Source organism: Dermacentor albipictus, chromosome 1, assembly GCF_038994185.2.
Source record: "Dermacentor albipictus isolate Rhodes 1998 colony chromosome 1, USDA_Dalb.pri_finalv2, whole genome shotgun sequence".
NCBI lineage: Eukaryota > Metazoa > Arthropoda > Arachnida > Ixodida > Ixodidae > Dermacentor > Dermacentor albipictus.
In genome coordinates, this window is record NC_091821.1 from 406,538,274 (window position 1) to 406,809,500 (window position 271,227).

Here is a 271,227-nt window from a genome sequence, read left to right on the forward strand (position 1 = left end):
AAAGGTTTCACCATAGAGAAAGGTTACACCTTGTTGCACAGACGCTCACAAGAAATTCAAGAAATGTCCAAAGCGCACTACCGCCGCCTTTTAAAAATCCAACGGGAGCCAAGCCAAATCAGTAATAAGTTGGCTATTTGGGTGAACGCAACGTACCCGTTGCGTTCACCGGGTACGCCCAACGCCGGCCCTCTTATCGGCCCTCTTATCCTTATTTTGATTTCTGTAAAAATGCTTATATACCTATGTTCTTTTTAAGAGCAATAAACTTATTTTTAACGTGTTTTGGACTTGATAATGGTAACACATTGAGGATAAATTCAATTTATTTTGCTTTAGCGGCAATAGGACGGTGGCACCTACTTCAGTGTCAACGCTGGGCAACGCACGCTTGTCGAATTTTTAGTTTGCGCTGTTTGGCATTCGCCGGTATTTGCTGAACACGTATGTTGAAATATATTCCTTCTTGTAATGTTATGTGTAAATAACTAGCAAAATGTGTTTACGTGCTGAATTATCCTGGATAATGTAGCGATTTCTGCACGCGCAGCACCTGAATCGGCGATGCCGTCTCGAAAGAGCCGCCTAACTTTATGTGATCTGCTTCGTACGGAACCAGTCAGCACATTATGTTATGGCCCTTTATTGATGCTAAAGACTGAAGCTAACAATCAAGAATAACGAACACGCAGGACACATGAAATCCCAGCTGAAGGCGTGCGTAGTTTTAACAAGAGCGAAAACCAATGGCGTAACAGTACAGACATCGCAGCCCTGTGATGTGTCTGTAAAGACGGGAAGCACATGACAGTAACCCACAGTGTCAGCATTCATGGGCATTTAGTTGTATTGAAGCAAATATGAATGTAGCTTGACTATTATATTAATTGGTTGCTTGTCGTACTTAGGCACCATGGACGCCGACTTGTATGACGAGTTCGGCAATTACATAGGACCGGAGCTTGAAAGCGATTCGGACGATGATGAAACAGATCGGTACGAGCGCCAAGATGCTGATGCTCAAGAGATGCAAGAGGTAATGACCTTGGCTTTATAATGTTTGTGTGCCATAAATCGTGGCGGAGTTTGATAATGCTTGAAATTGCTTTGTGTATGTAGGATGATGATATGGATGGCGGCAGAGATGACGACGACATGGGAGACATGCAGGTTGTGTTGCATGAAGATAAAAAGTACTACCCTTCTGCAGTGGAAGTGTATGGACCCGATGTTGAAACAATTGTGCAAGAAGAAGACGCCCAACCATTGACAGGTGACTTCTCATTTGTGTACACTGTTCATTGCACTGAATTTGCTTCTAATACCGTTCCAACACAGCGCGTCCAAATTACAGTCAACTACACGATTGTGTAAAAGCATACGATATGGATAGACAAGCTCCTGGATGTTGAAGTAAACATTGCGAAATCGAGACACGAATTTTTCACAACCTCTTCTGTATACAGATGCTTCTGGAGTGTTGTGGTTTGTGTAAATGTAGGTCCTGCAATGCCATATCTGCCTACTCCAAAATATTTAGTATATTTAACAAATTTGGGCACATACTGCAATTTTAGAAATTTTGTTAAAAAATATTATGGAAACGTTTTACAAAAAATAGATTGAGATTGTGTTCATGAGAAAAGTTTTAAAAGCGTTAAAGGATGCGATGGCTCAAGATTGCAAAAAGTGCATGCAAGAAAGAAATTGAGATAACACCTGATACCTTTTTTTGTAGCAGTGCACGAATCCATATACGATATATACCTACTTGCTTTGAGCAAGTTTATTTTGACACATTCCTGAAGCAGACGAAATCAGCTACATCAGTGTTTCTGAAAAAGCCCAAATAAAGGAAACTCCCATGTCTAAATGTTGGCTCTGTGAAGAACCTTGTTCTACCCTTGTTAATCACTGTGATCTAAAAACCATGTTTTGCTTCTCAGTCTCTACTGTTGCTAGTTTGCTGCTGCTCTTGTGTTGCATCTAAAGGTAAATCATAACAAATTAGAGGTGGGCAAATGTCAGCTTTTTCGAATATGAATAGTAAGTATTGAATAGTCAAACGCAGAATAGTCAAACGCAGATGCATATAGTTACCAGAGGGATATTTATTTCAATGTAATTAAGTCCCACGCCTACACTGGCCAGTGTAAAAAGCCATCGGTGATAGAGGATCAGTTTTAAACACAGTACCATTAATAGTAATTAAAAAAGCTACCCAGGTAGCCTCTCAACATCGTTATAGTGTCCAGTTACAAACACGCTTTCCAGGAATTAATGGCTGCTGTATGACGCTTTCCAAACACTTAATGAATGGTTGCTGAAAAAATATGCTGAAGGGCTTTCATGCTATAGACACATCTAAAAGGGCCCTTCACCAAGAAAGCTTAAAAGGACCATCATACCTTGCTGGTGAAGCAGCGCATAGACACGGACACAGTGAAGACAAACAGGAAAAGACGACACTCTCTGCATGTCGCAGCGAGTGTCGTCTTTTCCTATTTGTCTTCACTGTGTCCGTGTCTATGCGCTGCTTCACCAGCAAGGTATGATGATCACTCACCAACTTTCCACTTTACTTAAAGGGACACTAAAGCGAAACAATAAATCAGTTTGGACTAATAAAGCATTGTTTGAGAACCCTGCAGGCAGTCATTAAAAAAAGAATAGTTTGATTTTTAGATGAGAAAATGAAGGTCCAAGTATGAATATTTGAATTTCGCGCCGAAATCCCAGCGCCTGGTAGGTACGTCAGCGCGACGTCAGGGATACCAAAGTATGTTTTGGCATTTGGGCCGCGTTGGCTGAATAAAGGTTCCCGAAACTTGCAATGTTTAATATTTGGTTCCTTTAGAACACAAGGTAGTCAATCTGTACTGCTATATATAATTAGTAGGCCCTAGAAGATGCCATCAAAATCCAAGACGTCACAGCCCCTAGGTGCGGGAACTTAAGTAGGCGTCGCCACCCGTATCTCATTCTTGCGCTTTTTCTGGCTTACCAAACGTCTTATCGTTGTAAAAGTGGAATTTTTGGTGTTGTAGAACGGTAATTTACTGATGCAGAAGAAATCATTTTTCACTTTAGTGTCCCTTTAAAATGACGTTAACTTGCTCATGCCTTAAATTTGAATGGCATTTGCCTTAATGTCATTCATTATCTAATGCATTCACCAGAACCCATTTGACTGAAAAATGCATACCCTCAACTTCATAGCTTGCACAGTGCAGTATAATTGAACTGTTTGAAACAGTCTCAACCATGTAAAAAAATAATTTATACATAACTTTCAACCAAAACGTTCTGCAAAAAGTTGTACTTGGTGAACTTTCCGAGGTCGGCGTTAAAACAGCTTCGAGGGGCCAAGTGCCATCTTTATTTTGGGTTCCCGATTTGACTTGGAATGGCTGAAGCTGCAATTGTCAGTTGCAACATTGCAAAAGGCAGCAACAAACTCAAGCTAGTGGCACTATAGTACGCTTGCGTTCATGATTCACTGTTCATGAAGGCGCAAAGGAAACTTTGTGAATGCATATTTATTTTTTATTTAATGCCTTAACATTGCTCACTTCAGAAAATGCTGTCGTCGACATCACCACATCAAGTCTGATTAAATTTATACGTATGGCAGCTCCTCCGAAAAAAATGTCATTAGTGAACTGAAGGCATTAACAAACCAATGTCTCTTTTTGTCCCTGTGTGGCAGAAGTATTACTGGTTGTAACATGAAAGAAAATTGCTACCTGACTAGATGGCCAAAAACACTAAGAGCATAAATCACAAATCACATCTTGTCATGCAGGCTTCCACCGTAAAACCAAAAACGAAGCTTGTATTACCAATTTTGTGTCTGCATTGCTTTGAAAGCGTTAGTTGTCGTTTAACTTCTAATAACTTGCACAACTTTGTTTAGCAGATGAAGAACAGTAGCCAGACTTTAGCAGTCAGTTGTTGCCAAATATTTGGTTTGTTTTGAATATTCTAATATACTGAATATTTTCTTTTCGAATACAACTCGTTTGTGTGTAATATTTTATTCATATTTAAGAACTAGAAGAAAGGGGGCTAATCGAGGGACCCAATTTTTATTATTCATATCACGAGAAACCAACAAACAAAGACACCAAGGAAAACATAGGGGTTATCACTTGTACTCACTAATGGAATTAAAGAAATAGTAAATTAATGGCAAGGAAAGTGGATGAAGAAACAACTTGCCGGAGGTGGGGAACAATCAGTGGCGTAGCTAGGTCGTCTGGCACCCGGGGCCCATAGGTCTTCTGTCACCCCCCCCCCCCCCCCCCCCGGGTGTAGCCGTCGGAAAGGGTGTCTTAAGGCGTATATGACACCCCCCCCCGCCCCACTGGCCCCTTGCACCCGGGGCCCACGGCCCCCCGGCCCCCCCTGTTGCTACGCCACTGGGAACAATCCCACGTCTTCGCATTACCTTTCATTGCACAACATGAAATTGGTGAGATGGAGTATGGCCACCGCCTCCTGCAATTCCAATCGCAGGCATAATGCGAAGACGTGAGATCGTTCCCCGCCTGTGGCAGGTTGTTTTTTCATCCACTTTGATCGCCATTAATTTATCATTTCTTTAATTCAATAAATATGTACTAGTAATTTCCCCTATGTTTTCCTTGGTGTCGTCGTTTGTTGGCTTCTCATGATCTGATTCATATTTGAAACTTTGAATATTTGTCCACCCATATCATAATTAAACTTTGTATGTATCCCACAAAAGGTGTGTTCACAGGACAAGCTTTCAAATATAAATGCATGCAAGACATTTCATTGTATTCGTTGCTCAAGGGAATAAAGTAGGTGTATACATATGAGCTTTGTGTTGCTTTTCAGAGCCCATCATTGCTCCCATAAAGCACCGAAAGTTTTCCTTTGTGGAGCAGGACCTGCCCTTGACAACCTATGATCTTGAGTAAGAGTCTTGTTTGTTGTGTAACAGCTTGTTCACTGATAAGGAACTTATTTGTTGCATGTAGGTTCCTGACTGATCTGATGGACAACTCTGAGCTGATACGTAATGTGGCTCTTGTTGGGCACCTTCATCATGGCAAGGTAGGGGAAACAACTGTGCTCCCTTTGAAAGTGCTTCGATCACTTTAATTAAAAACTTGCGAATGCACTGTTGATTGTATACAGTGAACCGACCTCTCCGTGGCATTAGCTACTTTGAGATATATTGTTTTCTGTTCATTTCCTGTTCCAGCATAATTCCCCACTGCATTAGCTGATGCATACTGGCCCACAAAAGCATTTGGAATGCATTTGCTGCAAAAAGCTTTTTTTCTTGTCTGACCTTACAGCAAAAGGAAAAGAAAAAAAATCAAGGGTTATTTTGTGCATGTCCTCACAAAGCCATGTACCGTCTTACCAACTCTCTGCTGAACAGCGAAATGAGTGGTTTGTGTCAGCCAGTCTAGATCTAGATGAAAAGCCACCTGCATGTGTTGAGGGAGGAAGCAGGACTCGCCTATTTGCTGTTGCTGGTTCTCTCATGAGTGTCGCTTTCATTGCACAACATGAAATCGGTGAGATGGAGTACGGCCACTGCCTCCTGCAATTCCAGGCTCTGTATTCCTGTTTACAAAGAAAAACTTTTCATGACTTTTGAATCCCAAGGACATCAGTTGCACAGCTCTACACATTCGCAATGTGTCCACCACATGACTTGTGCCCTCTATTCAAGAAATGCCAATTCTGTGCACTCTTTGTAATTACGACACTAATCCAAGACAAACATTTTTGTATGTGGAGGCACTTCAGAGACGGTGATGACTGGACAGACACAAACAATAGCACTTGTCCATGTCTCTCACTCATGCTTCAATCTACTCGTAACAATATCCCTTTAATCTATTTTTATGATGTCGCAGCAGCGGAACGTAGTAGCTGGGAATATGTGTTATACTAACATGGTGTTATCACGGATACTGGGCTTCAGCAACATGACAACTGCTAAATTGAGTTGATAGCGAACATTGGCGCACTTCTACGTTAAGAAGCTGTGCCTTGCAGTGGTGTTGGTGCTCATGTTCAAGGTGTCGGAACGAAATGTTTTTCATTCTGGTTTTAGTTTCATTCTACTGAAAAAAGTTTTGTTCCAGTTCTGCTCTAGGAACAAAAAAACAGTTCATATCGGTTTTAGTTTGTATGCAAAAATTGTCGAAGCAAAGTAACAATAAAAACAGTAAATTTTTTTTGATAAGAGCATAATCTCGGAACCAGCATGTCATTGAGTGTACTCGCCGAAATGCGAGACTGCTGTTCTGATAAAACGAACGTGACCGAACATAAACGAATGATAAAACTTCAGTAACAAAGCATTGCACCTCTGCAAAATGAAATAAGCGTGCATTCGCCCTCAGTTTTGCTACAATGCCGATTTGCTAGTGCACCGAGGGGCAGGCTTAGTTTCCCTGAGATACAACGCCAATGCAGACGCCTGAGGTACGTGCTAATGCTGATGTTGCCTGACGTCCATTGTTTCGTATTGCCAACTTTCCGTTTGAAGTGAAAATCAATAAAAAGTGTTTTTGTTTCACTTTGAAACAAAATAAGAATGTTTTGGTTACGTTTTCTTTCTGGTAAAAAATGTTTTTTTTTTTTTCGTTTTCTTTTTTCGTTTTGTTTCGACACGCTGCTAATGTATATGGGAAATGCATGGGTGTTCATTTTCTTGCGGCTAGCACAGATAACAGTTCATCTGTCTCAAAACTGCATTCATCAGTCAGTCGCATTATGCATAGAGAGCTGTTCTTTTCTCTGTGTTGCCTAAAGTGCTTAGCAAGTTCTTGTCTGAAGCTGTTATGTAAATGAGGGGTACATATTTAGGGCTAAAATTGTAAAACTTTTTTTGGCACATGGCAATGTAAAACCATGTCGGAATGTTGTGTTTTTAAACTTGAATGACTGAATTGATTTTCTTTCCTCAACATTTATCTTACAACAACTCTTGTAAGGTATCCCTCTGGTTATAGTCCATGTGTTTGAATATTACTTGTTGGGGGGCTAGTTGATGCATGTTTCCAGAAGAGCCTGTGCCTGTCCCGTCTTGCTTGCTATGTGTTGTATTTTTCGGCGCTACAACCCTCTTCTGGATCCGTGTGTTTGCTTTAGCTATGAGGAAACCTTTAGAATGAGCTTAGGCTCTGTGACATAACACTTAACGATCCTGCTGAGCTTTTCGAACCTGATCAGAACACTTATTTGAACATGCCTTCGTGGATCTGCAACATTTTTCTTTCTTTTAGACTTCATTTGTTGACTGCCTGATCGAGCAAACTCATCCTCACTTGCGAGCAAAGGAGTGCAAAAATGTAAGTTCAGTGCTTTAACCTTTTCTGGTATATTCAGTGACATGTGGTTTGCTCATCTCTAATCAACTTATTAAACATTACTTTACAGCTCAGGTACACTGACACGCTGTACACAGAGCAAGAGGCAAGTTCTGCACCTTTGCCATTTTTTAGGCTGCTCCCTGCTTTTGCATCACATGCATGTTTTACTTGCCTCAAACCAAAGGACTTTTAAATGTTAACATTGTGTTTTTGCTTTTTTTTTTCTTGTAGAGAGGAGTGAGCATCAAAGCTAGCCCTGTCACACTTCTGCTGCAAGACCTCAAACAGAAATCTTTTATTTTGAACGTCTTTGACACACCAGGTTCGTTCATATTTTGCATACAATAGTCAATGCATTCCTTGATCGTCAAGCAGAGGAACGCTAGTCTGAAACTGAAGGTGTACTGGGCAACCCACAAAGAGTTAGTAGCAACATCCTGGGACAGTGCGTTTAACTACTACTATGAATTCTAAGCATTCTTGTGTCACGCTATTCTTCTTGGCAAAGAAACACACATTCTTATGTAATAATAATAATCGTAATAACATCTTATCTGCCTGCCAGGTTTATATTCCATTGATTATGTTGTACACTATCATTTGTGGCAAAGAGCCTAACATGCTTTGCTTAGTAAATCTTTTGCAACACCTTACTGCACCTCCCATGCTGGTGCCATGACGGGAATGGATGGAGTGGTCAAAAAAGTGTGGCCATATTCCATTCGACGGCACGAATAGGCAGTGTGCATGCCTAGGTTTCAAATTATTTGGTAACAAAACCACACAACCCCGAGCTTCACCATTTAGTGCAAATGACTAAAGTACAGTGGAGTACTTACAATTTTTGTTATCTAGATCCATACACCTAAAAAATTTCCAGAATTGCTTTTCAAAGCTCGATTAATAGAGTTGTCACATATAATGCACCATCTCGCTTCTCTTTCAGGTCATGTCAATTTTTCTGATGAGGTGACTGCAGCTATCAGGCTGTGTGATGGTGTTGTGATCTTCATTGATGCAGCTGAAGGAGTGAGTCGGATGAATCCTCATTGCAGTTGGTGTGCAGTGAATTTTTGGAAATACTCACCTTTCTATGTTTATTTTCTAGTACTGCAGGGAAAAGTGTAGATGGCAGTGTGGAAGATGTATTTGCTGGTTGATGGGCATCTGAATTCTGTAGCATGTACACTCCATTGTAGGCCGTCTGTGTTCTTTTGTGCTGTCTTTGTATTCCTTTATACGCCCAGCGGTTTGCGTCTCCCAATGCTTGGGAACCATAATTTAAAGCTCTCTATACTCTTGTAATAGGCACCCATTTTTGTTCTTTGTAATGAGTCTACAAACTTCGCCCTGGGCCAGAAATGGTGTGCAATTAATTTTGGACGCTTTCACCATGCATTTAAAAGCATTGTTAAATGCAATCCAATTGTATTTTTTTTTCTACTGATGAAAAAAAAAGAAAGAAAAGAGAGTGGGTCATTAGAAGTTTAAGGCAGTCAGCATATGTATATCATTTTTATTTCTGAGTGGTGTCACTTTAAATGCCAGGTAATCGGTGACATCATCTTGCTGTTTATTCAATTAGTAGGGCTTGTTTCAAGCATGCACAAGAAAAGTAAGGTTTGTAGGGCTGTCTTATGCTTTGTTAACTGGTCCTAAATACTCTCTGGTGTGAAGAGAAGTCTTTTGCATTATGCGTCAGCATCCCAAGAAGGCGGCACTTGGAGCTGCTATTAAAATAACTAGATGTAACAGAAGGCACGGTATTTATGCCTCTGTTCAAAGAGGGATTTGCTCCAACGCATCAAGTTAATTTGCTTAAGAACCATGCTGAGACATTGTCACAACACCGACGATGTAACAACACACTTGCCTCCTTCTTTTAACAAGTGTGCCTAGTAATACTATTTTAATGAAAAAATGCTTTGTGGAAACACAGGAGTTTTTGTATTAGTTTGAAGGGACAATTATGCTGTCCCATACCATGGTGATGTGTCCTCTCATCATAGCCAGTATCTCGAGGGCATCGTCAGAGGCGAGTTGAGCGGTATGATGATGACTTGAGCTTGCGACCTTGCTGGAACCCAGTGCATGTTGGTCTCTCATGAGCGTCTGCCTTCTGCTCTGTTTTGGCTTGTGTGAGCTAGTAGGCCTGAGCTGGCCTAGAATAAGAGAAACAATCTTAAGATTATGCCTTCTTCATTCAGGTCTGTCTAAACACAGAACAGCTGCTCAAGCATGCTGTGCAAGAGAAGTTGGCCATCTGCATTTGCATCAACAAGATTGACAGGCTCATGCTTGAGCTGAAATTGCCGCCCCAAGATGCCTATTACAAGCTGAGGAATGTCATTGACGAGATCAATTCTTTGATTACGTGAGTCGCACCACTATGTCGCTGCTGTTGCATGTTGCACTGATTTGAATCTATCTGTACCTAGCATGCATTGTGTGATTAAATTAACTGTTCAGTGGCAAAGCCAGGAACATTACTCAAGGTCAGTCAAACTCAGCAACATATACAGAGCATCTGTGAAACAATTAGCTTGCAACATTGCCAGAAGCTGGTGCTAATCTTATGAATGAGAATTGAAAACTGCATTGAATCAGGCGGCCTTTCACGTTGAAATGTGCTTCAGACTTTGATCAGTTGAGAGAAAGGTGAAGTGGTTGTAGCAAGGAGCTACTTATTTAATTAATTACATTTGTTGTAGCTACAGTCCTCACTTGTATACTTACTATTGAAGCCTCAAGACTCTTCACTGGAAATGAGGTGCTACGACCTATCGATGTATTTTGGGTGAAAAAAATTAAAAAGAAAAGAAAGACAAATTTGAGTGCTTGATTACGTGATGAATGTCATATTTACACCCATGCGCTAAACATCGGCCTTTGAGCGTCACTGTAGTGGGCGGCTTTAATTTTAATGACCTTGTGCTTTTGATTGTGCTCCTAAGCCTAAGATTCTTGAGCATTTTCATGAATTTCCTTTCCAGGCTATACTCTGAGGACCCCGAACAGCAGCAGGTGTCACCACTTTTGGGCAATGTTTGCTTTGCCAGCTCTCTCTACAGCCTCTGCTTCACACTGCGTTCATTCGCCTGCATGTACTCACAAACCTTTGGTGGAGTGAATGTTACAGAATTTGCAAGGCGGCTCTGGGGAGACATCTACTTCAGCAACAAAACGTAAGGCTGCATCACAAATAATGAAAATTTTCGGTTGCGTTGCTGTATTAAATGTGTTGCCATGTAACTTCTATCTTAGTGCTTTTTCTTTCATGTGTTGGCTCAAACATTTACATAACAAGCCATGAATTTTGCTGGTTTCTATATCAAACTGCAGACGGAAGTTTACAAGGAAGCCCCCTCACAGCTCAGCACAGAGGAGCTTTGTGGAGTTCATTCTGGAGCCTTTGTACAAGCTATTTGCACAGGTAAGAGCATGTTTTGCAAATTTATAAAATTAAACAAAATTGCCAAACTAGGAAGCATACATAGTGTATAGATAGAGGGAACTTGACACCTCAGGTCAGAAATGCTACAAAATTTAGTGGCTGAATATTTCGATCATGTCTGCTTCTCACAAAAATTGGAGTGACGAAGCTATAGTGTCTGACACTGTGTTATGAAGCAGTTGTGAAAAAACTGTTGAACACCGTGCCTTGTCGTAATTGCTGTGGTTCACTGCTTGTAGGTGGTTGGTGATGTGGATGAGTGTCTGCCCAAGCTCCTTGATGAGTTGGGAGTCAAGCTGTCCAAGACGGAGATGAAGCTGAATGTCAGACCTTTGCTGCGTCTCATCTGCTCCCGTTTCGTTGGGGAATTTTCTGGTTGGTTGACTGCTTATATTTGCACTCCATACTTGTTCTCCAAGCAGTTACAAACACTGTGGGTTGTGGCATGCTATAGAACTTGGCTACTATAGTTCTACAGGCCCTTTTCGCAGAGCAGCTTGCTTTAGAAGAATGACACGGCACTTTTGCCAGCGTACCACACGTTGCCTTAAACAAAAGTGCATGAATACAAAACCTTCACCACTCCTGCTCTGCTACTGTGCAATCACCTGCTGTAGATGCAATTGGATGTTCATTAACGCACTGTGTTGCATTCATGCTGCAAAATGTGGAATGGTAGAGGGGAGACGTGCACTAGTTTGCTGCAAAAATGGTGACTGGTATATTAAGAAATGAAATGAACTTGTGTGACAAAGGCCGCAGAATACTGCTACTTAAGCTCTTTGTGATGCATGGCTTTTCTCGAGGATAAAACATTCACTGATCCACTAGCGTTGTATCACTAACCTCCAATGAAAAAACTTCAACTTCGGAACGTTAAAAAGAGTGAGTATACCGTTCGTTGCACAGTGACAAAGGGAATAGCGCCACTGCATAGCATAATACGTTTCTTGCATGTTATCTACACACATCAACTCCAACTTGCATGCAAACTTACGCTAGCTCTATCGTTAATGCTTCAAAAATAAGTTAATGCCCGCACGCTTGAATCAATGCACCGAAGCATGCTTGACAGCGACTGCACTAATAACACACAAATGTTTGAAGCTGAATGTGACGGTCACAGAGTAAGCAAGTGACTAGCGATAATAATTGTTTGCTACAAGTGATAACAAAGTACAGAAAATCTGTGTCTCAAGCCTTGTACCCAGCAAGAACTAATCTTATCACAACTGAGAACAACCGTGAGCAAGTAGGCAGAAAGTAAATGATTAAATAATGACTGCGCCAAGAAACTCTACTGAGTCAGAATTGTGACAGTCCACTCCTTCAAAGTGTTAGAGTGTTAGCCAAATGAAGAACAAAAAGCAAAATACACTCGCCCTGATTTAATTCACAAGTGGGAAGTTTGGACAGCTTGGAATAAACTTTTGGCCCCGCTTCTAGGACAAACACCCTGTACGCTGTTTGTAGCGTTTGGACAAGGCACATTGAGCTCCAAGAGCACTTACATGTTCTCTGAAGCTGTGTCCAAAGTTTCGTGTCGTCTACCCAGTCACTGTCCATGATATACACCAAAACTGTTTTGCGGAGCCACACTGCCGTCATGCACATACATTGTAAACAGAGGCAATGGAGGCAGCTGAGGCAAGCAGTGGATGTGCCACCATGTGATCATACATTATGTCGCCCACGGAATCGCCGTGAAAAGGGTCTGTTTTTAAAGGCCATCTATGGCAGAATAGTCATAAACAGCTTCATGATATTACATTCCCATGTGATAAATGCTGTCTCTCACTGCTTTTATGGGTTGCGTTAAAATCCAGGCATAGAAGCTTTGAAGCGTGTTTACGTTATAGTGAGAACTGGTAGAAAGTGGGAAAAAAATCATTGTGGCAGTTTACTTGCGTAGTCTGCCATTGAAAATTCATGCTGAGTTCACATGAGGCATGCACCTATGAGTTTTGTAAATGTAAGGGCATCACATGGCACTGCTGTGTGTTTTAATTTTTCTTGCCATTTCATTTGCACCTGAATTATTGAGCTATCACATATTTTGAAAATTTCGGAGTGCAAAGGCCACACACACGTAGAGAAGGAGGGCTTTGTCTGTCCTGTTCTTGTGTCGTGTGCCCTGTGCAGTGCAAAATTTTCAGAGTCGGTGATGTGTCTAGATGTTTATTATCCACACACACACACACACAAGCTGCTCTTCTTGCTCTCGGCCTTGGTCTAGCATACAAGGGTGGAAGCTTGGGAGAGTTGGCAATTTATGGCAAAAAACTTGATCTCTTTGCCTCCATTTTCAACAGGCTTTGTTGACATGTGTGTCAATCATGTGCCGTCACCTGCTCACGTCACTCGAGAGAAGATTGAATGCATCTACACGGGCCCTCTGGAATCCGAGCTTGGGGAGGCCATGCTTAAGTGTGACCCTGAGGTGAGCCTTTGTCGAAAGCAGTTGTGCATTGTGCTTATATTAACTTTTTATGGGCGAGTGTTGCCTACAGGCACCAAACCAAATATGATTTTTTTGTTCTTGCCAAGTTTCGGTTTTGAGTGCAATGTTTTGGGCTAAATGTCATTAGCCAATGCTAAATGATAGGCATCAAATGTTATTTGTTGTATTAGAGCAGGAACAGAGGATGAAAAAGTTCGGCGTGTAACTCGCTATCTGTTGCATGCACAGTCAGTGGAGAAAGGCAAATGCAAATTTCCCGGCTGAAATTGTGTTGCACAGTTAATGTTGAAGAAATGCGATGTGCACCCCTCCCCCTCTTTTTTTTTGCATTTCATATTTGATGAGATCTGCTTGTACAAGTTCCACACAAAGCCGTAGGTAGCTAGGGCAAAACCCACTTCCAGTGTTCTGCCAAGTGCACTCCAACGGCAAGAAACCTATTGATAAAAAAGTTTCGGCAAAATATTGTTTTCCTTTTGTTGAATATCCTTGTTCTCTGTGTATTTTGCACATTTGAATGATAACTACAGTAGAACGTACCTAGTTCATACGTATTTGAAAGAAAAAAAGAAACATGGGAAAATGTACTAACAGGTAAAACATGTAATCTGAAGCAAATAAACAGATCGACAGGCTCAACTGTAGTAGACATCTACGTAATGCTAAGCGTTGCTTGAATCGTTGCGGTACGAGACGCTGACGCGTGTCAAACTGGTGGGGTTTTGCAGCCTGAGATGCATATTGTTCTTTTCCTATTGCGTAGTGCTTTAGAACGGCGATGGGAAACCGAAACAAAATCGAGCTGGGGGGGCAACGCAGGATGGTGCCGGAGCGAAATGTGATGCTCACGTCGTGCTGCCTGTAGCAGGGAACTGTGGTGGATTTGTGTAATTGCCTACTAAAAGCGCGCAGTACGCTTTCAATGGCACTACTTCCCATGCGCTGTAAAACAGATAGGTGAAGGTACTTATCGCAATAAGTTTAAAGGCGACAGCTGTGAATGCAGCGTATGATGACTCAGGATTAGATTTGCTGGTACCGGAATAAAAATAAATCATGTGCTCACCGGCGTTTGCACATGAGACAGGCGGCTACTGTTCTCGATTGCGTGCATCTCTCGCTTTTTCTTGTTTACATGAGATCTAGCTGCCGAAAAACGTATATTGTTACAGCACAACCAAGGGCGGCACCAGTCAGAAGGAGAAGATTTGACGTGTAGGTGGAATCAGTCGTGAGAGCCATCTTGTTTATGCATCATTGTCTCTCTTGTAGACATTGTAAATACATCGTTATATGTGACTTCTGCAAGGTAACAAATTGGTGAGAGGTGCGAGGTACCCACAAGAAACAACAACGGAGATCTGTAGTGGTTGTCACCTCGCACTGGACCACATGACAGACGAAGCAGGACCTGACGTGGCGCGACCCACATCAACGCCTAGAACTCCGATGGTTGTATTTACACCGGAGACGCCAACCTGATAGGCTGCTGGCCATATTGGGTTTCGCATGTTGAACGTGAAGTGATACGAGAAGTCGATAAGATGTTGACTAAAGGAGTTATCAAGCCATCATGCATTCTGTGGGCATCCCCTGTGTCCTTGTCAAGAAGAAAAGCAGTTAGTGCTTTCGTGTGGATTACAGACACCTCAAGAAAATCACATGCAAGGATGTCTCCCCCTTGCCATATATTGATGTGTTGGACCGCTTGCACAGAGCAAGGGGATTTTCATCGATAGACCTCCGATCAGGCTATTGGCAAATCTTGGTATATGGCATGGACCATGAGAAAACTTGCTTTGTAACATCTGATGGCTTCTACCAACTCAAGGTTATGCCATTCAACCTTTGTAATGCCCCGGCAACCTTTGAAAGAACGATGGACTCCTTACTTCGCGAATATAAATGGTCCAAATGTCTGTGTTATTTAGACAATGTCATAGTCTTTTTACCAACTTTCACCAGTCATCTAAAGCATCTATGGGCTATTGCTGTTTTTCGATGCGCTGGCCTGCAATTGAGCTCATACTTCGCGGATATAAATGGTCCAAATGTATGTGTTATTTAGACAATGTCATAGTCTTTTTACCAACTTTCACCAGTCATCTAAAGCATCTATGGGCTATTGCTGTTTTTCGATGCGCTGGCCTGCAATTGAGCTCATACTTCGCGGATATAAATGGTCCAAATGTCTGTGTTATTTAGACAATGTCATAGTCTTTTTACCAACTTTCACCAGTCATCTAAAGCATCTACGGGCTATTGCTGTTTTTCGATGCGCTGGCCTGCAATTGAGCTCATCCAAGTGCCACTTTGTACATCGTCAAGTTACCATTTGTGGCCATCTCGCCAGTGCTGCTGGCGTTCAACCCAAACCTGACAAGATTCGTGCTGTCCAAAACTTTCATGTTCTGTATTTCGCCGCAGACGTAAGAAGCTTAGTTGGGCTGTGCTTGTATTTCCGTCATTTTGTTATAACGAATTTCACTGAAACCGCACGCCCACTCACTGACTAAGAAGGACGTTGCTTTCACATGGGGCCTTGCTCAAGCCAAAGCCTTCTCTACTCTTGTACACTTGCTCACGGCTCCCCCGTTGCTGGCTCATTATGATCCATCTGCCACCACTGAACTTCACACAGATGCCAGTGGCCATGGAATCGGGGCTGTACTTGTTCACTGGCAGCATAACGCAGAGTGCATAATAGCGTACACCAGCTGCCTCCTGTCACCTCCCGAGATAAATTTTTCAATTACTGAACAGGAGTGCCTGGCATTAGTTTGGGCAGTTGACAAATTCCGCCCCTACATGTACGGCTGCGCGTTTTCTGTGGTTACCGATCACCACGCCTTGTGACCGCGTATGGCACCGCTTCTACTGGCCAGGCCTGTACAGCGCTGTGCACTGCTGCTTTGCAGCTTGTGCACTCTGTCAGCACTGCAAAAAAACCTGCTGTGCTTCACCCCATCAATGTGCCCTTAGAACCATTCTTTTGTGTCGGTCTCTATCTTCTCAGCCCTTTCCCGATGTCGAAATCTGGCAGTAAGTCCTTGTCGTGACTGATTGCACGGCCCGGTATACTATCACGCGAGCTTTGCGCACAAGCTGTACAGCTGAGATGGAAGATTTCTTTTTACACGACGTCATCCTCCATCACGACGCACCCGGCAGCTCCTCACCAATCGCGGCCACACCTTCTTGTCCAGACTAGTTAAGTCCTATTTTGCTCCTGTTCTGCTTGGCACAAGCTTTCCACTGCCTACCACCCGCAGACAAACGGACTGAGGGAGTGGCTCAATTGCATGTTAACAGAAATGCTGTCTATGTACGTTTCTGACGACCACAATGATTGGGACAGCATGTTACCCTTCATGACCTTCGCCTGTAATTTGTTCCATCATGAGACTGCTAGCTTTTCACCCTTTTATCTTCTCTTCAGCCGCCACCCTTCTATGCCCTTCGACACACCGTTTCTTCCTCGACGAACACTCCCACTGAATGTGCTCAAGACATCATTGCCCCGGCTCACACGGCACATCAGATTGCCGACTCCCAACTCACTGAGTCTCAGGCTGAGCAGGAGATCCAGTACGACAGCTGACATTGGGACGTTCGATTTCCTCCTGACTCCGGTGCCCTCCTATGGAGCTGCTGCCGGGCTACGCAGGGCCCTACGTGATAGTGCGTGAGCTTGGTGATGTGAACAACGTGAATTGCTCCGCTGGATTCGCGTGTCCCCACGGGCGTTGTGCATGTGTCCGGCTAAAGTCTTATTCTGCCGCGAGTTCACTTCCCTTATAGTTAGCGCCGAGACGGCACCTTTACAGGCGCCAGTCAGAAGACGAGTTGACGAGTGTAGGTGGAATCATTGTCGACAGCCATCTTGTTTATGCATCGTTGTCTCTCTTGTAAATATTGTAAATACATCATTGTATGTGACTTCTGCAACGTAACAATACAATTGCAGTCTGCAGCAGCGAACGGCGCTATGTTTGGTTTATCGTTTTTTCAGAGCATGCAGTAAACTTCGAACGGCACCACGCACTGTGAAACAGATAGGTGAATATATTTGTCACAGTATGGTTGGCAGCGGTAGTTGTGAATGCGGCGGGCAACGGTCAAGGTGGAGATTTGCTGGTACCTGAATAAGAAACCGAGTGCCCGCCGGCGTTTTCACGTGAGCCAGACGGGCGAATGTGTATTGCACAGAAACTGCTGCAATGACGGACGGCTACTGCTTTCGATCGCTCGTGCCTTGTGCATTGTCTTGTTTACATAGCATCTAGCGGCCAGAACATGTATCATACAATCGCACTTTGCCAATATTTTGAACGATGGTGCCAAATGTTGCATTTTCCTTGAACATATGAACCAGTGAAAAATAAGCGCAACTCAATCGGATTTTTTTTTTTTTTCGATCGTGAATGTTGCCGTCGGGAAATCGTATGTAACGGCATCGTATCAACGAGGCTGTATTGTAAACATTTCCTTCAGGTATTTTTGTCTCGTCATTGGAGGGTTAATTGTCGTAGTGAAGTACCATACTTGTCAAAAGTTCAAAGATTACTCGGAGCTTTGCAGTTCGTCATCTATAGCACCAATGGCGTGCCAAACACCTAGAATGTGAGAAGAGCACTGCTTCCTCATTTGTACGCTCTCATGATGCCAGTGATTCTACATGAGGCAGGCTACATAGCCCTGAAACAGCACATGTCACAAGGGGGAACCCTTTCATTTGACAACAGAGCCATGCGAGGCCACACTTGACTCACATTTGTAAAGCTGCAACTTTAGAATTTCATAACTTTGGCTAAAGTACAGATACAAACATCAAAGTGCTAGCTTGTAGTAGTTTAACATCCAGGAACATACCTGCTTCATTTTAGCTATGTTGTTGCAGTAAATTTTTTTGCAAATCACATCCCAAGTTTAACACAAGATGAATTGTAACTATTTTTGTTATTGACCTCAGAAAAAATCTAATTTGATATTTATAAGCAGCCCACAAGATTGAATGTGTCGTGAAAGTTTCATGTGTCTAGAGCAAATATCAAAAATGGTTGTTCTGGATGTCATGTCACCTCATATTTAATGCTGTTTCTTTTTTGTACTTTTCTCAAAACACAAATTTTGGGCTCCATGTAATATCCAGGCCTCGATATCCGAACACCAAGAACAGATAGAACTAAATTTTTTTTTGCAGAATGGAGCCTAACGTATACTCTATGCAGTATAGCAAGCACTTTTTTTTGTCAATTTGAAAATTGATTATTTTGCTACAACTACTGCCACATGGTTGCCATACTTTGTGGGCTTGTACTGTATTCAGCGGGCTGTAAAATATCTACTATTAAGGGTCAGATAAAAAATGTGCTTGCTATCTTTCATTCCTTAGTCTTTATGCTATCTAAACATGCCTTACAAATAACTTTTTATTGTGCTATTTATTTTCCATTGGGGCCCTAAACAACGGAAGTGAAATGTTAATTATTGTAGAAACTAATTCACCTACAACGAAACTAATTACATATTTGAAATTGGCATAAAAATCTTAAAACTGGAAAGTTTTATTAATGTTGATGAAAAAGATGAACATTATTTCGACAGCAGTGTCCCCCCTTAAAAAAAATTGTAATATCTTCAATTCTCATAAAGAGAATTAATAGCTATTACTATGTGACAATAGGTCACTGCTCATTACATTTTAAGTCACTGACATACCGTGCTACCTGGCAAAACTTAGCAGGAGGCAGCTGTTGTTTGAACATTGGACAACTTGAACCAAATTTCTAAAAACTGGCTGCCTTTCTCTTAGCACAAAGCAATCAAGCAGGCTTTGCACATCATAGTGCAGTCGCTAAAAGAAGTGCTTTCAAAAATGGAAGCTGTGAGAACACTGAAGTTCTTTGCAGCGTGGGTGTCTTGCCTGAGATTGAGAGATGCCACACATACATGGGCTGCATGGATGACCATGAAGTGTACCCACGATGTTCGTTTGTCCCGATTTCCTGTCTGTCTTGTTGCTCTATGACCATGAATACCGTATTTACTCGCATAATGATCGCACTTTTTTTGTCAGAAAAATTGAAGCAAATTCAGGGGTGCGATCATTACGCGGGTTAAATTTCCCGGGGAAAAAAAAAAATTTTTTTTTCGTCCGCGTTTGCTGCGGGATGCGAGATTGCGGGTGCGGGACACCAAAACAAAAATGGCGGCTAGCGGAGCGAGCCGAACGCGCCGAACGCGATTTTTTTTTTCTTCTCGTGAGTACATTACGTGCATTGAAACAGTTTCTTCCGTATTAGTGATGAATAATATCGTTAATATCGGCAAGTTTGCGGCAATAACGTAGCCATGTCCACTTTGAGGGGACAGAAATAGGTGGGCGCGCTTAGCTGCCAGTGACAGAAACACATGACGGGCATGCTGCGGAAACTGCGGCATCTGTCTTCACTACTTTCCGCTAAGGGTGGGCGAATATCTTAGTTGTGTTACAAGCGTCGGCGTATGAATAGGGTACACTTTTAACGTATCAGAGTAAACGTGGCTACTATCATTGCCGCGCGCGATTTGTTGCGTGCTCACGAGTGCAAAAGCAGATGAAAAGAATCGAAATGCGCCTTTATTGTTTTTGTTGACATCAGCCGTTATAAAGCCAACCCATAATAAAGGCAAGTTTGGTTGTACCTCATTTTGTCATGGAAGTGCGGAAAGTGATGAAAGTAATGAAATGAGGCATCTACTTAAGAATGTTTAGTGCGTGCAGGCCGCTTGGCTTGTCTTGAAGAGTCGTTCGCGTAGCATTCGACAGGTGGTAAGCGCGATCATTATTCGCTAGACTTAGCACACGACATATCGCTGCGGCAAGTTCGGGGTGCGATCATTACGCGGGAAATAAAAAAAATCGAATTTTGACGACAAATTTTAGGGGTGCGATCATTACGCGAGTGCGATCATTATGCGAGTAAATACGGTATATTCCAACTCACTCAGTTTGTGAACTGAAGGTACTCCTTGATTCTGAGTCAGATACTGTGGGAAATTACAACTGTTTCATAGGTTCCATGTTCTTTAATCTGCCTGTAAGCCCATGTGCTATGGTAACGGTAAGCATAATGAGAACATTTTTGTCTTCTGCTAATAGGGCCCACTGATTGTGCACACCACGAAGCAATACTCAACTCAGGATGCCACAAGTTTTCATGTGTTTGGCCGTGTAATGAGTGGCACGCTTAATGCCAATCAAGATGTACGCATTCTTGGTGAGAATTATACATCCACAGATGAAGAGGACTCCCGTGTGTTAGCTGTCGGCAGACTCTGGGTCCATGAATCAAGGTACACGTATGCATTCTTTTTGGAGCTTAAGAGTGGAGCTTATCCTGATAGCAGACTTTGTCAGATTGCAAAAGTTGGGAAGGTGTTACGGATGGATACTTGTAGGCATTACATGTATACTTTCTCCCTTACTAGAATGGCTTCGTTGCTGTATCATTTTAAGAAGCTTTAAAAAGGGGGCACTCATGCATTCAAAACATTATATGCACTGCATATGTATGCTGGAGGCTGCTATAGTTTTCCATCCCCAAACACAAGGTATGTGCTCATACAGCTGTCAGATTGTGCTTACATGATCGAGATGCAAGTCAGATGAGTTGAAGGCAAGGATAACGGATGTCTGCCATAGAATTCCAGCATCGGTCATCAAGAAAGCCACTGAATATGTGATAAAGCGGACTCAGTAGTGTGTAGCTGCAAAAGGAGACCTATTCGAACATGTCCTCTTGGCAGCAGCTGGTGTTCAACGGAGGTTACGAATTCATAGTTAATAAGGGCACACTGAAATCTGTTTTTTCTTTTTTTTTTTTTTTTGCAGACATTCTGATTGCCAATTCAGCTCATTTATTGGTGGTATAGTATTTACTTTCTTGAGCACATCGGTTGTGCCTTTTCTCTACATATTGGTCGCTTCCCCGTCTATTTATTTCACTTTTATTTTTTTTACATGAACCTGTTTTTACAGCATGTATTCACTTTCATCAAAAATAAAACGGTCACTTTAATTTGGCTTTGGTGCAAAGCAAGTTTCTGGCAGGAAATATAGCTCTGTGCGCGCTATTTCGATGCAGTGCGAGCAAAGCCAGGATTTTGAAACATTCTATGCCTGTTACATTGCTTTTTGCATTTCCTGCGTGGTCAGAGCGGCACTTCGGCCACTTTATCAAGGGGATTTTGTTATCAATGTGATCAGTCCACCTTGAGAGATGGATAATAAGTGTGACGTAGAAATAAGAGGAAGGAAAAGCTGCGTAGCTGTAAAACCTGCTGTTGGTGCTTCTTTGTACCCTTATCAAGGTGATGAGCTGTCTCTTCGGGTTTACGATAGGCCATGCAGTTGGTTTCAGTCAGCTTATTTGAGGACTCTGCTTTATGATGTGGGTAGGAGTGCACTCACGGGATATTTTTCATACTTCGTGAGGTTTCTTTACCACTCAGAAAAAATTGTAAGGAATTAATATGTCGCTGAAAACACTGCATTTGGTGTGCCTAAATATGCCTTATTGACATACTGAAAATTATGACAGTACTTCTCGAGTTAGATAATTAATTACAAATACGGAATTAAATCTCAGTAACGCAAGAATCACTGGCGGCCACCCCACTGTACTGGAGACAGTATGCACCGGGTTTTCTTCGAGTAATGCAACTGCTCTTTTTTTAAGTTAAGTCTTGGTGCATGATAGTTTGGGAACACTGTATAATTACTCAGTAACCAAAATGAGGCCAAGCCGGATTGACTAGAGATCAAGATCAACAGCAGAGATGCGCAGCAGCGCTTATACTCGTACTCACAGAAAAAAGAGAGAGAGAGAGAGAGGCTGCATTTACGCTGGAAAAGTGAAACAGTATTAGTGATAGCTAAGTATGCGACAATTACACGAAGAAAGATTACACCACCGAGAGGACTCAGGCTGTGAAATTGAACTGTCTCTTAATATGAGGTCTAGTCTGTACAGTCGAACCCACTTATAGCAATATTCAAGTGCCACGAAGATTCCATGGTTATAGCCGATAATTCTTATAACCAGGTTACATGAAAAAATCAAAATAAGGGGATGGCAGAGCTGATATGAGAAAACTGTATAGGCAGGGAGGCCAGTGCGCCTCCCCACCACCTTCCTCCGCCCGGCTGCTGATCGTGTTCACTCGTTTAACTGCTTCCTGAGTGCTACGATCGCATATAACAAGCCTTGGCTGTCAGCATTAAGGAATGGCACTGCTATAACAACTGCAAAGAGGTGTCACAGGTGGCAAGCGATATGCGAGCACTGCCAAGGCATCGCTCTATCCGTCAGCCATGCGTGCTTTACGTGAAACTTGCCGACATCCTTCTCCAAGGCATCAAAGCGCTCCACGTAGTGCAGGGGAAGGTTCCTCACTAAAACAAAGCCCCAGAGAGACTGAATGATGCCAGACCTCCTGTGAGGACAACACTGAGGCAGCCAGCCCTACCGCATCATCGCTTCCGTCGTCGCTGTTGCTATCCGACGCAAGCACGTTTGCGACGATCGTCTCATCGGTTAGAAGTACTTAGTTTCCAAATCTGTAGCCGTGTGCCTTCTTTCCATTGGAAACGGTGTGCATTGCCGATGATCAGCGCATGGATCAGCCATCTTCCATTTTTTCGGCGAGTCAAACAAGGGTGAGAAACAACGTGGCCAGGAACGACTTCGACGCAACCAGCAAAGACGAATGCGAGCTATTAAGCTGTTTGCAGAACAGCACTAAATGAGGAGCCAGCGAGCAACATGCGAGTGATCTGCTTGCGGCGCAGTTGGCGCGGTCCATTCGTGTTTGGAGAGGTGGAAGGGCGACGAGAGAGAGCCACGCAAAGATGGCTGGAAAATGAGCGCGCAGTGGCTGGTGGAGCAGAAGCCCATCGTGCAGTTGCTCGAATTTCTCATTTCCTTTTTTTTTTAATACTTCGCATTTCACGACCTTTCGTCTTGGACACCCAGCAGCCAGACTTCATCGTTATAACCGATAATTCGGCATCGGGGCATTGTAGTGAGCGGGTTATTTCACCATGGAAAACATACAAATGTCAACGGTGCAGACAGACTTCTCATTAGACAGTTTTAGTTTAGCATGCGCAACTTATAAAGTACACTATACACTATAGTGTAGCGTACGCTAAGCAGTGCACGTTTTTTACAGTTTTAGTTGGCCGGCGAGATCATCGGACCTCAAAGGCCATATGCCGTCTTTGCGGCTATTTTGCTACTGTAGCAATAGGTGGCGCTGACATCTCGAATGCTTCTTTCATTAGGCTTCGACTCGTTCGAAATGAGAAGCGATCTCGGAAACACCACAAGGTTATCCATAATACTCTGTTGTCGAAGCGGCCTGAGATTAAGCAAAAGCCGTTGACACAATCATTTGCTACGAACAAACTGCATTTTACAAAAGCAACATCAAATTCAATTCGAAGCGGGCAGCTGGGATCGCCGCCATGTTTCTCCGCAAACCACGCAAAGACGCTAACGCTAAATCTGAGAAACAGCGTGCGTACGCTATACGCTATGGGTCCTTTAGCATTCTGCGCGTGCGCAGTGACAACCCGCTATATTAAAGCGTACACAGTGGTATAGCGTACACTATACTAAAACTGTCTGTTGTTATAACCTATATATTGTTAAAACCGGTATCCTTATAAGTGGGTTCGACTGTACTCGTATAATGCCACCACTTCAGCGCTCAATTCTTCGAGGTCATTTGAAGTTTCTTCAAGTGCAATATTGACACGTGTAGCACTTTGTCTTTATGGGGCGCCCACTTTTTACTGCCTAACAAATGTTATGGCACAGCGCAGGAGGCGCCTGCATGTATCGGAAGTTTCTCGAAAGTTATCGATGTTTCTATCTGCTGTATCTTGTCACTGAACCTTGTGCAATCTGATTTCATCACGCAACGCGAATGATCTACAACTTTGTGGAAGACACGTGGGTCCCAGCGATGATTCTGGAACATTTGATGACTGATGTATAAAAGCCGACACGCTTGACCCACGATCAGATTTTCGCTGATCGCCGACTGTGTTCGCTGCTATCCTTTTTCTTTGAGGGTAGCCTGCTTTTTAGGGCACAAGTTCGCCCAATAAAAGTCAGTTTCATCATTTAAGGTATTGCTACCTTCTTTGCCGTCACTACTATGTGACAATATATATTTGTAATATGGGGTTCGGAAAGCTGGTCCCCCCGCCCCCGGTAAAATGAAAATTCTCCGCCTATAACACACGCACACACACACACACACGTAGGCACACGCACACACTTTTTTACCTGAAACAACAAAAGGTTGGAAGTGCCATGAAAACTGGGCAAGGCTGTCTGCATTATTAAACTCCGCCCATACAAAATGGATTAAAGAACTGCTTATTAGAAAGGATTCATGTGGTGATGCCTTTCAATGCGAAGCATTGAAGGCTGCCCTCTGAAGTTGCCTCTGCTCTCATTAGCTCTTGTGCTGATCCAATTGCACCAGTCTTCTGGACCTCTCTGGGCAATGAAGGCCCACATCAATGTCCAAAGTAGCAGTAGTACTCATTTTTTGCCTTGTAGTTAACACACATTTCATTCCCCAATGATACTGCACAATATCTTTGCCGGCATTGTCAGTTTCTACACTAAGTCATATCAACACTCATAGAGCAGTTCTAGTGTAGACGTCTTGTGTCTCAGTGTGACCAAAGACTGAACCTAGTACCACTGAACGCCAAGCCTGCGCTTTACATTTAACAATTCTATTGATAAAAAAAATATTTTCTTGACCTTCATATTCCAGGATTGAGCTGTAATAAGTGCTGGCATACTAACTTGGTGTTAATAAGATTGGATCGTACTGTACACCTTGATTTCTATGTACCTAAGTTACCGATAGGTTGCAACATTATTCTGCAGTGCTAGGTAGGAGACTCCCAAGTACTTGCAGCACCATATTTTCTAGCCAAAAATTAGTAAGCAAATGAATTTTGTGAAAATTTTTCGGATATTCAATTCAATATTCGGCTCCTTTTTTTTACATAATTCAATGCAACATTCGATTCAAAATCTACTGTTCCATATTCACACACCCGTAAAATAAAATGGCATGGATAACAGGAAATGATCTCTTGGTGTGCTGAAAGGGTTAAGAGCTCGGGGCTGGTATCATAACGTAAGCATTCCTCTCACTCACTTCTATTACTTTCCTCCCATCCACCATTTATGGCTGGCCGCTTTAACCACTCGCTAAGTGCTAAAAGGAATAGCATTGGAATAGGATACTGCATTAGTGAACCTAAAAAAACAAAAGGTCAGTAACAATATAGCAGTAAATGTGAGAGAAATGCATTAGGGACCACGTCACACCTCTTTAGCTTTGCAGATAATTTTAGCTCACTTGAAACAAGTCCTACGTCTTCGAGGAGTAAAGTGCAACTGACAGTGGTTCGGAGCAGACTGAGGCGACGATGCTTCAGTGCCACCGCCCTTTCCTTCTCTTGAGCTCCCATTTGCAGCTGCCTTCTCCCTCCCTCCTTCCCAGCTATGACTAGCTTCTGGATCGCCCACGCTCTTCTAAAGTCTCCCATGCCCTCTCTACCTCTACTGCATGACTGGCTTCAGACACCTCAAACCAGCTTGAAACACTTAACACACATACACTTTCTTCCACTTTGACACTCCTAATGCATTAAAACTGCACAGAAGCCTCATTCTTCTTAGACATCATTGTTCTGATATGTTGGGTGGATTTAAATTTACAAAGTATTCTATGTTCGCAGCTTGACAGATACTGAATGTGTGTGCTTTCTGTTACTATACGTGCATCCTTCATGTGTTTGTTCTAGGTACAAGGTCGAAGTGAACAGGGTTCCAGCTGGCAACTGGGTGCTCATGGAAGGCATCGACCAACCAGTGGTGAAGACCTCAACCATAGTAGACATTGGCATTCAAGAGGAGCTTTTCATCTTTCATCCTTTACGCTTCTGCACGCATTCTGTCATCAAAATTGCTGTGGAGCCTGTGAACCCATCCGAGCTGCCGAAAATGCTGGACGGTTTACGGAAAGTCAACAAATCATATCCCCTTGTGAACACCAAGGCAAGTGAGCATTGTGGCACTTTAAGCCTTTCTTCTCTCCTGTTGGGACTTAGCACAAGCATCATTACGTTGGTTTTAGTTGAACCTTTTAAAGGCCTTAGGAAAGCTCAGTTTGTTTCTGCCCGAAGCTACATTTTGGGCTTTTGGTGAGCCTGCCTTGTCAGGTTTATTTTGGAGCTGTTTTCAGTACTTTTGATCAATTGATCACTTTGAATAGCTTCATAGTTACCGTTGAATGCAACAGATGGTAGTGCGAGTCCATACATGTCTAGCTTGGGCCAGCCCATAAAGGAAGCTGTGGAGAGAAAATTCATAGCTTAGAGACCTAAATCTCAGAGCCCACATTGGCACATTTTGTATTCTCCCATATGTGTTGGCTGGTAAGGGGTTAAAGGTGCCCTAAAGAAAACCATTAACCCTTTATTAAGCACTTTATTATTCTGACCAATAGTGACCTTATTTTGCTTCCTTCTTTATTACATACATTCAAACCCACTCATGTATCATAATGATACCTGTTTTAACAATACAGTCAAACCTCGATATATCGAACACGGACGTATTGAATTATTGCATATGTCGAACACTTGCTGTATTACCTGGAAAATCACATGTATATTTAATTTTTTACTTCGAATGGGGTCGGACGTAAAATAGATATATTGAACTCCACCACACTAGACCACATGCGCTCTGTTGACAGGAGTTGAGCTTTCCCGCAACTCTCAAAGATAGCGGTGGCGCAGCCGACTGCTGTGGTCTGTAGCTGCACACATTGATTGCGTCGAAGGTGCCATTTGAACGTAACGGCACACACATGTGGCTGCTTGGTTAGTTCGGCAACTTCAACCACGTATTGCATTTGCTGCACTGACTCCTCCTTGGTGCCACTCTGTGCCTGCCATGCCTCACGAGGAATGGCAATTTGCATCTGCAAAGACGTGCGACAGTGCGGCCTCACTGGGCTCACTCACACACACCTTGGCAGACGCTCCTTCATACTTTGTTATTGACAGTGTTTCAAAATGCTTCGATTGACGGACGTGGAGATCGCAGCAGAAATAGCAGCCAAACGAAGACGCTGCCGAGGTTGATCTCGCAAGTGCTGATGTTGCACCGCTTCCGACTTCAACTGAGGGTGTAGCTGCTTTCACCCTTCTACGCTGCTGCAGGCTTATCGCTTGTGTATCTTCTAAGACTATGTTGAGGTCTTCGTGTTTAAGCACTGGTTGCCAATAAGAAGCAGGCTACACTGTTGCAGTCCTTTCAGGCAAATAAGAAGACTTTGTGTGAAGCTTTATGTGAGTATTTACTGTGCCACGATTGGGCGAGATGCGAGACGTGGCGAGATGCTTGTGGCCATCTCTCCTCAGTGTTTCTTTTGGATTCCTTAAGTTACAGGCTGCTGCCGCAGCCTTCTCGCAATTCTTAAAAGGGGGCCTTTTAAGGGCCACCAAAGCGATGCCTTGGCAGTGGTCGCATATCGCTTGCCACCTGTGACATCTCTTTGCAGTTCTTATAGCAGTGCCATTCTTTAACGCCGACAGCCGCAGCTTGTTACACGCAATCGGAGCGCCCAGGAAGCAGTTAAACGAGGGAACACATCAGCAGCCGTGCGGAGGAAGGTGGTGGCAAGGGGCACTAGCCTCCCCGCCATTATAGGTTTCTCACGTCAGTTCTGCCATCCCCTTATATTGATTTTTTCATGCAATTCTGTTATAACAATTATCGGTTATAACAATGGAATTTTCGTGGCACTTGAATATTGTTATAAGTTAGTTCGACTGTATTTCCACTTCTTCCAAAACACATCTACAGCATTTTTAACGAATTTGCTTTAGACTTGATACGTACAAACCTCATTTTACCTCCTCACTAAGCAATATATATGTATTTGTCATTGCCCTAAATAGTACATTCAGAAATGAAAAAAATGCTTTATTTTACAGTGCTTCAAAATTGACTACTCTGTGAAGCAAAGTTCAGCATCAAGTAATGTTTTTCGACCATTCTTCCCCTACTAAAGCAGATCACGAAATCTGTAAAATTTCAGGAAGCATAGAATGGCATGCACAGATTTGCTTGCTCCTTCTTTCAACACCTCCTGCCAAAAGGTGCCCAAAGAGCACAATTTCAAAATTGCTGTCTCTCAGTACTAACAAAATACTACCATCTGTATCACAGAACACAAAGACTGCATGCCCTTTGAGCGCTGACAAGACACTGCTTTCCATGTTGAAGTAAAACTAAGTCGACATGCTCCATTCGTCTACATTGCTTTAAAGTCGAGAATACAGAGAAACCTCATCAATGCGGATTTCACAGGACCAAGAAAAATGTCTGGGTTAACCGAATGTCAAATTATCGAGGTCATCAAGGCAACAATAAACAAATGCATACTACACCAACAAGCTTTTATTTACTGAGTGAATTGGTAAATCCCGTTTCTGTTTTTCACAAGAGCAGTGCAAACAAAAGCTGCGATTCTTGTCATCTTGTGACTGACTAGCATTTACAGTGGTGAAGGCCTTGCGAATTCCTTCCCATGTGGCTGCAATGCAGGTACATCAACATGCTTTTCTTTACTGAATGAATCAGCAAATCTCATTTATGTTTTGCACAAAAGCAGTGCGGAAGCTGCAATTCTCATCTTTTGGTGACTGATTAGCGCTCGTAGCGATGAAGGCCTAGTGACTGGCTTCGCAGTGCAGCTGCGGCATACATCTTCATTCGAGACACAAATTTCACTACTGCGAGCACATCCCAATTATTTTTTAGCCAGTGAGTTGGTTGCCAACAGATAGTCCTTCCATTGCGCTTAGCCTGTGCTCTTCATTCTCACCAGCTTCCATCGTACGAGTTTGTGACATTGCACAGCAAGCCATTGCATTGAGTCAAAACTAAACTACTTTGCTGCAACCCTGCCAACAAAACCATGGTTGCTATCGACGCAATCATGGGTGGTGACCACACAGTGCCGAAAGCAGGCAACCGACATGTGCACCAAGTCAAAACAATGTTACTGTTTGCTGCAGCCACTGCGGACAAAACCATGGTCGCTATCGACGCAATCACATGTGGCGACTGCACAGTTATGAAGGCAAGCAGCCAACACAGTTATGTTTGGGAGTAAATGCAAGCATAAAGGCTATATATGCACAAATAGGCACAAAGCGTCCTTCATGTGATTTCTGCTGATGACTGGTGATGCGGACTTCGCTGCTTTGTTTCATTTGGACATTAGTGCTGCTTTTGCTCTTTAGTGTCGCACATTTGTGGTGCTCAGCAAGAGTTGTCTGAATTAACCGACGTGTGGCCAAATACGTCTGAATTAACAAGAGTTTCATTCCATTAAATGCAAACACCTGCCGGGACCGGAGGACGAGTCTGAATGATCCAATTTTCCGAATTTGGCAGAAAAATGGTTATTGTAGCATAGAGAATGAAGGTCAAACTTGCATTGGCTTTCTAAATTGTATGGCAAAGCCATGGTGCTGAAGGAATCTCTGATGTCATAGACCCCGTTACACGTTTTCGGAAGTTTTCACACCAAAGTTTCTGAAACTTATCAGGCTGAGTGTTTGCGGACTCATGTGAGGTAATAAATTCATTATTTATAAAAGCTAAATTAGGTGCCCAGCAGGTGCTCTCAAAATCTATGATGTTATGTGGAGCTCTTGCACATATTTCCAGGCTATGTCAGCACCCGCTTCCTACTTTTGTTCCTGCTCTTTTTTTACCAAGCCAGCTTCTCTTATATTTCTCTTCCCCTACAACTTGCACACACTTCCAAATTTAATAAAACAGTTGGAATACTTTCTCCTATTTTTAATGGAACTAAGGGCATTAGGTAAAATAGGTTTGTGAGGTTGTGGCTTAACCAGAAGTAACTGTAGTATGAATCACTTTGGTTATTATTGTTCCGTGTTCATGCGGTGCTTCTTGAAAGCAAAGAAACAGAAGCGAGTGACAATATGCTTGTTCCAATTCTGCTCAAATTTCATTAACTGAGGTTTCTTGTTTATTCTAATTAATTAGATTTTGTTATTAAACTTGAACGTGCCGATTGCAGGTGGAAGAATCTGGAGAACATGTCATCTTCGGAACAGGAGAACTGTATCTTGACTGTGTGATGCACGACTTGAGGAAGATGTATTCAGAAATTGGTAGGAGATTTTGGTTCTCTACAGATCTTTTTTCATGTTAATATTGGATAGCAGCTCATGCATGGATTGGTTTACTTATTAAATTTTTTTTGCTTATTTAAATAATGTATATGTGACGGCAGTCTGTCTTGATTTATTAAATCATCTCTTTGTTTCTAAGGGTGCAACAGACACTGCAAAAAAATTTTTAGTGTAATTTTGACATGTGCTTTAGCACATTGGAACTTTTTGTTATAATCAAGTGGGTTTTGTGGCTATGTCATGAACTGAAAACTTCTTTCTTACTAGTGGAGCAAACAGTCGTTGAGATACAGTGGTAGTATCATATTGGATCTTTTAGTTGCTCTAGATAAGGAATCTGTTTATTTTTTCATGTTTCTTGTTCTTTCTTTTCGATGTGCAGGTTAGCAAAAGCACTTTAGTTTCTTGTTCATATTTTCTCATGTGTTCTTCGTGACTGTCATGGCAAATTGGCCTTTTTCTTCTTACATTTAACTTGCAGATATCAAGGTTGCTGACCCAGTAGTCTGTTTCTGTGAGACAGTTGTGGAAACTTCATCGTTGAAGTGTTTTGCAGAAACTCCTAACAAAAAGTGAGCTGGATTTATTTTTGTAAATTGAACTCTCCTGTCCTTATTTATTTACTCTAAACTGACCTTAAGATGAAGTGTTATCTTCCGAATTTTCGAATATGTGAAATAGTTTTGGGGATCCTTAATTGGTTTCTTTCTGATAAATAGGCGGCGAACTTCGATTGAAATAGGGGAACCCCTACGGCCTTTTCAAGATTGTTGTAAATCTGCTGTCATCGTTCCAGTGCATTTTGGAATGCTTTCTTAAAAACGGGTGGGCCACTTCCACTGAAAACGACTCCACTCCTGCGCTAATTGTACCAAATAAAAAGAGGTAGACCACAATTGCACCAAACTGAGCCAAAACAAGTCTCAGAATTTGATGGCCTCTAATGCCGCCAACTCTACCACCACTGTGACAAAACCGGCGGAGCCTGACCAGCTTTGTACTGTGCGTTTTTGTTAACCCTCCTCATGCCACCTGCAATCCTAATTTCTTTGTAGCTGGTAGCGCTAGACAATGGTCACGTAATAACAGTAAACCCTGATTAACTCGGACTCTGACATCTCGATATTGATTAGCCCAAGTCAAGTTTTTTTTAATGGCCGTGGTGACAACTCATGTTTTTATTGCTTATCTTGAAAAGTTTTTGCACCAGATTCCTGATATCTTAAGATCTTGACTTCGAAAATACCAGGGAAAAAGCAATACGGCAGCGTCAGCAGCATCGCTTGCAATCCCTTTTCACCCGGCAGTAGGTCACTCACCCCGCCGTGCCGCACTTTATGCTGACCTTTTCCGCTTTCCATCTCTCACCACTCACATGCTTACTCATCTGCTCTATGCCAATTTTTTGTGGCGTCACACAGAAGAGGTGAGCTGAGACTCGAAGCTTCTTTTTTTTTCTCTCACTTATTTAGGACGCTGTCACAGATGCATAAATGTGGTCAGAGCTTATTAATGAGGACCTTGAGTAAGATGATCGGCACTTTTGAGCAGGCATGATCAGCCCAAGTAGCTTGCCCAAAAGAAGCCAGCATGCAATCTCGCAGTGTTTCAGCAAGATTGGGGCTTGATAAGAATGCCATGTTCAATCTTGTGCTATAGGGAAGTGTAAATGCTGCATCACTCATGGCCTTCTGATAAATACATGGCATTTTCGTTTTTTCACAATTCAGTTTCAGTTTTCAAAGCGAAATTGGCTTGAATTCATTACAGTGCAGAAAGTAGCAGTGTCATCTTTTTTAGATCTCTAGAAGCAGTTATGCTTGGATGATTGGCTTCAAATATTGCGTTATGATCAATCACCTTTATTCTGTCCCAAGCACACTGTCTTGGCACAGTGCTAGTAATGCCGTTGCCCGTAGATGCCGACGTGTCTGTTGCCAATGCATGCAAAAGTTACCGGGATTATTATCAGCAGCACTTTGGAAAGGCTCTACGTTGTACATGTATGTCCAGTGGGCTTCTATTTTCACAACTTCATTTATCTCGAAGCTCCACTTATCTGAAATTTTTTCCAGTTTTTTTACAGCTTCGAGTTGACTGGGTTTACTGTATTGACAGCAAATAAATAAATAAATAACAGTGAATGATGTAAAAGCCTTCCTCTAGCCTCAAAGTACTGCGCAGCCTGTTCTAGCTCTCGCGTGGCTGGCATGACTTGGTTTTTCTGCACTGCACAGAACCGTTGATGATGATGGTGCTAACCGCCATTTCCTTGTAATGGACGATCAACAGTGTTGCCCATCTTTTGTTCAGTCTTGCCAACAGCTCCGTAGACACTGTGGAAGAAGTAGGAAAGAGCATTGTGTGACGATCCTAATCATAAAAAATATAAAGGAGAAATAGGCCTTCATGTTGTAGCCAATCGGTAGCTTCCAGCCTTCTAAACGACTGGAAACCATGGAAGATAATCATTCCCCTGAGCCACAGCGCATTTACGCCTCCAAGAGAGGCTAGCTAAGTGACGTAACACTACTTCCGTCAAGGAGACGGAACTTGGCCAAGTGCTTCTGGCTGAGAGCATTACTAGCCTCAGGTACATGAACCAAAAGCTGTAGCAACATTAGAACTTTGTGGTAGAAGTTCTTCATGTGAACCTTATGTGATGGCTAAGCGATACTGGGTGCAATATCTCATTGGGATCATAAATCTGATAGCTTTGGGGCAAGATCTTTGCATGTTGACGACCACATAGTATGTACAGGCACGGCCACTGCTAGAAGGAACATGGGAACCAGTAGCATGCTCCTCAGAGCGCGCCGCGAAGCACTGGAGCCACGAAGCACTTGGAGCCGCGAAGCACTGTGATGGGTTCCTGTGTTCCCACTAGCAGTGGCCGTGCCTGTGCCTTGAAAGTGTTATTCTTTAAAGATATTTGTTCTTTGAGTCAGTATCTTCTGCTTATTTATATGTGTTGAGAAAATGGCTGATGAGGTTAATCCACTACCATCAACTGTATGACTGGATTTCCACATTTTCTACATTATTGGGGCAAAATAAAATGGAGTGCTTACTACTCCTACTCGAGAACACTTTCTCCGTGAGGTCTGCTTTGGCTGGAAGTGTTTTACATGTATTTAGCTCAACCTAAGCGCTGCATAAGAAATCTTAAGGTAGCTAAAGACGTGTAAAATGCAACTTGCTCCTCCGAAGTGCTCTGAAATGAAAAGTTGGCTGCTCTAATTTCTCCGAAATGCAAAATTTATTGCTCCAAAGTACTTGGAAATGCAAAATTAACTGCTCCAAGGTGCCCCAAAATGAAAATTTCGCTACTCCAAGAATTGCTCCAAACCACAAGTCCTCAGTACCATCCCTGCAAACTCCATCTGCCAGTAGTTCTTACATAACAGACAGTACACCACACTGCATATTTGGCAATCATTTCTGGCAGTCATCATGGAGTTAGCCCAAAAATACTCCTTGCAACACTTGGCATTCAACGAATCTTCGGCCACAGCACGAGCATCTAGACATCTAATAAGCATACTGCCATTCAGAGCTGTTTCTGATGTTGCTGTGGTGATTTGAGCCCTCGTTTCGCTCGCCATGCATGTCTCATATAGGAGACTGTTAACGGGGCCTAGGACATGCCGCACATGCCGCCAGGTGCACGCACATGCCGTGCACCTAAAAGCAGAGAAAAACCATCAGTATTTTGGAGAAGCAAGCGAATCGAAAGAGGATCAGACGAAAAAAACTCCGAGAGGATGTTCTAAATGCAATAAAATCTGCAGGCCTGCTGCCCTCTTATAAGGCGTGTAGGTGCTCTCACTGCAACCAGAGACGGCGCATGTGCGTGTGAAAATTAAGGAGCTCATTCTGTGTCCCGTAACAATGGCCCCTTTTCTCCACCAAGTATATTTCGACGCAAAATACAGCTATATTGTGGCGAAGCTAACCTTAGAAGCGAATACAGCCAAGTGAATCAACATGTTTCAGCGTTTTTTCCACCTTTCGTGTAATTCGACTCGCCAGATAATTAGATCAGTTTTGTCACTTTCGTCGGTCACGTCAGGATATAATTAACAGAAGTCGACTGTAACAATATTCAAGCAATAACAAAATCCCATCATGTAACCGGGTTGCATGAAAAAAAGCTGAGGGGACAAACATTCAAACATTTTATTTAGACAGAAGCACAGTCTCACTTATAGCATTACTGGTGTTAACATAACTCGAATGTAACAATGAGTAGCTGCCCCACCCCGAACTATGTGTTCTGTGGTAAAATAAAACACTTGCTACAATGTTCCCATGCTGCATTATTGGCTATAACATCGGCGCCAAAGAGAAAGGGATCACAACATCTAGGAAACTGAAAAAAAAAAAAAATATGCGACCCAATTAATACACCCACCTTTGTGCCCCACACCCCGCACTGCATGCCTTAGTTGTCCCTCTCTGGTCCCCCTTCCAACCCTCCGATCTCGGTGAGAGGGTAGAAGAGAGACAGGAAAGGGGTGCACAAGGTTGGCTATGCAATGGGACGAAGGCATGCCTTGCGGGGTGCGGAGCACCAAAAAAAAAAAAATACAAAGTGGCTCATGTGTTTTTTGTTTCTTTCTTTCGAAAAAATGCCACAAAGGGGCGTGTCTGGCACAACAGCCGGTGTGACAAAGCATATCACTTTTTTTCCCCCAGAGGATTTTGTATTTTTCTCTTGGCACACACCCAGTAGCCAGATTTAATTGTTATAACCAATAACATGACATGGTAGTGTTCTAGTAAGCGATTTATTTTACTATACGAGGGACATTCCGAAAATAAGTTTCGCCATTTATTTTGACACCAAAACTTTATTTAAAAAAAAATGCATCATGTCATCATAAACTATACACCTTGCAATATTTTTCCGCATAGTCACCACCAATATTGAGACATTTGTTGTAGCGTGCAATCAGTTTGAAGAAACCACTCTGGTAAAACTCGGTGCCCTGCGATGCAAGGAATTGTTGTACAGCCTACTCCACCTCGGCATTGTTTTTCAAGTAACGTCCCAAAAGTGCGGCTTTCAATGCAAGGTACAGGTGTCAATTCATACTGGATAACAGCACGCACTTCTGTTGGCAACCATGTTGTCAGCACACGTCTGTCTGCCGTTGTGATTTGTACTCGAATAACCTCGGACATGCCGGTCTGCTGCTACTCTCTGTTCTTTGTCGCTGTGCCCATGTGTCAATCCTCCTCCGCTGGCGCTCCTTCCATTGTTGAACTGCCAACGGGCGTGTATTCTTACGGCGATTGTTTGCTTCGAGGCTGAAGATTCTGGGGAAAGAAACCTTGTGTTATATTTGAATAAATACGGTATTACTTTTGCATATTTGTGCTTCTAATAGGCAACATACTATGTTTTGATCACGAATGCAAGTGAAGCGCTGTGACCACTGGTTGCAGAAACATCTTATTCTGCTCATTTGGTGGTAAATAGGTTTGGATCTTCAACGCCTTTTATACAGTACATATATCATATTTTTGTGACGTGCAAGTGCAAAACTTAATCTTACATCAAATAAGGTGGCGCATACGTGATAGTATTTTTATTTCATTTGTGACACGCTGCTTTTTGGTCTCAGATGCAAACAGTGAGGGAAGCCTCTCCAGCCTTTGTAGCATTGCCTGCTAGGTGTGAAACTGAGTATATATTTACTGTGTTGTGTGCTTCTGTGTATATCATTATTCTTGGCAGGAACAAAATCACCATGATTGCTGAGCCGCTGGAAAAGGGTTTGGCAGAGGACATTGAGAACGAGGTGGTGCAGATCACGTGGAACCGGAAGCGCCTAGGAGAATTTTTCCAGACAAAATACGACTGGGATCTGCTTGCAGCTCGTTCCATCTGGGCATTTGGACCTGATGCTACAGGCCCCAATATTCTTGTGGATGACACCTTGCCCTCTGAGGTAACTTGGGTCTTTGTGTTTGGCTTGACACAGGTTTCGGATTTGCTCATTTTGCTGGTATTAAACATACGATGTCTAGTACTGCTATAGCTAGGTGCTCTTCAGCCAGCTGTCTAATATGGGTACCCAAACCATTGCAATACAGTTAAATGGTAATTGGATGCAAATGATGTAAGCAAAAAAAGACAATGGAGATTTACGAAAACGGAAAGAAATCAGGAAGGAAAATCTATATGACAGCACAATGGGGAGTGCCTTGCTATTTGATGTCCAAGCTGGCTGCTTGCAGACAAGAACATACTATAGCAAATATGCACCACAGAAGTAGGCACCTGGGTGCTGCTGCTGCTGCTGCAAAAAAAGAAAAAGCATGGAAATGACTCGAGACATCATAATGAAATGTCAAGATATTCATCCAGCAAGACCTGTAGGGAGTGTCCATCTCCCAGAAGCGCTGTGATTCAAAAAATATGGAAGGATTAATTGGTCAGTAGTTGAGATAAGTAAGAGATGATTAGAATATCGGTGGAAGAAAAACCGTCAAGAGATTGATAGTATCGGAGTTGTTGCAAGTGTAGGTAATGGTACAGTATAGTTATAGAGGTTTTAAATATACAAGTCAAGATTTAAATCAGATAGACAAAAGGCTAGATAGCAATAGATGTAGTAGAACCAAGCAGGCTCGGAAACGATTTGTTCCCCGTCCTTTTTCAACAGACGATGCCAATAAACATCATCATCATCACACACCAGCGAAGCATGAAGAAAAAAGGGGCGCAAGCACCGTCATGGCGATAGCTGCCGACAGAGAGGGTCACTCGCTCGCCTGGTGCAAAAGACACTGAGCGCTGTCATGATTGCACACACACCCCTTACTAAGCGGACCCCGCTCTAAGTGGAGCGGCTTATTGATATGCTTCGTGTAATCCAGTTTAACATGCATGTGTTTGTGTTGGGACTGGGAGAAATCTTGAACAAAGTGATAATCATAGTAAATGATTTCGTTATAACAAGGGTTTACTGTACCACATAGCTCCCATGTCCATGTGCCTAACCTTGGCACCAAGCATTGTCTCAAGCTGCTCAGCAACTTAAGAAACCTTCTTTTCTTTTTTTTTTTCTCTCAGCAAATCGATACAGTGATAAGACAGAAATGTAGATCTCTACAAAGGCCAGAATATTTAAATTTGCATTTGGCAAATAAGATTTCCACCAGTGAAACTCCCTGTTTAGACACGTAGATAGCAAAACATACACAACGAAGGCGAGAAAAGTGAACAGTGTTGTCCATGCATGTTTTCTGTTTAACCATTTTGACTAAGCAGTATCACTTTTGTGGGCAAACTTTATTGCCGTAGGTGTTGATTTGACATCTATAGTAATTGTTTATCTCTTCATTGCCAACACTGTAGTGCGCCTTGCTGTTTTCCTTTTCCAGGTTGATAAAGGGCTTCTTAGTATGGTGAAAGACAGCATCGTCCAAGGTTTTCAGTGGGCCACACGAGAAGGGCCTCTTTGTGAAGAACGTAAGCCATTACCATCTCGAATTGTTATTTACTCCCTCCAAAGGGATTTTCAACAGAAAGTGATCAATGTCACGTGGTACCTGGTGTATCATTGTACTGCATACAACATCAATGGTTTCCCTGGGAACATCAAAGCATCAGGGTCAGCTTCATGAGCTTTGCCATTAATTTTTTTAAAATTTTTTTCTTGTGCAGTGCTGGCCATCTCAGTAGCTTTTCCATAACATCTAATAAATTTTATGCTTTCTTTGTTGCAAGGTCTGCCAAAGCATTACAATACGTGTGGCCTTCTGATGTTCCATCTGCAACTCTGCCGTCTAGATTAGAAACATTATTTTGCTCGCACCATTTCTTTAACGTGTTCCAGTAGACATGACTGTGTTTCTGGGTGGTAACAACCTGCACTGTGCTAATTTTCTGACACTTTTGTCACAGCCATCCGTAACTGCAAGTTCAAGATCTTGGATGCTGTAATAGCAAATGAGCCAATTCACCGTGGGGGTGGCCAGATCATCCCAACGGCTCGACGTGTGGCATATTCTGCATTCTTGATGGCAACTCCGCGACTCATGGAGCCGTATTACTTTGTGGAAGTGCAGGCCCCTGCTGACTGTGTCTCGGCTGTCTACACAGTTCTCGCTAGGAGGAGGTTGGTGCCCACGTTTGGTTGCTGCATTCACTGTAATTGTAGTCAAGATTTTGACAGAGTACCATCTGGTCAGGTACAAGCATCGTTAAAAAGGAAGCAGGTCACTGAAAAAGGTCAGAGTAAACATGAAACAATGTTCTGGGATCCGTATGGGTCCCATAAAGTCTTTATATTGTTTTTACCTTGGTCAGTCATGTGCTTCATTTTTAACAATTCACTATAATTGCATTGTGCTTTCCTCTGCTTTTTGTAGTACTTTTCTCTTGTGGTTAAAAAAAAAAAATGAGGATCACAGAAGATGGAGACTTTAAGTGATCGACACCGTCCAAACAAGGGATGTAATTGGCACTGACGTTTCGACTAGTGAATTTGTCAGTGAAGAACCTGGCGAAGACAAGTCCCCTTGTCAAAGCGTTGGCTTCAGTGACGCCTCTTGTTCAAACACTGCTGATCCTTTGTGGCTGGTGTTAGGCTTTCACACAGAGCTGTGCGGAGATTGTGAAACCTAATTGTGTTTCGATTCTACATGGGGACTTCATGCCAGGCAGGTTGGCACATTTTTGTTTGTACTGTAACCAGAATTTTAACATTTCTGCAGGTCATAAATAAACATTGCTTTTATGTGTGATATCACAGCAATGCACACAACTTTCCCTAAACCCTTGCTTTGCTTGAGGAAAAAGCAGTGATAGAAGTTGTGACTAGACACACAGCGCAGGAGTGTTTCTGAAACTGCTGGGTTGCTCTTCTAGAAATTTGAAATTCCTTGCATGCAGTCAATCATTTGGGTTGTACATGGAGATGCTCCTTTCTTTTTTCTTTTTTGTTGATTGTAACTAGGCCCACAGGTTGTATGCAAAGGCAGCTCATATACTGAAAAATGAAAGTGCTTTGCTTGTAAGTGGCCGCATTTTATTTGATTGCCAAGTGGCTGTAAACTTGCAACCCTTAGTGCCAAATTGTTAGGAAAGTCAACTGAGTTGGCAAGTCGCGAGCATATGACAAAAGGAACATTTAAGAATTGTAATACAGTCTACACTCGTTACAACAAACCAGTGTACAACAGACTTTCCTATAGAACGGACCCTATTTCAGCCTTAGTTTATTCTCCCTATTTTTTTAATACAACGAAATTAGTGGCATTTTTTTTTTTCAAGATCGGGCGTATAACATGAACTTTTGCTGTGTCGACACGGGCTGACAACCGACTTGCAAGGGCCAGCCGACGATCGCAGCGCAATATTGCCCGTACAAGAGAGGAAGGCAGACTGGAAACACGCTGTCTTCTTTAGAACACGAGGCGAGGGGAAAGAGAGGGGGAGGCGAGAGAGGGGGGTTTACACCGGCAGCCGCTGCTTACGGCGTGGCCGCCGTATCTGGAAAGCGACTTGCGATGTGAACAAAGTGCTCGCCCGCACGGGCGCTGTATCTTGAAAGCGATCTGCGATGTGGACAAAGTGTACCCAGTGCCAGTAGCTTCGTATGCACTGTGCTTTTCACGTTTACTTTGCGTTGAAGCAAGAGACAGCACGAAGTCAGCAAGAGACAGCACTAACTTCTTATTTTTTTACTACATTTTATCAAAATTGTCACCCAGGCAGAGTTTTTCATGTTGATTTCAAAAATACAATTACTTTTAAGACTGACTGAGGTTCCAGATATAATTAAAATTAATCACCTATTGTTTATCAGAACAATTGCAAGAAGGATATCAGCCAGAATGCTTATAAAGACATATGGCTGGATACTGCAATTTGTAAAGAACACAATTGTAGGACTACTTTTTTTACATTGCAGGCATTACCAATTTTACAGCAACTTGAAGTTCAATCTCCAGGCATGCCTAATGTGTGATCCAATTAGTAGCCAGATTTTAATATTTACAAAAAAAAATTAAAAAATATGATCCTAGCACTGTGTAGTACACACATGTAGCTACATGCCGCTGCTAAAATTATGGTTCTATGTGCCCTGAAGACCGAAATAGCGCTTCGGCAAGTTCGAGAAACACCAAAAATGAGATCCTGAGAATACTTGAAAAAACAAAATGAGCTTATTTTTATAACAGTACACCACAAAATATTTGAATATTTACAAGTGCTATTGCATTAGTAGTCTCCAGGAATATAGTCTGTCTGCCTAGAGTCACTACGGTTCCAGCACCCATTCCAAGTTTTCAGCAGACGCATGCTAAACAGGCGCAGCCAGCTCATTTGTCCCAGCAGCAGTGTCATCAACGCGATCTAGTAGTTCCGGTTTTCGGCCAGTAGCAGGAGTTGATGCTAATGCTTGAAGGTTTCCTTGAGCTTCACTGTCAATACCCCGCAAAACTTCCAGCTGTAGAACAGTAATGTCGGTGCCGAAATGTCTATGAAATGCGGCCGTTGTCAGGAGCGCTTCGGGGGACTAGTCCTAACATGCCATTGGGATCTCCGACCTCGCTCGACTGCGGGAGCGGGCCGTTATCGATGTCATTGGGAAGCAGCATGGTCGTTTCTCAAAGTTGTTCGCCGACTTCCTCTTCCTTCTTTTTCCAAATTTGTACTTCGTAGTAGACTTCGGAGTCAAGGTCGACATCGCTTTGGCATGGGAAAACTTGTTGGCATGCATGGCTTGTGCGCAGCGGCTGCGGAGTGATGCAGACGATGCCAGTCTAGCCAATGGCGTGGCTAGCTGAGGGTCACAGGCCCTTGTCGACCAATTATAGCATGCATTGGGACTTCTTTTGAGGCGGAATTCCTTCACTGCCAATGTGCGCACGGAGCCGGTGGCAGCAGGAAAATGAAGAGGAGCGACTGCTCTTTCAATTGATATACGAGTCAGCGCGTCTGAACGACTGTGGGGGCAGTCACGTGCCGTGGAAAAAGCATTTTCTTACGGAAACTACGGCTCATATTTAGCCGACACTGGTGCCAAAAATTTATATTACAGCTAAAATATTGATTTAGAATGCGAAAAATTTTGCGAAGTGGTAAATAATAGTTGGAAATTCCTAAAATACCGTTTTGCAAATATTGATTTTTTTGCTATTTTTTGGTCTCTAAAACTCCTATCCCCCTTTAATTTGCTATCACAATCGATGTCTCGCCTTTTGGGCAAGACTGCGACTTGTTTGTTTTTTACCTTGGAAGTTCGTTACTCATTCTTTGGAATAAAGTTGTTGGACATTGCGACGAAAGTTTTGGAAGTAAGGCATTTTGAATATTACGGACTTCGGATAAAATGGGTGTTTTTTCTCGGATTATCATGGTCCATTGTAACGAGAGTCGACTGTGCTTGGCTCTGTGTAACCATGCACATATCATGCACGTTATCATGCAGCACATGGTAGCTAAATTTCACCAATATCCCGAAGAAGTTCAAAGTAAATACTGGTTGCCTTCCTTGGAGGATTCTGGTGAGTAAATTGTGGTATTGATATAACATTTTTTAAATTTTAATTTAATTGGATTGAGTTTATTTGCAACATTGTTGTATGAGACCAGAGGAAAAGCTGAGCAAACATCAAGTGACCTAGCCACCTCATACACACTGCCATTTGACGCAGGTTTAAGAACTGAAAAATAAGTAAGCCGTTGAAGTTGATTGCATATTTATACAGTACAACTCACACACACATGCACCCATACACACACATATGCACCTAGCTCTACTTCAAGCAACATTCTTTGAGTAAATCAAAACAGTCACTGCATCAATGAGAGCATGTATATAGATGTAGACGAAAGCATATTCACAGCACTGAAATCAGCTTTGCTAAAGGGTCCCTGAAACAGTTTGGACAAATTTTATAGGCTCATAGGGTACAGCTACAGTAACACATTCACACCATAGTTTAAGCATCTGATATTAAGAGAACTGAGGACGATTACAAAATACCCTCCTCTCTAGCCATGCTTTTCCTCCTCAATTCATTCGTCAAGCGATCGGGGCTAAGCTCCACCTTCACTGGCTCTGTGTCAGAGATAATATTGCTGTAACCAAGGGTAAAATGTATTTAACGGTTAAAAAGACAATGTGTTCACAATTACACTGCTGCCAAAAATTTACACCAGCAGCGAAGTAGAATACAGTTGGTTACTGCTATGTCAGCTCTGTGTCTGTCTGGTTGAGCTCTGCGATAACAGGTGGCTGCACTCTACAGGTCACTCGCATTCACACCTCCACCCATTTGACAAAATGCCCAGTCTGCCTTGTGGGGTCTGATGTAGGATTCTCCTCCCGTACTCTTGGGACAAAGGAACGACAACACAGTAGTGCAAACAATCCCAAGGGCATTTATTGCACCTTTCATACATCAATGCCTGCTAGCCGAGTTGCTATCCACAAAACATGCCGATGGGCGCGCGACAAATCTAGAAGTCCGACTTACCGCGGCCGCAAGCGAGCGAATATGTTCGCCCCATGCTGGATCCCAACGCCTGGTCGTTCGCGTGTATAGTCACGCGAATCGTGGCGCGTTCGAAGGCGGCCACACGAGGCGGTCTCGCAGAAGCATGGGTGGCGCGCACGCGGGAGACGTCCCCGCCGTGCGTCGACCCGCCGGGAAAGAGCCGCGCTGCACGTGCGGCACGCCCATTCCGCTCCCTGCCTCGAACCCCAGAGGAGCAAGCGCCTTCCTTTCGGCGCCCAAGTAACCTCGCGGCGTTAGCCGCGCAACACTCGCGCCATCTCTCGGACTGCGCCTGTACCATTCCGACCGCCGCATGTGCGGCGAAGCCGCACTACAGGAGACGCGCTATGCGGGAAAAACATCAGGGGAGGCGCGAGGGTCGCGCATCCCCACAGCCTGTGTTTACCGGAATACCAGACACCGTAAAATTCTCTATTGTGGTATTGATCCTGCGGCGTGAAGTAAACGCATAAATCCTGGTGCCAGTCACACACCGACAGCCCGAAGCGGTGCAGCCGCTCTAGTCACCTGTTGCCTTGCAGTCGGACACGATGCTGCTTGACATGTCGCCAATCGCTAAATTTGCAGCCCACAATGCAACAAGGGCGATTCATGGTACTCGCAAGAAGAAGCTTCGAGACCGCCACTGACTGTGCTCACATCAACACTGAGCATGCTTTAACACAAACAGAATACACTTGCTGTATGCTGGAAGCGCTTGAGGGTAGTGATAAATCCTTGTAGGAAAAAACCAGTCACAAAAGAGAAAAAGAGAGGTTCACACCACAATTCTCGTTGTGTGTTCTCTTTCTGTTACTTTTCTTGTGGTATAGAAACAAATGAAATAACATTCCAACTACAGTCAAAGACCGATTTTTCAGACACCAGATTTTTAAGACATGCCCGATGATTCAGATGCCTTCACAGCACAACCATGTACCCCAAAGAGTCAATGTATAAGAACGTCTGAAATTTCGGATGCAAGAACCGTTTGCCATCCGATTTTCAGGACTTTTTGCCATGACGACAAGTCCAAAGCGGCATTGGTCGAAGCCACCACCGCCGCCATTTTTATTATCTTGCCACCTTGAAACAGCGCTCTCGCACGCAGATCCGCTGGCAGCCGTAGCCACCACCACGGCAACGCAAGCCCTACCTGCTTCGGCGTTTGTTACCCAGCTTACTGCTGTTCAATGCCTTGTTTTAGAGCGCAGCTCTTGAGTACCTGGTCCTGAGGGGAGCATCGGCCTTGGCGTCAGCGTAACCAAGTGAATGAGCGTAGCGAAAGATGAAAAGGAATGCGGAGCGTATCAGGGGATGAAAGACGCGTGGAGGAAAGCGGAGAGGAGGGCGCAGCGCAATCAGGAGGCGAAAAGCGAAGGAGGGTATGGCAAAAAAAAGGGTGAGGAGGAAAGTGGAGTGCCCGCACGACCAGTCATGCAGCCAGCGTGGAAACAAAGTATTGGAATGTGCTTCAGACCCACTGCGCATCTGCTACTTTGTCTGCGGCACCACCGCCACTAGAAAAGAAAATGTGCGTGCCATGTATTCCCATGTTCACGCTCTCTTTCTGAACAGTGAGCGACGCAACCGGTGGAAATGCTTCGTCTGCCGTTGCTGCTGAACGAGCTGCCCGAGCAGAGGCTCAGCACTGCCGCCGAGAGCACCTTGTCCTTTAGAATCAAATTCTCTGCCATATATATCGTAAATTCAAAACATCCAAACACCTGCGCTCGAAATTCGCATAACAGAGTATTGTAATCGTCTGTGAAATTTTTTCATTTAAAGAATTCGTCGCTGTCAGCAATGGCGCTGACTCCGCCTTAGTAATCCTTGCCAAAGGCTTCGAAGCTCAGAAAGCACGACGCTTTTGGGTTTCCCGAAATTCAGCTTCGCCTGAATACAGTTGTTTTTCGCAGTGAAGCATACGCGAAATATTGCGGTGAAGCATACCAAAAGTGGAAAGGGGCAATTGTCACGGGACACATTATGTATTCCTTAACTGTGTGCGCGTGCACCCACCGTCTCTTGTCACAGTACGAGCACCGATACGCCTAATAAGAGTACTGACGGGCCTTCAGAGCTTTTTCGGACGTGCCTGTGGCATCTTGAGCCCTTGGGAGCAGTAAAAGGCATGCATTCATTTTTTTGGACTGTCTGATTTTTCGGGCGTTCTCACAGCCTCTAGAGAGTCCGAAAAAATCAAACATTAACTGTTTTACAAACATTTGTTCACCATAAAGTTTAAAATTTATCTTTGATGCAACATAGGTAGCCAATCGGATAACTCATCTAACTACGCAGGTTGTAACGGGGCGTCTAAAAATCCAGGGGAGCGCAGCTGCAATCGATAGCGATGCACGTTTTAATTTAAATCCTTATAATATATTTTACACATTATGCAGAGCGCTTAAATATGTCACTTAATGATCAGAACGACCTCCCCTAAGACTACGTTCGTACAACATCGTCAAAATTGTTTCAGGGTCCCTTTAATATGTCGTGTAGTGCTATCATAGTGTAGTGCTATCTGTAGTGATATCTTTTGTCATTTGTTGACAGTTGTGAACTTTGGCTTGATGTATAAAGCTCGTAAATGTTTTTTTCTGGCTTGCAGAGGTCACGTCACACAGGATGCGCCTGTCCCTGGGTCCCCACTATACACAATCAAGGCTTTCATTCCAGCCATTGATTCATTTGGGTTTGAGACTGACCTCCGGACACACACCCAAGGCCAAGCCTTCTGCCTCTCGATGTTTCACCATTGGCAGGTGAGAGAGCACTGCATCTCTTTAACAGTTGCATGTAGAGTAGTCAGCTTAACTGTAAAGTAAGTATTCAAAGTGATATAATAAGAGGCCAACAAACACTCACAGGGGAAATTACTTGTACTTAATTGAATTAAAGAAATGACAAATTAATGGAAGTGAAAGTGGATGAAAAAACAACTTGCCGCAGGTGGGAAATGATCCCACATCTTCACATAACATGTGTGATGCTCTACCAATTGAGCTACTGTGGCACCATTTTTCCCATCCACTTTTTAGGGTATTTATGTGTTACTACGAGAACTAACCATAGGAGTGCTAGCCAGTGCCACCACTCGCAAACCTCCACCGCCAAAGTGGAGGTTTGTGTTTTCTGAGTTTCTGCAGAAGTCAGGTCTATCTCAAGCAAAGCTTTATGGGGCCGATCAGTAATAATACTTTTGCTTGCGCTTTTATCAGATTGTGCCTGGTGATCCGTTGGACAAAAGTATTGTGATCCGTCCCCTTGAGCCGCAACCAGCTCCTCACCTTGCAAGAGAGTTCATGATCAAGACACGCAGGAGGAAGGTATGTATTGCCTTGCACCTGTTTCAGTGCTCTGTGTCTTGTCATTATGAATATCTGTCCCAGCAACGTTACAAGAACGCACAGGCAGAAACACTGAACAAGATAAAACGAATTCTCAAAGTGGTTGACATAGATTTTGATTCCTGTATCAGAAAAACCAATGCCATTACAATTAATGGGGAATGAAGGTCATGAAAACATTTTTTCATTTTTCAAAATATGTTGCTTAATTTTTGTGTGCAATTTATATTGTAGAATGCTGATTTTAAATATGTATTTATATTTCAAATATCTCACTTGGAAGAAGAGATATGACAGAATACAATAATCCTAAATAGGTCATTTCTTACGCGTCTTTGTAGTAATTTCTCATTAAAATAATGTGTTCTTAAGAATACGCAGACATTTCCAAAGGCCCACTGCACATCCTAAAGCTAAGCAAATATCAATAAAATAATTGTGATTATCATAAATAAATGCCAAAGTTGGGAAGAAAAAGCAAGGTAGCAGTAATTAGCTTACATTTGATCTAATTAATAATCTATCACATTTACGAAACAATGCAAAGCTTTAGGTTATAGCTGTGATATTACTAAACAAAGGGTTACCTAGTTCACTGAAATCAGTTGATGCAAACATTGTCAAAACTTCCGTAAGGCAAAAGCACTTGACGGAAAAAAGAAGGTTGATAAAATTGCATTTAAAGTTTTACTGCTGCTACCTCTTTTGTCTCTTGAACATATGGAAAACCTTTAGGCTCTAGCTTGTAGCCCAGCTGTTGCTGAGCACAAGAACACCAAATTTACTGAAATCGATTCATGAAAACTATCAAACCTTTCATAAGTCAAAGACACTTGACGAGAAAACACATCCAGAAAGTCACTTTCAAGTCTTCACTTTCAGGTGTCACCCCTTAAACGGAACTGCTGCCTGAATGGAACACCAGCCTCATGATTGGTTGGTTTCGTATTCATGCAATGCTCTTGAAACATGAAACTTTCAGGACACATCTGATCTTGTGTGCTGCTTACAAACATGCAGTTAAGTTTTTTCTAAAGCCAATAAAAAAAATTGTTACAATTCTTCTTGTGTTAAAAATTTGGCGACTTGCAATGTGACTTGTGGCAATAGTTAGCTTTGCTGGCTGCATTGTTGCCAATGTGGTATGAGATTGCACGACGCAGTAACTTATCTCTGGCGTGATCTTGCCAACTAGTTTGAACCTTGTGGTAACCGCCTCCTTTTTCTTGCCGTAGGAAGCAGACAGTTTGCGCATCAATTTTCGTGGACGCTTCTAATAATATCCTTCTCTCTCTCTCTCTCTCTTTTTTTTTTAACGGAAGCGTCGATTTGGCACTACGCTCGTAAAACGGTGAACAAAGAAATAGCGCATCAGTGGTTTTCGAAGCGGCTCACTGCCAGGCCTAGCAGACAAGCTCGTCTGCTAGGCCTAGATGTCACAGCAACAGCCAATCAGAAGGCGCCTCTCAACGCGTTGGCGCACTGAACGAATAGGAGGTGTTCATCGCGAGGTTCGTCAGACTGGCCCCTGATTGTCTTACGTTTGCGCTTTTTCTATGTGGCCATTGTTGGCGAGGATGAGGGGAACTAAAAGGGGGAACTTTGAGCTTTCAAACGATATCGAGATGGCGGAGCTCAGCGGCGGGAAAGACAAAGAAAAGCTCCATGAACTGTGGTGTTTCTGTGCGATTTTGGGGTTCTCACCATCCCCACTGACAAAATAATTTTTCCGGACACTTAGGGTGCGTTTCAGGGCAAATCGTTTTGATACGGTGTAGATTAGACATTACAGATGCCGAAACAAGTAGTTCCGAAAAATGGATTTTTTTTCATGATTTTCTGTTTTTAAGAGCCGCGTCTCCCCTTAAAATAAACTCGATTGTATTTCTGACATAGCAGCACAATTATGCACTACACATTCACTGTGCTTGGCTTGCAGTTCTGTCAGTGCTTTCTGGAAGTACTGGGTGTTTCTGAAAAAAGAAAGTGTTGATTTTTATGGAGTTGAACTGTGTGCCATCTGGAACTGTTACAGCCAAAGGCTCATTCTACCATACCAGTGTCAGATAGCTCCACCAAATCACCTGTGGTGTCACCACAGATGACACCCACTTCAGCTTTATTACGAACAAAACAAGCAAGTAATGCACGCAAACAAACATAGTAGTATATTAATTAAATAGCGAACGCTGCAAAATGCTACCTCTGTGCAAAATTTGATCAGAAACCAGCCATCAGTTTATCTGGAAGAGTCGTGTGCACCTGCCAACACTTACTATTGTAGAATCGTATATTTGAGGGTTTCCAGACTTGCTTCTTTAGTGCATTTTCATACTCCAGTGTGTACTTTTTGTATTCTAAAATATGTGCACCAAACTCTTTGGTCTTTTTCTATAGGGGCTGAGTGAGGATGTCAGCATCAACAAGTTCTTCGACGACCCTATGTTGCTGGAGCTTGCAAGGCAGGATGTCATGCTGTCGTACCCATTGTAAACTACCAGAATATTATGTGTATAGTTTCCTTTTCTCATCAGTTTCACAGAATAAATGCATCATCTTTCCATACTTTGTATGGGACACTTGAGTCTCAGTGCTGAAATAATCTTTGGTCAACAGTCCATGGTGGTACGTTTAACAGAAGTGCTATAAATGAGCTGTCACCATAATTGAAGATCTTAATGATGAGCTGGCGTTAATTGGGGTTACAGCATCAACCTCCAAGCACATTTTTCAATAGCTTACGGTGCTTGTGTGGATAAGAGGCTGCTATCAGACAAGTTTCTTTTGGGCCGTTGACTTAATGCGAACAGCGCAGCCTTGATTACAAGTACAGTTAAACCTTGATGTAACGAAGTAGATTAATCGGCAATTTGCTTCGCTATATCGAAATTTCTTTGTATTGAAATTTTACATTTTTATGCAAATAAGTACAGTCACCGATTTATTTTTCTTGCACGGAAAGGCACCGCAAAATTAAGCAAATTTGAATGAGAAAACAATTATATTTTGATTAATTTGGGAGTCTGCGACAAATGATACAGTTTCATGCGACGTCTACAATATCTTCACATAGGTAGTACGAATTACGCTAAGCCAGCCATGCTTTCGCATGCTCTCTGTCCCCACAGCTGATAGCATTGCCCGCACTGGGGCAGCGCTATCATGAAATGTGCCGCAGCAGGGAGCGAATGCTTCATCTGCCTCTTGCTCCAATGGGTCACCGATATTCAAGATTAAGCAACCTTCAATACTGAGCGCGTGGGAAGACAGTTTACATATTGCCACGCCATCTTGGCACGCCCACTCTTTGCACACGCAGCCGATGTACCTCTAAACCAGGGTTTGCAGCTGCATATGCGCACAGCCACGCTTATAGCTATGCGCAGCCACGGCCAAGATGCGCCAACTTACTCCCCCTTACCCCCTTCCTTGCCCCTCCCTTCGTGGATGCTTGATCGTGTTTCCCGTCTTTCCCTTTGCTCATGCAGGGAGGCGGCACTCGTGCATGAAGCCGCCATCTTTATTTTTCACCCTCGCACACTTTCACTCACAACTAATACACAAAGTGCGCGGGGCACGATAGTTTATCACACTTAGACTTTATATGGAACATTGTGCGACTTCACTTCTGCGGTCGCTCTTGTCACGCCACGCATGATTTAAGAGGCGCGTTTGCAAGCAGCCACTTGTGATTCAAATATTTGGCCATCTGCGTCCGCTGAAGTTTCCATTTATTGTTTCTGCATTCCTTTGCTGCGAAAGTGGAATTTTGTTATATTGAAATCACATACAGACAGACTTCGTTATATTGAGGTTCTAATTACATGGTGTTCTATGGACAAGAAGTTACGAAAAGTTAAATACTTCCTTATATCGAAAATTTCATTAAATTGAACTTCTTTATATCGAGGTTTAACTGTACCGTTATAGGCTTTCTACAAGCCACTGAGCTAGATGCATGGCGTTAGAGATACCACAACGTTATGGACTTGTATATGCACCTTCTCTTCATATCATCATCATTGATCAGCCCTTTTCCCCAGTGTAGAGTAGCATGCCAGAGCAAGCTATAGTTCAGGCCTTTCCATAAATTTTTCTCTCTCCCTCGTGCCTGGCACTAGTGCTGTAGTCATTTCCTTCTTTTTTTTTGCCCATCCTACAGGTCAAAATGAATTGTTTTGGAATACTTACATTGGTACGTTCCTGTGAGCAAACAAAAGCAGTCTGAACTGTTTAATTTCTCAAAGGCTTGCAACTGCTCTTGCACCCTCTTCGGTGGTGCTGCTAAGATCGGTGTGTGCCTTTACAAGAGTTCTTTTAAACCCATTCTAATGATGAGTTAATTCATCGTGACAAAGGTTTATGTACTACCTTCTAATTTTTATGCATAAATTATACACCATGTCTTTTACTATTTCTTTTCCCTACAAGAGCATTGTAGGCTTTCTTGGTATGATACCTTTAGAAACAAATGGCAAAATAAATGTGGATTTCTAAAGCTCTGCACATTTCATCAATTTGAAAAAAATATATTTGTGGCAGTTCAGGGGTTAAGCAGCATTAGCTGCTCCTCTTACCTGGCTGGATAATACCATTTCTCAATAAGATGGGTTGTTGTGTGTGTAAGTTCATGATATGGGATAAATTAAAATAGCGCAAAAAAAAAGGACATGGACGGAACAGCACCAATGCCCCTTGTACTGTTTATTCCCTGTGTTTTCCGTGTCTTTATTGCACCCTTTTAATTTATTTCTGACCATATCACTTGGCTTCTACAACATTCAAGTAAAGGGAGAAAGAAAGGCAGGGCGATTTATGGGCTCACTTAAAAGTCTACGGCAAAACGTTAAAACGTTTTGCCGTAGATGGATTTTGTTGGGTACTGTCCCGGATTATTGCAGTCATTCTAGCCTGCAAGAGTGTGGAGGGGAGAGTGAGTAGAGGTTAGGGAGAGAGTAACGCAGTAAGATAAGGAGGGATGTGAGTGGAGAGGGTAGCACTAGCGTGGAGAAATCCATACCAGGATTGGCTGGGCACGTGGTGACAAGTGGAAAGCCACCACCAATGCGCAGCTACTATACAGGCTGTGTCAGCTGTGGCATGAGCGCCAGCGCCACATGACTGCAGTAAAAATTTGTCATTCATGATTGTATTGCACTTAGTGTTACACTGACGAACATAAGAGACAAGATGTGGACGTATGTAGCGCAAACTACCAACTGTTTAATACTGTTGAAGAACACGCTTATGTACACAGAGAAGTGGTGTGCAGGGGCGTGGGGAGGTGGGGGTGGAGGAGATAGAAAAAGATGTGGCAAGGTGATGACATGTGATGATATTTTGGGCCGGAAATACATCATTCACTTGCACCCATTCGCCCTGGAAAACTCGACCTCAGCTTTGATAAGCGTGATGGATGGAGTGCTTATGCACATCTCTCTTCCTTTTGCTATCGCAAGTGCCTCCCATTTGCATTGGCTCATCAAAAACAAAAACGGAGCGAGAAATATGGGAGGCGCTTGCAATAGCAAAAGAAAAAGAGATGTGCGTAACCACTCTGTCTATTGTACTTATCGAAGCTGAGGTCGAGTTTGCTAGGGCGAACAGGTGCAAGTGAGCGATGTATTTCCAGCCCAAAGTATCATCAAATGTCGTCTCCTTGTGTATAAGCGTGTTCTTTAACAGTATTAAACAGTTGGTAGTTCGCACCACGTAACGTCTGCATCTTGTCCCTTATGTTCGTCAGTGTAACACTAAGCGCAATACAATCATGAACGTCTACCAACTAGCCCCGTTCATTGCCTTACTAAAAAATTCCTCAGCTGTTGGTGACAGCTTCGGGATTTGTTGGCACGTGCGCCTATGTAACCCATAGAAGATCCCTGTGTGTCTCCTCCACATATGTTGTGATGACGTCATGCCAACCGTGGTGCAAGAGTCAGCGCTGCTTGGTTGCAGTGAAATTTCCTGAGCTGTCGGTGACATATACGCCGCATCAGCCAGCGGTCTGGGCACTCATTCGGTGCGCCAGTTAACCTTCCGAAGCACGACAAAAAACGTACCCGTCAGTTCCCTACCAGAGACTCCAGAGCAAATAAAAAATATATAAATAAAAAAATAAAATAAAAATATGCAGAACCAATGCACATTTTGGAATCAACGTGAAAGGGCCCTTCACCAGGTTTATGCATTGCAAACAGACAAGCACAACGAATAGATCGCATGATGGAAGTCAGATCTGCAAATGGTCAACCGCCTGCATGGCTCGGAAATAGCTATAATTTCATATAAGCCTGCGCGCCCTTCCTAAGAGAGCCACGCTTCCAGCCAGTGTCCAAGTCACACAAACACAAATGCTTCTGCATAAGATGCAGTGCCGGCAATATCACTGAATATAGCACATGACTTTGGTAAGTCATCCAATGCAGGACGTGCAATATAACCAATGCAACATCTGGACATGTGTACATGTCCAAATGTTGATGTGTGGTGAACTGTGCAGCAAAAAAGGAGGCGGGGCTCGTAGAGTAAATAGAGTGCGGTCCCTAAGTGACAATATGGGCAATTAAAGGCAGGCAAGGAATGTCTTGTGGACGTTATAATCAAGGCGAAGGGGAAGAGGGGTAAGGCAGGGGAAGAGAAACAGTGAAGCTCGCATCCTGGCGGCATGGCAATGCGACAATTCATTTTCTCCAGTCAGTCAGGGTTCTATTGTTGTCAGAAAAAGGGTTGACATTGATGCGCAAGCATCTGGACACATTAGCATTTAGCAGCAAAGGAGGAACAGTAGTAAAAAAATTGTTTCGCAGTCTTTAGTGTGTTTACATAGGCGTCAGATGCAAATTTGTATTTTGCCCATCGTGATTCGCTTGAGGATTGGTTATCTAAACGATAAAGACGCCTTTTTTTTTTATTCGGTAAACGCTTGATGCTGATATTATACCATAGCGCCCGAGGATAGAAGTGATGGTACGAATAGGTATGTGCTTCCTTTGGTAATCGTTAGACTTAATCTATGAACATTCTCCAGTTAGATTGAATGGTGTGTTCTTCAAAAGCTTGGAAGAAACATCAGTAAAGCCAGATTGAATTCGAAATTTATGTAATCAAAGTTAGCTCTCTTGCAGTCAAGAATGATCTTCTTCACTTTGTCTTTATTGTAGGTGCGGAATTGGAAAGCGTGAGCAATGCATGATCGCTAATGCAGGGTGGGTGTTTAATCGGAGAAGTCAGGCCAAGTCAAGTGGTCAAGATTAAGTCCAGCATGTTATGTTGGTTAATATTCTTGTAGGTTCAGTGACGAGCTGTCTTAGTGAAAGCACAAAACACCAATATAAAAACGTTCTGGCATCAGTGGAGGATGGGGATATTCATGGTGGCTGAGCATTCCATGATATGTTTGGTGAAATTGAAGTCGCTAAGTAAGAACAAAGGCGATGAAGGAAAACGGGTATGAACGGAATCAATGACATCGTGAAGTTGGCCTGCAATTGTGTTTGTAGTGGACGGAGGTCGATAGCATAGGCCGATGATAACTTTGAGATGCCCAACAGTTAATGCAACGCCAAAAAAAAATCAAGATTAGATTGAATGTCAATGCTTGATGGAATGTTGGATGATTTAGCAAGAATGTCGCCCCCTCGGCGCATGGCTCAATGCATGTTCATTATTCACTCGTTTCATATCTTATTCGCATCGTATCTCGCCCGCAATTACGTCGACCTTGTCTTCTTTAGTTTCGAGTCTTGGTTAACCTTTGCTTACCAAGAGGCCAGGTGAGCCGATCCCGGAGATAGTGCAGTCCATGGTGGAATGTGGTTAATTTTCGAGTATATGAGCATTCATCAGAGTTGCGGAGTGGCGACTCGGGAGTTGAATTGATTCCGGAATCATTCCGCAATTTAAACACCCTAAATGGAATGGGGATGGAATGATGGTACCAGTCGGACAGATGGAATGAGAATGGATGGATTTTCTAACTACGGTTCCTTATGTATGGGCACTTTATTGACCTTAAGCATGTGCTCTGCCATCTGAGTGTTTACGCAATGCTTCAGCTGAAGGCTGATGACCCTTTATACAGCAAAAACCAAAATTCACAAAACGCTTCTTTAAAAAAAATTGATAATCCAATAATACAACACACATCTAGGAATGTATGTGGAGCAGGTAATCAAATAGTATAAATCTGCCCATATCATTCCTGCGTCTTCGGTATAAAGGGAACAGGCGCGTGCGCATGTGTTCTTGCACATCCGAACTGCGCAATGTGACCCATGCGGCAATCGTCACAAATGCGCTAGTTGGCGTTGGCACGATAGAGGTGTACGCGCGATTGCAATGGGCCGGGATAATCTTGAATCGTGGTGGTCTAAGCCTGGTCTACCTTTCTTTAAGGCAGCTGGTCTCCCGCTTATTTTAGAGCGATTGCTCTACAACTTCAGGTACAAACCCAGAAAACGCCTGGTTCCGTAAATCCGACCTTCAAGCTCAGCCAAAGTCAAACTGGGACTTAGCCTGCCACTACTGGCGGCTGCTGTGTACGCCGCGTGGACGCCCATATCTTGAATTCGATCTGCGATGTGGACAAAGTGCGCGGTCGCGCGGGCCTCATCTTCAAAATGACCTGCGATGTGTACGAATTGCGGCGAGTGCTGGCAGCTTCGTATGCGCTGTGCTTTCGATGCCTAGTACGCGTTGAAGCGAGACACAGCATGAAGGTCAATTCAATCGCTGCTGCTGCAGCGTCTGTGTGCTTTCCCAAAGCAAGCAAAACCGTGTTATCGCTCGACAAACTTGGTTTAACCGCGTTCAACCACGGCAATTTTGGCTGTATTTATCCTAGCGCCACGGAGTTCCGTACCCTTTTTTCTACGTAATGCTGAGCATCCGTTCTTGTGAAAGATGTTGTAGCGTCAATTTGTCCAATACTTTCTCCACCTAGTTGTGACACCTACTTTTGCGAATGTACCGGATGCCTCTTGGGACTTTCTTAAAGAGGTCGTTGAGACGTGCCATTCTTTAAAGGTTCGTTTCAGCATGGAGCATATTTTTTTTATTTTTCTAGAAAAGCGCTACCTGTCGCAATAGTAGATGCGCTGTTCCCTGCCTGCACCTCTTTATCGCGTCCCCTACACTCGAAATATGGATACCAAGACGTCGACCTTCACTTAGTGGCAGCGCGTGCCTGACTTCACGTGCTCGATTGAGCCGTTGTAACACTGGGTCGATACAAGAACGACAAGACGACCGACAAGAGGTTGGTCAGGCTAACGATTGACCAACTATTCAGCACAGTGTGTCGCTGAGACCATTTTATCAGACCAGGCCGACAACGAAGCAACCGACAAGCATGAGTTGTCGTAGTGACTCTTGCGGTGGAAGGCACCGCAAGAATCAGTGTGCCGACAATCGTTCGACCGATCCCCTCGCGATCGGCCGTCAAGCCGACAACGTGATAGACGTAGCGCCTTCGCTTGTATATATAATTTAATCGCGCACACGCTGAGTCGAAAACATGCCTTCAAAATTGAAATGCGCAAGTTTCAGCCTTCTCAAGCCGTGCCCATGAAGTTCGAGCCAATGTTGATCCTGGTCAGCGAAGGTTGTGCCTGGCGCCCTCATCTTCGTGCACCCGCTACCAGGTGCACGAAATCAGCCGTTCACGCTGACTCGCCTCAGGGTGGAACGACGCCGCTCATATGCAGTTATGTATGTTTTGCTACGTTTGGCATTATTTCATATCAGCGATGCGCCGTTTCCACAATATCTGAAGCTAACAACGATCTGTGGCTGTAGATGTCGATGTAGACAAATTCATCGCTTTGATAAATCCGACGTGGAGGGCTGCACTCGAAGACATCTTGAATATGCGAAATCTCTAAAGAATGTGCAAAAGTGTGTAAAAGGAATACAAAAAGCGAAGTGCAAGTGTTAAGATCACCGACAACAAACTCCAAGGCAGTCGCGTCGGCAGACGGAACTCAGCGGGCCTTTATCGGCCGCACTGTTCGCACAACAGCGTGCTCAGGCCTGCTTACTCAGCAATCGGTGAGCATTACATGGCTTCCAGGAACGACATGCTGCCCGGAGAAGCCATTATTAATTAATCGCGATCCACGAAATACTCAACCGACGCACACTCAACAGGGATTGCAGGTACACAAGTCAACCGGCGAAAGCCCTGGCACCCTTCCAAAACACTTCCCAGGTAGCACACAAAGTCTTGAAAACGTCGTATTAAGGGATTCAACGTCTGAAACGGATTTTTGACCAAAATCGACGCATCAAAGACGTTCCAAACAAGATAGCTTAAAAACGAGGGGTGAATACGTTTGGATAACGTTGGAAGCCAGGCAGCTTAAAAACGAGGGGTGAATACGTTTTGAAAACGACTTCATATGACTCGCTCTATCTCTTTAGTTATCATGTGACCAAGGTGGCCACGTGATTCGTGATGCCGGGCGAGCCGGGCATAGTCGCGTCTTCATGGCGTCGTCGCGTCCGCGCACTCGCATTGCGCTGTGGTGTGTTTGCGGCTGTTCTGAATGTGCTGCCGCTGCCCTTTGCTATGTAAGTGTTGCAGTGTTTTGCTGTCAAGAAAACGATATTCTGTGATTAGTTTGGGTTGTGCGAAATTGTTTGTGTGGTTTTAATTCGGAAATCAGTAGTGTTTTCAATTGTTATCGGACCATGGCGGCCACGTTATTCGTGAAGCCTGGCATAGTTGCGTTATCGCACTTGCATTGCGCTGTGGTATGTTTGCGGCTGTTCTGAATGTGCTGCCGCTGCCCTTTGTCATGTAAGTGTTGCAGTGTTTTGCCGTCAAGAAAACGACATTCTGTGATTAGTTTGGGTTGTGCGATCTGTTTGTGTAGTTTTAATTTCAAATTCAGTAGTGTTTTCAATTGCAGGGCGCCGAGTGGAGGGCACTAATCAGCTCTTCAAGTTCATTGTCATGTTATTTGAGGCGCCTTTTCACTGACGCTGTAATTCAGGCGTTAAGGGCAGTATAAGGACGAACGTTAGAGGGAATAAATTGTGCCTGTGTGTCCCTAGCGTCGGGATCGGCCGCTATGCGTGATCCTAACAAGAAAGCATTTTGCAGAATGCGAAGAAAGATGGAAAAATTGCTGTCTGTGCGCACCTTGCCAATCTCCGCAATAGAGCCGTCATCGTGGTATTTTAGTCTCCCGTTTAGCAAGAGTGTTGCAGACAAGATAACTGGTTCAAACAGGCTTTTTTTATGATTCAGTACTAGTACGGTATCCCAAAAGGTGAGGTCAAGTGCTCGCCCTATTTTCTTCCCTCGCGCTACAGCGCACTGACAGAATTTTGCGTGCACCATATATACCGTGCTTTTATCGTTTACGCTTCAGATTCTCGATTGTGTTTTCGCCCCCTTTACCCACGTGAGCGGTATTTCATGGTCTTACGGGGTACCACGTGTGTCCATATATTGTGTCCAATATATGAAACGGCCCAACTCTATTTTATTTGACGCCTCAAATGGTATTAATGTACTGAGTCCCTTGTAGCTTTGTGCTTGTTATCAATTTTACTACTTGGCGAATGGATGCAGCATGTACGCTGCATAACTCGCTTGTGGATACTGCGTACGTGAGTCGAGTATGCTTCATGTAGTACGATTGTTTGCCGTTTGGGACATGTGTCGGAATGTACGCTGTGCGCCCTTCGCGCTTTACGGCGGCCTGCCGAGTTCGTGCGGGTGCAATGTGTGCGCGTGGAGTTAGCGAAGCGCTCGCGCGTTTTTTTTTTTTATATGTGTTCTGTTCGCGCGCTTCGCACAACAGGGCATGCCGCAGTTCTTTGTCCTTGTGCAACACATTTTCCTAGCGTACGCCTGTGCATTATTTGATACCGGTTTCACACGGGGCTCTTTTAACCGCTATCCAATCCGTTACAAATCGAATTTCTCGGTCGTGATTGGCTCTATTGCGCAAGCTACGACAGTGAGCCAGTCGCATCGATAATTTCGATCCGGATCGGGCGTGATGGCGATCGAGAGTGGTCGCGTGACGCCGGTTTTACACATGGCTCCCACATAGGGAACACTTTAAGTTCAATGCTACTGAGTGAAGAGCAAGTGCATATATATGCCAGTGGTGGTATGTGGGCAAGTCTTTCTGGTGAAGCCAATACTTGTGCATTCAAAACATTTCAACTACCAGCGTAGTGCATCAATGTGTCTACTTCACAAAACGGAGTACCAGTGCAGATATCTGAGCATACCTGTCCAGGGCAGCAAGTGTGTCTACATTTAAACCACTACCAGCTTGTGCGGCAGTTCTATTTCCAGCGGGACTGCAGAATAATCAGTAGGGTGCGCTCAAGCTGTTTGTCTATGAAGCTCTGCCTCGACTGTGTGCCAAATATTTTTGAACGTGAAAGTGGGGGTGAATTGGTAAACATCAGTGGAACTATGCCTGGACTTTGTGGCAAATGTTTTTGGATGTGAAAGTGTGGGTGAACTGGCAAAGAATTTGCTCTGGGCTACATGTGTTAAACGTTTTTCTCATTCAGAGTGCTTTTTTTTTTACTTTAGGAGACTGAAGATGTGCGCAAAGTGTGACATGTCAGTGTGCTAATTAATGTATTTGCTGGTTTGCAAATTATTCGTTGCAACTTTGTCTTTGCCAGAGAGGTACAACATTGCCTCTTGTACAGGGTTTTTTAGATAAAACACTTACTATTTATTACGAGCATTGTTTCCTTTGTTACACAAATGCAGCTTCCAGTGCATTCCAGTTTATTTCCATGTTTATGTAAGTTACTAATATGAGGCTTGCATATTCATTTCTCACGTTCTGGAGTGGCAAGATGCAGCATTACTGTCTCATCGTTCGCTGTACTGCAGTAGTGTTCACTTGTTACACTGAATCCCCCGTTTAAGTATTCTGTACTAATTTCACTTTATTGCTTTTTTGTTGTATGGTTATTTTTCTCGCCATTACCTTCTTTGATATATCCTAAAGGCGATATTTCCAATTTTGCATTGTTCCCATTTTTTTATTTCTGTCACAGGATTATTTTATGATGGTATGCGGTGGTATTTCTTTTTGTGCTCTTTTCAAGCTTCTAGCTGATTGGTAACATTGCTTGGAGGCAGTTACCATCCGACTCATACTCTTGCATTTTTCAGTCTACTTCCATTCGCTCCGAATGTCACTTCTGCATAACTCTAGTCCATCTAATAGCACGTGCTCTTTACTATGATAAATGAGAAACTTTAGTACACTCCAGGTTCTTCTGTTCATTTTTGTATGTGTACTTGGAATTTTGTTTATGTGTTAGTGAATGTTCACTTTCGAGTTCATTACGAATCCTTTCTGCGACTTTTGTCATTGTTGATGTACTTTTACTTCTATTTGCATTTCTCACACAGTTTGTTCGAAGCTTGCATAAGCATTACATTTTAATAAATTGTTTTTGCTTGGTCACAATGTTCTCATTTCATTCACTTTTGGCATGAAGGGCTTGGTCTTGCCGCCTGCCAAGTCGTGACCATTTGTTCTTTGCAGGATGTCATTCCCATTTTGGTTGTAAGCATCGTAGCTTACTGAAGGTGGTATTAAGGATTCATTATTCCTAACAGGCTTATTTTCGTGGGACTTGGTAGAGGATACGCCGGCGATGCGGGGAACAGTGCTTGGCACTGCGCCATGGCACTTACAGTCAACACGACGCTTCTACTCATCTGGGGCGCGATTCGAGATCGTTGTTCGAAACGCCCGATCAGTTTCACCTCACGCGATTGGCCTAGGCCGTGCCGACGGGTGCGGCTGACGACGTCTGCGCGGCATAGGCCAGTCGCGTGAGGCGAAACTAAACGCGTGTTTTGAACAACGATGTCTCATCGCACCCGTCACCCGCGAAAATTAGCTTCAGATGAACGTAAACCTTTCAAGACCACTTCTAGACCAGCTTTTTGATAACCTCCTAAAAACGTTTAGAAATTGGTTACGAATAGTTTTGGCAAAGGGATTACTTGTGTCTTTCCCAATCCTATTTCTAGACCAGCTTTTCGAATACGTCTTGCAGACCTGTTCTAGATCGTCTCAAGAAAGTAATTAAGCCGGACATTAGCAGAGATATACGACGTTTTCCCGCCGAAGTTCTCTCATTCGTGTCTTCTTTAACCCGTTTTTATCGTCTTGGATAAACGCTACGAAAACGTTACGTATCTCTTTTGTGCTACCTGGGTTACAGTAGCGTGCGGCAAAGGTCAGCATAGAAAAATTTTAAAAATGTGGATTTGAGGAATTGCGTGGTTCAGTTCAGCCACTCTAGGAGTGGGAATGGTTTAACTCTTGCCATTCCGAGGAGTCCAAAGGAGTGGATTTAATGGGGATTTCTAGTCTCCGGAATGTAGTGGGAATGTAATGAAGGGCCCCACACCGCAACTCTGGCGCTTATTACGCCCGCACCGTTAATTTTCCCTTTTCTGTGACTAATTCTCGCTTCATTTGATCACCGGTAAAGCCGCCTTTCAGACACCGCTGCCACGCGCGAGCCTTGCTTAATCCAAGCGAACGCGCCCCCAATTCCCAAAGTGGGCCGTACAGCGGCTTTGCCTCAATACGGCTGTATGTACAGCGGTGCACCCTTTACAGGAGTATAGTCTAATGTGCTACATTTTTTTTTTTTTGCTATGTTGGCGCTAACTACGCCTGTACCATTACCCTACCTACTCTGCGACTGATTCTCGCTTTTTGTGTTGCTAAGATGTTCTGGAGGTGCTAAATGGGCGCATTATTTTTCTTGAAGTGGTTACAAGATGCCCAGATGCACTACATACGCTGCCACCGCCCAGCAACATCGTCTATGCGAGGAGAAGGTGCTTACATTGAAGGAAGCCGCGTGCACTTCCATTAATGAAAGAGGAGATTCTGGGAACGTGAAGCAAAACTCGATTTCCTGTAATATTACCAGATGGTGTTGCCCTACACGCATCACGGGCGGCTGCATCCACCGATTGCCGCGTTTTGCAGTGGCGCGGTCACGCCTCGCTTTACCCTTCGTGAGTCAGTGGCGGCGCGGGCGTTTGCCGCCGCGCTACCTATAGATGGTGTTTGACACGACGGCGTGCGCCAGTGTATGAAGTGCGTGCGCCAGTGTAGGAAGCCGGCGAGCATTTGGGCATCGGAGAGGGGCGTAATAGTTTAACCCAGAATGCTATATACCATCCTTTGCACCGAAATGTCATGGACGGAACCGATCCTTCAGACCTCCAAGTGATTCGGCAGGCTCCAGAGCACGATCGAAAACGACAATCCCACACCGCAGCTAAGGCTTAGACATACGTGTTACAATTCGCAACGTCCGTGTGATTTTAGTGCGCAGCTCTTAGGCGCCGGTTCCTGCGGCGAGCGTCGGCGTCGGCCTCGGCGTCGGCCTCGGCGTAACCAAGCGAACGAGCACAGTGAAGGCTGAAGGCCAACGCGGAGCACTGCGGGGGGATGAAAGACGCGATGACGAAAGCAGAGGAGGGTATGGCGAAAAGGGTGAGAAGGAAAGCGGAGTACCGGCACGACCAGGCATGCGGTCAGCGCAGAAACAAAGCGCTGGTATGGGTTTGGGACCCACTGCGCATGCCACTAGAGAATGCGCTCCGCGCGAGCCACGCGTTCCCGTGTTCACGCTTTCTTTCTGAACGATGAGTGACACAACCGGTAGAAATGCTTCTTCTGCCGTCGTTGCTAAACGAGCTGCCCGAGCAGAGGCTCAGCGCCGCAGCCGAGAGCACCTTGTCTTTCACAATCAAATTCTTTGCCATAATACAACGTGAATTCAAAACACTTAAACGGCTGCGCTAAATTCTTATTAGGGAGTATCGTAATCGTCGGTGAATTTTTTTCTTTTTTTTTGCAACATGGGACGATATGTTTTATTTTTTTTTAAGGGAGGAGGTCGGGAGGGGGCAGTGTGTATCACGTGGCGGTACGTGAAATACGTGCACTGCCACGTGAGTTTCATTCGCTTTCGCTATACAAAGCTTGTATACGCAATGCCTCATAACCTCGAGCGTACCGGAATCTTGGAAGAACGCTAACGTAATCCTAATTCATAAGAAAGGAGACGCCAAAGACTTGAAAAATTATAGACCTATCAGCTTACTGTCCGTTGCCTACAAACTATTTACTAAGGTAATCGCAAATAGAATCAGGAACACCTTAGACTTCTGTCAAGCAAAGGACCAGGCAGGATTCCGTAAAGGCTACTCAACAATAGATCATATTCACACTATCAATCAGGTGATAGAGAAATGTGCGGAATATAACCAACCCTTATATATAGCTTTCATTGATTACGAGAAAGCGTTTGATTCTGTCGAAACCTCAGCAGTCATGGAGGCATTACGGAATCAGGGTGTAGACGAGCCGTATGTAAAAATACTGAAAAATATCTATAGCGGCTCCACAGCCACCGTAGTCCTCCATAAAGCAAGGAACAAAATCCCAATAAAGAAAGGCGTCAGGCAGGGAGATACGATCTCTCCAATGCTATTCACAGCGTGTTTACAGGAAGTATTCAGAGACCTGGATTGGGAAGAATTGGGGATAAAAGTTAACGGAGAATACCTTAGTAACTTGCGATTCGCTGATGATATTGCCTTGCTTAGTAACTCAGGGGACCAATTACAATGCATGCTCACTGACCTGGAGAGGCAAAGCGGAAGAGTGGGTCTAAAAATTAATCTGCAGAAAACTAAAGTATTGTTTAACAGTCACGGAAGAGAACAGCAATTTACAATAGGCAGCGAGGCACTGGAAGTCGTAAGGGAATACACCTACTTGGGGCAGGTAGTGGCGGCGGATCCGGATCATGAGACGGAAATAATCAGGAGAATAAGAATGGGCTGGGCTGCGTTTGGCAGGCATTCTCAGATCATGAACAGCAGGTTGCCATTATCCCTCAAGAGAAAAGTATACAATATCTGTGTCTTACCAGTACTCACCTACGGGGCAGAAACCTGGAGGCTTACGAAAATAGTTCTACTCAAATTGAGGACGACGCAACGAGCTATGGAAAGAAGAATGATAGGTGTAACGTTAAGGGATAAGAAAAGAGCAGATTGGGTGAGGGAACAAACGCGAGTTAATGACATCTTAGTTGAAATCAAGAAAAAGAAATGGGCATGGGCAGGACATGCAATGAGGAGGGAAGATAACCGATGGTCATTAAGGGTTACGGACTGGATCCCAAGGGAAGGGAAGCGTAGCAGGGGGCGGCAGAAAGTTAGGTGGGCGGATGAGATTAAGAAGTTTGCAGGGACGGCGTGGCCACAATTAGTTCATGACCGGGGTTGTTGGAGAAATATGGGACAGGCCTTTGCCCTGCAGTGGGCGTAACCAGGCTGCTGCTGATGATGGTGATACAAAGCTTTTTCATGACGTTTTTGCTCGCGCGCGTGAGCCAGCTCACGATATCAGATGACGCATGGTCCTTGAACGTAGTCGAGTACTTTTCAGAAAGATAGGCCCGTCGGCGTTTCAAGTTTTTAGGTGCGCTAGATAGGTGTGGCACGTTTTAGAATTTCTCTCGTCGCTACGTATGAGCCCATTTGGAACATATGAGGACACTTGCATAAAACCGGCCAAACGCAAGCGGCCATCATTCGATTAGGCGACTGCACTTGTTGATTATGCCACTGCCGAACTGTTCGAAGAGCACAAGAGCGTCCAGAAAATTATTTAACGTTTATCTCTGCTTGCCTGACTGAGCGCCATCACAGCCACTTGACAATGTCGTCGAAATCGCTGATGACCCAGCCTACTTATCGCTGACTGCACATTTTTTTTCCTATGTGTCATTGTCAATCTATTTTCTGTTGATTTCATGCTTTTCCCGGCCTTACATATGCTTCTTCGATCTTTCCAGTGTAATTTAGAATGTCAGTTATTTTCCTCTTGTTGGTCAGTTCTGATATTTCATTCGATTCGACCGTATCTCTGATTACAACGAAGGCGCCAAATAGAACAACGGATAAAGAAAGGAGACACGAGACAACCACGTAGGCGCACTAACAACTGAGCGTTTTATTTCTTGACACAGGAATAAATAGCTGCTGCCAAGTATCAAAACAACACAAAGAAACAGGGCCGTCATCTGCATCGCACGAGGAAACCACAATACAGAACAACTTCTAAGTGCCACTCCCAAGATACGCCAGTTCTTTTGTCGAAAGGGAAACAGAGGCTTCACTGATACAATCAACACCACGCTTCTTGATCTCAAGCGCTTCCAATATCTCCCTTGTCATTTGATCATCAGCTCTGTTCAAAGCACAGGTTCTATCAAAATCTGGAATGCACTTATCACATTTGTTATCGGGGACAAATGTGATGTAGATCTTTAGATTTGTGGATGATTTTTTAGTGTTCTTAGATTGTGACAGTCCAGAATTGGAGACCCAGTCATCATTAGTATTGTCAGAGTTTCAAACAGCCTTGCACCCTCTAATCCTGACTCACCAGCTTCCGGCCGATAACTGTTTAAGATTTTTAGATTTGGAGATCACTGTCTCATCGTGTATTGTGTACTGGCAGTTCAAGCCAAGGGCTAGCAAATCCATCCTCTCCTACCATTCCGCTCACTCAAAAGTAATGAAAAGAGGCATCATTCAATCATGTCTAACCAACGCATTTAACAAGTCATATGTGCATCAGCTGCAAAGCAGTTTTCATTGTCAGGTCAGCCGCCTCAAAGGGGCAAGTTATCCTCACCATGTGATCATATCTGTTGCGGGAAAAATGCTCAGGCATCTCAAGGAACCTAACGTTGTAAACCAGGGTCAAGCAAGCCCTTCTGAAACCAGGTGTGCTATCATTCCATATGTTCACGGCATATCTCACAATCTGAAAAAAGTAGGGAAACGAGCTGGTGTTCTGGTTTTATTTTCCGCTCCGAAACGTCTTGGTTCGATGTGTGCCAAGGTGAACGCAGGACAACGGGAAAATAAACAGGTGTGCGCAAAAAAACATAGGCAGAAGCATGTTGGATATGTAAAGAAAGTAGTTTATTCGGTTCCCTTGTCGTGTGGTTCATCATATGTAGGCCAAACAGGCAGATGTCTGAATGACAGATTGCATGAGCATCGATACAAAATGGAAAACCAGCTCTCCGGTCACATATGTGCGCATCGTAAGGCTCACAAGTGCATTCCAGATTTTGATAGAACCTGTGTTTTAGACAGAACTGATGATCAACTGACAAGGGAGATATCGGAAGCGCTTGAGATCAAGAAGTATGGTGTTGATTGTATCAGGGAAGCCTCTGTTTCCCTTTCGACAAAGGAACTGGCGTATCTTGGGAGCGGCACTTAGAAGTTGTTCTGTATTGTGGTTTCCTTGTGCGATGCAGATGACGGCCCTGTCTCTTTTTGTTGTTTTGATCCTCGACAGCAGCTATTCATTCCAGTGTCAAGAAATAAAACGCTCAGTTGTTAGTGCGCCTACGCGGTTGTCTTGTGTCTCCTTCCTTCGGTCGTTGTTTTATTTGGCGCCTTCGTTGTAATCATGCATAACAAGCTCGCCCACACACAGCACGTACTTAGCATCTCTGGTGCTTGAGATTTCCGTGCCCTGCAGTTTCTTTATTGTGTCCTTCATTTGCTCGGCAAGCTTGCCTGCTTCCAATATTGCTGTCTCACCTCCGGATTATATTACGGCGCTCAAACTATTTCCGCTAAGCTTCCGCTTCTTACCTCTGCCACCTTATCATTCGTATACTAAAGCCTACTTGTTTGTGAGCATTAGTTTGATGTCTTCTACTTTTTCACTGACTGCTATTACTATAAGTTGGCCCTGCACCTTGCTAATTTCCCCTTCTTCTCTCTTCTTGCTGCCTAGGTGACTAGGGCAAAATTTTAAGGTATTCACCGAGGTAGCGTTTAAAATGCCGTAAAATGCGTTTGTGGACACCCTATATGCGCCACAAAGCACCTGGCTCACCGAGACACTAGATGGAACGCCTTATTAGGTGAGCCGGCGCTCCTGCCTATCTTACTCGGTGGCCCGGCCTTACATGGTGCCTCGATCTTTCCACTGCGGAAATTTCGAATGTCAGTTATTTTTCCCTTGTCGATCAGTTTTTTTACAGTTTACAGATCTTACAGGGGACCTCATCTCACCATCGCCGACCTTCCCGGGGGACCCCATCCCGACGCCTCTTGCCCCTTGCATTCTCTTCAGTAGTTATACTGTGGTCCATACTGTGCTTACGGGTATAAAAAAATAATAAGAAATGAAGGAAACAAAAAAGAAAAACCAACACGGTTGTAGCCCTATGTACGAGTCTGTGCGTCTACATGGGACGCTGCGCAACTGAAAACTAGCCAAAACTGCAACTTCTTTGGATGCAACACGAGCCACGCTTCATAGCAGAAAAGTTACATCATTTCCTTTCGGAGAAGCCAGTCTGTTTGATGTCATTCGTTGGTTCCCTCGCAGCACATCCTGTAATATCACGTCGGTACTTGAAGACCGAAGGCGGCACTTTTTTGTAGTAATCAAAGAAATATTCTGCTTATAAATGAAGGCGCCTCGGAACAGAGACGCCTGTATCAAGGTATTGTAAGTTATACGTTTCCACATTTCTTTTTATCGAGGTTCCTATAAAACCAAAAGGGGGGGGGGGTGAGGGTTGTTTTTACATGCACTTTTTAGATGCGTTAAACGCTGCGGGTGAATGCAGCTAAAGCTGCCATCTTCGGGCGCCATTCATACAGGATCACTAAAGAAGTGGTCGCTCGCTCTTTCTTATCCTCGCATGACATGAGACACTGTTAGAATTCTGCTTCTCTTGCGGAACACATCTCGCCCGTCTCTGTGTTTTTCTGGACTTCTTACTGCACCTGTGGGGTCTACCGCCCCCTCCATCGCGGTGATGGATGTACAACACCCCGAGGATCCTCCCGGTTCCCGTTCACCCGCGGACATCGGTTCGAGGAAGCGAGGAAATACGTCGAGTGGTAGCGAGGACACAGAGCTGTACTGCGCATCAGGTGACAAGTCCTCGGAGGACAGCTTTCGACTTGTCCAGTACCGCAAGGCCAAACGAAGAATTATCAACTCATCTTCGGCGTCCAGCTCGAACACTGTGAGAACAGCTCCTCAGCGATGGCCTCACTCCATCCTGTTTGTGCCACAGAACGCTACCGACAACCTGCACGTCCTCAACAGGCAAGCACTCTCCGTGTATCTAGAAAACACCGTGCCAAATGAGATCAAGGATGTTAGGATAAATACTAGGCGAAACATCCTGGCAATCGATGTGATGAACCCGAGTGCACTGACCATACTACAACATGTGACGCAGCTGGGAAACATCAAGGTCCGATCCATCGTGCCAACGAATGGTGCCACAATAACAGGAGTCATATATGACATTGACAATGAAATATCTAATGCAGACCTGCCAATTCTTATAAAACCAGCAAGCGAACACAACGTGATTGTGCATGTTGGTCGCCTCGGCAACACACGTCGTGTGAGGATAACCTTCAAAGGCGACTGCCTTCCACCCTACGTGAAGGTCGGCCACTTTCGCCACCAGGTTCGACCATTCATTCCAAAACCAATGCAATGCTTCAATTGTCAGAAGATTGGACATGTGAAGGGTGTTTGCAGAAATTCGGCCGTGTGCCCTCGATGTGCCGAACCCCACTCAGAAGACAACTGCAGCGCAACCACGTTCAAGTGTCCTAACTGTCAAGGTGATCACTGCGCCTCTTCCAAAGACTGTCCCCAGATCAAGAAAGAGATCACCATTCTTAAACAAATGGTGAGAGACAACTCTACCCACAAAGAGGCCGCTGTGAAAGTACGGCGAAGACGACGTCACCGACGAAGGTCTTCACGGCGGAAAACATCAAGCTTTCAGGAAAAGTCCCCTCGTCAAGCATCATCATCAGCGGACGTTTCCAGCACCCCGAACACCAATGTTGGAAGGGAGCAAACTGCCAGATCTCTGTCCACAAAGGAATGGCCGCCACTTCCGCGTACACGACTGCCAGAAGAGCCGCAGAAGAAGCCGCCCCCAGTACAGCAGGGTGCTGTATCCGAGGAGTCGCGGCAAACAGATGAGCAAGTGATAGCACTTATTAGGCCTTTAATGAATGCCATTCGCGTGCTGCTAAGCAACATGCACACACCGTCTGCCAGAAGTGCGCTTCAAGTACTGGACGCTCTGAGTCCGGTGCTTGCAACCCTTGAGTAGATCATGGCTCCACAGCCACGGTCTTTTAGGGAAGAGGTCCGACAAGCAGCTATTTTTCAGTGGAATGCCCGCGGACTCAGAGCGCGCCTTTCGGATTTCCGTCGCTTCGTGTTCGCCAATATGTTTCCCATTATCGTCATTTGCGAGCCGAACTTATCGAACAAAATCAGGCTTTCCGGATATGAATCATTTATGTCGTCAGCTGTTTATGAAAACAGTAAGGTATTGGTGTTTATTCGCCGTGACCTCACCTACACTCATCAGCCTGTACCACCTAATGACAGTAATCAATATATATGCCTAAACGTAAGGAAAAAGAATCTGGCCTTCACTTTTGTAGGCGCCTACCTATCTCCGTCAAGTCGATTTGATTACAAAAGACTACGAGACATCCTTTCGTCAACTTCCAATCCCTGGGTCATCACTGGAGATTTCAACGCCCATCATACACTCTGGGGAAGTCCGATCATCAACGCAAGAGGCAGAGCTCTGGTATCTTTCGCCTCCAGTAATGAACTTTGGCTGCTGAATGATGGAAGTCCTACGTTCTTACGTGGCTCCACGTACAGCAGCTGTCTTGACTTGGCTTTCGTCTCACGAAGCCTAGTCAGACGTGCAGGGTGGTTTGCGGACATAGAGACGCACGGAAGCGACCATATCCCCACGTACATCAAGATCAGAGGATTGGCCGCTTCCAAAATACGGGATACGATCCAAAGAGTGGACTGGCCTAAATTTCAGTCTATTATGGAAGAACACTGCGACGCCAATCCATCTTCCGACTTGGAAGAGGCAATCAAGAGCGTGGTGCAAGACACTATGCGTACTCTAACATGCTCCTCGAAACTTACTGATTTTGATGTGGAACTAGAACGACTTCGAGCAATCCGACGACGTGCTGAACGAAGATACCGACGTACGAAAACAATGGACGATCTACGGACCGCCAGGCGCACGCAAAAGAAGATACAGCGGCGGTTAGACAAGCTCGAATCGCAACGTTGGGCTGCCTTCTGTGAGTCGCTAGATCCACGCAAGCCTTTATCGCAACTATGGAGAACGGTGCGCGGACTGCGGACACTTCCCGTACAGCGATTCCCATTCAAGGCACTTGCCCTCTCTCAAAAGAGATCGGAGATTGACGTGGCAGAGGATTTCTGCGCCAGATTATCCGGCCAACTCACAGCTACCAACATTCCATCGCCTTCGAGCAGCTGTCCGCCACCACGTGATCACCGGTTGGATCTACCATTCTCGAACCACGAACTTAAGGCAGCATTAGCTTTGTGTAGCCGCACATCAGCGCCAGGACCTGACGGAATTTCCTACCGAGCTCTGTGTCACCTGGGGGAGCGAGCGAGAGGGGTTCTTCTTGGGGTGTACAATGAATCTTGGAGGAATGGCACGCTACCAACAACCTGGAAGACAAGTCGCCTTGTTCCACTGCTGAAGCCTGGCAAGTCGCCGTTGGAGCTCTCATCATATCGCCCTATCGCTTTGGCGAGCTGTGTGGGCAAAGTAATGGAGAGGATGGTCCTAGGACGCCTGGAGTGGTACCTGGAGTACCACAACACCTACCCAGATGCCATGGCGGGCTTCCGACGCGGTCGATCATCGATCGATAACGTCGTCGACCTGGTGACCTACATTCAACATGAGAAACGCCGTAAGCGTCTCTGCGCATCCTTATTCCTCGACGTTAAAGGGGCGTATGACACCGTTACGCATGAAGCCATCCTCTCTGCTCTCGCAGAGGTAGGAGTGGGTGGTCGGATGTTTCAATGGATACGGAGCTATCTATCCATGAGATCCTTCTTTGTAAGCACCGAGGAAGGCCATACTTCTCTACATTATAGCTACCGCGGCGTCCCCCAGGGCGGTGTACTTAGCCCCGTATTATTTAATCTAACACTAATTGCTCTCCTTGAGCACGTGCCAGCCACAGTCAGGCTATCAATGTACGCGGATGACATCTGCATATGGACATCTGCAGTAACACGCCTACAGCTGCGAGCCAGAATCCAGAAAGCCGCGACACAAACTGCTATCTACCTCCGTAATCGAGGCCTGGAAATTTCTTCCGAGAAATGCGCTTCTAGTGCCATTTACGCGCAAACCCATGGCAAACTACAATGTAACGATAGATGGCCACATAATACGGCGGGTCCGATCGTACAAGTTTCTAGGTGTCATAATCGACAGGGACTTGTCATGGAGTCCGCACATATCTTACGTGAAAAAACGGTTGACAGGAATCTGCCACCTGTTCAAGTTTTTCGCTGGCAAGACCTGGGGAATGTCGCCTAGTGCTAGTTACAACTGTACAGGGTGCTTTTTCTGGGATTTCTGCGATACAGCTTGCCAGCGATAAACAACACAGGCAAAACGAATCTACGCACAATACAAAGTCTTCAGGGTCAAGTGCTCCGGATCTGTCTAGGCCTGCCTCAGAGTGCTTCAACAGTGGCTACGATAGCAATTGCTAGAGACCACCTTGTCAAGACCCACATAGAAATTGAAGTACTCAGGACCCATATAAGGCATCTAGCCAGGACTCCTCGTCACCATTTAGCCTCTCTACCAGCGGACAGGCCACACACATCTTTCAGCCAAACGATAACTGCATATGATGAATCATTGCCAGCTTGTTTCACTCCGGCTGCGAGACCTTCGATCCCTCCATGGTGCCTCGCTCAGCCAAAAATCAACCTCGCAATACCTGGTATCTCGAAAAAAGCTGATCTGTCATCACCAGCCCTTAGACAGCTCACGCTACTATATTTGTACGAGAACTACCGTGACTCTACGCATATTTACACTGATGGATCTGTCCTTCCAAGCAGCTCCGCGGCGGCAGTCGTCATACCAGCGAAAGCTACAACAATCAAATTTAAGACGACCCACGCGACAACATCGACGGCAGCAGAGCTCGCAGCGCTCTTTACTGCTCTTCATCACATTGGTGATGAACCGCCACACAAATGGACAATATTCTGCGATTCGAAGGCGGCACTGCAGTCTCTACTGTCACCTTTACGACGCGGACCGCACGAACAACTAATTTTCCATATTACAGAGACATTACACCATATAAGTGTTGCAGGCCACGAAATAACCTTTCAGTGGCTTCCAAGTCACTGCGGGATTATCGGCAATGAACGGGCGGATCACGCTGCCCGCTCAGCCCATACTGAGGAGCGCTATGTCCCAATTCCTCTTTCTAGAACTGACGCAGCACGGAAGCTCCGCCTACTTGCTCGGCAGTGCACCGCGTCGCAATGGAATGAGCCACATTTAAGAAATCCGCGACTGTACTCACTTGATCCAACATTAAGTCTTCGAGCGCCATCACAGCTTCGCCGTAGAGACGCCACGCTTTTATATCGACTTTGGTTGGGCGTTGCCTTCACTAAAGCCTATATGCCTTCCGCATAGGGATGGCCGACACCCCAACCTGTGACCACTGCGGCCATGAAGAATCAATTGGCCATATTTTGTGCACCTGCCCGCAGTACAGTCCACAGAGGGCATGCCTTAGCCACGAACTTGACCAACTGGACGACCAACCGCTGTCCGAAAAAAGAATTCTGCAACATCGAAAGGACCTACCGTCACAGAAGAAGGCCGTGCAAGCGCTTTTGCGCTTCTTGCGATCTACCGGCCTGTGTGAACGACTTTAACTGGAACGCCTTTTGTGTGTGTGTCTCCATGTGTGCGCGTTCGTTTTTTTATGTTTTTTTTGCCTTTTCCTCTCTGTCATCTTTCTAACCCCTATCCCCCATCCCCAGTGTAGGGTAGCAAACCGGAGACTCATATCTGGTGAACCTCCCTGCCTTTCCTCTTCATTCTCTCTCTCTCTCTCTCTGCTCAAACATTTTCAACGTGTTCTGAAGATTTATTCACGTGCATGGACGTTTATCTTAGTAAGTCATTGAAAAGAAGTCATTACCATGTCAGTCTTTAAGTATATGATACGTATAGAAATGCTGTCACTTTCACGGTTAGGATACACGAGAAGTGGCGGTGTCTGTATCCTGGTACCGATGTGAGTCGGTCTAGCAGAGTGTCAAGAAATCGGCCCGCGGTCCCTTAATCACTCTATTACAAGCTCATTAAAAAGGGCAGACGAAGAGCAGAATGTTATTTGTACCGGCCTGTATAGCAGAAAGCCTAGAACGACGTTGTTCACGCCAATATTACTAGATCCAAATAACATCGACTGACGCTTACTACCGATATGCCGCAATGTGAACAAAAAAAAAATTGTCAAGGCCGAAAAGTAAGGCGAACACACCAAACAAAAGCACCTGTTCGCAGGTGCTACCATACACGATCATTCTATAGAAGCAAATAACGAAAGCGCATGTTCGACTCAGCTATGAATGTTGCGTCAATAATGCTGTCTTGGCAGCAGTGACTTGACGAATACGTTCGGTGGTAGTTTGCATTCTATATCTACTCGCAAAAAGAGATTCTCTCCTCTATTTTTCTTTTAATGTGCGTGACGCCGGCTAACAGTTCATGTCATGCATTATGTTTGGTGACAGACTACGTAGAACCTTGAACTCGACCTGGGGCCGCTAAATATCCGCTCGACCCGCCGTAGTCGCTCAGTGGCTTTGGCCTTGTGCCGCTAATTAAGCACGAGGTCGCGGGATCGAATGCTGGCGCAGCGGCAGCATTTCGATGAGGGTGAAATGCATAAACCGTGCTGTACATTAGGTGCACGTTAAAGAACCCCAGGTGCTTGCGCAGGCCTGCTTTACGCCATTTATAAAACTGAACTTTATTGATGTGACAAATAACGAACGATGTTTACATGATAGCTTTGCAAGCGCTGTGCTCCTGACGTTACTTTCATACCACAGGAGCAATGAGGTGATGATGGTGGTCTGGGCACATTTCCATGCTCGGGCGCTGGCCGGTGGCGTGCCCCTATTAGAGTGGTATGGGCACCTTGATGTCGCTCGAAGGATCTCGCGACTCGCCACACGAGGTGCAGCTGCACGCGGTCGGGTTCTGGTAGTCCTTCTGGATGCGGTGGGTTTTCTGGTCTTTCTCGCACGTTAGCGTCACTTTTCTTGGCACAGATTTCGTGATGGTGCAACAACTGCACCTCGACGTGAAGTTGTTGGTCTCTGCAAAAGAAACAATGAAACAGACAGCGCGACTTGACTTCCAAGCTGTTCAGCAACGCTTCGTATGAAAGAGTAATAGAACCAGCTGGTGTCATTAGGTGGTTCCTGCAAGCTCAGATCGGCCGTACGGGAGCGTGGCTGAGTCCCAGATTAGTCTGACTGACGTCAAAAGTTAATCGTGTACCGCTTAACCTTCCTGGACATGGCGTATGCCACGAAGTGTGCTCTTATCATGGTGGCTATAAATTCTCCACACTACATGTCCATGGCTCTACTCCCTCAGTCGTTGTCTAAGTAACCTGTATAAATTTTGGAACGTGAAGTTCTACTGCGTATTTCTGGATACCGCCAAGCAAAATAAAGCTATAGTAAGTGTCCCTAAAAATGAAAAAAAAAACATGTTCAAGTAACTTTCCTTTGACAACTATATAAGAGGACAGAACCTTTTGTATTATTATTATTATTATTATTATTATTATTATTATTATTATTATTATTATTATTATTATTATTCGTCTTGAAAACATACATACATTTGACAAGAAAGAGAAAGCGAGGAGCAGGCTGGCAACTGCCACCGGAAGGGGCACAACACCTGCCTACTCTTCAGAAAGGAAGTGACAGCAACACAGAAATGGTAGATAGGCAGGAGGGGAGGAAAGAGGAAAGAAAGAGCAACAGCACAAATCTAAAAGAATAAAGTATAACACACAGCACAGATCACACAGAGTAGGGCCGGTCACAGAAAGTCAAGCTACTGCAAAATGTTAAATAGAAGAAATGGTGTCTGAGCTACAAATGTGAACCTAAGTTAGTTAATTCTAGAAAAGTAACGAACTTATGTTCACGTTTTGTAGAGCACGCCGAAATAAGACACGGTGCCACATCAACTAGAGTTCCTAATTAATTATTAAGGACTTAAATAATCATGATGCTGAAACTATGCAGACTTGATGGCCAAAATCGTGAGGGTGTGTTCTTTCAGGGGGGTTGGGAATTTGGAAAACTTTCTTTTCAGCAGAGGAGAGGCGAAGACCCACCATAGAAAACATTCATGCTTCCGCTCATAGGTGGTGCATAGGTTATCTGACCCTCGCAAATTGGTCAGATTGGCACCCGAAACTTGAATTAAAATTTAGTAATTGTCGTGAGTGAAAAAATATGTACATTCAACAGTTTATGAAGCTTTTAGTGTAGAAATCGAAGCGCTAGCAATCACACATGCAATCATCCGGGGCACTCGCTCGTGATCAGCCGGTTAGAACGTCAGCACTTCACAAGAGGCGGCCGAAGCATCATTGTGTAAGGAAGTGGGAGTTGCGGGTGAACAGGAAGCAAAAAAGGCCACCAAGGCTTGAACGCAGTTACAGCGAAACTGCAATGACGACGGGTCAATCGCGGACGCGTCAACTTACCCGGATTGTAAACAGTGCTCGAAGTGCATTGTCCACGACATTCAGCCAGACCTGGTATGACGTCGTTGTTTGAACAGAAGCCGTGGTTTGGGTCGTTCAGGAAGAAGTACTGCACCGTCTGTTGTTCTTTTAGAATGCGAGGCGCACAGGGACCTGCGTCAAAAAGAGCACCTATCGTTAATGAGATATCTTATGTGCTCTATGGTAGAATGGTACTCGCGCACTAGTGCACTTTTTCAAATGCACCGGCCCGAGTGACGTCTGTACTGTAGTTCTATTCATCTTCTAGCGTGCGTGGTGTGCTCTCTCTCCCTCCCTCTCTCTCTGTCTGTCTGTCGTCTGTCTCTCTCTCTTTCTCCATTTCCCCTTTTTCTTACCCATAGAGTGGGGTAGCAAACCGGATGCTCGTCTGGTTGACCTCCCTGCTTTGCCTCTCCTTGCCATCCCTCTCTCCCCTCCCTCCCTCCCTTGTGCTTATGCCTGTACTGACCAACACTGCAGAGTCTCGTAAAGAGGCGGCAGCATATGTAAACACACAAACAAACAAACAAACAAACAAACAAACAAACAAACAAACAAACAAAAAGCGAACTAACAAAATGGAAAATAAAAAGGCTAAACATTTTTCTCGTCTTTTGTGAGCGGGAGGTAAAACTTATGAGAGCTTGCATTTAGAAAAAAAGCACCCCACTCCGCCTGCCAGAGAAAGCAAAGAGAAAGGACAGATCACCTGGTATAACTTGGCACTTCTGGCAGCATCCGGTCTCGTCGCGCACGATGCTGTTCTGCAAAGTTACAAGCCGATATTTTCAATGGTTCACGCCAACAACTCCTTCAGCGTGTGAGGAAAATTATTCTGTGAAGTGCGCTTACTCTTGGACAATTGGACGGCAGCGGCGGGCACGGCCTGAGCCTGTACTTCATTTCCACGGCACCACGGTCATCGCGCACGCATTTTACTTCGAAGCATGGCCTGACATTGGACACCCACGTCTCGCCGACCTGGATGAGGCAGATGGGGCACGGCATCAAACAAGGCGCAAGCAGTGGGAATGCGAAGGGAACGGTCAACTGTGTAATTTAACGGAAAGTGGGCACCTACCTCGAAGGTAGTACAAGCTACAAAAGAAATACACACGGATTCCCCTGAAACAAAGCAATGCTGGTGGAAATAAACTCGTCATATATAGACCAGGGAGCGAACCCAGCACCACCACCTCTCTGGGGCGCTCGTCCTGCCGTATGGGCCAACCACGGGTTCGGCAGTTAGCAGCGCGAGGGCGAATTAAGAACTCGAAGCAATTCTCGCGAAAGATGTGTGTATTTTCCTCCCATATTCGTGACGCGTTTATACGGATGGCAACTATATCTCTTCCATGAAGTACCTGGAGTTCCGGGTTGCATGTACTGTACACGCGGATATATACTAGGATATATAAAAAAAATTTTTATCGCTTTCGCTCTACATCCATTTCATACCATCCATTCCTCTGCTCAATAGATGCGAATGGAGGCAAACATCTGCTATCACAACGAGTATGCTTTCACATCGCCGTTCGGGTAGTCGGAGTCATGAACGTTCAAGGAAGCGTACTTATATCTGTACTGATATAATTGTTTTCTTTTCACAGGCTGCCATTGTTTGAAGTCTCGTAGCCGCCATATTGACACACACACTTCTGATTGGCAAAGGTTGCTCGCTTTTGCTTGTGACCGAATAGAAAAAAGTCACCAGCAACGTTTGAACACGTAGAAGCAGTATACCGTGTGCGAGTTCAGATCTGTATAACGGCTATATCTGGCCAATGTTGTGATCGGGCGTTTGCCCCGCGAAACCAGTCGCTCAAAAAGAACGCGGCAATGGTAAACGAGCCAACGCCCTCGTCAGAGACGGTTCCAACTGCGGTGATTCATGGCAACCAGTTGGGCACCGTCAAACGGGCTTGGGCATTTTGCAAAGGGACATTCCTTCAAACGATCTCGTGGTGCCTTTCTCTCCCGTCGGTGGCCTGAGTGCCTTTGTCTTTTCCCTTCCATCTCGGGGCAACTAAGAAAAGAGCGGACCGGATGTAGACACCCTTTTGGAATACCACCGGGCCCAAACAGCCACGTCCGTGTCGAAAACGGGGCCACTGTGTGTTTTCATATTTCCCCTGTTCTTGCACAGTGACGTGCATGTGTTTTGCACCAAGCTCTCCTCGGAGGAAAGAGGCTGCAAACGTCCGATTTGGCTGAGGCTTATGTCGCCCATCTCCTGAGACTGGACTGGGGGAAGGTGACTTAACCAGGACAACGGAGGAGTTAAATGGCGAGACGGACGCATGCTCTTGTGCAAAATGTAAAATATATACTTGTGTTTTAAAACGACCTGAGTGTCAGGCCAAGGCCAATGACCCTTACTCCACCATGATGCCTGAACTTGCCACGTCTTCGGACACCCGGTTGCAACACTGGCATCTGCCGTTTTTCGCAAAACAATAAAGATCTCAGCACGTGCGGCTGGCTTCAAATTCCGCGATAGCTACACACTGACATCGTAATTTTGAATAAAGGACCAGTACACGCGAATTCCTCCTGTCAGTCGGCTGATATGCGAGTATTCAATTCAGCATACATAGTGACTGATCTACTCCGGAAAAAAAAGCTAAACTTGAGATTGTGCGAGGGCCTACTCCAGTGCGATATTGCTCTGTCCCCAGAACGCTCTAGGGAGGCGCCTTACACTTGCTCCGTCCTAGGAGCAACTATATATATATATATATATATATGTTGTTTGCTCGAGTCACTTTGCGTGCATTTGCGGGCTTCTTTCACGCTCGGAGAAACACTCTTATGTAGCACGTATTGAGCAACAGAAAGCTGTATTGGGAGCTTTTCATGTTGCTCCACAATTTTCTCATTGACACTTTTCATCTAATTATGCTGTATTAAAGGTTGATTAATTAAGACAAATGATGTAATTAGGCGGACTGCAAAAAATAATCTGAGTATCCCCAAGCGACGGCAAACAACATTACTGTGGTTCTGTCCAGTTACGTGGTATTTGCATGTTTTTTTTTTTAATCTTGGGGCGCGATATTTGGGACACCCTGTATATATAAACACACAGATCCGTACGATACACACGTCGCAAAAGTATTAACCATTCCATGCAGAACAGTGGGATTATCCTACCAAAGCGAGCATGTTTCGCATTACGTAGAAATCAACTGGAGTTTAGTCCGCATAAATTTTTTTAACTGTTGTGCATGTAAAGAGGCGGAGGTCCCACTTGAGAAGTAAACACACGTTGCTTCCACTTACGGCACGTTTCGAAGGACTGGCTACTAGTCCTCACCTGGTACAGTTTTCCGCCTTCATCACAGTACTCGCGCACGCAGTGTCCACAACAATCTCCGGAGCCTGGAGCAGGTTCTACGAACTTTTCACTCTGAAAAAGAATAGAACAAAGAGCAAAGAAGAAAAGAAAGAAAGAAGTATTGTTGTCTCCAAATGATTCACTCCAAGTTTTTGGGCACGTAGCGCAACATGTGCGGCTGCCGTTCGAATAAGAGGCTGCGAAGTACAATGATGAGCTGAAGTTGGAAATATTGTGCTTCGACTTCTCTGAAATTTTTCGATCTTCGTTAAATATGCTAAATATTTTGAGAGCCTAAATAAGAATCTGCTATACCAACAAACAGTGCGATTTAACTCTTTAAAATACAACACATTTTATTCGAATCAGTTAAGCAAGTGCAGCCAGTGAGACATTGGTAACACACATTCTACGCTCGTTTGAACGAATAGCAATACGCTATCCGCTCGAACGGTATCGGAAAGAGCAAACTTAACAGATACAGTTTCCTGTTAAATAGCGGAGTTAAGTGCACAAATAGCACTGTTTGCTGTTGCATATTGCAATGTTGCATTTATTCTATTCATTGTATACTTGTGGTGCTTTGTACGACTTAAACTCTTTCTGAACAACCTGATGCTGTCCATCGCATAGTCCTCTTTCTCGAATGCGCGCATTAACACAGGATCTCGCACTCAATGTTTGTTCATGAGACCTCCTCCTGCATTCGTGTCTTCCTTAATTTCCTTCAGATTTATGATTTAAAGAAACTGAACCGAATCGAGAATAGCCGCGAGTAGAACGAGAGTGATTTTACGCACCGAGTGGCAGGTGTTGTTGCAGATCTGCGTGAGCACCACCTTGACGGCCTCGCCGGTGGTGGGCGACCTTTCGCAGCGGTACGAGCGGCACTTGCCGTCCGCGGGCTCCGACCAGGCGTCTCCGATGGCCCGCGTCTGGCCGCCGCCCCGGCATGCAGTGCGCCACTCCTCCGGGCAGCACACGCCAAAGTTGCCCGAAGACGCCGAGTACTCGTAGTCCTGTGCGAGGACGGGGCATGTTGCCGCCGATTAAAAAAAATTAATTACGGGGTTTGACGCTCCAAAACAACTGTCTGATTACGTGGAACGTCGTAGTGGAGGACTCCGGAAATTTCGACCACCTGGTGTTTCTTTAACGTGCGCCTAAATCTAAGTACACGGGTGTTTTCGCATTTCGCCCTCATCGGAACGCGGCCGCCGTGGCCGGGATTCGATCCCGCGACCTGGTGCTCAGCTGAACAACCACGGCGGGTTGCCGCCGATTATGAGTGCTTGCACGCAAAGAATGGCTCCATTGTTTTTTTAACTAGACTAATCCATAACCTGCGATACTTGTGTCTGGACGCCTTTCATTTGCTTCGCGCAATGCGGAAAAAAAAAGAACTTATTAACCTCCCTGCCTTTCGTCTCTCTCTCGGTTGCGAATTTCAGCTGCCTCAATCTATTTTAGCAATGTCGCAACGACGACTTTTCAATGACGTAAACGCATAGGCTATACAAAGGTCGTCCCTCTAGCAGTTACAGTAATGTTAGGATATTTCACAGACAATAATGAAAACGTAAGGTACTTTAGAACAGCGCACACCTTCGTCGGCAGCTTAAACCCGGTGTCTTTGCTGCATCGAAAGTCACTCCACCGACGCTATCGACCTACATTATTCTAAAGTCGGCTGCAACCTGCAAGTGCATAACGAGTGCTCGGAGCTCCAGCATGAAATTCTGTAGCGTTTAATACGACGGTTGAAACAAGGACTGCGCTGACCTCGCTGTCTTTCTTATGGCTAGGGCACACTTCGACTCTGCAGCTGTACTGGTACTGATGGAAGTGTTGAGTGCAGGTGCAGTTGGTGCACAATCCGTCCGTCCAGCTTGAGTCCACCTGCACATTGGAAACCATGAACAAAAGTTCACGAGCACTTGTGATTTTATAAGCAGGCCGGACCAGCATTGTGCTTGCCACCGATCTGGTGAAAAACACTACGCGTTTGTCGCCAGCGTATACTTTGACCCGTCATGCCGGTTCGAGGAACTGTTGCAGATGTAGCACACAGTTACTGTTTTTAAACTACATGTGTGATATGCAGCACCATCGCAAGCCGACATGATGGGCACATGAATTTGCGCATTCGCAAAAAAAAAGAAAGAAAGAAAGAAAAGGAAAGTAACCGCAAGCATGAAGCACACTAATAAATTTGCCTAACGCCAGGCAGCCGCCAGCAAGGACGAGTACTCACAGGATACATCTTTTGATAGCGCTGCTCGGGATGTAGTTGAATCTGCATGCCGTTGACAACCTTGTAGCGGTGAATGTAAGCGCATTTATTCTTGGGCACTGCAAAGAATAGAGGATAATGTGGAGAGCATGAGGCTTGTTATGCAGCCTGAGTTGCTATGGTGCGTTCGAAAAACGACAACACGCGTTTTAACTCTATATTTTTACGTTGCAAAAGTCCCGTATAAAGATGCACTTACAATGTTTACAAGAGAGACAACGATGCATAAACAAGATGGCTGCCGAGACCGATTCCACCTCTACACGTCAAATCATCATCTTCTGACTGGCGCCACTGTTGGTTGCACTGTAATGTAACCCCCACAAAGTAAGGCTTCAGCCGGGACACATGCACGACGTCCGTGGGGACACGCGAGTCCAGCGGAGCGATCTCGCAGTTGACATCGCCAAACTGACGCAATATCATGTAGGGCCCTGTGTACCGCGGCAGTAGCTATTCAGACAAGCCGACGTGGCGACATGGTGCCTCTAGGAGTACAACGGAGCCAGGAGAAAATCGATCGTCCCGATGTTGGCTGTCGTACCGGATCTTCTGCGCGGCCTGAGACTCAGTGAGCCAGAAGCCGGGAATCTGGGGTGCCGTGCAAACCAGGGCGAACACGCATTGAGCGTATTCAGTGGGAGTGTTTGTCAACGAAGGAAGCAGTGTGTCAAAGGGCAAAGCAGGGTGGCGACCGAACAGAAGGTAAAAGGGTGAAAAGCCAGTGGTTTCGTGACGAGCCGAATCATAGGCGAAGGTCACGAAGGGTAACGTGCTGTCCCGATCAGTGTGGTCGTCGGAAACGTACATGGACAGCATTTCCGTCAACGTGCGATTGAGCCGCTCCGTGAGGACGTTTGTCAGCGGGTGGTAGGTGGTGGAAAGCTTGTTCTCGGCAGAACAGGAGCGAAGTAGATCTTCAACTACTGGGAACAACAAAGTGCGGCCGCGATTGGTGAGGAGCTGCCGGGTGCGCCGTGATGGACTCCAGGATGACGTCCTGTAAAAGAAAATCTGCCAACTTAGTTTCTTAGTTGCACAGATTGTGCGCAAAGCTCGCGTGATCGCGTACCGGGTCGCGTAATCAGTCACGATAATGACTCACTTATTACCAGATTTCGACGTCGAAAAAGGTTCTGAGGGCACATCAATGGGACGAAGGCGTCCAGCGGGCAGCACAGCAGGTTTTTTGCAGCGCTGACAGAGCGCACAGGCTGCAATGTAGCAGTGCACAGAGCGGTACAGGCCCGGCCAGTACAAGAGGCGCTGTACGCAGTCGTAAGTGCGCGAAACGCCGAGGTGGCCTGCAGCCGGGGCATCATGCAACTGCTCAAGAACTGAGGTCTGGAGATGGCGTGGTACAATGAGGAAAAATTCTGGTTTTCAGGGCGTAAGCTGCGACGGTAGAGAAAGTCGTCGTGGAGCACGAACATGTGCAGCGTGGGCTCCGAATGTCCAAAATTGAGACGATCTATGAGAACGCGTAAGCAGTCATCACAGTGGGGTTGTCGTGCAGATCAGAAATGACCGGAACGCAAGAGTCGGTGTCGTGCGTCAGGGCGGTCGACAGGATGACAGGAGAGGCAGTCGGCGTCCTTGTGCAAACGGCCTGGCTTGTGTAAACAATATTCTTGGAGCCGTAGCGCCCATCTACCGAATGGTCCAGTGGGGTCTTTAAAGTGAGCAGAGCCAGCACAGGGCGTGGTGACCGGTAACCACGGAAAGTGTGCGACCGTACTGGTGGCGGCGGAATTTCAAACTAACGCCAGGGACTCCCGTTCGGTGATTGAAAAATTCCTCTCGGAGGGTGACAGGGGGCGGCTAGCGTAAGCAATTACGCGCTCTCCCTTACTCTGCCATTGAACAAATACAGCCCAATTCCATGGCCACTGGCATCCATTGTTACGTTCGACCTGCGGGGGCTGACGATCTTCGTGAAAGCGACCGTCGAAACCTGCCCGGCCTGCTGCGCTGACTCGCTTTGTAAGGACGACAATGCGCCGCGTCCCCAAGCGAACGGCGCCGCGATCTCTAGACGCAGTCGGCGGACCAAGTATTATTAGTGGATTCGCCGTCACCGTTTGTTTGGAGCAGGGGAACTCCTGGAAGAAGGTGTTTTGCGGTGCCGTCTCACGGGCCTTAGAAGGCGCCAGTCAATGGACAGACGCGGCGGCCACTGTCTGCGAGGTCAACTCTGGGATCAAGAGGCGCCTGCTCAGGGAAAGGCCCGTGTCTGCGAAAACCTTCTCACCTCGGTGTGGTCAGTGAAACCTGTGCGGAAGTGAGTGTGTAAACCCTCCCCCTCAAAGGCGGCGGGTCGGCTACGATGCCTTTGGACGCTCCGAATTGGTCGAAGGTTGAACGGCTATTTTCCCTCACTGAGGGATCTAGGGAGGACAGTGTATTTAAGCAGCCGTTGCCGGCTGTTCTGTGTGCATTCTCTTTCAGTCATGCTAGACTGATGAACTGTAACGTTCTCATGTAAATACTGTATATAAATCCCATATTCCTCGCTCTCGATGAGAAAAAGTATCTCCCTTCAACAACGTCCTCAGCGTGGATGAGTTGGACGAAGGCATGGGCCAGCTACCATCTATTTCATGCCCGACCCCAATCCTTACACCATGTGAAGTTCAGTGGTGTCAGATGGATCATAATTAGCCAGCAATGGGGGAGCCGTGATCAAGCGTACGAGGGCAAAGACAGCTTTGGTTTGAGCAAGGCCCCATGTGAAAGCAACGCCCTTCTTAAGTCAGTGAGTGGACGAGGAGTTTCGGCGAAATTCTTGATAAAACGACGGAAATACGTGCATAGCCCGACAAAGCTTCTTATGTCTGCGGCGGAAGACGGAACAGGAAAGAACTGGACAGCGTGAATCTTGTCAGGCTCGGGCTGAACGGCAGCGGCACTGACGAGATGGCCAAGGGCGGTAATTTGACGACGTACAAAGTGGCACTTGGATGAGTTCGATCGCACGCCTGCGCGTCGCAAGACAGAAAGAATAGCCGATAGACGCGTTATATGACTCGTGAAAGTTGGTGAAAAGACTATGACATCGTCGAAATAACACAGCCATGTGGACCATTTATAGCTGAGAAGTATAAGGAGCTCATTATTCTTTGGAAGGTTGCCGAAGCATTACAAAGACCGAACGGCATAACCTTGAACGTTACAATATCTTACGATAGCATAGCATAGCTTACCAACAATATAGCAATTAAGAATATCTTACCGCACTATACCATTTTGAATGACATTCTTTAGAGTCTAGTCACATTTACAGCTAAATGTGTGCTGGCCGCCGCTACGTAGGAGTGGGTTTATTAAAGTTGAGCCACTAAAGGAGAGACGAATGAAACAAGAACTGAACGAGCGGAAAGTTAGCTGTCAATAAGTGAATTCAGTGTCGTTCTCAAGATCAGCCCGTGTGCGGACTACAAAACACCGACTTCGAAAATCATGACTGACATATCCAGCAGAGGTGTAAGTATCTGACAAGACCTGCCGCAAATCAGCGCGGAGTCAAACGTTGTCTTTTTCGACAGCAGTAACTTATGCGGAAGTGTTCACGCTCCCTCCTATTCTGCGTTTTACAGTAAACTGCTTTATTCGCTTACGTTATAATGATAGCTGCCGGTACGTTACTACGGGAAGGACCTACGACAAGACCGTGCAGCCTCTACGGCTACGCCGTGAACGCATCTCAAAGCTGACAGAATGAGCGTTTCAGAGGGAACATCGACGTACTGCACTTGTAGACTGTGCAGCACTCTCCTGGCGCGTTCTCCAGCTCAGTCTCAGGCGGACACGTGGGTATCTCGGGGCACTTGTTTAGGTTGCACCGCACGGACACCTTGTTGCAGCAACCCTTTTCTTCCACAAACGCCTCCAGTCCTGGGTCTAGGGTGACGGGCCACTGCAGTGCCGGACACATCTTCGGGTCGCAATCTGCGAGGGTGATAAGAAAAGGGAAGGGAACATTCACATAATGGTTTTCCTTTTATTGCGAGAGCTTATATGGACACTCCAGCCTGTTCCGTATAAGGTGTAAGGGCGGTAATACCGTCGCCGCGCGTCTTATGTTGTACGTGCGAGTGAAAGCCCGCGAGTGAAGTAGACAATCGCAGCTCATTCTAGCGCGCGCGAAGAGAAAGAGCGGAGAGCAAACGCGCCGTTTCCTGCCACGCGAAAGGCCGTTGGGGGATGGGAGGGAGAGAGGGGGGATGGGTAATTGTGCTTCGGCAGCAACTGCGCATTCCGCGCCCGGGCGCAAAGAGAAATGGCGATCGCTGCTCAATTTTGCGTGCCACATACGGAGGAAAGGAGGGAGGCAGCGCGGGAAGGAAGGAGGGCTTCGAGTCCGCCAAAAAGTGCGTTCTTTGCACGGCCGCACGCGGCACGCGGCCGTATTTTGAAAGGGATCTGCAGACGGCTCATACCGGTCGCGCGCCGTGTTCTCGCCGCTATTGCGGTGAAGCGATGGGCCGCACGAAGATCATTTCGCCCGCTGCTGCTGCCGCGCTTGCTCACACCAGCGTTTTGACAGCGAGTGTTCACGCTCATCGAGCGAAGTAAGTAAGTAAGTAAGTAAGTAAGTAAGTAAGTAAGTAAGTAAGTAAGTAAGTAAGTAAGTAAGTAAGTAAGTAAGTAAGTAAGTAAGTAAGTAAGTAAGTAAGTGAATCGCAAATGATGCTTCGCGTTTCGCGAGAAACTGCTACTTTTTGATTGCACTGGCTTCCAAGTTGGGGATCAAAAGGAAAGCTTTAGTAAAGCGAAACAAAAGGTGAGCGTCGAAAGTGTGGCTATACAGCCAGGGTGGTAAAAGTACCATGACGCGGGGATGAAATATGAAAATTATCCTGGTACAGCGTAGAAGTTGGAATCCATGCAAAGCTTCTGTCAAGCTGTGAGCATTGAATCCCATAAAACCAACGGCGATGCGTCTACTATTGTGTTTACTTTCATCCTATGCAACATGTTGCAGATTCGATTGAGCATTGCGTGGCGGTGCGTTGATTTTGGATTCCTCGTTTTTGCAGATAAACGCATTAACCTCTCACCTCACCGTAGACGAGACCTTCTAACCCACCGCACGTGAGTCGCGCATGCGTCGTCGTTGCCGTGACAACACGACAGTGGCGACGACGCGAACGAGCATTGAGTGCCCTTATAGTTGCCATTGCAAAAATAAATCCACACTAATTTGCATTAAGCTCGCAGTAGCAAGCGCCTCGTGGAGTCTTCGGTATGGAAGAAGAAGTCGCAGTAGAGTACTTAAGCAGTGGCGTACTAACATGCAGGCAGACATGCGATGTATCTTGCCAGTTTGGCAAAATGATAAAAAAAAGACCTAAGCAACAGATTAACGTGTTATCCGTACAGCTGATCTGCGGCAAACCGGTAAGGCTAAAATTGTGTATATGAAGCTCAAAGGGCGCGTTTAATAATAGGGAGTTTTAGAATAGGGGCCCCAATAGTTTGGGGCCCCAAAGAGCTTTGCGGGTGTCAGCATTGGGACATGTAGGAGTGAAGAGTTTTAGAATAGGGTTTTACGTTTGCGGATAGCGTCTTGCGCTGACAGCGCCACTACGGCGTCAAAGAAAAGCTATTAGAAATAATTCAATAAGATATACCATTTTATGAGAGGAATAATAATTCTGACTTGCGTGTATTCGCGTTTAATTACAATTTAGAGGTTATTCTGTAAGCAGCAAACAGTTAGTTGCGCTTAGTTTTGAGCAAACCAACTTTACTAGCCTTCACCAGCCAAGCTTAGCCGTGTTAGGCCTACGAGCCATAAAATCCACAATCGAATTCAAAATCAGCGGCGTCTAATGAGTCAATCTTCATAACACACGCTAGTTGAGAGAAAGCGATAACCGCAGTCACTTCTCCTAGCTTGCGAACTTCACGCGTTACCACGAATCGAACCCAGTTTTGTGCTAGGTTAGAGCCGTCGCTTCGATGGGTGCCGCCATGTTTGCCGACGCAAAACTTTTGGGGCCGCTATTTGGGCTCCCGCTAAATCGGTGAAATAGCGTTCCCAACGCAAAACCCAAACGCAGTTTGCGTCTTGCGCATGCGCAGTGGCTTCGACGCTATTTCTTTGGGGCCCCAAAACGTTTGGGGCCCCTATTCTAAAACTCCCTAATATGAGCAATTGAGTTTTACAACCACAATATGCATGCGTTTATGAGAGGCACCGCGTGCAACGGATAAATTCGTATTTAATTTACACCATGCGGCGTTCTTAAAGAGTGCATGTGCGTTATCGCATTCAGCTCTCGTGAAAATGAATCGGCTGATAACAGAAATAGACCCCACGACCTCGTCTTCAGCGGCAAGGCTGCTTTAAGATTGGTTTCCCCTTTGTTGATCTTCTGTGACATGCACCAACTCGTTTATGCGTTAGGTGTCTAGGTTGGCGCGCTTCATGCTGAGTCCAGCGTCTTCTAAGTAAAACTAATGAACAGATCACACTCTGATGTTAGGACACTGTCGAATAGATGCGAGGCTCCCTATTCATAGAGGGCACGTTCCTGTACCACACACCGCAGTAAGTGACTGTCACCTGGGTGGATGTCACTGATCATAACCTGCTTGTGGAGTTTGACCTAGATTCAATGCTGTACAAGGCAAATAGAGGCTAAGAGGCCAATGTCTTTACAAAACAACCTTTACATTGGCGCCGTTGCTACTTTGGGAAGTAAACTTCACCTCTCTAAGTATTATCATGCAGTGAAGCACGCTTTCTGAAAAAGTGAGCGTTGACAAAAGTTTAAAATTTGAAAAGCGATCTTCGCGTCTAAGATATTCATTCACATAATGAAGAAAAGAGCGATCTATTTATCGCTGCCACAACGATGGCGTGATGAACAGAGCCGGCAGCGGGATGAGAATAACGCTTTCGTGCCGCTCTCGCTTCGCCGCATCTCCGAAACTTGAGAACACGCGACCACCAACACTGGGCGCACGGGAACACAGCGCGCACGAGGTCACCAGCCATCTCGGCTCGCCCTTAGCTGTGGCACCCGCTGCGGGTTACCTCCATGATGCAAGTGCGTGGGCCGCGTATGCGCTCAGTCGCGCGTAAAGCCATGCGAAGCCACGCCGCGGCTGGGCATGGAGAGTCGCGATCTCCTCGCCTTGAGCGCGCTTGATCACGTGACCTTTATCATTGGACACGCGGCAAGATTACGGCCATCAAGACACTGCCGTAAACCCACCCTCCCTCTCGGCTCACCCACGCACGCTTTCTCTTGCACTCGCAGTTTACAGCGCGCGGGGTGCGATGGCATATTATCGCAAACGGATTTTATACGGAACATCACAGCGACGCCGATGGCGAAAATTCGTCTGTAGCGTCCGTATAATTGCTATCGCAATAAAAGCACGTTCTTTGGTATGCAAAACATATTGACTGGTGGTTTGTAAGTTATTCTCTTTGTGGAAGATGAAATAGAAGAAAAACGTAGCAGATCCAACGAGTTGAAATGTATGAACAGCGAAGCCTTGTGTGAGTGCATAAAGAGCCGAAACACAAGCACGCGCACACACAAATGAGAGTGCACACACACACACACACACACACACACACACACACACACACACACACACACACACACACACACACACACACACACACACACACACACACACACACACACACACACACACACACACACACACACACACACACGCACGCGCATACACATATTATACCAAGTTAAGCGTAGTTGCCGACTACTAGCGAGTACTACGGACGGCTTGAACGCATCATGGTTTCAGAGGCAGCATGCGCATACGTACGTTGCGCAACTCGAATGCATTCTGTCCGCACGAACCATTCACTTCCTCACTACCGCGGCCTCACGGTAGTGAGGTCACGGATGCGCGGAGACGAGCTTTCTGGTTCTTTCTCTTTTCTTTCCCCTGCATTACAGGCGCCACCGCTGCTGCTGATGCGTGGAGTTATTAATGTTATTAAACATTTTTTCACAATTTATTCACTAGTTATTAAAGTGAATTTTCCACTGCAGATGTCTATTCCGTTTTGCCAAAATAATTACTGTTTTTTTTTCTTCAACTTCACAATTTGTCGCGAATATGTATTTGTTTATACAGGATACCTACCACTTTTCAAATGTCTCGCTTGTTATCACGCTGAATTGTCGTTGCATGATGTGCCCCACCCCTTATGCAACATCCCTGATAAAGGCGCTTTAAGAAAATAAACTGACCCGACCTGATCTGACGACCGCCATCTAGTGGTGATGCAAGAAACCCAGCGGCGTGCTTGGTGCGCGTGCTCCACCGTGACCGGTTGTCTTATTCGGCAAGGGAACGACCAGGCCGCAGGCACGGTCACAAAACCCGGCGAGGTTCGAAAAGCTTCGCTTTTAAAAACACTCATTAGAAAACTACGGCGGGCGTTCATTTCTTGTGAACACACCCTCATGCACACCGGCGACCACGACAAGGACACGTCTGTAGTGCTGGATAAAAACTACGCGTGTGGGACTGCAACACGCGATGCGGCAGGGATAAAGAATAGTTTGACGGTCCTCCTCCACGTTCTTACAGTATACGCGTGGAGTAGATGTGCTGTAACTTTACTTGCTTATTCAGCGACATTCGAAACTTAGAAGGTGCACCTTCAGCGTTTTTGACACGCGTCTTGTGCAACGTTAATACGGCGTAAGGAGTGAGCAAGGAAGACAACACAAAGATGCAGAGACACAGCATGAGAGAGGAAACACATTTCTGAAAAGCTATGTAGACGAACGCATGAAAGGCCCAGCGACGACCCGAAAGTCAAAACGGGCCTCGATCACGTAAAACATAGCTCGACAACTAACCGCAGACATGGGTTGGGCATCCAGAGCTGTCCGTCTTTATCTTGGTTATGGCGCCTGGTGGACATATGACGGGTTCGGGGGCCTTGCAGCTGGATATCAAGTTGGCATCTGCAGAAAGGAAGGAAAATCATACAAGTCACCAGAGTATAGCCAAGAGGCGTACGATAATGAAAATGAAAAGAAAAGGCAAGGCGGCCTGACGAAGTGCACATTGCGAAACTTCTTGCCGGTCATTCAAAAAGAGAGGTGTAAACAACCAAGAGGGCAGTATTACCACAAAGGTAGGCCTCGCAGCACGTCCCGTTCTGTTTCGGCAGCTGCTGCAGCTTCTCGTCGTCTCTGCAGATTGGCGGGGGCGGGCAGATGATGCTGGTGCAACGAATCTTCCGGTTCTCGCCGCAACCACACGTCTCGCAGGGGCTCACTTGCCACGAGTCGCCGACCTTGGGTGAATCGTTGAAGACAGTTACGACGAATAATTGTACAGAATCATTAGCGCGCGCGTGCACTGTACACAGTTTCTTGCGAAGCTCTGGGAGACCTCTCTACACACGTAATCTGATTCACGCGAAACGGTGCCATCTCGGGCGATAAGATCAAATTGTCGAGAGCGGAGAGTCAAGGAAGGAAATGTTCACCTGAACGCGATTCGCATCTACCGCGAGGAAATATACCAGAATACATTGATAATGCTTTGACAGAATGTCACAGTATCAATCCAGCAATAAATGTGCAAGTAGTGAACTTACAAGAAGCCTTAATTTCGAAGAACAGCAAGGTAAACGTTATTTAGTATGAGGCGGATACCGCTGAAAGATTGGTGCCGCAAAAGAAGGGAAAACGTACGATGAAGCGAAATTTCTATTTTGAGTAGTGTATAGGAGGCGTTTAAAAAGGTTAAAAAAGGTTAAACGGCACCAAAAAGGTTAAACAAATGAGTATGGTGGCATGCGCTGCCAGCCAGTTTCAAAGGGTATCATCATCATCGTCCTAAGAGGCAACGCTACATAGCACGGGCAGAGACCACCGTTTCTGGCATCTTTCCTTCTTTGATGTTTCCTCGCTCTTGGCACATGGTGCTATGCCTGTGCTGCGAGCTTGCGCAGAAACCGCGGCTTGCGGGATCTCGCGTATCTCATACACAGGGTCGAAAGTTAAGCGACAACCAACGAGCACAAAAGGCTAACAAAAGAAATAGTCGAAGTTAAGGGATGATCTTTAATGATGTTCCGAATACGACATAATTAAACAAAAAGAATTAAAAAAGGAATTATAAACAAATTATGCTGGTACATGTACAAACAGCTAAGCTGGTACATGTGATGAATATTTTGACGGTGGTATACGATGAAACCGATTGAATCTTGAATTGAAATTATCCGCGTGACAGGAAAGGAATAATGAACGGTGGATAATAAACCTTCTGACTTACCAGGTGTCCCTGATCGTCACAGGCCTCTGAAAGCAGTAAAGTCAAAATCAGAGCCCGTTCCTTTTTCTTATTCCTTTCTTTCTTTTTTCATTTTTTAACAGGAAGGAAAGCTCAATTGCAACGAAAAACAGTGAAATAACTGAATTAATGCGTTCGCTTGGGCACGACTGCAAATTAATATTCGGCGCGGTCAAGTGCAAGTACGCGCTGTTGCGGCTTACACACAAGTTGTGCAAACTTTTAAAATAGTTTTGTTCTCAGTTGCAGGGAGCGGCTATTACACGAATCTATACCACAGTTAGGTTGTCATTGCGCCCGTAGCGATTCAAAGCTCCGCATATGAGAATCTTCATGCTCCTCAGTATTCAGAGATTTCAAGTGCCCAAGAATACCACATACACACAAGTTCGCAGACCAGCGGTACCCTCGGCCAAGAGCGCAGTGGTCTTTCTGCATTGAAAAAATATCGTGCGTTTTCTTACGTTATTGCAACTCATGACTTCTTTACATTCATACCTTTTTCACATGACAAAAAAAAAGGACAGTTACGTGCCGCAGTTTATTGCCTATGACAGCTAGCGCATTAGTGTGGTATACAGCTTGCGCACGCTCTGCATCTCCACATCTTGTGTTGCGCGCAAACAGACTATTCGTTTTATCGTACGATAGCACTTGCGATGACGCCATGATTGGTCACTGTCTAGACTGCTTTAAATGCCCACCTTGTTTTCCACTCTGCACGTCTTTCACCCTCTGGTGTTCCCAGGAAAGCAGCGGCTTTATAACGGCGGCCCTAGATAAATAACGCCGTACGCTGACCACGATAACAGTGCACGGCAAGACCAAGAGACAGACAGAGGGGAAAAAGAAGTAAGGACAAATGCTTGCCCCATCTTTTTCTCTTTCTGTGTCTTCATTTTGGCGTGCGTTGCTACCGTGGATAAGTTTCAACTCGCCCGATTAGCCATCGTCGTACGTTGCAGAAGAAAACTGTATTGCAGGTAATACTCTGTATCCGCAACTCAGTAGTGAAGCAGGAAGGCAACCCGCCGTGGTTGCTCAGTGCCTATGGTGTTAGGCTGCTGAGCACGAAGTCGCGGGATTGAATCCCGGCCACGGCGGCCGCATTTCGATGGGGGCGAAATGCGAAAACACCCGTGTACTTAGATTTAGGTGCACGTTAAAGAACCCCAGGTGGTCGAAATTTCCGTAGTACCCCACTACGGCGTGCCTCATAATCAGAAAGTGGTTTTGGCACGTAAAACCCCATAATTTAATTTTTTAAGCAGGAAGGCACTACTAAGCCTCACCCACATTCTGTTTATGCCACTGTGCAGGCGGATCGCGCGCTTTTTGCCACTTACGTGCGACATGTGTGACAACTGTTGATAGCAACCTTCCGAGAATGTATTGCGCGTGGACCATCAATCACGCAAGCCGCGTCGTCGTTGACGAAGCACGTCGTTCGCCGATAAAGCCGGAGATTATCATAAAGTCGTGCTAAATATGTCGAAGGGCAAGCACTCGAGGACTGTTTGTACCACTTGTGGCGATCGTACAGGTTTTCGGGCTCCGAATCGTGGTTCTGACGTACATCGCGAGAGTAAGCCGTCGTCACTGCAAACGTCGTCGCCTACGCCCTCAGGGGCTTATCTTGTCCCACAACCATAACCGTCATCAATCTTGAGTGCACTTTCCCACTTGAAGATAGCGTAAAATTTAGGACAAGAAGTCAATACTATATTTACACGAGGAGTCGCCGGCAATCCTTTTGTTTTAGGCTGTATACTAATGAAGCTGCATACTACACTGTAAAGAAATTTACACCTCTAAGGGTACATAAGGATGTAACTCTGTCCAGATTTCACACCTTTACACACTCTTGCGGATGTGAGTTATAAACAGATTTACACCCTTATGCACCCGTAAGGGCGTAAATTAGTTTACAGTGTACAGTAAAACAGCAAAATAGTGGCTCAGTGCCTATGGTGTTGGGTGCTAAGCACGAGGTTGCGGGATCTAATCCCGGCCACGGCGGCCGCATTTTGATGGGGGCGAAATGCAATAACACTCCTGTACTTAGGCTTAGGTGCACGTTAAAGAACCCCAGGTGATCCAAATTTCAGGAGTCCCTCCCTACGGCGTGCCTCATAATCAGATCGTGGTCCTGGCCTGTAAAACCCCATAATCTTTCAAAGCTGCAACATAGCGATGTCTGCCCCCATATATATATATAGTGCCCCTTTACCCCCGTTCCAGTTCCTCACCGCAGTGCTTAGTGTCGACGCATTCGCCGTTCTTGAGGACAAAGCCGCGTTTGCAGAAGCACGAGTACGTCGGCATCACGGGACACGCGCTTTCCGGCTCCTTGTAGTTGGCGCACGTCTTGGGGCAGCCGGTGTCGCAGCGCAGCTCCATGTTCTTCGGGCAGCTGAAATCTGGACGCACGGAGGAAACAGGAGAGAGAGAGAGCGATGACGCAAGTAAAACGTGTGTTGATCGCAGATAAATGAAGGAGAATGTTTCCAATAAACCGAAGTCACATAGAAGCATGCTTTTACATTCTGCGGGTTACGTGGCGCCCGCTACAGGCAAACAGCAGAAAGCGCACAATCTAAACATTTTACGTCTTTGAGTGCCCTAGCTAACACGGTCACCTTCGAGGCTATAAATAAGTAACTGTATTAGACAGCTAGCTCATATTACACCTGCGATGAGTGAAGGCGTAGTTGAAAAATGTACATCGCAAGTTGACACGAGTGTTTGTTAACAATAGTTGTTAAAGTTTATTTCACGGAGGTCATGTGTCGCCCGTTGCAGATATAATCACGTTTACTTGCCACAAAAAAGGTCACCAAAAAATAAAACGTTCTCTGCGCCCATCAATGACTCTACTTCCACGTTAGTGAGGTATAAACCAAGCGTTAGTGGTATAAACCAAGCGCGCGTTATGCGCTGATAGGAGCGTTAAAATGTCAAGTGTGTAAGTTTCTGAGTAGCGTTTTCAATTACATTAATTCGTTACAATTGCACGCAGCGTTACGTAGCGTAACTAAACTGACTTATTTGCTCATGTATAGATGTGCAGACGGCTTTCCTGCAGCATGGATACGAAAGCACTCGTTTGTCAACTCTAAGGTGCGGGCCCATGACAGTGTTATCAAACGCGACAGCCGCATTAAGCATTAAAGTTTCCAGTACCTTTCAACCACCAGAGTCGCTGCGGTCATGCGTATAATATGTTCCAGTTTCCTGACAGTTCTCACACTTTATTGCGTATTAGTGTCGGTGTTTCTTTGTTTCGTGCGCTCACGCGGTTTGTCAGGCATTACGCGTGCAGTGCAACACCGTGCTAGTATATATACTGGTCACTTGTAAAATCCTGTGATGCGGCTTATAGCGCGCGAAACGACAAGGACACGGAAAGACGGGGTACACGCAGGCGCTGTAACAGTTCTTTCTGTGTCCTCATTTTTTTCGTGCGCAATAAGCCTCATAATGTCGTACCAACACGCCCAAAACGCTTCGTTACTGTAAAGTGCCAGCTTCGAGTACCGACGACAGCTTCTGCAAATCCCGCAAGCAACTCACTGCCTTATTTTTTATGCGAAGCATATTACGAGAGCTCAACCCAGCTCCTCAGACGCGGCAGTGTCGCCTTCAATACCACGTGACACTGTGACGTCACGACAGAAAAGAAACGGGGCTCCAACTAGCGCCGTCGCTCGCGGCGTCGCCCCCCGCATCGGACGCGGTGAGCGTCGAGCAACGCAGCATTCGGCGCGACAACGAAATGTGCGCCTGAGCAAGCGCCGCACGCCTGAGCCGACGCCGACGACACCGGCTTTTCTGCGACACGAGCTCCTTAACGCTGTCGCGTTAAAATAAAGGCTAGTATGCTTCGCATCCTGGGCTTCACCTTAGCTAAGCCACAGCCATTTTTTTCCTATACATTTTTACAATGGCATCTTCGGCCAACTGTGCCAAGAGGCCCTTTCTTCAACTAACGGTTCACAAAACTTCCATCAACAGAGATAGAACGAAACCTACGTTTGTGTTAATGAGTGCGAATAAAGCACATTCTACACTTTAAAAAAAAGATCACGCCATGCGCCTTCCTCGCAGTGATTAGATCTCGAGTTACCCAACAATCGGGGTCAGCGTAGCAGGTTGCAGACAGGGACAAACGAGGAAGGAACTGAATAAAATTGGCGCTACTGGCGTTTACTGCTTTTATAGGTCCCAAGCAAGCCCGCATAGAAACACTGAACAATCGCGACCCCGGAGGTGACGCGCTGTGCGTCTGTGAACGTACCGCATCCTGAATCCTGCAGCCAGCGGTGCACGGACACCTCTGCCGTGGCGCAGCAGTGCTCGGCGTACTGCAGCTTGGAGCGGCACACCGAGGCGCTCAGGTTGCGCGAGTAGCTGGCGTCACTGAGGCAGGCCCGCTGGTACGCCTCGGGCTCCACGTACAGCTCGCACGCGTTCTCCTGGAAGCGGCACACCTCCGGAGGCACCAGCCGCTGGCTCGACGAGCGCAGCACCGTGCAGATCTCCGGGCTGCCCTCGACCAGCCAGCTGAAGGCGAAGTCGCGCACCTCGCTCACTTGGTAGCCGCTGCGGTGCTGCAGGTCGTTGCTCTCGTCCAAGTCACAGTCGCCTGCGAGCGCGGAAGCGCGATATGGGCACGTAAGCGCTCATGTGCGCGATTCACGCGATTCAAAACCGGCAAATATAGTCACCCACTCACTCTTGATTCTGAGGTGGACGAAAAAAAATAATGTTTTGTCAGGTTCTTTTTTTTTTATTTTTTTGAGCGCTCGAGGTTGCGTTATAGCGTGTGTATTGCAAAAGGGGGCTCCACGTCCTTGCGGTGGCTTCGCAATGACTGCAGCACGGATAAGTACCAGCAAGACATACTTGCACTGGGCATGTAGTCAAATGAATGACTGTACGAGACACCTTCATGGCGAGACGGCTTACAAGCTATCTCTATTAAGTTCACTGAACGAACGAAACGTGGTGAGTCTGCTGATAGAAACGACGTAGCCGTGCAGCTCAACCTCGATGTAACTCGATCAGATTCGATGCTAGGTTTTAGCAGAAGGTAAAAAGGCGTACCGGAATCTTGGAAGAACGCTAACATAATCCTAATCCATAAGAAAGGGGACGCCAAAGACTTGAACAATTATAGACCGATCAGCTTACTGTCCGTTGCCTACAAACTGTTTACTAAGGTAATCGCAAATAGAATCAGGAACACCTTAGACTTCTGTCAAGCAAAGGACCAGGCAGAATTCCGTAAAGGCTACTCAACAATAGATCATATTCACACTATCAATCAGGTGATAGAGAAATGTGCGGAATATAACCAACCCTTATGTATAGCTTTCATTGATTACGAGAAAGCGTTTGATTCTGTCGAAACCTCAGCAGTCATGGAGGCATTACGGAATCAGGGTGTAGACAAGCCGTATGTAAAAATACTGAACGATATATATAGCGGCTCCACAGCCACCGTAGCCCTCCATAATCAAGCAACAAAATCCCAATAAAGAAAGGCGTCAGGCAGGGAGATACGATCTCTCCAATGCTATTCACAGCGTGTTTACAGGAAGTATTCAAAGACCTGGATTGGGAAGAATTGGGGATAAAAGTTAATGGAGAATACCTTAGTAACTTGCGATTCGCTGATGATATAGCCTTGCTTAGTAACTCAGGGGACCAATTGCAATGCATGCTCACTGACCTGGAGAGGCAAAGCAGAAGAGTGGGTCTAAAAATTAATCTGCAGAAAACTAAAGTAATGTTTAACAGTCTCGGAAGAGAACAGCAATTTACAATAGGCAGTGAGACACTGGAAGTCGTAAGGAAATACATCTACTTAGGGCAGGTAGTGACGGCGGATCCGGATCATGAGACGGAAATAATCAGAAGAATAAGAATGGGCTGGGGTGCGTTTGGCAGGCATTCTCAGATCATGAACAGTAGGTTACCATTATCTCTCAAGAGAAAAGTATATAATAGCTGTGTCTTACCAGTACTCACCTACGGGGCAGAAACCTGGAGGCTTACGAAAAGGGTTCTACTCAAATTGAGGACGACGCAACGAGCTATGGAAAGAAGAATCATAGGTGTAACGTTAAGGGATAAGAAAAGAGCACATTGGGTGAGGGAACAAACGCGAATTAATGACATCTTAGTTGAAATCAAGAAAAAGAAATGGGCGTGGGCAGGACATGTAATGAGGAGGGAAGATAACCGATGGTCATTAAAGGTTACGGACTGGATCCCAAGGGAAGCGATGCGTAGCAGGGGGCGGCAGAAAGTTAGGTGGGCGGATGAGATTAAGAAGTTTGCAGGGACGGCATGGCCACAATTAGTACATGACCGTGGTTGTTGGAGAAGTATGGCAGAGGCCTTTGCCTTGCAGTGGGCGTAACCAGGCTGATGATGATGATGATGAAAAAGGTTCCCAACTGGCTGTTAATATAAGCTTTCCAAAAAGTCTATCGAGAGTGCAAACGACAATGGGGCTAGCATTACTGGTTTTTTGTTGTGGTACTTCGCAAGCACAGCCAGACATCAAAAGTTTTCAAAGCGGGAAAGAAGCGAAAAAAATAAATTTCTTCGTGACTTCTCCATTCAGCCGGGAATATAGGGTAGAAAGTGCTAGTCATGCGGAGGAATGTCCACTCAAGTTTTCAATTTGAGAACAAATGCAGTAATTCAGACTAAACTTCATTTTGTTTTCTCGAAATTCCGTGTCTAAAAAAAAAAAAGTGGTTTGTATTGCATTCGATCAACTCTGCCGCCCTAGTATCGCGCTACAATGCGTTTGCAGATTGCAACATAACTGGCGCGAGCAGTCCACGGTAGTTCTTTAGCGGTCAGTCCTCACAGTGGCAGACGCAATTCTTATCGCTAAGACAGAAGAAAGCAATGCTGCGCGAAGGTAAAGTAGACGACTTACCGCATAGTCCCGTCAGCTTCCCGGAGTACGTGAACGAGGGCACTTCGATGCTGAAGCCGTAGTTGAGCTCGAAGAACCGCACCACGAGATTGATCGCTGGTACGTACACGACAGTAGTGCGGCCCGGAACCCAGGAAATGTTGAATCCTTGCCTGCTCCACGGGAAGTCCCTATCCTGAAGCTCGCTTTCGTCGAACTGGACCTGGACAAGAGATGGTGGCTCAGTTTTCAATTCGTTGCTGTACATACCATTCTGTCAACAAAAGCGGTCAGTAACTACTAGCAAAATGAATCAAGCTGATAAAACTGATCGAAGCGTTCATGATTATCATCCTGATTACGTAGGCAGATGCGTTTTCACCATATGCAACTGATATTGCATGTGAACTGTTCTTTTACTAATTTGTTTGTCTTGTGTGTTGTTGCTTATCCTCAACACGTAGTTTGTATTTTCATTATTAATAAGAATGGGCGGCGACCATTTGTACACGCTCCAGGTAAATAGTGAACATTTTAGGTCGACAACCAGTGTCCACGATTACACGAAACGTTAGGCCAGAAAACAAAAGGAATTACTGTGCAAATGAACAACCCCTGTGTGCTAGCTGCAGAAACAAATCATAATATAAATGTTGCTGTGATTTTTCTGTTTCAAGAATTTGGACCATGCACCCATCAAAGCGCCAACGAAATTAAAGAGTGTTTATGATTTTTGGGGGTCTATACGTCTGTCTAAATACTATTGTGGAAAACTTGATTGCAAGCATAAAGATCACTCCAAAGGTTCATCTCGTTATCTATACATTCTGACGTTTGTACACACAGTATCCCAAAATTGCCACAATTAAGGAAAAGAATATATCAGAGTGCAATTCATGGTAATTTGTTCTTGAATATCGAAAAATATTTTGCCTTCGCTTGCAACGTGCACGTGTTCAATGTAAAGAGAAACGGCTGTGTCGCTGCAGATTGTGCTCTATACTGAGAAGCAATCTCGGATGTTATCATTGCATGTCAAAACTACTCGCGCCAGTGGTGATAACAGAGGTCCCCCGGTTGTCTCGGGCATTTAAAAATTCACAGACTACTTTTCTTATGGTCGGCTAATATACTGAACCGAGAAATAACCGCTCAGCTTATCAGATATTCGATGGCTGTTCTGTTTGTCTCATCTCTATTGTCTTGGACTGGGATATTAAGTTAGCTGGGCACAGACATCTCGGGGCCTGCCTTTATCAATGTAGGAAGAAAGGAAAGAGAAAAGCAGAAGGCAGGGAGGTTAACTAGAATAACGTCCGGTTGCCTACCCTACACCGGGGGAGTTGGAAAGGGGAAAACAAAAATGATAGGAAGAGAGAGGAGGGAAGGAAAGAAGGAAATTAGCGGTGAGTTTGCTGGCGCTTGTGGTCTAATAGTAATTGCAGTAATAGTCACAGACGTTCACTCAAGCCCGTCGTCCTCAAGAAGCACAAAAGAGCCTTCACCGCTTTATGGGCCGATGAGCGATGGGGGCGGTATAGCTGTTTGCTGCATCGGTGCTCCTAAACCCAAAACCGGTCAGAGAGAACTTTTCCCGCGAGCAGGAACGAGGGCTCTATTTAGTAAACGACAGGACCACTATGCTACCGGGCCACAGCTATACGCACACTTTCATTGCCAACCCACACGGCAAAGCTAGCATCATCGTTACACAGCGGTCCGTAATTCATCGTAAAGGTGAAACATTTCCTTGGTGCGTCGCGTTACCCTCCAGACGGGAAAGCGCGATTCGATGGCAGAAACATGTTGCGCGAAATTTCGGTTGCCTTCATCTCGCGTGGGCGAACCGATCATATACTCGTGGCGTTGATATAAAGTTGGAAGCCAACCGCTATCGGCCAGCCGCGGGCAATGCGTCAGTGAGAGAAACTGCCTCGCGCACGTACTCTCCGCCCTCTGGAGATCCTGACGTGACTATCGCCATAGCTGATGGTGAGGCCCTGGGTGCAAGTCGTGCGAGGCTCCTCGAGGCACTCGACGTTCACGCCGACGACCTGGAAGTCGAGCGTCTTGTCGCCCGATATGTGCTGCGCCAGGACGTAGCTGCAGTTGCCTTGGAAGGAGAACTCGCGGCCGTCAAAGCTGATGTAGTTGGGGTCGCCGTGGCCTCGACACACGCCTGCGTGGAAGCAGAACAGAAAGTGGGCGCTCACGCTAAGTGCCGTTCCACGAACAGGTCGAAAAGGTCTTGTGCAAAGAGAAACCGTCCCCTTACACGTTTACACCGCTACCAACGCGTTGTTTAGCGGAAGGAGGGTCGTAAGGAAAGAGGTGAATGACAGTGCAACCAAAAGAAAGAAATATATTAATGCGACTGCTGAAGTTAGAGTCACGGCATAGTTCAGGTGAATATGTAGTGCAGGTGTTACCTGAAGAGAATGTTCACTGTGAAGATAATTTTACATATCATCTGTCCAACATTAAGCGTAGAGAAAAGTTAATCACAGAAAGATTACTGCACGTTGGATTCTGTTAGTTGAAAAGGTTAATTCATTAATCCAGCTTTTATCTTTCGCATTTGCTCGTAACAAATAGGTTGCTGGACGTTTTCTTTTTTTTTCGGTGTATTCAAGATGCGAAATAGCGATGAACGTTTTAGACGAAAATAAAAATTCGAGAAGTTAGTATCCGATTTTCCGATAAGATATGCGGATTTCCCAAAGCCTAGAAACGTATAGGACGCTATAGTAGGTGACAAGCATAAAATTAAATACAATATCCACCCACAAAGTCGTAATGCACGAGCTCTCTGTGCCGCTGTGCCCAAAAACACAGTTTCCGAGAGACACCAATGCCGAAAAAAGTTCGCCTCCGCCGTGACGACGAGGAAATGAAGGAGCGTAACTGAACCGAGATCTGTATTACGCGTGTGGTGCATTTTCTTTTCAATCTCGTCAAGTCAATGAGTTGGACAACGGTGTATTTGACACTGCATTTTTACATTGTCGCCGACTGTAGGTATAATACTACACTGCAGGTCATTTAAATTTGCACCGCACTTCATGAACTCGTTCATGCTAGTTTGCCGCCATTCCCATGCCCATACTGAATGCTTCCGGTTTCTCGTGCGCAAAGCCTACTACAGGCTCTCGTATCTTTCGGAACAAGTGCTGCACTAGTCTGAAAAATAGCGCTATAGCTACATCACCGCAGGAAGACGAATAACAGTGGTATTCGTCTTCCTGCGGTATTGTAGCTATAACACATGCGCTGACTATCGACTATAGTGTGTTGCAACCTGCGCCATGTCTCTTCCGAAATGCCGGTACTGTTGCGAGCTCATTCCGCACGAAGGCTGCACTGTGTGAAACGAATGGCGACGCGCAGAAGGCCGCCGTGTTGCGCTGCGGAAAAAAAAAAAGAAACAGCTGGAAGGCGAATTCGACCATCAGTTGAAGTCTATCGAAGACAATGTCTTCTTGAGCGAGTTGGCGATGAGAATGAGGCGGAGTCTCTGCGCACGGCACTCTATCGCGTCATCCTTGGCCTGTTGGGAGTATAGTAGAAGTGTCCCACCGAATAAATTGTTTGACCGAACTACCTTCGGCATCGGCCTACTGCTCTAGAATGAACTACCTTCGGAATCTGCAGACGAAATAAACGCTGGAATCCCACATACTCGATGCCGAAAAGTGCGGGCAATTCGCGAAGGGAGACGTAGTCTTCGAAAAACAAAAGAGTACAGCAAAGCACAGAGACACAAGAAGACAATCGAGAGGCCGCTCACAATCGTGGCACATGCCGGGCGGCACGCAGGCGTCCCCTCGGCGCACCATTCCCAGCGGGCAGAAGCAGCCGGCCACGCACTCCTCGGGGCAGTCGTCGGCGGCGCCGTCCTTGCCGCGGTGCACGTTCTCGCACGTTGGCTCGCACTCGCTCGAAGGCCCGCACTCGCGCCACTCCATGCCGGCCGGGCACTCGGGCGCTGCGGGACATTGGTGCGGGGCGCTCGTCACCACCGACACGCCACTTCACGTTTTGCTCTTTTACAAACAGAGACGCTTGCGGTTTTGCAAACAGAAGTGATCGCCCACTGGTAGGAGAGACAACGGCGAGCCGCCATGTTGCACCAGGAGATTTCCAACACTTCTCGTCTGCAGCCGTATCCCAATTTTACAAATCAATTTCGTCGATAGTTACGCGAAACATTATACATACTTGTACTTGAGGCGTGTGCCGTATCAAATATGTTTAAAAATATAAAGAAAGATATCTCCCTTAACTTGAACCGGCCTGAAAACGCACTGTTATTGTTCGCATTGTAAGTGGACTGATAAAACGCACGACCCGAAGTTTCTACAGGGGTACTTAGAATTAGGTGCACATTAAAGAAGCCCAGGTGGTCCAAATTTCAGGAGTCCTCCACTACGGCGTCCCTCATACTGAAATCGTGGTTCTGGCACGTAAAACCCTATTTTTTTTCTATATGGGCGCAGATTTCCTGCAGTCAAGATATTCGCGGAACCGTCTACAAAGTCTCCAGAGCTTAAATTATGTTGACTAGTGGCTACAGCTAACCGAGGATTCCTACTCTTTAGAATCGCGCAGTGCTGGCGGCCTGCCTCACTTCCAGAGAACACAAATTCAAAATTTCTGGCTTCAACAACAAAAGAATTTTGCGCACCGTGCGCAATGCAAAGTTTCAATGCCTTCGTGCTCAGCCGTCAGGGCGAATAAATGCGCTGTATATGTATCAATGCATACAAAGGCCGTCTCTGTTCTCAAATACATGTTCACGCTAGTAAAGCTCAACTCCTGAATTCGAGAAAAAGGCGATTTCGCTTCCATGTAAACATCCGTTCGCGTTATCGATTCCTAGGCGGGGAATGTTCCATGTTCAACAGATGTATATCTACGTATCCAGCACTGGCACATCGAACGCAGTTTAGGCCTGCCGTGTATACAGAAGACAGAAGCAAACGCGCTGGCGCATTGCGCTCGGTGCGTCTTGAGGTACGTGTATAGTTGAATGCACACTGAGCGCAAACGCAGACACAAGTTGTACAGCTCGAGAGGCGCTTCTTCAGCATGCCGTCTCAGTCTATCACAAACGTTCAGACTTGCAGTTACAACAACGCGCGAGAACGGGCTAGTCAGTGTTTCATGTAACTGTGGATTACAGAGCACGCAGGGACAAGGACGTGAAATGACGAGGACTGTCGTCGTCAGCGCTTGTCCTAGTCATTTCCTGTCCCTGTCCCGGTGCGCAGTGTAATTCATAGCGCAGTTACAGCCGTCGCGTGTATGAAGAATAGTGACGGCACGCTATAATAAGGCACACCGGCTGCTCACCGCATCCAAGCGACAGCCTCCACTCTGAAGAGATTTGGCTCCGCACAGAGGCCTTGCACGTGGACACGAATCCCTCGATGGCACTGCACATGCATTTCTTAGCGTCGCCGTCGCCCGAGGCCACGCAGTCGCACACCAGGTCTGCGCAAGTGGTGACTGATGACTTTATTAGGCTTTTGTCTTCGATGCAGCGTGACAGAGGGGGCGACCTAAGGGACAAACAAAAGCACAGCTGAATGTAGATGACGTATTACACGATTCCGTGTAATTCAGTGATTTTAGTGCGAGAGGTGCTTGTGCATAATAATGCGGCGAGATACACTGATCGGTCTCGAGAACGGATCCACAGGCTCAGTTTCGCGGCAACAACGTATATCACGCCGCAATGTGTTGCCGTAGCACGCAGAAAATTTACACGCCGAATCTCTTGTAGGAGTTACCTAAATGGTGCGTTAGCATTTGCTGCGAATCATCTGCTGTTTCGTCGTCTTATGCTGCTGTGTTTGGTATAATTGCGAGGAACACCGCGAAAGAATCGTGAAACGGAGCATCATAGTTGCAACACCGAAATATTAACTGAGACCAGCATGAGACGAAGAAGGAAAGACAAGAAGTAACAATGTTCGCTCATGTTATAGATAATTCTTGGAGGATGCGGACGTGGGGCGGAATGACGAGATATATTGTAAATGAAGCTAATATAGACAATGCAATATAGACAATTTATTATGTATACTCTATCCTGTTGCGTTCTTCGTCTTGCGTTTCTTCTTTATCTTCAAATTGGACGATGATGCGTTTGGATGACACCGCTACTTCGTGGAAGAAGAGCACTGGCCGATGTGCGCTGTAGTACATGACGTAATTGAACAGCGGCACGTGTGGTTGACCTCGTACGTAGGCGTGGTCGACGACGCTACCTCCTCTCGATGCGAACCAACCATGACAACCGTACTCCAGCAGCGGCTGCGTACGGCGCGGTCGCGCGGGCCCTATCTTGAAAGCGATCTTCGATGGATACAGAGTGCGCCAAGTGCTGATAGCCTCGTGTGCACCATGTTCTCGCGCTTAGTTCGCGTTGAAGCGAGAGGCAGCACGAAGGTTAATTTGCTCGCTGCTGCGGGCCTTGTCTCGAAAACGGTCGTCTTAGGTGACGGACGGAAGACTTTCCTCCTTGGGTAGGCATAGAAATGCTTACGCATTTAAAATTTCGTGCCACCAGTTCTCTGTATGGCGGGTCCAGCTCACGAAAGCCATCAAAACTTGAGTATGAGAAAGCATTGGGCTTTTCACAGAGGATTCTCAAAAGCCCAGTAAAGTGTCAATCAAAGTATTGTTTAAAAAAAAGTACAACTGCCATATTCATTAGCCGGAATAGCGAAGTGGTCACGTTAAGTGATAATTTTGGGTCAATAAATAAATCAGACCTATGAATAGATAGATAGATAGATAGATAGATAGATAGATAGATAGATAGATAGATAGATAGATAGATAGATAGATAGATAGATAGATAGATAGATAGATAGATAGATAGATAGATAGATAGATAGATAGATAGATAGATAGATAGATAGATAGATAGATAGATAGATAGATAGATAGATAGATAGATAGATAGATAGATAGATAGATAGATAGATAGATAGATAGATAGATAGATAGATAGATAGATAGATAGATAGATAGATAGATAGATAGATAGATAGATAGATAGATAGATAGATAGATAGATAGATAGATAGATAGATAGATAGATAGATAGATAGATAGATAGATAGATAGATAGATAGATACTCCAATAAGCAGGAATTGGGGTTGTTACGAAGAAGCACATTTTGTTGTGCAGAAGAAAATCAATGCTTTACTTATTCATTATGCTGAAAGAACATACAGACGTTTAATACGAGCATGATCGATGTCGATGTCAAGTCCTAAAGTCGTCGCTAGGATAAATGTGCGCGTAAACAGGCTACGTCACAAGAGCTGCGACATGGATGACACGGCTGAATGCACACAAAAGTTTCCTCTGTCGTTTCCACAGTACACAGGATGTAATAAAAGGCCCATTTTATCTATGATCCTGCTCCTAATGTGAGGACCATAGTCACGCTTGCATAGCAAGCAGTTCAAGATAGCGGCGTTCTGAGTACATAAATGCAATAAAAGAGCAGGCTCGACCATACTGCACCTCTATGACGACGGCTATAGAATCATACTGTCGTCTGATAACACAAGCCGCCGCGACGAGGCTTACTCCCCGCGGCGCCGACAGCCATCACAAAGAACAGCGACGGCCCACGGTACGTATAACGCCCCCCATAACACTGTAGTCTTGCACTCTACATTCTGATGCGCACACTACCTGAAAATAGCTAAGCCCGTGTGAGAAAACGAAACACATCAATAAATAGTATTTACCGGGTTAATTAAACCAAATTACACAAATTGATCAAACAAAATGTCTGAGTCAGCCTGTGTACGAAGTGAAAAAAGAGTGTGAACATGTCCCCCTGCAAAATTTGAATTAGCGTGCATCTATACGCATTGCCTGTGGCACGGCCGGACTGGAATCTCTGGAACGCACGCGGAGAGTCCAGTCCGACCGTGCCTGCGGTAACTAAATAGTTAAAGTGAAACTGAGGCGCCCTTCATTTGAGTACTGTGCTTTTGTGCTGCTCATAGAACAAAGAATGTCTCAAAGCGAGAGAGACAGAGGGAAAGCTCTAAAGGCTACAGCGGTAACGTACAGATACCGTCCGGACGCCCCAAAACGGGGCGTCAGCACAGAGGTGTCACGGTCGAAAGTCTTCAAAGTTCGTTCATTGCCTAATCAGAAGGTTTTCAATCTGATTCTTCATTGCATTTTCTGACATTCAATCGACAAGTAGGGCTATGACCCTGCGTTTGAATAGAGACGTTTCTCTCTTCCCACTCAATGTCTAAATACCAAGACACAGATTATGGCCGGTGATAAATATCTATATCGCGATAATCGGCCGATCAGTCAACTCACGCGATCCTCTGGCACCACCTCTCGGCCCTCTCGCGGGTTTCCTTGGGACACATGGGCTGCTTGCAACTGGCGGCCGCCGCACCAGACGTGGCCCAGCTGTTGGCGAAGTCCCTGGCGTTGTTCAGCAGCCTGTCGTCGGGCGTGCGGAACTCGTTGTTGGCGTCCCAGTCGTACAGGCCGCACAGGCCGCTTGTCTTAGACGAGAGGCAGTCCGACACCTTTGGCACGTGCAAAGGAAAGAAAGAACATGAAGCAAGGCCAGACTATCAGCGACGCGAAGACATTGCAAGAACATCCATACTGTGAAGAAGCGTAATTAACAAGCACGGCGAGTCTACGCGCCTATCGAACGACGCGAAAACAAAATGTGAAGAATCATCGATTGGGCTTCGGTAAAGCGAGTTCGTAATATACATATGAGTCACTGCTCTAGAGTTGTGATCGTTTTCTTTCACTTCATATTATAGTTTTTTCAATCATTCAGCAGTTTAGGCTCGCGGGGGAAACCGGCGATGTCGTCACCGATCGTATCCGATTGCGCGAAGCTCAAGCAGTCAGTCAAAGTATGCATGCTCACGTTTATTCCAAACGCATGTATGGCGGAGATACACAATATATCGTTCTCACATCGGTTACGGTAATGGCAATTAGATATAGCTTAGAACTACAGAAAGCTGAGCTAGTTGGCAAGGATTCATAATGTCGTGTCTGCGTGCCTTACTCCCTTCTTTTAGGGGGTGGGAGAGGGGGTGTTTGCTTCACGTAACGATACGGACGCTGTAGAGCATATTCAACCGCGTGCGGTCTCGCTCTCGTTACGCGACCGAAATACAGCGCACCGGCTGTGTTCGCGACCTCAACAGAGCGGAGGGCTGCCCCCCACTCTCGACTCACCGAGATCTTGACGGTGCGGCGTTCGTCGAGGGCGACTTCAAAGTTGTGGCGCACCGACGTGAAGACGAGCCGCTGTCCGCTGCGGGCCAGGTGCACGTCTCCGAGCCTCTTGCTGACGGCGGCCAGGCTGCGCACCGCCACGGGCTTGCCGTTCACGCTCACCTCGGACAGCGTGGGACCCAGCTTGACGAAGGTGCCGTTGCACATGATCGACACCCACGTCTCGCACACGTCCGCGGCTCCGCGCCTCGAACAGCGCCGGTGGGCTGTCGCAGACAAAGCGTCACTGCCGCCGTGCTTCTTTTGCTGAGCTATAGTCGGTGAAAACACCGCTCCACACGAGCAACGCTCGAGAACAGCGGATACACGCGGGAATCAAGGGCGCTCGCTCCGTACGCTCTAAATTCTGTATGTGTTCGCGCACGCCGTCCAATGTCGCAGTAGCGCTTCGTTATAACGGGACTGGTGTGCATGGTAACCTTCTGTCAGCCGTAGCCAATTGTATGCCTTGTGTCGGCAGGTATGAAATTCCTAAACGCTTAAGGGTAAACTATGTAAAGGTACGATGTTAACTTAATTTACATTCGTCATTAATACAGTGTTGCTTGACTACCAAGCTAGTCCTTTCATATGCTCCGCATATTTAGCAGCCCATGCTGTTGAAGGAAACAGTGCGAGTTAACGGCTAATTGTTTTCATTATCTCCCTCTGTTTCGCGTTTGCGTCACTTTCCTCTACGAGCCCGTTCTAGACAAACCCCGCCTCCCCCTTTAAAGGAAAGCATTACTACAATACTAAATTGGGGTATATCGGTCAGACACACTGCTGCAGTTCTAACATAGAAAATAACGGCAACCTAAACGGTAACAGATCTTCGGTAATCAAGGCAACAGCGCACTAAAATCAAAGACGGGTTAAGACGAGGCAAGTGTTTACATTCTGGCGCTGGCTTTCTGCAGTGTCAGAAATTGTGACAAAGGCTTGCCGATGCTAACTATTTGTTGTACAGTGCAAGTATGCTACACTATCTAATAAAGCCAAATTATTACAGATAACTTGCGTGAGCTTTTTCGTGCCGGCTAACAAATTCTGCGCCTTCGCAGACGTCGCGCTTACCAGAAACCCAAAAGGCTAGACGACAAAGTGAAGTTGCGGGCCATGGAACACTGTTCATTTTATTTACGTTTCAGTTTACTTCGCACAACATGCAAAGAGTACATGGTGTGACGAGGAGGTTAGGAAAAAAGCTGCATTAAGGCAGCTAAATTGACTGGCCCCACACCTTCCATAATACCAGGTAGTACAGACAGCAGCTAACAAACTCAGCAATAAATAAATAAAATAAATAATTATTTATTTATAAATAAATAAATAAATAAATAAATAAATAAACTCAGCAATAAATGCACTGCGACATGTTGCATATATACACATACCAGAGGATCAGTGTGTACAAAAGTAAGCACACATGTCACAATATCAAAGTAAAGACAAAAAAGAAAAATGCACATGAGATTACACAAAATTTTACAGACGCGACTAGATGATTAAAAAGCTCAAATTCAAGAAAAGATTTTAATGAAACAGTGGAGAAATTAATGAAGCAGCTCGTACACAGCTGTCTTTGAGAGGACGAACAAGTCCGACTCGGTTAGGTTACATTTATTGAGTGTACTTAAATTGAGTGTACTTGAAGCACCTAATTCTATTACAGTACGGCGTTATGGCGCTTTGCGAGCCCACACGAGCTGGCGGCTGGGGCGGCCACATTTCTATGGGGTAGAAACTCAAAAACGATCATCTGCTGAAATTTTGGCGCACGTTCGTTAAGTAAGGCCACGTGATCAAAATTATACTTGAGCCTCCCCCACTACGACGTGCCCCAAATCAGTGCGTAGTTCTGGCATGTAAAACCAACATATTATTTATTTATTTATTTATTTATTTATTTATTTATTTATTTATTTATTTATTTATTTATTTATTTATTTATTTATTTATTTATTTTTGCGGGTCCTCAGCGGCGTTTGCCAGTGTGAAAAGAAAGGAAACCTATGTAATGACCACAACTGGCAGCACGACCATGTGCTTGCTGCCAGCCGACAGAAATCTAAAATGCAACACTAATTAGCTCCCCTCAAACAAGTGAATAGGTAGTTATCGGCATTATACATCCGACTTTCTCATTCACGCCCCAGAGTCCCCAGTCACCGAGTCGATAACATCATATTTCCTAATTTGACATGACTGCGCACAGCACAGAAACGACGCACCTCTAGGAAACGCAGTTAGCACTTACGTAAACACCGCAACTATTAGCCTAAAATGATCCGTTATTATTATTATTATTTTATTCGCGCGGAATCACCCTTTTGCCCTCGCTCGCTGTGAGGACGGTTATCCTGCTAAGCGCATTTTGTTCTACGTCTGCTTGATTAGCACAATGAGTCATCAGAGTTGTGGCGCGATAAATCAGCACTCCCGCTGAACACTCGGTGCCTTATCGCGTCGAAGCTAATCGGGCCGGCCACGAATGCAGATAAAAACATCGCGTAATATGTCGCAACACCCTTTGTCTCACGTAACCCCGTGCACTAAAGTAGCACGTTTTGTCCTACATTTGTAGGTGCCGAGATTTTTTCTTTCTCCCTTTTCTTGCTTTTTTTTCAGCTCTCACGGCGGAAACGTCTCGCGTTTCCTCTCTTTCTCGCTATCGCTGTAACTTGAGCAGTTTGTTTACACAAAACGCGCCTGCGTGTCTGCCTGCTCAGGCATGTCAGGCCTGTCAGGCCTGTGTACTCAGGCCGCCTACGCGCCTGCCTGCCTGTCTGCCTACACGTGTGACTCAGACGGCGTGGTTTAATTTTGGCCCTCGAAGACGGGGCCTCCTGCCCCATCGGCATGCATCGCTGCATAGCTTCATCGCACAAGTGCAGGAAAACCACGCACGTGTAAAGCACGGCGTCTTGTGTCTACAGTTGCGCTAATAAAAGCCGAACCAGTGGCGCCGCGAGCTCCGCCATATGCTCCTGGTACCCTAACACAGCTCACGAACCTAATCGCTTTTCAAGTCCTTCGGTATTATTGACTGGTATCTCACCAATTTGCAAAGCCCATTTTCATAAGTGCAACGGTTATATGCTAAAATCAAAATTTCCATATACTTGGAAAAAGTCGACGTCTATCATGTTTGTCATGGTGAAAAAACGATTTTAGTTTACTAGCATTGACGAAAGTGTAACATCCTGTGGCGGGTTGGCATGTTGACGCTGCGTACTGAAATTTCATGTGATCTCGCGGTAAACGAAACGCGCATCAGTGGAGCTTTCCATCGTCTGTGACGACTCTACGTTCAACGTCAAAATCGTATACATTTTCTCGAAGCCTAACGGCAAGGACATAATCAAGCCACTACCATATATACAGTTCCGCATTGCATCTGGCTCCATGTCCGGATATAATATTTTAAATAATCGCTTATGCAATAATTTTGACAAGGACTGAATAAATGTGCAGTCTAATGTGCAAGGTGTCTCAGGAGGAAGCCTGTTTGCCGAAGATCGCATGGTTTACTGTGGTCTTGACACTCGACGTGGCGGTAATTTGTTATAAGCTATACATAGGATTTACAGAGAGAAAAGTTGCTCAACGCACCGGTGACCGAAAACTGCTTCGCCACCTTGTCCTGGAACAGGATGTGGTCGCAGACGTCGTGTGTGAAGCGCTGGCCATCGAACGTCTTAATTGATCGACCTTCCACTGTGCACACAGCAGCTGTAAAGGACAGGAAAAGATAGCACTGTTATAGGAAAAAGAATCTAGCGGGCAGCTGCGCCAATTTGCGCAATTTAGATTTATTTAACTTATTTAATGATACTTCAAATGCTGGCGATTCTCGTTGCTGGCTTTCCCACATATATCATTGTCAAGTGAGAAGGCAGCGGTGACCATGAACTAGCAAAAAAAACACGCATGCATGCATGCACGCACACCTAATGACGAGAATTCAATGTTGACGTGCTTCCTATCGATGACCAGTGTAGTGGATGCGAGAAGTCACCCGGTATAAGGTGTAGACTTAAACGTACCGTTAGACAGAATCCTGCATACGTCGCCGTCGCCGTTTGTGGGAACTGCAAGAAAACGAGCGCGCAGCATTTGTATTATTAGCAAGCACGAAGTTCGCGAAAGATGCGCCGTTCTTATCAATGTGATGCCGGGTGCTTACCGCACTTGTACTCCGGACACCTCGTGTCATACGTCATCTTTGCCTCCTGGCCATCAGGACAAGCCGGTTTCGTCGGTTCCGTACAGGGAGATATGGCGGGAGGTCGTTCGGTGTCTGATGCAAGGAATTCAAAAGCAAGTCTAAATACTCTAAAGAGTCTATAGACTATAAAGAAGCAATCTGTATAAAGAAACAATCATGTGAAACACCGTCGTAGCGAGGTGAGTAGCTGGCGGAGTACCTTAACGTACCGATGCCGTTACCGCTTCATGCAGATAGCAGCTATGTATGTGCGCCAGCTATGTAGTGCAGCTATGTAGTGCAGCTATGTAGTGCGCCAGCTATGTTACGACGTGCACGAACAGTTAGCAGCTGACAAGTGCGGCAAAGGCAACGGTAAATCAGTAACGTAGGATAAACGTTTTGGTATTTGCTAAGACAGCGGGTAAATACTGTCCGAAGCACATACAGCGCCTTCTTTCTCACGCTTCCCACGTTACTTCTTTGTAAAACGTTGACGTATTTCTAATCGTATTGCTCTAATCGCGTACTGTTAACAAACCAGATGACTTCCGTAGAACACCTCCTAACTTTGAAGGATTCTTTCAACGCAAACCGCTGTCTTTTTTTTTTCATTTTCTTTGTCAGGGACAAGCTAGTTCACTTGGACGATCTAGTTCACTTGTGGTCATTTTGTAACTTAGCGGGGAAAAAATGGTCACGAAGCTAATTTTAATCACATATAGGCAATTATCAGCACTCTGAAAAGTCTAACAAAAAACTGTGAGTGGAGATATTTTGCTTCGACCACCATTATCTAGAAAAGTCGCACAATGGACTACTGAGCAAGCTTACATTCCGAGATAATGTTTCTTCATTTTTTTACAAATCAGTTAAGTTGGACACATGCGAGTAAGGAACGCAATTTTGTTTGAAGCGGTGTCACGAGCATTAAAGTTTATGGCCTGACATTTGAGATGCACATATACTAGCATCCTTAATTCAGCGTGGTGTATGATTGTGAAAGCTGGCGTTCTATATTCAGAAGATCGGCGCATTTTTATGACTTTGGCACTGGTGAGCAGTTTTCACATTCCCTCTTTAAATGAGAAATATTATATTTAAGAGCAGTCTTTGACTGAACTCTTTGGTTGCACACAGCACGAAGGGTTTCCAGCAGAAAACACGAACAGAACGCCATGTGCGTCTTCGTCCCTTCTGTCTTTGTCAACGTGCTTTCTGCTGGAAGCCTTTCGTGCTAATATATCGGATATCCACGACGAGGACCCATAGAGTAGCTTTTTAGAATAGTGTCAACAAAAAATCCTTCTCCGAATGTTAGCTGTGATGGGGAAGGAAAGAGTCAAACCATCGCAGCCTTGTTCATCGTCCGGGCAGTCCTTGACACCGTTGCACCACTTGAATTCGTCAATGCACTCATTGGTCGTCGGGCACACGCGCTGGCCTGGAGGGCAGTTGGCGCACTTGCACTGGCACTTGTCATCGAAGTAGGCGCGTTGACCCTGGATGCAAATGCGACCAGGATAAGATATTGTGAACCAATCTGATTATCTTGTTGCAAGCACATTTTGCGCGAGCGACAGCAATGCTTCTGGGCCCGTATTCACAAAAAAAGCTCTTACTAGAACACTTCGTACGTGAAAATTCCAGTCAATTCTGAAGTTGGACAAGTCGGTGGCGTCGGCGACCAGCCAATGACAAAGACCGCTTGCGAACGAATGGCGTTGTGAATACGGGATCTGATTTCAATAGAAACGACGTCCTCCGCAGAGCACTGTATAGGGTGCAGATTCAGCTCGGTTCGACATGTGCTTCATGCTTCCTCTTGTTCTGTGGCGCACGTCGTTGTCTTAAATGACTATAGTCGTGATCACAAAGCTAATGATGTTACACGTAATGTTTTTGTCTGACACACCAGTGCTGCAAGATTCAATGGTTTGCATTGACGTCATCGGAGGCCACCATGTTGGGATACTATCACGATGAGAAGCTACATAAGCAAGAAACGCACAACAGGGCCGGTGAAACAGGGCCGGGTAGCATTTGCTTCTTTTAGATTGTATGCCGCTCTTATGTTTACCCGTTCATGGCCGGCTGATTCCGTTAACGCGGGCGGAGCGCCGCTCTAACATGCACTCTGGCCACTGACTGACATGTTCGGGTATGGGCATGGTGTGAAGCTTAGTCCATGAGGTCTCGCGAAAGCTATGCATATATATCTTGATCAAAATATGTGTTCCTGGAAAGATAATGCACAGATCCTGTCATGCTTCGTCAACTAATCCAACTCTTTCGGATGACGCGACTTGTGTGTCACGCTGAAGACGTCACGCTGATGACGTCGAGCTGATGACGTCGAACTGATGAACGACAAAAGGCAAGAGATAAAAGAAACAAGCAGAAGAATGAGGCTTGCGAACGCATAATGTATGCTCCAAACTTTTTCTTTTGTTACGTGTAGATTTACGCGCAGAATGCCACGCAGAGATCACCTGATGCGGTACTTATGTTTTGCCCTATGGACACCTTTAGCGCGGCGGGAGCAAGTCAAATACGAAACTGTAGCAGCACGGCTGAATATGTTGCACGATTGTATAACTTAATGTATAACTCACATCGTGAAGGACTCCTAAGGCATGGAAAATAACAAATGTTTTGCGTAATCACCGAAAGCACAATGGAGGAAGAAGCTACTCAATACAACATCCAGCGCACCTCTCTACAGGCCGCGGTAAAGCAGCAACACTCTAGAAAAATTTAAAAAAGGTGAAAATTCTGGGACCGCGGTCACACCCGTCGCAGGCGCAGACAGCTGATCGTGCGCTGTCGCAGTTTGTAAAGCACACCGGCATCAGTTACCGTTCATGGATCTCCGGCTTGTGCATTCTCTTGTGTGCACGCAGTGATCATTCTCTTCCTCTTTTCCTATTTCCCGTTTCCGAGAATTCCAGTGTAGGATAGCAAACCAGACACCCGTCTGGTTGACCTCCCTCCATTTACTCTCCTTGCTTTTTCTTTCTCATGGCATAAATCATAACCGCTACATTATACTAATACCTTAAAGTTTAAAACGCTCCGGTACACCTTAATATGCACCTCTCATTTTCCAAATTATGGCCTCTGCTGACTGCCGTTCAAACCATTCTGATGCATATTAATGTGGACCTCTTGTGGTGCACCTCATAAACGCTGCAGATTGCCGACCAAAGCGTTCCGATGTACTTTACTGCGCACCTCTCGTGACGTAGCGACCGCGTTGGCGCGCCTTGACGACAGGCCACTTTCAGAACAGTCAGTTTTGGAATGCCGACGTGAACTGTCGTCGCAGCAAAAGTCGGTCAAGGCTCTGTTGACTTTTCTACGTGACAGTGGCCTATTAGAAAGACTCTAATAACCCCATTTCGTCCCTTCTCATATTTTTTTTTCTCATGCTTTCATTTTTGTCACGCTCTTCTTTCCGTCTTTATTTCCCCTTTCCCTTCCCCTAGTGCAGGGTAGCAAACCGGACGTTTTAAGTCTGGTTAACCTCCCTGCCTTCCTTTCATTTGCATCTCTCTCTCTCTCTCTCTCTCGTGACGTAGGTCATAATGTGCTGTAAACTGCCGTTTGAGGCGTTCCGATGGCATTACTTGACGCGTTTCGGCGACAGTAAGAGAGAGCTAGAAACGGAGACAGTGAGATCGCATACAGGCAACAAAATACTAAGATATCATGATACAAAAAAATAGCATTACAGGACTTGCCGACAAGCAGGGCAGAACGATTCCTCCGAAGGCCCACAGCAGGAAGAAACATTTCGCCTCCATTATCTTCCGCTCAGAGAGCCCGAGACACACGACGGCGCACTCCACGATGCGCCCCGCACACGGCAGGAGCAACGCGGAAAGAGTGGCATTTCTAACAACGCACGTTCGCGTCCGCAATCTCGAACAGGCTACAGAGGCGCGGCGCAGCCGCCTGCGCGCAGATAGCGCTGACAGCAGCGGCGAGCGTTCCCCTTTGAGATAAGCCCAAGTTGAGACGAGATAGAGGACAGGATGGCAAGAGAAGGCGCGGCTTCCAGCCGCGTGTACGCTGCTCGCTTCTTTTACACACGCACGCTCACACGTTCCTTCGCTGTCATTCAGCTTGAGGGCGAAGCACGCGTGTCACCGGCGCTTGCAACGATCTCTTTCCCATTGTCCAGGACGCGTATACGCTTGCTCTACAGGGGAAAACGTCTTCATAAGAGGCGTGTAGTTGTAATTTGACGGAGAAGAGACGGAAGGCGCAGTAAAAGGGAGTTGGCTGTCAAATCGATTATTCTAAGTTTCTTGTTTGTGTCCAACTGCCTACTGCTGAGTTCAAGAGTTGAGCTCGCCCTTTTTCAAGATCTCTCTCTCTCTCTCTCTCTCTCTCTCTCTCTCATTCACCGGACGTCACACCCCGAAGAAAGAGCGAGTAGGCAGGCAACGCAGGCTAACAATAACGACAGCCGAGCGCGGGCTCCTTTTTCTGTTTTTCTTTTTCTTTTTCGTACGCCAGGCACCAGAATATGACACGAAGGTTTTATGAACCACGTATCCAAGATGGACATCCGGGGCGTCCTGACTCCACCTCTGGTGATTCTCAATGTGATGTCAATTATCGTGGTTGTGCCGTTCGTGTGGCATATTTTGTTTGAGATGTGCGTGCTCTTGAAAGGCTCCTCCTTAACGCAGAAAACAAATACATGCTATCTCAAGTTTGAACCTTATCTCTCGAACGTGTTGTGCTGTACTCCCTTTTTCATTACTTCAGCGGGCATTCCTATACGCAAAAACGAAAAAAGAAAAAAAGGGATCAATGTCTAATCTCTATATGCTTCGCATGACGTACAAGAGCCGAATATATGAGTGTCACGTTCTCATAAAATTAGGCAGGGCGTCATCACAATTACCGCAATTATCATTCATAGAAATCGAAAGTCCCGCATGGAGATTTCGGATCCGCCTTTGATGCTGAACGCAGACAACAGTGCGAAAATGCGAGTGAGTGTTGAGAATGCAGATATGCTCAACAGAATAGCAAAAGATAAACCAACAAAAATGATACCGCTGCACGCCACTATCGGGAGCCCGCGGCTTTCTCAAGACGTCGCCAATCACACCGCTCTCTGCTCGGCCTCCCGCCTCGTGTACAGCATTCACTGGTGCGAAATAGAGTTCTCTGCGAGACTACCATGCTACCACCCGCCCACCTCATGTTGAGAATAGGGCAATCGATCTACAGACCCTTTGCATCCACGATGTGGCAGCAGTGCGTTCACGATCCCAGAGAACCTCCGGTCAGCCATGTTGGACAGTCCAGTTAGCCAAGAAAGAAGGAGCATTTTGTCGCATAGTGTACGGCAGGGACACATTTTTGATGTTTTCAGATATAAAAAAACGTGCCCCGGGTGTCGAATTCATGAATAGGTTTTTTTGTTGCACTTAACACTACAATTCCCTGGTCAAACACTCCTACTCTGCAGCAAAACTGGTGCCAGCTGGAGAGTCCTATAAATTTTTAGGCTATTGTAACTTGCGTTGCTCCGGAGAGTTTAACCGTTTAGCCACAAGTGTCCTGGGAACTCTGTTTGTAAGTATTACAGGGGCCTATATAGTAGAATCCCTCATCGATGGCCACTGACTGTAGTTAGATAATTCCATAATATATTCGCCAAAGATAATCACAGAAAGAGAAAGAAAGAAACCTAATATCTTACTTTTGGACAGCTGCACCAACTCTTCCTGCACTTGGATATGCCGTTCAGAGTGCACATGCAAACCTCGCATTTCGACGTCATAATTGCTCTGTTTACCTGGAATAGAAGAAATGTCGATCAAAGTGAGCAAGACGAACGCAATAAGACCTACATGTGTCCACTTCATGCCATTTCAGCTGTATCTGTGATAATTAACTGTCCCAGAGTTTATTTGCGCCCTATTGCTCAGGATCGTGTTCACCTTCACTGTTTTTTACCCACCACTGTGGTGTGACCTGTTCTTTCTTTGCCGCATTGTTTCCTGTGGCACTGTTGACCATGGCCACTCAAGTACTTATGTTATTTTTACTTTGTAGATGTATGTACGGGAACAAATGCATGTGACAGCTCTGTTCGCTGCACCAATTGTATGCGTATCTGCTATTTTGGCACATTTCGTTTTTGTAACAAGAAGCAGCTGTAGCGGTATTTGCGAATGCTTCCATTCCCTGTTAATCACGTAAAGTAATACATGTACCTAAATACCTAAAGCTGAGACGTAACAGATGTATGTGTATGTTGGTGGCATTTAAACGTACTTGGCGCGGCAAGACCAGACGCAATTTCACAGTGGCGTTCGCACTCGCGCAAAGTTCGTGAGAGTTCACGCCAGCAAATTGCATTAGCGATCTAGATTATATCGAAGGCAAGTACCAGTGACAACCACTTATCTCAAGTTAAAAGGTTCCAGACAGTCGTGGGCCGACTTTTCCCTAACCTTAGAACAGTCAAGGTTCATGCGTTGCACGTCCTCTGATTTTTTATTCTTTTTCCTTTCATTGTATTCGGGCAGCAAAATGTGCTGTTGCAATAATGACGGCGCTTGCTATATGCTGCTGGGTCTTCAAGATAATAGTGTGTCCCGACATTATTATGAAAGTGGTGGGAATATTATTCTCCTGAATAAATGCCTAATGCTGCGTTAAGGTGAGGTTCGCATAAGAGAAGGCAGCATTTTTTTTAATTATAATTCACACGAGCACGCAAAAAATTATGTAGATGGATTGTAATACTTTTCGCACAGGTCAATATTGCTTGGCTAGAAGGTTGTACTAACACGCCGCATGAGCGCACGTGCAATTTCCCCTCATGTCGCATTTGGCAACACCTTGTGGTGTTTTTTTTTTTCATCTACTGCAGCACCAACGTGATATATTTGGTGCCCTATAATGTGGAGAGTAATCGAACATTAACAACAACAGAAACAAAATGAGCTTGTGGAGGCGCACGTCCCCAAACGCGTCGCAATTTGGTCTTCTCGTTTCATGGCACGACCAAGTGAGGAGTATAGACCTACTTTGTACGCCTACTACAGGACACTTACATTTGGCGGGAAACAATCGCCACTAGCACAATTACGTACGTATGCTGATTAAGGCACATTTATTTATTTATTTATTTATTTATTTATTTATTTATTTATTTATTTATTTATTTATTTATTTATTTATTTATTTATTTATCTTCAATGTACCGCTGGCCGTACTGAACATGACTCATGCAGGCGTAGGTTCGATGTTTAAGACACGATAATGCGTAAACAGGAATGGATGTGTAATAACAATCACTCGAACAAAAAGGTGGTAAAACGCATACAGATAGGAAAGAAAGTACGCGGAAACAATCAACATTTGGTTGAATCAAATATGATGCGCACCAAAAAATTCATGAAACGTTGTTTGTGCATATTGCAATGTGTGTATATAGGTAATACCAGTTGGTAAACCGTTACAACTTGTCACTCCTCTAGGGAAAGAAAAGGAACATTTTTCTTTCTCTCACAATTTTTGCATTCGAATCTAGGTACAAAACGGTGGTAATGGTGACACCCACTGTTTCTATGTTACAATGTTTGCGCGTATAGGAGGTGGGAGGCAGCCGAAGGCACTTTCTCCTTTAGGCTGCTTCTCTTTCACACAACAATCCTGACACGTGTACTTATCTTTATCGGGCGACCAAGTTACGCCGCTTAAAAATTGTAATCGCACAGCGAGGGACGCGCCTGCATGTATCCGACGTTTCTGGAAAGTTATCGATGCTTCTACCCGGCTGTCTGTTATCGCCGAACCTTGTGTTATCTGATTTCATCGCGTAACGCGAATGTTGTAGAACTTTGTGGAAAGCACGCGGGTCCAAACGATTAGTCTGGAACATTCGACAACTGCTCTATAAAAGCCGACGCGCTTGACCCGCTGATCAGATTTTCGACGATCGCCGAGCGTGTTCGCCGCTATCGTTGTGCTATAAGTGTAGCCTGTTTTGTGGGCACAGGGGCGCTATAACGTAAAACTATTCCAAACTTTTCTATTCCAATTCTGCTATCAGCCCTCCACGATTGGTCAAAAACATTTTTTCGACCACGCCAACTTCGCCTGTCTGTCACGCGACGTCAGGAAAACCGCGATACCTCCCCATCTGATATGATGTGTACACACTGATTATGCATGATTTGACAGAAAAAAGAAAAACAGTTATTTCTGATTCGACCTTTTTTCGCCATTAGCCCTCGGCTATTGCTAAAAAGTTTTCGGACTACACCCACTTCACCTGCCTGTCAAGCGACGTCACAAAACCGCACAAACTCACCGCGTCAAAGTGACGTGTACGCGATAAAGATGCATTAATATGCCGAACAAAACTGAATTTTCTTCGGAATAGCCGCAGGCTGCCCCGTTCTGAAAGGAATAAAAGATAGCTGTCGCCGATCGCTGAGACGCTGGCTACTCGCACCTGCCGGAGAGCCTGGGTGTAATTGCGTATAACAAAGCTTCTTGCGTGGCCGTGTGACGTTTTCGAGCCCTTTAGGCACGTTTACCATCTCATTCCGCCAACTCTTCCTTGCTGAGGCTGAGTTTTAGCGTGATTCTTAAGCTTCCGTTGCATGCCGCCGTGATTTTCGACCAGCCACCACAAGCTAAGTAAGGGAGAGCCGACCACTCGCAGACGCCGGCACCACCCTCTTCATCCTGTTATCGATTTTCAGTGTGCTGGCTCTGCCCCAGTGAATCCCTCTCCACTTGAGCGTTCTCCTCGCCTCTTGTCAGCCAATTAGATACGACAAGCCGCTCAGTGTAGGCAATGTTATTCGTTTTTCAAGCAAACAAAAGTGACCTCCTATGAACGAGGAGAGCGTTTGATTGGTCTGTTCAGACAACCCTGCGGGTGACCGCCCGGTGCTTGCGTCGGTGGTTACGCAAATTTGACGTCAGGAAGTTGGAATAGAAATATATTGGAATAGTTTTACGTTATAGGGCCCCAGGTTCGCCCAATAAAAGTTAGTTTTCTCGTTCACAGTATTGCTACTGTGTTATTCAACGTCACCACCACGTGACAATCCATGCCCCGCCCCCATGCCCCCCACCCCCCACCTACTTTTTTCTTCCATTTCGCAACAAAACCGTTATTAGTTACGCTTTCCCGGGGCTCACTTGAAACAGTTGTCCATCTTGGAAGCACGAGCAGTGAGTCGAGGGGACGCAGTTCGCGCCGTCGCAGAGGTGCCCGTCCGAGCACATGGGACAGAAGTATCGCAGGTTTTCCGGTATCTCGGGACACATCCGAACGACCATTGTTCCCGTCTCTGCGCCGAGGCAAACAAAGAGGAGAACGGGAAGCAGCGCATTCACATCTAGTCCAGTCAGACGTCGCGCACACACACATGCAAAACACACAAATACACACGCGCACACGACCGCGCACACAAAAACAAAGAAACAAAATGGTGCATCGGGAATTCAAGGCTCTCACCTGGAACACTCGTAGTGGGCACGAACGGCTGTGTTGCCGGTGGGATGTGATCCATGCTTTCTAAAAGAGAGAGAGGGCAAAATAAAAATAAAGAATAAAGAACTCTAATAATAATAATAATAATAATAATAATAATAATAATAATAATAATAATAATAATAATAATAATAATAATAATAATTGTTTATTTCTCGTAAGAGCACCAGATACAAAACGGGTCAGCCTAAGCCGATGAGGCTTGTCGGGCTGTACACGGCAGTCAGTTTCAGGGGCACAATGAACTACAGGAATGAGGAAAAAAAGAAAAGAAAAAAGAAAGAAAGGAAAAAAAAGAAAGAAAAAAATGGCTGTGGCTTAGGTAAGGTTAAGCCCAGGATGCGAAGCATACTAGCCTTTATTTTAGTTGTTGAACCACTGTTTAGCCTGGTGAACTGCTGTTGCTTGGCTATATTTGGTTCGGCTAGACGAAGAAACAACTCATGCATTACTGCTTCGCCTTCAAGAGTGGAACGCGACAGCGTTCCCGTCGACCCGCCAAGGGGTGTAAGACAATGGGCTACAGGGCAGCGACTACGCGCCCCGCATTGGACGCGGTGAGCGTCGAGCAAAGCAGCGTTCGGCGCGGCAACGAAATGTGCGCCTGAGCAAGAGACGCACGCCTTAGAAACAGCTCGTTTCTAAGGCAACACCGCATTCACTAGAGGCGCTTTTGTACCGCTTTGAAGCATCGTACACTTAACCTCACCAGTCCGCTTCGTTTGGCGACATTAAACGTCAGAGGGTTGTCGCAGAGGCGAAGACAGTGTCAGATAAGTCGCATGTTACTAGAAAAAGACATTGATTTGATGGCTGTACAAGAAACAAAAATTGAATCTGAAGAAAAAACGGCTCGTTTGGTTGAAATTTTCAGAAATAAGTACAATGTATGCGTTTGCCACGCGAGTGGTACTTCTGGGGGCTGCCTTTTGTTTATTAGAAATAGCATTGGGATAATAGAGCAACAAGTTACTTCATGTGAAGGGGGGCGTTTGTTTATTTGTGATTTTTCTTTTTCTGGATTGCTGTGGCGGGCGGTTTGTGTATACGCCCCTAATAATGCTCGAGAACGTGAACAATTTTTCGTTTATCTGAGGTCTTTCTTGCGGTGTGAAAGACACGTCCTAATGTTTGGCGACTTCAATTGTGTATGCCGGCCGATAGATCGATCGAAAAAGCAACTTAGCCACGATAAAAGTGCCGCACTTCTGCATGAAATTTTGTGTGATGTTGATCTAGAGGATGTTGGGAGTGTTCTTGGTTCTTACAGTCATGTGCAATATACGCATTTTCAAGGAGACAGCCACTCAAGGTTAGACCGCATCTATGTTCCTGTTCACTTAGTTCCACTACTTTCTGAATATGGTGTGGAATGTGTCAGTTTCAGCGATCATTGTTTGGTAACGGTTACGATAGGTATGAAAAAGAAAGAACAGAAATTTAATTGGCACCTATGGAAACTTAATGACAACCTTATGCAAGATGAAGTATTTCTTAAAAGAATAAAAGAGAAATTAGACGCTGTTCTCCTTGAGGATGCAAAAAATGTTGTAGAAGCTTGGGAGATGTTCAAAACCGAAGCGAAAACAATTGCTTTAGAGAGAGCATGCGTGTTGCGGCAGAAACAAAAGCAAGAAGAAAAGCAACTGCAATGCACGTTGGCATACCTGTTGAACATGGAAAGCGGCGGGGCTGGTATATTTGCACATGATATTAAACAAATTAAAGCGAAACTTGAAGTGATTGATGAAGAGAGATATCGTGGCGCGGTTTTAAGAGCACGCGCTGAACGCGTATGGCTGGGTGAAACGCCCACCAAGCGAGCTTTAAGTGAAGAGAAGAGGTACGCTATGACCAAGGAAGTAAAAGAAATCGTTTTTCAAGGGCAGCTTACAAATGACGGGGAAATGATAGAACGTGCTTTCGTTGACTACTATAGCACGCTGCTAAGCAAGAGGACAAGCGAGATCTCTGCGTTTAAGAGTGAATATTTACCTCTTATGCCGAAAATTGATGGTCAACTCAAGGATGCCCTTGAGAGGCCGATTTCTGTAGCAGAAATTGAAAAGGCTATAGATGACCTTAGTGTAAGGAAATCGCCTGGACCGGATGGACTTGGGGCAGCGATATATAAAATTTTCAAGGTTGAAATGGCTGAGGCTCTGCACCGCGTCATAACCAAGTGTTACGAACAAAAATGGACGCCTCCTTCTTTCCGACAGACACACGTAGTACTGATACCTAAATCAACAGACCCCATTAAACTTCAATCCGTAGAGACCTACCGGCCAATAAGCTTAGCAAATATTGACTATAAAGTATTTATGAAGGTGCTCGCCCATCGCCTTCAAAGTGTAGTCAAATCCCTAGTAGGTACACATCAGACATGCGGTATAAAAGGCAGGACTATATTCACAAATATACATATAGCGCGAAGCATACTTGAATGTTGCGATACGATGGGAGATCATGTAGCTATGCTACAACTAGATTTGGCCAAAGCTTTTGACAGGGTGTCCCACGAAATCCTGTTTATACTTCTTGATTATGTTAATGTCGGATCAGTCATTTTGGACGGGGTAAAAATGATGTATGATGGTTGTACCACAAACTTAATCATTAACAACAAACTGAGCAGGCGGATTGCAGTAATGTCTAGCATAAAGCAAGGCTGTCCGACCTCAGCCTTGCTCTTTGCACTTTATTTAGAACCTTTCTGTTTAAAGTTACTACATAACCATAATATTCGCGGGTACACATTTTTTGGTAGAGGAATAAAAGTTTTAGCTTATGCCGACGACATAGCAGTGTTCTGTCGCGATAAACAGAGCATTGCAGAAGCTGTGAGGGAAGCCCAAGCTTTTTGCAAGGCTTCCGGTAGTGCCATAAGTTGGTCAAAATGTTTAGGGCTTTGGCACGGGAATTGGCCAGATGCACCAGAGGTCTTTTGCAAAATGCAATGGAGTGTATTACCCGGCACTTATCTTGGGGTTCCACTCAGTGCCTACCGTGAGCCAATCGAATACTGGACGAGCGAGAGAGACGGAATGAAAGAGCAAACTAACAAATGGGGAGGCCACAACTTTTCGATGTTTGCTAGGGCCAAAGTATGTAATATCTTTTTAGTAGCTAAAGTGTTCTACGTCCTGCAGGTGCTATGCATGAGCCGATCTTCAATTCAAAAAATACACAGAGTGTTTGCAGAGTTTATTTGGGGTTCGGTGTGGGAACGCACGAGCAGAAGTAATTTGTTTCACACATTGCGCAATGGGGGACTTGGTTTAACGCATTTGTTTTTCAAGCAACTTGTATCGAGATTTGTTTTCTTCCGCGACCAAACCGATGGGTTTCTGCGGACGGTAATCCAAGTGAGATTGCGCGACGCTTTGCCCGATTTTGTTGTATCGTCGCACGCAATCAAACCGATGGCACTAAAGGGCTATCTGCGTGAAGTTTCCATGGCGATACGTCTTCTAAACGCTCGTTTTTCGAAAGACTACTTGTTTGCAGTGTCACGAAAACAGTTGTATAAGGATCTTGTTGAAGTGTTTATACCTACACCAGTGTATCGTTTTATGTATTACTTAGGGCCTGAACGAGATGTTTTCAAGCGAGTCAATAATATGCCTGTACGAGCTAACACAAAATCATTCTTTTTCAAACTGCATACCGGCACACTGCCTGTTAAGCCATGGCTAAGAAGCAAGGGCTTGTTTGTCCCAGGGTCAGACAACTGTCTTATATGTAACAAGGAAGAAACTGTCGAACATATTTTTCTTGACTGCCACGATGCCCGCTTTCTTTGGGACATCCTGCAAAGAACAATAAAAAAGGAGCTTCCTATCACTGCGTTCGGAATAAGGTTTTTGCCATGTGCTGAACCTGACGGTGTGCCGGTGGACATGTTGATGCTATTGTGTATGCAAAGTGTGTGGCGAACTCGTATGGCTGTACGCAATGCTGATGTTGATGCAAGGCCAGCAATGTATTATTTTACCGAGAATGTTAATTATACAAGCGAAGTGTTGAAACTGCTAAGTGATCCGCCAAATTGGCTTTCAGTGTTGGACAGTTTGGCTTCGATGAAGCCATTTTAACATGACACGTCAGTCTTAGTAAAGACTAGACGTTTTAACATTCGGATTCATTTGACAATATTTGTATGTACTTGCCAAGCCGGTAATAAAGAAAAAAAAAAAAAAACTCGTGGCTCAGTGGTAGCGTCTCCGTCCCACACTCCGGAGACCCTGGTTCGATTCCCACCCAGCCCGTCTTGCAAGAGTTGAGCCAAAGCCACTTCTCCTCTGTCGTGACGTCACGGTGTCACGTGATTTCATGGTCACCGCCGCGCCTGAGGAGCTGGGTTGAGCCCTCGTAATATGCTTCGCATAAAATGAAGGCAGTAAATTGGGGTCCAATGCTACATGATGAAATACTGAAAACAAACGGACGACAAACAGTGTCACACGAGTTTTCCCTTAAATACAATTTGGGAGCACGTTTCGATGAACTGGAAGAAAATTCCGTGGGCATGGAATTAAATGTATCGGGAACATTATTACTTCGCGCGAAACGTCCAAATCGCGTGTAACATCGGGGTGAAGAAAACATGAGGTGCCGCCTAAGTAGTCTTGTGGGCACAAAAGGAAACAGAAAATCACTATTCCAGAGATGACGGCAAATAACAGTTTGAAAAAATAATGCATTAAAGGCAGGCAACTGTAGAGCAGAAAACAAGCTAGTACCACCGGGAATGTTAACATTATAGGCCACATTTCGTAGCAGTGATTTTAATATACAGTTTATTTTTGAACGCCACGTGACAATAATGCGCTGGTCGATAACGCGCCTATATTTTTATTTTTGTATGCATTTGCTTATTTCACACAACTCGCGGCAAACTTTATGATTGACTGCAGGCGACGCGTCGTTTCTTATGGGCCGCGACGTGTAGGAGGCGCTGTTACGTTTCCTCTGTCGGCAATAAATTGTTATCTTCATCGAAAGACAACGAATAAATATACAACCAGGAGTCGCCAAAACGGAAATGACAGAAACAGAGAAGGCGAATTGGACGCAGAAAATGGAAACAAATACGACCCTTGAGATTTACAAGAAGGGGAAGAAAGAAATCCCCAGGAAAAATCTGTACGATAACACAACGGCCAGTGCCTCGCTATTCAAGGCTCGAGCCGGTTCCCCTGGAGAAAAACATACCGGAGCAAATATTCCGAACTAGATGAGGCATGTGCATGCTGAAGCAAAAATCCGGCGACCACTCAGCATGTCCTAATGGAAGGCCAACGAATTAGCGCCGTGACACTCGTTGGTAACGTATACACCTTCCAGAAGCGCTTGGATTTAAAGGGGAGGAAAGCATCAGCCGGTCAGCAGTCGAGATAAGCAAAATGCGTTTAGAGCATTTGTGGAAACAAAAGAACAGGGAATAGACTGGTAAGACACATCTATTATACACTTTTCTCTTGCCATTATCCCTCAGGAGAAAAGTATATAGTAGATGTGCCTTACCAGTACTCACCTACGGGGCAGAAACCTGGAGGCTTACGAAAAGGGTTCTACTTAAATTGAGGACGACGCAACGAGCTATGGAAAGAAGAATAATGGGTGTAACGTTAAGGGATAAGAAAAGAGCAGATTGGGTGGGGGAACAAACACGAGTTAATGAAATCTTAGTTGAAATCAAGAAAAAGAAATGGGCATGGGCAGGACATGTAATGAGGAGGGAAGATAACCGATGGTCATTAAGGGTTATTGACTGGATTCCAAGGGAAGGGAAGCGTAACAGGGGGCGGCAGAAAGTTAGGTGGGCGGATGAGATTAAGAAGTTTGCAGGGACAACATGGCCACAATTAGTACATGACCGGGGTAGTTGGAGAAGTATGGGAGAGGCCTTTGCCCTGCAGTGGGCGTAACTAGGATGATGATGATGATGATGATGATGATGATGATGATGATGATGATGATGATGATGATGATGATGATGATGAGATTGATACGACCGCATTCATTAGAGACATAGTGCGGTACAAGGTAGGTAGATAATTTTTGAGGAAGGGAAAAGTGATCAAGGAGGTGCGTACAAAATGCTTGAATGAAAAGCCTATGGCATACCTGATTAACTCAAGCAGGCTAGGTGACTATTTGTCACCGCCCCGTTTCAAGAGAGGCGCAAATAAATCATCATCATCATCATCGTCGTCGTCGTCGTCGTCGTCGTCGTCGTCGTCGTCATGTTCAACAGTGTGTGAAACGTGCAGCCGTGGTTGCTACATCAAGCAATCTCAGAAATGTATGTGACTCACCTGGAATTTAAGCTGATGCGATTGACGAGAGGAATGTATTTAGCGAAAGGCGGCGAGAAGGCTAGCCTGAATTACTAACCGATGATTGGACTGTAGGGGGCAGGAAAAATAGAAGCAGAAAGGAGGCGACAGTAGGAAAGTAGGGTAGACGGCGAAAGTACGTCACACAGGCACATAAGAATTTACAGCTGCATCCCCACGGGTGGTCGAAAAGTCCAAATGACAATTGACAGTACCCAGGCAGCACAGCCGTGCTCTATAAGCTTTTTGCGCACCGGATTTTCATTGACAAAATACCATAATTCTACGTTCCGTAATTTCGACGGCATGTGACCTTAGGTTAGCAAGGAAATATCGAACCCAATTTGCAATTCCTCATGCATGTAATTTCTGCCTTTTACAGAAATCCACCTGAAAGGGCGAGACAGAGCTGTCACAAGCGATGTGACAGAAAACATGTCAGCACTACAAAAATACACCTTGTACGATCCTTACCATAGATAGTGCTGGTGTTTTTTGAAGAAAGACAGCTGTACATGTACATATGAGATCCACTTCGACACCTATGTCGTAGGACAAATTATAAAATTGTTTTCAAATTCACAACACGTAGGAGTCCTTGCAGCATGACTGTAGCTCGCGAAAGCATCCAGCTGGCGCAGCCTTGTGTTCGCAACGTCTGCTATCCCGGCTAACAAATCAAAGAATTTTCAAGCACGTTGCTTTGAAAACAGAGAAAACTGCGTCTGAACCGCAGGCGATATTTCCATCATCCCTCCTTTCCCGATTCTTCTCCCAAAAAATACTTATGAAATATATTGCTTCTATATTATCGTCAATACTATTAACATATAATTACTCGACATTCCGTTCCTTTCTTTGATTGACTGTTGTACAAAAACACCACGCACGCCTTCCAAGTATATCAACGCACTGACATCACGCTGCAATAAAACATGGGAGTTAATGATATTAGATTTGCGAAATGCGAGTTAAGCACCTCAATTCTAAACATGAGGCTTCTTAGGTATTTGCCCGAGAAATAAATATACAATATTCGAAAGCGTTTTTACGTTCTTTTCTTTTTTTAATGTGGTGGAACGTTGTTGCACAGACGCCAAGGCGAGCGGCAAGTGAGGGATTTTAGAGTCGGATTGTATTCGCCGCAGCGCGAGTACAATCCGCTTTCCTCAGCATACGCTCAATGTTATGCGATCGAAGCAATCATTCGGGCACGTGCGGGTTAAGGATGACGGGACCGCACTAATGGGGAAGTTCGAAGATGCTCGTCGCTCAAGATGACATCGCGCTGAGCCCGCTCACCGTCGGCGCAGCCGAGAACGTCGAAGCGGAGGGCGATCACCTGGTTCCACTCGGTCGGCTCGATCCGGACGAAGCGCGCTCGCACTGGCCGGTCGAACAGCTGCCTCGACACTCCGCTGGGCTCGTGGTTGCCCACGAAATCCTTGTCCCCACGGGGAAGGAACAGCGCACAACAGAGTCACACAACCATACCGTGCAGAGCAGGCTATATGAGGTGTGAGGCACTGTAACTACACAGTGTTCAGGGAATGAAACGCGTCATTCTAGGGCTAATCAACGACCACGATTTAGTTTCCACCGTGAGCAGTTAGTGTGACATCGGTGTGATTTGGGCCCGCATACACTTACGTCAGAGGCCGCATCACCTTTGGTGACTATAGGGATCGAGTTCACAAAGCTTTCCGCTCGTAAGTGATCTTTGCCACTGCCGGGCCACCTTCTCTTCCCTTATCCAGCGTCGGCATTAGCTGGAATTTTCTCTTCGGAATAATTCTGGCGTAGCACCTTTTTGTGAATGTGTACCAAATTTGCAGCAACATGACATAATGATCCCCAGTGATTCTATATATGGTACGTTCTATTTAACAGTTTCTCAGTCACGTTTCATTCCGTGATCACTCTACATGTTACACAGCCCACACGTAGTTATATACTTAAAGGGCACAACGCTTTCTTTGGCGTACTGAAAATTCATGTTTAGTGGCACCGCATGCAGCTTCGATTGTTTATGCTCACACAAGGACACACCGGTCGTTACGGAGTACGGTATTTCGCCTCCTTCCAAATTAACTCATAATTAAATAAAAAAGAATAGAACACTCATTAATTGAAAACACTGAGATGTGAGGCGAGCAAGGAGGCCCTTGTTTATAAGTCATTATATTGTAACGTTACGTACGCATGCAGCATCGCTAACGAAGCGGCTCTAATCGAATGAATTTCTGCATCGAAAATAAGGAAATGCAAGCCCACCGGGGCAACGAGTGCCGAGGTTCACTACGTTTCCCTTTACTCGAATGTAGAAACAGAAATAAAGCCACGTCACATCCACACTAGAGAACTATAGCCAGATCAAATACGGAGTATTTGTTTTTGTGAGTTGGTTCTTTTGTTGGTTCTTTTGTAGTGTATATTATCTCAGCCAACATTCCTGAATTTATTCTTATGAAGGCGCTGTCTCGGACTGGCTGTCACCGCAGCAATCCGGTTAACAAGTCGATCATATTTAATGCGAGCAGAAGGGTGCTCGAACGCCAGCTAAAAAGGAAACGCTATTGCATAAAAGAGCACATTAAGAATGTAAGCTCTCATGCTTTCATTTTTTGACACTGTGGCAGATTCCACGGCAATATTCGCCAACATGCACTCTAAGTAACTGCCCAGTGCAGCCTCATAGCAAACGCAATTCGTCAATCGCCAAATTCTTATATGTAATCAAGCTGGAGGCGACGAAATGCAATGTACTACATACGTGCATCTGCGGAATAGAAAAAAGAAGAATACTGAACCAGAGAAAGGACACACATACCTGTATTTCGCCCCGGGAGTTCTGCACGTACGCGTACTTCGTGCCGCCTGCACTGACCAGAACCCGGTATCGAGAAACCCACTGGTCGGAGCGCTCGCGCCCTTGCAAGGCAATGCCGAACACGCCTCTCTGTCTGCCGAGGTCCACCTCGACGAACTCGCCGATCCCCTGGCGACGCGGTATCCACGCACCGACTGAAAGTGAACCAAATCAAGTCTTACATCCGCTTTCGGCAGATTTGAAAATCCAGTTACGAAGCATATTTATTGAGTTTAGGATTAATGACTTACGTGGGTCATGACACAACGAATGCAAATTGGTCGAGATTACCTCACAAAATTTCCTTCCTTAAGCCTCGCGTGTTGGGCTTGAAGACAATATTTGCGCCGTAGAAACAGCCGTGTCGTTACAACGAGATTGTCGCGAGGTCAGGACGTCAGGTTGCACCACTAAGCTTTTTTGACCGCGATAACTCAGCTGCGCACCAACTTACAAATAGGTAATTAACGAAATATTCCAGAAACCGCAGTTTAGCACTGTGGCGCTGGACATTGCTTGGCACATACCGTCAGGGTTTTGATTTGACGGAGTGTTTTCGCATGGCAAAAATCTAGCCGCGAGCGCGCAGATATAGGTTAGCGGCCACCGCGAATGACATTAACCTGAACATCACTGGCAACAAAACGATGCACGTACGGGACGTGGACGAGGTGGTGGACCCGAGCCGCGAGTGGCTGGGCGACGAGCTCGGACTGGCGCTGCTCGAAGCCGTGTAGCTACTGTCCGGCAGCGGGAAAGGGCCGTTTACCAGGTACACGAAGCTGGTGCACTTGTCTGAGCAAAAGAAGAAGAAAAGGAAAGGATCACAATAACACTTGACCACTCGTTGAGCTGCTCTTGATGAATGATATACGCTGTCGACACGTGGCTATACAGGTAAATGCGGACAGAAAATCATAAATCAGAAAATATCGGCAGGCTAACCAGGACTGAGTCCGGTTGGCTACTTCGCACATGATGGAGAGAGAAAAAAATGGGGTGGGGGGATATTAGACAGAGACGGTGCCAAGAGTCGATGTGCGCTAAAGTTGCCGATGTAATTAAACTCTCAGTGCTATGTCACAGACGGTCGTTCGGTCCGTTTGCCTTCAGGAATCGCAACACTGCTTTTGAGAGTAGGCATTAGCATATATATTGTCAAGCACGGATTAGGTACCACAGTGATTACGCATGGGCATAAGTATATACACTGTATTTCGATTTCACCTCTCGGCACGCATAAAATTATGTGACCAAACCTTGATACCCGCACCACCAGCCCCGGACTCCCCAATTTTCTGCCTAACGGTTTCCTCGTGACGTAAGGCGTTGCGTTTGCGAGTTTAGACATGCAAGACTGTCTTGCTCCCATATTCATTTCGCTAACCCAGTAGTGTGATGTTGACTAACTACACGCAATACATTGAAAGAAAATTTTCCGGGCCAACAGTGGACATATTTTTGCCCGATCAACCATACCCATACGCGCAAACGTCGCGAGAAACGGTACGAGAAACCAGTGTCATGTAAAGCCTCGCCTTAGTTTGTCTTCGTACATCTTACACACTTCACGTCCTTTTCCCCTGTTCACACATTTCACGGCGCTTATTGCAATAATAAATAAAAGCAACTCTGGCCGTAAATTTATGTAAAGTTTGTTAGGTACCTTTGGTGTATTTAATCGTTGTCTGGTCGTAGAATATGTCAGTTGGTGTGGTGAATTCTTCGCCTGCAGAAGAAAAATAAATGGTGACTCGAATGCAGCTGACAGTTTCCGCTCGTCGTTATTAAGATACGTCCACACTATCGTGAAAAACGTTCGCGATGTGCCGCAGGTGGCAGAAAGCGCGCCGCTGCTAAAGCAGGTCAGCGGCAACGTTTTCCTCTCGCGGAGCGAATGGGTGTTGCGACTATTTTTCGCGGCAGACTTCTCGCCGCCGATTCGGGAGACCTGTGTGGGGCGGCCGATACATTAAAACATGCACTAAATGCACTAAACATCGCTGATCGCAGCCGCAGTGAATCCATGTGACAGCGAGTCACCTGCTTTCCGCAGCGGCAAAGGCGTCCGCAAGTGTGGCCATGCAAATTCTGGCGCGTTCTACCGCTCGCGACATGCCGCACGCGTTTCCCCCGCTAGTGTGAACGCACCTTTACGCGTCTTACTTCACACAGATGGTAGGTTCGCTCGCGTCTTGGAGATTGTCAGCATTAGCACTGCGTATCGGTAGGAAATATACGCAAGTATACGGCGCGGTGGGATTGCAGGAGCAAGACATCGCGTAGAAAGATTATGTGACGGTTGGGTTGAAAATATTTCTATTTGCGAGCGCCGAGGATGTGACAGAAACGACGGTGCTTGAACTTAAGGTTTGTTCCATTCCTAATATCTTAAATTTATCAATATTGTGTCAAGACAACCTTTATTTTCCAGAAATATCTGAATAGACTATAGGCTAAAAGCTGCAACCTGCAGGTTGTCACAGGCCAGTAAACAGTAAACTGTCACATTAATTATATGGAAAGCACACGGCCCTTTCTGCCGTTAATCTCTGCAAACGGCGCCCACCTGGCACCGCCGGTGGGGCTGTAGGGATCGTGGAGACTGGCGGAGTAGTCATGGCAGTCGGAACAGTTGGGCTAGTCTGGGTAGTATGGGCAGTCGGAGTTGTCGAAGTAGTCGGAGTAGTCGGGATGGTCGGAGTGGTCGGCGTAGCCGGGGTAGTCGGTACTGTCGGGTTCCTTACGGTGACAGGCCTGCTCTCCCAGTTCTTGAAGCAGTCGCAGTAGAAGCGCACCATGTAGTCGGGACACGGGGTGTCGTGGTACGCAGGGCCATTCCTGCACGCCAGTCCGTTTCGGATGTCGCACGTGATGCGATGCGTTTCCTCGAACACCACGTTCCTGTCGAGCGGTTCGCATTGGACCTCGGTGCGGAAGCGCTCGTCGCACAGCGGCAAGCCAGTCTCCTTGATGGCGTCGACCGACTCCACATCGCCGTGCTCGTCAGGCTTTCGAGTGTTGAACCACCTGGACCAACCGGGAACGCAGATCCCCCCTCCGTCCACTGTCACGTTCTCGACGACCACCGGAAATGCTGGGGAACAGAAGTCGACGAGTCGAGAATTTATGTTCTGACCCGTGGTAATACGGCAAAGCTATTTTATATTAACCGAAACATTTCGTCCCTACCCTACCCATTAAGAAGAGAGATAGAACGCAGGAATTCCTTCCTTAGGTAGCCTGCGAGTCAATTTGAAGTGAAAAAATTGCACTGAAAATGACAAAGATACATTGCAGACAGTGTAAGAAGCGGCATTTTTATTTACACTCTTAAACTTTCAGGAACAAAAAGAAATGTTGGGGAGAAAACATAAATAATTATGCTTAAGCGTAACTCTGTACCAAAATTGCTATCGATGTTGCGCAAGCAGTACTTGCTGAATAAAACGAATAAAATTGACAGTTCTATGCAATGTGCTCGACTCCACAAAATACCGCTATTGTTTGCGTAAACGCATTGCACAATTCCCGCAAACGCACGAGGTATTTCAGGTGTGCTGCAAGGTAGCGTGCAAATGTTGGCTGCTTTAAACTGCTCAATGAGTTGCCTTCTACAAAGTTACTATAACTTTGTACATGCGATGCTTTAGTTTTGCTAATTTCTTTTTCTGTTGTTTTAAGGTTTTTTGCTAAATAACAGTGCTTCGCAAGTGTGGCGGAGGCTGACGCAAAAATGGCGATTAACGCGGCCACGCACACTGTGAAAAACGCACGCCGTCAGCTTCCAGGTGCTAACCTGCGGTCGGTGTGGACACTGTGGACAGTCTGGGCCGGCCCGGCGGCGCTTCTCTGCAGTGGGGTTGCGTGACACACACTACGCCGTTGTCTTGGCAGATGCAACGCTCGCAGTCACGGTCTACCACTTGGTTGGCCTGCTCACAGAAAAAAAATATTTGTATATAAACGAGTTATGTTATTGAGAAGCACTTGAAGAAAATGTCCCGAGCGATGAAAGAGAAACGTCCGCACGTCACATCCTGCCGAAGCTGCGTCAGAACACCGGTCAGTTCAGCCGCACACCCGCGTCTCCATTTAATTGAATTGATTTGAATTCTGGGGTTTTACGAGCCAAAACCACCATTTGATTGTGAGGCACGCCATAGTAGGGAACTTCGGATAAGTTTTGACCACCAGGGATCCTTAACCTGCCCTCAATGCACGGGGAACAGGCGTTTTTGCATTTCTCCCCCATCGAAATGCAAAACGCCATAATTGCAACGTTCGACATACCTAAAACAGTTACTGCGCTGTTGATGTAAATATTGTGCATCTGTTAGAGCTCGAAGTGGAGGATCATCGCTTTAATTTTGTTTCACAGCGTTCTACTATATAAAGCAAACAATGCATGCATTCTTTGAACAGGTGTCTGCGTAGAACTGAAGGTATCGAACAAAGTTTTCTGTATCCTGTATTTTGTTAGCAATAAGCTTTACAGAACGCAGGCGACGCGGTACGGAAGGAGCAAGACTTTGCTGTTCCAAATGCACGATATAGCTTTATGTCTATACTAGTAATATACGATTCGACGATGTTGTATCACTTGATTATTTTTATCAGCTTTCGAGATAGGTATTGCTGTAGTTTTCTTTATCGCCTAAAATATCGTCCAAGTATTAGCTATATCATCACACAAATTCTAGAAACTTATGGATTTTCTTTGAGAACGTCATAATGGAATGCGGCTGCCATTGACGGCATTGTGCTTTAAGATAATCACCGCATACCACAGCAAGAGAATTATTCATCTCCGTGTTATTATAGAGTCCTGTTCTGAAGTCAAACACGACTTCACAACTGCAACAACTAAAGATGCACCAGTATGGTCTATCAAACACTGCAAGTAACAGACATACAAAATACGATAGCCTCAGCCAATAACATTTTAGCGTATAAGATATGCATCACGACAAGGTCCTGACTCTTGGCTGTTCCAATACGTTATGCTGCGCATGACACCGAACTCAGACAATCAAATCTGGCCTTGACAGCTTTCTAGTCCAAACTCAAACAGTGCAAAACTTTATTTCTTTTTTACGAGACTATACCGGTCATTTTACAAAACCATGGGACACAACACCAAGAGACGCATAGCATATTTATGTAAATCTTTGTAGAAGCAGTCCATTCAGGAGGGGCCAGCAGCGACAACTCCTGAGTTCTAGATGAGTGTATAAAAAGATCTTCATACACAATGCCTTCGATAAAACTTTTCTTTTTTTCTTCCTTTAGCTTTCAATCCAGAGTTTAAACGGAATTAGCCGCACACCCGAATGTGCACTGGATCATTTATTTCAGTATATGCCTACTGTTTGTATGTCGGCAAAAAAAATCTACTCACTTTTTGCTTTTCTTATTTTCTTCCTATTCATTTTTGTTAGCCTGAACCCATGTCCCCGATGGTATTCTACTAATCCAGAGCTTCGGCCCTGATTATAAAGCGACACTCCCGTGCAGCACACGTAGACTGGAACCAGATTTCCGTGGCGTGGACGGTAGTGGCGACGGATACCATTGTTGGCAACCGCAGCCAAAGTGAACAGAAGTGACGACCCACCCCGAGCACCTGTCCCTCGAAGGAACAGCTGCACTCCTCCTCTTCGATACAGGTGTCGTAGTCGAGCCAGACGTGGGGCGCCTCGCAGCCCGACGTGGGCCGGCATCCGGGAACGCACTCGTCGTCTCCGAGACATTTTCTGTCGTCGACCAGGGCTCGAAGGAATAAGTTGCACGTCTGGTTGCAGCGGTACGCGCAGTCGCTGTACGAGCGCCCCTTGGGACAAATTTCTGCACGGAGCGCAATGAAATGTCGATGCGCCAGTGAAATGGCACACATTTCTTCTATTAAGAATGTACGAACTACACAAGCTATGTATATATGCATAAGTGGGCACGAAATATCGTTGAAATTTCGAACTAATTTCGCCAGCACGAGGCTGGTGGGACGATCGAAATACGCTGTCTCGTTTAAAAGCAGAAATGAAGATGAAGGCTGAAGGGCAAGCACTCGAGGAGAGCGAGCTCATGTCGCAATACAGTTATGTGAAACAGAGAGAGCTCTTTGTTGAATAGCACAGTGTTTAGCCGGCGTATTCTGCCTGTAATAGCTACTCTGCAGCGAATGGCAGAGATGAGACAAAAGGCCCAAGAAGAAGGTAGGTAGAATAGCAAAAAAGAAACAAAAAGAAGAAATCTAGTCAGTCGGTCAAGAACTTCAGTGAGGTACTGAGGAGTTTTAAGCCGTTAGAGATCCCAGTGCTTTTTTTTTGTAGCCTTACCGGCACATTATGGGTAAGGTAATTATAGGTCTTAGGTAATGAAGAAAGGTAACCTCGTCAGTCTTGAAGGTTAATGTAAGCTACACCTTGTCTAATTTACGTTCGTTGTCTCCGGATATACAGCTATATTTACCGCCTTAGTTTCCACGACGCGAACAGGCCATGGGTCCTATAACGTAATACTATGCCAATATGTTTTTATTCCAATCTCCTGACGTCAAATTTGCGTAACCGCCGACGCAAGCATCGGGCGTTGACACGCAGCGTTGCCTCAATACCCCAATCAAACACTCTCTCAGTTTATAGGAGGTCACTTCCCTTTGCTTTCAAAACGAATAATATTGCCTACATTGAGTGGTTTTTCGTTTGTAATTGGCTGTCAGGAGGCGACCAGCACGCTCAAGTGGAGAGGGTTTCGAAGGGGCCGAACCAGCGCACTAACAATAGATAACAAAATGAAGAGGGTGGTGCTGGCGTCTTCGATTGGCCAGCTTTCCCTTACTTAGCTTAGGGTGGCTCGTTTGAAACTCGCGGCGGCGTGGAACGGAAGGTTAAGAATCTGCAAAGACGGATCCTCAGCAAGGAAGAGTTGGCAGAGCGAAGTCGTAAACGTGCCGAAAGTGTTCGAACGCGTTACACGGCCACGCAAAAAGGTTTATTATACGCAAATAAAACCATGTTCTCCGGCAGGTGCGAGTAGCCAGGACCTGAGCGATCGGCAGCAGCCATCTTTTGTTCCTTTCGGAATGGAGCAGCCTGCGGCTATTCAGAAGAAAATTGAGTTTCGTGCGGTATATTAATGTATCTTTAACGTGCACACGTCACTTTGACGAGGTGAGTTTTCGCGCTTCTGTGACGTTGCGTGACAGGCAGGTGAAGTGGGTGCAACCCGAAAACTTTTGACAAATAGGAGAGGGCTAATGGCGAAAAGGGGGCGAATGAGAAATAATTATTTTTCTTTTGTTCGATCTGATCATGCATAATCAGTGTGTACAAGTCATATCAGATGGGGAGCTATCGCGGTTTTCGTGACGCCGCGGGACAAACGGGCGAAGTCGGGATGGTGCAAAAAAGTTTTTGACCAATCGCGAAAGGATGATTGCATAATTGGAATAGAAATGTTTGGAATAGCTTTACGCTGTAGCGCCCCATGTTGTATCGTTTCTGGGTTGGCGTCGCACTTACTAACATTTACGCCTACCTCATTCGAATTCCCAACAGCCCCACGAGCGCACCACATGCAGTTGTGAAGACTCAACCAAACATATTATCTGTCCGCCCGTGCTATGGTACCTAGCGGCAACTTATGTGCACAGTGCTGGAACAACTGGACAATCGTCCACTATAACAAAAACAAAGTTCTAGGCCAGTGCTCTCAAAGAAACTTCGAGCAAAAGGCTTTATTCGCGCTACTCAGCTTCCTGAGGTTTACGGGCCTTCATGATAGACTTTAAAGCCTGCTACTGCGATTACTTTGTTTGTGCTAATCTATCTATCTATCTATCTATCTATCTATCTATCTATCTATCTATCTATCTATCTATCTATCTATCTATCTATCTATCTATCTATCTATCTATCTATCTATCTATCTATCTATCTATCTATCTATCTATCTATCTATCTATCTATCTATCTATCTATCTATCTATCTATCTATCTATCTATCTATCTATCTATCTATCTATCTATCTATCTATCTATCTATCTATCTATCTATCTCTTTTTATATTCCCCTAGCCATTCCCGGCGGGCAGGGTAGCCAACTGTACCTACCTCTATTCAACCTCCCTGCTTTTCTATGCATGATTTCTCTCTCTTTTGACGGTTAATGCGAAGGAAAAAAATCAAACACTCTTCATGAGATGAAAGTGGGGGGGTCATACCTTAAAAAGCAAGCCTACTGTATATGCGAAAGTTAAGAGGAAACAGTCTCAGCCCGCCTTTATCGGCGAGCTGAAACTGTATCTTTGTTTGCACATTGTTCAGACAAAAACACAAACACACATGCACTCATACACTATAGAGATATTTGCAAAGTTTTGTTGAGGCTTGTGAGCGACAGGAACATCGGCGGCGCTTTCGTAGCGCGTAACGCGCAGGTGGTGCCTTGCCACGGGCCGAGAATGTTCCTGACGGTATCTCGGTATATTTGGTGCACAATGCACATCCAACTTGCTTTACCATATTTCTGGCAATCATGAAACAATATTAGTCCGAATAGTTATGTGAAGTGATGCTGCGACTCACCAGTGCTCGGAAACGTCGGAGTATATATAGGACGAAAAGCGGTGGCCGCGTCTGTAAAACAAGGCCACAGACAGGTTTGCTTCAAAAGAAATATGCCACCCGCATGCTCCTTTATCTTTCGTTCCCATAAAGAGCGCGAAAAAAAAAAGCGAATTACCACTGATTATATGGTGCCGATAAAAATTTGCGGCGAAAAATTATGAAGGGGTGCCTTAGGACGTGGTGGAAGGAAGCATTTAATTATTGGGTGGAAACACACATCTTGTAGGCAGGGTTCGTTGATTTCCTAAATAATGTATATGGGTGTTAAGACTAGGCTTTGTGCCAAATCCAATTGGTGTCTACTACGTCGTGATTAAACAAAACAAAATAAAAATGAAGTACGTGTTTTGTGGACGGAAATCTGCATGAGTCAACCAATATATACCTGACCATGATACTTAAATGGACACGAAAGTGAAAAATGATTTCTTCTGCATCAGTAAATTACCTTTCTACAACACCAAAAACACCACTCTTATTAATTACCTTTCCACAACACCAAAAACACCACTCTTACAACGATAAGACGTTTGTCAAGTCAGAAAAAGCACAATAACGAAATACGGGTGGCGACGCCTACTTACGTTCCCGCACCTGGTGGCTGTGACGTCATGGATTATTATGGCATCTTCTAGGGCCTACTAGTCATATATAGCGGTACCGATTGACTACATTGTGTTCTAAAGGAAACAAATATTAAACATGGCAAGTTTCGGGAACCTTTACTCAGCCAACGCGGCCGAAATGCGAAAACATACTTTGGAATCCCTGACGTCACGCTGACGTACCGGCGCTAGGGTTTCGGCGCGAAATTTAAATACTGATACTTGGACCTTTATTTTCTCATCTGATAATCAAACTATGTTTTTTTTAATGACTGCCTGCATGGTTCTGAAACAATGCTTCATTAGTCTAAACTGATTTATTGTTTCGATTTAGTGTACCTTTAATGAACATGAGATAATAACCCACTAATGCAGGAGTCATTTTGTAACCGTTCAGAAACGAACTCAATCGTACATCGCGTTGAACTCAAGTAACGAATTCTTTTGAAATACTACAAGCGAGAAGCACTATATTTTAGTAAAAAGTGCCATTTACGACCGCTGTGTAGTGTTTTCGCAATCCTCGACTTCCATTTAGGTAACAGAAGAAAAGTGAAGAGGAAAGGGTCTTAAAAGCCGGCCAATATAATTGTGAAATGCCTTACATTCCACTATGGAGCAGGTACACAAGAACAACAATCTGAAATACATCTTTTTAATGAAAAAAAAATTTACAAGAAGCTGTGAACACCTGAAATGACTTACCGGTGCTGGGAGTATATGTCTCAGTGGCACCAGGAACTGTGGTTGGTCCTGCGACACGCATACATTGGAACTATCAGAGTAAAGGTACGCATTGCTTCAGTATATCCATACTATCGGGGCGTTACTACGAACACGACTCCCGCCCTTTTCTTATACTGCGCATTCAGCAAAGCGTCCGTGCAGGTGTAGATTCCAAAAGAACAATTAACAATCGCAATTTAGAACATTTCACGCAAGGGCAGTTGGTGCAGACAGAACGCTGTTTTGCTACAAAGTTTATTCCAACTGTACATGGAGGGACACTTGGTTCCTTTCAGTTCTAACGCGTTTAGCTCATAATGAGCTCAGTGAATACAATAGTTTTCACTTGGCTCTTTTTTTTAAATATGATTTCAGTGTTAGCTTTAGAGCAAGGAACAAATTTTTCCTGTTCTGCGTGTGTTTAGTGTCGACTAATGAGTGGCATACGATGTTAATCAGCCAAGTCATAGAATTCTGTCATTCTGGAAATTCATTCCAAGTTGACAGGCCTTGTAAACGCCGCGGCTACCATTCGTAAATTGCAATATGTGTCGTAAAGTGATTAATTAAAAAGATAATTAGTGATTATTATAATAAGATGGATATGTGTTTCTATTTCTCGTGCAAGTAATTAATGTCCGCCTGTCTGAATAATTCAGCTCAAGGACTAGAACTATGCGATCTGCGACGGGTGATTTTTAATGCTTCCGGTAAAATTAAAAACGACGTCTCCGTGTGTATTTGTATGTTATTATTCTGACTTCTCCTTGTATAAATTACGCTAAAGCGGTGATGTACACAAACTAGCAACATGTATTTATGCAACGTATATGCAAGCGTGTGTTTCGATGCCAGGAATAGGGCAAGAATCTCCTCAAACTGCTACCTATCAGCCTTTTGTTTTTGTCTTCACATTCGTTATGATGTTGGTGCTACGTAATGAATGCCAAATAAAGCGACTCGACTCGATTCTTTTTTTTTTGTGCCCTGGTGGGTTTATATGAAATACCAACGAGTCAAAACATACATTCTCTCGCGCAATTTACCGATCCGCCGCGACTTCACAACTTTATTAGAGGTTGTTTTTTTTTTTTTGTTCAAAACACTCACCCCCAGTCGGCAGTTCCGAGATGGTGGATAAAGTCGGCTCTCCATGTGGCGCCTCCGTCGTGGCCAGCGTTTTTCCTACATTTTAAAAAGGCATTGATGTCAGCGCAATGATGTTTCTTTGATGTACATTTGCACACACACACACACACACACACACACACACACACACACACACACACACACACACACACACACACACACACACACACATATATATATATATATATATATATATATATATATATATATATATATATATATATATATATATATATATATATATATATATATATATATATATATATATATATATATATATGTATGAGATGCGGAAGGCACCGAGATTAGCAGACAACCCTGCACTGTAGTAGGGGAGACATAAAGAAGGAAAGGAAAGCGGAGAAAGGAAGCGTGTGCATGAAAAGGGAGCACACACGCACACAACGCACGCACATTCATTAGCGGGTAAGTTGTACTTTTGCGGGGTGCCGTGCTTTTAAGTCTCGCACCTGCTCTGGATGGCGATGTGACCTCAAACGGTGGCTGTGTTGCAGTTTCTTCTGTTGCCGTAGCCTTTCCTGTTTCCGCAGTACTAGCCGTTTCCGTGTTCGTTGCTGTGGTGCCTTGGAGAATGGAAAATGCAAGAGCCACTGTCTAAACCAATATGCATTGGTTAAACAACTTTGAAAATGCGTTGTCGTAACATTGATAAATCGAAAATAAATTAGTCGAAAGAAGCGGCATTGCGTTCGTCATTTCCAGTCCCTGGGTGACAGCGCGCTTTCCTCCGAAATATTATTGCCGCTGCGCGAAATGTCGAACGTGAGAAAACTTATGGATACGATGTCCATGCCTAAACTTTTTTTTTCGTTACTTCCTATTGGGCGTTTGCGCTTATACGATACAACCATACGATGCCCGACGTATTTAGAGAAACTTTAGGTTTGGCGTCATCTATTTTTCAAGTTTTCTTTAAAAAACACACAAAGAAATAGGCTTTCATCCTTTGACGGGTTAATTACACATAGCGGGCGCATTGCCTATGTGTCCCTTACCTTGCTTTTCTGAATATTCCTTTGTTTCAACCATTTCTCTTTTTTTTTTCGGCTTATAAGAATCCTCATAACTGTCACTAGCAGTGGCCGCTAATATCTACAATTTATCCTGCGGTAATTTTGTTGTAGCTGCTAATCGTATTATATAGTGCCGAAATGTTTATCCTGCATATGCGCGGCACGCACGCTTTTCATTTCTGGCACGATGCGCGCACGTACAAGCACACATTGAACGCGAATAGAAAAAAGACGTGATCGGGACACCTTTTGCGCGTAATTACGAGACAATCCGACATGCAATCGCTATGTAGCAACGGCGCGTACACTCTCAAATGCACGTTTTGTAACCCAAATGAAGGCGCTGTCGCAGACTAACCTAGAAACAAAACAAAACATTCATTCATTTTAGATTTGTTCGCATTTGATTTTATGCTGAAAATCTGGCAGTTATGAGGAAAACAATTCTTCCATTTCAAAGGTAGTATTAGCCACAATAAAGAAGCTGCTGCTGCTTGCCTTTTAGCTAGTTGTGTAGAGATATTAAGAAGAGAAACGTACGTTAAAACAGACATATATATACAAGAAAGAGGACGAGATCTGCTATACGCACGGCAGTATAAGAATACAAGACTATTTTTATTATATTGAGAGGATCTCTGCACTAGAATCACAAGGAAGTAACAGTGTACTAATGCACAAGCCAATTTAGTATTCATGGTCGACGTGTGCTAACTGTGTACGTGCGTGCGGATGAGCAATAGCCTGGTCACCCTATTTATGTGTGGGTGGCCCGGCCCGCAAGAACGGCCAAGTGCAGAGGTAAGGAACTCCGAGTAATCAAAATTTATTTACAACTCTGCGCTATGGCGTTCCTCGTCCAGCGCCGTTAAATATAACTGAATATCACAGTTATTACGCATGTGCCTTCGCGTGTCATAAGTATAAAGAAGTATAAAGAAGAAAAGACAAAACGAAATGCCGCGTTTAAGTTGCCGTCTTGAACGTTGTCGACAGTGCTTACGTACCTCTACTGAAAAAGCCGGTTGCCCATTTAGTCCATGACGGCTTAGTCGTCGCTTCTGTGGCATCTGCATTCGGAAGAAAAAAAAAAAGTCGGAGCAACCGCATTGGTGCGAGCTGGCGTGGGTCGACATTCCGCGCTCAAAGTATATGCCGACACTTGATAAGCGCTGGCGGTATATACTCACGTGGCACCGTGCTTTTTTAACGACGCTCGGCGAAAGTGCCGAAGTAATTTCGGCAACAAAAAGCGACGTGAAGTGGCCGAACGCTCATCAAGGGCCGTGCTCGCAAGAAAAATCCTTACGCTGGAAACTGTTCGTAAGAGCACATGCGAGCCAATCGCCTTGCTGGCCGTTGTATTATAGTGAAGGTGGATGGGGCCGATCACAAGCAGCGCTTATGGGAACGCAAATATTTGTGAATTCATCGCTATAGAGCTACGGGGCTTGTATTCACAAAATGTTCTTAGCTGAAATTGTTCCTGAGAGCAGATGCCTGCAATCGCCGTTTTGCACATACTGTTAGTAGCGGTGTGCGAATATTGAAGTTTCGAATACTACCCGTTCGAATATACACATTAAGAATTTGCATTCGTATTCGAAAAGGAACTATTCGGTATTGTTGAACAATGGAAACTAACTATATATTTTGCCACAACCGACTGTTACAATCTTGTTACTGTTGTCCGTCTGATGTGCAAGGTATCTCAAGTTACCAAAAGTAAGACAACGACAAAAATTTTGAAGCAATCTAGAAACAAAATTGGCAATGGATGCTTTGTTCTCGATTTCACGGTGAAACGCCACATGACAACTTGTGGTTTTTTCTTGTAGTCTGTCATGAAGTATTTTTGGCATTCAAGTAGCGGCTTTATCTTTTACGCTACAACCAGTGATGATTACCTTCCAACGGGTCCTTTTACATGTGCTTACGGCCCACAAGTCCTTCGTCAGCTCTCTTTTTCTTTTTCTTTTTCCACAATTTCCACCACTCGCTTAAAATTGTGAGAAAGCTTGTCATATCAGCAGCCATTCATTTCGGTAAAGCTTGTTTGCAACTGCAAGCTGTAAAGATGTTGACAGTCTATTTGTGTAGTTTGTGAGTGACAATTACTGACCTTGTGTTTAAAACTAATCATTTGTCCCTGATAGCTGTCTTTTTTACACTGTAGTAAGTACAGGCGTGGTACCTAATTATACCGAAACGAATATATCTGCTGTAAATATGTGCATCTTGCGTTCGACTATTCGACTCGATATTCGATACTTACAATCAATATTTGAAAAAAACATTTGGCATTCGCCCACCTCTAAATATTGGCGCCGGTGGACGTACAAAAAAAAAACAACATTTACGAACGAAAGCATTTATGAATGAGGTCCCTGCAATGCTTTTTGTTAGTAAGTGCTTTCCGACTAAAATACGTCGGTTTTGTGACGCAAGGATAATCGCAGCCATTATCGTACACGCGTTTTCTTTTAATAAAGCGTCGTTTAGGTTTGCTGCCTATCCCTAATACTATTGGGCCGCTTAATTGAGGTGTACGCAGATCTACAGACACTCAATATCCGGCTTCCACTTCGGTTGCGGAGAGGCCAGGAAATACTCATTCATCGATTACGGCTGGGTGTGGCATACACCCACCGATACCTCCACAAGATTGTACAAGCACGGGACCCTGACTGTAGCGTCTGTCACACTCCCGAGACAATAGCTCATGTACTTTGCGTGTGCTCTCAATATGCGGTCGAACGAAGAACACTCAAGTCTACCGTTGACTGCTTGGACTCCCGCCCCTTTTCGGAAGAAAGGCTTTTGGGCGCGTGGAGGAGTGTTGACTGTGCCCAACGTGCCATAAAACACTTTTGAACTTTCTAAGTGAAACTGGTTTAGACGATCGCCTCTAGAACCTGTGAGACGTGCAGTCAGTGCAAAGTGTCTTTGCGCAATAACTTTTTGTGAAAAGATTACTTTTTGTGTGGAAAAGATTACCATTGCGTGTATTGCATCTACAATGCGCATCGGCATATTGGTCAACGTGTATATAGTAGCCCATTGTACCATAACACAATCACCCGCCACCTACATTTCCCTGTATTTCTCACTTCCCCTTTCCCCAATGAGGAGTAGCTAGGCTACAGACAGGCTCTCCAGGCCGACCTCTCCTTTTTTCTTCATTAAAATCTACTTTTCCTCCTCTTACAGACGCTCTTTCATACTCAAGAAAGGTTTTATATACTCTGCCTGATGTTTATTTTTATTTTTTACTTTCAGGCCAAGTGCTCGCCAATGCCATTCCTGAACGCTTGAAACATTGGAAAACTTAAAACGCATGTTCTATGAGGAGCGCGCTGCTACTTCGTCGATGAGGTTACATTTGCCTTTCTTTCAGGAACGTTACAACTCAGCCGCGTAGTCAAAAGGTTATGTTTAAAGAGATTAGTTGTGTTTCAGGCGCTTTTCTTTCTAACGTATGCAGAAAAATCTGTTCCGGTTTCTTTCAAATGTGGCGGTACCGTCGAATTCATTTTACCATTTTTTTTCTTCGGCGTGTCTGTACCTCATGGACTATTCCTCGGCTGCACTTCACTATAACATCATTAGACACCGGCATAGCAGGCGTAGTGGTTTTAGCAATTTTTTTTTCTTACCAGTATCGCGCTGCTCTGTGAATGGCGTTGGTGGTGCATAGGTGGTTTTCTTCTCCTCGCCTTCTGGTACAACTGCAAATGTTTGAAAAGAAAAACAGCTTTTTCACATTGGCTTTGATTGATATGTAGCGAATGCAACAGTTTATCAACCTTCTCGAAGTGAGCGACATCGGAAAATGAGTTCCGTCCCTCAAAGAAGGAAAATGTCTGACCACGCAGAAAAAAAAGAAGTGTTCTTTTTTTTTTTGCTCTCCCTGTCTCTTATTTACATGAATTGGAAGAAAATGTTGGTGCCCTTAGATGGGTCCAGTACGGTGGCACATAAGGCGTTGCAAGCTAACAGAAAGCACTCGCTATAATAAATAGAAATAAATAAAGGTAAGAAAAGACAGAGACGGTAAACAGAAGTTCTGTTCGGTTGGCTACCTTGAATTGGTGAAGGCGGAACCGAGTAAGGAAATGTGAGAGAAAAGTGAAGAAGGAAAAAAGAAAAGAATTAAAATTCCACGACGGTTTTCAGCCGTGCTCCTTGGCACATACATGGCACATGCTTGGAAGCGACAAGCATAAACACAGGTTTTTTTTTTTTCTTCTTTAACTATACAACGTTAAAATGATCTGAAGTTTTGTTCAATGACATTGAGGAATTTTTTGTGTACAATTAAAACGTACTCTTCCACATTCCTGCAATAGCCCCGGCGACGCGAAATTAATTAATTATTAATTAATTAACAATTAATTAATTAATTAATTAATTAAAATTTGTTAATTAACTAATACCTTAAGCCACCGCCTGTGACCATCTTCTTGGGCTCGGGCACTGAGATTTTGCTGTTCGTATATGCAACGTATACACAAAACTAAATAAAGAAAAGCCCGATCATCGTATATCTAAAATCAATATATTTGCACGCGTATGTAAAAAAAAAAAAAAGACCAGGACGCCTAACCACTTCTTATGAGATGTGAATGCGAAAACATTTCATATCCAATTGAACGCTAGTGAACTATGCTCCGAGTTTTGCATTGCGAGTAATGCACCATAGCGGTACGTGCTGCCCGAGCCGGCAAGCAGCAGCAGCTGCCTGCGGGGCCAACGCAGCATGCGGTCGGTAGGATGCGCGCACAGAAGCTAAGCCCAGAAGATTGGTGGAAGAAAAAGAAACGGAAATGTACAAAAACAAAGTTCACAATGTTGGGTCAGAAAATTTGGTTATGGGAATTCATCGTGCGTTTTCTTTGTCTCTTTTTTTCTTTTTTTTACCTACGCAGTACATTAGGCAGTATAATAAGCTTGCCGGCGCAACCCACCTCCCCGTTCCAAAAGGGACGCTCATAACAGCCATCCATCCATCCCAGTGGGGTGGAGAGAGAGTGACACACTCGGACTGAGCGCCGGCTTCCGAGAGCGAGTCGTGGGTCGAGTGGGCTGTCGTGGGCCAGGGTCGCGCGTCACGCGACTGTCTCGCCGACGACCGCCCGTCTCGCCGCACGACACCGCGTCGCCGTATCAGCTCCATCGAGGGGCGCCGGTGACGTGGCGTCGCGGCGCTTCCCTCTCCCCTCTCGCTAGCGCCCAAGCAGTTGAGCCGTCTCACTCTCTCTGCTCCGTCGAGGCGCGCTCGTGACGTGGCGTCGCAGCCAATGAGAATTTAAGTGCCGTATTGCTGCTACAGACGCCGCCGGCATTTTCACTCAGTGGTACACTTGATTCTTTCGCATCAATAATGGTAAAACGACAGTCTGCCCTGGATGCCTAGTTCGTTTGAATGAAATTAGAAATGTCGGGTACTATAGAAGACGCCATAACAAGCAGCAAATGCTGAATGAATGCGACATAAAACGAAAATGTCAAAATAACGCTTCCAAGTATGATTTAAAGAATGATTTGAAACATGGTGCGGTTATATTAGCATACAAGGATGTCAGAAGAAACATTCAGTTGCTTTTTTAACAAACCATATTCGATAGGGTACCCAGGAAATTCACGTACACCCAAGTGAGACAGTAAGCTGAAAATTCAGATACTCTAACTGGAACAGGACATATAGCTTGCTATTTTATACTGGGGCGCAGGAAACGATTAGACATAAATGTAAAAATAATGTGCATGGGCAGCATCAGTGCAGAAAACGCAGTGAAACGTACGCCGAAAGACATGTTTCAAATTAACAAAAACATATCAAGAAATGTGCTAACGTTTGGTTGAACTTAGATGTCTGATAGCCGCTATTTTGATTTCATTTCATACAACGGCATTACAATGCGGTGAGCAAGATGAGAAACACTCAGTCGACCTCGCCGCTTACCTGACTTTTGACAGGCACAGAAGAGCCGCACCTCGTAGTCTTCGCATTCGGTGACCTGGAACTTGTTGTAGCAGCGGAAACCGATTGTCGTGTCGCACGACAGAGAACTCTGCCCGCTCTGCGTCCAGTCTAGGCCAGTGGATTTGACGCGGCACTCAACTTTCTCGACGTGGCCGGGTGCGCACGAGTTGTACCGATCCTGCCGAGATACCGCGTGGAGCACAGAGGGAATAAACCAACAATTGCAAAGCTACATGTAACACCGCAAACGGAAGACACACAATGGGGCTATATATATATATATATATATATATATATATATATATATATATATATATATATATATATATATATATATATATATATATATATATATATATATATGCATGCATGCACTCTTTAATTGTGCCAATGAGATGGACAGTTAGGCGAGCTGGTGGAACTGCATATTGTAACAGCGCTAACAGAAGGCACACGAAGACGAAGGTGGCCAAAGGGGGAAAGGTGCTGGCTATATTATCCAGCCTGCGATTACACTATCGCAGAAAGGACTGGCGTTGTTGTACGAAAGGTAAAGATGGAGACACTCCATTTAATTTGTCCATCGTGATATATATATATATATATATATATATATATATATATATATATATATATATATATATATATATATATATATATATATATATATATATATATATATATATATATATATATATCTTGTCTCCATTATTACGTTTCGTACAACAGCGCCAGTTCCTTCTGTGATAGTGCAATCGAAGGCTGGATAATATAGCCAGCACCTTTCCACCTTTGGCCACCTTCGTCTTCGTGTGTCTTTTGTTAGCGCTGTTACAATATCCAGTTCCACCAAATCGCCCAACTTTCTATCTTATTGGCACAAGTAAAGAGTTTGTATACTTGCAGACAAGCCAATAAAATAATGAGAAGGAAAAAATATTGGTAGAAGCAATCAAATGATGGTTGTCCAAGTCAAGCGATAGCTTCCTGGTATACCAGGCGAGATAGGCTGCTGGGAACAGTTGCTGGCTGGCTCTATTATTCGTTAACGCTGTGAGGCCTCTGGATGTTGTGACTTCGCGCTGCCTTCAGTATCGGCTCACGTTACAAACCACATGGTGGTTCTGCTAGCGTAGGAATGAGGGAGTACCTGATCTTTGCCTAAACTTCGTCCTTTCTGACTTCATACGTACGGCTTTGAGACTGAGATTTCATTATCCTCAACAAAATATTGCGCTATATATGCAAGGATTCGCAGTGAGCATACGTGTGTGCTGAGATTTAATACCTTCGCACGTTCTGAAATATACGACTTTAGAAATATATGCAATTTAGAAAGATCTTTAAAACATAATAAGTAAAGCCACAAGAACGTAAGAAGCCACAAGTGAAGATTAGACAAATCGATGTGCTGCCAATATTTCCTATATTAGCTGAACAATGGCAGCCATATTTCACTCAAGCAACATTTCTGGAAAACTTTCTGTGATTAAGAGAAATAAAGTTGCCAGTTTTGTTTTGTTTTTTTGCTTGTAATCCCCCCTCCTTCCCTGCCCCATGTCATCAGCATGAGCCGGAGAGGAGTAGGGGAAGGGGGGGAGGTGTAAAAATTTTCGAAGGTGTGCGCGCATCGAAACACACCCCTTTCCTACACCTCCCGATTGCGAAAAGACCCATTGCTAGCTGGTATCAGGATCGGCGAACCAGGTCACACCACCTTTGATTAGAATGTCTACGAGATCGACCCAGCTTTTATTCCCTGTCTCCGCGATCGGCCCAATTTTAACAGGGCAGGGTGAGCGCATTACAAGTCCAGTAATGTGCAAATGATGTAGAATTCATGTGTAAGAACTCACCCTGAGTTCCTCGAGAATCTCAAAGTCACCCATGTCTTCGGGGGAAGTTCGGGGGTCGTCGGCGTCCATCCACTCCGTCCAGCCACACGGGCCTTCGTCCTTGGGCGGCGGCTCCTCAGTAATTGCCGGTGGACCGGCCGTGGTGGGAGGCAACGTGAAGGCAGTCTGGTCACCACTCGGAGCTGGGCGAGCAATAGGCACAGTGGAAGCTCACAAAGGAAGACCCGAGGGAGGACTCGTTTCACCAGAGATAATGTAAATGTCTTGAAGTGTTACGCTGCGAGATACTTTTAAATATCGGGTGCGGCGAAATGAAACACGAGGGCCAGTGAAATGAAAACCTTGAACTTGTTATAAACTTTCAAATTTTCATGGCCACTGACCTATGAGTTGGCAAAATTATTTTCAGTAGCGTGTGTATATATATATATATATATATATATATATATATATATATATATATATATATATATATATATTACGTTATTTCAGCCTTCAGCTGAATAAGCATCGTCAATGTCTCAGTGTAAATATGGCCACCCCACTTGAGACGTACAAAAAATAATAATATTTAGAAGACAGAAAGCAGGGCAAGCTGGTATTGGTTCATTGCTAATAACAGCGGCACTACAAATGATGTAGATGTAGCTGCAGATGTAAATGTAGCTACAAACGAAGTGTGGTATCTACGCGTTCGTCTTCGTTTTCTGCGTGCTCTCATTATTAGACATGGGCAGTATTAACTTCTGTAACTAGATTCTTGACACGCAAAGAAGTAAAAAAAGGTAACAAGCTCGATCTGATGACGTATTTCAAAAATAAATATTTTCTTTATTTGTCCGCTGCTGCCCGATTCGTGGTCTATCCGCTGTAGTGGTTACGAGCCATGATAGAGGATCATCATCATCATCATCATCATCATCATCATCATCATCAGACGTACGCGTACGCCAATCGATGAATGACTTGCAGCGCCTTCAAACCAATTACCTTTCTTCATAGGAAACCCAGGCACTTTGCAAGCGCTGGAAATTTGTAATGAGCGTGGGGGAGATCATGTAGAAAAAATGCGCTGAATGTTCACTCAATAAATTATTTTGGAAGTTATCAAAAGTTGCATTTGACTGACTTTCGTAGCAATAAAAAGGAAAGTATCTGCACGTCGATTTCACCGTAAAGATCGCTTTGTCAAGAGACGGCTGCATTTCAGTTGTTTACGGATCACTCTTTGCGTTAAGTGAAAAGTTTCAAATAGTAGTGCGCTTGCGAGCTTAATTATTGCTAGACCCTCTAATTGAATACGATTCTTTATAGTTAACTGTAGCGCAAATCCCAAGTAATATCACTAATTCCGTTAAATAGGCACATTCGTCAAATATTCCTTTTTTCTGTTCATTCAGGCAAACGCTTCTGCGAAGCTCGAAACATCGCTTAAGAAAGCAACGAAGCTTCATCGTGAAAAGTATAAGTTGCCATAGTGATGACGAAGCCGGAATGATGCTGCTAAAACATTTTGTCTACGCAATACATTTTCAGCCTCATTCTACACAACCAGCAGAGCGCTCTGGCATCACCTTTAAACGACCAAAACAACTCAGCCAACGTTAGGCTTTACGAAGCACTTACTGCAGACGCAGAATACGCGTATCTTGTAGTTGTGGCACACCCTCCCTTCGTCTTGGTCGTTGTTGAAGCACAGCAGCCCCTTCTCCTTGAGACACGTGACACCTTTGTCGCCGGACTCGAACCAGTCGATCAATTCCCCGGTATCATTTCGGACGGCCTTGCACTGGATGGCCTTCATATCCTCAACACGGCAAGCCCTGTACACGGTGAAGGACGCACATGTCGCGTCTGTAATTTTGACTTTTCAACATTGATTGAACCGGGAACGATCAGCACGTGCGTGCGTCCCTTAATTTATACGAGAGTACATTGGTTTTGATGCAAACATCATTGAAGAGATACTGAAAAAGAATGTTCAGATCGGCTAGGCTTTGTCGAAATGCCGTGCTTGAGAGGTGCACCAGAAGAATGCATAGAAGTGAAAAAACGATTGGCGACACCGCACACGGATCCCCAAGGCAGCAGCCTGCCAATTACGCATACAGTGACAACGTCTAGCTTAGATCCCGGTTAACCATTGGTGAATAAGAAAAAGGAAATCGGGCCATAATTGCACTACTAACTTTCTAAGACAGCATGCATAGAATGTGACGATTGTGACGTCTCTACAGCTGAACGCGCGCGCGTGTCATGGCGTCATGCATGGGCGACCTTGCACAGTGTCACTTATCAAAGTGACGTTTCTATACCTCCAATCTCTTACAATCTTGAGATATGTTGAGCGCTCGCCCACGCTCAACACACCTCGAGTTTTCTGTTTGATACCTCCAAGGTGACTGATGGTCAGATCGAACCCCGGCCTTCCAGCAACGCATCCCAACCATTGGGCCACGATCGCACGCATTCTCCACTCGTGACAGCGACTGCGCTTTGCGACGCTGTGTTAGGCTGCGTTGCCTTCGGGATCGATCCATATTTTTCCTTCAGACAGATAGCTGCAAAGTGGGCGATGTCCACCTATAATGCTATCGCATCGAAAAATTGCACCGTTATCTTTTTATGCATGTTTGTTTCTGAGGTTTTACGTGCCAACACCACGGTTTTATTACGAGGCACGTCGTATTGGGGCACTCTGGATTAATTTTCACACTAGGACGCTCTTTAACGTACATTCAATGCATAGTACACCGGCGTTTCTTGCATTTCGACGCCCCTCAATAAGCAGCCCCCGCGGCAAGAATTTGATTCCGCAATCTAGGATTTGGCAGTGCAATGTCAAAGTCACTGCGCCGCCACAGTGGTTATGTATCCTTAAGCGTCCGACAATTACGATACTCCCTAATACGAAATTTGAGCGCAGCTGCATACGTGCTTTTTTTCTTCTTTTCATTCCGCGATATATTGAGGCAAGGAATCTGATACCGAAAGCACCGCACCGACTGGCAGTGGGTCAATGCCGTCAGCGCCTTCGCAGAGGGAGAAGCGGTATGGGAACGCTGGCATGATGAGCGGCATCGGAGCCAGCTGTAGAAGAAGACGACTACGAACGAGTGAGCAGGGGCACGAGCATGTTCGCGCGGTTACGCCGAGGGACGTCGACGCTCAACTCGGGAACGGGCGCCTAAGAGCTGCGCTCTAAAAACTTATATGTACCGTGTTTAAAGCCCCATGTTTATAATCGTATATGATCACATGTAAATATAAATACGGGGCATGCAATATTTTTCATTGGGGGTTGCACGTTATGGTCAAGAAAATTAAACCTCCCAATTAAAACGTTCTCATGCATATTTCAAGAAATCCTTCTTTTTAATATTGTTACGAAACTGAATAGTGCTATATAATGTGGCACCGAGTTGCTGGGCTGGAAAATTTGTGCTTGCTTTGTCCTTTATTTGCCTGTGGGGGATATTGGACGTATTTGAGGCGAATCTGACGGCCTAAATTAGAATGAAATTTCCAGCAATTAATATAATTTATCTTGTTCTCTCAGATGCAACAATTATTTTTCCATCTTGGTTTGGCGTTTGTCTAATAACAGCCCCTGCGCGTTCCGTAAAAATTAAAAGAGAATTAAAAATTGGAGTTAGTCTCCTACAGCCAAATATTACTTCAACTCTAAACCACGCCAAATAATCTCAACTCTTATGCACGAGTGTTCTGAGTTAGACTGTTTGGCTTGCATTCAACAACAGCACGTCTGTCCTCAGCAATTGCAACATGCACCTGTCCGTAGTAAAACATTTGACATTATAATTAGCTTGTTAATACAAAAGCAATGTGGCGTATGCGCGTTCACATTGTGAAGGCCTGGCGAAAATGTTCCGTCAAGCGAGTGAATAGAAAGAAATCCTACCTTTTCTCCAATGAATGTACAAACTCGAAATCCCCGTCTTCTGTGTCGGGTTTATCCATGTCAATGTAGGGGGACCACCCGGGAAAGCACGTTGAATCCGGGATCGGAGGAACCCCTTCTGTTGCAGTGTACGAGGTGGCCCCTGCAAACCACGTTGCGACCGCAATGCATTCGCAATGAGAGTTGTCACCGCCGCACTTACACCGTAAATATTTACGCTTTAATAATCACGCTGTAAACGACCGGTTTAATTTCGTAAATAACGTCGGTAACATGGCGTAACAAGAGGTCTGGTTCGGTGGTACGGAAATTACAGAAGCCCAAGCGAACCTGGGTAGTAACAGACGTCCCTGTGGAAGTGACCATACAGGGCTTTTAGGGAAGGCTATAACACTGTCTTGTACGTATAGACACGGCCAGCACCGCAAGAAGCACCTCATTTGTCACCAGCATAGCCGGCAACCACGAGACCGAAATATAAGCGTTGTCGCTTTCCAGAGTGAGCGCTGCAGAGGAACTAGCGATAGCGTTAGCCATCATGGCGAGACCGAACTGGGAGTGCGTCATAGTTCTCATACGGCAGGCAGAAATTTTTCCAGGGCCAAGATTTCCAGAGCCGCACGTCGTATTCTGATTGGAGCGCAGCAGCTCTCGCCATACGTACAAATCGTGTGGACTCCGGGGAACCCGTCCTTGTGCGGCAATCAGCAGGCACATGCCTACGGCCGAGCGCATTCACACCGGGGAGCCGCGAGAGGGGCACGCCGAGCGGTTCCACCCTGATCCTGTACCACTAACCCACACGCACATCGTACAACACTATCGCCTTTCACGAAGAACACTACCGCCACCTCATAATGCTCTGACGCGAGAGGAAGCCGTAATATGGCGAAAACTCCAAACAAACACATATCCACATTTGAGTCTCTACTACGCCATACACCCTGCGCTGTATTCCTATAAATACCCACACTGCGATCAATGCGCAACGCTTTACCACATGGCATGGGCTTGCGCTAGCACACCACAGCTCACACCAATAACACGCCCCACCACACGGCAAGGGGAGGCAGCGCTGTCCAGCTACGACTCGACGGACCAGCTCAACCTGGTCAACCGAGAGAGAAGGGCAGCTAAGGTCGATGGACTCCTGGACTGAGGGGATCACCCACTGCACAGCGGAAGAGCTACCTACGCTCGTGTGCTCCTCTCTATAAAGTTTACTCTCTCTCTCTCTCTCTCTTTCTCCATAAAGAATATAAAACATTGCATAGCCGGTGATCTCGTGCCTTGAGGCGAAAGTAACAACAGGCACAGTAGTGTCCCACTCACTGTGGTCGGCGGAAACATACACTGATACTACGATACATCGAACTCTATCTGTTATCTAATCTCATATATTGTGTCTAATTGACGACAGGTGCGGCCCAGCTCGCGTAAACACTGTCGCTTCAAAAAAAAGAAAGAAATGGAGCATATATTCTCTACTGCTCCGCTATAAGCAGTGAATTCGAGATACGGTAGCACAGCCGGCATCGCTTCTGTTGCAAGCTTTTATAACGAATGACAATGCATCGCACCTAGCACACTAGATTTATCTCCGAGGCTGGCCCTGCGCAAATAAGTTAGATTTAACACTTTCCCCTCTCCCCCAGTGCAGGGTAGCCTATCGGGCTTAGCCTGGTTAACTTCCCTGCCTTTACCTTATGCCTTCTCTCTCTCTCTCCCTCTATCTGGAAGCACCAGTCGAGAATTAGTCATCACACCTGTGGTGAAGTACGTTGTTTCTGTTGACGGTTTGCCTTCAGATGTAAACGGTGAAGTGGTGGCAACATCCGTGTGACCTGCAAGAGGCGATTAAAAAAAACTCAATACATATTATTCGTCTTTGCAGCACAGCTAGCGAACTAAAGCAGCACACTTTAAGAAAAAAAGGGGTCGACGGCAACCTTTTCTATGAGAGTAATTGTTCGCCTCAATCATTTATTCTCTAAATGTATTCATAAACGTACTTGATTGAGGAACGTGGAAGTTTTCATGTATTGAGCTAACTCAGGTAAATTGTGGTCGTACAGAGCGTCGGCCAAAAATTTCTTCCTTTTAACAAAAATTGTCATTGCATATGTGATTTCTGGAGAGGAGTGATATTACCGGAATTTATCGATTAGCGCTTATAGTCTGTTCTGTGCCCAAATTCATAGAAGTTTTTGTGGCCTGACTTTGTTTTTTTTTTCGTATTTAGTGTATCTGTGAGAGTTGACTTTTCGTTCTAGTGTGTGTTATGACAACAATTAAAAATGGACACCTAGCGCGAAAGTTTATAAAAGTAATTAAATTATAACGTTTATAAAAGCAATAAGACACATGTAAAGTGTCTTATGTGGCCTCTGTTGTGATTTATCTTTATTTTATGTCGGCTGACTTTACTTTTTATTGTGTTTTGTGTGACCTGTTTCATCACTGAAATGACTTTAGTTTCCTATACGTTTATACGCGATTTGTATTGTGAACTGTTTCAGTACATTCACGCCACCTGACTGTCTGTCTTTTTCGTTCTTTTACCTTTCTTTTAGTCAGTCCTCGGTTGTTGTTTTATATTTAGTACATATTTGTTTTATGTGAAAAGGCGTATCCTGAGCCGCCTAAAGGCGCCATTGTCTCCTGTGCATCACGTATCTTTAAAAATATATTCCGCCAATCTCTCTACGCATAATAGATCCGCCAACACTCCACTGCTTTCAGAGTGTGCTCTGTATTTGCGGCGGGAGGAACTTTCATTAGACTAACCACTTGATTCAAAATGCAAAAAAAAAGATGGCGGGCGGTTTACCTGCAGAAGAATATGTCCCCGTCGTTTCCGTCAATGGGCTACCTGGAGTGACAGACGGGGCGTTGGTGTCCGTATGATCTGGAATAAGTTCTTTGATAACTTAGCACACAAGAAAATGCCTGGAAGTTCCAATAAAAGCTTAAATGCGTGTTCTGCTGTGCTCTGTAGCTTTGCACTCGGCACTTTGCATAGTCGAAGCTGTAAAATTATGCGGTAATAACTCGGCGGGCTTCAAAATTTCCACGTTCTATACGCGAATGGATAAAAACGGAAAAGCTCACATGTCGATAAAGGAAACAAGTTGCGATACGCAAAGTAATTAGTTGCTTGTCTTGATTGTGAGATACCTCTAACGAGTTGCGGAGATTTACATGCCACTATATTAAGTGGGATTCGCACTAATAGAACCAACCTAATTGCGCGCTCGCTGTGCTTGATATGGAAATTAGTATAGCGCCAACCTCTTCAAAAAAGTGCTTCGAATTCTGCTTCATTCTGGTCATGTGTTATTAGGATAAATCGTCGACCGAATAAGTCGTCATCTGCTGAGAGATACCGGGGCAGGCCAGCACCGCCGCTTTCAGGTCATGCCAGCCGTTTCAAAGATATTGCAGCCTTAAAGGGCGCCTCGGCAGGCCCTGACAAAAAGCTTTAGCGCACTAAAAGCAGGGAGCGTTGCATGACAGGCATTTTCCCAAAAAGGGTTTAGTAAAGACGGAGTCATTGGCAAGGGAAACGTAGCGAGACGACGATGCGAAAAGGAGAGCTACCCTTCTGGCGGCTGAGGCTCGTTTCAACTGCGCCTACCGGCGCCCACGAGCGACATGCTCCCATTGTTTTATTCTATATTCAATCACACGTAAAGTTTGTTCCATGACCCTCCATTTCCTTTATTTCTCTTTATCTGCCTGTATCCCCTCTTTTCTTTCTGATCTGCGCAATTCCTGTGGCGGTATTGCGCAATCTGCGTTTCACGGGAATCCCCTTGTTGTCCTCGTTCTTGCTAGCTAGTTACTCGTGCGCTGCAATCGGTGCGTGTGACGTGGAGGAGCGAGCTGTGACGTCATCCCTGCCGGCGGGGAAACAAGTTCTTCTGGGAAGGAGGGGGTACGGGCTTTCCTTCAAATTTTTAGCTGATTTCGTGGCGTATATTGGTGTAATAACTTACAGACGTGATCGTCGCCACAGGATATTGACACCGCGCCTACTTATTTGCAATGCCCCGCTATGGTGGAAGGCCCCTCAAGAACGTTCCATGCTACACCTTAGGCTTTTACTCGTTTATATGGCGTCTCCAAAGAGCGTGGAACAGTCTGCACAACTATGAAGCCCAGTTATAAGCTCACCATTTATTGCGAAAAGAAAAAAAAAGCACCAGGTGGTTGTTTACGTTGTTGGTGCTTCTATACCTCGATTACCTTCTGTGGCGTGTGGCAGTAGCATTAAATTGTGTGTGATATCTAAGAAGCGAGAGAACAGAGAAATTTTAATTGCTCCATGATCTTGCGGATCGCTTTTGGTATTAAGAAGGCAATCGAAGAAGACGGCCTGCAAATAGGAGACACAACTCTGCGTGTGTCTCAGCGCCCGTCAGTGTTCTGTGCGCTGTCCTGCGTGTAAACATTAAGATCGGAGAGCTTGCCAGCACGCGCGACCTTAAGAATAAATCTACGCGCAAGATCACATTGGGCAGATAGACACAGCAACTCGATCTGACAACGTGTCTGGATTTCATCGACATGACCAAGAGTTCCTGGCAGTTCCTTAGTAAACCGACCACAGGTATGAACAACCGCATACAGAGCGCTCTGTAGAATCTGTTCATGTATCGCGCACTACGTGGTCATCAGCCTTGAGTACTCCGGCTGCACACATGATCTTTCATCTGCTTTATAATTTTTCCGCAGCTCTTCAATTGTCGAAACCGACAAGAAGGTAGACAAATACAATCACTCGAGTCATCTTATATACTGCCATAAAGTAAACAACAATAATCTTCTAGGCATCCTGCTTGCTGTATCGACCACTGACTGCTATATAGAGAAACTAAAATCATTCTTCACCTGTAAGGAAATACGTCGTGGGCTCCTCAGTCAGCGGCTTGCTTTCCGTCACGAACGGAGTAGTGACGGTGAATTCTGCGCAGCAAGCGGCATAAAGTGTTCATAAGTGAAACATCAAACATAACTGAGAAGAAAATACCCATCGTAATATAAAAGAAACATATGTGGTTTCACGGGTATCATAAAATTAGATCCTTTTCCGGCTAACTCAGCATGCTAAAATTCCTCGTTCAATATACTTCACGCTTCTGGAATAGTAATAAAACGAACAATGCCACATATTTTGAATAAACGAAAGTTTGGTCAAAAGCAACAAACTTTCAACCCACTGTGAGTTCCACGTAAGCGCAATTTACTGTATTTTCAATAACAATGTTCGCATTGATTAACGTTCAAACCACTTTACCACAACCATACCGTTCGACAGCGGACGGTTCTAAGCAGCGCTGTTGAGACCGACGTTCCTTGCACAATGAATATAGCGCAGTTAACGAGATTACACCTATTCAAATGGGTCTGTCGGCAATCACGATAAAAAGAAGACAGGGATTCGTAAACGACACACCTAGCTGCCAGCTGTGCGGGACTACTATGACTCGAAGAAAGGGTTGCTCCTAGCTTTCACTGTTCGCTCATCGTCGGCGCTTTTCATCGGACCGTTTCTGCTAAACAACTACAGTGCACTGACGATTTTTAGTCTCTCTTTCAGTTAACATTTCTGCATTTCCCAGCTAATTCGCCTTTCACTCTTTCTCAATGTTTTATATTTACACATATCGTGAAAGCTAGTCTGCTATACCTTCCTGTTCTGCAATGCCATTTAACAGAATTACACCTATGTCATTGAAAAGATCGGCCTCAGTTTGTTTTGTGCCTCCTATTGGTAGGTTGTGGCAGCAATCGATGCCATAATTTTATTATTACCCTTGCGTTGCGAAAACAACTCCAGACTAAAGAAAGGTCCTTGAAAGAGATACTCGCAGAGCAGACATCGTTCCTGAAGATGAAAAATTAAAAGGAAAGTTTAGGATGAAAGGTCAAGGAATCAGGCTTACCCTGAGCACCCGTTGTGACTTCATATTCCACATCTGCAGATAAAACAAAACGTGCGTTAAATTTCATTTGCCTGACGCTGCTAGAAACTAAGAATCCAAGCACATTAAGCTCTGACTATAGGTGATGTGCAGTAAAGCTATATTGCTCGATGGAGGTGTCACCGTGATTTGTTATAGATGCAGTTATAAATATTCTTCGTCACGGCTATATCTGAGCTGGTATGATCGCGACAGTAGCGCATCACATCGTGTTGCCTTCCTCACATTCCGCCAGCGCTCAGCAATAGCTCGTCGCAATAATGCGGCAGAGGGAGCCAATAGTTTCACCGTAAATAAACGTTATCGTGTTTCATTCAAAGTGGACAGACGAAAGGACGGATATTGGCGCAGTGCTTTTCTCCACTCACCGGTGAAGCGTGCCCACTGAATATAGTCGCGAACTTGTCTCGGATCTCCTCGAATAAGAGACGACGAGCTACAGCTAAACGGCGCCACACAGCCCGTTCTTTGTGTCGTGCTTGCCGATTCAGGGAGCTCTAATAAGCACCCTGTGCGGCTGTGGCATTTCATGCAAACTTGGCCCGTAGCACTTTTAAACACGAGATCACTTCTCCGCCTAGCTCTACCGATTTCGAGCCCGGTGTGACTCCGACAACTGAACGTCAGCTTCTTGTATTGTGAAACTTGATCGCTGGCTCCCACCCCCCTTGCCCTCCCTAGTAGGCCTTTAAATCAACGTAATTCCCCTAAATCACCGGCATAATACAAATGTATTAAAGAACGCGCGGAAAACGGTACCAGCCTAAAATAAGAAAGGCCAAATTCTGATCATTAGTTTGGCTCGAGCCAGGAAATTGACGGGTGACACATGCGCTTTACGAATTCTCAGCAAATATTGCCGCAAAAGAAGTTGTGTTGTAACCTTACTCTCTTACTTCACCAAGTGTAACATTAAAAGCATCATTACAAAATATAAAATACCGTCTCTCGTGATGTAAATTAAACCCAATACTTAATACCCATCGCATGAAATGGTGTTGTTTTTATCACGTATTCGCAAAAGCTGCTCTATATTTGAAGTACACTTATCATTCTTTATCATACATAATACCCTGTTCACTGCCATGGGCAGTGAATCATCCGAGACGCATCGGACTTGCCTGAACACCACATCCACAAGGTTATGAATCATATCATGAAGCGGCGTAATGCTAAATTGCTGTCGCATCCCTTTCAGATAGTCATCAGGCATGATTCCCGCCACAATTTCTTTTTTTTTCCCTTCTCAGACGATCACGCTCTATATAAGCGCAATCTGACACCGTACCGCATTTGCAGAAGAATCTGACGGCGTAGTCGTGGCACTTCCTTCCCCGAGGCTGCAGCCAGTTGAGGCACACCAGGCCGGTGCCCTTCGAGCACTTGACTGCGACGTCTCCCGTGTTGCGGTAGTCGGTCATGTTGTCCCCGATGTTCGCCCTGCAGTCCACGTCTGTAATGGGGAGCCCGTCACAGACGGGGAAGAGCTCCCTGATGTCATCCAGCGACTCCACGTCGCCCTCGTCGATGTCCGGACTGTCGATGTTGTAGAACTCCGTCCAGTGGGAGACGCAGCCAGGAGACGGAGGCCCGGGCTTGGTGACAACCGGCCGTTCGGTAGTTTCTCCCGGGGTGGGCGTCGCGTCGCGGACGTAGTCGGTGGGTTGTTTGGTTTCGGTTGAAGTCGTCGTCGTCGAATACGTGGGTGAAGTGACACCAGTCGACGGAGTGGTACTGAAAGATGCGGTAGTCGCGCTGGTCTCTCCATCCCCGCATTCCGAGCACTCCTCCTCAGACGTAGTTTCTGCCGTCGACGTAGTCGGCTTAGCGGTCGCCGTCGAAGAATCTTTAAAGAAAAGAAGAGCAAGCGTTCCTTTTATCACAATATCGTCTATACCTAGCTGAATTAGGACTTGAAGGTCATACACATATTAGGTTCCTCCCGCTTTTACACCCTTTCATAGTCCTACAAATGTTGAGCCCCACGCTGAAAGGGAAAGAGATAGACGAAAAGAAAGGTAAAGGCAGGGAGGTTAACCAGAATTGAAATCCGGTCTGCTTACCCTGCATTGGGGAACGGAAGATAGAAAGATTAGAACGCCATGCAGCAACATAGATAGCTTAGTGAGTTCTACGGTGTCATCGGTGTGGAGCGCGAAAGAGTGGACGAGTAAGTAGAAGAAACGCAGCTTTGCTTGTGTCTAGGCGTTTCAGTCTACGCATCCTTCTGTTTTTATTCCGCCGCGCAAGAATGACATCGACATGGAAAACCAACTGAAGAAAAATAAAAGAAGTTTGAGCATATAATCTCTGCCACGGCCTCTACGACAACGACACATTTATCAAAGCCTGTGCGCCAACAGAAGACCATAATTATCACGAACGTCTGAATCATTCCCTCACCTGTGACGACATATGTCGTTGGCTCTTTGGTCGATGGCTCGCCTTCCGTAACGGATGGAGAAGTGCTGGTATACTCTGCAGAGTGTATGAAACGTTCGTCATTGAAGCATCGAAATGCCGTACCCAACGCATATTCGACTAGGAAATAGTAACAGAAGGATTGACAAGAGTGAGAAAAATTAATAATCGCCCAACTCTAGACAAAGAAGGGAGCAAGAAAAAGCGTTTTCAATGCTTAAATTACTATGGTTGCGACCAATTTCCACCGTAAGCCCACTTGAAGCTATATACCTCATTTGTCTAGACTCTTTCATGAGGCAGGTAGGGGCCAGATACTGCACCAGGGAGGCGAATTACTATTCTTGTGAGGAAGAGTGTTTTTGAAACTTAGTGGGCCTTCCCAATTTGCTTTCACCTGGACTACCACAGCGACTAGGACAGCCACTGTATTAGCGCAATTTCTTTTATTTTTGCTGATTTCAGGCACCACTTTAAGCCTAAAAAATGTAGTGTCCTGAAGGAGTATTCGAACTTCTGACCTTGAAAAAACTCGATTCTTTACCTCTGCTCCACGCCTTCCGTTCCCCCGCGCCATTACTCCACTGCGCTCACCTTTCCTTGGCAGCCTCTCTAGAGTTACAGAATGGCTGCCAAGGAAGGGAAGTGTAGTTGAAGCTTAATTAAGCTTAGTCAAGCATTACAATGAACTAGCTAGTGTACTCTAATTAGGAAATTTGCAGGAACAGGATGGTGTCGGCTGGCGCAAGGCAGGGGTTACTCGAGATCGATGGGAGAGGCCTTCATCATGCAGTACCTAAATAATAATAATAATAATAATAATAATAATAATAATAATAATAATAATAATAATGCATTGATGATGACTACGATGATGATAATCATTTGTCTAGCTTACGGTTACGGAAAAACAGCCGATCATTGACGGTGAAAGGGGTTGATGTAGAAGGCAGAGTGGTGGCCCTATGGAAAATCTGTCTATATTACTCATTTATGGCGGGAACTAGCGAGAAGATCTGCCGCCGTTCCGTCGGATCGGAAGGTCCACGACCGCCGTCCATCGTAAGAGAATGTGGCAGAAGGAACGCAGTGCCGCCTGACGGTGCGCTATATACTCACCGCAGTCGCACAGCAGCCGCACCTCGTAGTCGAGGCACGCGCCGCCCGCCTGGTACCGGTGGTAGCAGGACAGGCCTCGCGGAAGCTCGCAGCTGGCCATCTGTCCGGCGCCCAGCAGGTCCTGTCCGGTGGCCGAGACGCGGCACTCGATGTCGACGACGTGCGCCGCGCCGCAGTACGCGCCGTACGCGGAGGCGAAGTCGGCGTCGGCCAGCAGGGCGAAGTCCCCGGACGCCTTCGCCGCCGGGTTCAGCCACGGCGTCCAGCCGCTCGCGGTGCAGCCGACGGCTGCGGGCGGCTCCGTGTTTGGGCACGGGTGGCCCGTGCAGACAATGCTGCCCCGACGGCAGAAGCTGCGGTGCACGCACGCAAGACGGCCCAGTTAGTCCCGTACCGCACGTGCGCGTGTAGTGGCCGCTCTTATCTAACAGCAGCGCCGAACATTGTGGAGTATCTTGCACTGGACATATAGTGCTGCAGACTGTTCGTACATGAACTAGACGACCAGTTTCAAATTCATGCTCATTTCTATAACAAGCCTTCAGCACATGCTGCATAAATTGTATGTTTTTTAACTTGCTGTGAGGTGCGCGCAAGTGTCTTCCCAGTTTCATTTACATTTAATTTTGCGAGTATTATTACTTCTTTTTCCTTTATTGAGCCGTATAATGTTTGCTACGCATATCGCTTGGCTGAGCTAAAAGAATTAGCCGGAATCGCCCGGAACGCCCACCTCTCTTACAGACACATTGAAATTGAAAAATAAAAGATAAACAACTGTATCACAGATATTGAAGAAGAAAGTCAGGGAAATATTTTCAGGTTTCACTTCGGTGTGTTCACAACCCCTTTAGTGTGGAAAGAAGAACAGCGTCATCATCCTATGCATGAACAAGCAATCCCAAACATAGACGCGTTTCAGGCCCTATCCAAGATCAAGAGCAAGTGCATGTTGTACTTTGATGGAGTCTATGTTCAAGGCCAGAGAGTCAAGACAATGCCTCCACATTTGCTCTTAGTAAGTTTTCTCCCTCTCCCTACTAATTCACCCTGTTAATTTAGGTTTCAGTGTCAGATTTCCCTCGCACACGCACCTACCACACACACGCGCGCGCATCTACACACGGCCATGTATGTTCGACCTACCAGGACTCGCAGGGCTCCGCTATTCTGGCGTCCTCGATGCGCTCCCCTTCGAGGTAGACGCGGCCGTTGATCTCCTTGCAAGGCACCCGACACTGCTCCTCGCGCACGCAGTTCATGTCGCGCTCGTTGTCGTAAACGAAGCCCTCGAAGCAAGGTTTGGGCCGGCAGCCCTCGATGCAGGGCGCCGTGCTGTTGTCGCACACTGCCTTATCCTCCCCGAGAGAGGATCCCAGCGTTTCGCAAGTCCTCGGCGGGCACCCGGATATGCACGCGTCGTACTCGGAACACTCGGCGTCGCACTGGATGGCTGTCAGACAAAGGGGAAAAACCCGGCGACGTTCCTTACTCGGCCACTTACATATAGGACAGCTTGTGAACTTGCTTATGTGGCTTCGAGAGATATATTGTAACACGTGCTACTATAAAGAAGTACAATGCGTATTAATCATAAAATACACGAAAAAATTGGACCACCGGAGCCTCACGTACGCACACTCTATGCCTAATGTGTTATTAATGACAGTTCATATAGTAAGTCGACATCAAATCATTCGATATCAGTGGTGGTAGCTTCGTTTTTAATTACTCGAAAGGCGAATTCAGGAGGATTCAACAAGGAAGCAAGACGTGAAGTGAGGAACCAAGAAGTGAGCCATTCGAATCTGCGGTCACTCACGGCAAAGCGACTGCGACCGCCACTTGATGTGGATGCCCTGCGCGCTGCATTCGTGGGCGTAGGCCGCGATGTTGGTGCACAGGCACTCGCAGTCGCCGCCCGAATCGCAGCCGCACACGTCTTGCACGCACCTGAAAATCGAGCGAGACCGGCGTCGAACGGGGTAGAGGGGGAGGAGCAGGACCAGCAAAATGTGAAGCGCGTAAATTACACAGTTCATACGGACACAATATCACTGTTGAATAAAGGCATCCATCAATGAACGACAAGTGTCGTTTTAGTTTGCCCTGGACATACAGGGGTTGTCTCCTTTGCGGGACTTTGGCAAAATAAATCCCGCTGTTAGAACAATGCATCGCGATTTGATTAGGGGTGCATGAGTAGGGAAAAAACGGCCGTCCGTAAAAGAGTAGTATGAAGTTGCAGGAAACCCTTAAGGATTTCTCAGTGGTACGTATAAGAGGCTGGTTTCGTTCCTAAGAAAAACGTTGGGATCACATTTATTTATGCGTTAGCGCTTTCAAGAGGTTGCGTACCAAATTTTCCCCAATATTTAGCCATTCAGCTATATTTACGACGCGACTCAATTGCTTTCAACTTTTCTGTTTCAGTTTACGTCAACAGGGCTACCGAGCGCAAGTGCTCAGCTAGGGGTTTTAGTACAAAAGGTGACGCCAGGATATTTCGGTTTTGGAAGAACACGATTCTCTATATTAATTGAGAGTGTACGAAAGCCCCCTGGCATATGGCGGAAGCGAGGGATAAGAAGGAGGGAGGGGGGGGGGGGGGCTGCAAGAGAAAACATTGGGGGGTCGGCCATCCCCTCTCGTCTTTGTTTAGCAGTCAACTTGAACCTGCCTGCTCACAAAAACCCTTCCTGACAAGGAAGTGTAATGCAGCCTTGTAGACTTTTTTTAGGACGTTTGGTGACGTGCCTCGGTAACAGGGCAAGAGAGCCTCATCCGTAAAAATTTCCTGCCTATACTACCAGTCTAACTTGCCTGCTACATATATACTTACTACTATGTAAACTGCCACTAAGCTCGCCAATGTTTCCTCAAGAACAGACACAAAAAGAAAGAAGAAAGGCTGCATCCGACGTACCTCTCGAAGTAAGGTTCGACGTCCACTTCCATGTGGCAAGGCTCGAACAGAGGGGACCTGAGCACCTCGCAGCGTTGCGTTGCCCAAACGGTGCGATGCGGCCTGTGCTCGCACACCTCGTGGCCGTCACCAGTGAACGAGATGTTGTTGCGACACGCCTCCTGCAGCTTCCAGGCGTCTCCAAAGACGCGGGCGTCACCTTCCGCGACGCCGCCGGAGGGCGTCTGGAAGTCGTTGGCCTGGTCGCCGTCGAAGTTGCCGCACAGTCCTTTAACCTGCCACGAAAGGCGACAAGCGGTCGAAAGAGGCTTACGTGCGCCCCGTTCAACAAGCAGGCTGAATCCGCCATCTAGAGGAATATATGACTTAAGAAATTATCTGTACATAGTTTGATGCGCTAAACACTTCTTTGAGTTACACCCACTCCTACTTGGTGGTGGTGGTGATAAACTTTATTGAAAGGGGGAACGGTAAAGAGGGACGTGGCTGAGGGTTAGGGCTCAAGTAAGGCCCTGCGCCTGCTTGGCCTTTTCCGCCCAGTCCACTTGGGCCACCCATAAGTGGCCTGCAGTATTTTGTCGGTTGCCACGAGGTGAAAGGACTATGCTGTGCCGTCTATGGCTAGGAGTTGCATTTACCAACTCTTATGCCTTCCTTATTGAAATGACCAACAGCCCCACGTGCAACACGTGCAGCTGTGAAGAGACGCTCGCACACACTATCCGTGTCTGCCCGCGCTATAGTGTCCAGAGGCAAGTGATGCGCAGAGTGATGGACCAATTGGACAATCGTCCACTATCAGAACTAAAATCTCTAGGCGAGTGCTCCCAAAAAACATCTGCGCAGAAGGTCTTATTCGCGTTACTAAGATTCCTGCGGTCTACGGGCCTTCACGATAAACTTGAAGAGCGCCGCCCCACTGCTCGCGGTATGTCTGTGCTCTCTCTCTCTCTCTCTCGCAGGGTAGCCAACCGAAACTACCTCCGGTTAACCTCTCTGCCTTTCTATACTGCCTTTTTTTTCTCTTTTTGTAAATAAAGATACATAAAGGTGCGAACTAGAAGTAGGCGGTGCAATTATTATGCAAGTTGTGTTTACCTTGTACAATGTGCATGGTTTTCTGTCGCGCGGGAGTGTCTGCGAAAACAATGTGCTGAAGAACTGACTTCACTTTTTGGTCAGGCTCAGCAACCATAGCTTCCACAGATTCTCCTACATGCTGTATCGCTTCTTTCTTTTCCTTACGCTCAATACAAAACGAAGTTGCTGGTTAAGGTTCAGGGCGCAGCAAAGTATAGTCGACAACGCAAAAGATTAAGCCGATTTGCCGTTACTCGTTCAAGACCTCAGCAATTCTTCGCACAAACAAAAAAGATTGTAAAACACGTAGATGTCATAGTGAATTTGTAAATTCCGTTTCTGTTTTCCGCATGTCTATATTGGCAGCCCACCAACCTGCAAGCTGGTTGCAATGTTGGTCAGTCTTTATTTGTGTTCACTGTGGTTTTATGTCTCTCACTGCACAAACTTGCGTCATAAAAAGTGCTTGTTTGCCTTCGTTGATACAATGGGTTAAATTCTCCTTACGCTGTCCATGTTCAGCCATTTATTGTTGTGGAGAGGTTAGCGAAACATTATTTCCCAGCGTGACCGAGTTTCTTTAAATCCATCAGCCTTACGGATCAATCTATCGGCCAGAATACCATAGTACGTTTCCTTACCCTTCCTCTCCAAGTAGGCTGCACGGCCAAAGACACGGTAGTTCCTTTGTCCCATTGCACAATGAGACCGACGTCGGTGAACACTGTCACGTGTAGAGTAGTCTCCCGTAGCAGGTAGCCCGGTCCAAATCTCACGACAGGAAGATTTTTAGAGGCGCCCAGTGTAACCACCTCCTGGCCGCCTAGAACAAGTAAACATGTTACTCAGGGATTTACGGCAGATAATATAAGTACAGGACAATATTTATTTTCTTGGAAGATTGAATTCTTCGATATATTGTCACACAAAGTTGGCAATGAATGAGAAACGTCATGCAGACAATCCATTTAAACAACAAAATCGGCAACAATAATTTCTGGATTGCTTGATTGATTGCCCGATCGATTTATTTATTTATTTATTTATTTATTTATTTATTTATTTATTTATTTATTTATTTATTTATTTATTTATGTATTTATTGTGTCAAATGAGAAGTTAGCCTTAAAATGAGCCTCGATTGGTGCGACATCAACTGCACACAAGTGCACCCTTCTCCCTGAATGCGAAATTCCCATGCGACAGCATTCGGTCACTTGCCGCCATGAGGCTTGCGTTAGTTCCAAGATCTACACATGGTTAGCTTTCGTACATTAGTTTATAGACGCATTCCACGGACGCCATAATGACTGATAATGCGTAGTGATTGTGGCTAACACTTGTACATTACGTAACATTACTGCCGCGAACACGACTATTGGGTTACACAAGAAACATCATCAAAGTCAGGTCAAGAGAGTTTCATCCGCTTACCGGCAAGAAACTTCACTGTCGCGGCTTCCCCGACCAGCAGACCCAATCCTAACTAAGCGTTTTGCCATTTTGTCCCGCAACTGTGGCTGTTTTCACACAATATTCAATCTAGATGGTGCAGTGCCACGTCAGAAGAATAATGACGCGACGAAAATAACAGAAATCGCATCATTTATCGATGTAAAATAAAGGATTTCTTCTTTTGTAAGGCTACTGACTCCATGCTATCACATGATTCATATTAGTTGAGTGTTATGGCCGCCTGGACCATTTGCATCGTCAAGGCTCGGCGATATCGCTCGAGCACCGACGTCCCTCCCGCAGGTATCACTGCGCATTACAGTAATCGCGTAAGTGCCGCCTTAAGAGGAAGCTTTAGCTCGGGCCCAACCCCGACGCGGCCTATTCAGATACATAAAACGCTTTTCTGAGATAACCCCTGGGACGATGTTATTTAAATTTTTGCATTCGAGAGAGAAAGTTAAAGTCCAGTGAATGTTGGAAGCGAAATTTCGATTTAGGTCCTGGATTTTGTTAAAAGAAATTTCAAAATGCAAAAGTTTTAAAGAAATAGAAGTACGAAGTCTACAAATTCATAGCACTGCACCAAGAACAGATATCGTGGTTCGGTAAACGGCATCCATTAGATCAGTGAAAGCGGACATATTTGATACGTCATTTCATATCTTACGTGAATTTGTTACAAACGAGAAGAAAGGGGGTTAAACGAGGGGCCCGATATTTATTAGTCATATCATGAGAAGCCAAGGACAACATAGGGGAAATTACTTGCGCTGAACAAATGAAATAAAGAAACGATAAATTAGTGGAAATTAAAGTGGACGAAAAAACAACTTGCCGCAGGTGGGAACCGAACCCACAACCTTCGCATTTCGCGTGCGATGCTCCACCAATTGAGCTACCGCGGCGATGTTTCCCCGTCCACTTTTCTTGGGTATTTATGTGTCCTAGTAGAACCCTGAGAGTGTCAGCCAGCACCACCACTCACAGACCTTGGCGGCGGACGTGGAACGTCCTTTTTGCCGCAGGCGTCCCGAGAACGTGATCTTTTTGGGTGAAGGCAACCGGTCAGTAAACCCACGCATGCTACCTGAAGGCATCAATGTTGCCGGATTCGAGACCCTCGTTATGTAATAAACGAGAAGAACGGGGGTTAACCGAGGGGCCCGATTCCCACCTGCGGCAAGTTGTTTTTTCATCCACTTTAATTTCCATTAATGTATCGTTTCTTTACTTCATTTATTAAGCACAAGAAATTTCCCCTATGTTATTCTTGGTGTCAGCGTTTGTTGGCTTCTCATGATATGACTAATAAAAATCGGGCCCCTCGGTGACGCCTGCGGCAAAAAGGACGTTCCACGTCCGCCGCCAAGGTCTGTGAGTGGGGGCGCTGGCTGACACTCCCAGGGTTCTACTAGGACACATAAATACCCAAGAAAAGTGGATGGGGAAACATCGCCGCGGTAGCTGAATTGGTGGAGCATCGCACGCGAAATGCGAAGGTTGTGGGTTCGGTTCCCGCCTGCGGCAAGTTGTTCTTTCATCCACTATAATTTCCATTAATGTATCGTTTCTTTACTTTATTCATTAAGTACAATTAATTTCCCCTATGTTATTCTTGATGTCAGTGTTTGTTGGCTTCTCATGATGTGAATTTGTTACAGTTGTTTACAAGGGTTCTGCAAAAGCTGTATTTACATATTAAATTTTTGAAATTCATATGTAACACAACAATTTTGTCCGCTTTAGATGTACTATTAGATGCAATTCAAAGAATCGTATTATCATTTCCCGTTGCTGTGTTACAGAGTTGTAAATTTGATAGTTTCGTTTTCTGAAAATTTTTGATTTTTGCCAATTTTTTATAAAAATTGACGACCTTATTTAAAAATTCGAAAGCAGCAGTCATAGATTTAAAGTTTTTCTTTTAAATGCGACAAATCTCGTCAAATTTGGTGCAGTGGTTGCCGAGAAAAATGAATTCTCCCTTTACATGTATTTAGATAGGAGCACCCGAGCTAAAGCTTCTTAGGCACATAGGTTTCACCACGGCGCGTGCGACAACTCACGGGCAACGATCCTGGCCGTCCTCTTGCACACGTTGTCTCCTGCGGCGCAGGGTACGCTCTGCACCGTGACCTCGAATTGACTGCCGTCTGACAATCTCCCTTTGGCCATCATCAGTTCGCAGTCCGAGCGGAAATCGTAGATGTGCCCGTCGAACGAGTTGAAGTGCGACTCGCCCCAGGCGGTGCACACTCCCGGGCAATCCTTGTTGTCGCAGTCCCACAGGCCTCCGCTGCAGGTACTGTACCGCGAAGAAGGAACATACTGCATGCATTAAACTTTCGAGTAAATATGCTTTTTCGTAAGAAAAACAAACCCGCGGCAGGAATCAGCAGGCGATGTAACTTCGAAGAGATTTAGGTGCGACAACGCCTGCGTATTGTCCGAACGATTGATTGATTGATTGATTGATTGATTGATTGATTGATTGATTGATTGATTGATTGATTGAGTGAGTGAGTGAGTGAGTGAGTGAGTGAGTGAGTGAGTGAGTGAGTGAGCGAGCGAGCGAGCGAGCGAGCGAGTGAGTGAGTGAGTGAGTGAGTGAGTGAGTGAGTGAGTGAGTGAGTGAGTGAGTGAGTGAGTGAGTGAGTGAGTGAGTGAGTGAGTGAGTGAGTGAGTGAGTGAGTGAGTGAGTGAGTGAGTGAGTGAGTGAGTGAGTGAGTGAGTGAGTGAGTGAGTGAGTGAGTGAGTGAGTGAGTGAGTGAGTGTGCTTTAGGGCTTACGCTCTCATCAGGGCGAAGGTAAACTTACTGTGACTTCATGATTTCTGTTTCCGTTACACCGTGCATTTAAACAATCTCAGGGTCCGATTTCTTGGACACTTACCACTTGTTGCAGTCTCTTTGGATTTCTGAGCTTGGCGGGAAGACCTTACCGCCGTGCTTGCAGCCACACTCGCTCTGGGGGACGCAGCTGTTCGTCGAAAGCTGCAGTACGAACCCAAGTTTGCATCTGTGGAAGTGCACAAGATGTTCGTGGTTATTCAGCGACGTAAGACAGTCTGCAGACAGCTCGTTGCAGCAAACCCCGTCTCAGAAAGCCATAGAACGAATGCGCACATAGATATCGTGCAAGGAGCTGAAATTTGTTGCTATTGCTTTTCATTTCGCTGCCATATAATTATGGTGCATTGATGTACAAAGCTGAAAGCTACGCTTTAGATATCACTTAAGATTCTATATATTTCAGTTTCCGAATTTCCTACTGCTGGAATCAAATGCACCTGCAAGCATGTAACTGAACGCAAGACAAGCTTTAGGGTACATTAAAACTGCATGGGAAGGTGAAGGGAGCTTAACCAATTACATGTGCTTAAGCAAATGTAAAAGCAAATGTAAATGTCATCAGCAGAACAATTCATCCATATTTCTATCAACAGTGTAGAAATTATCGTGGGTTTTCTCATCACGAAAACAAGTTGCACTTTTTGCCTGTAGAATACTTTCTTAGTCGTGCGTTGGCGACTTGTTTCCCGTGAAGTAGTCTAGCCTTTCGGCAGCCTCCTAAGTTTAACAACGTGATAGCGGGAAGCCAGGATGAACAAAGTAGACGAAAAAAGTACTTCGGCTTGTCAGCGTCGTCAGCTTCGGCCTAGCTCTGTAATCTCACATTCGCAATGTTTGCCAACTATCCCCAAAGTTGAAACCCTTTCTTCTGATTATTCTTTTTTTGTTTTGTTTTTTCCTGTAGCTTGCGATGGCCGCGTTCTGTGATGTCTTACCGACAGCCAGGGTGGCACTCGTTGTTGCTAACGCCGCACGACACGGCGGTGTTGACATTGTCGCATGTCAGAGGACAGGCGTCCAGGCATTCCGTGTACTCGGAGTTCTTGTCGTGGGCGCACTGCTGGGACGGGGGGCCTTCTTCGAAGATTCTGGGCGCCGGCGAGTCAGGCACTTGCCCGCCACTTCCGGCCTCTTCGTCGGAGCACTCCCACTCACCATTGTCGCACTCGCTGCAGTCAAATATCAGCGCCGAGTCAGAACACGGAAGGAAGAGACAAGTGTCACTAAAGAGTACTGCGCTCAGCAAAATAACACAGAACGTATGGTCCTTGAAATGGAAAATTGGCACCACCCGGCTGTAGCACGAAGCTGCAAAAGGAAACCCGTTTCTCTGAAGGAAAGCTTCGCATTCGAAAAAAAATTCCTCCTGCACGGTCAGGGAATCGAAGCTGCGACAAACGCTTTTTCGGGACGTTCGATCCACAAGCTGATCTAGTCAGGACGCTAGCAGATCGCAGAGCAAAGCCGAATTAATCGACAAGTCGAAACACGGAGACACTGAATCTAGCAAATCAGTTCTGTGGAAGTCCGCAATGTGGAGGACCGTTCACGAGAGGGAATATTGTCATCCATGCGACTGCAGCGCGAAGCTACAACGTTTCCCTTTTGGGAACCTTCCTCCACCTTGCAGACTTCCAGATAAGTGATTTGCCTTAGCATATAGCTCTGAGATCAGTGTGTGTCATCACGCTATTGTGCCAGAACTTTATGTGTAAGTCAAGCGCACCGTAACGAAAACATGAAAAGGGCATGAAACATGAAAAAGGACCAACTAGCCTCGTTCATTGCTTTACTAAAACTGTTTGTCCATTTTCCGGGGACTGCACTCCACCCGCTGTATTTAGTTATCGCTCAGCGCAAGACGCTCCTGCATGATTTAGAACTTACTCGAAAGTTATCGTTGATTCTGTCTGTTGTACATGTTCTAGGCGAACCTTGTAAAACCAAGTTGTATGCGCGACATGCATTGTGTAGTACTTTCGGGAAGGCACTCGGGCACCAGCGATTACGCTGGAGCCATAGAGAAAGCTTGAGCGTTCGACGAGTGACGTATAAAAGCCGACGCGCTTGACCCGGAGATCAGGTTTCGACGATCGCCGACTGTGCTCGGCGCTATCGTTGTGCTTTGACCGTCACTTGATTTTGTGCGCACAGGTTCGGCCGATAGAGAGTGCGTTTCGTGATTCACAGTTTTGTGTCCCTCACCGTCACTACAACGTGACGATATCGTACAGCTCTTGGCTGTCATACACGCTCTGCTACCTTACCATAGTTGGCCGTTCCTCTTGTGCATGCTGCCCGGAGCGTATTGCTTGTGCTTGTGCAGGCACGGGCAGTAGTCCGCTGGCAAGCAGAGCTGGTCCTTTTCGTAGCCGTCCTTGCACACGCAGCCTTCGACACACGTTGAGTTCGCCATCTCACCCAGCGCCACTTCGAAGCAGCTCTTCTGCCGCGCACACTCGGTCCACCTCATATCGCTCGGGCATTTGACGCCTGTGGAAGGTGCAGCGCCGAATCACGCTATCAACCAAGACATGACGACAGCGTCTCGCTGTTTCATGAAAGCTTGGATGATAATACAAGTTATAACGGACTGGCTCTTAGACGAACTGTTGTCCTAAAAACTTCACTGTTGCGCATCCCGTAAACGCTTCTTTTCTCCTCGAGTGACTATTGTTTCGTCCAAATGACAATTATCCTTACGAAAAATTACTACATTATACGAGAAACGTCTACATATTCAAATAGGTCACTCAATAAAATCCTCTCCAGCGTGGCCATAGATATCAATAACGCAATACAAAAGCCAAATTTTTTTAAAGATGAACAATCATTCTGAAGATTGTTTTATATATGAGCACTAGCCGTCCTTCCTACTTCATCTCTAGGCCGCGATATTTTAAGCAGTGCGTGCACTTGTGCTAAGAGCAGCAGCCCCTTTGCATTTAAGGTTTTAGAACAAGCCAGAGGCGCACATTACATCTGAGCGCTACGTGGCAGCAAGGACCTCTGTTTGCTGCTATTGTCTATTTGCTCGCGGAGTAAACACTCGTGACGTCACAGCACGCCAGCCGGTGTCGAATTTTTTTTTTCTTTCAACGTCGTGTTTTGAACAGCACACGTCACGACAAAATAGCGACGTCCACCGGTGGCGTTTTGAGCCGCCGCTATAGAGCAGTAACTCGAAGTGCATGTCTTGTAAGTTCAGCGTGACTGGCCTGTTTAGGCCACCTATAGAGCCGCAAAAGTGGATGGGGGAAGTACTCACTGCATAGGGACACGTGATGGCGCCATTTGGTGAGGCGCCCCTTTCTGGCACACTCGGCCGCGTACTCGGCCAGCGACGGACACACACAGTCCTTCAACGCTCCTTGGCAGGCGCACGTCTGGTGCAGGCACGCCTTGTAGTACGGCTCCGGGTCCACCAGCTGCTGACACTCTGCGACGACACAAGGACAGATCGGGTCAAGTGGAAGCCGTTCGGTGCCTCTGCTTTCGCTCCTCGCGCCCGGTCTCAGTTAGAAGTGCTTAAGCCATGGAGTGCGTGCTTACGCAATCGTAAGTGTAAAAATTGAAATTGCAGTCTATGATGGTGCACACTACTTGTGTTGACGCTTGTGCGTGTAATTATCCGTTGTTCCTGGCGTGACCACAGGGCGATACTTATGCTTCCTGCAAGAGGAGAGCAGTGTAGAATTATAGCAGTGTACGATTGCAACAGTACGTACCACCCACGAGAGAAAGCTTGCCGTATTTCATTGATAAGAATGACGAAAGTTTCAGAATCGGTCGGGATGTCAGCACAAAGTTTCTTTGGCTAAATGGAGGTCTGGTAAGCTGATAAACTATAGAAGGCACACGCCGAAGGCGAAGTTCCGAAACGTGGAAACGGGAGCGCTAAACAATACAGGTAATTAGAAGATGGCACTTTTGTGGTGCCAAGGCTAACCTAGTTTTCCTTTTCCTTTCTTTTTATTTTCATTATTACATATTAATTATCATCAAACAGAAGTGCGAAACCAAGTACGACTATAAGAAACCTTTAATTACCGAACAATGTGCAAAAAGCAACACGAGCGACATTTCATACACCTAATAGTACTTCAACTAATAATTCGCGCTGGCAAATAATCTTCATTATGCCAAGAATGCAGTCCATTCAACAGTAAATCGTTACAACCTGTTGCCGTTTGCGCGGTTGTTCACTGTGGCCCGTGCGCGCGGGCAGGGTAAGAGCGCGCGGGCAACCAATGCGCGGCATGAGCCCGAACCTTTGAAAGCGTCCCCGTGAATCTCCTTGCAGAGCGTCTTGGCCCGCGACGCCCTCTGCGGCGACCGCTCGCAGGGGTGCTCCTCGATGCCCTCTTCTTCATCGCAAGACGCGTCCACTTTCCACTTGTCGACGAACGCTCGCACGCTTCCTTCCACGTCGCCCGCCGGCGTGAGGAAGTCGTCCTTCTGGTTCCGGTTGTTGGTGCCGCACAGCCCCTGCAGCTGACCGCTCAAGCTGGCGGGGCTGTCGATGTGCAGTCGCCCTCTCCTGTTCCATTGGAGCACGACGCCATTGGAGAACGAGGCCTGCGAGGAAGCGGCGGACGCATAAAGCAGGAGACGCACGGTATCGTTGAGCACGCTATCTGTCGCAGGACCTGTCGTGCTGTGGCGGAAGAAAGTCAGCGCGCGAGTCACTCAACGCATATCGAATTCAGACCCAGGGACCAACAGGAAGACGCAGGTATGCGTCCTAATTTGGGGTTTTCCTTCTTTTATTTTTCTTGTTTATAGTCGCAGCTGACCATAACCTTGTTCGAAGCATTAGTTTGCTGTTGGTTTGAATATACGTGGCCGGCGCTGCAATAACCGTGCGGCGAAGGTGGCGTACGCCGGACAGAGAGGCTTAGAGAAGGACCATCATGGCACGTGCCTCCTGCTCTTCATTCATCATTCCCACCGCCATGATTGCTCTCTGAGCGTAAGGAATCTTTGCTCCCCTTTATACAAGACAGAAAATAACAGAATTGTGAGTATGTCTGCTATGAATACTGGCCGGCAGAGTAGGAACTCGTGGATCACCAGCACTGCTTGACTAAACTCGTGATGTCCAAGCCAACTTCTATTTTTGCATTCCACGGAGTGAAAAGGTGGTCACAACTATTGTAAGATATACGAGTATCCTTAGTTTATTCTTACTTTAGGGAAAACTGGCAATTAAGTAATACATCAATTCAGCAGAAAGGTAATGGGCGGACAGAAAATTATTCCAGTGGTTGCTTTTCCCTTCCACGGCAAATGGTCGTTTGAGAAAATAATGCGATGAGCGAGCAACAAACCCTGGCGGCGCAGCTTTATTTGACTCTCCTTTCTTGTCTGTTTACGATTTACATTTGGCTTTTCTGGCAGACATGAAATTCACTATCATCCATGCTGGTACTTCCCTACGCTTCCCTGCTTCTCGTACGCCACATCTGCTGCACGTTGCGGCGCACCGATCATGTGACTACAAACAAACCACGAACTTAGGCTACGAACAAAGTTAATGCCACCTGCAACTGTTGAAGAACAGAATGCTTACACCTGCAGTTTCACATTTGTCAAGGCATTTGAACGCGATATGTGATCCAGATTCGCAAGTTGAATTGTTGAAATATTGCTGTCAGCAAATGTCAGAATTCGGAACGTTAAGAAATTTCGACGCGAACGCCTTTCAAGCAGGCGTTTCCGCCGTTGAAGACAACGAAGCAACGTTTTTTTTTTTTTTTCCTTAACCTCCTTGGACACAATACACATGTCACTAAACAGCTCATATGTATAGTCATCTATACTACCACTACAGATGTACTCGTTAACGGCTCTGTTCTCTACGCAATCATGCAACGAAACAACCACGACCTAAATATCCTCACTGTAATCATATATGCCTTCAAGCGCACCGTTCTTTTAGTTAAGCGAACAGTTTCTAAAAGTGTTCAGTTATTCGCTTACATAGACAATTATCGTCGATGGTTTCAGCACAATTTTTTTCTTTATGTTCGCATTTAATTTTTGCCTGGGTACTAGGCGGGTAGAAATGACAACTTATATACGTTATTAGTGAACTGTTTCTCCCACTCACCTGTGTTACTTCAGAGGAAGGCTTGTATACGACCACCATGTCGCTAGAGAAAGGAAGCTGAACTTGTTCGCCGTTCACAAATACCTTTAAGTAAATAAAGAAAAGAACAATTACTTTCTAGTGCCGGTAAACATAAAAAAACGCTGTGTGCGTGATGTGTCACGCACAATTGCTCACATTTTCGTGGGCGAGCATGACAGTGATGTCTGCGATGGTCACAGTAGTCGTCTTGGAGCAGTCCAGTGCATTATTGTCGATGCCTTTTCCGGAACGTACTTTGACGTTGTGGCAGTGACCCATGTCTTGGACGACGCTGAAGTTCTGCGATCGTACTAAGTAGTAGGGGCATCGACCTCTAAATTCGAAAGCCCTGCCGTCAAAGGTCGAGTAGAAGGGGTCGCCGTTGGCCACACACCGGGACGGACACTCCTTCGTGGTGCATTGCCACTCTCCTTCTCTGCATTCGCTGCACCGAATCAAGGATACGGTAATGTGGCGGGGACCCAGTGCAGGTAGACGGCAAGCGTACAGAGACAATCATATCCACGAAAACACATGAGAAATTAGTCAATTTGTTTTAGAGCCGCTCAAAACACTGTCGTCACATAATTAAACATTTAGCCTGGCTTTCGAGAGATGCCGACATTGAAGTGCGTGAAATGTGTTTAATCAAATAAATTAATAAAATATCATGCGCCAACATTTCGAGGCAGAAAATTATCACCTAACAATGTAACCTGCCATGGATAGGATGGATAGGTGGATTGGTTCGTATTGCATTACAGTATCGACAATTCGAGCGCAGAAAATGAAGATAGACGAAGAAAGGCACACGCAAGAAGAGCGCTTGTGTCGTGTGTCCCTTTCTTCGTCTATCGTCTGTTGCTGCGCTCTGTGTTTCGATACTGTACTGCGGTGAATGATTTATGAGCCTGCAAAAAGGCTCAGATGACAATTGATTGATTGATTGATTGATTGATTGATTGATTGATTGATTGATTGATTGATTGATTGATTGATTGATTGATTGATTGATTGATTGATTGATTGATTGATTGATTGATTGATTTTGGGCAGTAAGCAAAACTGAGTAAAGCTATACTTTCTCTGCCTCCTATCTTCTAGCCTTATCTGAAGGGAATGATGTGACTAGACCATTATTTTTAAACAATCCATATGAACGTTCACAAACCAGGTACATTATTATTATTATTATTATTATTATTAGTAGTAGTAGTAGTAGTAGTAGTAGTAGTAGTAGTAGTAGTAGTAGTAGTAGTAGTAGTAGTAGTAGTAGTAGTAGTAGTAGTACCTTCAATACAATGGGCCCAGCCAAAAGAGACGGGTGGGTGTGTAAAACATGCAGAGCAGCAAAAAAACGCGCTGGTGGTTCCGCCTCTCAGGTAGATGCTTCCGAGGCTGATGAAGGTGCAGGCGTGGTTTCACCTTTGCTTTTGGAACTGCTCGAGATAAAAAAGAGTCTAGAATGTCTACCTGAGCTCCACAAAAAGGTTGATTCATTGCTCCTCTTGGAAGCCGAAGTTGTCAGCCTAACGCAGTCATTTCATGAACTCGAGGACTCGGTGTCTTTTCTAGCAAAACAATATGATTCCATTCGCGATGAAATGAAGACCGCCAAGGAACAAGCCACGTCTAGAGATGCGGAGATCAACGCCCTCCGAGCAACAGTTCAGACACAAGCCGAACAGCTAGAGCGCCTGCAGGTTGACATGAATGAGAGCGAGCAATACAGCCGCAACATGAACTTGGAAATCCATGGTCTCCCAGAAAAAGAGAATGAAAATCTGAAGGAAGTGCTTTCCGATATCGCTGAAAAACTACACCTCCAAAAATTTTCCCTGCTGGAGGTTGAGGCGATTCATCGTCTGCCGGGCAAACGTAACTCTATTCCGAGGGTCCTTGTGCGTTTCACTTCAATTGCTGCCAGAAACACTCTGTTCGATGCCCGAGGAAAGCTTCTACAACTCTGCGAAGCTACTTCGCTTGAAAAGATATTTTTGAACGAAAACCTGACAAGACTAAACCGTGACCTATTCTGGCGTGCTAGGACTAGAGCAAAGCAAATGGAGTACAAGTTTGCCTGGATGAAGCGTGGCAAGATTTTTGTGAAAAAGAGTGAAGGATCGTCGCTTCTTCGAATAATCAGACATGCTGACTTGGACAACATTGTGTAGCTATCATGGCCAACACGTGCTACCAGCTTCCACATTTTCAGTCGTTCAAGGACACTTTTGGTGTGAGCGTTGATAATGATTTCACTATTGTAAATACCAATATCAGGAGCCTTCGCAAATACTGGGAAGAATTCAAGCTTATCGCTACGTCAGGAATAGGATTCGTCGATGTATTCGTGCTGACAGAAATCAATACTTCAGAAACCTGCTTGCGTACATTTTCAGTGCCAGGCTATCAAAGTCGTTTTGTGATAAGGCCTCATCGTCGAGGTTGTGGAATCGCCATCTTTGTAAGCGATAAATTTGATGTTTCATCAATAGACGTGAACTTCGCGCATGCGGAATGTTTAGCGTTGAAGATAACTTGCGGTGCCCGGTGTTTAAGTTTGTTGGCTGTATATCGACCGCCGTGCGCTAGTATCACCCGATTTCTGTTAGAACTCGAAGAAATATTGCACCTTTGGAATTCCGTGGAAGAAGTATGTTTAGTGGGCGACTTAAACATAAATACATTGTGCCCTACAATGGGTACCGTTTCCGATTACTTGTCTGTCCTGTCCTCATGTGGTTTAATAAATACGACAACATTTCCTACTCGTGAAGAAATGGTTAACGATCATCTAACTAGTTCATGTATAGACCACATTGTCTTACGTGCTCCTAACTACTCGTTTGCCTCCTGTGTTATATTACAGCGCTTCGCGGATCACTATCTGGTTGCTTGTCGTTCGTCTCCATCTTTTCCTTTATCAAATGCTTCACGAAGCGCTGTTCCAAATAACCTCATCTATATTACAATAACGGACCATAAATTCTTAGATAGCTTAATTAGCAATTTTAACTGGTTAGCAATAACTGAGTCTAATTCACCGGAGAAGGTCTATAGTATCCTCTGCGACCAAATAAGGAAGTTTGAGAACAATTCTAAACGCGTCGTAATAAAAAAGCGCCGAAGAGAATATAACTGGTTGACCCCCGACGTAATCCGTGCCATTTCATACAGAGACATACTTTGGAGACGGTGCAAACGGGTACCAAAAAATCAAGCCTTACGACTGCAGTATAAAGCCGCAAGAAATAGGGTGGTCGCTCTGCTAAGGTCCACGAAGCGCCAGTACTTTTCTCAAGAATTTCGCCAGTCGTCAAGGAATGCCGCTAAAACGTGGTCATTGATAAACCACCTTCGTGGCAAAAATTCTGCAAGTACCTCCCCGCTTTCTTTCTTTCCGGGAGATTGCATTGAAGTCGCAGATAGTTTTAATCGTTTGTTTGCACTGGCCTCAGAGAAATCATCTTCCAGTCAGACATACCAATACACGTTGAAAGAATCAAACTCTGCGTCCGCTTTTCTAGCCAGCATTACAAAAGAAGAACTGCGTGGTATAATCTTTAGCTTCAAACGGAATAAACCTCCTGGTATTGACGGCTTGTCAGCAAATTTGCTCCAAAGAAACTTCGAGGCATTGTCTGATGTGCTGATCTTCATGCTAAATGGTTTTCTGCGCACTGCGTTTTTCCCGGATGAACTTAAAACTGCTTTAGTTAAACCGCTCTTTAAAGGAGGACAAAAAGACGACATGAAAAACTATCGACCCATCTCGATCTTGCCTATACTTTCCCATATAATCGAGAGAGAGAGAGAGAGAATGAAGAGGAAAGGCAGGGAGGTTAACCAGATATGAGTCTCCGGTTTGCTACCCTACACTGGGGATGGGGGATAGGGGTTAGAAAGATGACAGAGAGGAGAACGCTAAAAAAAGGGAAAAAAAAACACGCACACATGGAGGCACACACACAAAAGGTGTTCCAGTTAAAGTCGTTCACTCAGGCCGGTAGATCGCAAAAAGCGCAATAGCGCTTGCACGGCCTTCTTCTGTGACGGTAGGTCCTTTCGACGTTGTAGAATTCTTTTTTCGGATAGCGCTTGGTCGTCCAGTTTGTCAAGTTCGTGGCGAAGGCATACCCTCTGTGTACTATACTGCGGGCAGGCACACAGAATATGGCCAATTGATTCTTCATGGCCGCAGTGGTCACAGGTTGGGCTGTTGGTCATCCCTATGCGGAATGCATAGGCTTTAGTAAAGGCAACGCCCAACCAAACTCGATATAAAAGCGTGGCGTCTCTACGGCGAAGCTGTGATGGCGCTCGAAGACTTAATGTTGGATCAAGTGAGTACAGTCGCGTGTTTCTTAATTGTGGCTCATTCCATTGCGACGCGGTGCACTGCCGAGCAAGTAGGCGGAGCTTCCGTGCTGCGTCAGTTCTAGAATGAGGAATCGGGACGCAGCGCTCCTCAGTATGGGCTGAGCGGGCAGCGTGATCCGCCCGTTCATTGCCGATAATCCCGCAGTGACTTGGAAGCCACTGAAAGGTTATCTCATGGCCTGCTTCACTTATATGTTGCAAAGTCTCTGTAATATGGAATATTAGTTGTTCGTGTGGTCCACGTCGTAAAGGTGACAGTAGAGACTGCAGTGCCGCCTTCGAATCGCAGAATATTGTCCATTTATGTGGTGGTTCATCACCAATGTGATGAAGGGCAGTAAAGAGCGCTGCGAGCTCTGCTGCCGTCGATGTTGTCGCGTGGGTCGTCTTAAACTTGATTGTTGTAGCTTTCGCTGGTATGACGATTGCCGCCGCGGTGCTACTTGGAAGGACAGATCCATCAGTGTAAATATGCGTAGAATCACGGTAGTTCTCGTACAAATGTAGTAGCGTGAGCTGTTTAAGGGCTGGCGATGATAGATCATCTTTTTTCGAGATACCAGGTATTGTGAGGTTGATTTTTGGCTGAGCGAGGCACCATGGAGGAATCGAAGGTCTCGCAGCCGGGGTAAAACGAGCTGGCAATGATTCATCATATGCGGTTATCGTCCGACTAAAAGATGTGTGTGGTCTGTCCGCTGTTAGGGAGGCCAAGTGGTGACGAGGAGTCCTGGTCAGATGCCTTATATGGGTCCTGAGTACTTCAATTTCCATGTGGGTCTTGACAAGGTGATCTCCGGCGATTGCTATCGTAGCCACTGTTGAAGCACTCTGAGGCAGTCCTAGACAGATCCGGAGTACTTGACCCTGAAGACTTTGTATTGTGCGTAGATTTGTTTTACCAGTGTTGTTTATTGTTGGCAAGCTGTATCGCAGAAATCCTAGGAAAAGCACCCTGTACAGTTGCAACATCGCACTTGGCGACATTCCCCAGGTCTTGCCAGCGAAAAACTTGAACAGGTGGCAGATGCCTGTCAACCGTTTTTTCATGTATGATACGTGTGGGCTCCATGACAAGTCCCTGTCGATTATGACACCTAGGAACTTGTACGATCGGACCCGTTGTATTATTTGGCCATTTATCATTACACTGTAGTTGGCCATGGGTTTGCGCGTAAATGGCACTAGTGCGCATTTCTCTGAGGAAATTTCCAGGCCTCGATTACGAAGGTAGAGAACAGTTTGTGTGGCGGCTCTCTGAATTCTCGCTCGCAAATGTAGGCGTGTTACTGCAGACGTCCATATGCAGATGTCATCCGCGTACATTGATAGCCTGACTGTAGTTGGCACGTGCTCAAGGAGAGCAATTAGTGTTAGATTAAATAACACAGGGCTAAGTACACCGCCCTGGGGGACGCCACGGTAGCTGTAATGTAGACAAGTATGGCCTTCTTCGGTGCTTACAAAAAAAGGATCGCATGGATAAATAACTCCGTATCCATTTAAACATCTGACCACCCACTCCTACCTCTGCGAGAGCAGAGAGGATGGCCTCATGCGTAACGTTGTCATACGCCCCTTTAACGTCGAGGAATAAGGATGCGCAGAGACGCTTACGGCGTTTCTCATGTTGAATGTAGGTGACCAGGTCGACGACGTTATCGATCGATGATCGACCGCGTCGGAAGCCCGCCATGGCATCTGGGTAGGTGTTGTGGTACTCCAAGTACCACTTCAGGCGTCCTAGGACCATCCTCTCCATTACTTTGCCCACACAGCTCGCCAACGCGATCGGGCGATATGATGAGAGCTCCAACGGCGACTTGCCAGGCTTCAGCAGTGGAACAAGGCGACTTGTCTTCCAGGTTGTTGGTAGCGTGCCATTTCTCCAAGATTCATTGTAAACCTCAAGAAGAACACCTCTCGCTCGCTCCCCCAGGTGACACAGAGCTCGGTAGGAAATTCCGTCAGGTCCTGGTGCTGATGTGCGGCTACACAAAGCTAATGCTGCCTTAAGTTCGTGGATCGAGAATGGCAGATCCAACCGGTGATCACGTGGTGGCGGACAGCTGAGCGAAGGCGATGGAATGTTGGTAGCTGTGAGTTGGTCGGATAATCTGGCGCAGAAATCCTCTGCCACGTCAATCTCCGATCTCTTTTGAGAGAGGGCAAGTGCCTTGAATGGGAATCGCTGTACGGGAAGTGTCCGCAGTCCGCGCACCGTTCTCCATAGTTGCGATAAAGGCTTGCGTGGATCTAGCGACTCACAGAAGGCAGCCCAACGTTGCGATTCGAGCTTGTCTAACCGGCGCTGTATCTTCTTTTGCGTGCGCCTGGCGGTCCGTAGATCGTCCAATGTTTTCGTACGTCGGTATCTTCGTTCAGCACGTCGTCGGATTGCTCGAAGTCTTTCTAGTTCCACGTCAAATTCGTTCAGTTTCGAAGAGCATGTGAGAGTGCGCATAGTGTCTTGCACCGCGCTCTTAATTGCCTCTTCCAAGTCGAAAGATGGATTGGCGTCGCAGTGTTCTTCCATTATAGACTGAAATTTAGGCCAGTCCACTCTTTGGATCGTATCCCGTATTTTAGAAGGGGACAATCCTCTGATCTTGATGTACGTGGGGATATGGTCACTTCCGTGCGTCTCTATGTCCGCAAACCACCCTGCACGTCTGACAAGGCTTCGTGAGACGAAAGCCAAGTCAAGACAGCTGCTGTAGGTGGAGCCACGTAAGAAGGTAGGACTTCCATCATTCAGCAGCCAAAGTTCATTACTGGAGGCGAAAGATACCAGAGCTCTGCCTCTTGCGTTGATCATCGGACTTCCCCAGAGTGTATGATGGGCGTTGAAATCTCCAATGATGACCCAGGGATTGGAGGTTGAGGAAAGCATGTCTTGCAGTCTTTTGTAATCAAATTGACTTGACGGAGATAGGTAGGCGCCCACAAAAGTAAAGGCCAAATTCTTTTTCCTTACGTTTAGGCATATATATTGATTATTGTCATTAGGTGGTACAGGCTGACGAGTGTAGGTGAGGTCACGGCGAATACACACCAAAACCTTACTGTTTTCATAAACAGTTGACGACATAAATAATTCATATCCAGAAAGCCTGATTGTGTTCGTTAAGTTCGGCTCGCAAATGACGATAATGGGAAACATATTGGCGTACACGAAGCGACGGAAATCCGAAAGGCGCGCTCTGAGTCCGCGCGCATTCCACTGGAAAATAGCTGCTTGTCGGACCTCTTCCCTAAAAGACCGTGGCTGTGGAGCCATGATCTACTCAAGGGTTGCAAGCACCGGACTCAGAGCGTCCAGTACTTGAAGCGCACTTCTGGCAGACGGTGTGTGCATGTTGCTTAGCAGCACGCGAATGGCATTCATTAAAGGCCTAATAAGTGCTATCACTTGCTCATCTGTTTTCCGCGACTCCTCGGATACAGCACCTTGCTGCACTGGGGGCGGCTTCTGCTGCGGCTCCTCTGGCGGTCGTGTACGTGGAAGTGGCGGCCATTCCTTTGTGGAGGGAGATCTGGCAGTTTTCTCCCTTCCAACATCGGTGTTCGGAGGGCTGGAAACTTGCGCTGGTGATGCTGCTTGACGAGTTGACTGTTCCTGAAAACTTGATGTTTTCCGTCGTGAAGACCTTCGACGGTGACGTCGTCTTCGCCGTACTTTCACAGCAGCCTCTTTGTGGGTAGAGTTGTCTCTCACCATTTGTTTAAGAATGGTGATCTCTTTCTTGATCTGGGGACAGTCTTTGGAGGAGGCGCAGTGATCACCCTGACAGTTAGGACACTTCAACTTGATTGCGCTGCAGTTGTCTTCTGAGTGGGGTTCGCCACATCGAGGGCACACGGCCGAATTGCTGCAGACACCCTTCACATGGCCTATCTTCTGACAATTGTAGCATTGCATTGGTCTTGGAATAAATGGCCGAACCTGATGGCGAAAGTGGCCGACCTTCACGTAGGGTGGAAGGCAGTCGCCTTTGAACGTTAGTCTCACACAACGTGTGTTGCCGAGGCGACAAACATGTACAATGACGTTGCGTTCACTTGCTGGTTTTATAAGAACTGGGAGGTCTGCATTAGGAATTTCATTGTCAATGTCATAGATGACTCCTGTTATTGTGGCACCATTCGTTGGCATGATGGATCGGACCTTGATGTGTCCCAGCTGCGTTACATGTTGTAGTATGGTCAGCGCGCTCGGGTTCATCACATCAATTGCCAGGATGTTTCGCCTAGTGTTTATCCTGACATCCTTAATCTCGTTTGGCACAGTGTTTTCGAGATACACGGAGAGTGCTTGCCTGTTGAGGACGCGCAGGTTGTCGGTAGCGTTCTGTGGCACAAACAGGATGGAGTGAGGCCATCGTTGAGGCGCTGTTTTCACAGTGTTCGAGCTGGACACCGAAGATGAGTTGATAATTCTTCGTTTGGCCTTGCGGTACTGGACAAGTCGAAAGCTGTCCTCCGAGGACTCGTCACCTGATGCGCAGTACAGCTCTGTGTCCTCGCTACCACTTGACGTACTTCCTCGCTTCCTCGAACCGATGTCCGCGGGTGAATGGGAACCGGGAGGATCCTCGGGGTGTTGCACATCCATCACCGCGATGGAGGGGGCGGTAGACCCCACAGGTGCAGTGAGAAGTCCAGAAAAGCACAGAGACGGGCGAGATGTGTTCCGCAAGAGAAGCACTTCGTCTTCGTCTCTCTCATATAATCGAGAAATTTCTTTTGAGATCTATGTCATCCTATATAATCGAGAAATTTCTTTTGAGATCTATGTCATCCTTTGTTGAAAAATTTTCCATTTTGTCAACCCGCCAGTTTGGTTTCGTTCCTGGTCGTGGTACTGTAGCTCTTCTGGAAGAGTTCTCCGATGAACTTTTTTCAGCTTTCGATCAAAATATGTTTAGTGTTGCTTTATTTTTAGACATTTCTAAAGCTTTTGAAACAGTTCATCATGGTATTTTATTAGAAAAGCAATACTCCATAGGCTTCAGAGGTCCGTTTTATGATGTGCTCAAGAATTACCTTTCCGGTCGTTCACAAGTGGTTGTTTTAGACGGGATGACAAATGTAAGTAGTCAACTTCCAATGAAGGCCGGAGTTCCACAGGGCTCCATATTATCACCTCTTCTGTTCAATTTGTTCGTTAATGACTTATCTCACGTTATTTCCAAAGGTGTATTATTTCAATATGCCGATGACACTGTTTTGCTTTCCAAGCACTTTTCTTACAACATGGCCATTACTAATCTCCAGAATAATATACACAAAACAATGACTTGGTTCACTAATAACTGCTTGGAGGTTAACCCAATTAAAACGCAACTCGTTTGCTTCAGATCCCCACTAAAACTAACAACTATAGATGCGCCCGTTTTTCTACATGTTCACGGCTGTTATCCCTGTCGGTGCGTGCCTGTCACCTATGTGAATTCGGTAAAATACTTGGGTGTCTTCTTCGACAGTGATATGTCTTGGCACAGCCAGTTATCACATGTTTGTGGTAAGCTTCGGAGCGCGGCCTGGTTGTTTTTCCATATAAAATCCATTGTTCCTTTTCACATAAAAAAGAATATTGCGCATGCTCTGGTGTACAGTATTCTCAGATATGGGATTACTGTTTTTGCTTTTTGCTCAGCCAGATGGCAAAACAGAGTTGACACTTTATTAAGAAACATACTAAGAAACATAGCATATAACGCCCCCTTTTCTGTGTCTGATAATATCTTCACAGCCCTTGGTCTTCCATGCTTTCGAACACTCTTTCTACAGACTGTAGTGGTGCAACATTTCTGGGACAGCAGTTTCAAAACACGTCATACAGCCTCCCGAAACCTGCGTAGTTCCATTCGTTTTAAGGTGCCGCGCTCTTCAACAAGGCATGGGAAAGCCAGGCGCTGTGTTTATGTTCCCCAAATTTTTAATGACTTACCAGAGGAAATGTTTTCCGCAACATAAAAAAAAATGCTAAAAATCATGGTTCACGCATTGTAACACGGTTCCTATATGCCTGAAAAATGTTCATGATCAGGCACGAATTGTTAAAATACTGTTCCTTGCTCTTTATTTTTCATTTCTTGTTGATGTTACTTTTCGTAACTTTTTGCACCTTGCTCACTATTGATTTCATGTTAGTATTATGTTGATATATTGTGTTTATATTATGTTCTTATTTTATGTTTTACTGCACGTCCGTCTGCCGACTTTGCCGGGCCAAGTCCCTCAAGCCACTAGAGGCTTTGACAGGCCCGTTTCATTGCCCTGTATACGTTATGTGCAATAAAAGATTTATTATTATTATTATTATTATTATTATTATTATTATTATTATTATTATTATTATTATTATTATTATTATTATTATTATTATTATTATTATTATTATTATTATTGGAAACTTACAACCCCACAAAACAAACAGGGAGGGAGCAAGCTGACAACTGCCACCGGAAGTAGCACAACGCCTGCCTACTCTTTCAGGAGGAGGGAATGAAAAGAGAAGAGGAGAAGAAGATAGGAAACAAAGAAATAGGAAAAAATTGCAAGAGACGCAATTCCAACGCGTTTTGCGCAACACCAACGGTGTAGGGCAAACCAGCTACTGCCGCTTCTCCGAACTCATCGTAAGCCCTCTATTGCAATTTCGCTTTGCATTAAACCACATTTGTTAGTGATGAGCTGCATGAGCAAAAATTGGAGGACGCTTAAGCGTCGCCTTCAAGAGTGGAACGCGATAGCGTTATCGCACCCCGTTCGCACCACCTACTCAAGCGCGCTACGCCAGCCAAACGTCGCGATCGGCAGAGAAAGCCGGGCCCCGACGCCCGGCTATCTAAGGCGGACGCGGTCATGGGGCGAGTGGCGCGCCACGTGTCGGGGCAGCGCCGTACATAGCGAGGAGGGGGTCTTCTGTGCTTGCCGCAAGATGGCTCTGCGTGTGCGCAGAGCGCGGAAGAGGTTTAGCGGAAACGTACTTCGCTACTCGTGAAACTGCGACTTCTGTAAGTTACATGGTCATAATTACCGATATACACCGCAGTATAACTTTCTACGGCACGTTTCTAAGGCAACACCGCATTCACTAGAGGCGATTTTGTCCCGTTTTGAAGGAATGAACTCGTGGCTGAGTGGTAGCGTCTCCGTCTCACACTCTTATCACTCACGGCCAACGCCGCGGATGCCGACGACACCGGCTTTTCTGCGACACGAGCTCCTTAACGCTGTCGCGTTGAAACTCTGTAGTTTAGGAAACGACTGCACTTTGATAGTAGATGCCTTGAAATCTGGCTTCTCCACAAGAACATTCTTTGTGAGGAGAAGCCCGTTTTTGCAACTCCCTTCGTTTTGCTCTCGCTAGCATGTGCGTCAGGAGCGCTTATGTGTGCGCGTAAACGAGAGCGCTAGCAGGACAACGGTAAAGGTCGTTATAGCAAGACAGCTGAAGGGACATCAGCTTGGATGGTACCGGCACCGCGTAAGTTTTGCGACCGAAGTTCAATCGATAAAGCCTACAATACATTGGATCCTGACGGTGCAAATGCTGAACGAGTTTAATGTCTTGTGACTCAGCATGCAGCGATCGCACTTTGTGCTGAACGCTGATATTGAATGCAAGTTCATTCAGTCAGCGACAAATAGCGGTTATTCAAGAAGTGTATTCAAGATAGCGTGAATGTCTGTCATTGTGTCTTGGTGTACCATTACTTAATTATATTGTACAATCTCAAGTATACTGGATGCAAAGTGAGTGAAATTCAATGCAGTGCGAGGAAACCATCTAACGCTTCTATACTGAGCGCTGCAGCAGGGCGCACAAAGTCTACGAAAATTGTTGGTGATCGCTTGTCTATTCTGCTACTCGGTATAGCGGAGAGATTTCAATTTCTTTCACCAGTAATACCGGATCACGTAGACCGCAATTCTGTATTTTAACACAACATCGTTAAATAATCGTAAAGGGAAACTATTGCAGAAATTACCACTGCCCTTTCTATCGAACGAAAACAGTGCATATTTTTCTTTCGAATTGTGAAGCTGCACAGTACAGTAACCTAGAAAGGACGCCCTTACCCGCCGTGGTTTCTTAGTGTGTGTGGTGTTGGGCTGCTGAGCGTGAGGTTGCGGGATTGAATCGCGGCCACGGTGGCCGCATTTCGATGGGGGCGAAATGCGAAAACACCCGTGTACTTAGATTTAGGTGCACGTTAAAGAACCCCAGGTGGTCTGAATTTCCGGAGTCCCCCACTACTGCGTGCCTAATCATCAGAAAATGGTTCTGGCACGTAAAACCCCATCTAAAGACAAAGGATGTCCTCGTTGAGTTTTGCAAATTGATCTTGACCACCTAGGTTTCTTAAATGCTCCCCATAATCTGTAAGTACACCAACTTTATTTGCGTTCCGTGTCCATTCAACTGTGGCCCCTGTAGCAGAAAATGCAAACTGCCATCCCCTAGAGAACAGTAAAATACCATAGCTTCTAAGTTACCGTGATTGGTTGCTAGTAGTAACGTGTGTAAAATATGGGAACAAAAAGCAGAGGCACAGAATACTGAAGTCTCTTCCAAATTCGCACCTGCTATGTCCATTATATTCCCGCTCCGCTACCTACAAGCTTTCAAGCTACCAATTCCTGATTAAATTAGCGTGCGAAAATTTAACGAGGACGGAAAGGAGAACCCACGACACGAGCGCTGACTAGCAACTAAGCTTTTATTTTCGAAAATTCGTTGAAAGCAAAAAAAAATCAGTAATAACACTGGATACCACATAAGTGTCTGAGCGTAAGGGCATAAGTTGCCTTAAAAAGGCGCGGAAGCGTGATGAGCCCTTTATGTGTGAAAATAAATGAATAAGTAGAAGGAACTGAATGTTATTCCTTGTTGTCATCAAGAAAGGACATCCCTTTGTCATGCAGTGATTAGAAGGATTGGCTCACACATCTTGTTTCGTTGTTTTCCTTATATAAGGTGCACCAGTTAACGTTAGCGAAACTGTTCCAAGAAAACAAAAAGACTTAAAGAACATGGTGCAAAATACTATCTCAAGACCTGGGTGATTCGATCTTCAAGCCTCTGACGACCGAACACCCCAGGTCTTAAAATCTTATCTTGCTCCATGTTTCTTAAACCTTTTTCTTTTTTTCGTTGAGCCGCTTAACTAACGTTAGCTGGGTAGTATGCCTCGCTTATCTATCGAGTCACTGTGAAATATTAGCGTGAATAGCCCCCACCCCCTCAACTCAGTCAGTACACCCTTCTTACAATGCAAATTCGTCTACGGTTTCCGTCGTAGTGCTCACCAGGTGTTGCACTCCTGCTTGACGAGCGAGCCGGGCTTGTACTCCCTGGCGTGCAGCGAGCACGGGCACCGCTCCCGGCGCACGCAGCGTCCGTCGTGCAGCAGCGTCCGATCAGGGCAGTGGCACCCGTCCACGCAGGGCCGCGACTCGCACGACGCGTCCGGGTCGCGGCACGTGCGACTGCACGACGCCCCGCACTGGGTGTACACCATGCCCGCCGGACAGCGAGCGGCTGCTCCGCGGGGTAGGAGAGATTGCACCGGGAGAACATAGATTAAAAGTCGCGGCTTTGGCCGCGGTTCTGTGTGCTTTGCGTTGTCAGTGACTTCTTGCTACCTCCGTATTCAGAAGCGCGTCTTAACCTGAAGCCCATGCTTGAATTGATCTATAGATGACGTGTGACGTGAACGTGTTTAAGAAAAGGCAATAGGCGTCGTGCGATTTTTGGAGCCAGGCGTCATCTAGATCAAGTCAAGCATGAGGCTTCAAGTTAAGGTGCATTTCTGAATGCGGGTGTTATTTTTGAAAAGTCGTGCTTCAACACGAGGCGATGACAACAAAGCTGTACTAAGATTCTCCTCAACCTCAGGACCACACTCTTGTCTGTAATGCTCATGCTCTGCGTGTGATGTGATGTGCCTTCCTCTTCTTTCTTTTTTCTTTTCTTTATCTCCTTTTTTATTTTATTTTCTTTTTTTTCTCTCCTCTTGAAGCGGGTGGTCGTGGTGTTCTTTTCAGAAGGCAGTTTACAGCCCACTTCTTTCTGTCTCTGCGCGGTGTTAGCTAAACCGTAGTGGCTAACGTGCTAACACTGTTAACTAGCATTCATTGGCTAACGTTAGCTAAGGAGTGTTAGCTAATCACTACCGCTCCTTGCGTACGTGTGCTTTAGGTTGGACGGCCGGCAGCAAGCCTTGTGCAATCTGGGACGCATTTATATTATAGTAATCAGTTGTTTAGAATGTTAAAGACGTTCGAGGTATACCTCGAACGTGTTTCACGTTCTAAACAACTGATCACTATAATATGTAGCTGTGTGCTCACCTGTGTGGAGTTGCCTGCACAGCCACGTAAGCAGGTTACCATGTAACTTTCGAAAATAAACTTGGTCTTTTTTCTACTACGAATAGACATGCGCCTATAGATGAAGACAACAGGAGTGTGTGTAAGCGCGCCAAGGCCTCACTTTCGCTCAAGTAAAAAAAAAGGACTTGCTGACAGCGTTCTACCAACACAAAGGACGAAAACAGAATTAAACACACAAGACAGTACGAGGGCTGAACTCCCAACTTGCGTTTATTTCACACGATCGGCTATTCTATACAATCTTGGCATCAGGCAAAGGAAGCACAGGTATTTGGAAGTTTAGCGCTAGTACTGTCACCGCTCTCCTTTGCAATGTTAGAGCCCTGTTTTGGCCCGCTCAAGGTATTGTCGCTTAAAAAAAAAGGATGTCTCGCAGAAGCGACTTACGGCAGAAGTCGTGCCTCCTCCAGACGGACTCAAGTTTGCCTCCGAGGCGCTCGCACTCTCGGAAATACTCGGCCAGTGCGCTGCAGCGGCAGTCCGAGGAGCGCTCGCCCAGGCAGGAGACGTAATCTTCGAGGCACATGTCACCGTAAGGCTTCGGATCGACCACCTGGCGGGGAACAAAAGTTAGCGGTGAGGTACAGCGTCAGTGAGACGATGGGAAACGTGGTATTGGGCCGTGTCCAGCGATAAAAAAGTTTGCCGCCTTACCTTGTGACAGGCTGCGAATTTCTTGTCGGTGACCCGGGAGCATAGCCGCCTCGCTTCGAGCACTAGTTCTTCGCTCGGGTGCTGCTTGGAAGGATCGAAGAAAATGTCCTCGCAGTCCTCTGCGGTAAAACACAGCACAACATTTGCTTAATAAGTATACCGTTCGAAAGTGGTCAATATACAGTCAATATTATTTGATGTTGCCACGAGAACTGTCGGCTATTCCACACCGAATGTCTATTAAAAGAGTGAAATTCCTTTCTAGACCCGTGAGCAGAAGTGTACGGACAAGGTACTGCGTGATAGAGCTGATTTTCTCCTCTGCCTGTGAATGTGACTTCAAGCTGAGAACTGCCGCCGCAACTTGGCATTGCGAACTGGCCAGTGCATTCGCCAATATCAGTGTATGCATGATATTTACGAAGTAATTCAGTTTATTCAGCGATCCCTTAGTCCATGGGTTTTTGCTCACGGGTGTGCATGCTCATGAGCAGTGAGAGAGAGCTGACTTTATTCTGGGGCGCTTCGAGCGATGCCCCACAAGATTTCTCCGCTTGCCTGGAACTCAGCAAGAGTTCATGGGTACTAAACTTTGTATTATTTTCGTGAGTGCTTTGAGACTTCCGAAACATGTAAAACGCCAGTATAAACCTTCTAGTTCGTTCCTCCTCCAGCTTTCCAGGAAAGCCGACCTCGAGGTTACTTGTCTACCGTGGCTGTTGACGAAGTCGTTCGTCGGGTCGTCGTCGTACTGTCCGCAAAGGCCGCACATGCTTCCCTTCAGTGACGCGTCCACGGAAACCTCCACCAAGTCTTCGCCGTTCCATGTGACACTGAATTAGGAGAGTCGCATTACAATGCGGCATGGGAGAGGCTGTACAAATAAACGTCTTGTGCATGGATCTAATCAAATTTTGTTTTATTGTTCGCATATGCACAAATATTTTATTGATACGTAATAAAAGCAATTAAGAATGCTTTCGTGAATTAGGGCAACAACAGGGACCTTCTATTCTTGAGGCGAGCGGTAACATGCGGTGTATCTCATGCAGAAGCAGCATTCAGAACTAAAGTTGTAGCGAAAGGTAAGGGGAACCGAGGCGAGGCAGTGAACCCCGCAGATGTAATTGCATATCTTAAAGGGTGCAATCACGCGCAACGATAGCCTAACAGGTAAGGCCGCCTAATTATCCTTCTTTAAATGATTACCCTTGTGCATGCTATGGACATTGACGAGTGACAGTATAAATGATTCATTTGTGATAACCAATTGGACGCCATCATTTTGTGTAGTGCGACGACATCAGTGGCAGTCAAAGTTTGGGACCAGTTTATCAAAAGGAAAAAAAGGAAACTCAAGCATTTGCCTCTGTCTAACCCCGATGACTTAGAAATAGGGCGCACTAATAGGTAAGTCGGTATAGCGTTATGTACAGTGTAGCGAAGGAGGAACACCCAAGAAGATAGAAGAAGGGGGCACGGCGCTGTATTACGTCTTCTGTAGCTTCCCGTCATCTACCTTCCTATGCATCACGCCTTCGCTGCACTTTACGTAAGACAGAATGTGAATTGCATGTAAACAGAAAGTGGAAACTGAAGTGTTCCTCACGTGAATCCCAGCTCGCTGCTAATCACGATCCTTCCGGCGACGTAGTCCACGCGCAGTCCTTCCAGCGTGGTGGGGATCGGCGCAGATATATTACCCAGCGTCACCCGCGGCGGGTCCAGCTCGAAGCCGAAGCGGAGCCCCTCGACGTAGACGTCCAGGCTGCGTCGGCACAGGAGGCTGTCGTTGGCGCAGTGGACGTCGCCCACGTGCACGCTGAACGTGTCGCCCCGGCACTCGTGGGCCAGCAAGTGCCGGCAGCGGCTGCGGAAGCTGAACAGCGATCCGTCGAAGGTTCGGTAGTGGCCCCGGCCCCACACTGCGCATGTGCCGCTCGACGGCCTGCGGGACGACGAGCCGCCTTTCTTGAGCCGCTCCTGAGTGGCTGCGAAAAAGCCACCCAACACCCGGTGTGAGCGAGGTGGAATTCGTAAACGTAGTACACTTGCAATATTTAAAGGCTCTAGTTTGCGCCGGATCCAGTGCGAGGCGGCAGCGAAACGCTAAAATATTAAAAATCGCGCTAAGGTCCTCCCATTTTCGTAGTAACTGGTTGTTTTGCTATGCTAATAGCAAAAAGGAGAAAGTGAATAAATTTCAGCTGACCCTATTTAACTGTCTGTCATTACGGCTGATAACTGGACCGAAGTCTCAGCAATGGGGGATGCAGGAATACGCGTAAATTACAGGCCGTAAGCATGTATGTGTAAGATAGTGGACAGATGGTAGAGATAGGAAGGATGACCATGTAGACTTGTTTACAGATCGCGCTTCTGCGTGTGCCCGATTGTTTAAATGGCTCGACCCATGTTGCAGTGTGAACGGTCATGTAAAAATCACGCTCAGAAAACTGTTACGCATCCACGTCGCGTGCCATCGTGGACATGCGTAATCAAACAAACTATTTTCGAACTTCCTTCGGTGCCGGACCGTTCGCTTGTACTACAGGCATAATCACTAGGCGCCAAGGTCAAAGAAAAAGCTTGTGGAATGTATTCCTTGGTTTGTTTTCTTTCTCTCCCTGTCTCTCCCATTTTCTTTTACCCCGGCGAGGAGTAGCGGGCTAGAGAAACACACTCTACCGGTCGACCTCTCCTCTTTTCTTTTCATTAGAACCTCCTTATTCTGTTTTTAACGTTCGCTCCTCATAATGACCGGCACAATGTGCGCTAAAAAAACTGCAGCTTGACATGGTCACGGTGAAAGAGGAGACAGACGTAAGCCATATGTTCTGTATCTACTGTGCCTGCTTTTGTCCGCGTGCTCCTTGCGCTATAAATCTACAGTGTTCCCGTCTCACCGATGCCTTGATCCCATTCGCCCTGCATTCAGTTCTGTGGTAAGGTTGTGGTGCAGTCGCCCAATAATTGTCCCCGTGGCCGTGATTTTCTCGCGATGCCCTTTTTTTGGTGCTATTCCTTCTCGCGCTTTTTCAGCGATCAGCTCCGCCCGCGTTACCAATGAGGTCAGCCGGCCATGAACGGTCCTTGATATGAGGGGCATAGAATCGACCGGAAGCAATCTCTACAAAATCGAGGCCATTGAGGATTTGCTAAGCAGCACTGTGCACAACTGGCGACAAAATAAGCATTTACTAACGGCACATCGCTCGCAAATCTTAAAAAGGAAGAAAAAAAAGAGAAGGAATGAATTTATCAAGATGCATTGTTGTCCTCGCACAAGCATGGTGCCATACGTTACAGCACAAACTCGTAGTTTTCGCTATATTGATGTCACTGAGAAATTAGAAGGTAAAGATTCAAACGCCGCTTAGCTGCTTAAGCTGAACGCACTAAAGCCCGCAGATTGCTGCGCTATAATTACAAAGAAACATAATTGCTCATAAGCCGTCGACAATAATTGTCATTGAAAGTCAATAGCCGAACTATTCTAGAAAGCTATTTGCATTATTAAATGATGAGCTTGAAGGGGTATATGTGGTGTCCCAACCACCATGCACAAAGCTTTAAAGATATGCTAATGCCACGTAGCTGGACAAAACAAAGGTAATGTTGTTTGCCGTCACTTTGAGATATCAGATTATTTATAGCGTTCCGCCTAATTACGTATTCTTAATTATTTAATCAGCTCCTCAAATATCCTAATTACATGAAAAGTGTCAACGAGAAAATTGTAGAGCAACATTAAAAACTCCCGATACATCCTTTCGTTGCTCAATGCGTGCTACATGAAAGCATTTTTCCAAGCACGAGAAAGGGCCGCGAAAGAATCAATTGGCTACTGAAGGGGTTAAGGCGGTCAAATAAGGGTGGGACTGCGCGGACTCACCGTCAACGCAGCGGGGCAGGTCGGGCGGCGACCACTCTCCCGCCGCGCTGCACGTGTACACGTTGGTGGGCGGCAGGTACTCGTAACGCAGACCCCGGTTGCACTCGAGGACACAGGTGCTGGCCAGTCGCGTGTGGTTGCACTGGGCCGTCCCGTGGAAGCCGGCCCTCGGCAGGTCACACAGGGACATGGCTGCGCGCCGCGGGTGGTGTTAGTGGTGCAGGTACGTGCTCGCGCTTATTACGCGAACCAGTTATACGAGGAGGCCACAGATGAGAAAGATGACCTCCGTAAGAGAACCAACAATATACTCATACGTTGCAGATTCGCCTCAGAGCTAGCCGCTGCCAGTATGTCAACAAGTCTGTGCTCGCAAAAGGTCGAAATAAGCGTGGTAAAGGGAGAAACCACACGTCGAAGCACGCAGCGTAAACAGAAACATGAACGCGGCCACTAAATGTGATACCAAGAGTGAAAGTATGGCCATATATGTTTTCGCGTATATGGCATTCAAACGTGTACTGCACATGGAACAAAACAACAGAATACAGAAGTTAACAGCAAGATGGAGGCTCGAAGCGATGAGCAGCAGTCGAACAAGGAATGTGGCCGAAGCCAGCACTTCGACTAGGTAACTTGTCTTGCTCAAATTTTCACGGTCCCACAAACAATACATCGGCGAAATAGGACTGCATATAATGTTACTTTAAGCGGGCACCGCGCAGGCCAAGAAACTTCCCAGAGCAGTGGCACAGTTTAACCTGTCAGGTCACAATTTAGCTAAAATAAACTTCATATCTTATACTCAAACTCAGGGACTCCGAAAGACAAAAAAATCTAGAGAGTCGTATTTCATTCACAAGTTTAATACACCCCAACAAATACGTATAAATGTTTCGAACGACACAAACACAACCGATAACCCTTACTTGTTCTAAATATTTTTTATATTTATTGATATCTCTTATTAAATTTCTTTCGCAGTCTTACAACTGGTTAGACCAGGGCTCTTCATTACGCCCACCCGATTTATTTAAAAAAAATTATGGGGTTTTACGTGCCAAAACCACTTTCTGATTATGAGGCACGCCGTAGTGGAGGACTCCGGAAATTTCGGCCACCTGGGGTTCTTTAACGTGCACCTAAATTTAAGTACACACGTGTTTTAGCATTTCGCCCCCATTGAAATGCGGCCGCCGTGGCCGGGATTCGATCCCGCGACCTCGTGCTATGCAACCCAACACCATAGCCACTGAGCAACCACGGCGGGTCGATTTATTTCTTTTATTTACATATATATTTCGACCAGGGCTGTTCATAATCCCCCCACCGATTTATTTCTTTTATGTACGTTTATATTTCTTAGTACTTTCTCACAAGCATTAATTTAATAATTACTATCATATTCAGATAATTTATTTAGCCGCTAGTATTTCGTCAGAGCCTTTCTTTTTCCCTATCTCTCGACGGTATGTGAGCGCATGTACTTTGCTTCCAGTTTCCATTTATACTCTTAACCGAATACAGGTTGCTAGAAGTCAATTTCTTTGGCTCGGTTTCGTTCTCCAAACTTTGTTTCTGTCAACATGAACCAAATTTTAGCCGTAGTTTCAGACATTGATGCATCTTTATCAGTAGCCAATGACAGGACGATAATTTAAATTGACAGATACATTCGATATCAGCGACAGTCATCGTCAATGGCTTCCGCACTTGCATTTTTTTTTACAGTGAACTTAGCCTCTTGGTGGTCGACATTTTGGCTCATACCCCCCTAAGCAGGCAAAAATGTAATGGTTCATCCCCCTCATAATGCAGAGGCTACAAGCGCTCAGCAGAGGGAAGCGAACAGTACATACATTCATTAAGATCACCCACACCACATATGGAACAGCATACGTTTCAATAAAGAACAAGCTCAAAACAAGCCTACGAACCACAAATTAAGCATTCCGTACTCCATTCATCAGTTGTGGTCGTTGTTTCGCAACAGCTGCGCTGGACATGTATAACGTCACAAAACTTAGCAAAACCTAGCAACACTTAGCAAAAGCCGGAACTAGCTCCGCTGGGACCCAGCCTTGCACCACTATGCAAACTGCCCTCTTTTTTTTTAGTAGTGAGGTTATTTAGGTATCGTTTTTTGTTTCATAGCGTAATTGTTAATTTAACAAAGCCGGTGACCGACATATCTGTATCGGTATAGCTATATGTGCCGACTAGTTCTATGCGCCGACTAGTTCAATGTGTACTGAGCCGTCTTGGGCGATAACGTAGTCTCCGTAAAACTAAAGTCGGTGGGAGACCGCGAGAAAAACCTCTTCTGGGGTAAAATCAAAGCGGAGCTTTAGGCCGCTGCCTTGCACCTTGGTATGATATCTTGTGTGTGACGTATCACGACGCAGACGATCTGTTTAGGGAAAGTGAAAAGCGAATAAGTCAAAACAAACTAGAACTTCTTTCTCTCTCATTCCTCTATCTATTTTCTCGTTCCCTCCTTTCTTGCATTCCCACGCACATTGGCAATGTATATTATATACAGTGCCAAATTAGCGCTATTGATACTTGGAGACTGACTTTTGGGACGTATTACGCTCTAGCAGCCGAATAGCAGCGACGCTATATCGCCTCCAACTCACCTCATGTATTTTTAAGTTATTTCCACCAAATCGGGCTCAGTCCTGGTTAACCTCCCTACCTTTCCTTTATCATCTGCTCTCTCTCTCCACCAATCAAAGCTTCTGATTTCACCAGTAGTGAGAGCAGCTAGGATTTCCTTCTGATTTATTTTAAATTTATTTAGCACGAAGATAACACAGGTTTAAAGGCGTTCCTTCAACCCTTTCACAAAGCCTAAAGAACGGGACACTGAAGGTCAAAACTGATAGAATGAAAGAACAGAGAATAAGAATGGCGTGAAAATTCACTCGTCTCTCGAGGAAAGGAAACGACGCAACGCACGTCGGCATTTGCACGGCGTCGTGTGACGTCGAAATTTGAACTATCACACACAACAGGAACATGGCAGGTTCCACCATGCTTAAGTTGTACTTACGATATTCGCAGTATCGACCGCGGAAACCATGTACGCATGCACATCTTTCCTTGTAGCATTTCCCTCCGTTCTGGCACGGCTGGCTGCAGGTCTCTTCTATTTCTGCATGATAGCGGTATAAAAAATATGGGCATGAAGAAGAAAACGCTAGACCAAACGCTTTCCCACATCTCTTACTTGACCAAGATAGCCCCGTTCTTAATTGCTAGTAGCACTGTTAGAGTTGAGACAAGCGTTTTGAATGCTTAGACGGCTCGAGGAACAGAGGGTGGTAGAAATCGTGACGCGTGTCCACATGTTGACACCCTATACTGGTGTCACACGGCGCGCTTACAATCGCGATCTAGCCCTATTCGGATCCAATTTCACAGTCGCTTTGGCTTCTTTGCTCAATCTGCGGAAGGTATCGTGCTCGATCGCGATCGAAAATGGCCGTGTGACGGCGCTATTAATTACGATTATAGCCGGATGTTTGCCATTTAAAATGGTCTGACGAGGTGTGTACAGACGCACACTTGCGGGTTTTCCATGTGGTTTATTTAATGCGTGACTCCTGGTTAAACTGTTAGAAGTATTTGTAGTATTTATTGTACTCTCTCACTGCATTATTCATACTGAACTTTATTGCTTACACATGTTCGAGCTCTTCGTTCCATCAGCTGCTTCTCGACGCGGTAGAATTAAAACGAATGGCACATTTCCCGTCACATTGTCAATGCTTGCGCGTGTACGTACAGAACGCGTGACTAAATTGCATTTTGTCTGGGCCGCATGCACTGCTGTCAGAACGATAGCTGCGTCCTTTAACGTGTTTCCAAATTGCTATAGTACGTGCTTCACGTGATCCAGTGGTCGGCTTGAGTTGGTGAGGAAAATATGAGCACTAAATTAAAAGTAACTTGTGGAGTTTCAGGCGACAGCCCGTCAAGCTGGATATCTAGCTTTTTATCTCCCCCTCCCACATCCCTGGGATGGAAAATAAAGTCATTAATATTATTATATGATTATGAGAATGCCGCAGTGGGGGACGGTGCATTCATTTTGACCACCTAAAGTTCTTTGAGGTGCACCTAACTCTATGTTACGGGCATTTTTGCATTTCGCCCCCATCGAAATGCGGCCGCCGCGCACTGGGATCAAATTTGCGTACTCGAGCACAGCAGCGAAACGCGATGGTCACTCTGTTACCGGAATTCTGGGCACTCGGCAGTGACACAACACGTGAACTAGGGGCGCACTTTTACTTAGTCGGGATCTGTGTACAGCTGCACATGATCTTTCTAAATGCGTAAGCATTTCTATGCTTCTCCAACAAGGAACACAGTCCGTCCGTCCGTCCCTCCCTCCCTCCGTCCCTTTGTCCGGCATGTAAGACGATCGCTTTCAAGGTAGGACCCGCAGCAGCGAGCGAATTCACTTTCATGTCGCATCTCGCTTCAACGCGAAGTGAATGGCGAGAACATTGCGTTTTCGAAGCTCTCAGCACTAGCCGCACTCTGTCCCCATCGCAGATCGCTTTCAAGATAGGGCCCCGCGCGTCTCGCCTCAACACGGACTAAGGCGGCGAGAAAACAGCGCGCACGAAGCTATCACCACTCGGCGCATTCACTCTGTCCCCAGCGCAGATCGCGTTCAAGATAGGGCTTGCGCGGCCGCGCCATACGCTGCCGCCGCCGGAGCTGAACGCCTTCCCCCCCCCCCCCTCTCCCTCACCCCATGCAGCTAATTACATGCACCCGGAGCCTTACACGCGATGGAGGAAGACGGCGCGCAGCCTCCCCGCTTTCCTCCCTTGCGCGGACGCGCTATACGCAGCCGCCGCCGGAGTGCGGTTCGTCACGGTTGATAATGGTTCGACGCGGATGGGTGAGACGCTAAAGAGCGATAACGGCTTATAGTGATCCAAACTTCATCAGCGTTCATCAAAGACAGTATAAAAATTATCTGTTGGCTATTTGAATTTTCTGATTTTGGAATTTATTGAACGAGACATAAAAAATCATGGAAAATGGGCCACGTTAATGAAATACTCTTTTTGTGTCACAGAGGTAATGATAAATGGCTCAGCAAACGAACCTGTGGCTGCATCCTAATATATCTGTATCTATATCTATATCTAGCTGCAGTGATATGTGCAGTGTCCGGCAGCACAGATACCACTGGGGCCATTTAATTAGGCTCGTTCTAGAGAATCAGCTATGATCCACATCCTCAACCAATTACTCTCCTTCGTCTTCCTTCAGGAGATCCGCAGATCAGTCTGCACCACAACCATTATAAAGAAATTATGTTAGCACACACTGTGTGTTTCCTAGATAATACGAATACAAAACGGAGAACAAAGGCGGAGCTAACGCGCGAAACATCGAGGACAGATTTTCGGGGTGAGTGTCACGACCACTTTTTCGCAAGTCCGAGTATATACCAGACTGAAACCATTGCCGAAGGTGTGATACCCAAACTGAATTCTAAGATGTATTAGTTCTACAGCTCGCAGCAAGTCGTCAGCCATGGCAGGTCCGTTTCGGGCTTCTCCGAGGTAGAAATGAGGCTGCCACGACGGCCGTCACGCATGTGTCCGTAGTCCGTAGCAGAACCAATCAATCAATCAATCAATCAATCAATCAATCACTCAATCAATCAATCAATCAATCAATCAATCAAAAAGAACCTTTATTATATGCTAGGAAAATTAATGCAGATATATTTGGATCGATAGCCTAAATGTTCATTGACCAATCCAATCTAAAAACCATTAGCAGTAATGTACAAACTGTTGCCGGTAGTGAATGCATTGGCGATTATACATCCGCAGTATGCGGGCGCCTGACATGTACCTTTTGTATCAGTTAATCGGTGGTGCGGCGAGTACTACTGAATGTCATAATACTACCGCGGGGGAACAGAGTGTGTATATTACTTCGGACGACTTAAACTTCATTCAATGATCCTGCTAAGCTTTGGAGACTTACCATCGTGTCCTCCCTTGGCAGATTTCCTGAAAAATAAAATAAAATATTGTATGATTTGCGCGCTGAAGTGGTCACTCTAGCTTGTCGTTATAGCGCCGACGTTTTCATTCTCTAAAATGTTTTCATTCTCTAAAACGTCTGCACACTCCGTGAATAATAATTTTTTTAAAAAGCATTCCTGGTGCATTTTCGAAGTACCAAAATGGGCATGGCCCCGATATATTCGATTCAGTCCAAGCGTGGAAGTGGAGGGAGCAATCTCCAGCATCGCGCGTTGTGTGACCGTAATGGAATTCCCACTATGTTAATTGATGCCACGGATTGACTAGGAAACCCCTGCCTGAGTATCTTAATTATATATCATTGATACAAGTCAAATTATTTGCAGTTTCACAGCGTCGCGTACTCACTGACGTTTTACTATTTCCATGATACTGCAATGAAAGACTGCTCGACCAGAAACCATGAAAATACCAAAGTAAACTTTTTTTTTTCATCCCAGAAATGCTGCTGGCTCATTATCATAGAAAATATCTCTCAACAAAAGGGCATGCGCTTTCGCGCCTTTCTTCCCGTCCCCGTGACGCTTGAATAGCAACGGTTTCCAATGAGGTACGCGAACCCATAATCCACATAGTTCAGGCTTTGTGACTCGAATCCGAAACTACGAGCTCATCTTGCGCGACTTCTCTATCTGCGCGACAGCTGCTTACCTGAAGAACCGGTATTTCTCTTGCGCAAGAACCCCGAGAAGAGGCAGCACAAGCAGCAGCCAGCAAAGGCACGCCCTGCTGTAGGGCGCGAACATCACTGTCGCTCAATTTCTCAACCGCTCCAAAAAAAACGCCGTGCGACCGAATCCAGCAGTGGCTACCGTCGAGTCCGCATGCCACAGAGGACCGCGCGCGTGTAGTATCTTTTCGCAAGCCTCGAACCACGCCGACGATGCAACCCGAGTCGCGCTGCGGCCGCCGAAAGACGACGGGCCCCGAAGATAGATAGCCCTGCCGGTCCCCCCCTGTCACTGGAACTGCGAGCAGCAGCAGCAGAGCCAGAGCAAAGCTGGCTCGACGAGAAGTGAACTCTGCGACGGACGGAGATGCGGAGATATATGGCGCATCATCCGCTCGCGGATATGCCGTCGCCGCTGCCGGCGTCGCGATATCCTGGACAGCGCGCAGGCCCGCGCCACGGTGAGCGACCGGAAGCGCACCTCCCCTCCTGCGGAGAGAAGACCTCCTCGGAAGCCAGATACCGAAGCCAGCGGCGCCGGCGCTTCTCCGGCGTTGCCTCAGAGCCGACAGATCGCAGGAAGACGCGCGCACCACCGCGCCGCGACGATCGCGGATACCAGCGCGTGTGTTTCGCGCCAACGGCGCGGGAGACGATCCGTCCACAGTCAACTCACCAAGAGTTGTATAGGGTTCGTCGACACGACCTTGAAGGGTACAAACTTTTCTATGCGGACGTCACGCGAAGCAGATGTCTCCTACAGCCAGATTTGTTGCTTCTGTGCAAGAAAAGCAGAGTTCCGTAGTAATGCCGCGTCGCACTGTTCTCTTATCTTCGCTTGAACGGTTCCGGACGCAAGACCGGAATTCCGAAAGGTGCGGCTGACACTCGCTCCGCAGGCGCGCGCAGACAGCACTTGAATATCTATGCGGGTCTGCAGCAGGAATTATTCGAGATTTTCATACTTCGATGGTGTCACAGAAATTTGGAGCTGGGGCAAGAAGGGGGGCTGTGTATAAACCGCTGCTCCTTGTAGCTGTAATAGCCGGTCTATGGATTACGAAATACAACAGCACAATTCACTCGACATTCCTGCTAAGTTACAAATTAGAATGCAGCTGCACCGAACAGAGCCACTTTTATTGTCAGGCTCTTCGGTCACATAATTAACGAGATAACTTAATTTAGCGTGTCCGAGCCACCTGCAAAGAGAGAGAGAAAGAAATGAAAACATTTATATCTTGTGAAAATCCGTCCGTATCGCCGTTATATATAGCATCAGAATAAAGATGCCGGTGCATGGTAAGTTGTGTTGCGGGACCAGAATGCGGGGAAACGAGGAGATAACAGAGCGTTAGTCTAGTGCCCCGCAGAACCTTGGTGATATATAAAGGTGGTGAACGAGCTCTGAGGAATGTCCAGTATATAGGTGCGGAGAGCGTCCGGGTAACCCTAATGCAACTGACAAAATGGCCGGCCTCGACGCTGTTCGCTCCGATTTTGGTTGCAATGCTGCTACAGCTACTGAATTATAAGTAGTTCTGATTGTAATATCTTTAGTGATTCAGCAAGAAAGCTTCGAAATTTACCTATATTTAGCGTGTTGTAGAAAAATGATGGCAAAATCTATTACTCCTTTAAAGTTTTCTTCTTTTTCTACTACTTTCTACGATATCCACAATATTTTTCAATATTCTTTAGTAGGTGGCTGCGAAAGCGAGATCAGCTTTTACTGCACACAAGCAACGAGCGGTATGAGTCTTTTCTCTTCTTTTTTTTTGGGGGGGGGGGCGGGGGGGGCGAATGTATAGTCCCAAACATACTGAATACTTCAAGCTTGAGGTACCAGATGCTATCTGAGGCTCTTCCAGAATTGGTTTGAAGGTTAGAACAAGGAGTCTTTTTAATACTTAGGTTGTTCGAGATTACGTGTGCACCGCGTGATCTTTCAGAACATGCGCAGCGCCTAAAATTTTATTGCGTGATTGCTTCTCAGATGATACGTTGTAGAACTAATAAGAAGCCAATAGGCATGCCAATGTGCCAATAGGTGTGTGCCGCTTTTCAGTGAACCCCATCGGCGCCTAGTTGGGTCACTGGGCATGTGCTACTGGGCATGCGCCGTTCTTCAACGACCCTCTTCGACGTCACCATTGGCAACCGTGGGCCACTTAGTATATTCCGATTTTCAATGGCAAAAAAAAAATACCATTTATCCTCTGCTTGGGCAGAATCGTACCCCAGTCATACATGTTCAGACAAGCGCGTCGGAATGTTTATTCGCACCAGCGCTACGCGCGGACTTCGCGGCGGCGGCGCTCAATGAGGCAGCGTGTTCAGTCATGGGCGAGAGATGAGTCCGACTACGTTCAAACGCTTCGTGCATGACTTCTCTATGCGGCGGCAATACGGCGTGTCGCTATACGTTGCTACAACGTTAATCGCGCTGACGTCCACGTTAACCGTGATACGAGTTCTTACGGTTGTTTTTTTTTTTTGTCATCTACAACACTGGTTGGACGCCGTCGGTTGGGATACAGTGTACTAGACTACTTTGGCTATTCTAGTACACTGTAGTTGGGAGGGTGAGCGTCTGGGCCGGCCTGATGAGGCACGCGTCACGCCAAGTGATGGAAGAATGTGGAGAAGGGAGGACGAGCGCGTCCTGACGTGAGGCTTTGAGGCGCGCGACAATGCTTTCAATGCGCGGCCCATTGCGTCTTCGGGAATAACCCCGTCATGACAAGTCGAACGCTTCCGGCAGCGTTTTAATCGAATATTACTACTCTTTGCTGTCACGGCGCCGACCACAGCGTGACAATAAAACTGCATTTTCAAAATACACGAGCCATCTTCGCACATCTGCCCAAGAAGGTTGCCTTTAAGATATGAATTTTCCAATCTAATTGGTGACTACAGTATCTTCTTTCTTCATGTTCGTCGCTTCTTGTTGGTCTCTTTATTTCTTTAATATTTTGTTTTTAATGCTTACGAAATACCTTTTGGACGCAGGAATACACGCGAGATTCGATTATCGTAAACGTGATTAGATCTAAATAGCTAAATGGCAGCCACGCATTCCTGCGACGCCAGGAACTTCTCTCTCTCTCTCTCTCTCTCTCTCTCTCTCTCTCTCTCTCTCTCTCTCTCTCTCTCACTCTCTATCTCTATCTCTCTCTCTCTCTATCTATCTCTCTCTCTATCTATCTCTCTATCTCTCTCCATTTTCTTTTCTTTATATATATGATGTAGTAGGAGAGGTTGGCGCCTTTCGTCAGCTCTGTTTCGAATATCTTAATTCCTTCGCTTTCACTCCGGACTTTCATTAGTGAAAACGTGCGTATAATCAGTGACAGCTTTACCAAATTTCAGCGATATATCGACGTGTGCAGCTTGGCATAAGAAATGAGGAATAGATTAGATATTCGGCCTTCGTGGCCTTGAAACTGTGTGTGGCGATGCATGTGTGTGTGTGTGGCGGGGGGAGGGGGGGGGCTCTCTTTCTCATTACAATTTACCACGCATGCGCACGTGTGCTAAACTGTAATGCGACAGAGGGGCGCATTTCCGCTCTGTCCGCAGTTTATTTGCATGGTATGGTACTGTCCACTGTTGCACCATTACACCCGGAGAGAGGCGATGAAGGCTTGTCCAAAGGTTTCCAGCAAAGTAGTCACGAGGCAAACTCTTGGGGTTTGTTGGCTGTATGCTGAACAAGGCGTGGAGATTACTAGGTGAACTGCGGTACCTTTTGTTTCGACGACATTTTGGCTTCAGGGCAGCTGCTCTCTCACCCGCCTCGGTGGTGCTGCCAAGATGGGTGTACGCCTTCACAAAAGGTATGTTCAGGCACAAGCCACCGTCCTCCGCAGACTACAAACGAATGCGTATGTCCATGGAATTATCATGCACCGGATGCACCCCACCAAATTCTCTTGCCTATGTCGATATTGTGAGGTGCCAGACACCCTCCAACACATGGTGGTGGTGTGCCCACACCGCGAGAACACCAATCAAGATGATGCCGCAGAACCGCTACAAGCGATCGAAGAAACGTGGGAGGCAATGTTAAAGGCACAGAGCGTGGAAGATCAGCGAAGTCTGGTGGACCGGGCCCGGGCTGCGGCATTGGCCAACGGCTTTCTGGACTAAGAGAGCCGCCCACCGAGGGCGAAGAAAGAACACTTTCTCGCTGTTTCTCACAATAAACGTTCATTCCTCCTCCTCCGCCAACCCTTCCTCTCAACCCACTTGAAAACACCGTATCTTAACAGGATGTGTTGTTGGGGACGTAAGCTCATGATAAGGAATAAAGTAAAATAGCACAAAAACAACGACATCGACAAGACAAGGAACAGCACAAGGGCCTCTCGTGTTGTTCCCTATCTTTTTCGTGTCTTTATTGCAAATTCTTTCATTTAATCGACACCATATCCCCAGGCTTCTAGAACTTGCAAAAGAAAGAAGAAATAAAAGACAGGTTGATTGAGAGGCTCAGTTGAAAGTCTACAGAAGAATATTTAAAGCAATAGCTTTCTTTGGGTAGATTTCCCAGCATTGTTGTCGTCAATCTGGGCTGCTAGGGTATAGGGGAGGCACGAATGACTTGAGGTTATGGAGAAAGTAGCGCAGAAGTAGATGGCGGCGCTAGTGTGGAGAACTCTGCAGCAGGATTGGCTAACGCGCGTGATGACGTCACTAGAAGAAAATCGACGTCAACGCGCAGGTGTATTACGCGCTATGTCAGCTGCACGCGGGGTGAACGCCGGCGCCACACCGCTGCAGTAGAATTTTCTCAGCCGTTTGTGACAGCTTCGGGACTCCTTCGCTTACGTTGTGATGACGTCATGCAAGCGTCGGCGCAGCTCGGCAGCAATGGAATTTCCATGAACTGTCGGTGACATAGAAGCTACGTCCGGCAGCCGCCTGTGCGCTCATTCGGCGCTCATTTACCTGCCGGAGCACAACAAGAAACATGCTCCCCGTACCCCACTCAGTTCACTATACCGGAGACTCCAGAGCAAAAAATAAATTAAAAAAAAGAAGTGCACATCCAATACCCATATTGGAATATATGTGAAAGGGCCCTTCGTGTGATTGACATTCACTTACATGGCTGGTGATCGCAAATGAACGGACAGACGCATTGGAGGCTCTTTTTCTTAACGCAATAGTAATTCGTAACAGGGATATATATATACGGTTCAAATTGTCTGGCGTGGGCACGCATATAGTCTCGACGGTGATGTGCGTCGTGATTGAATAGTCTTGAGCAATGACAATAGTGTGAGCCGTTGCAGCGCTGCGTGCATGCTATTCCAAGGCACATCCCAAGAGACTGCGCCTGAATGACTGAGCAGAAGAATCAGAAAACAACTGATGTTATGTCGCGTGGCAACCCAAGCGAAAAAGAAAAGAAAAAGCTGGGACAAGCCACGGAAGCCGTTCAGAAAGCCACACGTGAGCTGGAAGAAAAGGTCGGGATGACAGGAATGCAAAGATCCACAAGAACACTAAAATAATCCCTAGTGGGAAGAAAAGCTAAAGCGCAGAGATATAAAGCTTTATACAGGGTGTCCCAGCTAACATTAGCCGGAGTTTAAAGATATGCGAAGTCACGTAGCTGGACAGAACCAACGTAATGTTTTTTGCCGACACAGATACTCAAATTGTTTTTTTTTTCATTCCGCCTATTTAGATAACTAGCCTTTAATAACTGATCAACTTCTCAAATTTTATAGTTAGATGAAAAGTGTCAATGAGAAAATTGTAAGGCGACATGAAAAACTCCCGATACAGATTTCCGTTGCTCAATACGTGAAACATAAGAGTTTTTTCCGAGCGTGAACGAAGCCTGCAAATACACGCAAAATTGCCGCGCGACTGGCAGCTCGACGCAGTTAGCGTGTATCCGTGGGCTTCTTTCAGGCTCGGAAAAAAACACTTCCTCGTTCGCCCACACGACATTGAGCCGCGTTCGCCGGCTCACCTTCGCAGTATTTCACTGGCACGTACAGCTTACGGCGCGCGGTGACGGTTTTATTGCCCTTGGACTTTATACGAAACCTCAAGGCGACGGCGACGGCAGAAATGAGCCTTGAGTGCCTATATAATTGCTATCGCAATAAAATGCAATCCTCAACGCCGGAAGAGAGCCCAATGCATCAAGAGATAGTCTAGACTGAACGAGAATGACGTAACCGTGTATACAGGTGCCGGTTGGGAACCGACAGCGCTCACTGCTGCTGTGACTGCATGCGGTTGACACTAAGTGGAACCTTACGTCGGAGATGACAATTGCGTTGACAGCACGCCAAGCACGAAGGAGATTAAACGTCAAGCCATCCGCTACGCAGTATAGAGTGGCGAACAAACATCCCCCAATTTGCCAATGGGAAAGTAATAGTATACACGGTCTTTCTTGGTGCGTTGAGGGCGCTGGCCGGAACACCTCGAAGAAAAGCGCTAGAATGCGAAGTGAAAGTCCTGTGCCATCAGTTCAGTATACATGAGTCACGTCGTCGAGGTCCTCGCAGATTGGCTACTGAGAGATGGTAACTTTGGCACCTATAGGCGGCGTATACTCCAGTAAGTCCTCTGCCACGGTGCAAGCGACCTAGCACAGGAATCACGACGGACGCTTTAAGACACTCAAGAAACAAGCAAAGCAGAAACTGCGCGATACGATACATGACTACCATTATCTTTTACCCAAGGTACTGCCCCTGCGGTTCCTTGACATGCCAGTTGAATGCTTGTTGTATGAACCAAGCGCCAACAAGCCACTGCTGCCATTTACGTCGGGCGACTCCAAGTTGGTAAAAAAGGGCATCACAAAATTTACCGTAATGAATGCGCTTCGCCGTTCATGTTTTCACAACTGTTGCAACAGTTTCTTGGCACAAGCAAATCGCATGAAAAAAACCGGATTTCCGCCGGATATTATCACAACATTGACCGAAGCTTTGCTTAAAGCAGTAAAATGCGCCCGAGAGGTTACGCAAGAAGCTACGCCATAAAAACACAAGAAATACAAGGCCGGAATTACATAGGACAGATGGGACGTTGCGCATTGGAGCGAGTGAAGCAAGTGCGCAGTAATACCGTACATACATGACGTCTCACACAGGCTGAAGAAGATCGTAACTAACGCAAATGTAGGAGCCGTATTTTCGACGCCAAACGAGCTTTCTAGTCTGTGCAAGGCCAATTATTGCGGTTCCAAGAAATCCCGCTGCCAGTAAAAAAGGGGAAAGAAAGCTTTGTTAAATTTGAAACTAACATTTTGTACGAGTTACCGTTGTCCTGCGGCAAGAAATACATAGGCCAGACGGGACGTCTGGCCTATGTATGTCTATGCCTATGCCTATGTATTTCGTTGCGCAAATGATAGGCTACGTGAGCACGCAAATCTCGTGCGAACTGGAGGCACGGCCATCTGGCCTTTCACCGCAGGAACTGTGGGTGCGATCTCACATTCGCGCAATGCAGCGTGATATATAGGAACAAATCCGACGCGAGCAACTCGTGCAACAATCGAAGCGGCGAAGAGTTCTAGGGTGCTATAACGTACAGCTATCCCAAACATTCCTTTTCCAATTCTGCAATCAGCCTTCCACGATTGGTGCAAAAATTTTCGGGCCACAACACTGCGCTTGTCTGTCACGCAACATCCCAAAACAGCGAAAACGCCTCATCTGGTATGATTTGTGCACATTGATTATGCATGATTAGACGGAACGAAAGAAAAGTAATAATTTTTCGTTTGACCCATTACTATTGGTCAAACTTTCTCGGGCTGCGCCCACTTTGCCTGTCAGTCACGCGACGTCACAAAACCGCGAAAACTCACCGCGTGTAAGTGATGTGAACGCGTTAAAGACGCATTAATATGCTGAACAAAACTTTTTTTTTTCTAAATAGCCGGAGGCTGCCCCGTTCTGAAACGAATAGAAGATGGCTGCCCGCCTATCGATGTGGCACTGGCTACTCGGAGCTGCGGATAGCATGGATTTATTTGCGTATAATAAAAGATTGTGCGCGGCAGTATAACGTCATAGAGACCTATCGGCACGTATACGACGTTGCTCTGCCAACTCTGCTTTTCTGAGGGTCCGTTTTAGCAGCATTTTTAACCTTCCGTTGCACGCCGCCGCGATTTTTGACCGGCCACCGCAAGCTGAGTGAGGGAAAGCAGACCAATCGCAGAGGCCGGCACCACCCTCCTCATTCGGTTTACTTTCACTATGCTGGCTCGGCCCCATAAAAACCCTCTCCACATGAGCGTGCTCCTCGCTTCTTCTCAGCCAATTAGATCAGAACTGATCAATGTGGGCGATGATATTCTCTTTGAAAGCAAAAGAAAGTAACATTCTATATAAACGAGAAGCGCGTTTGATTGGGCTTTTCATACAACGGTGGCGGGTTACCGCGCGATGCTTGCGTCGGTGGTTACGTAAATTTGACGCCAGGAGATCGGAATAAAAACAGATTGGAATAGTTTTAAGGTCCCTAGTTTGCGGGACACGCGTGTTAGTGCGCCTTTAATTTCATAATTATGGGGTTTTACGTACCTAAATCACGATTTGATTATGAGGTACGCCGTAGTGGGAGGCCCCGGATTAATTTTTACCACCTGGGGTTCTTTACCGTGCACATAAATCTAAGCACACAAGCGTTTTTGAATTTCGCCTCATCGAAATGCAGCCGCCATGACCGGGATTTGATTCCGCGACCTCGTGCTTAGCAGCCCAGCACAAGAGCCACTAAGCAACCACCAAGCCTTCAATCGAACTCCAAAAACCAAAACTAACTTTCTAAACAAAGAGCCATATACTGGTTCGACGGGGATGGCAAGATAGAGTGGTCTCTTAATCTTGCGGCCAATGTATCACTATCTTCATTTTATCTTTATTCCCAACAGACATGCATTTTTGGTGTTTTTAAAAAACGAAACTAGTACAAACGCGCCTAGAAGGGCCTAGAAGAATAAGGATGTATGCTGCATTACCGCACACGTGCATGTTCGCGTGACGTACGTGTGCACACAATGTATCTGTCCTTGATGCGTGGGCGCTCTGCCCGTTGCATCTGTCGCACAGCGTGTGCCGCGACCGTAATCGGCATTTTCGTAAACACTGGATGGATGGATTGATAGGTGTTATGAGCGTCCCCTTTGGAACGGGGCGGTGGGTTGAGCCACCAAAATCTTGTTATTTTATTGCTTAATGTCCTACCTATGTTAAAAAAGAAAAAAAAGATGACCACGATTAATTCCCATAACCAAAGTTTCTGAACCCCCATTGTGAACTTCCTTCTTGTACGTCTCCGCTGTTTGTCGTTTCCGTACTTTTCTTCCACCAATCTTCCAATCGCATCTTACTGATCTCTATTGAGGACTTGTTTACCTTCCCTCTGCTCTCGCTGAACCCACGGACTTCAAGGAGGCCAGTGGTGCCTAAATCGACCGCTGGGCAGATATCTTCACATTCTAATAAAATATGCTCCATCGTTTCCCAAGCTCTACCGCAGCAAGCACATTCTTCTTCCTTCTTATATCTCGCTTAATAGGTGCGTGTTCTAAGGCATCCCAATCTCGCTTCGAAAAGTAATGAGCTTCCCTATAAGTTATCATAAATTGTTGCTTTCCTGACTTCGCTTTCTTCCTTTTAAGTAGTTACTCATGGCAGGTTTCTTTTCCATTGCCGCCACCCATGAGATTATTTCAGCCTCTCTGACTTTCCGCTTGACGTTCTTTGTTGCTGTGTTGCTCACCCTACAGGCCGCATACTTGCTGATAAGCTTCCCAGTTCTTTTCCTCCACTGTTAATCAATGTTCTTCCTGCACAAATATCTCAACACTCTCTCAGCCCATTTACTTTCTTCCATATTCCTCAGTCGTTCTTCATGATCAATTTCATTGTGAGCTTCCCTCCCTTCAAAACTTGTCCAGCCCATAGCACCCTGAACAGCTTCATTTGTAGTCTTCCCGTGAGTGCCCAACGCGAGGCGTGCCACTGAGCTTTGGTTGCCATCAAGTCCTGATTGTACCCCTGATTTCAAGCGAACAACCACATTTCCAAATGTAAGTCCTGGAACCATTACACCTTTCCACATACCGCGGTGCACCGCGTACCTATTGTATCCCCATAGCGCTCTGTGTTTCATTATGGCCGCATATCTCTCCCCCTTTTTATTGTTTTTTTCCTGTGTTTAGATATATCTATTGACTTCGTTTACCCATAAACCAAGTGTAATGAAGCAGACGCGCCCCTGTGTATGGGCTGACTGAAGAAGAAGACGAAGGACCGTGCCATGATCACGAGTGAGCCCCGTGCTACGGACAGCAATTGCAGCGCCTTTCTATACTTAGCGCTCCACAACGTTGTTAACGACAATAAACCTCCTCGCATTTGGTGGAGGTTGCTGAGATCCTTCACCTCGTCCTGGAGCTCCGCACTCAAACTGTGCCAACAAGATCGCCCTGCACTATGCCTGATCCCGCGACCTCGTTGCCTGCGCCACCGGCTGCCACTGTCGACTGCGCCGGCGTCCCTCGTCAACGCGGCCTACCCATTTTCAGTGGGACCACCGAACACGACGTGGAACACTGGCTGTCATCGTACGAACGTGTAAGTGCTCATAGCAAATGGGACGACCAGTCTAAGATGACCCACGTGCCGTTCTACCTCGCTGACGTAGCCAAACTTTGGTTCTTCCGCCACGAATTCGACTTTACAAGCTGGTCAGCGTTTTAGACTCTTTTTGCCGAAGTGTTTGATCGCCCAGCTATGCGTAAGCTACGCGCTGAACAGCGTCTACGCCAGCGCGCACAGCAGCCTGAAGAGATATTCCCCAGCTACATCGATGATGTTCTCTATTTATGCAAGCGGGTAAATACCAGCATGTCAGAGGATGACAAGATCAAGTACATCCCCAAGGGCATCGAGGACAGCGCATTCCAGATGTTGCTGGCCAAAATCCCAACTAGAGTATCCGCCCTCATTAACCTCTGCCAGAACTTTGACAAGCTGCGCTGCCAACGTTCCTTCGCGCGCCAGAACATTCAGCACGCCGATTCCGGCTCGAGCATCGTGGTTTCTACCAACTCGACCCTCTCGCAGCATATCAAAGATTTTATTCGTGAAGAGGTGGCCAGGCAGCTCTCGCTGCTGCCTCACAACGGCGCACGTACAGTGTCGATCACACTTGTCTAGAGTGGCCCGAAGGCTGCTCCGCACTGCACCTGCGACGTCTAGCGACAAGCCCTGGGGTCGAGATGTGTTGGCCGATAGCGCCACGCGCGTGGACGCTGTGGCATTTGCGGGCAGCCAAGATACAGGCCGCAGCATTCTAGCCGTGTCACGCTCGCAGCTCAGCTGGCAGTGCTCGTCCAGTGATAAAAAGCCGGTGCTCGCGACCAGCAAATCACGCAGGCCTGTATCTTGGCCGCCCGCGAATGCCGCAGCGTCCACGCGCGTGGCGCTATCGGCCAACACATCTCGAACCCGGTGCTTGTCGCTAGGCGTCGCAGGCGCAGTGCGGAGCAGCCTTCGGGCCACTCTAGACAAGTGTGATCGACACTGTACGGCAGCTTTGCCTCCAACGCTGCAGCAAGCCATCCGGACTCAGATATCTGAAGCGCTTCCTGCAGTTCCACCCAATTCCTATGAGTGTGCCGCTGTCCTACACCGACTTTACCACTCACCCTACGTCGCTGACGCTCAGTTACGCAGTCGTGGTTGCACACCCACCTGCGCCGACGGCTTCCTTTTCATCGCCCACGCATCCGGCTTCATTTCCAGTTGCCCGACCGTCACCGCAGTTTTTTCGTCCCACTGAGACGTGGCGCACTCAAGACAACCGGCTATCTGCTTCGCTTGCGGCATTGCTCGCCATGTGGCGAGCTTCTGTCGTCGCCGCGCCCCAACTACGCATACAACCTTTGAAACGCCCAGCTACGCACCACAATACGCCCCACGCCTCCATTTTCACCGCGACGTCTTGATACTTATCGCCGGTCAGAAACTCGGCGTTCCCCATCCCCTCGTCGGCATTCGATTTCGCCCCTGCGTCGTCGAGCTCCCACTGAAGAGGGACACTGACTGGAGTAGTTCCTGAGGCAAGAACTGCAAATACATCGACGTCCTCAAGACCTCAGACTTCGCCGCAAAATGCTATTACCGTTTTTGTAGAGGGAGTACCCGCGGTGGCGCTAGTCGATACCGGAGCAGCCGTTTCCGTCATTCACGAGAACCTTTGTCGCAAACTACGAAAAGTGACTACAGCTCCCTCTGGCCTGGTACTCGCCACTGCCAGCGCGCAGCGAATTCGCCCTTAAGCTGTATGCACGGCCCGTGTCGTCATCAACGACGTTCTGTACATAATCGAGTGTTTCGTGCTACCATCGGGCTCTCACGACCTCATCCTTAGTTGGGATTTCCTGTCACGTCATCATGCTGTCATTGGCTGTTCGCATGCAGAAGTGTCGCTTTTACCACTATGTGGATCACTGCTGACCGGCTCTTCTCTCTTTGCCGGCAAACTCACTGTTGATGCCGACACAACCATACCCCCTGAGTCGTCGATGGCTGTTGTCCTGTCGTCTGATGCCGCATCTGACGCCACTGTGGTCTTCACGCCGTCCCATGTGTTTGCTCAGCGCAAGGGCATTGTTCTTCCGTTTGCCGGGCTCACTATAACATCTGGGTGAACTGTGATGCTGGTCACTAACTACTACCAGTACCCGATCAGCCTACTGCGTGGAGAAACCCTAGGATACTTTCGGGCGGTCGACTACGTTGACGATTTCGATGTTCCTAACGACTCCCTCCGTTGTTACGTTGACGCCATCGCTTCGGTCTCAGACTCATTCTTCAGTGGGTTTTGAACGCCATCAACCCTGCTCTTTCCCCATCTCATCGCCGCCAACTTCTCGCCCTCCTTCACAAGTTTCTCCCTTCTTTCGACTGCCATCAGACGTCATTGGGCCGTGCCACTGGTGCTTCTCACACCATCAACACCGGTTCCCACTCCCCCTTGCGACAGCATCCGTATTGTGTCTCCGCCGAAAAACGCCGAATCATCACGAAGCAAGTATACGACATGCTCAAACGTAGAGTCATTCGTACATATCAAAGTCCTTGGTTTTTCACCTGTCGTATTGGTAATAAAAAAAGATGGCTCTATTCGTTTTTGTGTCGTCTACAGACGCCTAAACAAGATAACGAGAAAAGACGCTTATCCACTGCCTCGGATCGATGACGCTCTCTACTGCTTACAAGGCGCAGAATATTTCGCTTCCTTGGATCTGCGCTCCGGGTACTGGCAAGTTCCAATGGCTGAACCTTACCATCCGAGAACCACATTCATTACACCCGATGGCCTCTACGAGCTTAACGTCATGCCCTTCGGGTTGTGCAACGCGCCAGCTACTTTTGAGCGCGATCGATACCATCCTTCGCGGCCACAAATGGAAAACCTGTTTATGTTACTTCGACGACACAGTCGTCTTCTCAACCGCTTTGTCGACACATCTCGCTCGCTTGTATGACATTTTGACCTGTCTTGCATCTGCCGGCCTACAGCTTAACCTCAAAAAGTGCCGTTTTGCTGCAAGCAATTAAGCTAACCATCTTGGGTCACTTTATCTCAAAAGACGGTGTCCTCCTGGACCCAGACAAGCGCCGTGCCGTTACAGACTTCCCAATGCCCATCTCTATCCCCCAGAAGTTTTATTGGCTTATGTTCCTATTTTCGTCGCTTCATACGCAATTTCGCATCCATCATGGCGCCCTTGAAAAGTTTACTTTCCGCCAGCAACGGCATAGCATTGTGGTCCCCTGAATGTGATGCAGCATTTCAGCAGTTGCGCCACTTGTTGACCTCACCACTGATTCTTCGCCACTACGGCCCTGCTGCTCCGCAGTTCATACTAATGCCTGCGGAGATGGCCTCGGTGCGGTCTTAGCGCAACGGAAAGCTGGCTATGATGAATACGCCGTCGCTTAAGCAAGCCGTACTCTAAAGAAAGCAGGATTAAATTACTCAGTCACAGAAAAGGAGTGCCTAACGATCATCTGGGCACTAAGCAAGTTTCGCCCATACCTTTACGGCCGTTCTTTCGCCGTAGTTACTGACCACCATGCCCTTTATTGGTTTTCTTCCTTGAAAGACCCGTCGGGACGCTTGGGACGTTGGGCGCTTGGCTTGCAAGAGTACGATATCCGCGTCATGTACCGCTCCGGTCGCAAGCACTCCGACGCTGATGCGCTCTCCCGCTACCCACTGACGCCTGATTTGACGTCTTTGTCAGCTTCCTCGTCCACCCATTCACCGCTGACCATCGCTGACATGCTCACAGAGTAGCGCAAGGACCCCACACTTGTAATGTTACTTGACTACGTTGCCGCTCCGTCTGATGTCCCTTCGACACGAGCACTACGTCGCCAAGCAACCGACTTTTCCGTGCGGGACAACGTTCTATATCACCGCAACTATATTGCCCGACAGTCGAAAATGGCTCCTTGTTATATACCTCGTCATATGAGCTCTGACATCTGCGCGTCTTTTCACGCTGATCCCCTAAGCGATCATGCCGGCGTCCTCAAAATTTACACAAGGTTGCGTCAGCACTATTATTGGCGAGGCATGTGCAACTTTGTGCAAAAGTACATTCAGTCTCGTACTACATGCCAACAAGGCAAAACACCTACACAGCGTTTCACAGGACCGCTTCAGCCGCTACCATGCCCGTCTCGTCCGTTCGACCGCGTCGGCATCGACCTCTACGACTTGCTTCCATGCAGTGGGTGTGGAAATCGGTGGATTATTGTCGCCGTAGATCACCTTACTCGCTACGCTGAGACTGCAGCTGTGCCAGCAGCGACCACCCGCGACGTCGGTTTTTTTCATCCTTCGCAATTTTGTTCTTCGCCACGGTGCTCCCCGAGAACTACTGAGTGATAGGGGCCGTGTATACCGTCGGAGGGAATCCAAGCCCTCCTCGCTGAGTGCAGGATAATTCGCCGAAAATCGACCGCGTACCACTTTCAAACCAATGGTCTGACCGCGCGGTTCAATCGCACACTTGGCGACATGTTGTGGATGTATATTTTATCCGACCACTCCAACTGGGACACCGTACTCCCCTTAGCTACGTTCGCATACAACGCCGCGACGCAAGCGACTACTGGCCTTTCCCCCTTTTTCCTTGTGTACGGCCGTGAGCCTTTATGCCCTTTGGACACCATACTGCCGTATTAACCTGACGCTACAGAGTATATTCCGTTTTCCGAAGTCGCCAAATACGCTGAAGATTGCCGTCAGCTGGCACGTGCCCTGACTAGCGTGACTCAAGAACGTCAAAAGACACGACATGACCGTACTCATCAACCAGCGGACAACTTTGCTCCTGGTTCGCTTGTGTGGCTTTGGATACCAGCCTACATTCCTGGCCTTTCTTCCAAACTCCTGGCGCGTTACCACGGTCTGTACCGTATCATCGATGCCCCTTCACCGGTCAACTACATCGTCGAGCCGCTCAGTGACACCAGACCTGCGTCGTCGTGGGCGAGAGACAGTACATGTCAATCGCCTGAAACCGTATTACGACCTGCTCATCTTCTCCGCGCCCTGAGTCGCCAGGATGGCTACACTGCGCTTCCAGGGCATTGTAATGAAGCAGACGCGCCCCTGTGTATGTGCCGACTGAAGAGGAAGACGAAGGACCATGCCGTGATCGCGAGTGGGCCCCGTGCTACGGACAGCCTTTGCAGTGTCTTTCTATACCCAGCGTTTCACAACGTTGTGAACAATAAACCTCATCGCACAAGGAATTTATATTCTTTTACGCGAGGTATTTCGTGGTCCTGTATTGTCACTGCCTGCATTGCTAACCTGTATATTACCGATGTAATGGTCAACGGTGTGTACAAGTGAATTCTATCTTCCTCCCTTTACCTTTATAAATTGGATTCATTCTACTTTGTCGTCAACTGTCTGGTATTCGTCTATCTTTTAGACTTTTTTCTATTGCTTTCAAAAGAGCTTCCTTACTTATTGGTCCTAGCTCATTAATCAGCTTAACGGGAACCTCGTCTAGCCCTGTGCCTATGTGCTTCAAAATTTTCTCTTCGGCTTTCTTCCAGTTGAAATTGTCAGCACCAGCTGCTTTTCCATCTGGTTCTCTTTCGTGCCCCTTTTTTCCTCAAGTACAACCTCGTCATTGTCTTCGAAAGATTCGACTGTTATTTTTCTAATGTAATTTAATTCCGCGTTCCCTTCCAGAGCCTGACCAGCTTTCCGAACCCCATATGTACATGTATGTATGTATGTATGTATGTATGTATGTATGTATGTATGTATGTATGTATGTATGTATGTATGTATGTATGTATGTATGTATGTATGTATGTATGTATGTATGTATGTATGTATGTATGTATGTATGTATGTATGTATGTATGTATGTATGTATGTATGTATGTATGTATGCATGCATGCATGCATGCATGCGTGTATGTATGTATGTATGTATGTATGTATGTATGTATGTATGTATGTATGTATGTATGTATGTATGTATGTATGTATGTATGTATGTATGTATGTATGTATTTCTTTTTCTGTGAGTCCGAGTATAAGAGCTGCTGCGCATTACTGCTGTTGAATCTGATTTCCAGTGAATCCGGCTTGGACTCATCTCTGTTATTGAGTGAACTATACAGTGTTCCCCAACTATCACGCACCAATAAGAGCAGTTGCGTTACCCGAAGAAAACCTAGCTCATATTGCTTCCAGTACAGTGGGGTAGCCACCAGTAATTTTTTCGTCACTGAGATTTAATTCGGCAAATGGAAGTAATTATCTAGCTCGAGAAGTACTGTCCTAATCTTCAAAGTGTCAATGAGAAATTTGTAGGCACCCGAAATGACATATAACAGCGGTGTTTTCAGCGACGTACTAATTGCGTACAATTTTTCCGATTGGCAAAGAAACCTCACGAAGTATGGAAATACCACGTGAGAGCGCTTCCACGCGCGTCACAAATCAGCGCCCTTAAACAAGCTAATATGCATTGCCTGCCGCCAAACCGAAGAGACAGTGCATCAACTTGATAATGGTACGAAAGGAACACCAACAGGAGGTTTCGCGGCTTCGCAGCTATTCCTTCCTCTCATTTCTACGTCACACTTATTATCCGTCTCTCAAGGCCGACTAATCGCATTGATAAAAAAAGACCCTTGATAACGAGGCTGAGGCGCCACTCTGAGTACGCACGAAATGCGAAAAGCAATGGAATAGGCACAGAATGTTTCAAGATCCCGGCTTTGCTCGCACCGCAACGAAAGAGTGCGCGCGAAGCTATAGTTTGCGCCAGAAACTTGCTTCGTACGAAAGCCAAATTAAAGTGACCGCTTTATTTTTCATGAAACTGTATACGTGCTGTAAAAACAGGTTCGTGTCAAAAAATAAAAGCGAAATACCGGGAAGCGGCCAACGTGTAGAGAAAAGGCAAAACCGATTCGTTCAAGAAAGCAAATACCACTTCTAAACGAACTGGCAATCAGGATGTCTGCACAAACAAACAAAAACGTAAGATTTCAGTGTACCCTTATCTATGGATTCGTAAGCTACATTGAACACCAGCTGCTGCCCAAAGGACGTGTTCGAATAGCTCTCCTTTTACAGCTACGCCAATACTGTGTCCGTTTTATCACAGCTTCAGTGGCTTTCTTGATGACCGACGCCGGAATTCTACGGCAGACATACGTTATCCGGCCTTGTCTTGAACTAATCTGACGTCCGTATCGATCATGTAAGCACAATCTCTCACATAACCCAAAAGAAATAAATCGAGTGGAGAGAGGTCAGGTGACCTAGCCGGCCAATTTACAGGCCCGTGCCTTCGACTCTAATTGCGCATGAAAAGCCGCATCAAGCGAGTTTTGTGCTCGGCTGCTTCTGTGTGCGGGTGCCCATCTTGCTGATATCACAGAAGTGAAAGACGTGACAGCGGGACTTCGCTGAGAAACTCGTGCACCACTCCTTCAAGGATTTCATTCGGGTAACGGCGTCCAGTCAGCGTGTGATCGAAGAGGATGGGACCTATATTGTAGCACCGGCGTAAGTTCCTTACCACACATTGAGTGACCACTGGTACTGGTGTCGATTGCGCTTTACACAGTGTGGATTGGAGTACCTCCGAAAGTGTTCATTATGCAAATTTACCTATACCCTTTCTGCAAAAAATGACATCATCTGTGCACATGATGTTGCTCAAAAAGACCGGTGACTCATCGGCTTTTGTGAGGACCCAGTTCGAGAAATCTAGATGATTCTACAGGTCCATATCTCCCAAGCATTGGGGCTGGTTAAGGTGGTACGAGTGAAAGGCCTTCATTTAGAATCCTCCAAACTAATGACTTCGAAATTGGTACCTGGGCGGCCACGTCCCGCTCACTCACATGAGGGTTTGAGGTCATAAATTCGTAGGCTACGACTAAAAGATGGAGTCCTACGCCATTGTTTCTTGAAGCTGCCGGTTTGTTTCAAGTTTTCATCATTTTTCATGATAGTCAACGCGTTTGATCTACCGCCACACTTCCATGACTGATATATATTTGCGGCCTTCCTCTCGCTTTTGTGGGGATGGGTCCTGTGGAGAAAAAACGACCATGCACTTTACGCTAAGACAACAGCTATCAAAGGTTGTTATCAACTGACACCAAAGGCGACGTGTTACTTCTGCCGGGCCGCGGCAGATAAGGCACCAGCTCGATCACGATGTTTTCCTTTATTTCGTTCTGGATGACTCAGAGGGAGCCCGTTCGAGGGTGCTGCTTTAAGATCCGGGTGGGAGCAGGAGTCACGTGGCATTCTCCATATTTCGCAGGGGTTACCAGTCGAAAAAAAATTAGGACGCAGTTAGTACTCCGCTGAGAATATCGCAGTTAGATGTCCCCTTGCTGTGCTTTCAAATGCCTCATTGACATTTTGATAATTATAGGATAGTACGCCTCGAGTTAGATAATGAATTACAATTACCTAATTAAATCTCAGTAGCGAAAAAATTACTCGCGCTTGCTCCACTGCATTGTGAACAATATGCACTAGGTTTTATTCGAGTAACGTATTGCTCTTTTTTTTAAATCTTGGTGCATGATAGGAGACCCTGTATGTATTTATGGTCTTTGCATGCAAGTGATGATGCTTCCATTCCTAATAAATGTTGTAATTTATTAGAAATGTTTCTCTTTTCTTAAGAGTCGTTAGCATTCCTTACTGGAAAAAGAAGCAATACTGAGACAGACAACATTCACGTGCATTTCACGCGCCATTGATAAAGGACTCTGCCGAAAGGGTCACTGAAGTCTATAGGTTTCTTTTTTTTTTTCATGGTCAAAAAAGCACAGAACGCAATTTGAAGCGTGGCGAACATACAAAATATTCCTTCTCTAGGCATTAGTTATCAATACCTTTAGAGATAACTTTTAACTGGCTGCTTCCATATCTTTCAAAAATATAATAAACTTTGTCCTGTGTGTATAATTAAATATATTGTATATGTGGAAAAGGACGATGATTGTTTCTTTCATAGAACGCTTGTACCCTTGTCTCGCTTTGTTCCTCCCCAAAATCTGGGAGCTGCCGCTCCCTTGTTCCGCAATCGAAGAAGAAGTCCTCGAGGACCTTCCTGGTGCCCGACCATCACGTCGGGTCACGTCCAGGAAACGTGGAAATGTGTCAAGTGACACGGACGGCGAGGCAACCGAGTTGTACTCAGACAGCATCGAGTCGTCGGACGACTATTTCACGCTTGTCAAGAGCCGAACTACAACAGGTTGTTCGAAAGGTGTAGTGTATAAGATTCCCCTGAAATGTGGTAGGTCTTATATAGGACAGACTGGGAGATGTCTCAACGTTAGGTTGCAAGAACACAGCAATAAAGTCCGCAAAGGGCGGGAAGGCTTCCTAGGTGTTCACTGCGCACAATGCGGCTGCGTCCCAATTTTTGAGGAGACGACTATCTTAGCTAGGCATTCCAATGAAAGCACCAGAATTATCATTGAAGCAGCAGCGATTGCCGATGGCGACTCGGTTAGTAAGCCATCAATCGCACTAACAGAGAAAGAACTGGTTTTTCTGAGATCGCACATGCGCTCTCGTTCATCTTAGGTAATAAATTCTGAACGCGTTCTCATGTCGGGTTGCTGCTTGTAGAGGGCGCTTTTGTCTTGGTGTTTCAGGGTATATATGCTTGTTTCTGAAAATAAAAATCAGTTGGAAGTCAGCGCTTGTCTACGTCGCCTTTTTTGTCCTCCGTCTATGTATGCGCTGTAAGTGACGATTTATACCATGGAATACCAACTAGCCCGTACTCAAACCTTGCTACAAAAATAAGACTGCTACGGAGGTCATCGTCTGCAAGTGTCTCCACCGTGAAGACAACACCACAACGCTGGCCATACAATATGCTCTTCATGCCTGTGGACCATCTATCCAATCTGCGACTCCCAAACAGGCAAGTCATTTCTGCGTCACGACGCACATTGCTGTTGAGACAATGCGTATGCATCTCAGACATTATGCTAGGACCTCTTCCCACCGCCTGGCGAGCCTCACTGCGGAAAGGCCCTGCTCGACATTTAGCGCTACTGTCAGTGCACATCGTGCGTCGTTTACTTCAGGGCACGTACCTGAGGCCAAGCTAGTGTTTCGTTCGTGGTGTTTGAGCCGTCCACAAATACATATAATGATTCCAGGGCTACAGAAGAAGTCAGATCTACTGGTCCCTGGTTTAAAACAGCTGATCTTACTCCTCTTGCATGAAAAGTACAGCAACCACGTGAACATGTGTACCGATGGATCGACTACATCGTCCAGTTCCGGTGGTGCGGTGGTGATACCAACGCGAGGAATAACACTGCGGTTCATGTCACGACCTCAACGGCGGCAGGACTAACGGCTCTGCGTCGTGCACTGGAATTAATTGATTGTGAAAGACCTAGAAAATGGAGTGTGTTCTCTGACTCAAAACCGGCATTACAGCGCACGCAGTCAGTTCTCCGACGCGGATGTCATGAACAGCTGACATATGAAAGCGTGGAACTTCATCATCACGTCTAACAAAAAGGCCACGAGGTTGCCTTTCAAAGGGTCCCTGGCCATTGTGGCATCAGTGGCAATGATTCCGCCGATAACGCCGCTCGCATATCGCATCAAGAAGAGCACAACGTTCCAACTGCGCTTTGGACAGACGCCGCAAGCCAGCTTCGACAGCTGGCAGTAGTCTCTCACTGACCGAGTGGAACTCGCCAAACTTAAAGCTTACACGACTGCATCGATTAAACCCTTCACTACAACTCCGACCTCCATTCGGACTTCCTCCACGTGAAGCTATGCTTCTCTGTCGCCTTTGGTTAGGAGTTGCCTTCACAAAGGCATACTCTACATTAATTGGAGTGACCGACAGTGCAGCATGCGAGGTCTGCGGCACCGAAGGAAATATCGACCACATGTTGTGCCACTGTCCCCGATATGCCCCAGAAAGACAAGAACTTGCTAACGCTCTTCAAAAACTGGACAATAGGCTGCTTTCCGTGCAGGTGCTGCTGGAACACCGCCTCCATCGCTCGTCGGCCTATAAAGCGGTGAAGGCACTTTCGTGCTTCTTGAGGACGACGGGCTTGGGTGAACGACTGTGACTATTAGTGAAATTACCACACATGTCAGCGAACTCACCGCTAATTTCCTTCTTTCCTTCCCTCCTGTCTCTCCATGTCATCTTTGTTTTCCCCTTTCCCATTCCCCCGGTGTAGGGTAGCCAACGGGACGATATGCTGGTTAACCTCCCTGCCCCTTCTGCTTTTCTCTTTCCTTTCTCCTTCCTTTTATATGTGCATGGTGTTTGCAGTGGAAATTTAAAACAATGTTGAAGTGAGAAAATACGGATGAGGCAGGCGCCGCTAGTACTTCTAATGCACGTGTCCTCCTATTGTCAGGATTTGCAGAAATAAAGCGAAAGTATGAATTAAAAGCCGTGCTCGTTCGCGCCAACAATGCAGTAAAATTTCAAGTGAAAAGGTCGAGGAAAGTCAAAAGAAACCTCAAATGATGAGGTTGATAAAGCTCTCGCAATGGCGCACCATAGTGTGTGCGTGTGTGTGTGTGGAGGGGGGGGGGGGGAGTCTTCGGCATCGCCCGGGGGGGCTCAGACCCCCTCCCCGGAAAACTCCGGAGGGGGCTAGGGCCCTGGAGCTCCCCCATAGTCGGCGCCTATGCGTTGTTTTATTGTTCCAGACTTCCTGCCTAATAATTTTATGTGGTACGTTTCGAAATATCCTAGGTGCGGTCTCCTTTCTCTCACGTATTTATGACAACCTAAGTTCATTTTCACCTTTTATCTTTGTTTGCACCAGTACTTCAACCATATATTTTTTCTCCCTGTATATTTCCCATTTTCTGGCTTCTCCATCCTGCGGCAACTTCACTTTTTCTGCCTGCCTGTGCCCTCGGAATGCTTTCTGTCGTTCGGCGGTCGCTTTTCGTATCTTCCTGTTCCATCAGCTTTACGGTTTCTTTTTTCCTTTCCAACGAACATGTCGTTTCTCTTTCCGTATTTCTGTCGTTATTATACTTAGGAGCTCACTACATTCCTACTCTTTGCTTGGCCATTTGCCAAGTTCTTCCTCAACTCTTGTGACTATATTTGTTGTTCATTCAGTGTTCAAATTTGGCCTGGCCATTTTGCGCTCCTTGCTCTCTTATCCAACTGCGTATCCCTTATTCAATATGATGCGTTTATAGTCACTCCCTATACTGCTACACCTCTCCTTGTCAATGACCATTTCTCTCAACTTATCATGAATTCCTTCTGTCATGAGACAGTAATCAGCGGTCGCTTGCCGGTTCCCCACTTGCCACGTGGTCTTCCCGTCCCACTTAGGCCCTGTATTCACGATAACGAGGTTATGTTGCTCCCAAAGATCTAACATTAACTTCCATTGTTGTCGGTATAGCCATCCAGATCCTGTATGTGGGCATTGTTGTCACCTAATAGGATAATTTCTGCATCATTCCCGAGACCCTTAATATCAGAACTTAGGCATTCCAGTAACTCTTAATTCTTCTCTGTGCAATTATTATTATTACTGTCCAGAAAGAGCACTGCCAGCAAGCGGCCGCGGCCACTCAGACAGACCTCAAATGGCAGCTGGAAAAGGGCTTTGTCTTTTGAGTTTCCGCGTAACAGAAATATGATTTCTCGTATATGCGAAGAACCTATCATGTCTGCAGCTTGTGTGTACGTCATACTTCATGAATTGCCTGACGCTATTTACTTTGAAAAATTGAATTAGTTCAATAAGGCGCTTGCACTAGGCGGAGGGCCTGGAAGAATTAGGATGTATGCTGCAATTCCGCACATGTACGTGCGCGCATGACGTAAGTCGCTTGTAGCATGGTGATGCTTGTCTAGCGTCGGCAACAGCTTCGCTGTACATCCACTTTCGCAGGGTGGAATGAAGGCGAAATTTTTTTGTACAAGTTGCGTCTTAGGGATTTATTTAAATATTTGTGTTTCGCAGAGATGAAAGGACTTCTTGTTTCAGTAGAGGGGGCTCTGCAACCCCATTGGACCACTAGGGCTATGAAGACGAGGGGAGGGGGATCAGAGAAGACAAACTTTATTGAAGACAATGGGAGGGGGAAGTGGGAGCCGAGATCAGACAATATCAGACCTCCTAGACAGATGTTGGATGAGGCGGAGGGTGCTAGGGTGGCGTCCAGCTGGCCACGACCTTCGTCACCCAGTCCGCCAGCCCTTCTTGGCTCTACACAAAACTATAAAGCATATGCAGTGTCGCTACATATGCTCCCGCGGGAAACATATGAAGGAGGAGGAGGAGAAAACAACTTTATTAAATAGTAGGGAAAGGGGCAGGAGGAGCCAGGTCATGGGGGGAGCCTAGGTCAGGGCCCAGGGGCCGCAGCTGCCACCGTCTATTCAGGAAGCCTGGACGGTGATTTTTGGTATACACTTCTCAGTGTTTTCTCTCATTCCTCAGGTGAAGGGGCTAGCCACAGCAGCTCTTTTGGGGGCGGGTGGCTGTCGCATCCTCACAGAATGTGATCCTGTCCAGTCTGAGCTAAGCCGCAAAACGTACATGTCGAGACTCTGTCATCCCTTGGGATGGCCGCTAGTCTCCTGGAGTTGAGCACACTGCGCGTTTGGGCTCCGCGCAGGGTCACGGTCGCCGCATGGAAGCGGGTAGATCTGCCGTTCCTCTATTTGCCAACGGAGGCGATCTCCGTAACTTAGTGACAGTGTTTCATGGTCTTCTGAAGAAGGCTAGCTGCCCCTGGGCCCGGTTAGTAGTTGCGCGGACTGAGGTGGGCAGTTTCTTTGCCGGTGCTTCCCTCATGGATAGGGACCCAAAGAAGCCTGATGGTTATATCCGGCTTCAGTAGTTTCTCTGCCGCGGTTTGGCTTACTTGGCCCAATCTGAAGCTTTTTATCGCTGACATTGAGTCCTACACTATGAAGAGCGTCCCTGCGACAACGGTTGCACTACCGATGGCGGCCTCTACCGCTTCTAGAATAGACTTCGCTGCGATTTCCTCGGTTCGGAGGATCCGCCCCGTTCCGTCCACAGCCGCCATCGCATATGCGCCGTTCCCCACAGGCGAGGCGTACACATACGCGGCCGGTTTGTCTGCTAGAGTCTTCTTGAGGGAGGGGAGACGCTGGCGTCGGCGTCGAGAGCAGTCGCACCTCGCGTCGGATCCGCCAATTTTCGGCCCTCGTGCCGGTTCTTCTATCCCTATCCGGACAGTTTCTTCATGAGTGGGTGAAGCAAGTCGTCAGGACCATATCGATACCAGTCGTATACCAATACTCGCCCGGGGTGGCCCAGGAGAGTTTTGGGAAGCCCTTGACCACGCCGTGCGCCGACCTAGGCCTATCCGGCCTAGCTCGAGTGCGGCCGCCAGCACGCCAGCGCGCAGACGAAGGGACGACCACCCGGCCGCCCGCCGCCGCCTCGTCGCCCATCTCCCGGCTACCCACCGCCATGGAGATCGCTGTCCAAGGACAAGAGGTGACCCCCGATGAACTTTCGGATGCTTCCTGGCAGACGCCAGGCCTCCGCGCCCAAGAGAAACGCCGCGCAGCGTTGCGCCTCGCCGCCGCCGACGCAGCTAAATCGCCGCGATCGAAGCAGGCAAGTGCTTCGCCTCCTCAGCCCCGCCGTCACGCTCCACTCCCTCGCCTTCCGGCCGACACGATTCACCTCGTCGGCCGCCCCAAAACCCCCGTCGACCTCACCAAACTCCAGCCTTGGCATTTGTACACCGCCTTGCTGCAAGCAGCGAGCCTGCAAGACCTCCCGCCCGCATCTCGCGACACGGTGCGGATCCACCCGGTCAACAACACCTTTACGCTCAGCGTCGCGGAATCGGCTCGCGCTCAAGCCTACCTCCGCATCACCTCCCTCACGGTGTCCGGCACCACTATCGCCATCCACCTCTACGCCCCACCGCCGGACGACGCCCTACGGGGCATACTCTACCACGCCTTCGACGACTTCACAGATGAAGCCATCCTTGACGATCTGCAGGCAAGCAATCCTGCACTTTCTATTGTGGGTGCCCGCCGTATGGGCAAGACTCCCCACATCTTGGTCACCCTCACGGACCCCAAACTACCCCGGTGGATCTTCTACCATGGAGTCCACCTTCGCCTCCTCCCTTTCCACAACAAGGTGGAGGCCTGTTTCAACTGCCGCTCGACTGGCCACCGGACCGACGTGTGCCCCAAGCCACAGCAAGACAGGTGCCGTCGTTGCGGCGACTTTCACCCCCCACCGCTCGAGGGCTCGCCCCCGACTTGCACCCCCCGCTGCATCGTTTGCAACGGGAATCACTCAACGCATAGTTCCAACTGTAAGCACCGCTACGTGCAGCGCCCTCAACCCCCGAAGCAAACGGCGCGCCGTCCTCCGCCGCCTCCGCCGCCTCCGCCCTCCAAGTCGACCAGTGACTTCCCACCCCTCGCTCCAGCGGCGCCCAAACCAGCCTCTAAGCCCAACCAGTCGACGTGGTCCCGCGGCCCCCCCGGCGCTCCCTCGGCGTCCTGCTCGCCGCAGGTCGTCGCACTGCAGCAGGAAAACGCCTCCCTACGGCAGCAGCTCACTGCACAAACCGCTACACTTGCGGCACAGAAGACCCAAATTGAATCATTCCAAGCCCAACTACGAGCTCTTGAGGAGAAGCTTGAGGCAGCCATCACGCTCCCATCATGTCTGCCCTCCTCAATCGCCTCCTCTGACATGGATGTTCAGACTTGCGAAGGAGGCACTAGCAAACACCGCAGACCCAACACCCCTCCTGCATCTCTCCACTTTTCCGAAGAGGTCCAGGCAGCCATCAAGACGACCCTGGTGGACCTAGAAAAACGGCTGGATAGCCGTTTCACCTCGATATACCAGCTTCTCACGGCACAACAAGAACCCTCTATGCCATGCGCACCGACCTCACTGCCTATCCCCCCGCCACGTCCTTCCAATCTCTCCAAGAGACGGTGGATAGCCTTCAAGCTTCCATGCTCGCAACCATCCGAGCCAAGCCACCGCTCCACGTCCGCACCACCTCATCCTCTGCCGCCCGACCCTCGCAAGCACCAGCCGAGGCAATACCTCTTTCTTCCGCTACTAATCATGGCTGACCGCTCTGTCGTCACCGTTTGGCAGTGGAACTGCCGTGGTTTTCGCCCCAAGCGTAACCACCTCCTTCTACACCCTCAACAACTGGACCCCTCGGTCTCTCCTGACGTCATCGTTCTACAGGAGACTCACGCCACCATTTCCCTCTCGGGTTATGTCGCCCATGACCAAGTAGCTCATCACCCTCTGCCCCATCCCGTCACGGCCATCCTCACTCGGCGGACGCTCACGGTCAATCGAGCCGATCTGCCCTTCCCTACGGTCCACCATGTCTTTATCGAGGTCCTACCTCAGCGACGTGAAGACCCCTCTCTTTTTATTCTTAATGTTTATACCCCCTCCACGCGTCACCAAAGACCTGTCGCTCGTTGCTCTGCTCCGTGCCGCTGCAGCGAGAGCAGCCAAATCCCCCCTCCTCGTTCTCGGTGACTTCAACGTCAGGCATCCGGACTGGGGTTACTCCAAGGCCGATGGCCCCGGCGCGAGGCTGTGGCAGCTCGCACACGACCTCCACCTCTCCCTGCTCACCGACCCCACGCAACCCACGCGCATCGGCAACAGCGTGTGCCGCGACACCACTCCGGACCTCAGCTTTTGCCGTTACGTGCACGACGCGCGCTGGTCCAATACACATCAGTCCCTGGGCAGCGACCACTACGTCCTCGCCATCCAAGCCCGTACCTCCCCGTGCAAGCCGCGCCCACACACGACCCGCTATACGGATTGGGATGCGTTCCGAGCCCGCCGGCTGCACTCTGCCACCCCCGACATCGAGGACCTTTCGATGTGGACCGACCAGCTACTGGCGGACCTCGACGGGGTCACCGCCTCGATCCCCACCACGGAGGACCATCCGGCAATTGACTCCCGCCTCGCCCACCTCTTAGCCGCTCGAACGAGCCTCACCAACCGTTGGCATAAGCAACGTCACAACCGTCGCCTGCGCCGCCGCATCGCATACCTCGATCGCGAGATCGAGCATCACACAACTGTGCTCGCCCGCCAACAGTGGGAGCAGCTTTGCTCAGGGATCTCCGGTCAGTTGGGCTGCAAGCAATCGTGGCATCTCCTCTGCCACCTCCTCGACCCTGCTTCCGCCAAGTCAGTCGCTCGGCAACAATTACAACGCATTGTCCGGGCCTACCCCGGCGACACACCGTCGCTGATAGCAGACCTGGCCGCCAAATACCTCCAGCTGACACCCCCTGGCACCTCTTCTCCCCCTCTCGCGTCCTACTCCGGGGCCCCCAACCCCGAACTAGATGCCGATATCACGGAAGCTGAAGTCTACGCGGCGCTACACAAGCTCCGCACCACCTCTGCCCCCGGTCCAGATCGCATTCCCAACAAACTACTCCGAAATCTTGATGCCCCTTCGGTCCTTGCCCTCACTTCGTTCCTGAATGAGTGCTGGCGCTCCGGCAACCTCCCCCAGTCGTGGAAACACGCTCGCGTGGCTTTCATCCCGAAGCCGGGCAAGAAACTCACAATCGAGAACCTCTGGCCCATCTCACTCACATCGTGCGTCGGCAAGCTCATGGAGCACGTCGTCCTAGCTCGCTTGCAAACGTACACCGACGCTCACCACCTCCTTCCCCACACCATGATTGGTTTCCGCCCCCACCTCTCCACACAAGACGTCCTCTTGCAACTCCACCACGACCTTCTCGATCCGCCCACCTTCTCGGACACTAAGGCTCTCCTTAGCCTCGACCTTCACAAGGCGTTCGACAACGTCTCCCATTCGGCTATTCTTACCGAACTCGCCACCATCAACCCCGGCTCTCGCACCTACCACTACATTCGCTCCTTCCTCACGGCCCGCACGGCCGAAATCATCGTGGGAGATCTCTCGTCTCCCACGTATGCGCTTGGATCTCGTGGTACCCCTCAGGGCGCTGTCTTGTCGCCTTTCCTTTTTAATCTCGCCCTTCGCTCACTTCCCGACAAGCTCGACCGTATCCCCGATCTCAAACACACCCTGTACGCGGACGACGTAACTCTTTGGGTCACGTCTGGCTCCGACGGGCACATTGAGCAGACGTTGCAACGCGCAACTGATATCGTTACAAGTCACGTGCACGCGGCCGGTCTCGCTTGCTCGGCGGCCAAATCGGCCCTCCTCCTCATGCGGCCCCCCGACCGGCGTCGCCACAAGACCCCTCACCCCACCATCACGATTCACGCCAATTCCACTCCCGTTCCCGTCGTCTCGCATCTCCGGGTGCTCGGGCTGATAGTACAGTCAAACCGCCATAATGCTCACACCATCGACCAGCTCTCGCTTTCGGTTCAGCAAACCGCGCGCATGCTTGCTCGTGTCCGAGCGCGGCGCATGGGCATGCGCGAACACGATCTCCTCCGCCTAGTGGACACTTTCGTCGTTTCCCGTCTCACGTACGGCCTTCCTTATACTCGTCTTCTCAAATCGGAACGCGACAAGGTCGACGTCCTCATCCGCCGTGCATACAAGACTGCTCTCGGCCTTCCCCCCAACGCGTCCACGGCACGTCTCCTCCGCCTGGGAGTCCACAACACGCTCGACGAACTGATCGAAGCTCACCGCACCGCTCAGGTGCAACGCCTTCATCGTTCGCCGACCGGTCGCTACATCCTCTCTTCCATCGGTCATGACACCTCTTCTCACCCGCCAGACCTGGTCTCACTACCGCATGCTCTTCGGGCAGCCTTTTCTATCAAGCCGCTACCCAAGAATATGCTCCCGGGACACCACGACACCCGTCGCCAAGCCCGTGCGGCCATGCTTCACGCCAAGTACGCCGACCACCCGGCCATCGCCTACGTGGATGCGGCCAGATACGCCTCGCCCGGGGACGCCTTCGCAGTCGTCTCCGTCTCGCCCTCCTCGGTACCCTCGGCACCCTCGGGGCCGACAATCACGGCCGCCACCGTTCGAACGCCCTACGTCGTCGAGGCTGAGGAGGCAGCCATCGCTTTAGCCGCCACCTCGACCAACGCCAGCGTCATACTCTCCGACTCCAAGCACGCCATCTCCAATTTCGCCCGAGGTCTCGTCTCGCCTTCCACCTTACGGCTCCTTCGCCCACTTCTACTGGAGGACGAGCCGTGTCACATTGAACTGGTCTGGGTCCCCGCCCACTCGGGTCACCCCGGCAACGAGTCGGCTCACCAACACGCTCGAGGATTCGTCGACCGAGCGGTGGGCCCCTCCGCGTTGGACGCCCCGGTGCCGGAGCCCCTGGTCACCTACCACGACATTACCCAGCACTATCGCCTCGAACGGTACGCCTACCCACCTCCACATGGCAGTCTTCCCAAGCGGTCCGAGATAGCCTGGCGTCGCCTCCAGACCCGCACCTTTCCGTGCCCCCTAGTGTATTCGCACATCCACCCTGGTGTCATTGATCCACGCTGCTGCCTGTGCGGCGACGTTGCCTCCTTGAACCACATCCTCTGGGGCTGCCCGGAAGATCCCCCGCCCGCCGACCTCGTCTCGCCACCCCCCACCGACGAACAATGGGAGGCTCTTCTCTCCAGCACCGACCGAGACATCCAAACACGGGTCCTGGCACGAGCTGAAGACTCCATCGTGAAGCACAACCTGGAAGCCTACGTAGCTTAGCCTCCCTTATCCCTTACCCCTTCTAATAATAAAGTTGACACTCACTCACTCACTCACTTGAGGGACTCCGCGCGTCCGCGTCGGCGTCCCTTGTTCTGTTCTCCCACGCTCTTCGGAAGTGGTGGAATGACCAGTTTGTTCCTAATCTCTCTCGGAATTTTCACTCTCTTGGTGGTCCCTGTGTGGAGGGAAGGGGGGGGGGGGAGAATCAGGAGATGCAGGAGTTGCAGGATCTCATGCCCTTGCTGTGTTCATGATAGCCTCCACCACTGCGCCGCTCTTTGCGCTTCTACGATTTCGGTGACGGTGTTATGGAGTCGTAATTGCATCAGTCTTTCGTTGCTCGCTCATGTAGGTAGTCCGGCGGCTACTCTGTAGAATGAACGCAGTAAAGAGTCTATCTCTGCGATGTCGGTCTTTCGCAGTTGAAGGAAAGGGCATGTCTGTGCTATCCTGCAGACGAAGTAAGCCTGGATTAGCCTGCAAGCCTCTTTCTCTTGGAGTCCAAACTTGCGGCCAGTAATACGCCGCAGCTGCCCGATTACCTGGCGGGAGGTGCTCGGCAGTCTCTTCGTGGTTTCTGTGCACGCGTTCTTGTCTTCTAGGTATACGGCCCCAGTACTCTGATGGTGGGGAGCTGCGGTACTACTTCTCTGTTGACTACGATTTGTAGTGTAGTTTTGATTGCCTGCGTTGTTTGCCGGCAATAAACAGTTCTGACTTGACGGAGGAGCATTTGAGTCCGTTGCCAGTCACGTAGACTTGTATCGTGTCTGCTGCTGTTTGCAATGCTCGTTTGACGGCTTCGGCATTGCCCCGTCCAAATGGTCACATCTCCCGCATAGATGGCATGGCGGATGAGCGGGATCTTGTTAAGTTCTTTGGGTAGGTTCCTCATTGCACAGTTGAAAAGTAGATAGTACTGCATCTTAAGGTGTACCTCTAGCGCCGAGATTGACCTGCGCGCTGTTGATAGCTCCAATGCTGAAGGTGGCTGTCCGGTCGCGAAGAAAACCAGTGATGTATCTGCGCGCCCGTGCCACAACATTCATGTCCGATAGGTTTCTGAGTATGGCCTCGGACCCGCCGTGGTTGCTCAGTGGCTATGGTGTCGGGCTGCTGAGCACGAGGTCGCGGGATCGAATCCCGGCCACGGCGGCCGCATTTCGATGCGGGCGAAATGCGAAAACACCCGTGTACTTAGATTTAGGTGCACGTTAAAGAACCCCAGGTGGTCGAAATTTCCGGAGCCCTCCACTACGGCGTGCCTCATAATCAGAAAGTGGTCTTGGCACGTAAAACCCCATAATTTAGTATGGCCTCGTGTTTGATGCTATCGAAGGCCTTTTGCACATCGAGGCCGAGGATTGTGCGCACTGCTCCCGGGATTCCACGGCATTCACAACGTCCCTTTTGAGCCTCCACATGATGTTTTGCGTGGACACAGCTGGTCGAAAGCCATAGAGGGTGGGCGGGAATAATTGCTGTTCTTCTTGATACGATCTCGAACGGGTGAGGTGGGTCTTCACTGCAAGAATCAGGAAACGACGACGAAGTGGAACATCGTGATGGGGAAAAAAAAGTAGGAGAGAATGTATTTACTTCATCGGTACACGGTTGTGACTCTCCTCTGAGTCTCCAGCGGCTCTGATTAACACGGGGGCCAGAACGGCCTTAAATAACCCCTTACGGTCTTGTGGTCGTCGCTGTCTTCTCGGGGAGCCTGTGGAAGTATTAGTGCTTTCGTCAGGCTCTGCCGTCAACGACCTCTTGCCCTTCGGTTTTTCTTCTCTTCGCATTCCCTTCGTGTCAGCTCGGGGAATAAAAGGGCGGGTGACACTGTTTTTGAGAAGAGGGCAGTTATGTCGACATGGGGACGCCCGCTTGAACGCTTCTCGCGCTTGACAGGTCGATGTCCAGTCTTATCATAACAGCCTTTTTCTGCGGCGAGGCAAATCATCATGTCATGGGAACGTACGCCTCAATGTCTCTCACACTTGAAAGGCCGATCGTAATGCTCTACATGCTCAGCGAGGCGTGTCAAAGCCACGTGCTCTAGTGCTCTGCCCAGACATGACGTAAGTGAGACTGGGCGGAGATTCTCTAGTTGCAGCTTTTTTCCTGGTTCTGGAATAAAGACTATGTCGGCCTATTTCCATGCCTGTGGCAGTTCCCCGTTGCACCACACCTGATTGGAGAGGCCGGTTGGGCTTCTAATGGTCCGGTCATCGAGAGTGCGCCGCATCGTTCGACCCCACCGCCGAGATGGTGTTTAGATCGGCGAGCACAGCTCTCGCTTCACCCTCGGTTATATATATCTCGCTTTGCCCTCGGTTATTATATATATCTCGGTTATTATATCTCGCTTCACCCTCGGTTACCCTCATTCGCTTCGCCGGTGTACTCTGCGTACGCCAGCTCATTTGTTTTCGTATTAGCGGCTGGTGAGCTCCTGTGTGATCTCTTGGTCCGGGGCCAGATACGTCTGAAGGGACTGGTTGACCTTCTTGGCCGTTGCCCCTTTGTTGCTATCGGGATCTAGCAAATGTCTGAACAAGAACCAGGGGTTCGAGCCGACCTGGCCATTTAGCCTGTCGCACAGCTGCATCCATTGAGCCGAATTTAGCTCGCATGAATATTTCAGTATTTCCGTTTCAACTTGGGCTAGTGCTAGTATAAGTGGGCGGTTATGTTTGTACTTCATCCATTGCGCCTGGATAGTCTGCTGCTTTTCTCAAAGGCTGATCAGCTTAGAGTACGGCCTGGGCCCATCTTCCTCGGTGGGCGCTCTGATCGTGGCTTCAGCCGCGTCCTGAAGGAGCTGCGTCATCCACTCGTTTAGGTCTCCGATTTTAGATGCTGCCTGACGGTTGCGTTTAAATCTAAATTGGTCTCACTGTGTATGTCTGACGAGCAATTTCTTCTTTTTATTATTCCCTGTTGCAGGTATTATAATACTGAGGTCATAGTGATCACTGCCCAAATTGAGGCCTGTATTGGACCACGTCGCTCCCTCCACTTGCCGGACGAAGGTCAGATCTGGAGTGGTGTTTCGTGACACGCTGTTGCCAATACGTGTCGGCTGCGTGGGATCTGTATGCAAGGTTAAGTCGTGGCTGGGGCCCCGTTTGCCATCAACACTTTCCTTTTTGTATTTCGCGGGTAGCCACACATGGTATGGCTTGCATTAAACTCTCCCAAGACGAGGAGCTGAGATTTTGCCGTCTCTTTCCTCGCTTTTCTTACCATTGTGGGGAAAGGGATAGTATACTGCACTTTGGCGGGCCATATATCTTTAGTATATAGAGGCATCCATGCTTCTTGCTTTTTGGGCATTAGCTGCACAAAGGCGTATTGCGGATTTTCAATTTCCAAGTCGATTTGCATCGCGGTGATGTTTCAATGCACAGCAATGGCTGTTCTTGCACTCGGTTTCTGGCTTGTCGAGAGCTCATAAAAAACAGGTATATAGCACGTGATTTTGGCTGCCGATTTTGTTTGTTGCAGCGCGATGACATCGACCTTGGGGTCGAGGTCTGCCATTGCGAATTGCAGCGCGCTGCTCTCTTTTTGGCAAGTTTGGCAAGTCAGAACGTTTTGGTAAGTCTGAACAAGTTAGGCCATCACCTATGCGGAATACCATGAACCTGGCGTCGGGCGCATATCTGCGGGGATGCCGCGCGCGTCGCAATTAAGGGCCTCCTTCGTGACTCGATCGTAGTCATGCTCAACTGTGGGAGCGAGGATTGCGGAGTCCGTGTTGCTGCCCCAGCTAGGTAGCATGCTTATTTCAGTTTTAATCATGCCATGGAACACTATGAGCGTTTCTTGCATTACACACTGTATTGTATTGAATCATCTATGCTTTTCGCCAGGCTCGTCATAGCTTGTTTTACAGCTTCAACTCTTTGTTCGCGGCTGTTCACGGGTTTTGTGGTGGATTCTCTATCTTCCGTTAGTTTCCTCTTAGGATATTACGGGCATTAACCCCCTCCATGCTCGCCTCTGCGTTCCTGTGTACGGATGCGGCAGTTTCTCTAGATGCAGGAGTTACCCGAGTAGGCGTGGCGATTTTCTAGCGCGCAAATCTTATTGTTAGCGACCGCTAGCTGTTTTTTAAGCTCCTTTACTTCTGCAGCTAGCCCTCTCTTCGTTTCGTTGGCTTCTCCACCAGGCTTTCTCCCTCGCTCTGTGCAGGAACACTACATGAAACGGCAAAGACCATATCTCGCGGTAATGCCAGTAACGCTAGAAAATTCGCGTGATGATGATCGCCTGACGTATTTACATATTTCCGATAGGGCTCGGCAAAAAACATTTTCATATTTAAAAAAATATCTTGCTCTAGTACAAAGAAAGGGCACAGATTCTCAGACTCTCCGGCACCAGGGCGGGCCGGCGACTCCTAACAAAGATGGGCGTCCCCCCGGCCACTGTCGAAGACGCCTACCAAGGCCTTCCGGAAGAATAGAAAGACAACATCATCATATCCCCCACGCAATATACATCCCCAGCGCAACGTAGAAAGAAGGAAGGCCAAGGCGGTGGCGCTCCTACGCTGCGCGACAGAACTCCCTATCGGCAGCTGCTTCGTTGACGCGGCCCAGTACGGCAACAGCAACAATTTCACGGTAGTGTCGATCAACCACAGGGGTTCGACTGCTAACGCCACTTCGGTACGAAGCACGTCTTCACGTGCGGCCGAGCAAATGGCCATTGCCTTGGCCCTCCTGGACGACAAATATGCCCTTCAGCGACTCCAGGGCAGCCATCCGCGCCTTCAGCGTTGGTGCCGTGTGTAATCAAGGAAGCCTGTCGCATCCTCGACGGCAAAAGCATCGCCACCCACACTCTCGCGTAGTTCCCCGCTCACATGGGATCCATCATATCCATCATAGGAGGCCCCACAAACCTCAACGAGCTGACCCACTCCAAGGCGCGAGGTCTCGCTTTCCGCGACCATGGAGAACTCCGCCGCCGGCCCGCAGTGGCGGAGAACAGAGATCAACCGATCACATACAATAAAATTACGCAGCACTTTTATCTCGGTAGGAGAGACTTTTCCCTTCCTCACAAGAAGTTAAATAGAGCGCAGGCATTGACCCTCAGATTATTACAAACAGACTCGTATCCCAGCTCGGCTTTATTCCGCAAGCTTTATGCCGACACTTATGCCACTAGTTCTTGCAAGCACTGCAATGACTTCGCTAGCCTAGACCATATGCTCTGGCGTTGCCCCTCGTTACGAGGCACAGAACAAGTCAATGAAGGCAAGTGTCTCTCCGCTATCAGGAGCCCCGATGCCGGGGCGTAACTATGGGCCGTCCAGAGGGCCCGCGATGTGGCGGTCGGGCATGGCCCGACCATAGAATAAAGAACCAACTGCCTGACTGTGCCAACGTGGGAGCGGCCCGCAGCGCGCTGAGTCGCGTACCTCAGGACCTTCATTAAAGTTTTGAATCCATCCATCTATTGCTCTAGTGTAGCTATTTCTTGGCTATGAAAACGGATATCACTAGCGTACTTGGTTGCTTTCCTTAAGCTTTACTGCAGACAAAAAGTAAATTGAATGTTTACAATTTCGTTTCACAATATATTGTTTCCTGTCCATTTAATTCTATAATCTTATCTTCTTCCTTTAAACATGTTAACGAGCTAAAATAGTTCTGGGCCTACTGCAGTCATGTGTGTACTGAAGTGGTCAGAAAAACATTTTCTTTGATAGCAGAGCTCATTAAAAGATTTATTTGGGGGTTTAAACAGTTACTTTTGTTCCAAGCAAGAAATTTCTACAAGTTCAGCAACTGCTCGATCACACAACAATGACCAACCCATTTTCGCTGCACACAGCATGGTGAAACTTTCTGTAAACCTAATACCATACCAACAAATTTTATTCTTACTGAGTGCTGGCAAAATTGAATCTTACAGCTGCTTACACACCTCAAACTTAGTTGCAGAGCGCTACATCACTCCTGCAGAAAGTTTTCATAGACCGGGCTTTACAATGGCAAACCACCCCTCCTCCCCACCCCCAATACAGAAACAGACCTTTGGAACCATGGAGCTAGTTCAAATTTTTGTTCCTACACACTGCTTTGCAATACCCACAAAGCTCAAGGCCTTCAACACTTTTTTTTTCTACTCTTGTAAGCATCTAGTAGTTGCAGGTGTCACTCAATCTGAGCCATGAAGCAGGTGCTCCAGGTCTCCCTTGAATTTGCTAATGACAAGTGCTAAACCTGTCTTTACCAGAATCTCGGGAGTCATCCTGGCGGGCTACAGCCAAGTCTTGCAACATGTCTCTCTTGGATAAGCTTTGAAAGTGTACCTTCACCTCCTCCTCCAAGCCCATCAGACAAATAGCACACTGGCTATCTAAACTAGTAAAAGTTGTATTAGTAAACTCAGTGGAACTGTTCCTTTAATTTATTCCCGTTAATCTGCCCTTTTACTGGGTTTAATGCTGCAAGTGATGTCATAAGATACTGCAACTACTTCAACCAAAATTGCTTAAGTTTTGTCACAGCTTTTATGGGTATACTCAAGTAGGTCACCACAGTGTTAGGCTCCTTTTCTGTCATCCACATGTCATCTTAACAGTGCTTAACGTTTGTAGCGCTTGTAGCTTCCATGGCACTCAGAATTCACGTATGACTACACTACTATGAAGAATGACAAACATAGTTGTGATGTAAATGCAAGATTTCACACTAGAGTCAATTCACAGCACATTAGACAACTTTTTTGTTTCTTGCCCATGTTTCGGCAACGCTTACCACAAAGCACTTAATACATCAAAAATTGCTCGTGCTGCAACATACATTTTAGTGCTCACCAGAAAAACCACACTCATTACCACATAATAAATAAATATGTTGCAACCACACTATAACTGGTCATGTACTTTGCTTAGATCAATATTGCTGATAAAGCTTCAGTTGCAGCAACAGCAGCATCAGTGATATCAACAGATGCCGAGAATAAGAATGCAGTGGCTTTCAGAAGCAGAAGTAGGTCAACCTTATCCTGACCTATGAAGGCAGATTTCTCAATGTTCCCAATGCTTTCCTGTTCAGGAGTGAGGCTAGCTGGCAACAAAACTCTCAGACTTACTTTTGCTCTGCATCCAAATAAAACAACCAAACAGGTCAACAGAAACAACTAACTGTAAAGTGGGCAACAACAAGGTGTCTAGAAGGTTGGTGTGACACAAAGCGGTTTCATTTGCAGTCCAAGTCCATTCATACATAAGTCGCAAGATTTCAATGAATTATCTGTTCACACATGCTTCCAAGATACAAGCATTAGTGTGATTCATGAAGTTCACATAACAGGAGTCACATTCACTGGTAGATGCAATATATAAAAATTTCACAGCCTGAAGACATCTGAATGCATTTTTGCCATCATTAGCCCATGTTAGCATGAAAAAAACTAAATGTCACTCATGATATGCACAGTTATCCAGCCTCCTTGAACTCCTCAAGCACACTGAAGTGCATTTCCAACGATGGAAGGTCGTCTTCATGGTAGATCTTTCGTGTCACATCAACTCCCAGTTTTCTCAAAGTCTCTCTAAACACTTTCTCTTCTTTGCCTATCCAGGGCCTTGAGGTGCACAGCACTTGGTATGGAGTCACATGGATATAAACTTTGATATCGCACTGTCGAAATGATTTCAAGATAACTTCCTTGGTTACCCATGTATTAGATCCACCGGAGTGACCACCATCCAACCAGTACATAGCCTTTATTCTATGGACGAGCGCAATGACATCATCATCAGCCTGGACCTCTAGTGCCTTGATAGCATAGAGAAACTGGTTGAGAACAACACAACCTTTGCTGAATCCAATTAGCACAAGCGGGAGCTCCAGTACGCCTGTGGCAATAGGGTCATACTTTGCCTTGTTTGTTTTGTTGTTCAGCATTTCAGACAAGCTGTTGAGTAGAGCAAGTAGGTGCTCCAACGCAGTAATGCTGAATTCATGAGTTGGTGCCCCCATGTCGTTGCCCTCAACAAAGTTGTCATAGCAGCTGAATGTGAGGTACTGAAGCCTGTTTGGCCTTACAACGATGCAGTGGGCACTGGGGAAGTGCTTTCCCATTAATGTGGCCATGTTGTCAAGGTTCCACTGGACATATCGCCTGTTATCACGATGCTTCATCATCGCCTCTGGGAAGTCCTGCAGGTATGTTTAGAAGGCACATTGTAAAAGATTCAACTGCGAAATGCCACGCTAGGAAATGACTACAACATACTGCTGGTTTTAGGTTACTGACTAAATATACGCCATTAAAATTAAAAATAGGCGTCAGCGCCAACAACTCCTAAAGTCAAGACGAGGTAACAACCCCGCACTGAGCTAGGGGCATGGTTCTCATGTGAAGGGTTCTACTGACGCATCAGGAGTATGGCAAGTCTGCCGGCCCCCGATTTATTACAGGCAGCTTACAACAGATGAACGTCTTGGGTTATTGGATGCAAGATTCGTAAGCTGACACCCACGCTTGACCACACAACGCAACTTCAGGTCATCGCAAAATTGGACGAAACTTTGCACACTTCGAAAATAGGTTCTCCTAGATCACTAGAAAGCTAGCGACAAACGCACAACATACCGCTCAAACGTGGGTCAGGCTGCACACACGTGCACATCAAAAAAGAATGCACTGAAAGACGCAAAAGTGCAAAGTAAACGAAACGCCAGTATTACTGCATTACCAACTTACCTGGATGTCGCCACCAAAGAAAACCACAACTTGGTTTCCGTCTCCCGTCTTCTCTGGCGACTTTAATACCAGATCATTAAACTTCCCCGTAAGGCCTTCTACTTTTTCAAACCTTTCAGCGGAAGATCGCGCGCAAGTGTCCGTTGTTGCCGCCATAGTAAAGGCGCTAAACGATTGGGAAAGGGACTTGCTGAATAAATTGGCCAGCAGCCACAATGAACGTCTGCACATATCAAAACTTTTGAATACGAGCAAATGACCAGCGACTGCGCTTGACTTAAGTTATGTCCCTATGCTGCCCATCTAAAGATAGCACAAGTGTCAGCTCTGTATATTAAAGCCGCTCCATCAAAGGGGTTCGGTAAGCCAAAAGCAGACTAATTATTTCATCGTATTACCGGTATTACACCGAACCAGCTGAACACGAACGTGGAGATTAAAACATACACATGCGTGCTTCCATTTTAGAAGGCTGGTCACGATGGCGATGGATTCCTTCACCGTACGAACAACTCCGAAACCTAGATCGACCGAGAAAACCGTTCCTGGGGCTACTACTTAGAAGATCATGACGTGAGAAAAAAAAACGCCATGCTGCATAAATGCCAGCAGTTTTGCTGGCGCTGCCCAAAACCACTTGCCAAGACACACAAAACTGCTCAAGAGCTGAAGGGCCGGACAGTGGAAGGCGGCAAATTTGATCTATCAACTCAATTCACAAGATTCGTGTTTTATCTGCTAAGTGCCTTCTCACAAGAGGCACAAGTTTCACTGTGCTTGAAACTACATCACATGCACGAGCATGATAGCATGTGGGAGTAAAAAAAAAGGAGGAATAAGATAAAATCCATCTCAAGTGGAGGATAGCAAGAAAAACTGAAAGTCAAGAAATGAACTGTGAAAGAGCATACCAAGCTGCCTTGCTAATGGCGTGGTGTTGGCAAGGGTGTCTCTCAGTTTAACCAAACACACCCATGCAACGTGCCAATTTTTGTTCGGTATTCAGCAATCTTCGGCATCCTGAATCTCTGATCTGGTAGCCTATAGTTTAGGAGGCTACTAGTTTGCAAGGGCGCCCAGAGAGAGAAAACAACTTTTTAGAAAGTGAGACCCCAGAAATTGAAGACATGCACACAAAAGTTAAGAAACAAGTTTATGCTCAAGATGTTAATGCATTTTGAGTTTCTTCTCGATGACTGTCCACTGCTTTCCCCGGTCATACTGAGGAACTGAAAAGGTCGCTTAATGCTTGATGGGATGCTGATCTCATACCAGGTTAAGGCTCCTAAAGCTAGTCCCAGACAGTAACCTAACCTGAAAACAGTGATCAATCGTGGTTGAACTAGGAATGTCTCTGCAGCCAACATCTTGCCAAGAGGACCTTCGTCAGGACCTTTACAAAGACAAGCCCATCTCCCTGTGTAGCTCTGTCCAGCTTAAATACATAGTAGGAACTATGAGCAAAGATTTTGATGATACAGGTACAAAGCACTTTACATATTTTTGTTACTTTTGCATTTCTACAATTACTAAACTATAGTGATAGGTATATCAACACTCCAGAAAGGCTCCCTGCCTGTTGAAGTGACTGTGCTTGCCCTTTTCCAATAGAAGCCCGACGATAGCGACTGAAAGAAAGCCGACAAGACTCCTATTGTCAACATGTCCCATTGCAGCACTGTACCGGCTTATGTTTAAAACCTCCTGTACGTATAGCGACTGTGTATCAATGTAATTTGCTTGTGGTGCATTGCACTTTTATTTCGGCCAAGAGAATACAGACTGTGTTAACTCAGATCAATAGGTGAAAGGCACTAATGGTGCAAGTTATGAAGATGCCTTAGGCAGGTTTTACGCTTTATGGTCAATGACCTCAAGGATCCATTATCCATATGAAGTGATTGGCAATTCAAGAAGTGCAGCTGCCCTATATTCATGTCACATCACTGTTTGTTGTTGAAACACTTAATTATTGCATATGGTGAGGCAGCAAATACCTGGATATTCTCTCTAAACAAATTATAGTGCCTGTCGCAGATTTTATGAAATGTTGAGCTGAAGACGTGTGCATTGCCCATGAAATGAGCAGCTCTGTTTCATAGTTTGGGCATCCTTCTGTTCTACACTTGTATAGTAGCTTTACTGTCCTGGTCAATACTTGAGCCCACTACCTTCGTTAGCAGTTGTAATGAAATATGTCAAGTGGGAATGATAGCAATGGGCGTGTTGGTCCAGTCTTTTATTTATGGCATGCAATCTCCATCACAGTCACTTCTTGAGTAAGGCATGCATGCCAATGGCATATATGCAGAGACTGAATGCGGCAGACCACACACTCCATGTGGCTGCATGCTGCCTTTACTATAAGTACTTTGAAAATGCCTACATGCAGCTGCTCTCTCTTTGCACACGGCCCATCTAGTGTAATACTGGCAAACACACACAAAAAAAGAGAAATAACACAGAGGTGTTCCTAATAGTTTTATTTTTTTCACTGTTCTTGCGAGAGTGCATACTTCTAATAGAGCGCCCAGCCAGCAAATGTACAAATATTTATATGTCCTTTAGCAGCGTCACACCAGCAGTCACTCGTTATGCTCACACAGTATCTTCTGTACTTCTAGGCTGTCAGCAGGAGCATTTGTAAACAAGCAGCCAACAAAGGCATTGCAACCCCACAAATGATGAGTGATCACTTTGCAACACCCAAGGTCTTCAATGGTGAATCCAAAGTGCCTATAACGCTCATCAGTTTCCAGAAGTGTTGCATTGGTGTAAGGTCCCAGTGACTGCGTAAAGAACAAAATAGAAACAGAAACATAGTGATTAGAGTAAGTAACATATATACAAACTAACCACTTGCACTTATCCAGAATAAGTGATCCTAAAGCATCACAAAGTTAAGAATTACTTTGATGACAGTTCTAGCTGCATCATGAACGTGTCGCTGGACTTTCTTTTCAAGGGCAGAACAAGCCTTCCTTTCTTTTATTCATTTCTGTTTCACTGAACCCCCCCCTCCCCCCCTGCACCAACTTCAATTTGTGTGCGAGAAAAAAGAACCACTCCCCCACTTAGGTTCCAAGAAGTGACCCAGCAACACCACTTCGAGGTGTTGGATGATGTTTCTTGGGCCTGAAGGTTGACAACGGGGATCGAAACCATGGTTAGAAAAATACGGAATAGCCAGACTCGCTCCATCAGCCCTATAGAAAGGATCACTTTTTGACAAACTGGAAAACTGGACATACTGTGTTCTTAACTTGATCTTTTAACCTTTTTAGTGTTATTAAAGTTTGTTCTAAATGTTCAACTGCATTTGACTTGTTATCTAGCTGGACAGCGGACGCTTTGATCCCGTCAAGTGCGATCTGCAAGGCCAGCATAATGTAAGCAGTAACCATTAGACAGTAGCTGTCCTGAAGAAAAAAAAAGATAGAAAGACAGAAGCACCAGAATAAAGAAGAAAATGAAGAATGTGTGGCTCGGAATGTGAAAATCTCTAAGGACAAAATGATCCTTGGCAGAATAAGAAGCTTTTTAGTCATAGCATGAGCTCCTGTGCAAATGAGCAGAGAACATGCTAACGCTGTGTTCCCAGCTGCAAGTAAGGCCTTTACAAATAGTATTGGCAGGAAAGCCCTTCAACATTTTGGAGCAGCCATTGCAGCAGGCTGGATCTACTTTTGGAGCACTGTTGTGACTTGGGGTGCAAAGAGAGGGGGCTTCACACCACCATAGAGAGACCGCAGGCCTTGGCCTGACACTGAGGACATATTAAAACAAAAATATATTGAGATGTACTTACAAGAACATGGGAATAAGATGAGATGAGTTCAGATCAGTTCAGTCTCACGCTGTAGCCCTCTCTAAGAAAGTGACAATCAGGTCTTAAATCACCTTCCCTCATTACAAAAACACTACAACCGTGGAAGGATGGAAAGAAGGAACAAATAAACGCAGCACTTGTGTTTGTTCTTTCTTTCTTTCCGTCCTCCATCCACTGTTGCACTTTTTTTATAATGGGTTACCAACCAGCCTGGTCACACACACTGCTTCTTGCATCCTTCTCTTTATTAGCCAGCGGACCACTGGAAGGAGAGACCACCAGTCATGTGATGCCACAGTCCAATCACCGACAATGACTGTCTTGCTCCACTTTCAAGGGAAAGGAGCCTTCCTCCTCTTCAGGTCAAGCACCCCAGTGCAGTGAGGGGTTGGACACGAAGAGGCAACCACAGGGCCATCCACACAGGGGAAAGGCCACTTCGACCCTACCTGGAGGTGTGCAGGGAGCAACTGGACGGGTATATGTAGGGTGTGGCTGCCATCAACACCACTGCCTTGTGATGTCCCCACTTGTGGCATGTTGATAGAAGACAATATTCTACAGGGTCGAGACCTCTGGACCTCTGGTAATTTGGTTTGGCCGCAACCACAACAGTTCTACTGATACCAGAAAGCGTTCACAAAGGGGCTGCATATTTGAGCCCAGTGACATGGGTCAACGACTGGTGCTGCTGGGCCAATATACGATCACGACAGCACCTACTCCTGTGTTCAGAGCAGGTGTAAGGTTTCTTCCACTTTCATGAAAGCACACACAGAGAAAGAAAATTTACATAATCATTTCATCATAAAAGCCAGGAACAAAATAACTGACCTGCTGTGACACACAATGTCAGCAACGGCAAGCCTACACTAAACATTCCATGCTGCCAGCTGTGCTGAGCAGAACTGTGCAAGATAACAAACATTAAAGTAACACCAAATAGAAACACCAAATAATATTAGCCTGACAAGATATTCTTTCAAAAGCAATTTTCTTCAATTTCACGGTAAGAATTGAATTATCATAAGAGAAGATTAATGTCACAGTTCCATTTATTAAATTTTTTGCCGAAAGCCCAGCACTGGTACGTCAGAATAATGGCATGAATTTGAACACACTTTTTTGTATTTAGGCTATTGTGGCTGAGTAAATGTTCTTGAAATTTGCTAAGTTCAGCCTTCGGTTCTTCTAGAATACAATGCAATCCAACTTTACCAATGAACCATAAACTAAGCCCAAGCAGTTGTCACCAAAATCCGTGACGTCATGGCAAGCTAGTGAAGAAACTGCGTAGTACATGCCTTTCGCTCTTGTGTATTTTCTGGCTTACCAGGCCTCTTCCCATGGTATGAGTAGTTTTTTTTTTTGGCATTGCGATGGGTAATTTACTAATGTAGCTGACTATAAGGCAGGACCGTTTTCCCAAATTGTACAATCTGAAATTCCAATTTTCTTTCATGAATCATAATCAGTGTTGCGAGCACATAATGTTCTTTATTCCACCACTGATATGACTTCGAGGACAATGTGTAAGGGCTAGGCCGCTTGCTCATTCTTGTTCAACTTCTTTACTACGAGCTTTACCAAAGAAATAGTTGACAAAGGGCATGAACCCTGGCCTGGTAGCCAATCATCGTGCGCACATTTATACAACCTGATGCTAAGCTTGAAGATAGTCATACGGTGCAATAAAGTTGCAAGCAACCCACTGGAATAAGTAGTGGGCAGTGCTTACTGGTATTTAGTCTACAGAGCACCATAACATACCACCCCTCGATGTGTACAGGTCTTGCATTGATCATGCAGTCACAAGAGCCAGCCCAGCCACCTAACCCATTGTAGCCTTACGGTTGGCGAGTAAAAATAGCATTGAATTAGATTCTGTCGGCTGCCACAATGGCTGTCTCATTTGCTGTAATGCTATGAATGAATGCAGCCCAATGAATGCAGCACTGCTACGTTTTGTACTGTATTTTGCAGTAGCTTCACAACTTTCACACAGTCGAAATTATGTAGTGGTGAAGCAATGGCTCAACTGAGGTAAAAAAAAAGACCTTTCTGGAGTAGCACAAAGCAACAAAATCCAGTTGGTACAGATTGACGCAATTGGAGCAGCATGAAGTAGGTCAGGGTCCCACTTCAGCCCCAATGACACCCAAGACAACAGACACTAGGAACCATGCCCAGCTCGGTGCTCATGTCCACAACCAGCAGCACTGGCTCGTCAACTGTGTCCATGAACATTCCATGTGTCACGGATACACTGCCAATGAATATATTCACAACATCGACTTGACTTCTTTTGCAAGACATTAAAAATTGTCCTGAGAATGCTTAGTGTGGATACACTGCCAATGAATATATTCACAACATCGACTTGACTTCTTTTGCAAGACATTAAAAATTGTTCTGAGAATGCTTAGTGTTTCTTATATCTCGGTTTAACGTTGATGTGTAGTGGTATCATTAGAGTTCTATTTCTACGTGGTTGATGGCTATGTAATGAGGTGCTACAAACTGAATCCAGCCGCATTTTGTAAAACCTTTAAAATGGCTTTTGGTAGCAATTTATTTTGTAAGAATTTCTACGCTGTGTGCTGAAAGAAAGTCAAACATTTAGTAGCCAGTTTCTCATGTGTGTACATTGATAGGATGGTGGTACCTTCCGTCAATGCAAAAAACATTCAGCACAACTTACTGGCCTTCCACTACACGGATCGATGAAGTCAGCCCAATACCCAGCCTCTTGCAGGGCTCTGCATATCTTCCGGGCCGTCATCACAAACTGTAGATATAGAAAATAAGTGATTAAACACTGAATGGTAAAGCCTGGCAAGTCTGACGATACTGAGTAATACTTGTTGGGGGGCTAGTCAGTGCATGTTTCCAGAAGAGGGTTGTAGCGTCGAAAATGTGTTGGTCTATGTGATGGTCTACGTGTTGTCTTTTTCGGCGCTACAACCTTCTTCTGGAAACTATGATGATACAAAACAAGAAGTATTTCAAGGCATGATTTCGTGGACCTGAATTACCACATTTACGCAAAAGTTTTCCCCAGCAACTGCCAGCCTCAGAGTACAATTCACATTATACAACCTTTAACAATGAAATATGGTGAATGAAGCAGCCACACCTACTTATGCAACAATGCATAAACGGCATGTTTCATACAAAACAATCCAAGCAATTCAACCTATAGCTTGGAATGTCTAGTTCATGTTTCATGTAAACTGTCAACGCATTTCAGTCATTCACTCATTTACTAACCTTCATTGTCAGAGGCTGTATTTAGAACTGTGCTATGATTATAAAATGATGTGCACACAAACACACACAAAGTAACAAATACATCCCCATAAAGAATAGATATGCATCCACAAGCAAGGTCCCCATGCACATCTAGATTTCATGTGAATGTATGCCCTGGCAGTAACTTAATGCACTATGCTTGACCACCAAGCACCTGATCTTGACTGATAATCACCCAAACATGTCACACAGTATTATGAAGCAGGCCCCCCCACTTTGTGTGCAATGTGGCAGAACACCACTCCTACTTTTGGGGTCCCAACTCTTCTTGTTAGTGCATGGGTAATGAGATAATAAGCGAACGAGCATTCAAAATGCTCCGACAAGTATTTGTGCATACAATAAGCAGTGGCTGCTGTATGCATCATGCAGTTACAATTACAATAATGTAATCTTTCTTCTTAAAGTGTAAGAGTTTTTAACAAAGCCTACACATTAAAGTTGTAGTAACATATTCATAAAAGTACAGTAAAAAATTTAGAAGACACTTTAGCTTTGCCTTTAAGAGTGGAACTCAAAAGCATAGAAAGATTCTTGACTGCTTTTCATGCTTCCGGCAACTGCAGCTTAAGTAAACGTAATGTTTACAGGGAAACGCTGGCGCTGAATGCTATGCACCAAGGCAAGCTTTCTGATAGAAGCGCGGCCTCTTGTGTGGGCCGATCTCCTGTTAACGTTTTGCACTTTTAATATTTCAGTCTGAAAAGACCTAACATAAAAGGTATGCATGGTGGGTGTTTTTTTTTTTCCATGACATTTATCTGTGGGCTGTAATTCTCAAAATTCCGAAGAATAACTTTCTAAAGAATGAAAGACAAGGTATGAGCAACTTTGGTGATAGAGGACTAGTAGGTATGCGTGGTATGGAATGATTTTTCGTGAAAAGACGGTCGACCCTCGATGCGGGACACCAGATTTTTTTGCAACACGGGGTCCTTAACGCTACGATGTTAAATTTATTGCATGGTTCAACATTCCTAGCTTACACTATTTCATGAATGCCACACCACCACCACATTGTTCCATAAGTTCTAATGTATAGCTAGCTGTCCAACCAGTAGCACTACTGTCCCGTGCTTATTCTAGATATTTCACTGCAAATATGACACGAAAAGCATAACAAATGAAGCTCACATAACACTATTTCTACCAAAATATGCAACATATTTCATTACAGGCCCTTCTGTTGGCGCAATGCAACTTTAACAGAAACAGTTAATGTGCAACTTCTTGCATCAAGTTCAGGACAACACACGAGACCACATAAAAGCACAGTCAAAAGGACATTCAAAAACAAGCAGACCTACACATGAATCCTGCTTCACTGCAGAGCCGCTCTGCACTGCAGGGCATGACCTCACTGAACAGAGCTTACTACTGTGTATTTCAGCAAGAATGTCATGAGGACGTACGTGCCAAGCAACCTCTCCTTTCCCTGGAGAAATCAAATTTATTTGGGATGATATGCCCAAAGCTATGAAAAAAGTCTGCACTGACCTTTACATAGAAAACACGTGCAAGCTTAAACACACCTACAAAACTTACTCTTCTTGCTCCAATATGCTATATTTACCATCTACAGTTGCCGACCAATTATTTGTACACCTTCACAGCACGACAACTTGTCTGTTCGATGCAATGTATACGGGCACCCAATATTTAAACTTTGCCTACCTGATGGCATGCTAGTTCAGCCGCCATTATGAGCAGTAAGAGCTGTATTACATGGCATAGAATCAATGAATGAAAGCTAACAAGCCAGGGTAAATTCTATGTGTACTCCTCATGATGACAAAGGTATATTTAAAATTATAATGTAACAGTCAAGCGACATTACAGAGACAAGTGGGTACCAAGTGGTTCAAAGTGGGTGCAGCAAGTCTCATCAGAGTGGCTTCTCTGGGCAACTTGGCTTACAATCATTACAACTGCTTCAAGGGGACACACTTGTGTTCAAGTTCGGACACAAACCCAGAATGCAAAGCATTACTGAAAATTGGAGGCCTTATTTAGAGCAACTTAACCAAACATTATGTAAAATTTCATTATCACAAAAAATTTGGTGAGGAGACATGACTCCTTTGAGGTCCAAGTCACTAGGGTTAGTCACAAATAATACCACTCCAAAAGTAACATACATTTTAGCTTCTTTGTACTTGAATTGTGACAAGGAAGTATATATATATGCAAATATAAGAAAACAGCCTCATCTTTAACCACGCAACAATGCAATACTATACAACTTCGTTAATTCGACTCTGATTAATTCGATCCTGACCATAAGTCCCAGACATCGGACATACATTTCTCCAAAACAACACTTCTGATATTTCAGACCTGAAGTTGGCCCTCGCCAGATGATTCAAACTTAAGTCCGTACGCACACGCCCAATCCGAATGGTGACGATAATCGCAATTGCAATGGCTGCAGAATCTGCTTTAGCAACACTATGCTATGTTCTGCCAAAAATACGTAGCGATTTTCGCCCTGCTCTCAGCAAAGTTTCAAGCAAAAACAGCAAATGACAATTGTTGATTACCCACAATTACCCGACTCTAACATGCACCTTCTTTTTATAAAATAAGTTTTAAAATTTCTTGCATATCACACTTGGATATGATACTGAAACCACATTTGCAGCATTGACAACAGCCTACTGTAAGAGTCAGGATCATTGCCATTGTTGGTGGTGGTGAAAGAACAAGTTTTCACTTAGGGTAGCAATGGCGGTGTGCCACTTTCTTAAGTAAGCTTGTGCAAAAGAGAAGTTATTTTAGTACTAAGTTAACGGGTCCGACAGCACAGATGTGGGCTCCAGTTTACAATGGTCACCGAGTCATTTAAGAAATGCTAAACTTCAAATACAGTGAAAATGCAGCGGAAGATGACATGTTGTGTTCGCCCATAGTGGCAGAGTCGCAGCGATAGACATTAAGTGTCGATAAATCTCCATTCTATGAAGGTAAATTCAGTAGGTTGCATCTTTTTCTGACTGCTACATTGGAGACATGTTACATTTTTCTTGTTATAAAATTGTGTGCACGTTAGATTTGAGGGCACATTGTTTTCAACATTGAACCCATACAGTCTGGGTGCACATAACATCTGAGGGTACATTAGAATCAGGCAAATAGTCCATTCCCAATAATACGACCCTTACGGGACCACGACATTTCGTCAAAATATCCAAAAGCAACAATTAGCAAACGGTGACAAAATGAACTAATTCAAATATTTTTTATTGCATGAAGTAGGCTGTGAAGTCTTTTTGCATCTTACTCTTGAAGCACGACCTCCAGCCTGCACTGAAGAGTGCAGAACTCTAGTTACGTGGCTTCAAGCCCTTGCATGTTGGGGGCATGACATAACACAAAATAAACAGGAACGGATTACTTAAAGGACTGAAATAGCGTCAGCCACTAAAACAGCTTCATACTTAGGGAAGCAGTAGTGTTGTCTGCTCAATTTATTGATTTTCAAGCTTTTAGTAACCACTGTATGCATGAGGAGGTGCCAGTGGGGGTCCAAAAAGCCGTAGCAGGAGAATTACACATTCAAACTAAAATTTTTGTTCTATAGGCCCCAACGTATGGTTTCCCACAGGGACTTTCCAGTGTATCCGAATTAAGTGAAAAGTCAAATAAAGTGAGGTTGAATTAATGGGAGTCGACTGTACTGCGTCAAGACATTCTTTATTGCCCTTATATTAATTTGACCAGTTGGATAATTTAATCAATATTGTCTACCTCGGCAAGGCCAAATTAACATTAGCAAGGCTCAAGGTATGGGTCTGTGGAGTTACTTTATTATTTTTCATTACTTTTTGGGAAAACAGGAAAGGCATAAATGGCAAAAGTGCAATTGCCACTTCCACCTTGCTTTCAATTTCTAACTTTGTTTTTGTTTAAGATGCAAGAAAAAAGGTTTAAATTTGAGTCAGTAGTTGGACTCTGCTTGCACTCCAACTGAGAAAATGCACTTGATAGAAGTCTATCTCGCACAATATAAAAACTATAGCTTTTGCTAATGTGAGCTTTGATGTAAATATGCAAACCAAAAAAAAAAATGCCGTCGAAGATCAACAAGTGCACCGTTCTTATTTTCTCTCATTGCATCTGTGGCCGCTAGAGTTGCGGTGAAGTAAGTGTTGGGTCCTTTTTTCTTATCTTGTACATTGTTCTGCGGCAATTTCTTCAGCCTTTTTTTCTTCCTTTTATTTTTTTGCTAGCGACACTTTCAAGCTCTTGAATGCACTTCCGCAACAAGCAAAACCACCTGCTGCTCTTATCCAGATGGCTAGTTGTGTTTGCCACAACCTATTCCCAGCGTCTTGAGCACTCTTTAAACTTTCTTAGAGCGGCTTCTTTCACAAAACGGTATAGCTACTCAGCTGTTGTTTGCCACAGCAGCTGCCCACAATCTCACATCGATATGCATTGCCACATTACTGTAGAATGCTACCTTTCACTTGAACACCATCAAATTGCTTTTGCCGTTGTCCTAGAAAGCCACACAGCTTATTCATCCAAAATTTCCAGTATAAAAAGTTCCACGATGGCATTGCACCAATCGAGGTGGGCTAGAAACTGTCAAACACAACAAGGATGATATGCGTTCGGTTGGTTGCCACCCTTTGCTGTTGCGAAGCAGCACCATTTCCAATGCAGTGCCATTGCGAGAACTTTCTGGACATTTTCCTAACAAACAAAAAATGCTCACGAGAGATTGCCGAGACACTGGAGAGAACAGCCATGGTTCATGAAAATCATCAGTAAGTTGAACATGCACAGCCATGCACTGCATGAAATGATTCTCCAGAGGCTTTGCATGCGCAAATCGCAGCTGCAATTTTGTTAGTTCATTAGTGCTTGGAAAAAGTGCAGGAATCAACCTTTACAACACTAATACCTGCACTGTGATTAAGCCTATTCTCACATTGTGAATTCACTATGAAGTGGCAGCTACAGACGATTTGCTCATGTTTGAGAAGTCACTAGTGTGTGAATAAACATGAATGTAAACTTTTCTACTGCACATATGAAGCTAAAATATTTTTGGTATTTTCTCGAATAGTCAAGGAGCCTAAAACTGCTACAATTTGAAAATAATCTTTTTTTCTTTTTTGGAGGGAAGGGTTGGAAATTGCGGTGTTCCTCCTAAACTATGCAGAAGCAGCACTAAGCACTTATAAAAGCTGCCCTGCCTACCACAAGAATATACTGCAAATTCTTAAAAGCATTCAGATCTCATTCATCACATAATCAGCTTTGTTCTAACAAATTGAAGAAATACCATGAAAACCCATATATAATGCGAGGTTTATTTACCAGAATTTGACATGCATAATCTACCTTTTATACTCCATTCAGGTATTAAGATTTTTTGCATTATGCTGAGCACCTAGTACAATTACGTATTTTAAATGTGGTGCGAAGTAGCAGGCACCTATGATCATCAACAGTCCTTGCGATGTAAACAAAAAACTGAAACCTCAAACAGCCGTGCCTGCTGCGCCAGAACATTCGGCAAGGCTGTGCCAATGACCTCTTGACCATTGTGTCTTTGTTTGTTACCAAGCTACACGACGGCAGCTCTGTGGAGGCAGCAAATGGTGAGCAATTTAGACTGCCGAATTTAACTTGACGTTTCAGTTCACAGTGACTGAAGAGAGTAGGTGGGTCTCGCAACAACAAGAAAGAAGTGCTTTTTGCAAGAAGCAGGAAGAGATGAAGTTTCTGAAGTCTGAAAAAAAAAGCCTTCTAAGAAAGTGAGGAAGACTGGGCAGCCTATGACTACGTTAAGTATCAATGCTCTCTGTGCCTTGAAGTGAACATCCAGCTACTGCAGGAAAACGTGATGGAGACCACTATTCAGGAAGAGTAATCATCGTAATGATATACGAATGACGTAGTGTAAGCAGACAATGGCAGCACTATGCACAACGTCATGCGATAAAAATGCGACATACACCACGTAGCATTTTTATCGCAAAGTTGTGCATAGTTATCGCACCACGCAAAGTTGCTCAAATCAACCTCCACTGGCAGACACTCACCGCAAGTGAGCTACTTCGAATGGTGTTGCAGCACTTATGGTATGGAACACACAGACTACTTCCATGTCTTTTACCACAATTTCTTGTGTTCATTCGTTTAGAGCATTACAGCCTTGCAATGAGCACCGAAATCCAGCATGCACTGGATAATAAATTTTATTAACTTTGCTGGCTTATCATTACGTTAGCGCACTTGTTTTGAATGTCCTTAAGTGTAGAATATTGAATGCTCGGAGTGGCACAGGTGACCACCGTTGTGTGAACCTCTCTGACAATGCGTAGTCTAAGGAAAGTGAATGAGCAGGCAACGCAGCTTCAAGAAAGCAATATTATCAAAGTGCACTAAATGTTCATGATACATATTATTAAGGATAAAAGTTATTTTTTTATCTTTTCGCAGTCATAAAATTAGAGGTGTGTGAATACCAAATAGAAGATTGCGAATCAAATATTGAATCAAATCAAGAAAACAGAGCTGAATATCAAATCGAATATCAGAAAGTTTAAGCTTCATGCTCCAAATTTTGTGCAAGAAAACACCATGCTGCACATGCTCAGGAGTCTACTCACATTACATAACAATAATGTTGCAAGCTGTCAGTAACTTGGGTATCTATGAGTCAAGGCGTATAGTATGGTACACTCTTATTAAAGGAAATACAAAATTAGTATGCCAGCACTGATAACAGCACAGGTCATATATGAAAGCCTGGAAAATATTTTTTATCTATAGAATATCTGTTGAGTAGGATCAAGTGCTTATTTCCTGTGAAGCTGAAGAAATAGTGATGTTATGTTGTCCGGAATACTAATGAGGCTTTCAGTTTATTCGTAGACCATACTGTGCTTAATGGCAATCATCAACTGCCTAGAAAGTTATGAACATTAGTTTTCTTCCAGGAAACAAAAGGGTTTTTCCATCTTTATGGCAGGTGGTTTCTGTAAGTTATTGTCAGCTCAGCTTTTCTCCGCTCAAAAGCAGAGACTGCTTTTGGCACAGCACAGGTCAACCACAGTCGGTCCCGATAGTAAAAAATGGGAACGTCTTCACAGTCGTGTTTGATGTCTTTTGGTGCCTGTCATAGGTTCTCAAATCAGGAGGCCCGCAGTAAGATTGCACGACCCCCCCCCCCCCCCCCCCACTTCTCTTCCTTTCCATATGCGTCAATCTGCTGTCTGTGTAAATTGATACTAATCACAAGACATTTTTGAGCCTGCCGTGTAAATCCTAAGCTAGTCTTATAACGGGTTGCTCTAAGCTAAAAAAAAAAACGATGTGTGCTTACGAACTGCGTTTGGAACAAGAAAGCCACCGTACATTGTTGCACAGATGGTGGCCGCAAACTACGGTCATCCCACACACACATTTATTGATGAAGTGGTTTGTTGGCTTTCTGAGAGCAGTGCAACTGCTGTTATAGATCTGCGTTGACTCGGCACCAAACCATAATCTTAGTCACCAGCAGTCGACGACACAGCTCTGACTAGGCTTAATATGCTAGACAGTATGGTAGCGACAAAAATTTTCTGCCGGCTGATGTGATAACGGGCTGCAAGCGGTCACAGAGAGCCTGCCATTAATATGTTTCTAGGGGTGGCTGATCAGTAATCGATTGCTAGAGCATGCGTACGGGTTAGACTGATGGCCATTGAAGCAACGTTCATGTCCATGGGCGACCAGCTGGCAGCTACCACGAGCATGCGTGCCAAGTTCGTCTATGAGCTTATTGGGAAGAAAGCTCCGAATTGTGCAAATCTGTATGCATGAACATGCATATTCGATACGATCTGCGTGCCTTCTGGGGGTTAATCAGCCTGATATTCACACATGCTTTCATGCTTTTCATGCACACTGCTTTGTTATTTCCTCTGTCCGTGTCGTGTTTATCGTTTCAATCGATCCTGTCAATCTGGACGAACCTTGTACTGACAGAGATTGCGCACAGTAGGAACAATGCATGTGCCAAGGCACTGACCACAGCCAAGTCTTTCACCGAATATTCGAAAAACCGAACACATCAGATGTTTGACTTGCAAATAGAATTATTCATACATTCATTATTTGATTCATATTTCTATTATAAGAGTATTGACAGACCCCTAAAAATTACCCTTTGCATATTATTTGGGTATATACTGTAGTTACTGCAATACATTCTATGCTCATTACAACGGACCCGCGTACAACAGACTGTTGGATACAAAGGTAAAGATATAAATCTATTTTGTTAATGCAATGAAGTTTGCTTTTAACAGACCAGCTTTATAACCGACTATCGGCTACAGCAGACGAAATTAGCGGCAATATTTTTCAAAATTGGGCGCATAAGAACGAGGACTTTTGCCATGTCGACACGGACTGACAACTGACTTGTGAGGGTCAGCCGATGATCGCGGTTCAATATCGCGTGCATGAGGGAGGAAGGTGGGGCGGAAACGCGCTGCCTCTTTCGGTCCTCTGGCGGCGTGGCCGCGGCATCTTGAAAGCGATCTGCAATGTGGACAAAGTGCGCACCGGGGCGGTTGCCATATCTTCAATGCAATCTGTGATGTGGACAAAGTACGTCCAGTGTCAGTAGCTTTGTAACTGCTGTGCCTTCGACATTTAGTTTGCGTTGAAGTGACAGACAGCACCAAGGTCAATTTGCTTGCTGCTGCTGCCGTGCTTATTTATCTTGTTTAATTTGTTACCACAATCGATGGTTCACCTATCGGGCAAAACTGCAACTTTGTTTTTTGTTGTTGTTTACTTTGGACGTTTGTCAACCACTCTTTGCAATGAAGTTGTTAGACATTGAAACGAAAGTTTCAGAAGTGGAGCGTTCCGGATATTATGGACTTCACATAAAATGGCATTTTTGTCGGATTATCAAGGTCAGTTGTAACGAGACTCGACTGTATCAGATATTTAGAATATTGTAATTGATGCTCTTTGCAGTGCACCATTCCGCAGACAAAATGGCATCTCAACTTGCAACAAAAGTTAAAAACACCATTTACATTATGCTGCTATATTGCAAAACAATGACCACATGCAGCACATCAAACACGCCCCATTACCCCATTACGTTGATTATGAAAGGCATTGAAGGCATCTTAAACCACTCCTTTGGCATGGCGATAAAAAAGAAAACACAGTCAGCATACGCTGCTGATAACATCTCAGTCAAATTCTGCAGCTGTGCGCGGCACGCGGAGCTCCCAAGTGGACCACAAAGTCATCTTTTTCTCAAGCACTCTCTTTTCAACGGAAGAAGTCTTCTCCTCACTTGCTTTGGGGCTGCCATATTTTGCTATGTAAGGCCTCGTTAATTCAGATTTCACGGGACTGAAAGAAATGTTCGAATTAACCAAATGCTCAATTATTGAGGGTATCAAGAAAACATTCTAACTACATCAATACACTTATATTTAGTGAATGAATGAGCAAATCCTATTTCTATTTCACACAAAAGCAGTTCAGAAGATGCAATTCTCGTCGTCTCGTGACTGATAAGCTCTCATCACAATGACGAAAGCCACGCGAATTCCTTCATAGCACGGTCATGAAGCGAGCCTTCATCTGAGACGCACTTTGCACTACCGTGCACACAACCCGATTATTTTTTCTTCAGTCAGCTGATCACCAACAGATCACCTGACCATTGTGATGTAGCCGGTGTTCTTCATCCTCGACAGCCTTGCACTGATTCAAAACGAAACTATTCATGGCCACAACCGCTGTCAACAAAGCTGTGGTAATTACCGACAGGATTGTGGATGGCGACTGTGCAATTATGAAGGCCTGCAGCCAATGCGGTGTTATACACAGCAGGGAACGCAAAAATTAGGGCTTTAAAGGCACCAATAGGCATACGTCATTCTGTCGTTGCTGTCATTCAGACACAATTTCCACTGATGACTATAGTGATGCAGGCTCTGCTGCTTCGTTTCAGTTGGCTGCTAGCACCATTTTTTTTTTTTTTTTGCACTGCACATTTGCGGAGCTCAGTTGTCCAAATTAACGAAAGAGTGATTGCATTGAATGATGTGTACGCCTGCCGGGACCAGAGAACAAGTCAGAATTATCCGATTTTCTGAATTAATGCGGGTCAAATTAACGACGTTTTACTGTAGCAGATTCCCACACGCGGCTGCTATTGGCCAATAGCTGACTTAAACCAAGAAGGGTGATTGGATCAGTGCGCTTCTTCCTACTGTTACTGTGCATATTTACTGACACAGCTTAAAGGTGCCCTGAACCACCCCTCAGGCTTGGTGAAATAACGTAGCCCATGGGTAGTACACACTACTGTGAACATCTGAGCCAAGTTTTGCTGCTGTACACGGTGCGTGGAGCTTGCAAGCAGATCGCGAAGTCAGCTTTCTCTCAAGCGCACTCTTCTCTGCAGAAGGCCCTGTCCTCACTCTTTTCTGGACACCTTATTTTGTGATGGGACGCTTTATTGTATCATTCCCTTATCGTGCCGACTGCAGCTATTGGTAGCTGCAGTCGGCTACACAGCGTAGACACTGCGGCCACCACGGGGCGCCACTACGAGCCCACTGGCTAAGCACACTGCGGCTCGCTGAGGACAACCGCATTTGGCTTATGTTTAGCCTGTTGTAGGCACTGAAATCGGAAGTCATGGCATCTAAAATGAAGTTTGAACTGCGTGCCAAGGTGACAATTAGAAGGCAGAGCACTGTGGGCACGCCGCATTGCGCTGTTGCCTTCGCGGTGCAAGGCATAGAAGAAGGAATGGGAGCACAGGGGAGGCCGTACTTGATTGCCAATAACTCCACTTATGCTGAACGCATTGAAGTAATTTTTGGAGCAAGGTATTTCTGAAACCGCCTATTTTCATGTCAAACGCCTTTCTCAATTTCAATAAAAAGTGGCTCTGGGCCCTTTTAATGAACAGGCTGAACTAAGCAAAAAACTCCATTTCTAACTTCAGTAAGAATTACGTACTTCCGCAATTATAACTATCGCACAAGGTTTACTTTCATTTGTTAAGAATCGGCCGTGCATGCCCACGTAGGAATGAAACTTTCGCTACTGTGCTTATCATTGTCATGGCAGTTGGGTCTCACTCATTTTGATAAGTCTTTAACATAAACTAGCCTTGAACAACGCAAAACTTAAGGTCAGGCCACATGCACACTTACACTTGTGCACATGCACACATGCACGCTCACTCCTGTCCGCTCCTGACTAGATGCCTTGGCAGACTTCGCTTCATGTTGAGCTATTGTGCAAAATGTGCAATTTGGGTGCAACTACTACGCATCAATCAATCTGATGCAGGACAAAACTGTTTTGCACCACGTAGCCCGGCCAGACTGGAGCACATAAGCACGAGCGCGCACTCCAGCCCTGCCGTGCACATAGTTAGCCACTACAGCTGCATGTAGATGCGTGACTACGCCTGCAGCATAACGTAGATACCGCGGCCTCCACAAGGCGCCTTGACGAACCCACTCGCTGAGCTAGCAGCATCTCGCTGAGGATAACAGCGTGCTCTAATTGGTATCTGTGGGCGACGCAAGTAAAGGCCAGAATGCCAACATATGACAAACAGGTCCTCTGATTCCCAAGTTGCATACCCTCGAGGAGTGTAGCCACCATGGTCAAAGCTGTTTACGTTAGGAATCCTTTCAATGCAAGTCCAGAGTGCCGCATCCATCACTTAACTGATATGCGCACTGCCGACGTTCTCGCATGAGCGAACATCATCATGAAGTTTGTTTGACCCTCAGAAAGTGCGTGATTGTCATAGAGGTAAATGTGAAAGGAAATGTGCTATTCATGTCCCACGGTGTGAGAATAGCCATGCGTACCTATCTAGTACAATATAGCACAGCAAAGGGATGAGAGACAATGGACTGAACCACAAGCAGAGAAATAACATCCGAGTTTGGCACATCATAGGTGCCAAAATCAGAAGTAGTGACGTCTATGTGAACATCCAAAATAAAATTTGAACTGCGCGCCACGGTGACCATAAGTAGGCGAAGCACTGTTGGCACCACCCAACTTGGCTGTCGCCTTCGCAGTGAAAAGCACTGAAGAAGGTCCGAGAGTACAACAAAGGGGATCAAAGGCGATCTTTGACTGCCAATAAACCTGCCTCTGCTGAACACAATGAAGAACTTTTTGCTGTAAAGTATTTCTGGAATACTCTACCTTAACATTATATGCATTTCTTAACTTTGATAAAAAGTGGTTAAGGACCCCAACACCAGCATACAACCAGAGAGCTAACAACATACCTGCCCTGTGAGCTCTTCCCTCTCTATATCCACATCCTCACTCCAGTAAGTCATGTCATTTTCAGTCTTCTGGGTCAAGGTGATGACAGTGAGCGGGTCACCAAAGATGTTTCTAGCAGGAAACAGGTCCTGAAAGTCTGATATGGAGAAACAAAACACGTTAGTTACACAAAAACTTGAACGAAAATTACGAACTGTTCACTAATAACAATTACGCAAGACATATTACACGAAAGGCTCGATGGGACAACTGTTCACTTATAGCAAAGTCACACAACATTGGAAATAATATTGGTCAAACTGGGTGATAGTGGAGGAGAAATTACATGTGTTAAAAAAATGAAAAGGCCGATTTTCTTTGTTTGTGCCCAGTAAGAAGCAGATGAGGTGTCTGAGCAGCATGTAGAGAAGCTTCTTATGCACATCTCTTTGCATGTTCATCCATTTTTGTTGGCAGGTGTAGTGCTCTCCATGGCAAAACATGACGTCATTCATGTTGCCAGGAGGACAATAAAGGCGCTTTATTGCAAAGATTGGGAGGCCAGGAGGCAAATGTCCCAATCAATCAATTTTATGGATAGAAATCTTAGCTCTTGCCAGTACTCTTGGCTATGCCAGTGAAAGTGCATGTGAAGGAAGGAGTGGCACGACTTCTATAGCTACAATTTTCATGTGAGATACTTGTGAAGTACAGTGACAGTATACAAATTGGCCTAGTGAAGCGTTGCATGGACCATTACATCACACACAAAGTGAAACTATTGCTATACGTGTGTGGTATTTGATTGTTCGAACGAGGTGCGTGGACGCCATCACTTGAGAAAAGAGGAGGAAGAACGAACTGGGCTCACGCTGTGAATCTAACCGGTCAGCACTGACCAGTTAGATTCACAGCGCGAGCCCAGTTTGTTCTTCCTCTTCTTTTCTCGAGTGGTGGCGCCCACGCGCCTCGTTCAAACAATCAAATACCACAGGTGTGTAGCAATATCAATTAAAGGATTATGAATTAAGAATACAGCCCCAGACTTGACAACATCAGAAATTTATATTCCCCACTTTGTGGAATAGCACCTGCTTGTGGTAGTTCAGCTGTGGTGACTGGCGCAGAGCCCACACGGCAACACTTTGAAGACGATCCGTAAAAGTATGTGCCAGGCCACAATTAGGCCCAGATAAACAGAATTTCGCTGGCATCTAGAAATAATCTGAGATATCAAGCTGACCTTAAGAAATACATGTGTGCAATGTCCAATGAAAGTGTCAATCTACCCATGATAATATTCTACAACTGCAACCAGCTCTTCCTACAAGTTTTTGCATTCAGGACCCACTGAAAACAATGTTTTGGGCAATACAACAGGGTGGCACGTTTCCTGTCATGCTATACAAATGCATGTAGAGGTAACCACGGTGCAATACTTGCTGCAGTACAAGCTGCACTAGAGCCACACAGCACACTCGGTTGTGACCTCTGTGAAACAAGAGCTACATAGCACGTCATGTAGTTGTATGACATGTACAAATGAAGTTTCCCCGTATAACCTGAAAGGGCCCCCATCCTCCATGCTACTACTAGTCACCACTGAATAAAGAGCACACGACAACAGATGCCCAACACTTCCCTAGAATCATATTGTCACATAGCAGTGACAGTGAAGAAGGCAACAAGACTGTGATTAACGAAACTAGCGTTTTATTGGGTGAACTTGTGCCCTCAAAAGCAGGCTACACTCAAAGAACGATAGCGGTGAACACAGTCAGCGATCGGCGAAAATCTGATCAGCGGGTCAAGCACGCCAGCTTTTATACATCAGTCGTCAAATGTTCCACAGTAATCACTGGGACCGGCATGTCTTCCAGAAAGTTCTACACTATTCGCGTCGCGCATACATGCAATCAGATTACACAATGTTCGGTGACAGACTGCGAATGGAACCATCGATAACATTCCAGAAACTCCCCATACATGCGGTCGCATCCTGCGCCCTGCGATGACATTTCTTAGGCAGTGAAACATGGTTGCCCGATAAATATAGACAAGTACACGTGTAAATATCGTTAGAAGCCAACAAAGACACCAAGGACAACCTAGGGGAGATTACTTGTATTTACTAATTGAATTAAAGAAGTGATAAATAATGGAAATGAGAGTGGGTTAAAAAACAACTGGCCACAGGTGGGATACAAACCCACGTCATCGCATTACGCATGCAATGCTCTTACCAATTGAGCTACCGCGGCGCCGTTCTCCCGTCCACTTACTGGGAATTTATGTTTTGTGTTTGGTGGTGCTGGCTAACACTCCCAGGATTAGTTCCGGTAGTAAAAACATAATACCCCAGAAAGTGGATGAGAAAATGGTGCTGTGGTAGCTCAATTGGTAAGAGCATCGTACACGTAATGCGAAGACGTGGGCTCGTATCCCATCTGTGGCCAGTTGTTTCTTCATCCACTTTCATTTCCGTCAATTTATCATTTCTTGAATTCATTTAGTAAGTACAAGTCATTTCCCCTATGTTGTCCTTGGTGTCTTTGTTTGTTGGCTGCTTATGATATGATTAATAAAAACCTAGCCCCTCGGTTCCCTTTCTTCTCATTCACTTCCCTAGAATGTTAAGCTGATTTGCACTTGCCCTTTTTCAGAAGGTCTGGACAGTCCTGAGCATTGCACTCAAGTATAGTAGGTGGGCCAGGAACCCCGCCAAATGCCTCTCTCAGGAGCTGAAAAAAATAAAGTACGTAAGACAAAGTAAGTTACAGTGAGGGTGCTGTATAAATATCTACTACAAGTCATCAAGACATAAGTCTGACTCCTGCACACTTCTCTTAAAGGCGCCCTGAACCACTTTTTATCGAAGTGGAGAGAGACATTCGGAGTAAAAATCGGCTATTTCAAGAATACTTTGCCACAAAAAGTACTTCAATGCATTTAGGGGAAGCAGAGATATTAACAATCAAACACGACCTCTATTGTTCTGCTGTTCATTCTGCAATGCTATGCACTGCAAAGGCTGCAGCAGAGTGAGGCCCGCCCACAACGCTCCGCCATCTAACTGTCACCATGGCACGCAGTTCAAGTTTGATTTTGGATGTTAACGTTGACGCTACCACTTCCAATTTTGGTGCCTACGACGCACTAAACATAAGCCAAACATTGCCCTCAGCAGGCCACAGGGCGCATAGCCAGTGGACTCATGGCGGCACCCTGCAGCAGCCGCAATATCTACCCCACGTAGCCAACAGCAGCTAGCAATAGTAGCCACCTATGGGATACAAGATAAAGTGTCCAGGAGAGAGTAAGGAGGCAGGCTTCTGTTGATAAGAGAGTGTTTGAGAAGAAGGTGTCGTCGTGCTCCACTAGCAAGCTTCACGCACCGCGTACAACAGCAAAACTTGGCCAAGATGTTCACAACAGCGTATGCTACACACAGACTATGTTCCTTCACGAATCCTGAGGGGTGGTTCAAGGCCCCTTTAAGAGACACTCGCAAGGCTGGGTTATAACTGTGACATATAACCGAAGCTTATTGTCCAAAGCAGTTAATAAGCAAGAGCCATAAATGTAGACCTAAACTGAAGAAAAATGCAGCAGACCTTGGAACCTATATACAGCGAAGTTTTGTGTGAGTTGTGGAGGTCACACGACTGGCTTAGTTGCAAATGCTCACTTCGGTCAAAAAGTGACAGCCTTGGGTCAGTCGCTCACTGCACGGCTGTTCAGCTTTGTAACTGGAGTCACAAAGCTGCTGAACCAACCAGCAGATAAGGATCAGCGCAAAATGTGTAGGACAGATCTTTCAGAATTTGAGCTGACACAGCAGATCATTCCAAGTTGGTTGCAAGATCACTATCGAAATACGTGGAGACAGCCTAAAAATGAAACAGCAGTCCAAGACTGTTTCAGGCTATGCATGTTTCTTTTAAATTTTATCAAGTCTAAGAGAAGAGGAATAAGAATAAATAAATAAAAAGGGGCAGAAAAGTGTGCATGTTCTTGGATTCTATGCTATCAGTAACAACCTTAAAGACTTTTGGAGGTTTTCTTCAAGCTGCAGGGAGTAGTTCTTTGTGTCCACCAACATCCTTGACAAAACCTTAGAGCACAACCCAGGCTTTGTGCACTTGCACTTTCTGGGCTGTCCGAGTTAACAGTACCTCTTCTTCAAAGCTTCTCAGTCATTTTGGGAACTCAACACAAGAAATGAGAGCCTGCCTTTATTGCGCAACCTCTGTCAGTTATCGGTGTGAATAGATATTTATGCTATCATTACAACATACAAAGAAGTTGTTGGGTGATACCCCACAAGCCTATTCAAATTAAAACATTAGTGAACACGACAGTCATGTAAACGTTGCTATGAATACATGACAGCCTTAAATATAAAAAAGCTTGTGTCATGCTGCAAGGTTAACATGAATATGCTAAGTGATGCATTCCCAGAACAACCCTTGAACATTCCATGTTTGAAACACAATGCAGTGTGGAAGAACAAGTGTGTTACTCACCTCTTCCGGCGGGCTCAGGAACTGCGCCAAAATGTTATGGTACCGGTCAGAGTTTGTCTCTCTTGAGAGCACATCACATGTCTTGGGACGTTCAAGTGCCACTGGGGCCACGCCAAAGTCTATTGGCACCACACCTACATTCCCTGGAAGGGGCACCCTCAAGTCCTTGGGCCCAAAGAGCGAGATCTCACGTCCATTACGGATGGTGCTAGCTCCCTGGTCCTCTGGAAATGAAGAAAGATGACAAGTTCTGTTTTAGCCAAGATGCTTTGAGCTTGAATCTGGCTACCTGTGCACTGCAACCTGCAATTAGCAAGGCACACAAATCCTCTGTATGACTGCTCATTACACCACAAAACAAACACCAGTGACAGTATGTGTACCTCCACTTGATAGCACCATTTTATTCAGCAAGCAGCGCATAAATGTATAGCAATGTTCCGGCAAGTACATTCACTGAATATAAAGCTTTTATGCAAGAACGCTTACCTGTTAATCCCCATGAAAAATAAAAATCATGCAACTTACCACTGCCATCTGTTACGGTTGATCCCATGAAGAAAGCACACAAATTAAAGCAAGAACTACAGGGCACTTAGCCCTTTTAAGCATGCACAATTTGGTTATTTATAGACTTCAACAAGCAGCCTTTATCACATGTTTCTGTAATGGCCAGATGTTCTATATGAAAACATCCCACCTGCCACAGCAGACTTGTTTTCGGCCTCAATTAAGTGCAATAATGCTTTCAATAAAGCTTAGTTTCCTAACCAACATTATGTCTGAGTAGAACCACAATTCCAAACGCATCTCCATTAAGAATAGACATCCATATTTTCTTTGAAATATTTATTATTGAAATTACTATATTGACAGATATTCTCTTTACAAAACTGCACCAACATTTGAACCTCAAACAGTGAAAAAAATTCTTCAATAAGCAATGTTCCCTCAAAGGAACACCATCAGCATGTACCACCAGAGATCTATAACCAAGCTGTGCCGCTTTCTGCTGAACATCAATACTACACAGTCAACACCAAGTGCATCGATATTCAGAAACATAATATGATCCAAATTGGTAGCTGCATTATTAGCACGAACATCTCACATAGACTTATTTTTCAAAATACGATGAGTAAACATGCAATAATGCAAAAACCAGCACACCACAAATGATTTTGTACAGACAGACAAATCACAAAGTTCTAATGACTGAATTTCACAGCTGGTAAAAGAATTTCCAGCCAAATCACTCCTTTAGTTATATGATGCACATAGTACCTGTGAGATCTCGGCACCTTTGTTTACAGGACTTAGCAGGAGTCACAACAATAGTTTACATGTCACATGAAGAATGAATACATCAAAGACCAATACCTTCTGGCAGCTTGAGGCAGTTAGACTAGGGCAATGTGCTGCACGAACTACTGAAAGCTTCTAACAAAGGTAAAAATACACCTGCTCATAAATAAAGCACAACTCCTTAACCTTTTAAGACCCAGTAAAAGATTAAAAATACAACACTAATTATTTCAAGTATACTCAACTCCTAATCAAAGCTTCAAAGAAAAGGGAAAACACCTAAGTTCTCATAAAACTAACCTCATGAAAAAGAAAAGAACGACTAGCAGAAAGTGACTCTAACAGTGCTTGGCTGAGAAATTTGTGATCCTACCTTTCGTCTCGTTCCCAACAGGTTTTGTCGCAAGTGAACTAGAAGACGAACTTGAAGAGAACCTTTTGTGACTCTGCGCCCTAAGAGAACTTCGATACTGACAATAAACAACTCTTCGTGGTAGCCGATGCATCTGAAAGATAAACGGCCGAGCTTAGAGAAAAAAAAAGGGGGATGGTCCAAAATGTCACAGGACAGTACGATCGGAAAGTTCGTAACATGACGAAGTATAACTCACGTACCTTGTGCGGGGATTTAAATCAAGATAAACTGATTACTGCAAAAAGAGGGAAAAGACAACGTATTCGTAAGGCACAACAACTCAACTGTAGCAAGTCATATCACTGCTTGAAACTTTTTGTGCGCAACAAACAGGGACGAAGAATAGAAGAAACACAAGGACGAGCGCTTGTCCTTGTGTTTCTTCTATTCTTCGTCCCTGTTTGTTGCGCACAATAAGTTTCAAGATGAATTTGTTCCAACTAGGCCGACTCGCAGTCTTGCTTCAGTTGATATCACTGCTGTTACAGTTTGTCTCTAGTAGACGGTGATCAAAACAGTGTATGGTACGTTGGATTTGGCACCGTAGCGTGCCAAAAACTAGTGCCTTCGTACCAGGAATGTAATGAAATCAGTGAGGAAGGCTATTTTCGAGATGACAAAAGTGTTTAGCACGGCCCTCAAACACAAATGAAACCATCCTAAGCTTAAACCCATCATTTCACTACGAGGTCGTGTCCTCGAAAATTGCTTTGAAGACGGCTCGATTACATGCAGTACCCAATGAAAACATCAACGACAGTGAGCATGCACCAGTAATTACATCATCCGTGACATTGGAAGCAGTTTGCTTACCGATAAACACCTTTTAGCGATCACGTACGCAGGTTAGTGACGTCCCTGCAACACCAATGTTTGTAGGCTGCGCTGCTCGCCGCTAGGACTGGAATTTCCCTCATCTTAGCATTATAACTTTACGACTGCAGATGCCGCCACAAGCATCAACTTGAGCAGGTGTCCGCACTTTTTTTCTTTACCTTGATTCTTTATTGCTTTAAAATGCTGCTAAGCACATCAACTACATTTATTTGCTTTAAATACACAAGAGAACTGCATGTAATGGGATTTTATGGTCTTTTCTCTTTGTGTTTCGGTTTCGAGAACTTGTCCGCCGTGTCCGGCGCATTCCACCCTATGCGACAGCCGAAAATAATCCTACATGACCCTACGGTGCCTTCGCTTTGTCCCTACATATGACCCTACGCACTAATTTTTCGTTCAGTTACTGCATTACATAATTAAATAGAACAGAAACATTGTGAGCAGTAACAGGCGGCCACAAGAAATAACTGCAATCGTTCAATAAGAATACCTCGTTAGAAAAAGCGATAAAAGCATACGATCCAAAATGACTAATAAATTTGGCAGACTCAATTGTAGTTGACATCTACGTAATATGAAGCGTTGCGCGAATAGTTGCTGCACGAGACGCCGACGCGTACCGAGCTGGTTGCGCTCGAGCGGCCCGAGAAGCGCATTTTTGTTTTCCTTTGCAACAGGAAACGTGCGCGAAACCGAAACGAGATCGAGCCATGATGGGCGACACTGGAATGGGGCTCTTGCATTGCCCAGGGGGCGCTGCGAGAATAGTGCTAAAAAGCGTCCTCTGTTCTCAACTGGGTAGTACCCGGTAGTACCAAGCTCGGTCGTCTGCTTCGGAAAGCACGTTTATAATATGGACTCGCCACTTTCGGTTTTGTTGTACCACGGCTTGCAGCGAATATCGGGCGCCGAAGATTTTTTTCAGGGGTGGCACGCTGCGTAAAGGCAATAACTTATGCAACGCCGAATACGTGCACGCCGTTCAAGAAATAAGCGGCGAAGTTTTAGCGCGGTGTCAATCGCAAGCGAGTCGCGTACGAAGTTGAACTTCAGGTAAGGTTTGCACGCTGCTAGATTCAGGCGCACAAACGCGAGGAAATGCTTGCTATAAATGAATTCACAGCAGCGATAAGCCGGCATCATGTGTACGGAACTGCTCGAGCGCACGATCGTACGCGCCGCGACGGCAGCGGTCTTTCGGCATGCCGCGAAACGGCGG

General features: G+C 46.0%; 4 protein-coding genes across 6 annotated transcripts; 1 reads left to right on the forward strand and 3 right to left on the reverse strand.

Moving 5' to 3' along the window:
* Positions 1-216: 216 nt before the first annotated feature.
* LOC139054694 (116 kDa U5 small nuclear ribonucleoprotein component) lies at positions 217-49,073 on the forward strand. The gene is made up of 24 exons (XM_070532143.1): positions 217-444; positions 909-1,036; positions 1,120-1,273; positions 4,864-4,942; positions 5,007-5,082; positions 7,278-7,343; positions 7,432-7,467; positions 7,596-7,686; positions 8,311-8,393; positions 9,572-9,738; positions 10,358-10,549; positions 10,707-10,797; positions 11,058-11,193; positions 13,131-13,258; positions 20,424-20,617; positions 26,169-26,421; positions 30,494-30,587; positions 31,090-31,180; positions 36,352-36,565; positions 38,004-38,091; positions 38,527-38,740; positions 45,751-45,904; positions 46,361-46,468; positions 48,887-49,073. Exons 2-24 carry the CDS (start codon positions 914-916, stop codon positions 48,980-48,982), a joined length of 2,928 nt encoding a protein of 975 aa, XP_070388244.1. The 5' UTR covers positions 217-444; positions 909-913; the 3' UTR covers positions 48,983-49,073.
* A 24,416-nt stretch (positions 49,074-73,489) lies between these two features.
* LOC139054696 (hemocytin-like) lies at positions 73,490-204,765 on the reverse strand. The gene is made up of 72 exons (XM_070532144.1): positions 204,409-204,765; positions 203,696-203,721; positions 200,724-200,825; positions 197,669-197,860; positions 195,383-195,764; positions 194,425-194,606; positions 193,774-193,892; positions 193,507-193,672; positions 192,034-192,265; positions 178,489-178,777; positions 178,312-178,395; positions 176,471-176,777; positions 175,468-175,638; positions 174,467-174,692; positions 173,135-173,368; positions 172,240-172,365; positions 171,414-171,652; positions 168,531-168,712; positions 166,810-167,084; positions 165,706-165,836; positions 165,030-165,336; positions 163,884-164,236; positions 162,747-162,821; positions 161,632-162,189; positions 160,305-160,337; positions 159,250-159,324; positions 157,187-157,264; positions 156,123-156,200; positions 154,357-154,498; positions 152,061-152,257; positions 150,435-150,616; positions 148,558-148,756; positions 146,249-146,320; positions 143,600-143,662; positions 142,029-142,142; positions 141,520-141,594; positions 140,389-140,436; positions 139,037-139,087; positions 136,066-136,295; positions 134,248-134,383; positions 133,018-133,545; positions 132,115-132,177; positions 131,106-131,243; positions 130,410-130,603; positions 128,882-129,023; positions 121,200-121,259; positions 120,881-121,032; positions 117,414-117,509; positions 113,037-113,190; positions 111,668-111,781; positions 111,528-111,572; positions 111,094-111,213; positions 107,440-107,705; positions 106,546-106,763; positions 103,530-103,738; positions 101,965-102,162; positions 100,124-100,356; positions 98,199-98,400; positions 95,538-95,885; positions 93,490-93,660; positions 91,223-91,248; positions 90,065-90,233; positions 89,791-89,898; positions 84,680-84,880; positions 80,894-80,991; positions 80,422-80,538; positions 79,440-79,658; positions 78,619-78,711; positions 76,155-76,283; positions 76,012-76,066; positions 75,282-75,434; positions 73,490-73,866 (listed from the first exon to the last, which is right to left on the reverse strand). The coding sequence occupies exons 1-72, from the start codon at positions 204,501-204,503 to the stop codon at positions 73,667-73,669; spliced, it is 12,045 nt and encodes a 4,014-aa protein (XP_070388245.1). The 5' UTR covers positions 204,504-204,765; the 3' UTR covers positions 73,490-73,666.
* Positions 204,766-240,478: 35,713 nt separating this feature from the next.
* Positions 240,479-243,989, reverse strand: LOC139054697 (mitochondrial protein C2orf69). The gene is made up of 2 exons (XM_070532145.1): positions 243,491-243,989; positions 240,479-242,943 (listed from the first exon to the last, which is right to left on the reverse strand). The coding sequence occupies exons 1-2, from the start codon at positions 243,719-243,721 to the stop codon at positions 242,218-242,220; spliced, it is 957 nt and encodes a 318-aa protein (XP_070388246.1). The 5' UTR covers positions 243,722-243,989; the 3' UTR covers positions 240,479-242,217.
* A 1,969-nt stretch (positions 243,990-245,958) lies between these two features.
* Positions 245,959-270,106, reverse strand: LOC139054698 (cobalamin trafficking protein CblD). 3 transcript variants are annotated; one of them, XM_070532146.1, is made up of 8 exons: positions 269,982-270,106; positions 269,369-269,403; positions 269,127-269,259; positions 267,449-267,672; positions 265,576-265,663; positions 262,943-263,079; positions 250,021-250,107; positions 245,959-246,279 (listed from the first exon to the last, which is right to left on the reverse strand). In XM_070532146.1, the coding sequence occupies exons 3-8, from the start codon at positions 269,257-269,259 to the stop codon at positions 246,076-246,078; spliced, it is 873 nt and encodes a 290-aa protein (XP_070388247.1). In that variant the 5' UTR covers positions 269,369-269,403; positions 269,982-270,106; the 3' UTR covers positions 245,959-246,075. The 3 variants fall into 3 exon arrangements, with proteins under 3 accessions (XP_070388247.1, XP_070388248.1, XP_070388249.1); XM_070532147.1 differs by lacking the exon at positions 269,982-270,106 and adding an exon at positions 269,844-269,961; XM_070532148.1 differs by lacking the exon at positions 269,982-270,106 and adding an exon at positions 269,742-269,884.
* Between the last annotated feature and the right edge of the window lie 1,121 nt (positions 270,107-271,227).

What these genes read in the sequence shown, in the direction of transcription:
- LOC139054694 (XM_070532143.1), top strand. Translation starts at nt 914, where the DNA reads ATGGACGCCGACTTGTATGACGAGTTCGGCAATTACATAGGACCGGAG. An exon ending in ATGCTCAAGAGATGCAAGAG is followed by an intron (nt 1,037 to 1,119) that starts GTAATGACCTTG and finishes TTGTGTATGTAG; the next exon opens with GATGATGATATGGATGGCGG. An exon ending in TCAAGACACGCAGGAGGAAG is followed by an intron (nt 46,469 to 48,886) that starts GTATGTATTGCC and finishes CTTTTTCTATAG; the next exon opens with GGGCTGAGTGAGGATGTCAG.
- LOC139054696 (XM_070532144.1), bottom strand. Translation starts at nt 204,503, where the DNA reads ATGTTCGCGCCCTACAGCAGGGCGTGCCTTTGCTGGCTGCTGCTTGTG. An exon ending in AATTCGCAGCCTGTCACAAG is followed by an intron (nt 193,673 to 193,773) that starts GTAAGGCGGCAA and finishes GTTCCCCGCCAG; the next exon opens with GTGGTCGATCCGAAGCCTTA. An exon ending in CACCACCTCGTCCACGTCCC is followed by an intron (nt 130,604 to 131,105) that starts GTACGTGCATCG and finishes GTTCACTTTCAG; the next exon opens with TCGGTGCGTGGATACCGCGT.
- LOC139054698 (XM_070532146.1), bottom strand. Translation starts at nt 269,259, where the DNA reads ATGCATCGGCTACCACGAAGAGTTGTTTATTGTCAGTATCGAAGTTCT. An exon ending in GGGAAGAGCTCACAGGGCAG is followed by an intron (nt 250,108 to 262,942) that starts GTATGTTGTTAG and finishes CTATATCTACAG; the next exon opens with TTTGTGATGACGGCCCGGAA. An exon ending in ATCCGTGTAGTGGAAGGCCA is followed by an intron (nt 246,280 to 250,020) that starts GTAAGTTGTGCT and finishes TTCTTTACGCAG; the next exon opens with TCACTGGGACCTTACACCAA.
- LOC139054697 (XM_070532145.1), bottom strand. Translation starts at nt 243,721, where the DNA reads ATGTGCAGACGTTCATTGTGGCTGCTGGCCAATTTATTCAGCAAGTCC. An exon ending in TCTTTGGTGGCGACATCCAG is followed by an intron (nt 242,944 to 243,490) that starts GTAAGTTGGTAA and finishes ACATACCTGCAG; the next exon opens with GACTTCCCAGAGGCGATGAT.